Source organism: Hemicordylus capensis, chromosome 1 (assembly GCF_027244095.1).
Source record: "Hemicordylus capensis ecotype Gifberg chromosome 1, rHemCap1.1.pri, whole genome shotgun sequence".
Taxonomy (NCBI): Eukaryota; Metazoa; Chordata; class Lepidosauria; order Squamata; family Cordylidae; genus Hemicordylus; species Hemicordylus capensis.
In genome coordinates, this window is record NC_069657.1 from 113,959,677 (window position 1) to 114,197,591 (window position 237,915).

Consider the following 237,915-nt stretch of genomic DNA (forward strand, 5'->3'; position numbering starts at 1 on the left):
CTGCCTTTACAATCCTTGGATCCCCTCATCCCTTCCCCTTCTCCTCCTCCCCCCCCTTTCCCTCTACTAATTCCTGATCTCCCCAAAACCATGCAAGCCCTCAGCCTTCCTTCCCCCCCGCCTTTTTCTAGGAAGATTTAATACACACACATATGTTAGTTAGGAACACTGGCTGAATATTGGTACTGGCTAGGATGTTCTGTTTAAATACTGTTGGTAATATTGATAGAGTGTTCTGCTTTCTGCTCAACTAGAATTGATGTTGTTATTCTTTTATACTCAATAAAGCCCATTGAATCTTTGAGGATTGGTTTGATCTCCTCTCTTCCATGTGCCCAGATCCTACATGGTCGCCATATAAAAGAACTTGGTCACTTGGTGACACTATGAGCCAGGCCTAATTTTGTATGCTAGCTAATGAGCATATTTAGCATATAAACCAGGCCTGGATCACAACAACCCTGGTTTGCATTTGAATGGAGACTACATGTATGAGTACTGCAAGATATTCCCCTTAGGGGATGGGATCACTTTGGGAAGAGCATCTGCATGCTTGCATGTAGAAGGTTCTGAGTTCCCTCTCTGGCATCTCCAAAATAGGGCTGTGAGAAACTCCCACCTGCAAGCTTGGAGAAGCCGCTGCCAGTCTGTGTGGACAATAATGAACTAGATGGAGCACTAGTCTGATTTGGTGTAAGGCAGCTTCCAATGAGATTGCATGGACTGGATGGACCTGGGACCTTCTGCATGCAAGCATGAAGATGCTCTTCCACTAAGCTATGGCCAGATCCCCTAAGGGGATTATCTTATGGTGCTCACACATGTAGTCTCCCATTCAAATACAAAGTTGCTGAAATGTGGGAAGAAATGAGAACTGAAATGGGGGAAGAACTATCATACATTACAGTATCTTATGACAAAGTTATTCTGGCAGTTTCTGCAAGACATATTAGTAGACAAAAAAATTCAGTATGATTGCATACATAAATTCTGAACAAGGACTACTTCATGGCTTCAGTCAGGTGAATTCATCAGAAGAATCTTTTTCTTATCAGTTAACACACAATAGTACACTGGTTGCAAGAATATGTGTTGTCATAAGTAAATTTTTTTTTTTCTGAAAGCTGTTCAGACCTTTTGGAAAGCATGTCTCCTAGGTTTTGGCAGACTGGAAGTCCACAGAATTGGTGGGATGATATAATGTCATTTAGAGATTATGGGATTATGAGTGTTGGATAAGTCACCCATAAAACTTTGTGCCTTTTTTCCCTTTTCCTTAAAATAAAAATAAATAAACTAAATTAGACAATTTTTATGTTTCACTCACCTGGTAGGTTTCTGGAGTGATCTATGCATGTTTAATGAGAAGTAAGTTTCACTACGTTAGTGGGTCCTGCTCCTATGTAAATGTGCATACTAGGACTGCAGTGCCTTTCTTTCTTGTCTGGTTCTCTAGGGAATATTATCCTACACTTATTTTTCTCTTAACTTTTTCTAGAGCATCTGCAGACATAGGCAACCTTGGCTGTACAGCTGTTATTGAACTACATCCCCCAATCAAAATGTATTTATTGTAGTTCAACAACAGCTAGATAGCCAAAATTGTCTGCATGCCATTTTCATTTTTTCCCCAAGTGCAACCCTTTCTTGGGATCTCTTCTCTTTCATTCTCTCTGTTTCACTCCTTCACCTCTCCCCAACCCGACTGGGACGTTTCTAGGCAAAATGCCCTGTCAGATCCCAGCAGGGAGAAATGTGGGAGACAGGGGAAGTGGCTAAAGAGGCTGTAAGTGGGGCTCTAGAAGGTGCGGGAGTGAAGGCAAGGGATCAGGCAGATCCACTTTAGGAAGGTGCCTCGCGGTCTGCCCCCCTCCCCCTGCGTCTTGCGGCCTCTCTGTTTCAATCCTTCACCCCTAACCTGTCTAGGATCTTCCTGGTTAAAACACTCCGTCAGTTCCAAGGAGGGAAAATTGGGGGGTTGAAGAAGGCTGTAAGTGGGGTGCTGGAAGTTGGAGAAGAGAAGATTAGGGGTGATCCCCATGCCCTAAGGGACCTGCTGGTGGCCTAGCTCCCCCACACCTTCAGATCTTGCTTCATGCAGCCTCTCTATTTTGTTCCTTCACTCTTGACCTCACAGCTTGGACAGATCCTAGAAAAGGAGAGTGATGTGAAGAGGCTGCGAGTGGGTGCTGGAAAGAAGGCAAGGGGTTGGGCCTGGGGTGTGTCCTGAGATCTCCAAACATGCCCATTTATTCTGTATTCTTCCAGCTAGCAGGCAGGTTGTTTTATAGCTGCTTCCCTCATACACACAAGGAAATCTTGTGTAAATTAATGAAAGGTTTATTCAGAAACAACTCCATTTTCTCCTCTTTTGCCTCCTTTTTCCTTCCTGACCCCACCCTCCAAACTCTACAGGATCCCCACTGTGACAAACTTCTCAACAACACTAAATAAAATATTACTAGACAGAATACAACACAGGTCAGCATGTCTCCATAGAAGACAAAGGTGCCAAAGTGCTCAGTTCTGCCTTGGAATAGAAATACATCTCAACAGCTGATCATTGTGCCTGACACTGGCATTTTATGAACTTATATCTATGAGAAGGTGTTGTGTTTGAAGCAGGAAATACAACAAAGGGAATATGGGAACCATAGAGAATGAGGAGTGATGGGCCTGCATCTGTGAAAGCAAGGAGTAGAGTAGCATTCTAAACACCTGATTGGAAGAATACACTCTACCCACATGGGTCTGTACATCTGAATCAGTTTTCCAAGTGGGCATGAAAAAACACAGACATACTAAGTGCGCATTTAAAAGTATTATCTTTTTCATTTCATCTGAACTGGGCCATCTTAAAGTAACATCGCCCATAATGGTGTGACCGGTGATAACCAATAGTGGCCCCTCATCTGTGGAATGCCCTCCCTAGAGAGGTTTGCCTAGAGACTTCCTTATAGGGGTCATTTGGGTGCCAGGTGAAAGCCTTCCTCTTCCAGCAAGCTTTTAATTGATTAATTCTGCTGCTGGCTCTGAATCAGCTCACTGGCTGTTTTTAATGGTTAGCCTTTTGTGCTTATTTTTGTTTTTATTGTTTTAGATTTTGTCTTTTAATGTTATTTTTGTAAACCACTTCCAAGACACCAGTCAGCTGATCAGTATATACATATGATTGATAAACAAACAAAATTGGCTAAGATTGCTACACAACACTTTAAAACTGGCCATCAGGATTGCACAAAGACCTGTTCAAAGGCAGCCAATGAAAACTCCACTTTTACAGTGAGGAACATTGAGGCTAAGCAATTAGCACAGGGTCTACCATGGCAGAGCATTTTTTTTTTAAACCTAACCACTGGGAATCAGAAACTCTTGCCAATCTACTGCAAATCATCCAGCAATCTTAGTGCCCGCATGCTCTTGGCTTGCACAATTGTGAACCGAGTGCTAGTACCCCTAGACAAGCTTGGCCTCAGAGCCACTTTACGCATGATGATGGTTTCTCTCTACATGGCATAGAAAACTAGCGTAGGTTGTTCATACTATACACTCTCATAGTGTGAAGATTGTGCATGTATCTATACATGTACCATCCCCAGCACTATCCATCCCCAGCACAGAATACCTCCAGTGGCTGTTGCTGGTGTCTACCTAATTTATTTATTTTTTAGACTGTGAGCCCTTTGGGGATAGGGAGCCATTATTTATTCATATCTATGTAAACCACTTTGAGCAGGTTTTTTTTTTTAAAGTGGTATATAAATATTCTTCATATATACTGCTGAGAATACAGTTGTTAGGATGGTGTGATTGGCGCAGAGTTGCCAAAACAAGCAATGTATTCTTCACACATGATGGTGGACAAGGGTTTGCTACCATCAGTGTACGTTTAGGGGAAAGGTCATGTATGATGCACTCCTTTCAGCTGTTTTGCTAATTCAAAAACACAATATATGAAAACTATTACTATTACATTGGCTCTTCCGCTAGATTGCTAGTTGCAATATGTAATGTGTGAATGCACATTAATTTCAAATACAATATAATTAAAAAACACAACATATGAAAACTATTATTATTACACTGGCTCTTCAGCTAGATTGCTAGTTGCAATATGCAATATGTGAATGCACTCTGAGATATAAACTCTATCTGTGGTGTGTGGTAATGGAGGTTATTGGAAGGAAGGGTGAATCACTGCTTGTTTAATATTGCTAGCCTACATGCTTTGCTTTGCTCAGTTCAGAACATCTGGACCCAATCAAAAGATCATAAGCTGGAGAGGACTCTGCTGGCTCGCGGAAGTGAATTTTGCACAACTTTATAGTGTTAATGAGATTCTGTAGAAGACTCAACAGCCATTTTAAGTCATCCAACTTTTGTGCTGTTCAGGTTGTCATTTTTCTCCCAACCCCACAGTGCCAGGCGGGAATTACATCTAAGTTTTAGGTGTCAGTCCTGGGGTTTTCTCCCCAATTATTCAGGAAGGTTTCATGAAATGATGGCAGCTGTTCAGCTCAGATTCTTATTCGTTTTACTCTTTACAAGCATCGTGGGAGAGACTCAATATGTAATGCAAGATGCTGCACTGATGCATTACATTGACCGCCGAATTCTCTCAATAGAGGTATGTGTTATCTTCATAATTAAGTGGTGGTGTTCCAGTTATATCTGAAATGGATTTGATTTTCTTTGTAAAGGGTATGTGTGCTATAAATCAGTATCAGGAATATGAATTGCTTTCCTTTAAAATAAAATAAATTAATTTGGGGAAAAGCCCCCATAGAACACAGTTGTGTTACTTCTGACTAAATATGCATCAGCTCAGGAAATAAATGTTATGACTGTATTTTTTATTACATACAGGTTTGTTAAACTTATAGGGAGAAAGCCAACACCGTCTTCAGCAGCAACTCTGCAATGTTTGTGGGAGGACTGTAGGGCAGCTGTTTTTCCTGTTGATTTTATCCGCAAGCAAACATGGGAAGGCTTACAATAATTGGTACAGTCCAGGCAAAGCTAAGCATGTTTAAGTTCAATTGTGTTTGATGAGAGAGAGCACGTGCTTCATTTGTGCATAATGTTAGCTAGATTGTGCCCAATGTTTTTAAATAATGCCAATACAAAATGAGAAAACAGTATAGGATCTGGAGTATTTTTAATCTTTGTTCTGCAGTATTTGTAATCACATGCATTTGACCATCTGCATAAACTTTAGACCTCTTCAGGTATGCAAAGAAAAAGAAACACTGGGGAGAATCAGGAGAGGGTCCTGCTGGTGGCCACACCTCCCTGTGTTTATATCAGACACAAGGGGTGTGGCTAGTACTGGGGAGGAGCCACTCAGCCCCACTATGGAGTTGCCCCAGTCAGCGGTTTGTTGAATTGCTGGCACGGAGCTCCTTTTTCTGCCTCCTCATGGAAGGCTTAAAGCTTCTTTCCCTGCCTCACCCCTAGCGAGGCACAAGGAAAAAGAAAGGCTAACTAGGGAGGATCAGGAGAGGGTCTGAATGGGCCCTCTCCTGGGTAGTGGCCACGCCTCCTTGCATCAACAACAGACTCAGGGGGAATGACCAGTACTGGGGACAAGACACTCAGGCCCATTGCAGAGTTTCCCCAGTAAGCGGTTTGTTGACTCACTGGCAGGGAGCTCCTTTCTCTACCTCCTCATAAGGGGGCAGAGAAAGGAGCTACCAGTCAGTGAGTCAGTGAACCGTTGACTGACAAGACTCTGCAGGGGAGTTCAGCAGCCTCGTCCCCAGTAGTTACCATGCCCCCCTACTTCTGATGGTGTAGGGGGTGTGACTTGGGTGTGCGCACACTATCGCATATGCAATAAACACTAAAGGGAGCTGCCGGCAGGATCTTGTCCCCCACCTGCTAGCGAGCTCTCTACGCCCCTGGGACCAAAGCTCTGTGGTAGACCATCTGCTTTGCATGCAGAAGATCCCAGGTTCAATCCCCAGCATCTCCGGGCAGGGCTGGGAAAGGCTCTTGCCTGAAGATTCCTTGAGGAGCCCCTGCCAGTCAATATAGAACATACTGAGCTAGGCAGACCAGTGGTATAAGGCAGCTTCCAGTGGGTTAGTGACATTGGCAGCAGCCCATATTCAGTTTTTTGGGCATGCTTCTGCCACTGCTGCCAAAGCCATGGCTGCCGCCTCTCCCCCAGGCCCCACACCCCACTTGGCTGCCACCTTAGCAATGTACCCCATGACTACTTTCGAGGGCTTTAACTCTTGTTGGCGTCAGTGAGAGTCTTGAATGGAAGATAAATCTATTGTTCTCTTTCCCATTCTAAGCACAAAAGAGAAGGTATCAGTTGATGTACTGGGAATTCTTTTTAAAGTTGGGTCTATGGCCTTATTTCTAGAAGAATGACCATGGGCCGGTTCAAATGAGCATGGCACCAACATGAGAAAAGAAGCAGGGACGGGCCAAGAGCACATGCACCCCAATGTCACTGAAGGACATTCTGATGCATTTTCCGGACATCCTTCAATTGCATGTGGGGGCTGTTAATCCAAACAGCCCCTCAACAAGCGTTGCAAAAACCTGTTTAAACAGCACCCACATGTGATTGAAGGACATCCCGATAGTGTATCAGGGCGTCCTTCAGTGACTTCCAGGCGGACACTCTTTTGGCTCATCTCTGCCCCTCTTCTCATGTTGGGACTGTGTTGATTAGTGCAAGCTGTTGTACAGAGCAGGGATTCTCAAGGTTGGGTCCCCAGATGTTATTGGACTTCCACTCCCATAATCCCCAGCCCCAGTGGCCTTTGGTTGGGGATCATGGGAGTTGAAGTCCAATAATATCTGGGGACCCATAGTTGAGAATTCCTGGTACAGAGGACTAAAACAGTGCCTAGCTTTTTCTTGTAGGGCTCCTGAGCCTTTCGCAGCTGCCTGATAAACAGAATTTTAGCATTGCTTCTTCATCATGCCAGGAAATACCTAACCCTATAAGTTTCTGGGTGTCTGGCAGCAATTAATAGGACAGGAACCCTGCCATTAAAAAGGTGGCAGCTGTAGACCGGGCACCATCTCTGCAATGGACAAGAGCAGAGGAGAAATGATGGGGAGAAATCGGAGAATGACAATGATTAATGAGGATGAGTTGGAGAACAATCAAGGGGCAGTGAAGGAGCAGGAAAGGTGAAGTCAATATTATAAGTGATTACATAGTTATCAGCTGATAACTGGATATGGTAACTGCTATAATCAATCACTGAATGATCAGTCATCATAGATCACTGCCTATTATCATGTCAGGTGATTACATCATACAGGAACCAAACTGGCCGATGATAGCTATAGCGATGTTGCTGATGCTGAGACTCATAGTTTTTGGTGTGGAAATAGAGTCCCAGAGCCTTTTGAGGCTTGCCGCAAATACAAGGTGAGCATTCCAAACCTGCAACCTCCAAGCCTGGACACCCCCACGGCTGCCCATCACTAGAGAGCTGTCGCTTATATTAAGTGTGTGAAGTCACTCTGTGGTATATGTGAGTGGCCTTCCGCATGTTCCTAATGAACCAGTGTGGCGTAGTGGTTAGAATGCTGGACTAGGACTGGGGAGACCCAAATTCAAATCCCCATTCAGCCTTGATACTAGCTGGGTGGCTCTGGGCCAGTCACTTCTCTCTCAGCCTAACCTACTTCACAGGCTTGTTGTGAGGAGAAACTTAAGTAGGTAGTATACCACTCTGGGCTCCTTGGAGGAAGAGCGAGATATAAATGCTAATGTCAATAATAATAATAGTTTCTTCTAGTGTTCACAACTCCCCAATCTAGATATTACTCATTTTGATCCAAATATAATGTCTAGTATATTTGCATATATTATAGATCAAAGGGAAAAATCTCTGTTCTCCCATCTTCAAGAAAGGTAAAAAAAACTGTTCCCTCCACTCTCTCTCTCTCTCTCTCTCTCTCTCTCTCTCTCTCTCTCTCTCTCTCTCTCTCTCTCTCATGGCAAGCTATAATTTGGAAAGGAAGCACAATATGTGAACAGAGCAACTGCAGGACTGCAACTCTGTAACAGTCTACAGCAGGCTCTTTTCTTTGACTTCATCCCTTCCAGCTATAGAACATCTGGCCCAGCAGGGGCCTCATTGCTATCTCCTGCCAGCACAGCTTCTATTTTTTGCTTTCTCCTGAAAATAAATTATTTGGCTGTGGTGAAATTCTGCAGTCAGCTGTTGTCTGACTTGCTCAAAGTTCACAGCAGAGTAGTTAGCTGGATGTTTGTCAGGGGGGGGAAATGGGAAATTAGGTCTCCTGTATTTTAAAGCGTATACCTAAACATATAAAGTGTAACTATGACAAACCCATGTTTGCAGCATGGTTATTAAATAGGTAAATTCACTATGGAGCTCAGACTGGATAGAATATATTGTATAGTGTATACTTGGATCTATGATTAATCTAACGGTTGAGGCTTACAGGGGTGTAGCTATAATTGAGCAGATGGCTTGAAAGAATGAGTTTAAAGAACCTGGAGCCCCCATATCCTGAAGCTCCACCCCTCCCTATTTTCTTCATTATCTCCCTCACTCCTAGGGGCTTCCAGGGTTCAAGGTGAACACAGGCCCCCTCTCCGCTAGCTACACCCTGAGGCTTGGGCAAAATGACAAAGAGAGAGAGAGAGACCTTGAGGAAGCGATGGTGGGAGAAGGGGCAATCTATGTGAATTAATATACATTTGATGAGAGGCAATCATATAAGTTGATATGTCAGCAATGCAATGCGCATAAGAACTCCTCAACTCTCAACAAAAAGACTCTTTATTGCACAAAAAAGAAAAATTAAAAGTTGGTATACATAAATAAAACATTTCAGTGTAACACACCATCCTCAGTTAAGCAAACCAATGAACACAGATAAAAACCTCCTCCATTACCCAGCTGTTAAATTCCTTACATGTGATGACACTCTGTTCCATGACTGGCGGAGAGATAATGAGCAAGGGGCGGGAATCACCTGATTCTTCTCAGAGACTAATAAACCTTATGGTATCTTCCAGTGACTCCCGAGCATTAATGTCAGGTCTCAATTTCACTATAAATAATGCTTCCCTTATTTTCCTCCTTTGTAGGTTCCTTTAACTCCCCCAAATAGATAGCTGAGTAGGCACTACATTGCCTTCATGCTTTTTTCTCATATGAAATGACCAGGGTTTCTTTCTCTGTGCACAATGCCTCATATCTGCTAGATGTTCTGTATATCTATCTTTCAGTGTTCTACCTGATTCCCCAATATAGAATGAAGTGCAACCTAAACATTGGATTTTATATATTGTAGCTTTCTTTTCACAATTTCCTTCCCCCTGTTCACACATTTCACAATCTTATACAACACATCTCCTATCATACAATCTAGAGTTGACTAACAGTCGAAGTGCCATTGGTGCTGTACAGACCACATTCACTTTAATTCCTTGTCTTTCCAGGATTCTCTGGGTTTGCCATGTAAATCTATCTGTAATGAATGGTATTTTAAGTACTAGCAACCCCTTAATGAAACTAGCTATTCTCCAACTCTTTGAAACAGGCAATTCATACCCATTCTTCCTAATTAGATTTTCAGCTTACTCTCTTGATTCCTTTTGCATGCATGGTACAGATAGGAAGTCAGCTGTGGAGACATCCTCTGCCCTCTTTATCACATTTTTCATAGTTTCTATTTTCACTGTCTGGGGTGTGCTGACTGATTCTTTAATAAAATGTCCCTTTTGGCTGATTTTCTGTACCATTTGGTCTCTAAATGATTATTTCTTAATTTTATTTCAGTATCTAGAAAAGGAAGCCATGAGGTTTTCCCCTCATGAGTCTATACTCCCTCCCTTATTCACTTTTTCAGGACTGAGAGCAGGTTCCCTGCTGGGGCGGCACACGTCCCAAGAAGCCCAACACAGCACCAGCACACACATGGCATCTGTGCATGCGCGGGCACCATTTGTGTAGTCAGAAACACCATGCTGACCATGCAAATGGCACCCATGAATGCTTGGACCCCATGTGCATGCTGGCACCATGTGTGGCTTCTTGGGATGCACATCATCCCAGCAGGTAGCTGCATGGGGCAGCGGAGAGCAAGTAAGGACCCGCTCTCCTCTTTCTTAAAGCTCCCAAACTGTGTTCGGACCATGGTTCAAACTGCAGTTTGTGCACATCACTAAACTGACAGACAACTGGCAAATGGGAACACACACAGCTCTCAAATTAGGGTAGGAGGCATCTCCTACTAGGAACATAGGAATATAGGACGCTGCCATATACTGAGTCAGACCATTGGTCTATCTAGCTCAGTATTGTCTTCACAGACTGGCAGCGGCTTCTCCAAGGTTGCAGGCAGGAATCTCTCTCAGCCCTATCTTGGAGAAGCCAGGAAGGGAACTTGGAGCCTAGATGCTCTTCCCAGAGCGGCTCCATCCCCTGAGGGGAATATCTTACAGTACTCACACTTCTAGTCTCCCTTTCAAATGCAACCAGGGCAGACCCTGCTTAGCTAAGGGGACAGGTTATGCTTGCTACCACAAGACCAGCTCTCCTCTCCTCTCCATACTATAATTATGATAGTGTGAATTGCTCCATTATGTTTTACCTGTGTTCAAATGGCTGTACATATGTACGTGCTTATGTGTGAATAACTGTACTTTAATTTAAAATGAACACATTTATGTTAAAAGTGAACCTGGGTCCCTCAAATGCATGGTACAGATAGGAAGTCTACAGTTGTACCTGCATTCAAGATAACATGTGAATAACTGTTTCTGTATACAGATCTGTATCTGTGTGTGCACAGATCTCTCTGTGTGTGTGTGTGTGTGTGTGTGTGTTGAACATAATGTGTGAATAGTGCTATTATCTGCATAAGAATACAGATATCCTTTATCTCTTTTCTCATCCATTCCAGTTCAGTTTATATTATTCATTGCACCATTTGCATCGAATCACACTATTACAAATGTCCAATTTCCATATGTCCCAATTTCTTTTTTAATATTCAGGTTATTGTGGAATCTCATGACACTTCAGCACAGAGAAGTTTACTAATTATTTGCTTATCATTTAGTATATCTAAATTATATACACAGTTGGTACTCCTTGAGAAATAAATACAGGTCAACAAACCAAGGCTGCAGTCCTGTGCCACTTTCCTGGGAGTAAGCCCTACTGAACACATGGGAACTTACTTCTGAGTAAACATACATATGATTGTGCAGCAAGGCATTCCCGATTACTTTAGTTAGTTCAAGTACGTAATAGTGATCTCATAAAAAAATATGCAGTTTCCTTCCAGACTGATGTCCTAACAAGATGTCCTCAAATTTGTTAGAATGAAATGTGATCTCATCTCTCTTTTCTGTATGACTCCTTCTAACAGGGGCATAGCTATAATTGAGTGAAAGGGTTCAAAGAAAATGGACCCCCAGCTCCTGAGGACCCTCCAGATCCCTCCCTCCCTATTATCTTCATTATCTCCCTTACTCTGGGGGTCCGCCAGAGAGAGGGATGAACACGGGCCCCCTCTCCCCTAGCTACGCCCCTGCCCTCTAATATATTTTATTCATCACTATTAAATCCCTTCTCAGCCTCCTTTATTCCTAAGAGTATCTTTGCATCTGCAGTTAACACAACAGAGTCCCTAGTTTTCCATATGAGTTAGTTTGCATGCTAACTCAGCCTGTAGGTCTGTCCACAGCAGACATGTGTAATGTGTGATGTGGCTGTTCTCTGCAGAGGCCTAATTCATGCTTCTTCTCCTAAAAAAAAATTGAAGGCCTTTGCATGCATAGGCCTCTGCCCACATCATATTACATTATATGCATGGGGAAAGGGAGCAGATATGCCCATTCCTAATTCCAGTAACATGCATTTGATAATGTGCTAATGAAGGAGGAGGCATACAGCCTGCTATAATGAGCACTACTTAAGCCTACTTGCAAAGTATGTGCTACAGAGCTATTGCAATAGCTACAGAGCAATGGTGGAGCACATGCTTTGCCCACACAAGGACTCAATCCCTTGTATCTCTAGATAGGGATCATAAACCAGGTGCAGAGGAGCAACAGGAGGGAAGGCAAGCCCTAGCCCCCTGCTGTGGGCATCTCAGAGGCATGTGGTGGGCCACTGTGCGAAACAGGATGCTGGACTAGATGGGCCTTGGGCCTGATCCAGTAGGGCTGTTCTTAGGTTCTTATAAAGATCCCCGGCAGAAACTCTGGAGAGTCACAGCCAGTCAGTGTAGATTACTGAACTAGCTAGACCAGGCCTGCACAACATAAGGCCCGGAGGCCATATTCAGCCTGCAGTGACTATTTTACTGGCCCCCAGGTATCCTGCAGCAATACAGGAGCTGGAAACTGTCTTATAGCGCCATCCTGTGCATGCCTTCTCAGAAATATGGGGCATTGATGTGCCCAGTGAGGCTTACTCCCATGTAAGCATACTCCAGGGGCCTCACTGATTGAGCAGGGACAGGGCCTATCTTCTGGCCACTATTCTTGGGTCCATTGACAGGGGGAATAGATCCACAAGTAACTAATAATATTTTTAATTTTAATGTAATAATGTGCTGAAAATTGACCTCGGCCCCTGCACCCCAAGTTGTAGATGGTTCTGGCCCATCAGGGCATTTGAGTTGTGTAGACCTGAGCTAGACCAATGATCTGGCTCAGTTTAAGGTAGCTTCATATGTTAATGTATGAAGAAAACCATCCAATGTATCTGCAAATTTGCCCTAAGATCAGCAAGACAAGCTTCTTAAAATAATTTGTCCACTGTGCTCACTCATAAATAATTATTCTGAAGCAATCTGAATGTAATACATTTGGGATCATGTTGCCTTCATGCTGACTTGGAAATAAGCCAAGTAAGACAAAAGGAAAACAGGAAACACAACTGTGATTGGTAATAAGTATATGCAGTTAAATCTCAAATGTCTAGAGAAACTTCATTCATCTGAAATGGAAGAATATCTATGGATTGCCTAGTTTGACCCACCTATTATTTTGTATATAACTGTATCTGTCTTTGGCTTTACTAAAGAACAGGCTGGACAAGTGCAATCAAGATATACTGGAATATGTGCAAGAATTCCGGGAATTTTCAAAGAAGATGATGTCCCGCCTAGAAGGACTCAGCATTTTAAAGACAGAGCTTAAAAATGATGTGGACCATTTGCTAACACGAGTGGAGAGAGCTCAAAGGGATATTGACTACTTTGAATCCGTAAAAGAGTCTCCTAACACATGCGTGGAAGTGGATGAAGAACTTGTGGAGCAGCAGTTGATTGAACAAGAGGAGTCAAAAAAGAAAATCAAGCTCATGCTTAATGCAAGTAAGAGTGGTTTATACATAAAATTCTAAATGTGGTCCTCTGTTCAATGAACCAGTATGCATCTTGGCTCTCATAACGTGAAATTTTCCACTACATACTGTATAATGGAATTGATTCTTGGCAGATGTAGAAGATCAAGATGCACACACCCCTCAACATTCAAATAGCAGCTGGCTTCACTTGTAACAGGGCACCTGATGATGCCATAAACGGCTGCAGCCCCAAGAACATGCTCAAGCTCTACTTCCATCTCACAAACCAGGGTTTCTCAACATGTGGGTGCCCAGATGTTATTGGACTTCAACTCTCATAATCCCCAGCCCGTGGCCTTTGATTGGGAATTATGGGAGTTGAAATCCAATTACATCTGGGGACCCACACATTGAGAATCCCTGTCACAAACGATATATTGAGATTGGACATGTTGTACAAACCCACCAGTCTTGGCACATCCTCCCCTAATTGCAACATGGAACTGGATATCTATAAATTTGAAGCGAGGCACAGATGTTCCGTCCTGTGCTGTAAGTAGGGCAGAATATGCCAAGACTGCTGGGTTCATATGACACACCCAACATATCGTTACTGAGACTGGAAGTAAAACTCACATGCATTCCCAGGGCTGTGGCCACTGGGAGCAACCTAGGTGCTGCACTACACACACAGCCAGTCGGCAACTCGTGTCATATCATTTGACCTAAACGTATTTCAACAGGCTGAGATTCCAAGGAGATGGCGATAGAGTCAATCCTCAATCACATGTTGGATTTTCCCATGTATTTTATTATTTCTTGTCATTTACTAACAAGATCACACAGTAACTAAGCTGCAAGCAATGCTTTATTCTGAATTTAAAATTTCAGTCTATGGAAACCAATACGAGCATTAAGGATTTAGTGGAATATCTCTCTTTCTCTCCCTCCCTCCCACTGAAATGTAATCTACACCATGGATTTCTGAACCATTATCAGTTTGAAGGGATCTTCTGTTGCACTGGCTATCCGATACTAGCATAGCATGCCTAACACACAAAAGGATAATAATGTAATTTGGAGATTAATCTACAGGTGTTTCAAAGGCTATAAATAGTTAGTGCTAGGATGAATGTACTGTGAAAAGCTCTCCTTCCTTCCTTCCCTCACTGACATGCTATACAAAGTTCCATGAGCATTGTAACATGATGTACATGCAATTGCACAAGAGCACTCTTGCACAAATCTAAAAATTGTGCAGTTGCATGATAGTGTAGCTATTATTTCCAATGGACGTACTGCTGCATAACTCAATTTGTGCAATTTTTGCATTTGTGTAAGCGAGCACTTGTGCAGCTGCGTGCATGTTTCATTACAAGAAACACACGATTTTGTGCAGTATGTCGGGTATGGTATACCCAATGGTCTTTATAGGTGTTACACCACTTTTGTAGTACAGCAATATACTACAAATGTGCTTTTTTTGCCTAGGGAACTTGTTTTATCACAAGATAGAAAAGGGAAATGCAGGTTCTTGTGTATTTTCACATCCACATGTGAGGATTATGAATCATATAGGCTCTTTGCTCCTCCAATCACAGTCTTCTTCCATTCTTCTCTTTCTAGACATGCTCTATTACAGTTAATAAATCCACCAGCCATGTTAGACTTATGTTCTATATTTTCTGTGTATCTTGGCCAAGGTTGTCCTACAGAATGGCTTTCTCTGACTGATCCTTCTAAAATGTGTCAGGGTTTGTTTGTTCCCGCCCAGTAGAAGTTCTTAAAATGTGGGCAATTTATCTTCATTTAGTTCAATTTTTGCTACTATGATTGGTTATTTATACAACCTATTAGGTTCTGATTTGCCATTCATTGTTGCTGCAGTCTTGATATGGGGTCCATACAGTTCAGATATGGGCTCCATATCTTCAGATTTTCCTTTCAATAATTTGATTCCTTCCCTTTATATCATTGTTCATCTCTCTGAAATGTATGACAATGTGGGAATTATAACATATGTATAAATATGGAGCTTTTCTTTCTTTAGAAAATCTCCTCCCAACCGTGTGTAGCACCTTAGCATTAATTTCTAGCATTATTTTTTAAATTTGATTTTCTGAATTAATTTGGACTCAATGGACCCATGTACAATAAAACTTACAACAGTTTTAACTAGTTTAATTACCATGGCTGCTTTCCTGGGACAAGTGCATGACTTGTTACATGAAATGGCTCGAGATCTTCATGCTTTCTGGTAAGAATGTTTGTAAAACGGGGGGGTGGGGACAAATTGCCCTTTGTGTTAGTGCAGCAGCCTGATAATTGTGAAATGTTTACAGTGCATAACTGCCTGAAGTGGAGTTGTAGAAGGGCTGTCCTGTGGCACAAATGCAGCCTTAGAGATCACTGATCTCTAGTTTCAAGCTTTGTGGTGGCTGGAAATAGCAATAGCAATAGCACTTACATTTATATACCGCTCTATAGCTGGAAGCTCTCTAAGCGGTTTACAATGATTTAGCATATTGCCCCCCAACATTCTGGGTACTCATTTTACCGACCTCGGAAGGATGGAAGGCTGAGTCAACCTTGAGCCCCTGGTCAGGATCAAACTTGTAACCTTCTGGTTACAGGGCGGCAGTTTTACCACTGCGCCACCAGGGGCTCCTATACTGTTCATCCTGAAATACTGAAATACTGTTCATCCCGAAATACTGTTCATCCTACTTTCAAATGAAGCATAAAACTCTTATATGGATCTGAGATTTTGGGGGATAACCCACTACAGCACCGGCTTCCAGGATCATTAGTCATCTTCCAACTATATACATATAAGAATTCGCCACTGGCACCCAAGATTATAAGCTCCTAAAAGGGGATAGAAATAGATTGATTTGTTTTGCTTATGTTGGAATGGGCCCCAATAGAGGACAGTGATAATGGTACAGAGGTTGCTTAAGTCTGTTCCATAACATTTTCTCCTACAATTTCCTGCCTTAAGGGCTTGTTTACTCTGCTTGGCTAGAAATGCTGCACTTTATTAAAAGACATTCTTTCAACTTCCTCTTGTCAATCGGTTTTGCCTTTGGCAAGCTCGTTATTTACCTGCAGAAGCCATAATAAAGTGTTTTGCCAGGAAAGCATGGGTCTTTCAGAAAAACACTCGTGTCCTTGATTCCAACAGGGGCTCTAGTGCCAGTCATTTTTGAATAGCTGAAGGAGGGGATGAAGAGATTGTTCTTGCCCTCACAATGAGGATGATTCTTCAGGGATACTCCTGCATCAGGTCCAAACTGAGGGCTGGTTCACATGAACCTTTCTTATGAACTTGAGGCAAGATTTAGGCAGATACACCGTGGTGAACATTAAAGTGTTGTGCAAACGGAGTGCATATGGTGAGCTCTGGCTACTCTGTGACCTGAGAGAGGTCCTAGTTTCAATCTCTGGCACCTCTAGTGTAAGGAGTGTTTTTGTTTGTTTGTTTGTTTGTTTGTTTGTTTGTTTTGCCTGAAGAACTGCGGCCAACTTGAATAAACAATGTTGACTGACATGAGGAGGAACATTACTCAAAATATTCCCATTGAAATGATAAGTACAAATTAGGCGTTGCCTGACGGAATATAAAGTGGTTTCATATAGCCTCTTTACTTGCAAGACTAACTAACTAACTAAGTAACCAAAAGGGTCCTTTGACTCTAAGGGACTCTTCCAACAAAAACAAGTTCCATGTGGAATTCCATCACAAGGTGAGGCCAAAACATTGCTTCCCAGGAAAAGTGGGGGGAGGATCAGTGCTCAACTTGCAGGATAAGAGTCTGTCCTTATGTTTTGTGAGAGCCTCCTTAGGTTTTTGAAGGCTTGGTTAGAATTGGGAGGAGTTGCTACTGCCAGCTCTCCATTCACAAACTTCTTTGGCTTCTGAGTTGGTAACTGGAAGCCAGGAGTGTAGCTAGAGGAGAGGATACTCGGGGCTGTGCCTCTCCCCAGTGGTCTCTCAGAGCGAGGGAGGGGTGAGCCAGGCAGCTCTCAGGAGCTGGGGGACTCGGGTTCCTTGAACCCACCTGCTGAGTTATAGCTACGCCCCTGTGGGAAGCGAAATGGTCATATTTGGGGCCTCCAATTACTGCTCTCTGATGTAACATATAACGGCATGAGACAAAACAGTTCAAAAACCAGAGCATGCTTGCAGATGTTCCTCTGAAATATCCCAAAGACAATTCTGTCTGTTAGTGTATCCAGAGCAATAAAGTTGAATTTGACTCAGTGGCTCCATTTTGTTGTGAATCTCTTTGACAAAACCTAGTGACACTATGTATGATGGCTATTATGCAGCTGCCTTAGGGAACAATTCATGCCTTCCTCAATTGCTAGAGGGAGGAAATATTTAAATAGTGAAGTGGAGGATATGTACAACATATACTGGTGACTTACTGAACTTTCCCTCCGTCTGTTTTCCTTTCCTAAAGGTTGCAATTACATGCTTGCAGGCATTAAATCCCTAAAGATAGTAAAGAAGACTGGAGACACACCTGGATCATGGTTGAAAGACCCAGGCAAGAACTACCAAAAGATTTATTTCTTAGCGGGGACAAAGAACAAAACTGTTATGGAGTTTGCAAACATGCGAGTGTTTACTGAAAGTGGTGAGAAACGGTCTGCTCGGAGAGTTACCCTGCCATTTCCCTGGCAAGGAACAGGCCATGCTATTTACAATGGCTTTCTGTTTTATCACAGATATGGCTCCTTAAATGAGATAATTAAGTTTGATATTCAAAGAAGAAACGTAACTGACCAAATTCTGCTGTCTGGTGCAGGAGAGACACATGCCTATGAACTTCATCTGTCAACTAAAATAGACCTAGCCGTGGATGAACTGGGATTATGGGCAATCTACGCAGAGCCAGATACAGGCAGAAAGCTGGTCATTATAAAAATCAACCATGAAACCATGGCTGTGGAGCATACTTGGGACACATCCTGCAAAAGCCAGAATGCTGAAGCAGCTTTCATGGTGTGTGGTGCCCTGTATGTTGTATACAACTCACCAGGTGGAGGCACATCTCGTATAGAGTGCATTTACGATACCTTAGATATCATCAGTCCTTTTGGGTTTCCGGCGATTCATTTCCCCAAACGTCAGACGAGTCATTCCATGGTGCACTATTACCCCAGAGAAAAACAACTCTTTGCCTGGGATAATGGATCCCAGGTCATTTACAAGCTCCTGACAAAGCAAAAAGGTTGAGAGGGAGGGAGGGAGGGAGATCTTCTTTCTCAAGCATAAATACTACCTTAAATTTAGAGGTACCAGACTTAGATATAGAATATGGCTTGTGTATCTGTCCACATTGCAAACCTAACTTTACAGTTCATGGTATATTTTTAAAATATTTGCACCTTAGCCCAGGAATCTGAGGAGCCTGCTGCACCCCCCTCCCACCTTGCAAACAGGTGATCAGCATGAGGGAGGAAAAGGTGACTACAAACCGCACGGGGTGTGCATCCTGCTGCTGTGCCTGTGGATTCCAGTCCAGGTTCCCGATGGTGAAGGGCAGATTTAGCAGCAGGCACCTGGACTGCCAGACTTGGGGTACGCTGGGCATTTCAGTTATTTTTCAAATGCAGAAGCAATGATAAGACTGGAAGAAACAAGCTTGTTTCTATTTCCTTATATATGACTTCAGTAAGCACAGATTTACACAATCCTGTGCACACAAATTTATCGTTTTGTATGGTAGAGATGAATGATGCAGGCAAATCATGCATCAAAGTCAAACAGGGCCTACAAATGTTTGTTCAGTGTTTTCAAACACCAAACAGATGAAAGGGTGACAGTGAGAGAAGAGTGACTTCTCACTCTTCTGTTTAGGGCTCAACCGGCCTCTGAACCCAAAACTGATGCTGCTGGGTCATCTCCTCCAGGGGTGGAGCCTCCATTGAGCAAATGGGTTCGAACGACCCGGGCCGCTGGCAATCAGGGGCCATGCCTGGCACCCCAGCCACGCCCCCTACATCTGATGTCAGACACAGGAGGCGTATCTTTGTTTGCAAACAGGGCTGCATGGCCCCATTTGCAGGCAAAATCCCCGGCCAGCACTGCCTTTGAAGCACAGCCAGAGTGAGGGAGAGCTGCTCTGGCCGCACTGTGAACACGGCGCTGGCCGGGGATTGTGCTCGCAAACAGGGCCACATGGCCCCATCTGTGAGCTAAACCAGTGCTGCATTCACAGCACGGCCAGGAGCATCTCTCCCTGCCTTTTAGGCTCTAGCTGTGCCATGAACACGGTGCTGACTGGGGGATTTTGCTTGCAAACAGGGCCATGCGGCCCCGTTGGCAAGCAAGCCCCGCCCCCTGCACCTGATGTCAGATAGAGGGCGGGGCTTAGCATCTGATATCAGATGCAGGAGGAGGGGCTAGGTAGCTGTGGCAGTGGGTTGGACCATGGTCAGTGCTGGCCTCCATCCACCCCTGATTCCCTCCTTACAGCAGCCTCTTGCACCGTGGTGCAGTCGCAAATTCATAAGTTCAGGTGCTCTCCATTACAACCCCCACAGCCACGCCCACCCCTCTTAGACAGATTCAATCATCTAGGGGGTGCTGTTACAAGAAGTCAAGGATAGTTTCCTAATCCTACACAATCCTATCTCTGGATGAATAACCACATTGATTTTTGTGTGGTTATTCACCCAGAAGAGCAATCTCGATTATCAGTTACAAAGTGTGGAGAATACTCCTTGTAATAGGAAGAATGGTAATAAAACAAGTTGTAGTCTGATATTCAGTTATGTAACAGACTGTTGGGATAGCAAGAGCAGCATATTATTTCCATTTAAAAAGCTAGGGGTTTGTATCCCTGCTGAGACCCTGGAGGAAAAAACGTACTGGGATTGCATCCCTGCAGCACTACATGCCTTCATGTGAGTAAGGGAGGCCACCTGCAGAGACCTATTTATATGTGCAGATTTCCCCCTTGCAGGGCTGGTACCTAATTAAATTCTGATTCCTCTTGTTGTGCCTTTAGTTATTGCTTCTCGATGTTTGGGCTAAGATCAAATGTGTTGTGCATTCTAATTTTGACATTTTTAATGGAGTACTGAGACTAGCATGATGTTCCAGAATAGAATGCATAATGTCTATGTTATGTCATAACTAATTGTGAACTTGATCCTAATGTAGATGGTATTTTAAATAAAGATTTAGATATTGGCACATGTGACTTTTACCGATGTAAAGGCATCTGAATTTCAAAATGTGAATATCTGAATGTATGGATTTAAGGGCGTTTTAAATTTCAAAAAGAATAAGTGTTGCTTGTTGGGCAGGGACAGTTCCATAGAATAACCACGTGATTTATTTAAAAAGAGTTTTAGTTAGAAAGAGCTCTTGCTGCTTCTAAAAATAATTTCAACCAACAGCCAGACATCAGGAAATTATTTTCAAAAGAAGTTTCAGAAGACAACCAAAAGAATAAAAAAGAGAGACTGGCAAGCTTGTACATGGTTAGGCTGCTTAAATCAAAGTCAAACGAGCTAAAACAAACTTCCCCCCCTTCCCATATGCCTCTGTGCTTCTGCTGCCACCCATACTTTCCTCGGATGACTATGCCAGATATTGCCCACAGCGTGGCTAAATGCCTACTTATAACAATACTAAAGTTCTTTCCTGGTTTCCACTCTGGCATTTTTATGCACTTGTACCTCAAATATTATTTGGGTTACCACATATCGTATATCCCCCCATAACAGTTTCATAGAGTTAGAGAAGTAGGCCAGCTAGTCTAGCCTGAATAAGGAGTCAAGAGCTTCTCAGTCTGTGCTTGAAGACCTCCAGCAAGAGAAGGCACACATTCACCCAAGGCAATGGATTCCATTGTCGAACTCTTCTTGTTATTCAGAAGTTTCTTCTTAAAGTTCAACTAAGGTGTTGAACTTCTGAGATCTAGTCCTGCCCTCTGGGGCTGCAGGGAATCTGTCTTTGGCCTCTTCTATGTGACTGCCCTTCAGCTATTTGAAGCATATTGTCATGCCCACTTTTAGTCTTCTCTCTTCGTTACTGGAGATCGCTGCACAAGCATTCAGCCAAACCCAAATCATTGTGTTGGTGTTTTGTATTGATCTGTTTTCACAGTTCATTGACATGTGATGCCCCCAGGCAACATTAGAAATAAGGAACTGAGTCTCAAACTGTAGGGCTCTTGAGACTGCAAATAAACAAAGGTTTCTGGAGTATTTTGATTAGCAACTACCATCAGAATATATGATTTGACTACAACGGTAGTCAGTTAATTTGAATTACAATCGGGAAAAGAAATTCTAGTCTTAGCGAAGGCCAAATCAAATAAATATTTTGTAGCATGTGATTTATGTGAACATTGTGTGCATAGTGAACATGTACTTTTTGTCCATTTAAAGATAAAGGTAAAGTGTGCCGTCAAGTTGATTTTGACTCCTGGTGCCCACAGAGCCCTGTGGTTTGCTTTACCATGAAGATATTTCTTCAGTGAAATATCTTCAGATATTTCTGTAAACAGAATGACAAAAATAAAGATGGTTTTATTTAAAGGCCACCAGTCCTTTTGCACCTGCTCCTTAACAGTGCAAACAATTACCCTTAAACCAAATGTTTTCCAGCTTGCCTTTGATTTTCTTCTAGATTTTCCAAGCCAGTACCTTTTAACTCATAGGAACATAGGAAGCTGCCTTATACCGAATCAGATCATTGGTCCATCTAGCTCAATATTGTCTACACAGACTGATAGTGGCTTCTCCAAGGTTGCAGCCCTATCTTGGAGATGCCAGGGAGGGAACTTGGTGTTAGTTTGTAATTATTTAGCAAAGCACCAAGAGGAAGTTGCCCACTCCAGTTACAGAGTACTGCAGAGTTTAGTTGTTGCAGTTACTTTAAGAATACACATGGAGATTGTGGTATTATTATTAATCGAATAAATTAAATAATTAATAATAATAATAATAATAATAATAATAATAATCTAAACTAAATACATTTATTGGTTCAGTACATTTGAGATAAGAAAGATCTATGCTAACTATCAACTACATAATGAATAGGTAGGGAGAGAGAAAGATGTTTCCATCTGCTCTCTAAGAGGAAAGGAAGAGGACTGACTCTCTTCAGGAAGTATCTGAGGAACCAAGGCAGGGGTCATCGAGTAGAAGCAAAGCAGGGACAGGTAAGGAGACCCTCACTAGCTACCTCTACTCCCAATGCCCCTAGTGGTCATTAAGATAGTTGGTGCAAAAAGGTTGATGCACTGGAAGTCCATCTCCAACATTTGGAACTTTCTGCATGCAAGCATGCAGATGCTCTTCCCAGAGCAGCCTGATCCCTTGAGGGGAATATCTTACAGTGCTTAAACATGTCTCACCACATCCTATGACAGCAAATTGTATAATTTAATTATGCATTGTGTGGAGAAATACTTTGCTGTGTGTGTCTTAAATCTACTGTCCATCAGTTTCACTGGATGGTCAACTGGTATTATGAGAGAGGGACAAAAACTTCTATAACTTCTTTCTCCACATCATGCATATTATAAACCTGTGTCATGTCACCCCGCCCCCCCCCACCTTAAGTCATCTTTTTTCTTAGCTAAAAGGCCTAAAACCTTAGCCTTTCTCACAGGCCTTGCCTCCACATCTCACATTTAGTCACCCCTTTTGTGCCTCCATCAGCTCTTCCTTCTCTGACCCCAAGGCACCTTTTCATGCCATATCTGCACCATACAAGGACTGCTATACACTAGGGATGTGCATGGAACAGGATTTCCATCCTGAGCTTGGAACATAACGCAAATGTCTGGAATGTTCCATCGGAACATCCAGTCAAATCAGTTGTTCTAATGGAACAAGCTCGGAAGTTCTGAGTGTTCCAATTGCCCTTTTTGAAGCATGTTTCCCCCTTGCTGACTGGTTTGGAACTGGCTTCTGATTGGCTTGCAATCTCCTTGCTTCTTGGCTGGTTTGCTATCATACCGATCAACTTGATTTGTATAACAAGCCAACCAAGAAGCAAGGAGATCGCAAGCCAATCAGAAACCAGTGCCAAAACCAGACAGCAAGGGAAAAACACACCTCTAAAATGATGCTCAGAACATTCAGAATGTTCCAGCTCAAAATGGGAGTTCAATTCCAAGCTCAAAACAAGCCTTTCATTTGAATGGCGTTCTGTTTCGAGCTCAAACACCCGAAACGGCCCATTTCAAGTCGGAACGTTTTGAGATCAAAATGTTCTGTACATCCCTACTATATGGTTCGGGGGGGCAGCGTTCTCTCTAAGGTGTGCACGTGTGCTCACTTTTTTTTACAAATGTCCACTCAGTTAATTTTAGATCCTGCTCAGGTTAAATGAGGAAGGTTCCACTCTGAATGCACACACTGCCTTGATACTGCACACAGTATCTTAACTTATTCTGCACACAGATGAAAAAGGTTAGAGAGAACACAGCGGTGGGGTGTGTGTGTGTGACACGAACCTGAGGCTCTCCTGTTGTTGTTGGACTACAATGCCCATCATTTCTAACTGTGATAAACTGAGGAGCCTCAGGCTGACCAACTCTGTCGCAGAGTCTCCCATATCCAGGGGCGGATTAAGCTTTTTGCCATCCATAGTCAAAAAGGCTTTTGCTGCCCTTTCACCTTCTTAGAAAAATGCAAGCTTCCACTTTTGCCTTCTAAAAACCACCTAAAAACCTGGGTGGTGGGATGGGGGTACGGCGGCGGGTGGGGGGATGAAGAGGGTGGAGTTCCCCCTTTTACCTTTTAAAATGCAGCTGTGCAGCAGGATGGGGGTAAACGAGGGTGGCGAGCTCCTTCCAGCTCCCCTCCTCCCAAGTGACTGCACGGATATCTCTTCCTCCGCATGTGCCAAGGAAGACCCAAAATGGGCTGCACTGCAGAGAGGCCCATGCAGTCACTTGGGAGGAGGGGAGCTGGAAGGAGCTCACCGCCCTTGTGTACCCCCATCCTGCTGCACAGCGGCATTTAAAAGGTTAAAGTGGAACTCTCCCCTCGCAGCAGCAGCAGCCACGCCCCATCCCGCCACTGGCATTTTTTAAGAAGGCAAAAGGGGGAACTCTCCTTGCCCCCCTCCCTGCAGCCAGCCACAGCAGCTGTGCCACTGTGCAGCGGTGTTTTTTTAAGAAGGTGAAAGGGGGGCCTTTCCCCTCACCCCCCACCCAGGTCACTGCCACCAGCCCCAGAGGCAGGCAGCAAAATCTGAGGAACACAGAATTTGTCACTCCTCAGATTTTGCCGCCGTAGGTAAAGGCCTACTCTGTCTCTCCGTTAATCTGCTACTGCCCGTATCGAGGATAAAAGAGCAAGTTCTCACCGTGCATTGGTGATGTGAGTGCAGCAGATACTACTGGTGAGTCTGCATGCCTCAAAGTTCTTTACCACAACAATATCTTTGTTTTCTTACACCTTGCCTAGAACCCTGTCAAGAAGAAACAAGCATACGTGAAATGTATATCCAAAATAAGCCACCATGAAACCCAGTAAGGATTCTCTGCGTGCACAAGTATTGCTGGCATTTGGGTAAGGCCAGCACTATATTTGCATGTGGGTTTGCGTGTGGCTGGGCTGGGACACGCAACAGTAGCTACTGCCAGATTACTCAGCATGGCACTTACTAATAGGACTTGCCAGACATACCTGCAGTTGTCCCCAGGACAAGACACACCTCATTCCTCCAGATACTGCCAGATAGCATCGCCTTTCATGAACTCTCCCTAGGAAGACAAGGGGTACTGCAGTTTCTGCTTACTAAATCACTCTGTTCTCCAGACTTCCTCCAGTACCATGGGAGTTTTTGATGAAATGCCTTGGATTTTTTTACCTGCTTCTCCCCTGTAAACAAGGAGTGTAAAAATAAGCACCGGAGCATGCCTTCAAATCTATTACTGCTTTCAGTGCTCATGATCTATGGATAGTGATTTCTGACTGACACCTGCAAAGTTATATAATTTCCACTTCAACTTTCAATGCATTTGGGTAATTGCTAATGTACAGCTGCATTTGTAGTCAGATTCTGTTACAGCTACCTAGTTCTCCTTATTATTTAAGGCAGCAACATTTAACATATGCCTGGGTTTGCATCAAATACAAAAAAGATAATCTACTGGGAGGTTTGAAAAATAAGTAGCAAAACCCTGACCCGGATTTGTTGAATGACACTCCTCTACTAAACTCCAAACTACAACATTTCGTGATTCAGCCCCCATAAAGTTAATATCAAAATTCCCCAAATAGTAGGGATATACTGTGCAGATGAAGGCATAAGAATGTATGACTGAAGACTACTATCAGGACCTAGTGCTTTAAAGTCACATGCTATATTGAATTTTACGCCTATGCAGTTGGAACTGTGGACACTAGATGGAGCCAAACACTTGCCTTTAATAGACTTCTTGGGCACAATGACCAATTTCAGATTACTAGCAGGGAAGCAGCTTGTCTAGGGAGCAAGAAGATGCTAGTTTGAATCCCCTCCGTTGTGCTTCCCAGGCTGTGCCTAGTAAATATATATTTGTTATCACCTATATCGAGCAGCAGCAATATAGGAAGGTGCTGGAGGCGGATGCTCACTTCAGTGACAACAACAAAGGCATCATCTCATACTGCATGAGTGGAAGGCAATGGTAAACCACTCCTGTATTCTACCAAAAAAACCACATGGCTCTGTGGTTGCCAGGAGTTGACACCAACTCAGAAGGCACAATCTTTTCTTTTATGTTCAGGCACTAAATACCATTAGTGCTTTTCAATGCTATTGTCCTTAATGAAACATTGTTGCAGGAAAATCTGACCCCCTTTAAAAAGTACTTATTAATTATATTATTATTATTTTATTAACTGCAGTACTTTTAAATCTGTATCTGGGGAAATGCAATCTTTCCTCCCAACAGACATTAGTACTAGCAACAGTAATAACTGCTGCATAAACTGTGGTTCTGCAAATATCATGAGCATCTATTGATGAGAGCCAGTGTGGTGTAGTGGTTAGAGTGCTGGACTAGGACCGAGGAGACCCGAGTTCAAATCCCCATTCAGCCATGATACCTGCTGGGTGACTCTGGGCCAGTCACTTCTCTCTCAGCCTAACCTACTTCACAGGGTTGTTGTGAGGAGAAACCTAAGTACGTGGTACACCGTTCTGGGCTCCTTGGAGGAAGAGCGGGATATAAAATGTAAAAAATAAAATAGATAGATAGATAGATAGGATAGTGGCTGTAATTCAGGCCTGCACAACCATACGACCTGGGAAGCAGATCCAGCCTGTTGGGACTTTATTTTGCTGCCCCCCACCCTAGGATAGGAATATCCTGCAGCAACAGCAGGAGCTGTTGAATTGTCCCTCTAATGAGCAGTAGCAGCTCAATGCAGTTGGGTGCTTGAGGCCAAATGAGATGCACGTGGCAGCGATGGACCGAGGGTGAGCCAGTTGCTGCTGCTTGAGCAGCAGTGGAAGCAGCAATGGATAGAGTGGGCTAGAACAGAAGCAACATGAGGCAGGCATAGGCAGAGCGCAGCCCAGAAAGGCACAGGGTCACTTTGTCCTCTCCAGAAACTGCCTTACAATGCCATTCTATGCATGTTTACTCAGAAATCTGTCCATGCTGTACCAAGTGAGGCTTACTCCCCAGTAAGCATGCCTAGGACTGCAGCCTGAAAGTGATTGAGGGAGAGAAGAGGATTTGGCTGCCTCTTCATTTGTTTGGGGCTGCCATGCACTCCAGGTGCCCCCCTGATTGAGCAGGGTCAGGGCGTATTTTTTGGTCACTATCCTTGGTTAAAATTGTGGGGCCCTTGACTGGGGGGAAAGATCCACAAGTAGCTAATCCTTGCTTTCATTAATTAATTTTCATGCCCTGAAAACTGACCTCAGCCCTCACACCCCGACCAGTCATGGTTGGTTCCAGCCCACTGGGGCATTGAAGTTCTGCACCCCTGCTGTGATTGGACTAATAATTGCTGCTTCCTCATCCATAATTGTACCATTCATTTAAAACTGCATGCAGGGTTGGGGTTTATCCCTTCTGACTGGGGACTAAAATCCAGTTCTAAACAATGGCTATGGTGGAGCTTGCTGGTAGCCAAGAGGTTAATTTTGAGGCAGTGGAAATCTCCCAACCCCACTAGGTGTGAGGAGAGGGTGCAGGATCTGCTTGAGCTGGTGGCACATGAAAAATGGGCCCTCTTAAAAGTAAATAGATCGGATAAATGGTCTGAAATCTGGGACAACTTCTTTGATCTATTCTTAGAATAGGAACCCCAACTGACCTACCCACACCTACTAGAGCAATGGTGAGTATCCCTTCGCCTCTCCCCCTGCTTCTGCCTTCTTTCCCCCTCTTTCTTTTTCTTTCTCTCCTTTCTTCCTTCTTCACCCCCCAACCCGTGCTGTGGGGGAAAGGGAGGGCTGGGCTTGGGGGTGGGGTGAGGGTGGGGAACTGGGAAAAGCATTGTAAAATACAAAATGTCAAAAACATTAAATTAAAAAAAAATAAAGTAAAGTTTCAAAAAAACTTTCTTCAAAACACACACACACACACACAACCCAATCTTTAGAGGCTGTACAACCTCCTGTTGTATCTCTCAGGTATGGCTCATCAGGATCCTTTCTACAACAGGGGAAGAGGGGTCATCACACTCTCCCATCCTCACCACAGGAATGTCCTTGATATTTGTCATCGGGATGGTGCCGCAGTCTCCTGCACTGAGCAGGGAGTTGGACCAGAAAACCTCGACTGTACCTTCCAATACTAAAGGTTTATGATACTATTGTTTCATGATCCCTCTCTTCATCCATTTTTAGAAGGCTGGACAGTCATCCTCTCCAGCACTGCAGCACACATCCTCCCATCTACGTCCCATCTTGTGGGGACCAGTTACTGCACTGTGAAGGCCTGCAGGAGGAAGATGCACAGCAGCAAAGGAAAGCAAAACCAAAAACATGTGGTTGGGACATGCTTTGCAGCACTGTGCAGAAAAGCCCTTCAGTGCTGAACTTGACATTGGATTGAAACAGACACCACTTTAGCTGCTGTTGCCAACAATCTGAGCCAAGAGGCCAAGTGAGAGAGTGCCACCCTGCTAGTTCTTCTGGACCCCTCAAACAGATTTGACACCATAGTTGATCAAATCTCGCTGGGCTGCCTGTAGTGAGAGACTGGGAACTGGAAGCACCATTTTATGGTGAGTTTCTTCACAGCTGTCTGGCTGGCAAACGCAAAGGGTGGCACATGGGCGTAGCATCCATTGGGCAAGCAGGGACAAATGTCCCTGGGCCCAGAGGGTCAGGGGGCCCCCAAGGGGCCCCCAAGCAGACTACCCCCATGTCCTGCTGCACCGCCGCCCTTACCCTGCTGCTTCTTCTCTTTGCCCCCATGCAGCGACGGGCACTGTGGCTGAGGCCGGCCTCTCTGGCTGGCCAGCATGCCTCTCTCTCTTTCTCTCTCTCTCACTGGCCGAATTGCACGCCTGCACAGTTCAACTAGGAAAGTTGCACGTCCATAGTCAAACAGTGCAGGCACGCAGTTCGGCTGGCCAATGAGAGAGAGAAAGGCACTCTGGCCAGAGAGGCCTGGCCAAGCCCAGCCACGGTGGCTGCTGCCATCACGAGGGCAAAGATAAGACGCAGCGGTGGGGCAAGGGCGGTAGTGGCAGAGGGGCAAGGGCGGTGACACAGGGCAGGGGCGGCAGAAGGGGGGAGGTGTTTGTTGTCCTGCTCCTTGCGTCTTATGTCAGATGCAGGGGGTGTGGCATGGGACATGTGTGATGGGGGGCTCTACAAAAAAATTGTCCTTGGGGCCCTGGGGGTCTTGCTACGCCCCTGTGGCACGAGGGAGCCTCTGCTTTGCTCTGTGGATCTCATGGGCATTTTTCACACCAGGCTTTTAAAGCCCTTTCGCTCAAATCTCCTCCAGAATGGAGGGTGTGTGTTCAGAGATTGGGACAATTTACCCCAAGGTCCCTGTGAGCTATCGGGGAGAACTTCACACACAATACGGGTTTCTCACAGCACATTAGAGAGTAGCCCGATTTATATCCAGGGTAAAAAAAAAAAAATCCACTTTTTGCGTTAGTTTTTTGGGACAACTTCGAGTTTGCAGTAAAGACTTGCAGAAAACTCATGGTAAAGTCTGCTGTGTGAAGAACTCCATACTGTGGAGCACCACAAGATTCAGTCTTGTCCCCAGCGTTGTTTAATATCTCTATGCAGATGCTGGGAAAGATCACCTGATTTTAACTGCATTGTCATTGATATGTTGTTGAACATTCAACTCTACTTTTCTCTCTTAAGAAAAGGGACAGCAGATATTTCCTTGAACTGCTGTCATAATATACTGAATAACAGAAAAATTAAATCCTGAGAAGATGAATGTGATGCTGACGGACAATTCTAAAAGAGTTGGGGAAACTGATCTTCCTGTCATTGGTAGGATCATGTTCTCCCTAAAGGATCAAGTTCACAGTCTGAGTGTGTTTGTGGATTGTACCTCACTCTTGGACTGAGATGGCCCTGAGTGACTTTTATCAGCTTCAGCTGATAGGTCAGCTGCACTATCCCCCTCTACCACAACAACATTGGGATCTATCTGACCACAGTCAAACATGTAACCATAATTTTCAGACTGGACTACTGTAATACACTCTACATGAACTGCTCTTAAATTTGGTTTGGAACCAACAACCAAACTCAGTGACACACCTGAAGCTGCACCCCACTCATACATTACCCCCTGAACTCTCAGATCTGAAGACAAGACCCTGTTTTGTGTACCTTGAATTTATTTAGAGAAATATGATAGTGAGCGCACTGTAGTGTCACTAGCACTATTGAATAGCCTCCAAGGGGAGGCCTGCCAGTCCTCTTCTCTGACCCAGATTCTGCTGAAGTGTGGAGGCTCTTGCAGTATGATGGGGCACTAGATGTTTTATGGATCCTGTTTTAAGTTTTTTGCTCCTGGCAATGACTGGTAAGATTTTATCCTTCTTATAACACTGTTTTACTTTTTAAAAATGCTTCCATGTTCCATAACCTTGAGCATTTTAAGGAGTGGTAGCTGATAAATATAGGGGGAAATGCTCTGTTATATAAATTAAATCTATTTCTGAAACCCTATAGGTATAGTTTAGATTTGTCTTTATGATTATCTCACAAGAGACTACCACCTATAACCCTAAGCAAAATTAATTCCAGGATGTTGCTATATCATTACACCTAGTTATTTTCAAAATTAAAGGTTTTTATTCTTGCCTTAATAGTATGTATAGCAAATAATGTAGGCATTAAGATATGCTTGCTGTTTGTACTTTATTGTCAATTAGCGCTAAGACAACTGTGGAGAAAGTTAGAAACAATTAGCTTTATATATAAAATATGTACCTAGCAGCAAGATTTAGCTACTTACAGCCATAAGAAATGAGTCCCTGAAATTAAACCCGCAAGAAGCAAATAAACAAAGACAGAAGGGGGAAAACATTGAGAAGAGACTCTGTCAGATTCTATTTCTAAATTCCTTTCTGGTTTATTTCCCCCTTTAACACTATAATAATGTTACAGGAAATCACCAGAGAGTGTTTACTTTAATGTATAGTATTCCCATCAGCCATATTGGAAGGGAGATACCTTTAAATACCCCATGCAGAATGGATCTGTCCTTGCCAAGTGGGAGTGGCTGAACCCATGGATCACATATTATTATATTGTCAATTCTATAGAAACATCTGAGGCCTTTTAAAATCAAATTTAAATCACGTTTCCGGTAGATCAGGCAAATTTTACACATCCCTTCTTCTCGGATTCTAATACCAACTTCACTTTTAATGTGGCAAAATTTTACTCTAGGGCTCGCTTTATTAGGAAGCAGATGGCCAAATCTGTAACATAAATTCCAAAGAAACATGCTGGTTTTTGAATGTGTAATGAGTGAATGACTAAGGTAGCTTTATAGTAAGAAATAATAGCCTTGTATAACTCTGTATTTTGTTGATTGTTGTACTTGCAGCTTTTCTCTGGTCTTGGACTGTAATAGTAAAGAACTGAACTTCCCTTCAACACTTTTTGGGGAACTGAAGTTCCTTTTCTTTTTTAAATGTACCCAATTGTTAACTGGAGAAAAACAAGAGTTCTAGTACAGACAGAAGTGTCTTTGTGACATTAGTATGTCTCCACTGAGGCTGAACTGAAACAAATAATTCTTTGTGAATGTGAAGGGATTTCCAGCATGATCAATTAGCTAAGAGACCAGGACAGCTGAGAGAGTGCAAGGTCCAAGAACAGCTGAGCTTTTAATCTTCAATGGGCAAGTGTCATGCTTGAATACATGCTGAAGAACAGCAAGCTTATTTCACCACTGTTCCTGAGGATGGAGATGCCCTGTAATGGACCACTGAGGTCACATGAATAGCTGATAACGCATTAACAGAAGTACAAGATAGCTCTCCCCCTGTAATCTGATCTTGTTATCCAAAGATCAGATTACAATTGTTATCAATTATCCATTAGACTCAGTTATCCTCTGTAACAATAATAATCTCATCTACCTAAACTTGTTTTGATAATGCAAACATTTAATATTTGGGAGGAGCCACAAGTCACTGATGGAGCACCGGGTTTGCATGCAAAAGGTTCCAAGTTCAATCCATGACATCTCCAAAAGAACATTTCACTAACAGAGCTGGAAAGGACCTCTGCCTGAAACACTGGAAAGGCTCTACCATTTAGAGTAAACAGTGGGCTGTTACGGACAATACAGTCCCTGGCTCAACAGAGAATGCCCATTGTGATGTCCGTTGCAGAGGTCTTCACATCTTTTTGGCACATCCCTTTATTGCATGGGAGACTATTCATCTAAATAGCCCCTCTACAAGTGCCAAATGTTCATCCATTTGGATGAACAGTCCACCATGTTATAAGGGGAAGTGTTGGGAGGATGCTGGGAAGACCCAGAGAATGTCACAATGGGTGATTCACTTTTTAACTGCAGGAGAAAGAAAACAGGTGTTGAGTGCCATATTCTGGTCAAATGTTGAAAAATTGCTAAGACAGATCAGTGAGAGAGAGACAGATGCTACACTTTCTGAGATACAAGTGCAGACATGAATGTTCACTTTGGAATAATTTTCTCCTGTCTCCAACCTTTTTTTTCTTTTTTCTTTTTGCTCACCCAAATCATGTCGTCTTCTTTTTTTCCTTGTCCCTTGGAATGTGTCAAAAATGTAAAAGATAATTGTAGAGGACTTGCCCCTGCTGTTCTGATTAAAATCTGATGTGTATTTCTCAAACTAGTAGCGTTTTAAAAAATCAGTGTTACGTCAAAAAGTTTATAATGTTAGCAATATTTGCAATTCATGTCCATTGTCCACTGGGACTCTAATGGGTAGAACTCTCTCCATAAATCAAGACGGCTGCTGCAAGACTGAGGAGGAGACTTGAAGCTGCTGAAGGAAGGAGGCTAGAGAAGGACTAGTATTCTCTGCAGGTCTTTGTGGCTCTGGGGGTTGGTTATGTGAAGCAATTGTGGGGTGTGCACAATGCAATAAGAGGGAGAAATGCTTCTGAGTGTGTAGTATAAAAGGCTTGTGAGTTTCTGAAGGGTGTCTGCATGTATCTATTATGAACAGTTGTAACTTACTTTTCCATTTGACAAATGCCAAGGAAATGAACAATGTAATAGAAAAAGACTTTAAAAAACAAACCAACTCACGAAGGACAGTATAGTACCAGTACAAACATGGCTGTATGTGGCTTGTATTAAAGACTGTGTGTCTGCCTATGATAGATTAGGTAAAAGTATCACGAAGGAGGTAGATTTCCAGGCTCAACTGGCCAGGTGACCAACAGATTTCCAAGTGCTATTTCTACATTTGCAAATATTCTACTGTAATGTTGGTAAACATTAATAGATCTATTTCATTCATTCATTCATTCATTCATTCATACATACATACATACATACTCCACCCCTTCAGTACACTGTACTGCTCAGGGTGCGTTAAAAGATTTCACATGTATCATTATGAGCTGAAAGAATGTGGCTAATTCGTGGGTTTGTCGAAGCATGTGATTTAGACAAGATTTCATGAGCATTCTGATACCTCCAGTCACGCCTAGTTGCACTGTACAGCTCACAGTGAGTTGGGCCACTGACCCACTTAGCCCAGGAATACGTAGCTACCCTGGCAGTGACTCTCTAGGATCTCCTATTAATGTCCAGCAAGACAGTTTAGGAGAACTTGCAGCCCAATCCTCTGAGTCTTTTCTTGGAGGAAGTAAGTTTAATTGAACCAGAGCAGGTTCTGCAAGATGGCAGGTATGATGAAAAATATAATAGGGAGATAGTTGAGTTCTAGGTGAATAGCTTGCCACCATCCCTGCTCCCCCAAGTTAAAAATTGTTTTTAAGCAATAATTTGGAAAAGGATTAGAAGAGGATATCCTTGGCGAGTACACTCAGAATGTCAGCTCTAACACATCCCCAAGCTAACAGTAATTCATTCTCCTACCTATATACGGATGATTGAGACATATAATATCGAGCAAGGCAGAGTACAGGAAGTGTGGCACAAAAATCTTTCAATCTTTGGGGTAAAGAAGTGGAATGTGTGTGTATAAATAATTTGCCAGTAGACCTTGGTCAAAAAGCAAGATGCAAATGTAATAAATAAGTAAGTACTAGGTCACCAAAGTCAATGGAGCTGTTGTCAAACAAACCTGGTGATTCTTAGGGCCCATTAGTTTTGTGGGAAGGGCAATGCAGAAGGACTCAATGGTTGCTGTGGTGGTAGCTGCTGCTGAGAGATTGCTCAGCCATGAGGTCTCCCAAGATAAATGGCCTCTCACAACAGCGAACAAGTCCTTCTGGCTACCATGTCCATACAGATATATGTAATACAACATCTGTAGACTTCTGTCTACAGATGTTGTCTCTATCTAGACTATCTGTAGATAATCTGTAGACTTCTCTTCACTAAATGGTCCCACATACCCATTCTCATTTCTTTACCAAAAGGACTGATTCTAACACATTTGTGTTGGATATGCATGCCAGGAGTTTCCCAACATGCAGTGCTAACAAACCATAAACCATATTATGGTGCTAACAAACCATAATGCTAATTTCACCCTATTTTATTAGTGTTTTGAAGACTATGGAGAAGCAAATAACACCCACTCTTTGGGGTTCCAACCCAGCTTGTTTGGGTAATGCGCACGCACACACACACTGTTAATGTGTAAGGGAAGTTGCAAAAAGGGATTTTAGTCAGGCAAGTCTGTGCAAGCCACAAAATGGATACCTGAGTTTCAAGGCAGGGCAATTCAGTGCTGCCAGCAAACCATATACAGACACAGAATCATCTCCTGGAGTAAGGGAGTTTCTGGAATCCTGTGAAGAGATATCACAAGGAAGCTGCACAAAAAACAAGCAATGTACTTCCACTCCAGCCAATCTACTTCTGAGTGAGTGAGGCGGGGGGCGGAGAGAGATTATTGCTAAATGTTAAAGACATAAAATAAAGTAAAAGCGATTATATTAAATTGTCTCTATCAGGCAGGATTCAGACTAACTAGTCATGAGTAATTACCACTGAAATCAGAGTAAAGTTAGTCATGACTAATTTAAATCCTATTAATTTCAATAGGCCTTAGTCATGATTAATTTAGTCCGGAGCCTGCCCAATATGACTGCACTGGAAAATGATTTTTAAAAACTGATTTTAAATCAAAATCTGTAGGGTTTTCATATGTATTTCACACTCCTGCTTATCTGCTTTTAGGACAGCATATCACCTAGCAAGACATAACCAGCCCAACGGATTTGCTGATTATTTCACCTTAGTACAGGTTGCTGATATGGAGCTTGATGACAGCTTCTGTTATCTTGCACTTTGTCACCAAAATAGGTCACTCAGCTTGTGCATTATCTGCACATCTTCACCACTAGGACAAAAATAAATAAATCACATCTATGTGCTGAGCGTTCTTGAATTTGGCAGTGTTCTTTGGGGGTTTAAGCAACCAGAAGATGTAGAATTAATTACAATGTACTGATGCAACATAATTAAAAGGAGGTGAGAAGGTTTGTTTTGTTTTAATTGATTATATTTTATTCTTTTAATCTTAAAAAAACACTCAGAGCAGTCAGTGGCTGGCATGCCTGCACATGATTCTTCAAGGAAAGTGCCTTATCTGTTTGCCATGCTCTTTCCATCCTCCATCTATCAACCTTCTCCCCTGCTCCAAATGAAGTTAATCGCTAACACATATGTCATTCTCTCTAAACCAAATGAAAGCATTTAGGGAAAATAGAATCAACATGCAGCTAGGTGGCCACAGCCCCCCATAGTGTCCTGAGCAGCAGTTTTGCCCCCAAACTGTAGAGGGAAACAACTGAGGCTGAAAGACCAAGGGAAAGTGTGGTGAAAGGAGGCTCTACTGTAAACAAATGCAATATATGAGATAGTAGAATGTGCTTAATGCTTACATGGTGTGGGTATCTTAACTTACAAATTCTATGCATTTTGGTACATGAATAAATTTGTAAGCATGTTCATTATTTTTAGGCTTGTGCATTTCGATTTGGCAACAAAATGTTTTGTGTCCAAAAATAGCATTTTTGGACGTTTTGTATACAAATGAAAAAGAAAAAATTAAAAACCATTTTTTTGGTACACAAATCGAAATGACCCTATTTTGGAGCTGAAGTTTTGTTTTGTTTTGTTCTTCGGAGCTTTGGTCTCTTGACTGCAGCAACTAGGGAGGCAGTGAGTGTTTGTCAAGAAGAGATTAGCAGAAGATAAGATATGCAAAAAGCATGCACAGCATCGCTGAGGAAGCTCATTTCCTTGGAATTTGTTCTATTGTGATGCAATTATGTGCTAAGAAATTCTGATTGCCAGTTCTAAAAAAACAATGCCTTGTTTCCAATTTGTCTAGACTGATTGCTTTGAGGGTGGAGCGGAGGGGGGGGGAGTTTGTTTCAATTCATTAACAAGTTACTTGTTTGCTTCGGCCTTTCTGGCTGCTTCATTCAAGAGAGACAGAGAAAGAACTAATTTTGTATTGCATGTCTAAACTCAAGTTTCCATGATGCCATGCTTGCCTTTCTACCTGCCTGAGCCCAGCATACTGCTCCCTATTTAGTTACCATGTATGTGTATATAGTATATAATGCAATTCAAATGCCTGCTTGCCTGCCTAAGATAGTTCGTTGTTCTGCTGCCTCTTTGTGATCTTGCTTTGGAAACCAGTTCTTTATATAGCTCTGCTATTGTTGTTGATGTGTTGAAAAAAATGTCTGTGGATGAGAATTGATGCTTGGTGGAGGAGGGAGAGTAGGGCACACTTGATGCTGCTGTTAGCCGTAGTTTGCTGCAGCAGTGGAACATGGGATTAGGGGTTGCAGCAATGGAGCGTGGGCTTGGGGGAGTGAGGGGTTGTTGAAGTTTGTGTGTCTTTGTGGAAGATTTGGGGCAGAAAGGGCACCAGAGCAGTGGGTTGAGCATTAGCACTCCAAGGGGTGCCTGCCAACTACCCAGATTGCAAAGGAGTTAGCCAAAGGCCTGATTTTAAATTAAGTTCTGAAGTTTATGCATCTTTAAGGTTTTATCCCATAGGGAACAATGGAGGTTTCATCAGCCCCATAACTACACTGGGTGGCGGGCGGCGGTGTTGAGGTGACCCAGAGTGAGTGGTGGTGTACTGCACAGAGAGTGCCAACTACCCCCATGGGTTGCTAACCCATGGGATACTGGGTTTTATTTTTTCTGAGGTGTTCTGAGTGTAGATTCTCTGGTAGCATATGAGATTTTCAATGACAAACCATGAATCCTCTCTCTTGTGCTACCAGAGAATCTACATTCAGAACACCTCAGAAACAACCAAACCCTGTACTCCACAGGCTTGTGGGTACGGGGGTGGTTGGCATCCTATGTGCACTACACCACCACTCACTCCAGCCCATCCCAGTACCCCCCCAGCTGGAGTTATGGGGCTACTGAAACCTCCATTATTCCCTATGGGGAAAAACCTTAAAGACACATGAACTTCAAAAATTCACCAAAAATCAGCCCTTTGCCAAATTCCTCTGAAATTTGGGTAGTAGCTTCCACCCATTGGGCACTACCAACCCACCAACTAGTTTTGCCCAGGGCCATTTTTTAAAATACAAAATGTTTTGGATTTTGCAATTTTGAACAAAGAACAAAATAGGGGTGTTTCGGATTCAGGCCAAAAACAAAACAGAAAAACAAAAACAAAACGCACAACCCTAATTTTTTATTTTATTAAACTGAATGTATTTTTAAAATGCCCATGCACTTTGAAAAGGAAATTCACTTAATTACACAAGCCCTCTTGTGCATGCTTGCAAAATGCGTGGAAATTGTAAGTTAAGGTACCCACTTTAACTCAGTGGCTCCTAGCTACCAGCAGCTCATGAACTGTTTAAAGCCAAGTCATTAGCTCAACTCCTCTATGGAACTCAACTGGGTCCTTTCCCCAACATTGTGACTCTGGAATGCGTACAATGTAAGTTCCTGAGGGCAGCGCTCTGTGTACCAAGATGTGTCTCCAACGCCACTCTACGTCTGGAGACAGGCCAGATCAAGATGAGGCTAGGGTGTGAATGGCCACTCTTTGCTACTGGCTCAGGCTTTGCTTTGCCCAATTGGTCTTGCCCCCACTAACCCTTCACAATGACTACCAATCTAGTTGGGCTTGGTCAATCGAGGCAAAATTAGTGACCCTGGGCCTCTCCCTACCGACCTTGCTCAATATGGGCTATGATCAGGCAAAAGCAACCATCAAGCAGCGCATTACGGACATTGAGCATCAAACTGATCTCAGTAGTGTCCCAATATTCTACATCAGTGCTGCCTCTCCTGCAGCATATCTTACTCAATTGGAGATCCCAAATCACAAATGGGCGTTTACCTTGGCTCGCTGCCATGGCCTCCCTTCAGCAGTGCTAGAGGACCGGTATAGAAGGCTCCCATTTGCTGATCGACTATGCCCCTGTGGCTAAGGACAGATTGAAACTACTGAGCATGTCCTCCTATACTGCTCATTTTATAGAGACATTCGTGCTTCTCTCATTCTCCCATTGTTAAACAAGTTCCCGGGATGTATAAGTCAATTCTACAGTCCGAATAAATATTAACGTTCACGTCAATTCTACAGCTTCTGGCTACTCTCTGACATGAAGCCTTCCATCACATATAGCGTTGCCAGATACTGTGTGGCTGTGATCGGCATTTGTTGGAGGATGATAGGCTGTGAGCCCTTTTAGCCTTCATCTGACTCCTGATGATGCTGGCCTGCCTACGCCTTCTCTCTTATTGTTTTTTTTTATTGCTTTTTAATTTTTAAACTGGATTTTACCATTTTATATTCTCTGTGCATTTTTTACAATAGATATAGTATTGTTTTATTTTTTAGCAGGTTTTAATTTTTTTTGTATTAATATATGTAATTTTTATCTATTTTAGCTTGTCTCTTTTAAATTGCAATTATTTTTAATTTCAGCCTATTCATGATATTTTGCATTGTACTTGCAATCACTTTTAACATGTTACTTATAATTTGTACCTTTTATTAGCCCCATTAGTATCATGTTCTTTTAACTTGTAATTTTATGCTGGTCTACGACTGTAATAAAGGTTGATTGATTGATTGAACTCAGTGGCTCAGTAGGTCAAACAATACAGATGTGGACATTGTAGACTCCAGTTCAATTTTGAGCTTAGCTATGAAGCTCTCTGTTTGACTTTAGACAAAAATCCATATCTCAGTCTAACATGTCACAAAATACTCTGATAAATATATTAAAACAATTTATGAAGAGTATAAAGGTAAAGATAAAGTGTGCTGTCAAGTTGATGTTGACTCCTGGAGACCACAGAGCCCTGTGGTTTTTCTTTGGTAGAATACAGGAGGAGTTTACCATTGCCTCCTCCCGTGCAGTATGAGATGATACCTTTCAGCATCTTCCTATATCGCTGCTGCCTGATATAGGTATTTCCTATACCAGTGGGGATTTGAACCAGCACCCTCTGGCTTGCTATTCAAGTCATTTCCCCACTGCGCCATTAGGTGGAGTCAATTGGAACTGCAAACAGTACATATATTACACTGATCATTTCCTATACAGCTATTTTCCTTGTATGATTCATCAGTACAGTATGTAGAGTGCTGGATGCTCCCCCGCCACCTTCTTGCTTCTGTTTGGTCAAAGACTGTAATAAAGTTTATCTATCTATCTATCTATCTATCGTGCTGGATGAAGACAAGGTTCAACTCCTTAAGAATCAAGATCTCTCCACATGGTCTAGGCCCAGTCTCTCCAGAGCAGATCTTTTACAGACACTTCACACCTACCACATGCAAACAGAAAAGCCCTTCACAAAGCCACAAGTACACAGTGGGCCCATGACATTTGCTACCTGAAGCCGAAGATCAAAATGGCACCCATCCCCCTTCCTTATTCTTTTTCTGTTTCTGTTTTAAAAAGTGGAGCACCAAATGACACCCCCACTCCTGCAATTCCTCCTTTCTTCAAATCTCTCCCCACCCTTTCTTGCAGCTCAATCTTACGTGGGAGGGGGAAGGGCTCATGGTTTGTGAAGTACTTTATGTAGACTGATGTGATTTTGCAAAAAGCTTGATATGTTTGCAGGGACAACCTTACCATGGGGCGGGTGAAGTGAGCTGCTTTAGGCAGCAGACTGTGGCCTCTCGGGTGTAGCAAAGTAGCACTCTCTCCAGTGAATGGCCTGGGCGCTTTCCAGATTAGACCCTGCAACGGGGTCACATCGTATCTCGTAAGTGTGTTTCCACACTTCCTGTGTTGTGACACTGCAGTCCCTACACGGACAGCAGGTGCTGCTCACATTTCCAATGCCTTGTTTCAAATTTAATCGCTGTGATATAGAGCTAGGACGTCGTATATCCGGCATAAGAAAGCTGCTGTTTTTTTTAGTTGTTAGTTTTCGCAAGAAAACTGCTCCCCCTGCTGTTTACATTTTGAATGCAACTTGCCTGAACGGAGGCATTTTGCTGCTCTTGAGCAGCTAGTCTGGAAAGCGCCCTGTAGAGAAAAGGTGACAAAATGTTGCTTTCTATTGGGAATAGAAGAGGAAAAGCAGCATGGTGCTATTTCACCATATTTCCTCTGCAGGCATTTCTTGGGACGGAGTGCTACTTTTTTGCAGTGGAACGTCTGCTGCCTAAAGCGACCCACTTCATGGTAGGGTTGACCCTGCACATACACAAAGCCACCTTTTACAAACCCACAAGCCTTTTTCACACCTACACAAAAGCACTTTACAAACTAAAAGCCCTCAATCTCCCACACAGAGGCTGAACATTTTCCTAATGGATAATGCTGGAAATTTGGAGTTCTTGGAGAGCCACTGCCAAAGTAGCCACTCCTGAGCTAGACAGGCCCAACTCAGTGTGAGGTGGACAGTGCAATGTGCCTATTAGGCATGACTGGAGATTCCAGAATGCTCAAAAAATCGAATTTAAATTACGGGCAGAGTCAAGCCCATGAATTAGCCACGTTCTTCTAGTTTGTGATGATACATTTGGAATCTATTGATGCCTACAAGCATTACAGTAGGACATTTGCAAATGTAGATATAGCTCTTGGAAATCTAATGGTCCCTTGACCATCTGTGCCTTGAAATTTACCTCATTCTAGATTCTTTAGTCAGAGAGAGTCTGGTGGCTATAGGCCACCTCCAACCTCAGAGGCAAGATGCCTCTAAATACCAGATGCAGGGGAGCAACAGCAGGAGAGAGAACATGCCCTCACCTCTTGCCTGTGGGCTCCCCAGAGGCATCTGGTGGGCCACCCAGAGGTACACCTAGGTAATTTTGGAGCCTGGACCTAATGGCCTTTGGAGCCCCCCCCCCCCCCCGCTGTGAATTAAGCATCAGGTTTTTTAACACGTAGGTTCTTGAGGGCACAAACCATACCTCTCAGGACAGACTAAAGAGGCGGGGGGGGCAGGGTATGTGGAAGCCCTGGACTTCGGCCCCAAAGTCCAGGGGTAAGAGTGCCTCTGGCCCGGCCACTGTGTGAAACAGGATGCTGGACTAGATAGGCCTTGGGCCTGATCCAGCAGTGCCGTTTTAAGACAGAAATCTCAAGCATCTTTTCTTGGAAATAGATACTTTTGAAATTGATGGATGGGAGAAATTTCCAAAGGTCTACAGGACTCACCTTCACTTAGATAAGAACAGCCCTCTGGATCAGGCTCAACGCCTATCTTGTCTAGGATCCTGTTTCCCACTGGGGCTTTTCCCGGGACTTTTACACAGATGGCCTTTAGTTCACATCTCCTCCAGAATGGAGGGTGCGAGTCCACATATCAGCCGGATTTACCTCGAAGTCTCTGAGAGCTATTAAGGACCAGTTCACACACGATTCTGCTTTCCCCTGAATTACTGCTGCACTTTCTAGCTTGGCCCAAATTATGTCTGGGGTTAAAAAAAATCCTCTATTTGTGGCAGCTTTTTTTTGAAAAACCCAAGCTTTCTGGTATGCCCCACGGCTTCTCTGGTGATGTATGGAGGGGCCATTGCCGGTAATTCTGCTTTTTTCGAAACTCGCACTTTTGCAAGGCTAAATGAAGGGTAGTCTGCTGTGTTTGGAACGGTCTGCCCTTTGAGTGATTGGCAATTGCGAGTGCTGGGGGTGGGTGGCAGGAAGGGGTTGTGGCAGATTGGTGAAATTCTGAGGAGGGAGTCCAGAAGGGAAGGGAGAAATTCCTGAGTTAAACGCAAGCACGAATGGGAATGCAAAATGTGGGTCTTCCTAAGCTTTCAACATGTACAAGATCCTTGCGAGCGCTACTTCGGTCTTGGCTAATTTCAATTCATATATGAGTCTCTGGCTTCGTCTTATTGAAGCCTGGTTACCATAGGAACATAGGCTTTACATATGCAGATGTTGTTGGAGGATGTCTGGAAGCTTAACAATGGAGACTACAGGCTCGATGTAAACTGAGCCCTTTGTATCTGAGCTGATTCCATGAGGCTGCATTTTAATTCATCACAGAGAGAAAGCAATGATTTCTAGGGATGTGCATGGAACTGGTTTGGAAGTCCTTTATGGGCAGGGGGAAGGTGCACTTACCCCTCCCACCATTTCCCCCCTGCCAGTGTCAGGTTTTTTAGGAGCCCATCGGGGCAGCAACATACCTCCCTGCCGCCCTGTTGCCCTCCTCTCCCAAATATGACTGGAAGTTGCTGACGCACCTGTGCACGCCTGCACATCAGCAACTTCCAGTCATATCTGGAAGAGGAGGGCAACGGGGCAGCAGGGAGGTACGCTGCCACCCCGATGGGCTGCTAAGGGTGTGGGGAAAGTGGCGGGAGGGGTAAGTGCACCCGCCCCCCGCTCTTAAAGGGAACCCCGCGCTGCCTTCGAACCGCCCCACCACGATTCCAAGCACATCCCTAATGATTTCTACTTTAAACTTCCATGGACTCTTAAATGATCTGTGGTGGGGGAGGGTGGGAACATGAGGTGATGAAGGCAGTCACAAAGGCAAGTCCATTATAAAAATAAGCAAAGATCTGGGTAGGATTCGGCAAGTTCAGGTTAAGCATTCTGTTGTTTGATCCAGCTGCTTGGCAACTTGTCTCACTGGTCATCTGCCACCAACTGTCAAACTAACAACAAAAAGGTCTCTTGCCTCTTCCTGTGGGATGTGATTGGTTGGAGAAAAAACCCAGAGCTGTGGGAATGCACACAAGAAAATGATCTGCAGGGATTGCAGAGTGGAGCCGACTGACTTAATCCCCCAAATTAAACAGCTGCAAATCTGCTGCGAAGATTCACAGCTGATACCCCATGGCATGAAGCCATGTCTGGATAACTTCCAGATGCCTCTGAGAAGCCCACAGGCAAGAGGTGTGGGCATGCCCTCTCTCCTGCTGTTGCTCCCTTGCAACTGGAATTCAGAGGCATCATGCCTCTGAGGCTGGAGTTGGCCTATAGTCAGGGTCAAGAAATGTTGGCTCTGTTTACTTGTCAAGCAATGTTGGTATATTACTTGTTAAGATATTTGTTGCTCATCAGGCATCATTTTTCACTTGTCACAGACAAGTAGACTAGTGGATTTCCTAAGCCCTGCCTATAGTGACCTACTTCTTCCAAAATGTTTATTCTGTTCCTTAAGTAATATATATATTTAGTTTGTTTTTTCTGAAGTTTCTGGTTTTTCTGCCTTTAAGGGAACATGCATTGTAACATTGCTTTGCTTCGCTTTACTACCACAAAAACATAGGCAGTAATTTTAGGTTTTTATTTTTAAATTGAAAGCAGAGATTCTTATGATTTCAGCAGCTAGGATTTAAAAAAAACAACCCACATAAAATGAGAAGATCTACAATACAGTTAGAGAAACTAGCAACTTCCTGCACATTTAACTTTAAAGTTATTGGAACTACTGTGCAATAGTGAAATGTGCTCTCTAAACTGGAAATATATTACTTCTTCCATGCAATTCTCCCACTGATTTCACAGTCACAAGAAGCAAGTGGAACCCTAGGCAAACTTACTGTCAATCCCATTGAAATCAGTGGGATTTATTTTGAACTAGCTGGGCCAGGCACAGAACATCTGCTCTTCCGCCAGCCTGCTTCTTCTCCCCTCCCCCCGCCAACTCGGCGCTTTCTGGCTGGTGGGCCAGTTGGCTGGGCACCTCCTCTTGCCCATCTGCCAATTCCCGGTGGTCGGGCTGGGAATGGGCCGCCACTGCCTGCACCCACCAGCCGGCCACCCACCCACTGGCAGGAGCAGCTCGCTTCTTTTCCCCGCCCCCACCCGGCATTTTCTGGCTGGTGAGCCGGTCGGCCAGAAAGCCAGCCTGCCACCAACTCCCACCCGCCAATTCCCGGCGGCCGGCCTGGCCCGCCACTGCCAGGCTGGCCCACCACAGCCTCCTTTTCCCAGCGGCCGGCCCAGGCCGGCCCGCTGCCACTTCCTGTGCTCGGCGGCTGGGCCAGGCCGACTCACTGCCACCTGTTGCTCCTGGCAGTCGGTCTGGCCTGCTGGCGCCATTGTCTCCCCATCCCCGTCGCTATTCCCCAGGCAGCTGCTCTCATGAGAGCTGCCACACATAGGATTAGCGACGGGCACGCCTAGGAGAAATACATATACAGATAATCATGGTTCCGATTAGGCTGCAAACCTATGCAATCCTTACTTGGGAGTAAGTTCCACTGAGTTCAGCGAGAGTTATTTCCAAGCCACCATGTCTACCATAGGGCTGCATATCAGTAGGGATGTGCACGAACCTGTTCAGTGTTCTATTCTTAGAACACCAAACAGGTTCAGAACCCTGCATGCACACACTGAAATTCCAGTCAGTAAAACAACAGGGTAGCAAGGAAGTACACTGCCGCCCCACCGGACTATTTATCCACAGAGTGCCGGAGGAGGAAGCGTGTTAGTGCACACTCTCCCATCCTTAGGGCCACCTCTGCCCCACCATCAGCTCAAAAGGAGCCGGTTTCATGCACATCCCTACATATCAGCAGCTCAAAAGCACACTTTTACTTGGAAGGATGTTCAGCTGAAATCAGTACAACTAGCTGAACCTGCACAGATCATCTCTGTGCTAGGACTTTGTTGCTCTCCTTGCCCCCGCCCCCACCCCGGCTTTATTGCTCTGTGTCAGCCACCCACTCTCAGCTGCCCCAACCTGCTGCTTGCTCGCTCACTCACCCCCTCCTGGCCACTTGCTCGCTCACTGCCTCTCCACCGCTCGCTTGCTCACTTGCCTGCTCCCCACTGCTTGCTCACTCACTAACTCACCCTCTCCCAGTCACTCTCTCGCCCCCTCCCCACCACTCACTCTCTCACTCACCTCTCACCGCTCGCACTCCCACTTGCCCCCTCCCCGCAGCGCGCTCGCTCACTCACCCCCTCCCCGCCACTCTCTCTCACTCCCTGCTCGCTCATCCCCTCCTCTTCCCTATCTGCATATGGAATCCCCATTGCCCAATCACCACGGTGCTTCTGTTCTGTTACCTCCGATCGGTAAAGCACTGTGTGGGCAGAGCCTGCCACGTATGACTTTAGTGTATTTATAGATAGATAGATAGATATTGATAGATAGATTATTTCCAAGTAAATGGATAAGACCAGGAGGGGTGTAAAGGGTTGCATAACAGAAGCTTTCCACAGCTACAGTTTCCCGATCACAATACAGCCGCCGTGAGAGAAAAAACTGCACCTGCTGAAATTCTCCCTTTACTCTTACAGCTCAATGCTGTTCCCTATTTATTTCAATGAGAGCTAATCCCAAATATGCAGAGAATTACAGCGTCAAAGATACAGAAGCCCTCTTAGTCTCAGCTCAGGACAAACCCCAAATGGCAGCAAGTTCTCCCAAAGGATGTTCCTTCCTGCTGTTACTGAATGCAGTGGGCAAGGCAACTGCCCGAAGCGATAACAGGGACTCGTTCTATCGTGGACTGAAAACATATGGCCGGTAGTAACGCGTCTGCACCACTTCTCGGTGCAACAGGCTAATTACCCCTCCCCATTCTTGCCTGAAATCCTCCGGCCAACCTCAGCCACCGCCGCCGGCCGGACTCTCTTCCCTCCTGACTTTGCAATCACGTGGGAACAATAGCTGCCTGCCGGTCGCGTCTCCAGAGCCAATGGCAGCCGCGCAATCGGTGAAGGGCTCGGAGATGGCTAGCAGGGCAAGAGGAGGAGGGCTCTGAGGGCGCGGACAGGGGTGGCCCGTCTCGAGCTCCCTCGGCGGCGAAGCGACCCCACGTCCTCCTTCTGCAGACCGCGTGCTGAAGAGATCGGGAGAGGAGCTGCGTAGCAAAGCAACGCGGGACCTCACTGCGTGCAGGTCAGTGGCATTGTATTGCCTTCTTGGCTTTCAGCACAGCAGAACAGCAGGAAAGCTGGGCTCACTAGCGAGCAACCGTCTTAATGGGTAGTTGTTTTGGCCAGACTTTAAAACTCTGGTTGGCTAGAGCGAGGAGAGGTTTTGAAACACCCAGGTAAGAGTCGCTCTGAATCTGTTCAGTAAGTTGCGCGTGATAGGTCTAGGGACTCGGTGCTCTGCACATGATTGCCTACATTGCCCTGGGCAACTCACTGGTGGCGTTTGATGTTGTAATCCCCCCATTCCCGTCCTTGTGAACAAAGTTTGGTGATTTCTCTCCTCTCTCTCGTCTTTTTCTTTGGGTTTTTCTTTGGCGGCGGGGAGTTTTTATAAAAACACAGTGGCTGATAGCCAGACTAAGTTACTCGTGAGAAGTTCTATAGAATAAGTGGGAAAAGTTATGACAAATTTGCCTAGTTAATTTCCGTGAATTTCCTACTTATGTAGCCTTTGGTGCTGAACGTATCTTACAGTAAATTCCATTTAAAAGCAGAAACATTTCTGAATAAACATGGGTGGACCACAAATTGGATTGATGGCTATTTAATTTCCCCCAAAATGACTGACACTGTTGGCTTTAAAAATACGTTTTTAATGCAATCTTAAACTAATTGTTTTTGGATTAAATGTGGTCTACAGCCCAATCCTATGCATGTTTACTCTGAAGTAAGTTCCACTGTGAATAAAATTTAGTCCACTGGAGTAAAGGGCTGTGATCCTATGCATTGTGTACTTAATTTAGTTCTATTAAGGTCTGTGGGATTTATTTCTAAATGAGCATGCAAAGGATTGGACTGCAGGTCCTTAGTAAATGTGCAGCTTTAGTGGAAAGTATCTATTCTAGCTAGAACTTAATTTCATCAAGGAGAAATGCTGGTCTTTAAACAGTGTGCAGTTCTGTTCGCACTCTGTCATTCAAAATGTTTACCCTTAATACCCAGTGTGTGGCAGTGGAAGTGAGGAAAGCGATGTTCTACATGTGCTCAAAGTCAATGCATTCCTTGTTAATTCCGAAGACTTTCCCACATGTTCAGTGATCATGTAGAGTGGGGTAGAGTGTTGCATGTGCTGTCCTGACCTCTGAGCATTCAGCTAAAGCTTTGAATAGAGCAAGTTATACGCATGTGGGTATCCTTTCTGGAAGTGGGAACTCCGCAAACGGTAGGGTCCCCGATGATCATACATACAAAGCTTATATACATAAGGAGAGGAGAGCTGGTCTTGTGGTAGCAAGCATGACTTGTCCCCATAGCTAAGCAGGATCTGCCCTGGTTGCATCTGAATGGGAGACTTGATGTGTGAGCACTGCAAGATATTCCCCTCAGGGGATGAAGCTGCTCTGGGAAGAGCAGAAGGTTTCAAGTTCCCTCCCTGGCTTCTCCAAGATAGGGCTGAGAGAGATTCCTGCCTTGGAGAAGCCACTGCCAGTCTGTGAAGACAATACTGAGCTAGATAGACCAATGGTCTGACTCAGTATATGGCAGTTTCCTATGTTCCTATACCACTGTGTTTGTAAGGGCGTTTGTGTTTGTTCAGTCCTGTTGCGCATTGGAGGGCAAAAAGAACAGGAACTCTCCACATGTTCAGTGTACATTCAATTGCCTTGGATTATATTCTAATGCAAGCTTTTGGAGATGGATAGGTTTCAGCTCAAAGTTCTTTTGAGCCCTGGCTCAAACTTAAACATTGGTCAAAATCAGCAGGCCTCAGCAGGCCTTGCTTCAAAGTGAATATTTTCAGTCTAAATCACAGCCTTTACCGTTTTAAAATGTATCATACTTTCATCTAAGCGTGTCATCCACTTAAAAATGCAAAAGGCTGCAATTTGCAACATAATCCTAAATAAATGCCTGTGAATTGCCGCTTGGCTGGGCAAGGCTGCCGGGGCAAGTGGTCTTCTATATAACTTACATTTTCAATAAATTCACACCCTTAGTTAAGCCAGAATAATTAACATCTCATTGACCATTTCCGGACAGCAGGCTTTACTGCAAGTCTGGATCCGACCCCCCCCCCCCCCGGTGATGCAAAAAGTGGATTTTTTTCACCTTGGACATAAATCGGGCCAGGCTCTAATGTGCAATGAAAAACCCGAATCATGTGTGAAGTGCTCCCCAATATTTTGCACGGACTTCGGAGCAAATCCGACCAATGTTCATACCCTTCATTCCAGTGGAGAACAAGCTAAAAGCCCCGTCTGGGAATGCTCCTGGATCTATATTTATGAGCACACCACATTGAGTGGTGTGAGCTGCTTGTGCTGGACCTGCAGAATTCTGTGAGGCGCTTGAAGAGCAGAACATTGGCTGCCTGAGCACATCAGTCTCTAAGACTCCACAACTCCAATTGTAGGCTTGTTTTTCATGTGGTATTGAAGTTAGTTACTTTCAGTGGCTAGTTCCCTCCCCTGCCCATCCCACCAGCTGCAAATGGTTCTCAATATGTCAAAAATACTGTGTGGCCTGTAATGACACCTTCATAGCATGCTGTCAGTGAAGCCCCCTGAACAAGCTGGTAGTAAAAAAAACATTTATTTGGAAGTAAATGGAACTGGAACTTGCTTCCCAGTGCAAGTACTTAAGCTCTTGCTCTTCTTGTGAAGTTAACTAACAGCTCAACCCTATCCATGTTTACTTGGAAGCAGTCGTCCCTCTATAATTTTTTTCATCTCTGTGCGGAATGAGTTTTGTTCTGGGCAGCAGTATCAAGGCAGTGTGTGCACACCTGCATTCAGAATGGGGCCTTCCTGATTCAACCTGAGCGAGATCTAAAATGAACTGAGCGGACATCCAAAAACTTGTGAGCGCGCGCACATGCGCACGCCTTAGAAGGAACAATGCTTGGAAGTAAATTTGTGCCAAGACTGCAATCCCCTGGGCAAAGAGAGCTGGTCTTGTGGTAGCAAGCATGACTTGGCCCCTTAAGCTAAGCAGGGTCTGCCCTGGTTGCATAGGACTTGATGTGTGAGCACTGGAAGATATTCCCCTTAGGGGATGGAGCCGCTCTAGGAAGAGCACCTAGGCTCCAAGTTCCCTCCCTGGCATCTCCAAGACAGGGCTGAGAGAGATTCCTGCCTGCAGCCTTGGAGAAGCCGCTGCCAGTCTGTGTAGACAATACTGAGTGAGATGGACCTATGGTCTGACTCAGTATACGGCTGCTTCCTATGTTCCCTAAATACTTTTTAAAATGTCCAGTGAAACAGTGAATTCTAAATAAACATGAAGGATCAGGCTGCCTTGCTTCAGTCCTTTGTGCACATCCCTGAGAGTGAGACTTAGCTCTTCATAAATATGTGTATGCAGGTTTATGCATTCACAGAAACTATGGGAGATATTGTTTTTTGATATCTCTTTGAGATTTCACAGAGTACTTAAAGCTTTCTCTATATTATTGGTATCTACAATGTGTGTTTTTAAAAAAGACTCCCTGGATAATATTTTTGCTTAACAGATAACTCTCGAGTTCTGTGTAATGTGTTCAGAACTGAGTTGTGATTTCTCCCCCACCCCCTCCAGTTAAAAAAACAAGCAGGACTGCTCCATGGTAAATGGGCTGTTGACATAAATTACTACTTTCTTTTATGTTGCATATGCTATAGTGAGTTGGGAAAATCCCAGGTGCCAGGTTACCTGGGTACCTAAAATTTTTTAGGGAAGGGCCTCTCAGTCTTGTGTGCTGGTCCCTGCCCCACACTCCTCATTTGCTACTGGCTTCCTGTTGCTAGAACTTGATATGTGCTCAGTCCTACCGATGCAGAAATTTCACACAATTATTAGAAGGAAGAAGGGCCAAATGCAATTGATAATATATGTTGAAAATCAAGGAGTAAGGGTGCCATCTCACCTTCAGCAAGAAGCAGGCTGCTAATGATTTGCCAACACCTCCTTTGTAGCATCTGTGTTCCTTGCATAATAGCATATACACCAACTGAAAATGGGAGTATTTGAAACATCAGTCTACTGTATTCCACAGTAGCTCTTAAGTACACTGCTAATTGATATATTGTATTATAATTTAGTGGTAAGATGTCTGAAGAGATCAGGCTTGTGCATTATTCTAAAACAGTGGTTGGGAGAGAGAAATTCCACAATTGAGTTCTGTGCGTGATGATTTGTGCAACCTGAGAGTAAAGTCTGCTGGAAAAACCTCAGTTTTTAATTTCTGCAGTCTTGATGGTGCATGAAGCCAGCATCCTAGATGGTGTGTGGTGATGGTGAGGTATTGGCTGGAAAGGTGCTCTTCGCTATGGTTCTGCTTCTGAAACGGAACGTGTAAGATGTAGGATTTAAGCTAAGTCTCTGTAGACTTGTCATCTGAGACTGGTATTAAAAGGCTCCCTGTATTGCCACAGTCCTTCTGAAGATAGTAATGCTTTTCCAGTGTGAACACTGAATTGCTTTGCTCCTGAAGTGGGCTCTCGTAGTGTTCAAGTTTTGATAACATTCTGTTCTTAAGTCTTGGTGATGGGATTTGTGGATTAATGGCTCATGCAGTATACCTTTTTAATTGCTTAAGTCATGAGGTTTTCCACCTACCCTTTTAGGTGGGAAATACAATAGGTAATATTGTATTTATTTATTGTATTTACTAAAATACTATCGTTAATACAATTTGCATTGTTAGATCCCTAATCCTTTTCTTATAAATTTTGAAGGATCCCTGCTGCTACAGTACTGACATTCTTGTTTTCTCACCGACTAGCATTTGTGAGGTCACGAGTTCCACTGTGGCTCTTGAATAGTTTAAATGTGAATAGAATTAATAGAAGTTCATAATACTGTATGCATATTTGGCCACTTTTGGCAGACAATTGGTTTTGTCTGTATGCTCTTCACTAGTTGTGTTATATTAAGGGAACCACAAAATGTTGTTGCTGGCGAAATGGAATTCCTTTCCTCAAGTAGCAGGTCCATTTTGATCTGGAGGTGCTTTCTGGAATGTGTCTGTGAAAGGACACTGTTGTATAATTCCTGTCTTAACACTGACAGCAAGTGACACAACTTATCCCCCATCCTGTGCCTATGGGAATTGAAACTGATTAGTCTCAAGGCAGTTGTGTGGATAAACCTCTTTTAAGGGAGGCTAATTAAGTCCTCCTCTGGTATAAATTAATCCTTGGTAGGATTTTTAAAACTCTGCCCTCATGGACTGAAGTGTGTACTATCTAGACTTTTTTCTTAACAAAAGTGAGCAGCAGTGCCATCCTTCTGTCTGATGTGTCTGCACGCATGTCCTCGAGTGCTGTACCTCTCTTGCCCTCCTCTCAAATTCTTCCCTATGGTCCATTTTGCAAAATACTAGGGATGCTCTTTTGTTCCACCCTATCTGAAATCCAAGCAGGAAGTCTATGTGTTGGGAGCGACAGAAGCATTGTTGTAATAGAACCAGGTCTCCCCACATTCCTCACTGTGGTATGTTCCATCCCCTTCTGAAAATGCCGTGATCATATTGTCATGGATATTGGAAGAAAATCACCTATTCTTTCCATTATTCCATTTGATTCAACTCAGACCTAGAAAATGATGACCTCTTCACCTCTTAACCTGAAAATTCATGTTTGAGTTTCAGGATGTTTGCAGATCTTGTAAAGTTAATTAATCTAGTTTAGCTCATCTCACTCTGCTCTTATCTCTCAGACATAAGGATTAGTGAAGGAAATTGAATCTATATGAAAGGAGTTAATTATAAATCTGAGTTAAACTAACAATAGTACAGTAAAAGATGTCTGATAACAAGTTTTATACTGACAAGATTGAGAGGCAGATGACTTAATTTTCTTAGAAGTTTCTGCTTGCTTGTGAGCAATTTTCGAATGAAAGTGGTGAAAATTTTGTTGTAGATTCAGGTTGCCTTCACGCACCTTCCTGTCTTTTCTGGGTAGTTGTGAGTATGACTGAAGTAACTTTGAATTAAGTATTATGCTCCTTGAACTAACACTCGTTGATATCTTTCATGTAAAGCCCTTTGGAATCAATGTGAAGCTGATGTTTTGTGCTTTGTCCATCTTATATGATTTATATATTCTGTACTAGAAGCTATACAAGTAAATTTCTAAATTTTTGTAGAAGCGTTTTCTTGCAAGTTCTCTTCAAAGGTTAATTATTGTCAATGCTATACCCTGAGAGAAAACCAAACTCATGTTCTGGGTGTATTTCCTAAACGGAAACTTGGTATACCTTGCAGTTTCCTGATACAGTTCATGGCTAACCTAAATACTGAGGTGGTAAAAGTCATCTTGTGTTGTGCACTCATCTGCACAACATCTGACACAGTCGATGAGTGGTATATTCACACTCACTGAGTGCCCGAGTCTCAAAGAATGCAGGACAACTGCCTAGATTGACCTTGGAGAGGCTGCCTCCGTTTCCTCAATTTCATGTGGCATGGAGGCTGCAAGGTGGATTCCTAGAGCAGCTGCCCTTCACATGCTCCACAACTAGGCTAAGCTAGGCCCTACTAACCCCCTGGAGTGAATTGCAGGGTCTATTCCAGCTTTCACAATTCAGATTAGAATTTTGGCAGGCTACAATGGACCCATTCCTCTCTTCACCAGACTTTGCAGAATGGAATTTTCTCTTGTCTAGTTTAAGTACTTGGTGTGTTCCTCCCTATTGGGCAGTTTTTTGTTGTTGTACATGTTAGGACCTTGAGCAGTCTATGTCTAACCCCATGGAGAGAATAAGAGAAGTATATTCTGTGCCTTGGGGGGAAAAATCCTAGAACATGGCCACTGGGATGCCATGACTCATTCTCTCTAAAGGCCACTCTCCCCTCAGATTTGCACAAGGAGCACAGAAGTGAAGCAGATCTCTTTCCACTTCATTCAGTTCTCTCTAATTTATCAGCACAGTGGGGAAGCTGGCCATGCAAGTATTGCATATCAGTGTGATGCTTTGAGCGGAAGGGAGCACACGTGTAAGTGTGAGAGTGTATTGCTTTTTGGAGATGCAAGCGTACATCAACTGGCAGAATGTTCCTCATACTCAGAGTCATGTATGATACTGATAACCGAGTGACATGAGAAACAGCTTCTGTTATGCATTACGGTAAGGACAGGGATCAGTTGTTGTAATGCATCTTTCTTCATTCTGAAAAAGCTGATGACACCCAAGCAACATTGTTAGGCGAGATCTGAAACAGAGATTATATAGTTGCATACCTGAACTTCTGGGTTGTTGGCTTTGGCTTGCCTACACATGGGATTCTTATTTTAATGTTGAGGCATAGATCTTAGGTGAACATAAATAGGGAATGATTCATCCACAGTAATTATGCCTTCATACTAACACAACCCACTGAAGCATGTGCAACTTGTATTAGATGTGGAGTGTGTTATTTCATCATGAGTTTCAAGTACCTTCAAAGCTTAAAAATTATTGAACCTTAGGTTTTACTCTTTTTGAGGACTGAGGTAGATTGAGATCTGAATTGAATTTTACTTGTAGATTTTTGAGAAGGGTTTTGTTCAATTTAAACTTGTAATCACATCCTTTAAAAGATCCAAGGTAATCTATTGTTTCTCTAAATTTTCCTTTTCATGAAGTGTAACTGATGACCCTTAATTAAAAACCCTAATCATTCTCAGATTGGTGTCTGTCTTTGAGACCAGTATGTCTGAGATCTTAATGTTGAATATGCAAGCCATATGCCTGAACCTGAAGCTGAGAGAGACCATGTGTCTGTATGTAATAACCAGCCCAAATTGTAGCATCTGTTTAGGAATCTGTAATTGGTACACTCTCATTTGACTCATTGCACTAAGACTTCTTGAATATAATTTAATCTGATAAAGAGTTATACTAATGGTAGATTTACAGCAAAAGCATTTTAATGATGCCATAGAATAAATCTAGCTTTTTGAAGATATGGAACTAGCATTGGAGACCATAGATTGTGCTTTCTGCTGCACAATGCAAAATATACAAGGGGGAGGAGAGAGTGGGGTTGTCTTCCCTTGTTGGGTTGCTTAACTTCCAGCTTGAAGACTAGTTCTGAAGAACGGAAATGCTTTCTCATTATTCTGTTACATTTTACTTGATCCTAATAAAGGAATGACCCTATTTTGGCTTTATTTTATTTTATTTTATTTATTTATATCTCTCTTTTGGACCATCATGGCAACCTGCAATTTTTGTATACAATACAATAATACAAAAGACAGGAAGAGCTAAATAGTGTGTTTTTCTGTTTGAGTTGCTTTCACATCCAAAGTAGACTTGCAATCCATTTTGTGCACCAGTTTAATGTCCAGGCTTTGGCTTGATTAAATTCTGGATTTGTTCTTAATTGGTGTGATGAATTAGCTTTTGATGTAATCTGTACAAACCAAAGGCCAGCTTTGTACCACCAGTCATCTGTTTTGGGAGAAGAAAGTAGTGTCAATCGGATATAATTAGCATGTAAACACAAATTACAATGAACTGTTCTTCTACTAAAAAAAAAAGAGAGAGTAAAGAATAACATAAGAACAGCCCTGATGGATCAAGCCCAAGGCCATTCTAGTCCAGCATCCTGTTTCATACAGTGGCCCACCAGATGCCTCCGAGAACCCCAAAGGCAAGAGATGGTGTGCGCCCTCACCTGCTGTTGCTTCTCCTTCAACTGATATTGAAAGGCATCTTGCCTCTGAGGCTGGAGGTGACCTGTAACCCTCGGACTAGTAGCCTGACCTGTCCTCCATGAAAACCTAGACCTGTTCTCCATTAATACTTCTGGTAAGAAGAATGTGTAGCATTTCCGTGTGTGTGTGTGTGTGTGTGTGTGACAAATTCTATCATAATTAATATGGCAAAAATGAAAAGAGAAAATAAAATTTGCAGACCTCTGATTTACTAATGTTTTGAATAATATTTTCAGTTTTTGTGTTGGCTAACATGAAATCTTGTAATGTTTCAGATTTTAAAAGTTTCCTATTAATCTTAGTGCAGACTTTTTGTTCCACAACATAGGTGGAAATAAAGGGGCAGGAGATGGTAGTGCTACATTCCACACTATTATTCCTCCACAGAGTGCAATGTGCTTTTTTCCTGAATCATTATATTGAACCATTGAACCACCTATCTCAGTATTGTCTATACCAGGGGTTCTCAACGTTGGGTCTCCAGATGTTATTGGACTTCAGCTCCCATAATCCCCAGCCCTAGTGGCCTTTGGTTGGTGATTATGGGAGTCGAAGTCCAATAACATCTGGGGACCCAACACTGAGAATCCCTGGTCTATACTGACTGGCAGCAGCTCTTCAGGACTTCACAGGGGTCTTTCTCAGCCTGATCCAGGATTAATCCTGAAACATTCTGCATGCAGTGCATGTGCTCTACCACTAAGCTGTGGTATTTCTCCATTTAAGTCATCTCTGGAAACATGTGGCCCCAACACTCTACTGAGATAACAGCATTGTGGGGACTTGGGGCATCTGCCCCCCCCCCCAATATCTAGTTTGATCCTGACATACATGTATATTGCAGAATTTTGGAGTAGGATATATTGGTATGAGAAGAAAGATTGTTTGGCATTGGTATAAGTGGGGGGAAATGGTCATTTGTAGGCTTTTTAAAGCAGATGAATTGAAAGAATGTGCGCCAAAGTTTGATAAGCATTCAGTGTTCATCCCCTCCAATGACATTCCAAAGTACCCTGCAAGTGAACAGTAAAAAGAGATTCTTCCTTTTCAGTTAAGTTATTACATTCATGTCACACCTAATCAAGAATCTCTAGGTAGTTTAAAAACAATTAAATTACACAAACCAATTAAATATAGAAAATAAAATATAATTAAAACAGAACCATATAAAAACAGCCATCAAACACCTGGTTTAAAAGGTGTGCCTTTAAGGCCTTTTAAAAAGCTGATAGAGTATTTTGGCTGGAAGCACGTTTCAAAGTTCAGAGCACAGAAGACCGGCCCTAAGTCACCGTCATATCAGCTGGGGGCAACTGCAGGTGGACCTCTCCACAAGACTTTGACAAGTGGTGGGGATCATGCAGAAGAAGGTGCTCTCTTAAATAACCTGGACTCAAGCTGTTTATGGCTTTATAGGTAATCATCAGCGCTTTATATTTCTCCCGGAAGTATATTGGCAGGCAGTGCAATACTTTCAAAACAGGAATAACATACTCTCTCTAAGTTGTCCCAGAAACTAACCTGGTTGCTGCATTTTTATCTAACTGAAGTTTCCAGGCTATATACACAGGTGGCCCTACGTAGAATGCCTTTGTATGTGTTTGCCCCGAATATTTGCTATATTTGCCTGCCTTTGAGACTCCCAGACTTTATTTTTCATAAATTGATCTATTGTGGAAAGAAGTTCACTACTTTGGGTTTGTAAGTGTTCCTTGCAATTCCATTTGATGTGGATTCACTCTCTCAAAATCCAATGTACACTGTTAATATTTCTGATTTCTTATGTCCTAGTTAAGTAATAAGGAATAGTCCAAACTATCTCTTCGTCTTTGTCCCCACTCCTCCGTGTACGTTGGGGGTAATAGGCTAGCCTGTTTTATGGAAGTAACTGTAAGGGCACCTGACACAATGTATTTGGAGCACTTAGCAAAAAGCACTATGTAAATACTAAATATTGTTTTGTTTGTTAATGCCCTAAGCAATAGTAATAAGAAGGCTGTATTTGAATTGTGGCTTATGAAACACATGCAGCACTTCAGATATAGCTCCTGTTTGTGGTGGTGGTGGTGGTTGTTGTTACTTCCTTGAAATAATGGAACGTAATGGAAATAATGGAATGCTACACATAAACCCTGTAGTAGGCCCAAAAGCCACTGGCTCATAGCTCTCTGGCTGCCCTGACTGAAAGCAAAGGGACCCATGAGCAGTGGGTTCATGTGGCAGAAGAGAGAATACATTAATTAACAGATCCCAGAGGCCATAAAAACAGCCCTGCTGGATCAGGGCCAAGGCCTATCTAGTCCAGCATCTTGTTTCACACAGAGGCCCAGCAGATGCCTCTGAGAATCCTACAGGCAAGAGCTGAGGGCATGCCTTCTCTCCTGCTGTTGCTTCCCTGCAAATACCTGCAACTGGTATTTAGAGGTACCTGCCCTCTGTTGCTGGAGGTAGCTTATAGCCACCAGTTTAGTAGCCATTGATAAACCTGATAGGGCTGGGAGAGACTCATGGCTGAAACCTTGGAGAGCCACTGCCAGTCAGAGTAGACAATACTGAGCTAGATGGACTTGGTATAAGACAGCTTACTATGTTCCTAAGTTTGTCATTCACATACAAACATGTACACGTGTGCAAACACCTGTGTGCACACACAACATAATGTCGGAATAGGCCTTGTGCGTGTTGTGAATTATGTTGCTGCTTGGAGTTAATCAATACAGTTTCAAAACTGAAAATACCCACTTTAAAAACAGGACCTATCAGCTGACATATCAACAGAAGCACTGGTGCTTCTGAAAAATTCAGCTAGCTCAACTCCACTGCCGGCTGAGCAGTGTGGGCAAACTTTGACAACTTCCCCAGGAAACAATCTATGCAATGTGAAAATATGACCCTAAGGGTCTTTCAGTCTAGATGGTAGTATAAAAGCACAGAACACTATTAATGGAAAGTTGGATTCCAAAATGTGATTGCATCTTAAAGCTAATCAACAGTTCCTGCATTTTCCACAGCCTGAGGAGCTCATCCTCCAATCGTATGGGTTGTGTACTGAGCATGCTCCGAAGACAGGACCCAAACTTGAACTGAAGGCATGCCTAGCTTCCTGCCTGGAAGGTGGCAATCCTCAGTTCTGGTGCTGTCTTGCTCCTGTACACAGCGCTGTGAAGGATCTCCCGCAATCCTTCATTTTTTTCTATATTTGTGGCTACCTTGATCTTCTTATTCTTTCCTCTCGTCTTCTTCCTTCTGCTCTTAGTATTGTGCCAGGGTGGGAAGGAAGTCGTGTTTTATTAATTTTTTTCTTCAAATTGATCTTTTTTACTTTAACATTTGGCTTGCTTTTGCTTTTGCTTTCATTCTCCTTGGCTGCCATTGATTTTGATTTGATTTGATTTTTATACCGGCCTTCCAAAATGGCTCAGGGCGGTTTACAATTAAAACAAACCATTAAAACAGTAAAGAGCTAAAACAAAAATTAAAAAACAATATAACAATAATTAACAACTTTAAAACATTTTAAAACAACAATTAAACAATCGCAGTAATTAAAAATCCTGAAACTGGGTTAAAATATTAAAACCGATTTAAAAATTCTGGAAAGCCAGGCCAAACAGATACATTTAAGGGCTCTCCTGAGAGCTAATAGAGAATTCAAATTACAGATTTCCGCAGGGAGTGCATTCCACAGCCCAGGAGCAGCGATAGAGAAGGCCCGCCTCTGAGTCACCATCAGATGAGCTGGTGGTAACTGGAGATGAACCTCCTCAGATGACCTTAATGTGCGGTGGGGATCACGCAGAAGGCAGCGCTCTCTGAAGTAACTCGGGCCTAAGCCGTTCAGGGCTTTAAAGGTAATAACCAGCACTTTGTATTTTGCCTGGAAACTTATTGGCAGCCAGTGCAATTGTTTCAAAACAGGCGTAATATGGTCTCTCTGGGTTACCCCAGAGACCAATCTGGCTGCCTCATTCTGAACTAATTGAAGTTTCCAAACTACATACAAAGGCAGCCCCACGTGGAGCTCATTGCACTAGTCAAGCTGGGAGGTTACCAGCTGGTGCACTACTGTTTTGAGGTCATCCTCTTCAAGGAATGGGCACAGCTGTTATGCAGAATTCTTATGCTGGAGCCCCTCTTGAGGGCTTGCTGTTGGAGGGAACACACTTGGAGGCCAGAGGGAGGCCCGGACACAAAGAATCACTGCATGGGGAAGAACCAGCCCGCTCTGCATCACCTTTCCGGGAGTGCAATGCACACAATTACCTGGTTGCCCACAACAATGCTGTGGAAGCCTCCAAGAAAGCTACAAAGAAGGCGCACAAAAAATCAAAACATTTGGCTTAATAAACTGGCCAAGGCCTCTGGCTTTATGGCCAACTCTAGCCTGAACTATGTACAACAGGCAGCCAGAGCTATGGTGTTTGGGGCTGCGGTAGGCCTATTGCTATGGCTAAAACATTAGAATCTAGACTGTAGATCTAGATCTAGACTATCTGCCACCCCTTTTACAGGTGCTCACCTGTTTGGGGAGGCTCTAGACCCTATTCTAGTCGAAACCAGAGACAAAAAGAAGGCACTCCCTTCAGCACACAGAGATTTTCTCAGACCATTTAGGTTTAACAATCAGTCCTTCCATTCCTCTAGGAACTTTTCTAGACTGCCAGCTCCTACACCCAGGGATAACTGCAGCACTGCCGACAAGCCCACCTAATGCAATCAGTGGCAACAGCAGGGGGGAGGTGCCTTCAGGGGATGTTGTAATCGGCCCTTCTCCCCCACCCCCGCACTCTGCCATCCAACCCTCGCACAAGCAATGACTACCTTCCAGTAGGGGGCAGGCGTCTCTACTTCTGCCATCAGTGGGAAGACACTATGCGGGACCTCTGGGTGCTTTCCATGATCACCCACAGATATGCATTGGACTTTCTTTCTTTGCCTCCCAATTGCATAATTGTGTCCTCAAAGTCAAAGAATCCAGCCAAACAAGTCATCCTTCATTTGATCTAGATCAATGCCATTGAACCCATACCATTGACTGAGTTATGGCATGGCATTTACTCATTTATTTTATTTTTGGTGCCAAAGAAGGATGAGACTAGGAGGGCAGTGTTAGATCTGAAATGCCTCAACCACTTCATTAGCAAATGGAAATTCTGCATGGAATCCTTACACACCATCAAGGAGGCCATTGCTCCTCAGGACTTCCAAACACCCATCGACCTAGCAGAGGCTTACCTCCATATACCGATCCTTCTGGAGCATTGACGCTTCCTCAGGTTTTGCTAAGAAGCCCCCATTACCAGTACAGGGCTCTCCCCTTCAGCCTCTCCTTGGACCCGAGAGTCTTCACCAAGGTGATGGTAGCCCTGGTAGCACACCTCAGAATGGGTGGAGTCCATATACACCCGTTCTTGGATGACCTCCTGATAAGAGTGCCATCTTTCCCTCAGGCACAGCATGCAATACAGCATACACTCCAGACCCTAGAGTCCCACAGCTTTCTAATCAATGTGCATAAGAGCCATTTAGTTCTGTCTCAAACCCTACAACATTTAGGGGCAGTTTTCTACACATCTCGAGCGACTGTCTACCTCCAGAGCACCACATGAAGTTAGCCCTCCTTATCCAGCCATTTCTGGACATCACCTCAGTGGACCTGATGCTCTTAGCGCAATTTCTCAGATCCACGCTTGCATAGAGTACACCCCATGGGTCCGATGGCACGCACGTTCTCTCCAGTGTTTACTCCTCCCATTCCAGGAGACTATCATGGAGTGCGTATACAAAGAAATCCACTTCCCATCGTCTGTTCAACAATCCCTACTGTGGTGGCTGTCATTGGCCATGTTCCAGGGCCTTCCTCTGATAAGCCCAGAGCAGATCATTCTCACAATGGATGCAAGCCTGACAGGATTGGGAGCCAATTGCGAGGGTCAATGTGCTCAGGGCAGGTGGACATCTTGTGAGAAATGGCACAACATAAACTGGTTGGAACTTTGTGCAGTTTGTCTGGCTCTCCTGCAGTTTCTCCCCATCATCATCCACCATTCCAACATTCTGGTCCACACAGACAACATAGCTACAAAGTCTTACATCATCCACCAGGGTGGCACCAAGTCCTGATCCCTCATGGTAGAATCTCATCGGCTGTTCCAGTGTTCAGAGAAACACCTGACATCAATCTTGGTAGAACATCTATAAGGCATAGCCAACTCCCAGGCTCAGTTGCCAGACCATCAACTGGGCAGAGTGGTCACTTCACCCAGTAATCTTCCTTCAAATCATACACTGCTTCGGGGAGCTGGAAGTAAATCTGTTCACCTCTATCCACAACCATCTACTGCTAAGATTCTTCTCCCTTGTGTTCGATCCCTGAGCAGAGTTGACAGACGCATTGCTGACTCTGTAGCTGCCCGGCCTGCTGTATACTTTCCCTCCCTCAGGAAACTGCGGGTAGAGAAAGCAGAGGTAGTTCTTATAGCCCCATTTTGGCCTTGGAGGCCCTGGTTCTCAGATCTCCAGAACCTCTCCATCAGTCCCCCACAGCGGCTTCCTCTTTGACCGGACCTCCTAGCGCAGGGGCCCATACTTCATCCAGAACCTCAGTGGCTCTAACTCTGTACCTGGAGGTTGAGCGCAATGTCCTAGTTTGGAAGGGCTACTCGAAAGTCGTCCAGGACACTATCTTTGCATCCAGGCATCCCTCGACAAAGCACTTCTACCAAACTGTGTTTTCCAGATGGACATGTAGGAAATGGGTCAATCCCCTTAGGGTAGGGGTGCTAGCATTTCTTCAAACCAGCCTGGACATGAGGCTACACCCTAGCACATTAAGACAACAGTTGTCTGCACCTTCATCTGTCCTCCACCTGACCTTGAAGAATTCACCTGTGTGACATCCACACTAGTGACAGTTTCTGAAAGTAGCTACTAACCTAGCTCTTTACACTATCCATCATGGAACCTGAACAAGGTGTTGAATGCCCTCACCAAGGAACCATTCAAACCACTGGCAACATACCACTCAAACTTTTGTCATTCAAGGTTTTTCCTTGTGGCCATAACTTCGGCCTGTAGGGTCTCCTAACTTGGGGCCCTATCAGCCCATAAAGCACTTTGCATCTTTCAGGCAGACACAGTGGTCCTTCTTACCCAAGGTCAACTCCACTTTTCACCACTGTCAAGACATGGTCCTTCTGCCCTTCTCCAGTCCACCACAAGTGTGGCACACCCTAGACATCAGACGGGCTCTTCGCACTACTTATGATAAAACCAAATAGGACCAAAGCGATCCATCACTCTCTTTGTGTCTTTTCATCAGTCTTCTCTGGGAGCCATGGTCTCTAAAAACACCTTGGCCACCTGGATCAAGTCTTGCATTTCCCTGGCTTACCAAGCCATCAATCTTGTGGTGCCTAGAGGCATCACTGCACATTCCACTCAAAATGCTGCACCGTCTGCCACTTTCTCCACTAACACTCCGCTTCTAGAGATATTTAAGGCTGCTACTTGGCCCTCTACTACGCCTTTCATTAAGCATTATAAAATCTCTTCCTTTCATGCAGCACAGGTCGCTCTCAGGCAGACAGTGCTCCAGCAAGTAGTCTGATCTGCATCCTTTCCTCCCTATGATAGCCAGATTGGATATGTCCCGTATGATTGGAAGATGAACTCCTCGGGCTGTGGAAAAAGAAATGTTAGTCTTACAGTGAAAGGTTCTTTTTCACAGCCGAAGAGCTCATCTGGCCCACCCTAGGATGCCCCTTTTCTGCCTTCATAGGAGGGCAGGGCTCCTCTTTGGGCAAGGATGACTTCCAGGGTCTGTAGCTTTGCCTAATTTCTCTCCTGTCTCTTAAATATGTTATGCTTCCCTTTTGTCTCTTCTTACTATATTTGGCCTTTCTTATCCTTTGTCTCGAGTGCAACAGTCCCGGAACTGTGGCTAGCTTCCTTCCAGGCAGGAAGCTAGCCACACCTTCAGTTCAAGTTTGGGTCCTATCTTTGAAGTATGCTCAGTACACAACCTATACAATTGGAGGATGCGCTCCTCAGCTGCGAAAAAGAACCTTTCACAGTAAGACCAATATTTCTATCTCAGTGCTGTTAAATGTGGGGCGGGGGACTGGCTTGGTCACTGTGGATGGAGGGCCCTTCTAGTCGAATGCCAAACCAGCATGTTTGAGATCTTCATGGTGTGCTGGTAAAGATGCCCAGCTATCATTGTGCTCATTTATCATTTAGCATCCTTGGGGATAAATGAAAGTTGTGACTGAGTATGCACAACAGTTTACCATTTCATTCCTTTGGAAAGTGCTCTGATAGATCCTTTGTCTATCCCAGAATGTCTCAGACCTCGCTTCTTTGTGGTAATCCCCCCACCCCCCCCCGGAACACACACAGAATGAATGGAGAAATAAGCAAAATGCCATTGGTTTTAGAAATCTCTGTAGTGTAAGAAGTGACTTATAAAAACAAAACAATAGATCCTGATAATATAACCAAAAATAAAACTACTAAATATATGAATATAAATTATATTGGAAGTAGATCAATAATTTGTATATAGTGATCTGGATATATAAATAAGATTTAATAACCACACATTTATAACAATACGTATATATTGAACTATGAGACCACAGCAGCTATCCGGTATAAATGCTATCGGTTTTAGAAATCTCTGTAGTGTAAGAAGTGACTTCATTGCCCTTTGTATAGCTTGATAGATAGCTTACTTGCTTCCAGAAACAAATGCAGCCATTTAAAATATGGATAATCACACTAACATAACCATGAATGAAGATTTCATTGTCCTATGCATACATCAAAATAATGATTTTTTTAAAGTAGCTTTCCCTCAGAGCATTTTATTGCTAATGAGCTACTTGGGAAGCAGAGAATACTTTTTGATTTGTAATTGATTGTAACTGGACATGTTGGTTGTATATCAGACTGGAATATGCACATCAGTAAATCAAGGACTGAAATGCTGTACCTTTCGTGTTCATCTAGTTTAACTGTTGACTTTAAACCTTAATGTCTATGCTGAGTTCCTCGCTTATATAACTGTGCTCATCATAACTTATGGAATTTTGCTGTTGATCCTAATAAGTGTGTGTGTGTTGCTTTTATTGGCATGTGTAGCATACAGTGTTGTGTACAAGTATCTCTTGCATGCATAGCACACTGGGAGATCTGCTTTGTGGTAACCAAGAACTTCAGGCATGTGAGGCATGCAGCTGATAAACGGCTCTATATATAAACAAAAGTGTTTCAGTGTTTTGTGTCCTGACATCTGATATAACTGACTATTTGCATCACACTCCACTTTTCACAATCCCCACCCCTGACACTTTTCCTCAAGTTGTCTTCCTGATATTCTTGTGGATCTGATCCTGCATCACTGAGGAAAGCAAAATCTTGAACTTTAGGCATACAAAGAGCGTCTCTAAATTGCCTTGCAGTAGCTTCATGGTGGCAAACGATATAGAACTTGTTTTTGTAAAGGAATTCAGCATTCATTGGCTGTCTTGTCAGCAGATGCCCTGCAAACCCAATAAGATGCTGCTTTGACATTTCCCAGAAACAATGAAGGGGAAAATGTGAATGCTGTTTGCTCATCAGGCGCACATGCCTTACCCCATGTTAGTTGCATGTTATGCGCAAACACAAGCATCAAAACCCTGATTGCAATTTCTTCTAAGGACAAGTTTGGGAGATAGTGATTCGGAATGGAGACATGGCAGCAGGACAGTCTGCATGACCTTTCCTTCACTCATCACTGACTCTTGGCAGCTCATTCTCTGCAGGGTTCATTCAAGTCACGTGTTTGCAGGAATAAATTAAACAAGGCTTTCAGATTCATAAGTGCTAGCATGATTTTTTCTGTACTAGGGAGGAAGCTAAGACCTCACCTGTTAACTCAGCAGAGGCATATTTAAAAAGATAATTCTTTCATATTTTGCAGGTGGAGAGCAACTGCCCTTAACATAAGAACAGCCCTGCTGGATCAGGCCCAAGGCCCATCTAGTCCAGCATCCTGTGTCACACAGTGGCCCACCAGATGCAACTGGAAGCCTACAGGCAGGAGTTGAGGGCATGCCCTCTCTCCTGCTGTTACTCCCCTGCAACTGGTACTCAGAGGCATCCTGCCTTTGAGGCTGGAGGTGGCCTATAGCCCTCTGACTAGTAGCCATTGATAGACCTCTCCTCCATGAAGTTATCCAAATCCCCCTTAAAGCCTTCCAGGTTGCTGGCTGTCACCACATCTTGTGGCAGAGAATTCCACAAGTTGATTGTGTGTTGTGTGAAAAAATACTTCCATTTGCTGGTCCTAGATTTCCCGGCAATCAATTTCATGGGATGACCCCTGGTTCTAGTGTTATGTGAGAGGGAGAAGAATTTCTCTCTATCCACTTGCTCCACACCATACATGATTTTATAGACCTCTATCATGTCTCCCTGCAGTCGTCTTTTTTTCTAAACGAAATAGCCCCAGGTGTTGTAGCCCCGCCTTATAAGAAAGGTGCTCTAGGCCAGGGATTCTCAACGTTGGTCCCCAGATGTTATTGAACTTCAACTCCCATAATTCCCAACCAAAGGCCACTGGGGCTGGGGATTATGGAAGTAATAACATCTGGAGACCCAACATTGAGAATCCCTGCTCAAGGCCTGTAATTTTCTTGGTTGCCCTCTTCTGCACCTTTTCCAGTTCGGCAATGTCCTTCTTTTTTAGATGTGGTGACTAGAATTGTACACAGTACTCCAGGTGTGGTCGCACCATAGTTTTGTATAAGGGCATTATAATATTAGCCATTTTATTTTCACCCCCCTTCCTAAAGATCCCTAGCATGGAATTGGCCTTTTTCACAGCTACCACACATTGAGTCGACACTTTCAACGAGCTGTCGACCATGACCCCAAGTTCCCTCTCCTGGTCAGTCACCGACAACGCAGATCCCTTCAACGTATACTTGGAAGTTGGGGTTTTTCATCCCAATGTGCATCACTTTACACTTGCCAACACTGAACCGCATTTGCCATTTTGTCGCCCACTCCCCCTATTTGGAGAGATTCTTTTGGAGCTCTTCACAATCCATTTTGGATTTCACTACCCGAAAGAGTTTGGTATCATCTGCAAATTTGGCCACCTCGCTGATTACCCCTACTTCTAGATCATTTGTGAATAAATTAAAAAGCACCGGTCCCAGTACAGATCCCTGGGGGACCACACTTCTTAAGTTCCTCCATTCTGAAAACTCTCCATTTATCTCTACCCTCTGTTTCCTGTCTTACAACCAGTTAGCAATCCACACATGTACTTGTCCCCTTATCCCATAACTGCTAAGTTTTTTTCAGGAGTCTTTGATAAGGAACTTTGTTGAAAGATTTTGGAAGTCCAGATATACTATGTCAACTGGATCACCTTTATCCAAACACTTGTTGACATTCTCAAATAACTCCAAAAGGTTTGTGAGGCAAGATTTACCTTTGCAGAAGCCATGCTGGTTCACTCCCAGCAGGGCCTGTTCTTCTAGGTGCTTTACAATTTTATCCTTGAGGATGCTTTCCATCAATTTGCCTGGAATGGACGATAAGCTAACTGTCCTGTAATTTCCCGGATCGCTCCTGGACCTCTTTTTGAAAATCAGTGTTACATTGGCTACTTTCCAGTCCTCCGGTACAGAGCCTGATTGCACAGATAAGTTATATATTTTAGCAAAAAGGTTGGCAATTTCTCATTTGAGTTCTTTGAGGACTCTTGGATGAATGCCACCCGGCCCTGGCGATTTGTTCGTTTTCAGTTTTTCCAGACAGTTTAGTACATCATCTCTTGTCACTGCTATCTGACCCAGTTCTTTAACCTCCGTCCCTGAAAAGGGTGTTTCAGGAACAGGTATATGCTCAGTATCCTCTGCCGTGAAGACAGATGCAAAGAACTCATTTAGCTTCTCTGCAACCTCCATATCCTCCTTAATAATCCCTTTCACTCCCTCATTGTCTAATGGTCCAACCGCTTTCCTGGCAGGTTTCCTACTTCTGATGTATTTAAAGAAGTTTTTGTTATGTTTTGGATGCCTTTAGCTCCATGTTCCTCAAACTCTCTTTTTGCCTCTCTTATTGCCACCTTGCATTTCTTTTTCCAGAACTTGTGTTCCTCTCTGTTTTCCTCATTTGGGCAGGCCTTCCAATTTCTCTTCCCTTTTATAGCTTCGTTGAGGTTACCTGTTAGCCATGCTGGCATCCTCCTGGACTTAGTGGTACCTTTCCTCTTTTTGGGTATACAATCTAACTGGGCTTCTAGTATTGTGGTTTTGAATAAACTCCATGCATTCTGGAGCGAAGTGACTCTCCTGATTTTCCCTTTCCCTTTTTCTTTTCACCATACTCCTCATTTTGGAGAAATTTCCTCTTCTGAAATTCAAAGTGTCTGTGTTAGACTTCCTTGGTGATTCTCTCCCCAAATGTATGCTGAATTTGATCACACTATGGTCACTGTTCCTTAAAGGGTCGATGACACTGACATCCCACAGCAGGTCCTGGGTGCCACTCAGGATTAAGTCCAAGGTCGCCGTTTTCTGGTTGGTTCCAAGACCAGCTGTTCTAGGCGTATCTAGAAATCCAGCGTATCTTCCAGCGTATCTAGAAATTTGACCTCTTTGTCCAGGCTCGGACTGGCTCACCGAGCAGCAGGGCATTTTCCCGGTGCACCCTCGCCTGGTGCGCCCTGCTGCTCTTGCTGGGCTTTCCCCACGCCAGCTGCCTGGCTCCCCTTTCCCCCTCTCCCTGTCCAGAGAGGCCCACCTCTTCTCCTTCCGATTGGTCATGAGAAGTAGGCTCAGACTGCCCTTAGGGCAACAGGGCATATTCCCGGTGCGCCCCACCCCACCTGGTGTGCCCCAACTCCCACCGTTAATTGCCCATTCTGCTCAAAACCTGGCCCCTCCCCACATAAATCCCACCACCCTCTCAGTGCCCCCAGTCCAGCCCTGTCTTTGTCATTACTTGACTGTGGATTTACCCAGTCTATGTGTGGGTAATTGAAGTCACCCATTATTACAGCCCTGACTCTCCTTGAAGCCTCCCTGATTTTCTCCTGCAACTCTCAGTCAGATCAAAGTTTTGATCCAGAGGGCGATAGCACGTTCTCAGTAGCACATTTTCTTTCAGGCCTTGTATTGTTACCACAGGGTTTCTGTGGAGGTCTTTGGTCAACATACGTTTTCTAGCTTGTTGGATTCTATCCCTTCTTTAACATACAGTGCTACTCCACCTCCATGGCGCCCCTCCCTGTCCTTTCTATAGAGTTTATATCCAAGGATAACAGTGTCCCACTGGTTCTCACTGTTCCACCATGTTTCTGTTATGCCTACTATATCTATTTCTGTGTTAGCAACCAAGCACTCCAGCTCAGCCTTCTTGGCTCGGAGGCTTCTGGCACTGGCATAAGCACCTATACACTGACTATCTTCCCTGGTGTCTGCTATATTTCTTTGGACTCTGACCAGCTGGTACAGCCTTCTCTTTGCTCTTTATGTGGTTCTTCTCTTTCCCCTTCTGTTTTATCTGAATCCTCTGCACCCTCACACTTTAAAGGATGGCATTTGCTGAACCAGATTCTGTCCAACTTCTGCTGGCTATTCCCCCTGGCTGGCGTCACTTTAAAAGCTGCTCTGCAACCTTTTTGATTTTAAGTGCCAGCAGTCTGGTACCATCTTGGTTCAAGTGCAGCCCGTCCCTTTTGTACAGGCCTTGCTTGCCCCAGGTAGCATTCTCAGCCTTTATCAATCCAGAATAATGTCCCTCCCAGTGGCTGTTGCTAGTTTCTTAACCTCTTTGAGACAGAGAACCATTTTCTTATTCCGAATGAGAACTTTTTTGACTGGAAAAAAATTACTACTGTTACTAATAATACAGTGTTTGACAGCATATGCCTATGAAGCCCAAACTCCTTATGGAGGCTAAATTGGCTTGATGACATTATATGGGAAGAATGAGGGACTTTCTCATAACAACTGTTCTGTCTCTAGATTTTTCTAGGGAAGCCCATACAGGACAATGGCTGACATCTAGCCAACACCATTCTTTATTTCCTGTCACTAGACATGTGTCACCCACTGTCTTGTATTGGAGAAATGAAGAAAGAGCACAATTCTCATTTAAAAACAAATGTTTAGTCCTCATGGAAGCAGATGCATGTTCTACAGTGTGATGGCAAAAATTACTAAAAGATTGTCATAAGAAAAAGTAAGTAAACTTTGTGGTTTTTACAATAACTGATTCAGGTTTGGGGGCATACTCTTCTAAATAAGAGTTTATTAATATATTTTAGTTCTCTCTTCCCTTTTTACTATCACAACCACTCTTTAAAGTAGGTTAAGCTAGAAGACAGTGGCTGGCCCTTGTGTGTTCACAGTAATAATTACTACATGTGTGGGTGAGCTCCTACATGTGTGGGTGAGACAGTGTACTACATGTGTGGGTGAGACAGTGGCTGGCCCTTGTGTGTTCACAGTAATAATTACTACATGTGTGGGTGAGCTCCTGGCCATATAGAATTTAGCATGTGTAGTAATATCAGAGATAAAAACATAAGAAAACAGATTTCTTTAGTATCTTGTACACTGGTACAAGATGCACCTCTGGGTTATAATACAGCTAAAGTAAATTGTGATTAGTATCACCGTAAACACTGGAATAAGTTAGACATGACCCACTTAAAACACGTTGCTTTCAAATAAATGTGCAGCCAAATTCAAACCCAGTTCTCTCTGTTATTAGTCCACAGTTCCTTATCATGGAATGGATGCAGCCTGCCACCAGTGGTGAGAGTAGTAAATCTCAAAGTCACAGCTGAAACAAATGAAAAACCTTGCTCCATAACAAAGGGAGAAAATACGTTGTTCTAGTAAGAACTAATTTGCCTACTTTCTTTTCACTATCCCTACAACTGGACTAAATTTGACCCAAATTGGTTAGGCAGTTCACAAGTTAGCCCACTTGCGGCTCAAACATTCATGCACCCGCCATCTTGAATTGGGGTCGATGACATCACCACAAATTATGAATTTGAGGTATTCCTATTAATCCCTACAACTGTACCAAATTTGATTCATATTGAGTCAGGCATTGTGAAGTTGATGAGGTGGGAGGAGACATACATGGATGCACACTGAATGCCGTGTGGTCTCATAAGCCTGCTGGAAAGTGGGTTAAAACAAGTTGTTCTAGTAAGAACTAATCTGCCTACTTTCCTTTCACTATCCCTACAACTGGACTAAATTTGACCCAAATCGGTAGGTAGTTCACAAGTTAGCCCACTTGCACCTCAAACATTAATGCATCTACCATCTTCAATTGTGATGGATAACATCATCACAGACTATGCATTTGAGGTGTTCCTTTGTGTCCCTACAACTGTACCAAATTTGGTCAAAGTCGGTTCCTACTTGCACCTCAAACATTCACGTGTCCACCATCTTGAATTGGGGTGGATGATGACATTACAAACTATACCCTTGAGCTGTCCCTATGTGTCCCTACTCCTGTAGCAATTTGGTTCAAATTGGTTAGGCAGTTCACAAGTTAGCCCAATTGCACCTCAAATGTTCACATATCTGCCATCTTGGATTGGGTGGATGACATCATCACAAACTAGGCCATTGAGGTATCCCTATGTGAACCAACACCTGTACCCAGTTTGGTTCATATTGGCCCGGGCATTGTGAAGTTGATAGCGGGACAGACACATGAATGGACACACACACAGAATGCTGGGTGATCTCATAAGCCTACTGGAATGTAGGCTAAAAACATGGCTATCTGACTGAAGTAACTGAACACAAACCCTTTTAAACTGTCACACTAGCCAGCTGATAGAATGTTCAGGTAACCCTGGAAACCATAAGTTGATCTGTTTACCCTATTCATTTATATAGACTCAAACACAACTCGTAAAGGTGAATCCCGTTACCTGCAGGGGTTCTGTTCGGGGGGAGCAGATAATGAAACCGCAGATCCCGGGGCGTTAAAGTCAATGGAAATTGGGGGTTAGGTTCCTGTACTCAATAATATCACCAAAAATAAAGGGCTGTACTGTGCTCCAAGGGCCTTCAGGAGTCCAAGGATGCCCCTCACGAGTCGAAAAGTCACCAAAATTGAGGGGATTGCTTTTTTTAAAAAAAAAGAGTGCCATAAAATGGCTCCCACCCTCAAAATGGTGGCCGGAAATGATCTCCAAGGTCATTTCTGGCCATCCTCAACCCACGGATACATGGGCTTAACCCCTCTTTTGCCATCACCACCACCACCCTCGGGTATACTGAGATTGGGTGTTCATTACCCGACCATGGGTATGCGAAACTGTGGATGGTGAGTCTGTGAATAGCAAGGTTTCCCTGTATACTGTTGGCACTCTAACACCGAAGGGGAGAGGGTCTAACTCTCTTCCTCCTGTGTTGTGTCCACAATTCAAATCCTCCCCCTGATACATGTTGCTGTTAAGACAAGTGGAAGAGAAACCTGTGGTCACTGTGACTGTACATTTTTCCCTTCTCACTTGATAATGGCGGCTGCTGAGGGTGGATTTGGTGCACAAGCAAAAGACTAAACTTTTTCTCCCCACACACAATGATCGCAATCCATATTGTGTTTTGAATAACAATTGGCTGTTTTTTGAAAAACAGAAAGATTTTGGCAGTTCCAATCACAGAGCTCCCACATGATTTCTAGTTTGGCCCTCATTTATAGTGTAAGTGAAAATATGGCTCTTCCATTAAATAGGGTAGAACAGCCTCTTAAACTTGAGCTTCACACATGGGGTGAGGAAGGTGTAGCTGCAATTTATCCATTTCCCCAATTTCTCCAATAGTAATTTTTTCCATTTGGTTTGAGATGTCTTCTTTCAAAAGATCCTCTTATACAGTAGTTGTTTCTGGAAGCATGTGCTTTGGATGTGGGATGCATTGCAGCTTTGCATTAATCTTAAGCTCTTCTGCCTTAAACAACTGACTACTTGGATGGTGATATCAGCTTTAGAAACAATTTCTATTTATGTTCTTTGTGAAATAATATCTTGCTAGTTCCTAAACTTTAATCCTGCAATATTACTGATTGAGCTGGTGGCAAGAGCTATATTTAGGCCGCCTACTGCCTAATGCTTTCCATAATAAGATTCTTGCAATGTTTCCCCTTAAAGCTTCTATATTTCTTTCTCCATGTCAGATCTTTTGATACTCCACTGGGATTCTTTCTGGAGGAGGGAAGGGGATTAACAAAAGCCTTTGCAGTCCCCAGCAATGTGGCGTGTCTGGTCCGCTTCTTCTGCTTGAGTTGCCAAGACAATAGGGTGCTAGTTTTTCTAACTGGAAAGTGCTATCATGTTAAAAGGCTTTTCAGGGTGACAACCAGGTGGTGACTCAACTCCCAAGTCTGATGGTATTGTTTCAAAGATACAATACAGTGATGCATAATTGATGCATAGGTAGTGTGTGGATTTGCTAGGGCCATCAGAAGGTTTACAGGTTTCCCCTGTATTAATGATGCGTGCACACACACTTTTTCATGTCAGCAGTAATGTGGATGGCACTGTTATCCAGTTCTTGATTGCTGTAGGTGCATGAACAATCCAAATAACTTTGTTAACCATCTATAAAGCCACTTGGATAGCTTTGTAAATGGAAGGTGGGGAAGCGGGGGCCACGAGTGGCAAGCAGTTGTGTGCATGTGTTTATGAAAGCAAGATTTGAGTATTTATAATAGGGCCTGCCACAGATCTGAGGGGCCCTTGGCACTTGAGTGCTGTGGGATGCCCTTCATGGACAGATAGTAGAAGGGTTGCCATTGCCATCTCATGCATCCCCTGTCATTTGTAGATGGAAATAAGTGAATAGGTGAGGAATCCCTTGTGAGGACAGCAGCTCCTCCCCTCCCTTCAGAGGGTAAGAGCAGGGAGAGGATCTGCTGCCACCTTTCCCTTTCAGTTCACAGAATTGCTGGATGATGGTGGTGTTGGTGAGTGCAGCAGCTTCTCCTACCATCTAAGGGGTGGAGGAGATGTTTCTGCCACCACCAGCTTACCCCTCTATTATGATGGAGAATTGGCAAATGGGGAGATCTTGGGCAGTAATTCTCCTACTTCCTACCCTTGGAAGGCAGGAGGATGAGAAACTGCAGCTATATTCACTGATAGGGAAGGGTGGGTAGAGGAGGAGCAACCACTTCTTGCCAGGTCCAGTGGTGGTAGTTCCTCTTCCCACTTTCCTCATTGGCATATGGCCTTTCTCACAAGCAACCCTGCAGTGTCAAGGTGGACAGGAGAAGGCAGCAGTGGCTCCAGGCTCTGCCAAGAGAGTCTCACCACCACTGTTACTGTACAGGTGGATATTGGGATTGCTGGAGTCAAGCAACTGGGATTGTCATGGACACCAGCACCCCCCACCCCCAGGGCTCACCTGGCTGACCCCTTGGCCCTGATCATTAAAGTTGTCTGGCTGCCATTTAAAATCTAGAAATTAAGGGATCCTCTGGGTCCTGGCTTCCACAGTTCTGCAAAATCCTTCTCTTAGAATGTATTCTCTAGCTAGACAAATAGCAGCTTTGTAGAACTTGCTGCTAATCAAGTTCAGATTAATCAAGTTCAATGCTGTCAGATCCCATTTGTTGAAAGCAGTTGAATAATTATAAAATGGATCCCAGCATTTTATTTGTGGGTTGAGCTTAGAATTATTATAAGTAACTTACTTATGGGTTGGGCTTTTATTATAAGCATGTGGCTTTAGGGTGGTGGTTGTGAATGAAATCTGTCATCGTTTGCCTGGCATCGAGGCAGTGATTAGTAGCAATGAGAGTGTTCGGAGGCAGCAACAAGGTGGAACTTTCTTCCCTTGGGGACCAGTAAAGGTGAGTGGTGGGTTTTGTCACTGATCCCCCGCCCCCCCCCCCACACACATACAGATTAAAATGCTATGACACAGGTAGAGTCCTACAGATTAAAATGTATTTTGAATATGAAAGATGATCTCTTATGAAAAATTGAGTTACAATCATTGTATATCTGTATTCCTCCTTCTGCTTGATTTCCTTATATTTTATTCTCACATATTAAGCATACTTACTTGTGTTCCTAGAAGATTTGGGTGTGTGTCTGTTTTGGGGTGGGAGGGAATCTTTATTAAATGATATAGTTTGTTGCAGGGGCTATAAATGTAAGAGGTTGAGTGTCCCCAATCAAATTTCTGCTCTGCCATGAGTGTAAGTCAAGTTGGTTTAGCAAACCACTGTTTGCTCTGCTTCAAACCCCCACATCTGAAATGTGGGGGTCATAATTGTGTACCTCATCAAGCCTCTATAATAATTCTTGAGCTGATCTATGCAAAGTGCCTTGAACACTAATGCTCTGTCTAAATGCTGCTGCTGCCTGTTGTGATCATCTGATAGGCTGTGTTGTAGAACAAGGAAGTGCTGAGCAGTCTGAATTTTTTTAAAAAAAAAAGAATTAAAGTTCTGCATTTCAAGGATCTGACCATGTTTGTGATCATTCAAGGTCTCCATTCATTTGCATATGGACTTTTCCTTTCCTCAGTCCTGGGAAATTAAGCAGGTGCTATATTTTTATTGCACTTACGTGGGTCTGCTGCTGAAAGACCTGCCTGAGAAGCTCAAAAGATTGAACGGTCTCACTTTCTGAGGCCAACAGAACCTGAGAGCATCAAACAGCCCAAAAGAGTGTTAACGAATAGAATACAGGATCTAGTGTGTTGCTTTGAAAACTTCTTCTTTAACTAGGCAAACAGAAGGGAGTGCCTGGGAAAAACTAACTCGCCTGAAGCGGCGGCAACAGGTATGACTAGAAAAAGATGCCAAGCCAGTAATGTTACCTTTATCACTCCAAAGCAGAATGCCTAATTCTCTTGCTATTTTTAAAACAAATTTCATTTGTTTTAGATGTTATCCTTCTAATTATACACATGAATAATATCGGGACACTTCTAGATAGGTGTTCAGGATTGTCACATCTTGTTCAACATGGTCATCAATCTGCTGACCACTGGTAAAGTGGATGGATGGATTTTAGCTGACCACTGGTACTTTTCCTGCACTTAAGTTGCCGTAATTTATTAATGCAGAAAATCTGAAACAGAAGGAGTAAAAGGGGACGGTTGGTCATGCCACCTTACATTTAACGTACTGCCCACTAGGATGAATGGAACATAGTACAGCATTATGAAAGTGCCCAAAAAACACTGCTGCAGAAGTAGCGGTGTCCTCCTGCATGCAGCTTGTAGTGGAAGAACCAACTGGGTGGTACTACAAGGAGCATGTCTTGAAGTGTCCATAATAATATGTTTCCAGCTAGAGGAGGATTACTGTGATTTACTGTGCTGCTAAAATAGCTGGATATCAAAGCACAATTTATTGCTGGGTTTCTAGTGAGCTTGTAGGAGGTAAGTGTACTGCTTAGCTCCTGAATTAAGCAGAAGGTGCAACACAGAAGCTGCTTGCTATGTGGACTGTGGGATTTTCTACACTAGTTGGAGAATTATAGCTGTATTATGGGCTTTTTCTCGATCTACCATTGATTGATTCCCCACCCACCCCACACAGTGAATCACACACAAGTAACATATGAACAGCTTGTTGTGTGGACATTCTTGCCATAGGAGGGAACTTAAAGCAACTTCCACATTGGAGCCATTTTGTGTATTTTGTTCGCTTTTATTAATGTGGGCTTTTTAGTACCATCATTCATGGATCACTAAAAGTTTATGGTTCCATTTAGCTGCAGCAGGTTTGATCTTATTAAGGTATTTGGCTTTCCTTTGTGAGTGTCTTGGATAAATTGTGTGTGTGTGTGTGTGTGTGTGTGTGAGAGAGAGAGAGAGAGAGAGAGAGAGAGAGATGGGTAGTGGGTTATGATGATGACATATAAGACCAGTGGAATATATGACACTGCTGATGGGAGCACCCCATGAGCTTGTGTGCCCCATATGTGTTCAACCTCAATGTGTGAATTTTTATTTTTGGAGCATAACTGTAGCTGGTGCAGTGTGAGATCTGCACTGGTATTTTTTGCTAAACATAGTTCAAACCACAGTTCTAACAATGCATGCAAAAAATTGTCCTTTCCTTAGCACTTGTTTATCTAGCAGCATGTTCTTAGATTCTTATTCAACTCATTGGAATTGTAATCAGTAGTGCTGAGGCTGTATGAAGACCCTTCAGTCTTATACTTTTCCAAAATTGGGAATGCAGAAATTGAGTGGAGTTGAAAATGTTCCAGATTGCTTTTGCATACATTGGGAATCTTGCTGATCCATTTACTTCTGTGCTACATGGTAGAATTTTGAAATGCCACCTCCTTGTATACCTTAATTAGTGGATTTTCTAACAAGCAGCATTTAAATTCTTTCTCTAGGCAATGAGAAGTTGCTACATATCCCTTTTGGAAAATAATTGTTGACAAGCTGCAGCAGGAATACCCTTTGCAAAACCAATTTTCCTACAGGGGAAGCTTATGATTCGCATTAAATGAATAGGTGGATCTATAATCCTTGAAACTCAGTGCATTTCTGTCCAAATAGTCAGGTTTTATTCATATTATTCTCTGAGAAACATAAAATGGAGACATGCCTTTTGTCATATCACATGCTTGCTAAAATGGTTATATTTCCATGTTTTGTTGTTGACTGAAGTGTAAAAAGACTTGTGCAGACAAGCTAGACTGGTTGATGACTGGTATAATTAGTTTATACAACAAATATTCTAAATTAATAAATAGTTAGCATTGGCAAAAACCAACCAACCAGGCACTAATGTTTTAAAGGTTAGCTTTCATCAATAATTAGGTGTCAAAAGTCTGACACAGTAGATGATGATTTGTCCACTTTTCACTGAGATGGTAAACCATCTAGGTTAACTTCTGTCTCAGGTGAAAGCTCATAGAATGGAATTCTCCTCTGTGGAAAAAAATTTTTCTGTACATATAGAAAATGAGCAATGTCAGGTGGAATGTGAGGCTAAAACGCTTGGCATGTAGTTTTTTGTTGTTGTTGAGACAACTTTTTAAATGGAGGAGCTTTCAATCATGTGAGTTCCTACCATACAAAGCAGACTTATTCTGACCGCATTCATACGTACACTATAACCGTAATTAACCCTGACCGGAGTTAACATTCCTAACTCTGGGCTGGTTTACACATACAGTTCAACTGCATTTAAACTAACGGTGTTTGTAACAGCAGTACGTCTGAATGTAGAAAACCGCTCTGAAGCCTCAAAAATTAATTCCAATCATCTAACTCCCCGACTAACTCTAGTTTGTACTTGAGATCTTTCCTACGGTTCACCTCCGATAACTGCAGTTATTCCACCGAAGTGTTACGCTCAAACCTAGACCCTTCCCTAACTGCAGTTAAGCACCCCAGTCTGACAGCAATCATCTCTCGAGATTCAGCACTGCCCCCTACATCCTTCCCTCTCTTCCCTGTTCTGTCTGGCAACAGCAATATATGCCGTGAAATGTAGAGATACAACCCCCTTACTGATTCTTGCTACAAGTTGCTGTAAAGTATTTTGTTTCCCAGTAAAGTAAAATCATTCTTTCTATATCCTGTTTATTCATCTGTTGTGTACATACACCTCTAAAAGCAAGCCACGCTTCTACAGCTGCAATCCTATGTACTCTTAAGAGGAAGCCCATTGAACTCAATTATTTACTTCTGAGTCATCCCAGCAAGCCTGCAAATGGAAAAACAGCTACTGTCTCATGACGCCTGTGCCCTCCACAGCCTGTTTTGGATCTTACCTTGACGTTTCAGGCTTTCAAGGGCTTCTCTCTCTTTGAACTCCAGTTAGGCTGGAGTTGTTTTTTCTATGTCGGCAGCATGAATTGGAGTTAGGATTTTGAACTCCAGTTAGCGTTAACTGCAGTTAAAGTGTACATGTGAACCAGCTCTCCAATTCGCACTGCAGACGTCCAGCAAACCGCCATTAGTCTAACTGGAGTTGAAGGAGAGGGGAGCCCCTCCCTGCCATTTAGCCTCCCTGCTCAATCCCAGCCAGCTCCACGGCCAGACTGTGTGTCACCGTGTTAGCTGCTCAGCCGTGATTAGCTCCAATCTCCAGCGGGCAAGCCCATTGAAAGCCCTTTAAATGCCCTGCAATGCCAGTGCTGCTTTTGCCAGCCATGGCACTGCTGCCACCCCCAAATGGCTCCGCACCCCGAAAGCACAATGCAAACGCCAATTCGGGAGGGTGGGGGGTTCAGGGCCTGGGTGGGGATCCCACCTCCAGTGCTAGAGGGGAGTGGAAAACCCACATTCACTACAATGGGATATGCAGACGGGAGAGGATGAAGGATGTGGGGGGGGGGAATTCCTACCCCACCTTGACCAGGGAAGATGTCGTGAGGGGAGATCCCGGCAGAGCACTCCACCCAGACTTATCACAAAGCCTCTGCAAGTAGCTTGCTGCCCAGTAGTCATCCCAGTCTAATGGGGATATGCCTGGTCTGTGCAGGTATTGTCCCCAACCGCAGACTGTGAGCTCACTATCTGAGCTGCCCACTTAACCACCATGGGGGATCCAAGGGGTCCTTTCTCTAGTAGGGCCCCCAATTATTTTTGTTGGAAAATGGGGGAAACCCAAATTCCCTCTCCCCAAAACTCTCTGCAGCCTTGTACGTGCCCAGAGGACATTCCTACACCCCATGTGCCATAGCCTGGCCACACACACAGCTGTGGGGTGGGCCAATGGGACAGGACATTCACTCAAGTTTTTAAAATCCCAGGTTCGGTCTGTCTGTGTGCTGTATGCTGATAAGCAGGCATAGGGAATCGTGGGAGAGGGCACTTTCCTCTGCTCCCCCGACCCCGTGGACGATGGGTCAACTGCAGGAGCTGCTGGCAGCGGCACACCTGTGCATAGTTGTGGAAGGCTAGGCAGGGGCTGGTTTCTGAGGCACCTTGGCCACCATCTGTGGGAGCAGGAAAGCAGTCTCTGCAGATACTCCTGCCCACTGCTTCCCAACACACAGCAACACAGCTCTACTTGGAGCACCCATGGCCTGACATTCCTGTGAGTGGGCCTAGACCGCATGGGTTTTGCTAGCCATCTTCATCGCAGAGGAAATATTGCTCCAAGAATTGGGCAATTCTTATCCCGCTGGCCCTGCTCATCAGTAAGCCAGGGCTGGACCCCACTTCCCCATGCTTTTTGTTAAAAATAATAATAATAGAGCTGATCTCTCCTAAACCTCCCCACATTCTTCCCCTGTAAGCACCCAGAAGGCATCTAGATGCCCCCTTTCCCATGCACTGTGTTGGTGGAGGGATGGACATCAGCACCGACTCTTGAACTCATTCAAAACTCCCTATTCCCGGTCTGTCCTCCTGCTATATGCAGATCTACAGGTGTGGGGATGGATGGGAGAGGGGAACCCTGTTCTCTGGACACCACTGGAGAGCGGGATGGCCATTCCGGGGTGCTGAAAAGGGTATACGTATGCACATGGGTGTGCAGGCAGGCAGGGAGCACAGTATCGTGACAGCTTCTCTGTGGTCCCCAAGACTAGGAATGTGTTTCCTGGGATAGTACTCCCTGCAGCTGTGAGCCAGAAACCATCCTTGTTCTATTTAGAGTACCCATGGCCTGATGGAGGTGTTAGGTGGAGAAGGGGATAAATTGCCCTCTTTAATCAGTTCTGTTGTTTCCAGGCAATACTCTCCTCTCCATTCTGATGATCCATCTCATGAGCGCTCTGGTGGTGTCTCCATGGCCTGTCACTCGCATACCTGGCAACTGAGCCCAGGGTCAGGTGGCTGGATCCCTGAAGAAGGATCTCAGCTGACCCGAAACTGGTGCTGATCAGCTGTCCTTAGTGATCGGCCCTGAACATGAGCAAGCCTCTGAGGACACAAAAAGAGAAGGAGCTGGGGGCCCCCTTCCCCACACTATTTGTGTGAAAAATAGAACTTGGCTGCTCCAGCTTCCCTGCTTGGGTCTGCTTTTTGGCTTCCCCCTCCCGGTGCCGTGATAGAGTGCCCAGCTTATGCTGCCACTTGGGGTGGGTGTTTGTGCTTGTGAACATCCATGACTGTTGCCCCCAAGTGGTTATGTGGAGATGCCAGCGCTTGACAGGTTGGCCAGCCTGGGATGGGGCATGTCAGCGTCCCTGTAGGCTGGCAACTCCATAGCTGCACGGCTGACAGGCGGGGCGGGGCTGATTTTTCTGAGTGGCTGTCAGTGAGAAGTGCTGAAAGCATGGAGCAGCCACATCCTCAGGCAGGTCTGCGCCTCCCACTCTGTGATTGGGATTGGAAATGGGTGCTTAACTATGGTTATGGCCAAGTGTGCATTTGGGTGTTGCTCTATGGCAGCAAAACCACAGTTGTCAGTGGTGAAACTTAGAAAAAAACACACCTCAGGTTCCAGTTGGAGTTTGGCAGGGCAAACTGGAGTTAACTTTAGACCCGTAACCACAGTTGTGTGTGTTTGGGTGTACTACAGTTACAACCTCAGCCACTTTAACTGCAGTTAAAGTGTACGTGCAAACCAGCCCATAGAGTCAGACCATTGGTCAGCTTAGTTCACACTGACTGCAATCCAAATAACACTTTTGGGGGCTCTGTGGGGATATGATGGGGGCCTGTGCACAACTCCCCTGGTCCTCCTTCCTGTGTGCTGTTGCACCAGAGAATGAAAGTTCACAGCCTCTCTGCACTCCAGAAGTGCTCTGTAAGAGAGGAAACATGTTGCTGACCGTCAGTCATGTGTTTCCTCTCTTACATAGCACTCCTGTGGTGCAGGCAGAGTTGGGAAGTTTTGCCCACTGGCGCAAAGGAATTCACAGAAGACTGGGGGAGTTGGATGCCGTCATGTCTCATAACACACATGCTTTGTTAGTTAAGATATCGGCCACTGTCTGGTAGTGGCTCCCCAGGGTCTCAGAAGAGGTCTTTCCAAGCCCTATGTGGAGATGCCAGGGATTGAACTTGGGACCATCTATTGTACTCTACCACTAACTATTGTCCAAAGTTGTATAGCCTAGACGCAGTTTTACCACCTCAGTGAGATTATGCAATTGTCAACATCTAGAGCACTTCCGATTCCTTTATGATGATGATTCTCAAATGTGCTTGAGGTCCACAGCTAGGTTTGGTGGTCCCTTGAAGTGGGCTGTAAAGCTGCTAGCAGTTCATCTGCTCTCATTTTGGATACCAGGAGCACAGCTTAAGTGTTTCTGATCCTTACTGTCTAGCCATGCGGAACCCTGACTGGTTGCACAGCTAATACAAGAACAGCTGCTGGGATTGTCCATCTCATCCAGAATTTTATTTCCAATAGTGGCCTGGATTAACAGTATGTTAAGATGATTGGTTTCTTTTTAAAAAAGAGATGCATTTTCCAAAGTCACTTCTCTGTTTCTGGTTAAAGGTTTCAGTGCCCAATAAGTAGTATGGGGATGCTTTCTGGATGTAGCCCCAGAGAGCATGTTCTGATCCTGTATCAAGGAACTAAATGATCTGATGTTGTTGGATCTTGTTTGTCAGCCACTGCTCATGGACCTTGCCTAAATTTTGGATGTCCCCCCCCCCACCCCCAGTATTTCTATGCATAGCAAAATTAGGTATTGGTAATACGGCACTTCTCAGTACAAATAAACAGCACCATTATGTGCTCCTTAGGAACATTTTTTCAAAAACAGCCAGGTTGTTGATGCACAAAGTTCCATTCTCAAAAAACTACTGAAGAGAGCAGAGAGCCTCTAGTTGGTGTATAAACTAGAAAGAAAATTCAGCTGTAAGATAACTTAAAGTACTATTTCTCTGTACTATGATGAAGAAACCTAGTTACATTTGGACTCTCCGTGGGATGAAATCAGTAATTATGAGGTTGCACAGCCATTGTGGATGAAATTTAATTTCTGTCCCTGATTTCTTCTCTCCCCTGCCATTGTATTCCCTATTGCCAATAGTGAATAGACTTCTTCCGGTGGGTATATAAATAGATTGATGTTTCCTGACCAGTATATACTAGGTTCTGCTTCTGTAGTGGTAGCAATCATTTGGGGAGGTGTCGGGAAATAAAGAATTCCTTGCAGTTTACAGTGCCTTCAGTCGTCAGATACAGTATTTAGGGAGGGGAGTTCATGAAAGAATGGATCTCTTGCATGGGAAGTCCTGGAGTGACCAGATCTGGCTGCTTTCCTGGCAATGGCGCTTTCCAGACTAACTGCTCAGCAGCAAAATGCCTCCATTCGGGCAAGTTACATTTGAAACCTAAACAGCAAGGGAAGCAGTCTCGCAGCAACTAACAACCCCCCAAAAGAGCAACTTTTTCACGCCAGGTATACGACGTCCTAGCTCTATATTGCAGCGATTAAATTCGAAACAAGGCATTAGAAATGTGAATGGTACCCTGCTGTCCACGTAGGGACTGTGGTGTTATGACGCAGGAAGTGTGGAAGCACTCTTCCAAGGTCCATCCTGACCCATCCATTGACTCCTATCTTATCTTGCCACTGTCTGTGCTGCAGATGATATAGCAGAATATAAAATATTTGTTGTAGTAGTAAGATGCACAGTGTTGATGTACATCAGGCGCAACTGCAGACCCACACAGCCCAAATTATTTGGTGGTAGGAGACCCCTCTTTTGATCTTTCTAGAGTAAGTCATAAGACTTTAATTTCAAAGTATTAACAAGGCAGTCCTATGCACATCTACTCTTTAGTAAGTGTGTTTTAGGTTTGTAGTCGAAGTGCCTGAACATCCAGAGCATAATGTGCTTTGTAAGAAAAATGTATTGTGTGAAGTTTATTTTATTATTTGTTTGTTTGTTAGATTTCTATACCGGCCTTCCAAAATGGCTCAGGGCGGTTCACAGCATGATAAAAACAATTAAAACAAATTAACAATTAAAATCAAACTATTAAAACACAATAAAACCAATAAAACAGCTAAAAGCCCTGAAAATCAGGGCAACAATTTAAAACAGATAATCATTGAAAACCCTGGAAGGCCCAACCAAATAAGTAGGTTTTAAGGGCTCTTCTGAAGGACGGCAATGATCTCAAATTACGAATTTCTGCCGGGAGTGCATTCCACAGCCCAGGAGCAGCTACAGAGAAGGCCCACCTCTGCGTCGCCACCAGAGGATGAAATTAACCCTGTGTGAATATCTGTGTGTCAATAGGAAATGAGATATCAAAGATGGAGAGCTTAAGGTTCAGTTGAACACTAATGAGCAATCTTCCATTCATGTTTTGATATAGTAGCTTGAAGACTTCTGTGCCATACTGGTGGCTAGCTCAGCTTTAGGCAAGACTCAGCTTTCCCTGATAATATGGGAATAATAATGTTCGCATGCTTTACAGGGATGCTGTAAAGACTGAGATAAGGAAATGCTTTGAGCATTTGGGGGAAAAACCTTATCTGAATGTCTTGCACAGGCCGGTGCTTTTACAATTCCCGGTGAAACAGATGTAAATTGCTTCTTAGTGAGAAGCTGGGGAGCCCAGTGGAATAACCTTAATATTTAGCACACATGTCTGTCTATTCTGGGATGCAGTCTAGGGCTAAACAAATTATTTCAGCAAAGGGCACAGACTGACTTTCAACAATCCTATTCCCTGAAATGAACTTCAAATCTGCTTCTGAGTGGCATTCTTAAATCAAGAGGTTTTATTAGGATTGCCTGATTGCCAGCCAAAACCCCTTTGTAGGCTCTACCTCCTGAAGAGCCATGTGACTCTGGAGTTGAGCAAGTCCCAGAGTGTTGAAAAACATCAAAGAAACTTCAGTTAAATATTGGCAAGTACTGCAAGCCAAAATATGTGAAGCTATTAAAATAAGCTGTTGGAAACTACTATGCACTGCTATTATTTACAGTTACTTTGACAGGTAGGAATGCTCAGATACAATCCGCATCCAGTGTTTAAACAAGCCACTTTTTATTCTTTTGGACTCTATAAGGGAACCATGTTTGAGTTGTACCTGCTCAATTAAGCACTGATACTCTAATCTCCAATTGATTGAGTACATAGTATATAGGCCACTAGTAAATAAGTAATGTAGTGCTTTACTTTTTTTAAAAAAGTACGTATATGGGTTCTTCCTATAGTTATTCTATTTCTTCATGTATACTATTTAGATCGTATCAAAATTTCTTAGGATAAGCAGAACTACGACTAAAACTGACAATTGTAAATCTGTAGACTGGTCTTACATGACAGGACATTTTAACTTTCTCAATAAAATATTGTAAACAGTTATAAATTGGATATAGCAAGAGAGAGAGATGCAAACACTTTAATAGATTGTGTAAATCTTATAGGCAAGAACAACCAGATGATGTAGACTTTTAAAAAACCTCAACACATAAAGTATTCACAAAGTTCTATGAAAGGTTAAAGGATAACTTCAGAGATTAGTACCAGACAAGTAGCCATGTTAGTCTTTTATAGCAAAAACAGAGAAACCTGTGGCACACTGAAGACTATTATATGGTGACATGTTCTGTGTCTTCTTCGTGTTGCACCCCTGTTACTTGTTAAAAAAAATCAGGAAGATGGACAGAGTCCTAGGCTCAGATTGCACATGTTTTAGAGACCTCGTTCATTATCACTCGGGGAATCTTCTCCTTTTTAAATTAATATGCATTGCCACCACAGATTTAGCATTCCCCTGCTAATTGGGCAAGGAGACACTTTTCAAGTGACAACCTGCTTTCATAATTGTCAGGGCTAAGTATTGAAATGATCTGGGGCCCACAGCTCCTGGCTCATGTGCCAACCTCCACCCCTGAATACGTGATCTGTGGGCCCCCAGCTGTGGGTTTCAAGTGCCGTTTGCAGATGGGGGCCAGAAGTAAAGGGGAGGAACATCCAGCAGACAGCATGGATGCTCCAAAAGAACCAGGGGTTGTGGGAAGGGATGAGATGGATTTGGAGGAAATAGAGAGCGTATATCTTTCAGGAGGGAAGAAATGAAAATGAGAGGCACAATGTGAGGGCTGTGGAGCTATTTAGGGTTTAGATGCACCAGGAATAAGGTGGCAATGGGTGAAGCCACTGAGACCCTCTGCTGCTTGTAAGAAAATATAGTGATAACTCATTTCTAGATGGAAGATTTGGGGTGCTGTTAACCATCTATGCTCTGAGCTGCTGGGAATAGGGAGAGAAGTGACATCCCCATGGGAAGCATGGGGTGGGGGTGGGGAGTTGAAGCAAGATCTAGGCAGTTTACCTCCCTCTTCTTCTGACCTCCAAGGTTGCTACCACCACGTCTACATTTAACCAAGTGCATGCCCCACAGCCACTGGCTCCACCTCTGATCTCAAAACATCTGGGACAAGAAAAGCATTTGGGGCATGTGCCCAGGGCTAACAACGGCCATGCAGCAAATGGAGAGCAACTGTGCATGCTCAGCTCAGCATAGCATTCCTCCAGTGACTGGCAGCAGGGTCTCCCTTCTGTTTCTTTTTAAATTGAAAAAATGTCTTATCATTCCTTTTGCTGTATAGAGTGAACTTGAGAACTTTTGGGGAGGCAAAAAATGGTGTGTGTGTGTGTGTATATATATATATATATATATACACACACACACACACTAATATATACTAATATATATATATTAGTTCTTTTATTGGGTTGTGTCAGGCCTTTTGTTATGTGTTTGGGCTCTCTTAGGCAGGGTGATGCAGGGGGTGCATCTGGCAGCACTGGGGCAGCTATTACTGTTGTGGTGGGGGAAAGAAGAATTGGTGTTGGCAGAGCAGCTGGCTGTTACAGGGGAAGAGAAGCCAGTGATTTAGTAATTGTTTTCACTTTAGGCTGCCCTGTCAGCTCTCTGGCCTCGAAAGTTATCTTTCATCTTTGATGAAAATTTGTCCATAAATAACATATCTTGGATTCTGTCTTAATTAATGGTAAAGAATTACTCTTTACAGTAAGCCAATAGAGATAACCACATGGCTGGACCCTGAGCAGAAATTCAACTGGGTCTAATGCCAAGAATTATTTTTCTATATTGCCATATATACTCCCAAAACATACGCACCTCGTTTCCCACAGCCTCTCCAAGTTTATGGGTAGTTTGGGCTGAAGGGGGACTCTCCTAGCATTTGTGGCACACTTGGTGGATGCAAAGAGCTGTTTTTGCAACTTGAAATGTTTATTCTGGGAGCACCAGAATCTACAGCTCCATGATTGGCCAGTATAGATCCTGCTCTGGAGCTCTTTTGCATGCTGCTTTCTGATTGGCCGCCTTATTAAGAACAGGGGTTCCAAACGTTGGGTCCTCAGGTGTTTGTCCTTAGACCAAAAGCCATTGTAGCTGGGGGTGATGGCAGCTGTCGTTCAATCTGAGGACCCAAGGTTGGGAACGTATGACTAAGAGGATATTTGTTGTTCTGTAGTTGGGGTGAGATATGTATTGCTCACAATCCGAAGAGCCTGTTCTCAGAATAATCATGTACAAGTAAGAACTACTAATTCTAATGTAAGCCAGTGACACTTACAAATCAATTTACATTTAAAAATGTGTTATTTAAATTACAGTATAACTGATGGCAGAGTTATGTTGATAGGATTTAGTAAACATTAACTTCCTTTCTTGTCCTTTAGACCAAGAAAACAAGACCTAAGAAAGCTAGAAATAATGGCTTCCGATGCTAGCCATATGCTTGAAGCTGCTTTAGAGCAAATGGATGACATCATTGCAGGTATGGTGATTATTTAATTTTAAGTCCTATTGACAGTAGTCTGAGTGCTGTAAAATCCAGTTAATGGGTGGTAATAGGGATACACTATTCTGTGTGCAATCTTTTGTGTGCTTTAAAATGTGTATCTTTCTTTGGTAGTTCACAATGGCTGCATCCTGAAAGCTGTTTCAAACCGTATTTGTCTTAAAAGTTCCTTTTGATTTGCTATAGAGCAACAGCTACACTAATTTACAACAAAATTCAACTGAACACAAGAACTTTTAAGGCAGTGCATGATCACAAATTTTGGATCAGAATCACAGATATTGGTTCTAGGTCCTTTGGACCCTTCAGAATTTCAGAATCCAATTTTTTAAATCAACTAAAATCCCAATAGAAGCCTATGAGGAAAGGTGTGTTTTTTTTAATCGCTGGGGTTGGGGGCGGGAATGGTTAGACTGGGAGCTCTGAAAGTTGCCCCACAAGTAGGTAACTTGGACTCTGTGTTTTTAATTACAAGAGAATTCAACCACCCATTGTTTTTAAATTAGAAATTTAAACTAAATTGTACTCTGAGAATAGTAGGAGAAAAGTGATGTAACATCCAAGAATCTACTGCATTATTTTTAAAACTATAAGTAAAATAACCAGCTTAAAACATTTTTTAAAAATTAAGAAATAAATGCATGGACGGGTGGGCAGATAGATGGCAGAATATGTCTTTTGTTTCCTTCCCCCAGCAGTGACCAGAAGTGGGTGGGTGTGCAGACTCCCATCGCCATTTTGAGCATCGGAATTCTTCAGAAATCTCCTAACAGAATCGGAGAACTATATCCAAAATAGGCTTTCTTATTATGGATCTGAATTATCTCCATCACACTCAGATCTTACTATTATCGGGCCATTTCTGAAATTCCCAGTCAGACATTGTACAACTCTAAGATCTTGTGTTCACCCTTGGCACATTTTCTGTGGATCTAGGATTCAGCTCAAAAATTTAGGAGCCAGATAATAGGCACTTGACAAAATTACCGGACTTAGTGACAGACATTATGGGGGCTGGGTAAATTAGCTTTTCTTTATCCCCATTATAAGTAACAGAACAGAAGCAGGGCTGTCTAGGAGAAATAAAGATTTTATTATATAACTCTGCCTGTATATATCCTAGTCTAGGTACCATGGTTAAAATTCTAGGCACCATGGCTCCTAGGCATCTGGGATTTGTTAGGTTCACTACAAAAGACAGGAATAATGTAAAATTAGGAACTTGGAATACTTATGGAAACATTAATGTAACTTACAATAAAGGAATATATTGCAATAAGTGTTGAAACTTGAACGATATTATCTGATACATGAGTATTCAGTTAGGTGATGTTTGGTATTCGAGTTTTCTGATAGTGAAATAGAGTAAATGTTGCTGATGTCACAAAGACACTGAATCCTCCATAAAGCAGACAAAAGTTGTGATATTCCCTTGTGCAGTTTCTAGGCAAAAGGGTTAGGCGAAGAGCTCTCTCACAAGTAAAATTTTGTTGGTTCCCAAAACAGTCCATTGTCTTCTCTTCCCACTCAGTTTTTGAAGAATGCCTCTCTTACTTGTATTGACAAAATGGCTCAGGAGGAGAAAGTGAACTGAACTGACTAGTGGCGGTGTGGGATGTTCTTGAAGATTAAAAACCTGTTTGTAATAATTTACTGTATACAATTTTTGAGAGATTACTGACCAGGGCTGTATCTACACTGGGGCTGAAAGGGTTCAAGCCCCAGAAGAGTATGGGGAGGGAGAAAGAGTAGGTTTGTTATTACCTGTGTGGCAAGGTATTTGTTTTGTCTTATTTTTGCTTCTGGGCATGCCACCCAGTGCCTGTTTGGACCATTAGCTGACCCAGATTGCACACTTCCATTATTTTATTTATGTATTTTTTAAAATAAGAGCCTGACTACTCCGGAAGTTGATGTAGGAAATGTGCAGGTGGTATTCTCCCCTAGCTCCACACTTGCTAAAAGGATAGCAAAAGACTAGACACACAGATCAAATCTCTTGAGATGAAACTTACTGGTTTCTTTTTAAAGCTGTTTTTAGCCTACTTTCTGAAGGGAAGAAGGCTTATGAGATTACTGTGTGTGTATCTCCCTAATAACATTTGTGTTTACAGTCCACATTCTCAAACATACAGACCACATTCTCAACACATTGGATGGGGTCCTAGGGTACCCTGGTGGGGATCTTTTTGTTATAGTCCGCCATCTTGAAAACACATTATAAGTACCTCTGTTATAAAACTGTATTTAAAAAACAGAGGACAAACAAGCATGATTTCCAAGAATAACAGTCAAATACTATTGAATGGATTTCATTCAGGAGCAGGTTAATGCATAGGCAACTTAGCCACTTGCCTACAGTGGCAAATTTTGAGGAGTGGTAAATTTTGGGAGTGGTGTGCAAGTAAAGGGCTTGGGTGGGGGAAAAATTAAATCTTCCTTCTCTACCTTTTAAAAACTGCCACTGTGCATTGGGATGGCGGAAGGATGATGGTGGTGCAGCGGGGATGGATTCTAGAGCTCCTCCCATGGGTCCATCTGCCTCCCAGATGACAAGTCTTGCTGTTTTAAGCTCATTCTCTGAGCATGGGGAAAAGATTTAACCCCCCCAAGCCCTTTACTTGTAAATGGGAATCCTTGCCAGATTCCCCTTTACAAGTATTGCCGTCGAGCCCCTTGAGCCGGGGTGGCAAATCTTTGGTTGCCTACAGGCGGCAAAAAGCTTAATCTGCCCCAATTTCATTCTAAAGCCTTATTGTGGCTTTGCTGTTGAGAAAGGAAGAAAGTAGGCTCCATGAGTTCTGTTTAGGACTCCTTGTTTCTTTGTTGTCCTGAATGGTGGTAACAATTCCCCATGGAATAGGGATGTGCACAAACCGGTCCGGAAGCCATTGTAGAGGCCTCTGAACCAGTTCGAATGTGGTGCAGTTCAAAGGTTCGGTGCCGGCGGGGTTCTTTAACCCTTTTGCTGTTGAAAAAGGGAGAAAGTAGGCTCCGTGAGTTCTATTTAGGACTCCTTGTTTGTTTGTTGTCCTGGATGGTGGTAACAATTCCCCTTTTGCCCCTGCCCTCGTTTTTGGCCGGAAGTACCGTGTACACATGTGATTGGAAAGCAGTGTCTCTCCCCCTTGTTCAGAAAGATAAAGGTAAAAGCAGGAGTTCATGCTCTTTGCAGATTGCAAGTTAAAGGCAGGGCTGAGGCTGGTTTGAATTTCTAATGAAAAAATCCTCCCTGCAAAGGTCAGTCTACTTAAATTGCCTCCCACACTCCTACTGCTGCTACTACTACTATGGATATTTATATACTACTCTTCAACCAAAGTTCTCAAAGCGGTTTACACAGAAAAATAAATACATAAAAAGATAGTCCCCTGTCCCCAAAGGGCTCACAATCTAAAAAGATTCTGAGTGAATCTAGCACTCAGTTGCATGCAGCAGCCTTCTGTGCCATTGACCTGCATGAGGACAAGTTGCATTTCTAAATTGGAAAAAGCTTTTTTAGAAATTGCATTTTTAATAGAAAATGAGACCCGTATTAGAACAGGATCCCTTGTCTTTGCTCCTGTATTCCAGCAGAGACAAAGCAAGGGAGGGATTGCCAAAGAAACTGAGAAGTTTCCATTAGTCTTGATATTACAAATCTATGGTAGAACCAATAAGAGAGACCATTTCTAAACTTGCTACCTTATTTACCAGAGTTCTGTTTTTGCTTTCCTGAGAACCTTAACTGAGGGAAGGAGCAATAGGGCTAATTTGTGCACTCTGTTCAGATGTGTCTTTAACTTAATGTCTAAAAATAAATAATTTTAAAGAATAATACCTCATGTCCTCTTACAAATCTCCAAGTTGTTTTAGTTTTTCAAGGGGCCTGAGATAAGCTTGTAGATCCAAACTCCAGAATTTGCCTCATCCTTCCTAGCCCCAGGTTCTAATGCTTACCAGTTATGATCCGACCCCAAGCCCGTTATTACCCCTCTTCCTTCCAGTCCGATATCCTATTTCCCCCACCTAGTTCTAACCCCTGAACCCCAAGTACAGTGTATAAGGAAGAACATATCTTTTATGTTCTAAAAGCAGATAGAGGAAAAATTGTGTAATGTTTAGTACAGTAACCTCTCTCTCTCTCTCTCTCTCTCTCTCTCTCTCTCTCTCTCTCTCTCTCTCTCTCTCTTTAACACCGTTTCTTAGAAGACACTTCAACTGCTTCTAATTTCTCCTTCCTGGCCCTGGAAAATCCATGTCTCCCCCCCCCCCATTTCTGTTTCTGCCTTTGAGGATGACTTGTTAAAATGTCTGCATTGCTGGTGGTGGTGGTGTTTTCTCCCAACCCCAGGTCTCCAAAAGCAAAGCTTTGGGTGGGGAATGAATGAATGGGCATTATAAGCAAGTCCCTTTTTTCATCTGTTAAATGTAGGAGAGTATGTCTGAATTTCTACTAGTCATTATTCATGGGAAGGCCTTGGAGAAACCAGGCTCTGCCCTGCTTGCTTAGTCTCCATCCACATAAGGTGTTCAGGAAAAGGCATGCATACTTTGCATGCATGCACATTTGTCCCAAAACAACCAACCTCAGCAGTATCTTGAGTCCTTCCAAAAGAAAATATAGGGTAATGGGTCTGGCATTTTACTCTCTTGGTTACTCTTTACAGTGCTAGTGTAATGTTAACCAACTGAATGGAAACATAAATTTATTTTATTTATTATTATTTATTTATTTGATTTATATACCGCCCTTCCAAAATGGCTCAGGGCGGTTTACAATTAAAACAAACTTATAAAACAATGAAAAGCTAAAACAAATTAAAAACAATAACACAACAACTAACAATTTAAAAACATTTTAAAACAAAAATTAAACATTGTCCCCAGACCCCAGCTCAAGAAGACCCCAGCTCAATAAATGAAAGAAGTCCAAATTTTACCACCAGAGTGTTGCTTGTAAATAACAGTTTCGATGCTGAAAACCTGAGACGCCCATGATGCTGCCATGATATTAAATCCGCAGGAACATAAAAGACAGTGCTCATATTAGAGTATTGGAGCTCCACAGAACTTACCCTCAGAGACCACAGCTCCAAGTACAACAGTACCTCCAGTGACTGTTGCTGGTGTGTCTATCTTATGTTTCTTTTTAGACTGTGAGCTCTTTGGAGACAGGGAGCCATTTTATTTTGTTTGTTTGTTTGTTGCTTCTCTGTGTAAACCACCCTGAGCCATTTTTGGAAGGGCGGTATAGAAATAAAAATAAATAAATAAATAAACAAACTTGTTTTTGAAATTTTAAATAATTCCAGTAGTACATGATCAGCTTTGACCTCTGAGATTGTGTTGTGCTCTTCCCCCTTCTTCGTGCTATGGGAAGTTCTGGGCAGCTTTTTACAGAGTTGGTTATCTTTAACCAAGAGACACTGAATTATGTTTGTGTGTGGTATCCCACTGCCCACCCAAATATTCTGTTTGTTTACAGTGTGTAATTCAGCAGGTGGTATGAGGGTGAAGAAGCAGGCAGTACTAGCCCAACAACAACACAGATATCCCAAATGCCTTTTAGCAAACGTTTCTAGCCAAACCACGTTCTCCAAACGTTTCTCTTCTCATTCTCTTGCTACATGGTTTTTTGTTTTTGTTTTTTTTTGCTCCTCAGATCAAAGTCCAAAAGTTCTTAATTCCCACATGAACAAGCAAGGTGTTAATGCCATTCCAAATACTTGGGAATATCAAATGACTGATTTGCCCCATTCTGATCTGGCCTCACCAAGCCTAGGGAAAGAGCTGTTGTCCTTGATTTAAAAGAGCACATGCATAGGAGTATGGGAATGCCAGTGTGAATGCCAGCATCACTATACGATCCGTAGAGATGGGCACCTCAAGAGAAAAGAGGTGACCCCGTGATTTTTAACTGATTCTGTGTGACATTGTATTTCAGAGTTGTCTGTATAATAAGGCTTGCTCAAGGATGTAAATGCTAATGTAGGTAGCTGAAATTGGGTACATAAGTGGACAGTTTTTCTGCCTTTAAAAAAACCTAAATGTTTGGCATGTCTCCAGTACTAATAGAAGTAAAAGCTGCCTTGCTTTCAATTGTGCACAATTTAAATATGATTTTGCATTTGGAGCGTATGAGGGTAAGACTGTCAGGCCTGATCTTCAAGTGGAATTACATTTGATGTGATCAAATTTGACAGATAAGTCAGTGTCTCTAGGCTCTGCTGTTTTTGTACAGCTACATTAATAACTGCTGTGAGAATTGGGGATGTTGGATGGTTAGCCTTAACTAGCTCACTTAACGATGGTTTTGCAAATACAGAAGTGAAAACCATGAGCACAACTGATCTCTTAGCCAACATGTTATGCATCTGTGTGCATGCTAAAAGAACTCTCATTTAAAATATCTCTTTGTAATAAAATGTGGTGAAATCTGTACACAAAAGTAAAGATCTTGGAAATCGTCTTTGTTTCCCTGGAATGGCTAACCTCACACTGGAGCCTAACATAATGCTGTAGCCATAATTTCACTATTTGGAAAATTATGCTGTTGATATACAATGCACATTTCCCCCCCCAAAGCAGACAGACAAATTGCTGTAATGGAAGGTTAGCCAGAAAAAGCTATTAAATGCATATTTTGCATATGCTTGTTCTGAGTGTGGCTTTATTCAACACTTTCACCTTAGGCAGAGTCATGATAACGTTAGAAGGGGTAAAAAGAGCTGTTTTACTTTGATAGTTGCATGTTAATCTTTTATACTGAAAATGATAAGTCCTGACTTTTGCTCTCAGTACTGATGAAGGTTATTCCTCCTTCCATCATCATTATTTTAATTGTAAGTGAAATGAGTCATTAACTCCCTGTTGGATCTGGTAATTGGATATCATGACTATGAGGCTGCTGGGGTCTTCATTTTGTAATATTTTCTTCTGTCTTCAAAATAGATTGTAATTGCCTTACTAATCCATGCTTCATTTAGAATATCATTGTGTTGATGTGCTATTATGCTGCTTTTGTTGTCAAAATTGTTTGTAGTACATGAACTCTCTATGTAGAATACACTAACTTTATTCACGCTATGTTCAATGCATGTGCAGTCTGTGGACAATGCACACCTGTATGAATGTACAGTTTTTCACTTTATGTTCAGCACGCGTACAATAGTACACTTCCTATCTGTACCCAAGTTAACTTTTTGAATGATTGTAAAATCATTTACACATGTGTACAGTTACATATCTGAACATATGCACAACATATGTCTGAATAGGTCTATTATAAAGCTCCCCTTTCCTGAACCTTAATTGAATAGTGTAAAACATAGAGCTGCTATTGGTGTGAGTTGTCTGCTCATCAGTTCAAGCATCTTGCTGTCAGATACCACTGCAACAGAATAAATAAAGTGTTTGATCATTCATTAACCTTTCAGTCTGCTAAGCGTTTGGCATCTCTTCTGCAGTTCAGTTTTTGCAAATAATTCACTTGTAATGGTGGGCTGGAGGGGCAAAGGGGAAATTGGATACTGTATGGTTACCTGTTTTCCCCTCTAATGTATTTTACTTTCTTGTTTTGTAAATCTTTCTGGATGAATAAACATAAGTGTGAATGTAATTTAAGAGCTAAATGAGAGGAAGCAGCTCTGTAACCTAGTTGGTGAGTTAAATGGGAGATGGTGTGGTTTAAATCCTTTAATTTCTTATCACTTCTGCCTCTTTATAAATTGCATCATAAATTCCTCTGTGGGCAATGTCCTTTCTTTCTCTCTCCTTCCTAGCTAGCAAGCAAAATGGCTAATGGGAACTTCAGCAAGTGGAGTTAAAAATAACACAGCACAAAAGAATGGCATGTGTCTGGCAGAAAGAGGATGAAAGAGAGATTGGGTTCCTTTCATTGTGTGCTGTGGTGTAAGTGCCACATCTCACCCCCACTCCCCACAGAAACAAGAGATCCTGGAAGATCTGTACCCTGCAATATTTGAACATGCTATTCTGGGTTCAGTGTATGCTTAAGTCTTAGCTACAATCTGAACAAGGAACTTCTGAATTCACAGGCAAGTAAGGACATTGTGCATAGAACTAGAGCTTTCTCCAAGTATCCTCTGTAACTGTTGCTATTCCTAAATAGAAATATGAAGGCCTTGAAAAAATCCAGAAAAAAACATCATCACACACACCCTTTTTTTTTCCTAGGGGAATTTATTTTCCCCAATGTAGAGGCCAGAATCACCCCTAGATATTTCTGCACCCTTAAGTACAGAGAGCAAATGTGTGTGCCTCCCCCAACTTCACCTGTGAAAGGAGGCAGGACTGAATTCTATCCTTGAGAAACCTGACAGAATTGAATTCCAAATACTGATCTCTCATTTTGTCTTCTCAAGCTGGGAGTAAGGAGTGGGTGGGAAATCTCTTTGCAGCAGCTCCCATTTTCCCAAGAAGCATGATGACTTCTGGTGCCATGGATCCACCAGCAAACCAGGACTGCTGAAAAGACTACAAGCAGTCAGCTGCAAACCTAGTCAGTTTGGCTTTGCCCCCTACTGCTTCCTTGCCCTTGATGTGCACCAGCAGCAGCTGGAGGGCTTGCTTGTTTCTCCTAACCCTCAGTGTATATGCCAGATAGTAATCGGGTATGGTGGTGCTTTGCATAGGAACATAGGAAGCTGCCATATTTGAGTCAGACCATAGGTCCATCTTGCTCGGTATTGTCTACACAGACTGGCAGCAGCTTCTCCAAGGTTGCAGGCAGGAGTCTCTCTCAGCCCTATCTTGGAGTTGCCAGGGAAAGAACTTAGAGCATAGATGCTCTTCCCAGAGTGGCTCCATCCCCTAAGGGGAATATCTTACAGTGCTCACACTTCTAGTCTCCCTTTCGTATGCAACCAGAGTGGACCCTGCTTAGCTAAAGTGGACAAGTCATTCTTGCTGCCACAAGACCAGCTCTCAGTTGTCCCCACCTTCTTAATCCCCTGCCTCAGGAACCTTCCATCAGTAAATATATGCCATATTACATTTTTCAACAGCAGTATAGCATTCTGGATATATAAATTGTGGGATAAAAAGCAGTTTGTGTCCAACACCAGCATAGAGGAGACTGATTCAGTGGAAGAGGAGGAGTCTGTCCTAGCCTGGATCCCCACCCCTAACTACAGTCCCACAGAAGACTGGAACCAGAGCAGCTGGAGCCAACAATTCCCCAGGAGAGTCCTGGAGCAGTTGGGAGAGATACAGTGCCCCCTGCTGAAGTTCTGGCCCCTTCTCTAGAGCCCCCTGTATTTCCTCTGGGCCCCCAGGAGCAATGCTGGGCCAAGACAGAGCTCGGTCTCTGAAAGTGGAGCGCATGCCCAACTGTTTGGGGCCTCTCTCCCAATGGGTTTCCTCAGAAGGAGGGGGAAACCAGCGTGGGTGCCACCCCAGGAGGACGGATGCCCTAGGAGTCCAGGAGGAGACCATAAAGGCCTTCAGTCATTTCCAGCTCTTTTCTGGTTCAACAGCTTCCATCAGAGCTCATGCCTCTGAGCAGCCTTGCCTGACTCAACTGGACATTTGAGATCTCTCCCTACACTTAATTTGTAGAAGTTCTAAGACTTGGATTTACTGCTCATGGACAGTGGATCAGATGAATTTTTCTCTTTATTGATGGCTGTGCAGTCTGTCTTTGCCATTTGTCCAACCTGATTGACCAACTGCTTGCAGTTAAGATTCCAGTGTGTGTCCTAGGCTCAGGGGCAGATCAAGCAGGGGCATCCTGGTACCCCCTGTGAACAGGGACAGCCCAAGGACTATTGTTGCCCCAGGGAAAGCCTGTCTGCCCCCACCGGCAGAGCAGCCATCCATCAGGTGGACCAGAGCTTTTCTCACCACCAGGCCTTCCAGCTGGGAGAGCGGGCAGCCAGCCAAAGGAGAATAGGTTGGCAGGTGCAGATGCCGACCAGCTCACCAGCTTCTCTGGCCATCTGAAGCCAGTGAGCCAGCTGGCAGCCCTGCCGAGCACCTACTGCTGCACCGCCTCTTCTCCTTTGGCCCACCCATTTTTCCAACTTTTGGCTGAGTGCCGGAGAAGTGGGTGGGGGAGACAGTAGGGTGCCACACCCACCACCCGTTTCTGTGCTCTCCGCCCCCCCCCACCCCCATCCCAGTGCCTGCACTCACCACTGTGGCAGGTGTGCAGCAGCTGCCAGGGAGCACAACAGGAGAGGGGAGGAGCCTGGTGGGGAGTAATTTGCAGGCGAAATGGCACCTCCCGCCTGGTGGGCAGACCAACCCTGCCTATGAGAATTCCCGTGGCATCCCCTGTAACTTCCTGTTGGATCCTCCCTTGCCCAGGCTGGGCAATCATTTTGTCATACACACCTTTTACGTGTAGGTCTTGAAATTGTGCTGGCAAGCATGTATATGAGAGGGGAGGAAAGGATTGTGATATTTAAGGCAGTTTAAAATTTGTCCAGAAGGTTAACAGCTCTGCTTTGAGCCATCTTAAAGGGTTATCATGAGTTGGATGCATTTGCAATTTATGCCTTGCTGCAAGTTGTACAACTTTGTTGCCAGCAAGAATGAACTAGAATGGATACAGTTGAAAGTTCTTCTACTTGGATTATAATATCTGTAAGTATTCTGGCAATTTTGGCTATAAATCAAAGGAAAGAAAAAGAGGTGAGGTTAATTGAGAAACTGCTGGAAGCTGATGTGGCCAACATGTGCCTTGTATGTCTGTGCAGTGTCCTAAGCTGCCGCTGATTACTCATCACGCAAGGAGCAAAAGTTTTTTTGACAAGGGAAAGAGCTTGCTGAGCTCAAGACAATCATGCCTGGTTTGGGTTATCTGAGGCTAATATTCAGATACAGCACAATTGATCAGGGACTGAATTGTGCCTTACTAGTTTTCCTTCAGTGTAGTTTTCAGCCTGGTTTGGGGACAGAAATGGCTTTGATTGCCCTGGTGGATGACCTGTGCCAGGAGGAGTCTGACACATTGATTCTCTGGACCATTCAACGAGTTTTGATATTGTTGACCATGGAATTCTTCTAGATTGCCTTTCTGTATTGAAGGTTAGGGAGTCTACTTTGCAGTGGTTTCATTCCTTCCAAAAAGGAGGTTTTCGAAAGTAGAGGCTATTGGTCCTTACTATGGGAGTTGCCTTGTGGGAGTTCCTCAGGGTTCAGTTTTCTCTCCCATGTTGAAACTGTTGGGTTGTACTGTACTGGGCTTCGTGGTACAATATCTTGAGTATGCTGGGTACAATATTACCCAGCAATTTTGGTCCTTTCTATTAGAGCCAGGCGTGGTGATGGATGACATCCCTGAATGAGTGTCTGGATCAGTAAGAACTGAGTAAGAAAATAATCTCAAGGTCAATCTAGAGGAGGTAGAATTACTTTGTGTCTGGGGCTTGGATGGGGATGGGGATGGGGCTGTAGCTCAGTGGTAGAGCAGAACACATGCTTTTAGATGCAGAAGATCCCAGGGGGAATCCCTGACCCCTGCTAACTTTTCAAAGAGGCACCTTTTAATGTGGTGATTCTCTTTATTTAGCAGGGGGAAAGTAACTGGACGTATCCACCCCCAGCACAGTACCTCCAGTGACTGTTGCTGGTGTCTATCTTATGTTTCTTTTTAGATTGTGAGCCCTTTGGGGACAGGGTTCCATCTTATTTGTTTGTTATTTCTCTGTGTAAACTGCCCTGAGCCATTTTTGGAAGGGCGGTATAGAAATAGAATTCATCATCATCATCATCATCATCTCCAAGTTAAAGTGTGCCCTCGAGTCAGTTTTGACTCCTGGCAACCACAGAGCCCTGTGGTTTTCTTTGGTAGAATACAGGAGGGGTTTACCATTGCCATCTCCCATGCAGTATGAGATTAGGCCTTTCAGCATCTTCTTATATCGCTGCTGCCCGATATAGGTGCTTCCCATAGTCTGGGAAACATACCAGCGGGGATTAGAACCTGCAACCTCATGCTTGCTAGGCAAGTCATTTCCCGCTGTGCCAGAACCTTGAGAGAGCCACTGCAAATTAGTATAGACAATAATGACCTGGATGAACCAATGGTCTGATTCAGTATAAAGCAGCTCCCTTCATATGTACCTGCCTTGGGCCGATCTTGGTCAAAAACCCCACCTTTACTGTGAAGCCTGTAGCATAACTCCCTATTCCTCATTCTCTACTGTAATAAACCTAAATTAATGTAACTGAAACACTGCATGTTCTTCACGCTTATCCCTGCCTCCACTTTCCTCACTCTCTCTTCTGTTGTTTCCCCTTTTTCAGATTATAGATTGCAAACTCCTTGATTTAGGGAAAGTACTCTTGTACTTTGTGCATGGGGCTTTACAAAGTATCATCCATATCATAGAAACATAGGAAGCTGCCACATACTGAGTCAGACCACTGGTCCATCTATCTCAGTATTGTCTACAAAGACTGGCAGCGGCTTCTCCAAGGTTGCAGGCAGGAGTCTCTCCCAGCCTTATCTTGGAGATGCCAGGGAGGGAACTTGGAACCTTCTGCTCTTCGCAGAACAGCTCCATCCGCTGAGGGGAATAACTTACAGTGCTCATACATCAAGTCTCCCATTTATGTGCAATGAGGGCAGACCCTGCTTAGCTAAGGGGACAAGTCATGCTTGCTACCACAAGACCAGCTCTCCTCTCCATCATAAAGGGTATGTGAGAAGAATAGCAATACATCCTCCCCTGAACTCTTACTTGCACTTAGATATGGAAAAGGTAAGGAACAACAAGAGTGTCCCCCTCTGTTTTTAACTTCTCCACAGCCAGAACAAATGAGCAAATCTTTGATCCTCTCTCCAGCCTCTCTACACATGTCGGAGAACTTGGTGGGGAAGGAATAGATGAGCACAAATGGAAGCTGGCTGCGAAGCCAAGTCAATACACTATATGAATCATAGCTTTTATACCACCTCCATTTTTATTTCAATGAAACTTTTGTGGTAGATCTCTCTAACTGTTTCAATGAATGGAAACTACATGGAAGTAGCATGTGTGGGATGCACCAAAAAGGCCTCAGTGGAACCAAACTAAGCAATTAGCCAGGTATGAGCACACTTCAGAGTGAAAGAACTGGAGGGTTTGGCTACACTAAAGGGAACTGAAAGAAACTTGTTTACCTGTTATAATGGTAGCAAAAGATATATGTATTCTTTGAGTTCCTGCAAAATTGACCAAAAGTTGTTAAATAATGATTTCAGTACTGTCTTTGAAAAAACAGTGACATCTAATGGCTGATAGGGACAACTGCAGGTAGCTGAGTACCCTCTTAACCCCACCCTGGATTGAAAGTAGTTTTGGCATTTTCTTCCTAAAATTAATATAATTATTGGGTGGCTATGGTCTGTCCAATGAACGTAAATTGAATAATAATGTTAACTTGCAGAAAAATGCTGTGCTCTGATAAATGTTGCTGAAGAAGCTTTTTCTCTACATGCTATAAATAATGTTTGTAGGGGAAATTATAAAAATTGGCTTTGTGTTTGAAGTTTTCATTTGCTCTGTTTTCATGTGTGGTGTGTGTGTTTGGGTTTTTGGTCTCTCATAACTGGAGTGGTAATTGTATGGCTTCTTGCTTGGATGCTTTCTGAGGAGTGGGAACTTGTGCAAAATCCTGTCAAGTCATGATAGAAAATCCAATATGAATGATTACGCTGGACCCATTGACAGTTGCTTTGCACGAAATGGCATTTGTAGATGGTGTTATACATGCTTTTTAAATTATTATTTTTTTATAATAGTAAAAAATCATTTTAAAACTTGTAGGTGCTCATGACTTGCATATGAAAACACCTCAAAAGGTGTAGTGCAGTTGATAATGCTTCTTTATTTGATGCTATTGAATTCACATGTATGAATTCATATGTATGGCATTAATATTCTTTTATATGTATGATTTTACTTCTGAATACAGTAAATGCAAAATATAAATATTTTTAACTTTCTAGGTAGTCATATAGTTTTGTGGGGAAAGTATTCAGCAATATAAAGCTCTTTCTTACAGATGGGGTTGCTGTTCATTTTTATAATCCAATATTGGAGTTCAGTGAGAAATTGGGCTAATGCAGTCTAAAGCAGTCTAAAGTGGCTAGCCAAACAGAATCTGAGTTTTAGATTAGCCATGTAAATAATAGAAAATGTTCATCTTCTATAATATCTAGCATAAATAACTGATTCCTGTTTAAATTGGTTTTCCCAGTTTTTAACTTTCAACTTCCTTCACTTGTGTGTTAGGTACCAAAGCAGCTGCAGAATATACAAATGGTGTCTATGATATGGTGTCACCTGCTCAGTCAATGTATTTTGGCACACTCCAAATCCTGCACCTACTGGAAGACCTGAAAATGGCATTAGAAATGCTCAAAGACCCACAAGAAAGAGAAGCATTGCGGAATCAGATACCAGGGACTACTGCGGCATGCATACATGACTGGCTGGAGGAAAATCTGGTGAGCAGAACAACAAATGAATTTTTTCTCCATATGATATGGTAGGGGTATTGACTCCTGTATCCGTGTGTGTGTGTTTGCTTGAAAAATGGGGAGTGGCCAGAAAATTGGAAGGTAGGAGTTATTTTGTAAAGGGTAATGATGTTTGAGCCACCTTAAGTGGCACAGCGGAGAAATTCTTGACTAACGAGCAGAAGGTTGCTAGTTTGAATCCCTACTGGTACTATATTGGGCAGCAGCGATATAGGAAGATGCTGAAAGGCATCATCTCATTCTGCATAGGAGGAGGCAATGGTAAACCCCTCCTGTATTCTACCAAAGACAACCATAGGGCTCTGTGGGCTGTTCAAGAGTCGAAATCAACTTGACAGCACACCTTTACTTTAATAATGTGTAGGTAATATTGGCTTTCAGTAAGGGCCCATAGCACAGTAGTTTTTTCATGTTAATTTTGGATATTTTCAGTTAAAGGATGTCAAGAATCAGGATTAGGAAAGATCCCTTTCTTTCGGGGGTGCGAGCAAACTAGACCAGCGATTTTTACCCAGATCTGCCATAATGGCATAGAAAGCAAGCTTGGGATCCAAGTTTTTGTAGAAAAAGAAGAATGGAAGGGTCTGATTTCAAAAGGCTGAGGGATGTGGAACCACTTGCCCAGCACTCGCTCATTCACTGCTCCTCTTCCCAAGCTCTTGCTTCCCAGCCAGTCTCACTTCCAGTACTGGACCCCTTTTGAAGTGAGATCAGAGGACAGAGGTAAGTTACAGACGTGGTAAAAATTGCTGCTGTTAAGAATATATATTTATATACTGTTTTAAGCAACTACAACAAAACAACCCATCACCACAACTCCAAAGCATAGCAGAAGGAATGAGAAAATTGTTCGCTGTCTCAAAGGGATCAGTCTCAAAAGAGATACAAGCAACAGTCTTTGGAAAAATGCTGTGCTGGAGCAGTTTAGGGACAGTTGTTCTCCCCTGTTAAATATGAGAGAGGCACCACTTTTTAGAAGCTGCCTTTTTGCCCAGTTAGCAGGATTCTGTATTTGTTAGCTGTATTCCTCCTTGGCTTTTAAAGAATAATACCTATCCCACTTCCTATGTAATTGTAGCAGATCTGGATGTAAGCATCTGTTGTCATGTCTAACTTGGATCTGAACCTTTGGGAAACAGCAGCCACTCAGAGTAGAAAATAGAGGATTAGGTGGACTAATGGTCTGAATAATATACAGTCGAATCCTATTAGAGCTTTCACAACTGGTAGTTTTTCAAAATTTGGCTACAGGATTGAACATGAGCTGATTGAGTATGTAGGAACATGGTGTGTGTGTGTGTCTCTGTGTGTGTGTGTTTAAATGTGTATGTGAGAAATTTGGCCTTGGTCACCGGGAAAAGGTTCCTAGAATGACAGAGAGATCTTGTTGTCGTGCTAGTTAATGTGTACTTACACTTTGGAACACTTAAACTAGTTTGTTGTTAGCAAAGTGACCTGGCTTCAAATTGCATGCCCTTGAGCTATTGTATGGCAATTAGGAACTGTACCTTGGGAACACTGGAGGCTGGTGCAGATTTCAAAACATTTTACTTGGCCTCAGATTCTATGAATTGTTTGGCTACTTCTTCAAGTTGGTTTCCCCTTTTGCAACTGTTCTGTTAAAGAACAGAACATCTACATATGGAAAAGAACATCATTCTAGAGTTTTCCAGGTACATGTCTAACATGCATGGAGATGGTTGGGGGGCGCGGGGAAGATATATATATATATATATATATATATATATATATATATATATATATATATATATATGTAAAATGTATGCTACTGTTGGCACTGAACCATAAATTGAAGGGACTTTGGATCTGCTCTTCACCCCCATCCCCGCTTCTTTAGGATTAATTACAGACATAGAGATAGAAACTGATATGATTCCATTTGACATTATATTTTGTTTTCCTTTTAATAGTCTTGCAAGTAAATTAATGTTCTCACAACTAGTGCCTTCCTGTACAGGAAATTGACCAATATTGAGAAACCACAATTCTTTCTCCCAACTGATATTTGCTATACAAACAAAACACAAACCTCTCATTAGCTGTATTAATTTTCAGTGAAGTGCCCAAGCAGTGCGCCTTTAATCAACATTTAGATCAACTTACTTGCACTGTCTGTTTTTATTTTAAAATCGGAACACTGGAGCACAATTTTTAAAGTGCGATTTAATGATGTAAAGAAAAGAAAATCATGACACTGGACAAAATTCTATTTGGTAAAGGGGTGTGTAATCTATCCTTCAAGATGCAGCTGCTTCAAGAGTCTGTTTTAGGTTCATTAGGCAAGATATAAATGCTAGAATGGATAAATCTTGTGTGTTACACTGAACACTGTCCTCAAAGCAATACTTCCTGAGGACCTTATCCAGATGAATCGTTTCAATAGAGTGCTGCATCTCCTCTAAGACCAGCATAGAGGGATCCAGATAATAGTAGTTAGAGCATTTGACTAGACATTCTCAGCCATTATTGATCTTATTGAAGAACTCTCGATAAGAAACAGTTTGAAAAACCATTGCTCTGACAGTACCTTCTTAAAAAGCTAACACTGTTGTGAAATTTTTGCTGTACATGCAAATTTAGTGATGTCTCCTGACAATAGTACCTATTGGGTGCTTGGGGTTGTTGGTATTTAACAAGATCTTTTAATAATATAATAATTATATTATTAATAATGACAAAATAGATTCCACTCCATATGAAATGGGACAAAAGGTCTTTATCTGTGCTCTTTTTTGGTTTGCACTAGTCTGTGCTATGAAGCTGGTATTTTCCCCATCACTAGTTTTCAGGTTTCGAAAACCACTGATAAGAAAGCTCCAGTATTATGCACAAAGTCATGAGACACCACTAAATCTGTATATGTGTGTGCGCGCGCGCACATACACACGCACACACACGGAGAAATTGGTGTCATTGCTAACATTTTAAAAATAGTATTTTTAAAATTGGTGGTCCTGTTTTCAAACTGGTTCTTATTAGGGGTTCTTATAAGATCAGTTGCTCCATTCAAAAGCTAAAACTCCTCTGCCATATACCAGTCTTTCCCTGCAGTGCTTGCAGTGTTGGCATAGTTTGCATGAAGCTGTGTGTCTTAGTTAACTATGCTTTAAAATGCATCTGAGAATTCTCACTATATCCCAAGGTTCCTAAGCATACTAATTGATAAGGAATGGGCTTCCTGCAGATAAAAGGTAAAGTTGTGCTCTTGGTGTTGACTCCTGGTGACCACAGAGCCATGGTTTTCTTTAGAAGAATACAGGAGGGGTTTACCATTGCCATCTCCCTCGCAGTATGAGATTATACCTTTCAGCTTCTTCCTATATCGCTGCTGCCTGATATAGGTGTTCCCCATAGTCTGGGAAACATACCACCGGGGATTTGAAACAGCTATCTCTTGCTCCCTAGGCAAGTTACTTGCCTGCTGAGCCATTAGGTAGGAATGGTAAAAACTGTGGAATTAAAAGCTATGCATGATTCACTTCACAAGCATGTATCTTCTGCTCTGTAGTAAGTTTTGACTAATTCCTTGGAGTGCTCCAGTGGCTTCATTCTTTGGTTAAAATTATTAGCTATCCTGTGCACAAAATTTGTTCAGTGGAATACTAGCTGAATATACCCACCTGAATGCTTGCTGAAATTACTTTTACTATCATCCTCAGCTTCTTATATGTGTTCCAGAAATAAGTTTATGTGGAACCTGACTGCCAAATTTTCTTGGATATTATACACTGGTTTCTGTGCAATAGTTTAAAGTACCAAGGAATATGTTCCCCATATGTTGCTCATCACTCAGGTTTATAGTTGACTTCTCCCATTTCTAGAGTTTTTAAAATAGATTGAATTCAGAATTTGTTTATCAGGATGCTTTCCCATTTTTATATTGCTGTCCTATTCCTCTGAGAAGAGCAAAAACACACTTGCATCAGGGATTTTGTAAAATGACTAATACCTTTATCCTGTAGGTTACTAGCTCAAATGTGTGTCTGTGTTTACAGTGACTCACGATTACAGTTCAGTAGTTGGTAAGTGATTTGTAGAACTGGAGGTCAAAGTTGTATGCCAGTTCTTTTAAGCCCAAACAATCCCTTGACTAGTATTCTTGTTCATCTGGTACTTAAGCTGCATCATTTGGCAAATATAATTCTGATCCATTGCTGACAATATCAATGGTCAAAGATAGAGAATATAACTTTCTGCCCATATGTAGCTGTGTGCCTTCATTTTCTGTTGTTTCAGAGGTATTCTGAGTGTGGATTCTATGATAGCTGAGATTTTCAATGAAACACCATGAATCCACTCTAATTTGCTATCATAGAATCCACACTCAGAATACCTCTGAAACAACAGAACCCTGTACCCCATGGGTTAGAAACCCATGGGGGTGGTTGGCACCCTATGTGCACTACACTACCACTCGCTCCGGGCCACCCCAGCACCCCCCAAGTGCACTTATGGAGCTGCTGAAAGCTCCATGTATACCCTATGAGGAAAAACCTTAAAGACGTGTAAACTTTAACAATTCCCCAAAAATCAGCCCTCTGCCCAAATCCTTTGAAAAAACTCAGGTAGCTTCCTTGACCCTACCTGGCACTACCACCAATCCCACACTGCTCTAGGCCACCCCTTTGCCCCCCCGCGTGAAGCTATACATTTGCTGACAGCTCAATGCTTCTCTATGGGGAAAAACCTTAAAGACGCGTACACTTCAACAATTCCCCAAATATCAGCCCTCTGCCCAATCACTCTGAAATTGGGGTGGTAGCCTCCACCCATTAGGCACTACCCCCACCCCACTCTTTTTGCCCAGATCCCACGCTATGCCCCCGATCTGCCCCAAAGACACTAAAACTTAAAAAATTCCCCAAAAATCAGCCCTTTGCCCAATTCCCCTGAAATTTGGGTGGTAGCCTCCAACCATTGGGCACTACCACCCCACCCCACTATTTTGCCCATGGGACCCGTTTTTCTTACCCGAATTGATTCGGATTCAGATTTAATCCGAATCCAAACCGAATCAGGGGTGATTCGGGTAGCCCAGATTCGGGCACAGAACAGAACGGGGGTGATTCAGTTCGGGTCCCAAACCGAATCACCGAAAACCCGAATTGCACACCCCTAATAGTAGAGCACTTATGTAAATCTTCTGTCCATTTTAGGAATTGATTATTTTTCCTTCTCAAAAATGCTAAGGCAACTTCAGAACCAGGACTAGGCTGAAATTGGGGGTGAGGTGGGGGAGGTCTGCAGTTTGCAAACATTGTATCCCCTGCATTTTATCCCACTTGTTCCTGCTTAGCAAAGGTCGGAGTGGGGGTTGCTTTTTTGCTAACCCTTTTCCCTTGGGCAGCCTGGAGAAAGAGAAGCACACCCTCACCCCACATGTTTGAACAACCACCCAACCCTCCTCCAGTAGGTGGCATTCTAATATTGTCAACAGCTTTCCTTTTATGAGTCTTTCTAAGCTCCAGACTTAATCGTAGTACTGTATTTACCTGAATTTAAGATGCGCCCCCCCCCCAAAAAAAAACAGAGGAAGAGGACTCTGGATTTAAGATGCCCCCTCACACCGATTTCTAACAGCAAAGAACTGGGGGGGGGGGGACTAGCCTTCGATTGGATTCAAGTAAATATGGTAATAGTGAAAACTACCAATTCTGTGCCACTTTTTGTTTGGTAGTCAAGGAGGCCAAATCAATCCAACTCAGACCAACAGTAGTACCAATTCAGGAAGTATTTCCATCACTCTGAATGAGCTTCATTTGCCCTCAATGATGTTGTCAAATGAATGGATCTGATTAGCTCTTCATGTTGACATCACTGTTACTGGTAAAAACAATCTTTTCAAATACTGTTATAAGTGATGCTGAAATTACAGTTTGGGGCAGTGACTGGAGCAAAAATTTGTGTGGAGTGGAGGATCTTTCATATGTCTGATATTCTACAGGGTGTGGTTGCCATGGCCTAATATTTTTCCATGGTGGACATGTACTTGATGATCCTGTGTACTGGCCATTAAAATCTCTGATGCAAGGTGATTGAAAGGATTCAGGTGTGTGTGTGTGTGTGTGTGTACACACTACATCTTTTGCTACATATTGGCAAATTCTGTTTTTGTGATTTTAAATTATATTTCAGTACTAACGTATATAAATTGTCTCCACTATATGTGGCAAGTGTAATGAGGATAGGGAGCAGTGTTTCCTCTAAGGTGCACGCATGTGTGTGCGCACAAACGTTTTTTGACAAACAAAAAACAAATGTGTTTTTTTTTTTCAGGAAGGCCCCATTCTGAATGCACATGTGCACACACACTGCCTTGATACTGCCACCCCAAACAAAATCTATTCTGTTTACAGATGAAAAAAATATTAGAGGGAACACTGCTAGGGGGGTGTCTTAGGTCAGCTGGAATGCAGGATTTATAATTCAAACCTCCTGAACCAGGGGCTGTAGAATGCCTTTTTCATTTGGAAGCAGATGCAACAGGAAACGCTGTATCTGACAATGGAAATCCTTAACTAAGTTTGAAAACACACATGCTAGCACAAAGTTGTCTCTTACCCAATAGATTTCAGAATATTGGGTAGATCAGTGCACATCTCAGAATGTTAAATTTAATTCAAAGCCACACAAAGATTTGTTCCAGTTCTGAGAATGGGGTTTATGTATTTTACTTTTACTTAAAAAAATTAAATTTGTTTATTTTATATCTATGTAAACCGCTTTGGGTTTTGGGGTGGTTGTTGTTTTTGAAAAGTGGTATATAAATATCATATTCGTATTTATCCTAAAGATGGTGGGGAATCAAGATTGTGCTGGTGAGTCCACCCTTCCAGTGCTCCCATGGTCTTACTATATCTCTGTGTTGCTTGTCCAAGTTGAATAGGAGCCTCTCCATGTGCAGACCAATGCCCTTGGGACCAACCTGTGTGATTGGCAACCCTCAAAATTATGAGTTATCAAATATACAGGGCAGAGCTGTGTGTGCCTCTGCTCTCATTCTGTTCATATGCTTCTGTTCATAGTGTCCAGTGCACAGATGCCAAGCAGGCATGAGGGTGCAGTTCACTGACTCAGTCCTACACTGGCTATAGGCCCTGTATACTGAGTCAATTTCAACAATACGCTGTGGTCAACTTTCACAAAAACTGCTATTCTATTCATTTGAACAGTGTACCACCAGCAGTGGATTGGAACATCACAAGAGCCAGCGTGGTGTAGTGGTGAGAGTGCTGGACTAGGACCGGGGAGACCTGAGTTCAAATCCCCATTCAGCCATGAGACTTGCTGGGTGACTCTGAGTCAGTCACTTCTCTCTCAGCCTAACCTACTTCACAGGGTTGTTCTGAGGAGAAACCTAAGTATGTAGTACACCACTCTGGGCTCCTTGGAGTAAGAGCGGGATATAAATGTAAAAATAAAAAATAAAATAAAGTAGCACACTTGAATGAGCAAGGTTGGTTTTGTGTTTACATCAAACAGAGGCACTCTTACCCCTCGACTTGTGGATGAAGTCCAGGACCTCCACATCCCTGGGGGCCTCCAAATCCTCTTTAGTCTGTCCCAGGTGGTGTGGTTGCCACACTCCCGGCCCACGCAGTGCCAGGTGGCCAAGCTTGACTGTGACCTGCGCCGGCCACTAAGCATGACCTCTGCTTTAGACAGAGGAGGGAGTGCGAAAAGAAATGTGTGGAATCGGGATATGTTAAGTTGTGCGTTGAAATGTTTCTGCTAATGCATATTTGCATAAATATACTTGTTTAATATTCTTACATTCTTGTTAGTTCAGTTACTGAACTCAAGGACCCTCAAGGACCTTCATGTTTAAAATGCTGCATGTTCCACAGTATGTTTGTGTGTAGGGGGACGATGCAGTGCAGGCAGAGCAGGGAGGGGGCTCCAAAAGCCTTTAGGTCCAGGCTCCAAAATTACCTAGGTGCAAAATGCACCTCTGACATCAAAAAGCTGTCCACCAGCATATTGTCGGAACCAATTATTTAAAGTTACATATACTATCTACGCCTTTATTCCTTAAAATTTGAGCATTTTGGAAGGGTGCTTTTTCAAGATTGTTGGCTAACAATTTAAAATAACAGACCTCAGCAAAACAATCAGATGCTACATATGGGATTTATAACCAAATGGCAAACAAACAAAAGCATGTCCCCTTAAGCAGGCTGGCACCATTTGCTAGTGCTGAGCAAAATAATTTGCACACTAACTAATCATAAACGTCCTCTTATATTGAGCCACCATGTAACTATTGTTGATCACTGTTCTTTCAAAACCTTTGAAAGAAAGACAAGAATCCAGACCATCAAATTTATATGTTAATTTTCCAGTTTTCATAAGAAGACTTATTTAAGCATGTCTGCTATTTTGGATAGAACCTGACAACTTAAAAATGGACTGTGCTTTTCATTTTGCTTTTTTGTTTTTAAATATATCAAAAACATTTTGATATTTATACACTCTGCCATACAGCTTTTACCCTGAGTAAATGGCAGAAAACCTCAACTGTAGCTTGCAGTTTCCTAATGAGCTCTGAGAATGCCAAGAATGTGTCGATATCATAGGTTTCCTGTGAGCACCACTGATATTTTCCCTACCTACAGCCAGGGGCAAGAGCAAATGATTGCTAAGGCTGCTGGGAAGGCCTAATAGTGTTTTGAGAACTGTGGTATTCAGTGGCATGCAAATGAGGGAGATGCCAAAGTCCATGCACCTGCTAGAGGAATTTTGTTGTTCATTCAGAATGTGCAACCTGAGCCTAGTTTAATCATGCTGACTTGGTACGAAAGCAGAAGAGGGGACAAAAACAAATTTGTAGGCCTTGCCATTTAAATTCATGTACGTTTAAAAAAATAAGTTTGCAAGAATCTAAATGAGAGACTGTGTTAGCATTATTTGTATGTCTTCTACAAGTGCAATGTTATCAGTATGATTATTTTAGTTTCAAGTAGGGAGGGCATCATGCTTGGGGCAATTTTTGCAAATCTCCAGTGATGGATCAGCCAAGGTTGCTGATCCATTCCATTTCTAGTACAGCAGGAGGTTCTGGATGCTTGGATAAATTATAGGGGTTTTAAAAAAAATCTGGGGCATTTCTCAAAACTTATTGAAGCAGGTATGTTAATAATATGTTGCTGATAATCAGGGGGGCTGGGTGGATGAATCAGCACTACCAAGTATGGACACAAAGGTGATAGGGCTCTAGATATGCTAGTTCAAGCCCTTACTACTTGCCTGATCCTCATGCAGATATTTGCTAGGCAAGATGGAGGCTGCATTTCAAACTGTGTGCACATGCAGGGGTGCTCTGACAGTACACTAGTTGGTTTGTGCGTGCGTGCATGCATGCACGCACACACAGCCTGTAGAACATGCTCAGTAGTTTCTTCCTTACTTGCCACTTACCTGTTCACATTAGACAAAAGCTGCAAACTAATATGTGTGCTCCACTCCTAAATCTATGTTCATATTTGTATCTTCTTGCCTCTTTTCCATCGAGCTTGGGGATGCTATTTTATCTTAATTCCATGAGGTAAAGTGCCTTTCACATTTGTATCATATATTGACAGATTGGCTCCTGAGTGCAAGATATGAATTTGGGGATAGCACTGACCCTGTCTCCTCCTAGTAGATATATCTATGTTCAGTTTTCCAGTATCCTGTGGCCAGAAGGTAGGGATCAAAAACAAAATGTAGCCTTTCCCACATTTTTGTGTGGGGAGTAAGTCCATATAGATTAGCCAACCTGTGCTGTTCTATATCAGACCCATTGACCAGCCTAGGCTGAAACACACTGTGAGCCCGGTCTTACGATCAATGAGACCCGGTTTGTGCAGCAGAGCAGGGAGAGCAGGCTAAGCCCTCTCTCCCCGCAGATGATCAGGGAGGGAGCCCTGAGCAGCCAGATTGGCCCCCCACACGATTGCTGGCTCCGTGACAGAGCCGGCGGGGGCTGGGGGGAGCGGGGGCCAATCAGCCCCCAGAAGCTCCATCATGCCCTGCGTGAGCATGCAGGGCCTGCTGGCAAGACCCCTGGAGCCGGGTTTTCACTCCTCCTCCGAGGGTCTCCTTGTGAGGAGCCGCGCTGCAGCTACTCAAGATAAAAAACCTGGTTTGCGTAATGCTCGCTCTGCAAACCCAGTTTTAGGGGAGGCGTACTTAGGTGGGTTAACCACCTGGGAGCCACCAGGCTTGCCTGCGAGCCCGGTGGCTCCCACGATCAGGCAAAATCAGGCTAGGCTCCCCTAGCCCGATTTTGCCAGATCGTGGGAATAGCTCCAGTATGTCTGGACTGTGATTTCTGGGAGTGATCACACAGTGTATCTGATTGCCACCTCTTTCCCTTAAAGAAAATGTATTTTAGATATCCCCTAGCTCAGGGATTCTGAACCTTGGATCCTCGATGAAGTTGAACTTGATGGGATTTGAAGTTCAACATCATCTGGGAACTCAAGGTTCAGAATCCCTGCCCTTACTGAAGAAAAAGTTAAACCGGAGAAACCCTTATCCATCTTGGAGCTGGTATACGTTTGTAGAAAGTCTCACTACAGTTTTAGAAGCATGAGGCCATTAATACAGACATCTAAGAGAAAGAAGCAATTTCGTTCCAGTGGCTTTGTAAATTCAAGGGTTAACTCTTGCAATTGTGTTCCAGGAAGTTATAGTCAGTCTGTACAGAGGAGACCATTTACTTTTGTTTTCTGTCATGGAGAGAGTTGGCAAGCAGAGCTTTTAAAGAAAAAACAAAAGTAACCTTTTAAATCAACATACCAGGTGGGGAAGACTGGTCCATCTTCAGTCGAGTTCCGAGTTCTCCCATTGTAAGTAAAGAATGACAGTTAAAGAATGCAGTAACTGTGTTTTCATAACTGAAAGTACAAACTCTGTAAACTGGAATGAACAAAATGAATGAGTCGGGAGGATGGTAGCTTTATTAAAGTAGACCCAATTTCGACAACTTTGTTACTGTTCAGTTTGTTATAGAAATAAAAAAGGTTTTTCAGTTTAAATAAATAGTATTTCCCTTGAAATTACATGGGGCCAAAGCTCAAACATGACCAAAAAAAAAGGCGACGGGACACAGGTAGCAGGCAGCATGTGACTGTGGAATGCACTTCGTCAACATTCCTGACCAATAAGGCACTGACGAGTGCTAGATAAAAAGTGCCTCTGAATTTTTAATTTCCTTCTGACTAAGAAGAATGAGAGCAGAAAAATCAAGGTGCAGCTATATGAAATCTAGAACGAGTCGCTGAACCAAAAATAGGTATGCTAGATATTTTCAAACGCTCCTTTTAATGGGGAAGCTCGTGTCCACATGACTGAATGTTTAGGCAAGCAGGCGAGCTAGTGCAGCCCACTTAGGATTTCACTGTCACTTTGCCAGTCTAGCAGAGGCCTTGTTTCTAGACAGGGCAAATTGGGCCTGTGTTTAGCTGGCATGTTTCAATGTGTAGGATGGTGTGAGATGCTAGGCCAATCAACAGAACCTGTCAATAATCAGTGCTTTAAAATGCTCACTTGTATACTGGTAGTGTTTATGAAATGCAATTATCAGACCCAGGATGAAACTGAAATGGAACTAAACTTTCTACAGTGACTAACGTGTGTGTGTGTGTGTGTGTGTGTGTGTGTGTGTGTGTGTGTGTACCTCACACACCGTTCTCTTAAAATATGGATCTTTGCTGATGACAAAATAAGTTGTCAGCAACCTAACTTTGTTAGAAGTGGTACCATCATATTATGCAATCTTTAGGTATATAGTTGCTTGTCATATTAAGTTTTAAACAGCTTGGCAGTAAGTGGATAGCTTGGTGTTCTGAATGGCTCCTGACTACATTTTCTTGAGGAGGTCTCACTGAAATTAAAAGGACATATTAGTCAGCCAACACGTATGAATTCCCTGTCCAAAAGTACATACACACCACCTTCAATTCCTAGACTAGCCCAGATATTTTATTTCTGGGGTTGTATTTGGGGGGAGAGTGAGTGTGGCCATTGGGTTTATGTGCTCCCGACTTGCCCTAACTTCTGGGATAAATGAACAGCTAAATTGAAGATCCTGCATTTTTCTGACTCTGAGAGAAAACCCAACAAGTAAGAATTGTGGAATATACAATGTAGGGTGTGAACCTGAGGTCTGCTCCCAGATTTACCTCACAAATGGTCCTGGGGGGCAGCATATTGCTTGAATTAGTTATAATGAGAAACGCTTTAACTTGGATGATCAGGTGTTGTCGTCTTGTTTGTTGTTGTTTTTGTTTTTAAGTGTGCATTGCTCTCACCACAAGTGGTGGTATGGAGTGTAGGAGGTGAAATAGACTGCTTTGACAGTTTACCCTAACATGCTATCCTCCAGGCTAGAAACTAATTGAATTGTCTGTTGATCTCATTGTTTCTAGTGATCATGCATTCGTTTTCCATTGGGGCATTTATGCCATTACAAAAGAGAGAGTCCTAAAAACAGCACACCTGTGGTCTGTAGCCATATCTCTATTTTTCCTGTATTTTCCTAATCTTCTGTTATAGTGTTGCTTGAATTATAGGCCTCTAAGGCAGCAGTTCTCTTTCTTCCTATGTCATATCTTATTAGACTGAAGGAAGATGCTATTGACAGGTAATAATAATAATAATAATAATAATAATAATAATAATAATAATAATAATTAATAAATAATTTGATTTCCATACTGCCCTTCCAAAAATGGCTCAGGGCGGTTTACATAGAGAAATAATAAATAAATAAGATGGATCCCTGTCCCCAAAGGGCTCACAATCTAAAAGTTTAAGCAGTTCTACATTTTAAACGTAGAACTGCTTGCTAGATTAAGTGGACTTGTATATGGGCAAGTTAGAAGGCTGAATCTTACCTACCTTATTCTTCCTACAGTGTCCTTAGGCACACACTGTATATTTGGACCATTCTTATTGTCTGCAGGACTGTGGTGATTGCAGTTGGCCATATAATAAAGTCTAGCATTATTCTAAACTCAGGAATTCCTTTCATCTTGAAAGGCTGATGGGGAAAATACCTTAGCCCTATCCATGTGTTGCATTCAATGCACATACAATCTGTGTACAGTATACACACGAACATATCAGTCAGTGTTCCCTCTGACAAGGATTCCCAGATGTTGTTGACTACAACTCCCATAATCCCCAAGCAAAAGACATTGCAGCTGGGGATTCTGGGAGTTCTAGTCAACAACATCTGGGAATCCTTGTTAGAGGGAACCCTGATATCCGTATGCATCTACAAACCTATTCACATGTTATGTTGAATGTATGTACAACAGTATGATTTCTGCAAGTTCAGCTATCTGTACGCTGAATTTGAGAGTACATGTATTCAGATTCACTTTTAAAATGAATGTATATACAGGCTTTGCTAAACATGAAGCCTATGCATGTGTTTGAGGAGGACGACCCTGCAGCTAGTGTGTTTTGCTGTGGTCTGTGGCCAATGGTAACAATCCCGGGCAATATTTGCAGTTATCCATAATAAGCATGTCTAGTCTAAGTGGACTACACTGCATGTCAAATGCCCCAAGGGCATTCTGTATGTACTTACACAGAGAGAACACAGTTTTCTCTGTATAAAACTGAGGATTTAAATTGTTCTCATGCTTTATTGCAAGTATCTCAACAGGCATAGATTTTTGGAATGCAATCACTCTGTTCATTAGCCATGTAGTGAATTCAGTTGCATTTGTTGTTTGTTCAAGTTTAAAACCTAGCATATGACTCTGAATCGATGAGTCAAATGCCAAAGTTAGAGCCATTGCCCAGAAGAGGACATGGGTGCAATCAAAATCAAGAAAAGGAAATACCGAAGGATTGCACCCTCATGTGTTCAGCGCTGCCATACTCTGCAGCCTCAGCTGCAACCGCAGTTAAAGAAATACTGTACTCAACATGTTTACATTATGACCCATAAATACATTGCCCCTTCTTGCAAAACGACTTATGGAATACTTGGCAGAAGAGGTCACCCTAAAATATTTGTGTTTTTGTGAGAACGGAGCAGCTAGTAATTCTCAAACAGCAGGGCTTATTTTTAGGCTTGATCCCTGCCTGAAATAAACTGGGAAGCGGAGGAGCATTCCGATAAACACAGAGTAAAACAGACAGGAAATAGAGGGTCTTGGGGTAATGAGTTCCAGCCACTCTTGAAACAGAAAGCTAGGGAAGGCATTACTTGGAAATAGTTTCTCTATGACAGCCTAGCAATTTTTAGTTGGTTATTTTTCCATTAAAAGGGAACACTCTCGCTGCAGATTTCAACTGCACTATAGAAGCTTCCCTTTCCACCCCCCTCCTGCAACCATCTGGCATTATGCATCTTTTGTAGCCTTTAGAATGATATTGCTGCCTGCTGATTACTGATCTTCACTAAAAAAAGAAAAGAAAAGAAAACTAATCCAGATGCTTTGGGACGGGGTGTGTGTGTGCAGCCTGAAGTTTATACAGTTGTGTGTCTAGACCCAGCAGAAGAGTTTGGAATAAGCCTGAGGGATAATTTTAAATCAAATATGTACAGGCATTCAGCTTGTTAGAGGTGGGGAAAGGCTGGGGTGGGGTGGGGGAGCAAGAGAGAGCAAGAAAGACTGTGGTCTCCAGAACAAAGCTGTGATTGCTCTGAACCCAGGGAATATAATTGCTGAGATGGGCCCGAAGCATGGAGAGTGAGATTGATATTTACAAACACTTCACTTGGCTAAAAAGGGTAAGTGGCTTTTTAGTACAGTTCTCCTTTAAAAGTGTTTGGGCAGAGAAAATAGGACTCATGCACTTTTTTCAGCCATGTGGGGGGAATTATGGCTTGTCTCAGTTTGAATGAATGCTCTCTGAGCAAAAGAATTGGGGAAATAACCAATATTCCCTTGTCTTTATGAAGAACTGTGGGAGTTCAGAGCAAAATGACTAATTACTTTTAATTTGGCATTGAACAGAATTTTCCAACTCAGTTTTTTAATTGCATCTTTCTTAACAGCAAATGTTTAAACTGTATATATTCTACTCAACTTTGTAACTGCCTGGTTAACCCTTTCTTTACTGGTGTAATTACACAAAACATTTGCACAGATATTGCACAGTTGTGTCCTTTTAAAATTATATTAGATTATTTTACAGCCCAATCAGTGAACAAGCTAGCCTGAAGTTCTTGGGTATCAACTAGCTGAATCTCATTTTCTCCAATAGAATTACAATAATTTTAAATACATGCTCCTAATTCATCTTGCCTGTGGACCCACTATTGTAGTATCTAAACTTACACTGTATTTACAGAGAACCTGAAAGTAAAAGTACAGAAAGCAGAATTTCTTCTTGCTTTTTAGGATTTTTATTCTCTTAGAAGAGAAATGTTTCTGTATAACATATAAGGTTACAATAAAAATAGTTATTTGACATCCAGTTATCTCAAGTGCTATATTTAATCTGTACAATACTCAAAAGAACAATAATTTCTCCAGCTCTGTTAATGACTAGAACTTGATAAAACTGGGATCTGGTACTTGTGTGTTGTGTAAAGATTCAGACCTGAAGTTTTGGGGTTGTGAAAGGACAGGAAGTGGCAGTGGTTGATAAAGTAATTTGAAAGTATAGGATATGTCCATAACAATATATTTTAGCAACTATAATAATTTAGATTCCAACTTCTAAATTAAATTATTAGATCCTATAATTGAATACATCATGCCCTTAAAAAACCCAAAAAGGTAATGGCAGAAGTACATAGCGGTAAGGACAGACAACATTTGTTCTAAAGTTGAGTCATGTAGTGCATATTGCCCCCGCCCCCATCAAAACAAATGTGTTTTTAGAGGCAGATCTCAGAAAGCAAAGTAGTGACTGCAAACTTACCTCTGGCTTCCTATGGCAAAAGGGGCATTGACACCATGTAACTTTCTTCTGGGCAAATTTATTCTTTAAATGCTGGCATAATTGGGATTATTTCCAAGCACAACACACTTTGCCAAATATGTGTACTTTTGTTAGCACAGCCTCAGCAGTCTCTGCTCTTATTCTGAAAAAATGGAAGCATGATGAAATTACAGTAGCTGTGAGTAGGTTTTTTGTGTTTTTTTAAAAATGTAATGGTTTTTAAGAGCAGAACACTGATTCTAATGCTCCAGCATATGTGGCAAGGAGACTATGTATGTAGTGGAGAATGAAGTAAGAAACTGCAAAAAGAGATATCCAGGTCCTTCTGCATTCCTCCAGGGAAAACTTGATTCCTGTTGTGCTTATGAAGAACTCCTTGATAAGTAATTAAGCATTTGCAGAAAGATGTACAGTGAATTCTTTCTTATAACAGATGATCCCATTGCTGTTGCATGCTTGGGCACCAACTGTGGTGGAAAGCTGATGCTCTTTGGCTGATAATAAAAGCACTGCTTCCTCCAATGTAGGGAATTGGGAGGGGGAGAGAGAGGAACTGAGCTGTACTTCCATCAGCTCTTGGTGGCATGTGCCAAAGCAAGCTCCAATTTCACTGAGAGGTGAGGGAGAAATTAAGTGGGCACAGTGTCAGTTTAGATATAGCAGTTGGCTAGATAGCCTAGCTGGATCTGCTGTACAATATTGTGTGAGCTTGAATTGTAAGGCCAGGAGGTGAGGAGTAAATATAAAATTGCTAAAAGCCTTGGACTGAGCAAGAGACTCAGCTGACCAAACATTCGAAAATGGCAATTGGCTCAAATAGCATATAGATGCTTTCCTTGGACCAGCTCACGTGGATCTCATTTGAGCAAATATCCCTGCCAAAGCAGTCCTTTCCTGCAAGCTTTAACCAACCATAAAGAGGTTAGTTCAAAGGGCAATGTCAAAAGAGGCCCTTCCACTGACCACATGGCCTCACCACGATGAGGGACAAGTAACTGGAGCCAAAACAAACAGCAATGTCTCCTCTTTCATAAAGCAGCCACAGTTAAACTCTTTCTCTGCTCTTATAAAGGATGCCTTGGTTGAAGACAAAGAAGGACTTGCTTACATGTATTTCTTCGTTTGAGAGTAATGTGCAATGTAAATTGGGCACTTCCTTTTGTTTCTTTGAATGGCATGCACAATATTTGTGTCCGTTTATTACATCATCTTGCCATTTTGATTAACAAGCAAAGTTTTCTAGTAAGAGAGATAAGATCATAATGCAATAGATTTAAATGGTATTTGGGTAGACGTATCAAATGTTTATCTGGATCTGGCAGGGAGAAGCTTCTGCTTCAGTAGGCTAGTCTTGCAGACCATCATAGTGGTGCAGAAGGCCACCTCCCTGTTTCCGTGTGTGTGTGCGTGTGTGTGAGTGGTGGGGGGGACCCTTTCATAGCTCACTCCACATGTGAAGATCTTAAAGCTGCCGGGTTCCTCTTTGGGTAGATGTAAAACAAGCCCAATGTTAGATGTTTCAGAATTACACACAAGCTCCCATGTGCTGTGCTGTGCTGTGCTGTACATTAATGCAATCCCTAGAATGCTCTTAAATATACAGTATAGTCATTGTGGTGAAATGATGAAATTGATTATTGCAAGGCCTACAGTAGTAATGGTAGGGTAACATTCATAAGAACATAAGAACAGCCCTGCTGGATCAGGCCCGTGGCCCATCTAGTCCAGCATCCTGTTTCACACAGTGGCCCACCAGATGCCGCTGGAAGCCACAGACAGGAGTTAAGGACATGCCCTCTCTCCTGCCATTACTCCCCTACAACTGGTACTCAGAGGCACCCTGCCCTTGAGGCTGGAGTTGGCCCACAGCACTCTGACTAGTAGCCATTGATAGACCTCTCCTCCCAAGTAGACCTCTCCTCCCAAGTCATCCAAACCCCTCTTAAAGCCATCCAGGTTGTTGGCTGTCACCACATCCTGTGGCAGAGAGTTCCACAAGTGGATCACGCGTTGTGTGAAAAAGTACTTCCGTTTGTTGGTCCTAGACCTCCTGGCAATCAATTTCATGGAGTGACCCCTGGTTCTAGTGTTGTGTGAAAGGGAAAAGAATCTCTCTCTCCACTTTCTCCATGCCATGCATGATTTTATAGACCTCTATCATGTCTCCCCGCAGACGTCTTTTTTCTAAACTAAAAAGCTCCAGGTGTTGTAGTCTTGCCTCATAAGAAAGGTGCTCTAGGCACTTGATCATCTTGGTTGCCCTCTTCTGTACCTTCTCCAGTTCAACAATGTCCTTTTTAAGATGTGGTGACCAGAATTGTACGCAGTACTCCAAGTGTGGTCGCACCATAGTTTTGTATAAGGGCATTATAATGTTAGCCGTTTTATTTTCAATCCCCTTTCTAATGATCCCTAGCATGAAATTGCCTTTTTCACAGCTGCCGCACATTGAGTCGACACTTTTAACGAGCTGTCCACCACAACCCCAAGATCCTTCTCCTGGTCCATCACCGACAGCTCAGATCCCATCAGCGTATACTTGAAGCTGGGGTTTTTTGTCCCAATGTGCATCACTTTACACTTGCTAACATTGAACCGCATTTGCCATTTTGTCGCCCACTCCCCCAATTCTAATGAATTGTCCAGAAAAATCAATTTTTTCCAGTCAATATAGACCTCAGTTCCTCCCTTCGATATTATATATGCATTTCTAAAAATCCAAACAGGTGCTTTTTGTTTCCAGGCATTAGTGCAGATTGCCCAGGTCCAATGACTTCAAAATGGTGTGTGAATCTGAGCTCCTGAGCAAATAGTTGGACGACCACATTCTGTTGGCTTTGCTCTGTTTCCATCTGCCAGAACTCATTAAAAGAAAATTGGAATACATGGAACATGCCTCAACTGCTGTACTTTCCTAAACAAGCATTTGCTTTTATTGCCACATGGATTTTATTCAGCATTTCACATGGGATATAACAGCTTTGCAGAAACAAAGAAAACAATCCTTTTGATAGCTGAAGTTTATAGGCCGGAAAAAGATGCACTGATTGAGTGAATTCACCCTAAAATTCCTGAATATGTCCCATGCTGAGCACTATTACCTTGTTTACTTAAGTAGAGAATAGAATGCTTATAATTACTCTTCATGGAATGAAGTGGGACGGCTGTTCGTGTTAGGCTATGCAAGGCTACCCATAGTGCTCATGAGACCTGGCATAGATATTCCACCCACTTCTCTTTTGCTATTCATATTCCATTTGTTACCAAGTAATGTCACTGTGTAACATTGTGATAATCTGGCTTTCCCCCTCTCATTCCTTTTGCTAAAACTCATTAAAACTCTTCCAACATTCTCTATCTTAGGGACAACAATCAAGTGAGGTAGGCAGTGGAAGACCACTGGCTAGCCCTGCCTCTGCTGCCAGATAGACTCTCCCCCTCAGCCTTCCACATATGCAGCGTTTGTCTGTAGAGACAAGTGGGGAATCTCTCTCTGCATTCAGTGCTTGCCTCTGCAGAGAACTGAGCCGGGGGTGGGGGAGTGGAGTGCTGTAGCTCATTGGTAGAGCACATGCTTTGCATGTGTAAGGTCCCATCCCTGGAATCTCCAGCTACGGCTGGAAAAGACCTTTCTCTGAAACACTGTGGAGAGCCTCTGTCAGTCCAAATAAACAATACTGAGCTAGGTGCACCAGTGGTCTGACTCAGTAGAAGGCAGTATCCTATGTTCCTAAGGGGAGTGTGGCTAGTCAGCACATCAGTATTGAGTGTAGGATGAGCTAGCGTACACCTGCTGTTGTCCTCATGCACTGCATTCTAGTCTTCTCCTACCTTGACTCTGGCCAACGTCTCTCTCTGACTCCCCTGTGTCACACCTTCAACAATCCAGAACTCTGCTGCCAGAATAATTCGCTTCACTTGTCATTCAGATCTCTCCTCAGATTCCTTCAGCTGGCTTTCTATCTCTTTAAGTGCTATTGCTATTGCTATTGCTATTTCCACATCCAGCACAAATTCCTGCTCTTCCTTTTAAAGCTTTCAGTGGCCTCCTCCCACCACATACCTCTCTGCCCTGATATGTGCTTGCCCCTGACTGCTTCTCTTCCAGTTCTGGCACCCTCAACTGCCTGAAAATCTCTTGCTCATTTAAACAACTGCACTGGTTATCTCTTGTTGCCCCTTTTGTCTGAAACTTGCTCCAAACTTTCTCTTGCTTCAAAACTCCACTCGTGCCCTGTGTTTTTTGTGATGCATACGTCTCTATCCCCTCTGTCCCAGTCACTTCTCTCTCAGCCTAACCTACTTCACAGGCTTGTTGTGAGGAGAAACTTAAGTATGTAGTATACTGCTCTGGGCTCCTTGGAGGAAGAGCGGGATATTAAAAAAATGTAAATAAAATAAAATAAAAAATGAACCCCAACCCAAATCCATGAAATTGCAAGTTGCTCACTTTGGTGTCCCCTCATATTTCCATTCCTCTTCTCCCCACACACATGCACACTGTTTAACTTTTAGATTTGGCTCCTTGGAGCAGGATCCCGTATTTTGCTCATCTTACTCTGTAGAGCACTATCTATACTGATTATGTTATCTAAATAAAGCTGTGGGAAGTCAGAAGGGATGAACCAATTATGTGGGCAAGTTGGAAATGGCATGCATGTGTCTCACTTCTTTGAACTCACCTAGCAAGCTCCACACAAATTATAGTATGCTTTATAACCTTTGAGGACACCATCTCATCTTGTAGTGTTTCAGAGATCTCTTTGGTATGTTTTCACTCACTGTTGGATTTAGAAAGAAGGGGCACCTGCCAGACTGTTGTGTGCTGTCTTCAGTATGGCAGATCCTCACTTGCACATGCATTCTCTTTCTCTCTTATGTGCTTATGTGCATCCACATGGACCCCTGAATAGACACGAGACCTCTGGGACATATTTACATGACCAGTCCCTCCCCCTTTTCTCTGTAGATTTTTGGAGCAGCCATCTCCATCTTTGTTCGAAGCTTTTGGGATGGCTTTTCCCCATCCTCTGGCTCCAACTTCTGTAGCCCTGAGGTCGTTTGTGAAAGCTTTCATGTTAGGTTGGAAATGTGTGGTTAACTGCATAACTTGTGCTGACTTGAGGAAAGCATCTGTGCTTAGAATATAATATTCTTTCAACTCAGCCAGTAAACAGCTGCCAAGACTTTAAAAATGTGAAAGTGCAAAAACCAGATGTTGCAGCTTTCTGTTCTATAGCACCTGAATGACTCCAGGAGGATCCTCACAAAAGTTTCCAACATCATCCACACACATACACCCTTGAGCTTATATTACTATGTTTTATCTTGTCACTACATTTTCTATAAAGATACCAATATCTTTAAAGATACAGGCTGAGACAGAGCAGCTGTTTGCATAGTAGGTGAGTTTGTCTGGGCTGCATTTGTCTGTTCTTATTAAAGCATGTTATAGCTGATGTTTTGGCAGAGCCGTTGTTTTCTCCCTGGATTACTTTGTCTGATGTGGATGTTGGCTAATGTAGTTTCAGTCTGGGATATTTTAGAGGCATAAATCAGAGCAGGAAGCATTGTAGTACATTATCTATTTATGGCTTAATGCGGAGCTCAGCTCTTCTAATTAGTGTGGATACTGAATCTTTTTTCTAGAATTAAATGAACTGACCCAAGAGAGGCAAAACCGATTGCAACAAATATTATTATTATTATTATTATTATTATTATTATTATTATTATTATTATTATTATTATTTCTTGTTTACACAGTCAGACAGGTGTTATTGACTGGTTTGTTTTATCCAGACATCGAGTCCTTCCCAAGGACCTGGGATGGCTGAATTTTATTGTCAGTTCTTATAGATATGGTCGCAGAATATAGGCTGTTCCCAGTAAAGCTGCTTTTTGTAATTGGCTGATGGTGATTTCTGTGGCCCCTATGGTGTTGAGGTGCTCTTCAAGGTCTTTTGGAACTGCACCCAGGGCGCCAGTTACCACTGGGATTATTTTGGTCTTTTTCTGCCACAGCCTTTCAATTTCAATTTGTAGATCTTTGTATTTGGTGATTTTTTCTATTTCTTTTTCTTCTATTCTGCTATCCCCTGGTATTGCTATGTTGATTATTTTGACTTGTTTTTCTTTCTTCTCGACTACAGTTATATCTGGTGTACTGTGTGGCAGATGTTTGTCTGTTTGTAGTCGGAAGTCCCATAATATTTTTACATCTTCATTTTCTTCCACGTTTTCAATTTGATGGTCCCACCAATGTTTGGCTACAGGTAGCTTGTATTTTTTGCAGATGTTCCAGTGTATCATCCCTGCTACCTTGTCATGCCTTTGTTTGTAGTCAGTCTGTGCGATCTTTTTACAACAGCTGATTAGGTGGTCCACGGTTTCATCTGCTTCTTTACAAAGGCGGCACTTGCTGTTTGTTGTTGATTTTTCGACTTTTGCTCTTATTGCATTTGTTCTTAGTGCCTGTTCTTGTGCAGCCAGTATTAAACCCTCAGTTTCTTTGTTCAAGTTGCCATTCTGACGCCATTGCCAGGTCTTGGTGATGTCTGATTTTCCACTTATATTGTGCAAATATTGACCATGCAGGGGTTGCTTCTTCTTCTTCTTCTTCTTCTTCTTCTTCTTCTTATTCTTCTTCTTCTTATTCTTATTATTATTATTATTATTATTATTTTACATTTTATATCCCACTCTTCCTCCAAGGAGCCCAGAGCAGTGTACTACATACTTAAGTTTCTCCTCACAACAACCCTGTGAAGTAGGTTAGGCTGAGAGAGAGTAACTGGCCCAGAGTCACCCAGCTAGTTTCATGGCTGAATGGGGATTTGAACTCAGGTCTCCCCAGTCCTAGTCCAGCACTCTAGCCACTATACCACGCTGGCTCTCAATATAAAATATAAATATAACATGCAAAAGGCACCTTACTGCTCTTCTAGTTTCTTATGATTCCTTTCTGTTAGATAGATTTTGTCCCATAGATATGTCCTAATAGAATTCTCCAGAAAAGCCATGTCAGCCCAACATGTACTCAGTTCCGTGGGCAGGCTGGCGGTTGAATGGAGAACAACTTGGAAACTCTTTTAAGTGTGCATAGGCTGGCAACATTAGGTACTTCCTTGTCACTCTTTCTTGTCCTGTTTGTGTCCTGCATGAAATTAGCCCCATCCAACCTGTGTTTGACTGACTTGAGGACAACTTCAAAATGAGACTAGCGTGTACTTCAAGTGTCCTAGAGGAGCTAGTTATCTCACTTTACCCTGCCGTGCCTTGGCTGTGACATCTTGAACTCTATTCGGAAGGGGAAGTTTGCAGCACAGCCTGTTTCAGAAAATCTGGGCTTGAGTGGGTAACATCAAGATCTGAAGCTGTGGCTTATTTCTGGCAGATCAGATTAAGAAGACAATGGCTCAGTGGTACCCTCACAAAACCAATCCTGCAAACCATGGTTTAGAGATCAGGAATTTGCTGCCAGCTCTCCCAATCTCCCACCTCCCTTCCTCCTTCCCTCTTATACACCAGCTCTCACCACTTTCCTGGTGTATCTTTTCACCAATACCTTGGTCATATTGAGGCTAGATTTATTGTAACTCTATGTGGGGCTGCCCTTGAAAAGCATTCAGAGATTTCAGCTAGTCCAAAATACTGCAGGAAGACTGTTGATGGAAACCTATTATCGGGAGCAGGCAACTCCTCTACTTTACGACATTCATTGGCTCCTGATTTATTTCCAGGTACAATTGCAGGCACAATTCCAGGTCATTGTCTTTAAAGCCCTAAACACTGTGGGACTGTGGTGCCTTAAGGATCATCTTCTTACACATGAACCTGCCCAGAAACTACTGTTCTGAGTGGGTGGTGGGTTGTCTCTTCTGAGTCCTGCTTTGACAGTGACCCAGTAAAGGGCTTTTTCAGCAGTGTGCCAAGGTTATGGAGCTTCCTCCAACAGCAGGGCTGTCTGAAGGGGACGCTACGGGGCAGTTGCCCAGGGTCCTGTGCCGCAAACTATTGTTGTCTCAGGCACTGCACAAGCTAGAGGCAGCCCAGCCTGGCAGCCTCCCTCTATCTCCTTTTTGCCATCAGGCCAAAACATTCTTCTTTCAATGTGCATGCTGGACAGGGCCTTCTCTGTTGCTGCCCCCAGACTCTGGAATGCTCTCTCGGTGGCTATTCGCTCCTCTGTCTCCATCACAGCTTTTAGAAAGAGTATAAAATCTTGGGGTTTTGCCCAGGCTTTTATTTGATTGTCTCTGCTGCTGCTCTTTGTAATCTGTATTGCTTTTATGCTTTTGTTTTAAATTTTTAATCAGATTTGTTTTATATTTCTAGCTTAATATTTTAATTGTGTCTTTTTTACAATCTTGTTTTTAAATTTTACTGTAAACCGCCTTGGTATTGTTTGACTGAAAGGCGGTATATAAATTTAACAATAAATAAATAATTGCTTTCTGTCTGCTGACTTGAGCTTATTATGTACAACCTCTCTGTGTGTTCTTTTTGTTTGCTGTTTGTTTTACATATAAAGTGTTAATCAGTAACTTAATTGGGTTTAGTGGATGATGATATACCACTTTGAGTAAAATAGCAGAAAAGCAATCTGGAAATGTAACAATAGGAAAAGAACAATCATAGCTTGCTGTAGCATCTGAATCAGGCAAACTGTATGTAGTGCTGGAAGAAATTGCCTCCAAACCATCGTTGCAAACGCACTCTAAACCATAATTTTAGGCAGTTCTTGGTCAGAGCTAACCATGGTCTAAACTTCACTCTCCAGCTGTTGAACGACAACTCCTATCACTTTAATGTGGCTGGGGGTGATCGGGGTTGTAGTTCAACAAATCTGGAGGGCCAAGATTGCCTACCCCTGATCTAAAGAGAAAGTAGGAAGGGAAGGAGGGAGTGTGTGAGCTTGCCACACATTCCTGATCTCCAGACCATTGTTTAGAACAAAGGTTCTCAACCTAGAGTCCCCAGATGTGGTCAGAGTACAACTCCCATCCTCCCTAGCCATAGTGCCCAAGGCCATTGTGGCTGGGATGATGGGAGTTGTAGTCCAACAACATCTGGGGACCCCAGGTTGAGAATCTCTGGTTTTAGAGGGTTGTATTTCTCTACCTTTGAACTGAGTTACCGTGTGGTGAGCTTTCAGAACCTACCTCCGGCACAGAAAGGAAAAAGCATGTGGATTATCAGCCCTTGTGATTTTATTAGTTAATATGAAGCCTGTGTTTTGGTCCGGCTAGCTGCCTGCTGTTAAATCCCCACCTGTTGAGCTCCAGCTTAAGCCCCTGGCTCTGTTCTTTCTGCTGTACACTGAAGTGTAGACAGCACATAATTGTAGCATTCTTTGTAATTAAGGAAGTTGTACTGCTCTTGTTGTTGTTTTTAAGTTGCATTTGTTTTGGTATACCACAGTAGTTGTGCCAGCTGTTTGCATATTGTTTTCCTCTTAAAATGCAACATGACTGCTTACAGTGCATTGAATTTTTTTTAAATTAATATATATTAATTAATCATGACCATGCAACATTTCATAAGTGAGTTCACCAAAGATAAATCTGGGAGCCAGAATAGGAACATAGGAAGCTGCCATGTACTGAGTCAGAACGTTGATCTATCTAGCTTAGTATTGTATGCACAGACTAGCAGTGGCTTCTCCAAGGTTGCAAGCAGGAATCTTTCTCAGCCCTATCTTGGCGATGCCAGGGAGAACCTTCTGCTCTTCCCAGAGTGGCTCCATCCCCCTGAGGGGAATATTTTACAGTGCTCACACATCAAGTCTCCCATTCATATGCAACCAGGGCAGACCCTGCTTAGCTAAGGGGACAAGTCATGCTTGCTGCCACAAGGCCAGCTCTCCTCGCCTCTTCTACCTTTGTTGCAAGGTGGAATAAGATTGCCACCTTGCAACAAAGACATAAATCTTCCAACACAGTGGACACCCTTGCTAACTGAGAAAAAGATATCTTTTAATATGGTGATTCTCTTGTATTTAGCAGGGCAACTGTCCCTTAATAACCCCAGTACGGCATCTCTCCAGTGGTTGTTGCTAGGATCTACTTTGTACTTTGTTTTTAGACTGTGAGTCCTTTTGGAGCAGGGAACCGATGTTATTTATTATTTTTCTATGTAAACCACTTTGAGCACTTTGATTGAAAGGCACTATACAGTCTAAATATTTCTAGTAGTATTAGTAGACATACCATCATGATTGTGCAACCCACAGAGAGGAAAAGAAGGGAGCAGATGGCAGGATCAGGGCAAGAATATGTTTGACAAACCAGGCTGACTTGTTTACTGCTGTGCATTGGTAGATCCATCTGGTGTCTGGGTTGCAGAGTAGCATCTCTAGACCAGAAAATTATTCCTATCACTGCATTTTCTGTTTGAGGGCAGGGTGTAACAACTGGCAGACCACTCATTTGGGTTTTGGCTGAATTTGGGCTGTCTCTTACAGAATTCCATTTTTAAAAAATGTTGGTATAGTACTGTGGTCAGCAGTGGCCTGACCTTGCAGCTGGAATCTATTACTGCTTCTTAATGACACTTTCCTCTCTGTCTCACTCTGTGAGTGAGAGACTTTTAGCTTTTGCCATGATTACTTAAATCCTCAGAAATGGAAGAAGTTCAAAATCAAATTGCATTTTAAAACCCTGTAAAACATTTGTGGTTTACCAGCCTTCGTTGACAAAATTGTAACCTTTGTAATGCATTTATGTTAATATTCTTAACTGTGATTATCCTGTGCTCTAAAATTCTAGGAAACATCAAATATAACCACACTTCAGTTACTTGTGTTCTTAACCTATTGTTCTCTTTAGTCCCAGGTGAATCACCATACTTCCGCCAGTAATGAAACCTATCAAGAACGGCTGGCAAGATTAGAAGGCGATAAAGAATCTCTTATATTACAGGTATGTACTTTACAGCACCGTCAGTGTGCACTGAACTTTATCAATAAGCTTGATATTTGATATGGATTCAACCTAACAGCAGAAGAGAATTCTGTATGTGTGCTTTTGAAAAAATGCTTAGCTACTGAATGTGAAATAATTTGGAGTTGTCCTGTGTGATGAAATCAATGGACTTTATTCATTTTGAAATGTTATTTGGGATTTTGCTTTGAAATAAAGCCCTTCCAGAAGTTAATTGTACATTTATTCATTATCAGTGCAATCTGTGATGTCCTATGTGAATATATAGTCAGTTTCCTGTCTGAAAATCCTGCATGTTTAATTGTTTAAATATTGAACTAAGCTGATCTATATTGATAGAGAAATAAAGGAGAATCTCAGTGTTAATAAGGTCAAATGGAAAGTGGTTTCACCTAGCCTGGGGTAGAGACAGGAAGAATGAGTCTGAGCAACATTGCTTGTAATTATGAAAAGAGGTAAATGATTCAGCTAGGTATTTGCATGTCAAAACAATGCTATGACGGCCTTGTTTATATGTTATCAGTATTGGCATGGTTAGCAGTAGTGGCTTCTTCCTTGCCAATCCTAGTGACCAATCCTACTAACATTGTTGGAATTTATTAATTGCTGTTTATATAGCACCACTGTTGTACACAGGCACTTTACAAAGCAGCAGAAACAAAACTGGGTCTCTAGTGGTCTGTTCACTGTAGATGGACTCATACATTCTCCACATATATAGTCCATCTTCTGTAGCCTAAAAATAATGTTACGGTGAGGAACTTCAGGCTATAAAGTAAGATGGGATCACCTCTTTATATTTCTATCATCTTCCATTCTCCTCAAGAAGAGTAGAGGCTCTTCTAACTCATGAGAAACATCCATTACAAAAAGAAAAGAGTAATGACATCTGCAAGATAGGTTCTTGGATATAGTCAGCACTCTGATGTACTAAGCCTTGGAAGCAGCACTTGATTTTGGTTATACCTCCCAGGTCAAATGCTCTGTCTTCCAACACAGAAGTAACATCCGTATGGGATAGTGAGTCACAGACTGTATACAGAGGCATGCGAGTGTCCTATGTGAGGGGCTGGAGTATATCTTGAAAAGTTAAACCACCAGGTTGGATAAATGGCATATTTCCTTGTGGAAACAATGTCTTCATTCCTTCCACTCCCACAAATAAATAAGCAATGGCATTGTTCCAAGGGGAGATGAAGGAATGCACTCTTGATTCCATAATGCAGCCTGCACTGCATTTAATTGGCCCCTGGCAGACACAGATGCCTCATCATTTCTCATAAAGCACACACTCACCTACTGTATGAGTCCTCACCGGTTGGGCAAGGAGGGCAGGAACTGGGAGTCAACGTTAACTGGGTTATCTTGCAGATGTTCTTTTGGGATCTGATCAAAACTGCCTTGGGGTTGTTTTAATGAAAGGCGGTATACAAATTTAACAATAAAATAAATAAATACTTTTTATATTCTATTGAGACAGATAGACAGACAGACAGACAGACACAACTGAACCCACACAGAGCATCTGTGTGCTAGGACTTTGTTGCTCTCCTTGCCCCTCGCCACAGCCCCTGTTTTATTGCTCAGTGTCAACAATCCACTCTCAGACGCCTCCTCCTGTTCGCTCACCCCCGCTCCACCACCACTTGCCCCCTCCCTGTTCGTTCCTCTTCCCTATCTACATATGGAATCCCCACTGCCCAATTACCACGGTGTTTCTGTTCTGCTACCTCTGATTGGTAAAGCACTGTGTGGGCGGGGCTTGCCATGTACGACCTTAGTGTATTATATCGATAAATAGAAGAATGAAGTATGTCTCTAATTTTAATTCAGAAAAACAAAACAAAAAACACCTGTGTCTTGAGGTATAAAAGGCTTAGGGAATGCTGGCGCAAGAAAATATAATTAGCCAGGAACTGAACTCTTAAACATTTGGATTCAGTTGTGGTTCAGGTTCACTGCATTCATTGTAATTCTCAGATTGAGACATTAACTTGTCTTAATAAAGTGATTCAGCAGTCAGTTCAGACACAGTTCAGATCTAGTTGAAATTGTTTAGATACATTTCATGCAGAATAACATCAAGCTCTGTTGCTAGCAATGTACCATATAACATGAATACAAAGAATTGTTTAACTTGAGAGAAATATTTAACTTTGTTTCACATTTTTAAGGGTTTTATAAACAAAATATATAAACATTATGTGGGCAATATTTTGTAAATGGTGCCTTGAAGAAAAACTATTTCAGTGATATGTGTAACTTGAATTGTTATTCCTTCATACTAAGATATATTATTTAGATGCACCTTTTAACAAATCCAAACAACAAGAAAAAAATATAATTACCAGGATCCACCAACTGTTGTAATTTTTAAAAAGGAAAATGTGTATTCAGGATCTCCTAACAGTTAAGGCCTAGTCAATATTCAGGGATCCTGAGTGCACACTATTGCTTAAGAAGCATTTTGCTGGATCAAGCCTTCCTCATGCTGTATTTCCTGCAAGTATCCCAGCAGAACAGGCACTAGGTAGTCCATCGCAAATTGATCAGAAGTCCACCAGTGAATCACGGCCTAGTCCTGCCTAGTCCTGCTCTAGTGCAGTGTTTCGTAACCTTGCCCCCACCCCCCGATTGTGTTGTTGGACTACAACTCCCAGAATCCCCAGCCACAAAGGCCATGTCTGGGGATTCTGGGAGTTGTAGTCCAACAACATCTGTGGGCCCAGGGTTAAGAAACCCTGCCCTAGTGCATTGTTAATTGCTTCCCCATCCCATTCCCAGGAGGCCTAGATAGCACTAGAGCTCTCCTGGTACCAGGTGGGGAGGATACATAAGTGGAATTCTCAAGAAATAATGTGTCTACTCCCTTTTTATGTCACTTGAGCAATCTTCCCCTCACACACACACGCACCCCATGACAACCAATCAGACATTCTGACCATATCCCAGCTAGCACATATCCCTCTTCAAATAGCAAAAAAAATCCCCTTAAAATACACTTTTGTACATCCAAGATGGTGCACATTTATATACTTTCCAAAATGGACCTGGAATATGAATGTGGAAGTCCTGAAGGAGCCATAAAACCTGTAGGACAAAATGTCTTTCTGTTCAACCACCACAAGCGGCCCTCAACAATCCCTATGTTGATTTGTCCTGTTAGGCTTATCACATGTATTCAGTGCTAGTTAGATGTGTTTTTAAAAAAACAACAACCCAGAAATGCACACAAACTCTCCTGCACATCAACTACCAATGAGTGAAGGGAAAGTACATGGTTATTTTGTGGTGCAGGAGTAATTCTCACAAACTGGGTGGCAGTGTGTTTGCATGTACATTCAGAGTGGGGCCTTCCTGGTTCAACCTGAGCGGGATCTAAAATTAACTGAGTAGACATTAAAAAAAAATGTTTGTGCATGCACATGTGCACAGTTTAGAGGAAACACTGATTAGCACAACAAAATTCAGAATCCATTTTGTTCTGCTCCTACTTCCTTTCTGTTAAACATCGGCCAAAAGCAAAGGGCAGCAGGCTCTTACAGAAAAAGTGGGACGTGACCATTTACCATGTCCCAGATAATAATGAAACTGTCACATCTGGCCAGAACATGGACATATGCTGTCCTCAGCAGCCACCACACAGAAGTTCCCTTTTCTCCAGCATGAAGACACTTGGTCATCTGGTTAGGGATCAGTTAGGATGCTTTGTTTTCTTGGTTAAGGCTCAGATAGAACGTCAACTAAAATAACATTAGAAGACATGCAGGAAAGTGAGTTTTTCATCTGGCACTGGAAATACGTCACATTCAAAAGAAACTTCTCTGGGGAGGGCATTCATCTCATAACATGCTACCTTGAAGGGGACACCTCATTCCACTCACCATGCACCTAACTTCAGAAGATGTGTGGGAGTGGGGGGAGCTTGCAGGAGGGCCTCTGAAAGTGATTGCAAGGTTGAGGGTCTCAAGCAGTTTAGGATTTTACAGATAATGACCAGGACTTTGGATTGTGCAGAGGTGTAATATCACTTTCTTAAGTGCATTTGTCTCACCTGATATGTTCCTTACCATGGTTCATGTGGTCTGAATAATGCAGAATGAATGAGGCTGTGTTAGTAAAACTTTATTATTGCTTATACAAACATTTATTTATTTCAAACATAAACATAATGAAATCCATATGTGTTAAGTAAGTAGTATGCCACTACTCTTTGAGAGTTATTACTTGTACACAAAGAAATTGTTTGAATGCCAGATGATTCTTGGAAAGTAGAATTTACATCTTCAAATGACATCCATGTCTTCCACACAGGGGCCAGTGCAGTTGTAACAAGAGCCAGGATTAAATTCTGGCTTTGTTGTTCTTGCACCTCAGAAGCACATGCTTCCTAGCCACCCAACCTTCCCTGCCTGCCAGAATGGAAAGAATTCTGATTATCTTTAAAAACAATCGAGGGTCTCTTGTTATGTCCAAACAGAGTAATCTTGGCTTATTCTAGCCACAGTTACAAAAGCAGGATCTAGTCCAGAATTAAATCCCTGGTTTTAAATCCAGATTTATTCTTAATTCTGATTAGAATCACTGGGTTTGTACATAACGAGCAATCCTAGCTTGTTCCTAAGCAAAATCAAAAGTATTAAGAATCAAAAGTGGAATTCTTCCAACTCTTGCCTAGTAAAGGGGTGACTTGGAGGTGGCACACAAAGCAAGGATTTAGTCCTGGCTCCTGTTACATCTGAACTGGGCCAGTTTTCTTTCATATGACTGAAAAAGCAGATACTGTATTGCGTGCTGTGAAAGGAGGGAAAACGGTTAGCCATTCTGAGAGAAAATGCAAATGTGATGTAAGCAGTTAGATATGAAAGATGGCCAAGATTCATATGATGGTCAATTCTGAGCTTTGCTTCCTACTGTTCAAGCAGACCAAACCCAGCAACAAGCATCCCCTTACTCCATAATTTTCCCACAGAAAGATGTAAGGGGAAATTAAAGTGAATAGAAAAATAAAGAGAGACATGGGGGAATAAGAGAGACAGCAAGGAATTTGGTGGTTGCTTGCAAAAAAAGGGAGAAAAGTTATGAAAACTGAAAGGAGATATGCATATTTTCTGTGTTTTCCCTTTTTCTTTCTCTCCTCTTTCTTCATAAACAACCTACTTCCTTGTTAAGCCCCATAGGCCCAACTGCACATGCACAAAAACCTAATTTGCACTGCACACCCTTTTTTTACACTGCACAAATGTGTCTAGTTGTAGAATTATGGACTGTGTGAGAACCACAACTGTGCTGCATCAGCTAAAGAGCCCAGTATTTCGTAGAATGTTGGAGTTGGAAGGGACCTTGAAAGTCTTCTAATCCAACTTCCTGGAGCATTTCCAGATGAGGCTTTTAGCTTGGAATGGAGGGTATGCATTTGCACATTGGCTGGATTCGTGTCGAAGGCCATGTGAGGGATTGTGGAGCACTCCAGATACGATTTGGATTTTTTCATTGCATGTTAGAGCTCGACCCAATTTATGCCCATGGTAAAGAAATTTCATTTTTGTGTTGGGTTTTTGGGGCAAACTCGAACTTGCAGTAAAGCCTGCTGTCTGGGAAAGCTCCTACTCCGTGCAGGAAGCTGCTACAGCATCACTGGCAGATGAATTTCCAGGCTTTGTTTGAAAACCTCCCGTGAAGGGGAGTCTACCACTGCATGAGGCAGACTGTTCCACTGTTGCACAATTCTTAACAGTTAGGAAATTCCTTCTAATGCCTAGCCTTCCTTGTAATTTTGATCTGCTTCCTTGTAATGCTCACCCTTTGGGTCTAGTCCTGCTCAAATGCATGACTTTACATTTGTCTCTGTCGAGCTTCATCTTGTTGGTGTTGGCTCAATATTCAAACTTGTCCAGATGAAACTGAATCGTAAGTCTGACTTGTATGGTGTTAGCTATGCCCCCTCCACCAGCTTCATATCATCAGCATATTTGATAAACGTCCCCTCTATTCCCTTCTCCAACTCATTAAAATGTTGAACAGCATAGGGTCCGGAACACTCCACTCCATAGGTACCCTGTGGCACTCCACTTGATATCTCCTTCCAGGATATGGTGCCATTACTCTTTAGGTACAGTTTTTCAACCAGCTGTGAATCTATCTAATAGTAGCATAATCTCTAGACTGCATTTTACCAACTTGCCTACAAGGATATTGTGGGAGATTTGTCAAATGCTCTGCTGAAATAAAGATACACTGTGTCCACAGCATTACCATGATCCACTAAACTATAACTATGAAAAAAAGATGAGATCAAATATGGCATGCTGTTTTGATAAGAACTTCCTTGTGGTTACTTTTTGCAGCATGTTCTATGATGAAAGTGATGTGGAGGTGATGGTATTATCTTCACTTGAAGGTATTACTATCTTTCAAGCTGTCGTTTGGTTTCCTAGTTTCCTACATGATCTAATTCTTTACTAAGAGTCTGGGGAAAAAATTGTCTAGTAAGAGGAATTGCTTCACTCATTTTATCTACCATGTTATGTCAAAACATTACGCAAAATTATACAAACTGTGTTAAGAAATACATAAGATGCATACAGAGTTGTTTAGGTTATTTTGTCAGATTCGAAAGGGCATACAGCTACATGAATTCTGGAAACTGTGCATTGTGTTGGTAATGTTGTTTCTATATTTTCTGTTGAATATCAAAATCTTAATATTTTGGTCTTTTAAGTGGTATTATTTATTTTTGTTCACTTTGGTATCCAGATGAGTTTTTGCTGAATGGGCAGAAGAGAGAGCTATATTATTGCAATACTGTAAGAGGGATAGCACATGATTTGGTGACCAACTAAGTATGGGGGTGGGGGGAGACATGCACCTTTTGAACTGGGTGGATGGTGTCAATGGGTAAGGAAAGTTCTTGAGATTAAAACTTGGGAGAAAAAAATGAGAAGTTCAGTCTTGGACATATTACAATACCAGTTACTCCAGAAATTTCAGCCAAAGGATTCTGTAAATCTGTAGGAAGTTCTGTTCAGCCTTGTGTACTGAACAGCACTGTATAAATAATGTCACTCTCCTGTGGTCCCACTTCTAGTGGTGGTGTTAAGGCGTTTGAGATTTGCCATTCAAATAAAGCCATAGATATCGCTAGCCTATAAAAGAATTTGTTGACTGCCTGCCAGCCAGTATGGTTATTTGTGGCACGTGATTGAATGGGGGAAAAACACAACCCTTTCAGTTGACAAAAGGTTTCTCAATCACCAAACATGATTCTTACTCTCCACAGGTGACTAGGTGAGTGGTTATTTAGAATCCTCTTCTTAGATGTGACTGGACTTGCTCTGCTTTGTAGCCAACTCTTTTCTCCCTAAATCTAGATTACTTGGAAAAGACTACAATTATATCCTTTTACCATAGTACAAAAGGTGTGTCTCTGACGCATAACTCTGCTATATTTCTTTTTCAGTTTTTATTAATGGTAGACTTTTCAGAAAGGAAAGGAGGGGACATGCAAACTTAGCAAATCTTTGAAGTTCTTCAGTCAAGTTATTCCAGAACTCAGATTTAATCAGATAAAAGAAATCTGGAAGATCTGGTTCGTGGGTTTTCCTACCATACTTAATTATTTGACAGTCCAATTTTCCAGAAGGTGTAAGGCTGGTGTGTTTTCCCGCTATGTTAGCTATTGTTCCCCCCCCCCCCCGACTTCTAATAGGTAAGACTGCTGTTCATTGCTTTGTATTTCATGTTGTGCTTTGTAGTGGTAATGGGGGGTGATACCATACTTCTAGCTCCCTGAGAGTTTTTGCTAATTCCTTCTTTCACAGCAGTGTGTTGCCTGAACCTTTCTTTCATGTTTTAGCTTGCAACGCTTTGAACCGGTGAAAAGCTGTGCACTGTCAGTGTTAAAACATGTCTTTTGCGTATTACGTTTTTTAATAGTTATAAAAAGCTTTATCGATAGGTAAACTGTTCTCCTCTTCTTGTAAGAAGTCAGGCAATTGGTTGGCTTACTGAAGAGCTCTTTCTTTGTGTTTTCCCCTTTTTAATGAGAGAGGTCTTGGCAGAAACTGAAAGAACAGTGCATGCTCAGAGCCCGCTTTCTACAGGGGTTCCCCCCCCTTCAAAGGATTATTTACTGTAAATACTAGTGCATGGATCTCAGTATTCCTTTTTCTAGCCTCAAGGTGTCTCTGCCTTTACCTTTTTAAATTTTGAAATGTTTCATCTCTTCAAAATATAATATAATGACTTTTAAAGGTAAGAAACAATGTTCTTTTAAAAAGTGTCAAATATTTAAAGGCTTCTGATGACTAGGTGCATGTAAATAATAGAGTGTGCGGGAAAAGAATGGCAGAGTGGAGAAAAACTTGCCTAGGGAGTGAGAGGTTGCTGGTTTGAATTCCAGCTGGTTTGTTTCCCAGACTGTGGGAAGCACCTATATTGGGCAGCAGCGATACAGGAAGATGTTGAAAGGCATCATCTCATACTGCGCAGGAGATGGCAATGGTAAACCCCTCCTGTATTCTACCAAAGACAACCACATGTCTCTGTGGTCGCCAGGAGTTGACACTGACTCGATGGCACAACTTTACCTTTAGTGCAGTTCAGAGTATGGCCTTGGATCTGAGGAGACATGGATTCAATCCCCACCTAGCCATGAAACTCACTGGGTGACCTTATGGGGCAGTTTTTATTTCTCATACTCATCTACTTCACTGGTGATATGAGGATATATCATGATTATTGCTTGCTACCAACCAAGGGAACTTTGGAATACAGATTTGAGGATGGGTGGAAGAGGGAGGGAGGAGAGAGAAACGTCAACTTACTGATATTTCAAAAGTATAAAATATTTATTTTTGTTAATTGTTATTTGATTGTGGTGTTAATATTTTTCCCCAATTACAGGTGAGTGTTCTCACAGACCAGGTGGAGGCCCAAGGAGAAAAAATCAGAGACCTAGAAGTTTGTCTTGAGGGACACCAGCTGAAACTAAATGCTACTGAAGAAATGCTCCAACAGGTAGAAGTATTGAATTTTTATGGAAGCACTTTATTAACAAGCAAACTCTGTGTACACAACTGATTCTATAGTCCCTTGAGCAAATAGGTTGCATTTAAATATCTCTCCAGCTTATAATGTTCATAAGCTGGGCTTTGCTGGTTCATTGGTGGTGGTATATATTTAGTTGTATAAGCCTGTAACCAGTAGGAACGTAAAATGACACCATTGTATGTATTATTCATTATAGTCTGACAAAGAAAAGTCAACAGGAGGACTGGATCTGACTAAAAACCTGTTAGACTGGTTAGATGTGGAGGCTGACTGAATAACATTGGTGGCTTAGAAGCGGTTTCCACAGTGTTTGGTTTGAAATTGAAAATAAATTGCGCTTAAAATACTTGACTCTCAAATTTGGAAAGCTAGCCATTTCAATAGCTTTCTTTGCTGTTTATTCCTTTTAATTGTACACCTGTGTAAACAGGTTTCCTTATAGCCACTTGCTGGTTGGACAGTAGACCCAACCCATCCCTGCCCTTGGGGAGCAGCATACAAAGCAGAATCCATTTTGAAACCGAGACTGCTGAGTCAAACTGTAGCAATGGTTAGTACATATGACACACATTCTGAAGATGTGCTTCTTCATGCCTCTAAGCTTGGAGTTCTTTAGGTGCATCTGGAACTTAATGTACCTATGATCTGATGCAAGGATTCCTCTATCACCTTGCTGTGATGAAGCTGCAACTGTTGTTGGTCCCTGGCATTTGTTTTTGTATTTGCATGCACAGAGTTTCCCCTTCAGATGTTACAGAAAATATGTGGTCAGCATGCTGTGAAACTTCAGAGACCCACCTTTTTCTGTAACCTGTGTCCAATCTAAGATGCCTGATGCATGCCACGCACTAGAGAAAGTACTGAGCTGCATTGTTCGTTGCATGGAAAGTGTAATGAGGGCAAAAATTCCAGAATTTGGGATAAGTCCCAAGACACTCTTCTTAAGTGCATGCTTTTTTCACTGCTATGGATTAACTAGATGGCCTTAGGCAAGCCACTCTCTCTCAGACTCCCATTAGCAATGTAGGAATAATGATAAAGACCTATTTTATGCAGTTGTAAGGATTACAGTGAGATAATGCATGCAGATCACTTTGAATACTTTGAAAACACTACGCCATTATCAAGGCTATGAGGTATTCCTATATAATTGTATATATGGCTGACTGTGTCTCGTGCTATTATTTTTACATGTGGTTTGTAGTAGATTTTTAATTGGCATTTTTGTTGGGAAATTCCAGAAGTGTGCAATTTAGGACTGATTCACACAGCTCTTAGAAATGTGGCAGCAGCAATTTAATAATTGATCTGGGTCAATTATATAGATTTAAGTATGCCAATGGCAAAGTATTTGCTTGAGTCACAAGTACAAAAGATGAATTATCAGGCTTGTTTTTGTAGATACCAGAACTATGGGGTGTGCTCATGCCCACAGTACATGCGGGACTGTTTTGCCTTGAGCTTTACTGAATCTCAACAGACAGCCTAGATAAAAGAAAAGACATTTACCACACAGCCTTTAAGATGTTGATAATACATGTTGGCACTTTTGTCAGTTTACACTGCTAACAGTGTGCATTTATCAGTGTAAATAAATAGTTACATGTAAACTTTAGATCAGCTTTCTGCTGGTTTTAGTTCTGAATACCTTGTGGACTTGTTCCACAGTTCATGAAGTTTGTCTTTATGATATCAGTACCTCTTTTTTGGGGGAAGGGCTTAGTCTTCCCCTCAATCATGTATTTTCCAATATTGGTGGGGGGTTTTAATTCCCTTTTATTCTAGACCATTATCATGCTTTGTCATATATCTAAACCAATACAGATTTACCCCTTGCCATTTTTATACCCAACATTTCTCTCACTTCTTCATTCCCTATTTTATCTTTTTTTTAGTCTACTTTCCAGTAGGCTTATGAGATCACCTGACATTCTGTATGTGTGTCCATGTCTCCCCCCACCCCTATCAACTTAGTAACACCTAGACCAATATGAACCAAATCAGGTACAGTTATAGGGACACATAGGGGCACCTCAAGGGCATAGTTTGTGATGGAAACTTTGGAGGCATGAGTGAGCTAACTTGTGAACCGCTTAACCGATTTGTTCTTTTAACATAAGAACAGCCCTGCTGGATTAGGCCCAAGGCCCATCTAGTCCAGTATCCTGTTTCACACAGTGGCCCACCAGATGCCACTGGAAGGAGTTGAAGGCATGCCCTTTCTCCTGCTGTTACTCTCCTGCAACTGGTACTCAGAGGCATCCTGCCTTTGAGGCTGGAGGTGGCCCACAGCCCTCCGACTAGTAGCCATTGATAGACCTCTCCTCCATCAAGTTATCCAAACCCTTCTTAAAGCCATCCAGGTTGTTGGCTGTCACCACATCTTGTGGCAGAGAGTTCCACAAGTGGATTATGCGTTGTGTGAAAAAGTACTTCTGTTTGTTGGTCCTAGATTTCCCAGCAATCAATTTCATGGGATGACCCCTGGTTCTAGTGTTATGTGAGAGGGAGAAGAATTTCTCTCTATCCACTTTCTCCACACCATGCATGATTTTATAGACCTCTATCATGTCTCCCCGCAGTCATCTTTTTTCTAAACTAAAACGCCCCAGGTGTTGTAGTCTTGCCTCATAAGAAAGGTGCTCTAGACCCCTGATCATCTTGTTTGCCCTCTTCTGCACCTTTTCCAGTTCTACAATGTCCTTTTTTAGATGTGGCAGAATTGTACACAGTACTCCAAGTGTGGTCGCACCATAGTTTTGTATAAGGGCAATACAATATTAGCCATTTTATTTCCAATCCCCTTCCTAATGATCCCTAGCATGGAATTGGCCTTTTTCACAGCTGTCGCACATTGAGTCGACACTTTCAACGAGCTGTCCACCACGACCCCAGGATCCCTCTCCAGGTCAGTCTCCGACAGCTCAGATCCCATCAGCGTATACTTGAAGTTGGGGTTTTTTGTCCCAATGTGCATCACTTTACACTTGCCAACACTGAACCTCATTTGCCACTTTGTCACCCTCTCCCCCAGTTTGGAGAGATCCTTTTGGAGCTCCTCACAATTTCACATGTCTATGGCCCTTCTCCACCTGATCTGCTGTTGCTACTTCAGTACCATTTTTCACTACCACTACCATTTTCAGTACCATTTACCACATGACCCTAGCCAATCAGAAATTGCATAGTGAAGGCAATTACTTTGACACCACATAGCCAATCAGACTTGATTGTTTGATGATGATATTAAGGGTGAACAAAGGCCTCCATGCCAAGGATCATTAGGAAGGGGGTTGGAAATAAAAATGCTAATATTATAATGCCATTATAAAAATTGATGGTGTAGCCACATTTGGAGTACTGTGTACAGTTCTGGTCACCATATCTTAAGAAGGACATTATAGAACTGGAAAAGGTGTGGAAGAGGGCAACCAAGTGTTAAGTGCCCAGGGGTGGTTGATTGGCATTCCCAATGTTTGAGCTGTGTAGGGAATTAGCTGTTAAAGGGGTCAGCTCCACCAGTTTTAATTTGTGCAAACATCTGGAAGAATGACTGGATTTGAGACAAGGATATAGATTCAAAATTAAAAAGATGACTTTATTTGAGAGAGTGGGGGTACAGGAAGAGAATTGTGTGGTTAAAGCAATAAAATCACGTTACTAAGCAAATTAACTATGAGGCATTTCTAACTTAAATAGCAATAAAGTATGTTTCTAAATAAACCAGCTGCAATGAGGCATTTTAGCTTAAGGTCTAATTGTGTAAGTTTCCCAGGCGGGCAAGAGAGAGAGATTTTGAGAGAGAGAGAGATGGGGTTGGATTTACGAAAGGGGAACAGAGATCGTTTCGGGCCCAAGGAGTGGCCAAGACTCATATTATTCACCTGATCTGGACAAGAATATTTCTGGGCTGCGTAATCTCACTCCTCGGAATGACGGGAAGCAGGAGGGGTGCAGGGATTAGTGTAAGGAGGGATGTCCACGAGAATGGCTTCTCCGTGGGTCCAGCTTCCTATAGGTGTGAGGCAAGCTGGATAGATTGGCACAAGGACCGATCCAGGTAGTGATATCAAGCTCTTTGTAGATTGCAGGAGCACATATGGAATGCTCAGTGGGGTCTCAAGTATGGCATACAAGGGAGTGCGAAGGTGGCTGGATGGCGTCCCAAGTATAGCACACGGTGGAGTATACGAAGAAGCACGAAGATGGTTTGTTGAAGCATCTGATGGAGTCCCAAGTGAGAGGCACAAGGGATCACTTGTAGCGTGGGTTGGAGTCCCGAGTGAGAGGCACAGGGGAGCACGAAGATTGTAGAGAGCATTCGATGGAGTCCCAAGTGTAAAGCACAAGGGAGCACACTGGGTCATGTAACTGGGGATAGTTATATCCCAAAATGTGCCTTGGGATATGTGGGGGTACATTCCTACTGTCATACTTTTGCTGTCTAGAATTATCCAGGTAGACCTGCATAGAATTAATTGTTACTGATGGTTCTTCCTGGATGTGACAATGTGGGAATCACTTTTTGTGTGCAAGACAGAGTATGCAGGTGCACCTGGGTGGGCTTTCTAACAATCCTATAAATAGTTTCAATGGATACACCTCTGGGCCTAGTCACTGACTGTAATGCGAAGATCATTATTTCACCACCTTATCTGCCTTCCTTCCTGCTGGCATAATCGGCTTGTTAAGTGTGTTATCTCCTGTGAAAGGAGAGGGGAATGAGGTGTTTCACTCATAGTATAGGGTGACCTTGAAAGTTAACTCAGTATACTCCTGGAGTCTACTTAGCTGGGACTCCCATCTGGGGAGAGGGGGTGCATCTTATCCTTGTTCCAGTTTGCTTTGTTTGAAGCCAAATCCAGGGGTGACTAACCCACTACCAACTAAATGATTTGTCCCCATGTGTACCATAAACTGAGAAGTCATGTTGTGGAGCAGCTCCTGAGCATATACAAAGTGCAATCTCCAAGCCTGGAGATGCAAGCCAACAGGGAGGCTCCTGGGAGCCAGACAAAATAAGCATGGCTGGTAACACAAGATGATCAGGAGCCTTGAGCACCTTCCTAATGAGGCAAGGCTACAGCACCTGGGGCTTTATAATCTGGAACAGAGGTGACTACGTGGAGACATGATAGATGTGTATAAAATTATGCATGGAGTATAGAGAGTGGACAGGGAGAAATCTTTCTCTCTCACACAACACAAGAACCAGGAGTCATCCCATGGAACTGATGGTCAGGACATTTAGGCATGACAAAAGGAAGTATTTTTTCACACATAGCATAAATAATCTATGAAATTATTTGCCACAGGATGTGATGATGGCCACTAGCTTGGATGCCTTTAAAAGAGGCTGACCAATTCATGGAGGACCAGTCTATCAATGGCTACACATTTGGTGGCTATGGCAAGATGCCACTAAAGACCAGTTGCAGGGGAGCAGCAACAGGAGTGAGGGCATGCCGTCACCACTTGCCTGTGGGCTGCTCAGAGGCATCTGGTGGGAAACAAGATGCTGGACTAGGTAGGCCTTTGGTCTGATCCAGCAGGGCTGTTCTTATGTTTTCCCTTTAAAAATAATAATAAATTTTTATTGAAAGAAAAAAGAAAACAAAGCATAATTACATGTTCTTATGTTTTCCACAGTGCTGTCTTAATTTAGTTGTCTGCGCTTCACTTTGGCTTTACTAATATACTTCCTATTATAGGCTTTATGAATGTCCTTCCTATTATAGACCCTTCTATCCCAGTGTAGTCATGGAACAGTTGGTGTGGCTAAATTTAAAGGGTATTTGGGGGGAAATGGCAGCTTGCCAGGTGTCACCAGCTGGGTCCCTTGCCTTTTTCTTTCTTTACCTTCTGCTTCCCCAAGAGCTACTTTCCAATTTGTGTGTTTATGGTGGGAGGAAAAAATCATATTTCAGGCCTCATATGAGAGAAATAGCGCATAGGGGGAAAGTACCATTATGAAGCAGCCTTCAGACCTTGCCCATATGCCTTTCTCAATAGCAGCAGACTCTGTTTGGCCTATGGCTGCAATAAAAGAACCACCAGCCAGCGTGGTGTAGTGGTTAGAGTGCTGGACTAGGACCGGGGAGACCCGAGTTCAAATCCCCATTCAGCCATGATACTAGCTGGGTGACTCTGGGCCAGTCACTTCTCTCTCAGCCTAGCCTACTTCACAGGGTTGTTGTGAGGAGAAACTCAAGTATGTAGTACACCGCTATGGGCTCCTTGGAGGAAGAGCGGGATATAAATGTAAAAATAAAAAATAAATAAAAGAACTACTACTACTAATAGCAGCAGAGCAGGCACTTGCCTATCGTTTGTTGGAGCATAATACACATTCACTCATCCTCTTCAAACTGTTAGGCAGAGATGCATACTTACTTCGTAGAGGAATTATCCTGTGATAATGATGGCAGGGATCCTGTTGCCCTCTGAGTGTGCTGCTGAACTTGGTGATCTTTTATTTTGATAACAGAGAATGACATTATGGTCCAATCACATGTGAAACTGCCTTATACTAGCTCCTTTCAGATTGTTCTGGAATCAGCTTTATACATTTAGTGAATACACTGGGGTGCGGGGTGTGTGTGTGTGTGTGTGGCGGCAACAGGCTCAATCCCACTCCATGCATGCCTTGGTTGATGTCTACATTTCTCCATATTAGCCCTGTCATGCAGAGAGGTGTCTGTACGCCAACTAACACACATACAGCGAGGGCAGCACCTGCTGCCTTAATGCCAGCTGCATGCTAAGCATGTTCATATGTTCCAGCCTGAATGTCTGCACAGACCTACTGAGTCAAACAACTGAGCAAATTAATTTTCTGGACTAGCAGCAGCTTTCCAAGGTTTTCCCCCTACACTTCTGAGGTGTTTTAAACTGGAGATGCGAAGGAGTGAACTTGGGACCTTTTTTATTTTATTTGTCAGATTTGCAGATGATTTAAACACATTATATATTATCTGTGGCCTACATCTAGGTGGTCTACATTGTTTTTAAAATACAGCAAAAATAAAAACAAAGCAGGGTTTTTTTTAATTGACTGAAAGCTGAGGTGCATCTTAAAGGTTTTTTAAAGTGTGTTTAAAAAAAAAAAAAGAGCATGGAAAGCCCATGCTTGATGCCATGCTTGTGTACATCCAAAAGTATTGGGCACAAACATTGAATGCAGGCCTTGTCCAGATCCAGCAAGGCTGATGTTACTTTCTTATCCTAAGTCCTGTTTTTGGAACTCTCTCTGTCTGTCTGTCTGTCTGTCTGTCACATTTATATACCTTCCCATATAAAATATCTGGGTGGTTCTGTTCAGCAATAATAATTCTTCTAAGAAAATTCATCTAGTCGATATGTATAGGAACCATTACAAAAGTTCCCTGATCAAAAGTTATCCCGGCAAAGTCTTAGCCAATGAATTGTTTTAACATTAGGAATTTGAGCAGAAGGTGGAGCACCGGGAGATCTTACTACTGTTGTTTGCCAGCAAGTTAAACTGGTGGGGAGCTGAAACGTGCAGATTGCGCCATTGTTGGGAACATAGAGGAAGACTTTTCTTGTAACAGCCTCTTCTGTAAGCAGCCTGTTGACTTTCTTTTTCTTTTTTTAAAAGAATATTTCACTAATCATATATGTTTAAAGAGATTGCAATCATAGCTTGAGAAAGCAATAAGACAAATATTTCTTCTGAAATATCTTTATTCATTGATTTGCATGGTGGCAGTCCTGGATGAAATATGTCCTAAGTGCAAATTGCCATCTCTTTTTAATCTACTTTCCTTAAGGAAAGTTAGCTTATGAGATGTGCCCCTACCTCTTACCCCCATCAACTTTGCAATCCCTGGACCAATATGGACCAAATTGGAAGGTTCATATTGGTCCTTCCTATGTGTCCCTATGACACATAGGGACACTTCAGTGGCATAGTTTGTGATGATGTCATCCACCCCGATTCAAGATGGTGAATGCATAAATGTTTGAGGTGCAAGTGGGCTAACTCGTAGACCTCCTAATGGTTTGAACCAAATTTGCTACAGCTGTAGGGAAACACAGGGATGGCTCAAGGGCATAGTTTGTAATGATGTCATCCACCCCAATTCAAGATGGTGAATGCATTATTGGATCTAACTGATTTGGACCAAATTTAGTGCAATTGTAGTGAGTGAAAAAAGGGACACCTCAGTGGTGTAGTTTGTGATGATGTTATCCACCCAATTAAAGATGGCAGGTGCACAAATGTTTGAGGCGCAACTTGTGAGTTGCCTAACCAATTTGGACCAAATTTAGTCCAGTTGTAGAGATAGTGAAAGGAAAGTAGGCATATTAGACAACTTGTTGAATGTTGGATTGACAAAGACTGGCCTTCTGGAACACAGGTGGGGAGGTCCGCTTAACTGTCAACAAACTGATGGTTGTTATCACTCTGGTGAGCAACTCAAACTTGGCTGAAGAAGTTGTTCTCTTGAGTCCCTATTCTACTGAGGTGACATTCTACTGAGGTGACATTGAGAGAGGGTTCAGAGTAAAATAATTTTGACAAGCACTAACTCATTGAAGCTATTCTCACGAGCAGCAAAAAACCGGGCTAGGGAAGCCCAGCCCAGTTTTTGCTGCTCATGAGAACAGCTGGTAGCCCTGTGGCTCCCAGCGGTGGCGAACCCTGTAGATAGCCCTCCGCCTAACCCAGGTTAAATGATCGTGTGTCGGCCATGGCTGGTTGCAGCTTGGTCGGACACAAGGGGGGAGGGGGCTCCCAGAAATGTACTGTGCAACTGTGCAGTGCATTTCGGGGGGTGGGGTGCCACATGGCAGCACTTCCCTGCGCCCGGCCTCCAGAGATGCCGGGAAAGGCACGGGTGGCCCACAGTAGAGTTGCTGCTCATCTGGGTGGGCAATCTGGGCAGATTGCCCACCCAGATTGCCAGCCCGTGCGGTGCAATCTGCCCATCCAGGGACCTAGCCGTGATCATTTGCGAGGAAAGTAAGGTAAACCCTCCTTCCCCGCAGTTAGCCCTGAAGTTCTTCTCACTGATAGTGAGAAGAGCTTCATTATCTGGTGACTTTTTGAGGTTTTCTTTGTCAGTTCTGGCCCCACATAGCCTCCTGAAGACCAGTTATACTGACTTGAGATGGGATTGGCTCTCTTGCTGGCATTCCAGCTCCTATAGCCAATTATCTTTTTGGCATCTAATTTCCTCGGCAAGAAAATCATTGGCTCTGATGCCTAATGGCAATATTCTTATGATGATAAGGCTTTTGGAGTGATGGCACCTTCTCAGAAGGTGGCCTGAGTTTAGGTGACCTGATACCCAACCCTGCATCAAATGTTATTTTATTGCCTTTTTATTGTATGTTTTAACTTTTGTAAACCCCCTTGGGGTTGTCTTTTAACGAAAGGCGGTATATAAATGCAATAAATAAATAAATAAATAAATGTGTGTTTGCTTCCTTGTCTTTCAAAAGGACCGTCTATATTTTCTCTGAGATTTCCATCATGCCTATCTGTTGAAAAACAATTAAGGTGGCTTACAGAAATAAACAACAAACTGATAGTCTATAAATAACTTCTGAATAATATTTTAACAGCTAGGGTTGTGTGTTTATCTCTAGGTAGCTAGAATTTACAAAATGTAGTAGTGGCCACTAGCTTGAACTCCTTTTTAAAAGGATATGACACATTCATGGAGAATAAGTCTATCAGTGGCATGATAGCTAAATGGACTTCTGTGAACAGAAGTAGTATATTTCCAAATATCTGATCTGATCAGAGCTGCTCTTGGAAATGGAATGCTGCACTAGATGAGCCTTTGATCAATCAAGCAATGCAGTTTTTAAGATTTTAACACAATGACAAGAACACTTGTTTCAGCAGTGCCATAATAATCGCAAAGCATCAAAACTTCTCCCACAACATATTGCTTTAAGTGAAGCAGGGAACATATAGGCACAACTACAGTAGTCAGGAAGAACTATGGTGTATCATCTGTGTTGAAATGTAGTCTTTGGTTATTTCCTCTTTTTCGGTCTCATGCTGTTCAGTAATTCCTCATATACCACCTCTGCTACATTGGTGTAGGTTGAAAACATCTCTATTAATATTGAGGTTACAGCTTGTTTTTTTTTAATATGTTTAGATAGGCAGACAATATATTCAAGTGATTTATGTTGCTTTCCAGCTAATGCTCCCAAATCTGTTTCTGATTGCATTTCCAAAGCTGTGTGTTAAAATTTGCAAAGAGTGCTTGTCAGCATTTGGCTAAATGTGGAAGTTTTTAAGTTCTTCACTACACAATGTCATTTTTAAAAAAAATTCAATTAAGATTAGTGGGATAGAGGCAAGATCTGGAATTGTTCATATTGTCTAAATGAAGCAATACCTATAAGTCATCTGCATCATCTGTGGCTAATGTATGTTTAATTTGGCCCAATTTAGTTAGTTTTATTTTATTTTATTTATATTTTTATTTAAAATTCCTATATACTGCCTCCTCCAAAGACTTGGTGAACAACAACAATACCAATAACAAACAAAAATTAAAGGGCAAACGCCTGGCAAAGCAGGTAGGTCTTAAGAAGGACCTTAAAAGCATCTAGGGAGGGGGCTGAATTAATATAGGGGGGAAGAGTGTTCCAAAGAAGAGGGGCGGCCACAGAGAAGGCCCTACTATGGGCCCAGGCAAATTTTCCTTTGGATTCAAGTCTGAAGGCACATAGCAGTCTTGAAAATCCAGGTCAGGTCAGGATGGGAGATTCCCTGGAAACCCTATTTACATTGCTGTGAGGTCCATAGTGAAAAGCAAGGATATAATATGTGAAATTCTTCAGTGTTTGCTTAATTTCCAAATAAATGGAAGCTTACACCCTGTGGCATGGAAGGCTATCCACTGTCCGAGATCTCTTAGGTCTGTTGAGATTGTGCAATGGAAAGGGGAAGGCACTCTGAACATGTTCAGATACATTCACCTTTATTACCTGGCGTGTTCCAGGGTTTACCCCAAACAGAGGTTTAAAAAAAATGAGGGTTCCTAAGACGAAGCTCTCAAGAGCTGTATCTGAAAGGAATCTTTAGATATATGCAAAGGACTAAGTGTTCAAACAGTCAGTCTTCTGGCAAGTTCAGTGCTTTTCCCTTTCTTGGATTCATAATGTGTAAACAGTGGAGTGGAAGGCTGCAACGTACTGCCTGTTGCTGTGTAATCCTGAAATGGCACAAGACAGCCACATTCTCAGCTGTGTTTTGACTTAAGTGAATATCCATTTCTACCACAGCTGACACACAGAGCTCTTTTAAACTGCCATCCTCATGCCATGGTGACTCTTGCTTGAATTTTGCTTATCAGGTAGGACTCTAGCCCTTTTTCTTTCCACATCACTTCAGCTAAGGGATGGAATGTGCTGGCTTTGTCTTTCAGCAGCAGATTTCCCACAAAGTGCACAAGAAATTCTGTGTTATGCAAAGGGGAGTCTTATTTTGGAACTCTTCTGTTAAGTTAGACATCCATGCTTTTCTGCTTGTCCCTGCTTTTTAGATACCTTGGAATGTTTGATGAGGGTTTGTGATTGGTTGTCAATATCATTTTCTGGTAGTCTCTTTCTTTATAACTTATCCTAGTTTTACATAAACTATACACATCAAACCGGATGATAAACTTTCTCAAAACTCATGATGACAGAATTGAGGTATAAATCTGTGCTGCTGTTTAGTTACAAATGTGTTCAATGCTTAAGTCTCATTGAGAATATTAACTAACACTTCATTGTAAAAATCGGATAAAATGCAAGAACTTCATGTGACATAGTCTTAAAAAATACAATACAGACTTAATATATGTCAGGATTTTCTTTCTGATGTGTGCAGTATAACTATTTATATCCTTGAATCATATCACTTTTCTTTTTTTGAAAAAAAAAGGACTATTTTGTTCAATAGTAAATAAAATTTACAGTTGTCACAATAAAACAGAGAGATTGGTTCATCGCGTACTAGCATAATATATGATGGGCTATATTCTATATGTTGCCTTCTGTTGCTTTCTCTTTACTGATATTCCTCAAACTTCTGTAACCAAATTTAGCCTTGCACATGACACGTATTATCTTTTTGGTTCCAAAGTAATAATGCAGATCTGTACTTTTACTTCTTACAACTCTATATTTATTCAAGCTGCCTTCCAATTGCATCATACTGCTGGAATACTCTGTAATTTCCCCATCACAAAGTGGGTCATATTCCACTAATGAACTGTTCGGCGTAAGCATCTGCTTGAAGATGGAAATAATTACTTGCACATGTTAGCAACTGCACTATGACATTTTCTTTAAGCTGTAGTTCATATAATTTTTAGTTCAGTAGGCTTTCTGAACCTCAAGCCCCATCTGGTTACAATTAGAACAGTCTTGCTGAAACAAAATAGTACTTGATCTGGTGGTGGTGGGTTGTTGTTAGTTATTAGGTCTAGTCTATTTGCCACTTTGTGAAAGTTGTACTTTAGTGTTTTGATTTGTGATTACCCTTCACACCTGCAATCAAGTGATGATGAATATGTATGTTTGAGCCAGTACCCATAAGAACAGATGGATTAGACCCAAGGCCTGTCTAGTTTTTGGGAAGCATCTTGTTTCCCACAGTGGCCCACTGGATATCTCTGGGAAGCCAAGCAGGAGAGGAAGGCAGACCCCTGCCCTGCTGTTGCTTTTCTACAGCTAGTATTCAGTGGCATCCTGCTTCTGAACCTGGAGGAAGCCTATAGCCATCAAGACTAGTAGCCATTAACTATTGGACTTGCCCAGTATTAAACTATCTCCATATATATTTTAATTTTACACCTTATTTTCCATATAAGATTTCACAAATGTGGTAGTCAAATGTTTTGGACCTGTTTCTTTTTCCTTTTTCTTTCTTCGTTTACTTTGACATAATGTGCCTTTCTGTTGATTTCCACTACTTCGGACATTGATCCCTCCTTGCTAATACAACTGGACATTAGCATCATCCCAAAGTTTGATTTTACAGCTTGTGACAGAACTAGTAATCCTCTGCCTTGGATTCAAGTTGAACAATTTCAATTTTTCCCCTCACCCTGTTTGCATTTTAGCACTGACTTAAGAAATTTTGAATTTGAGACAGGTCTCAACAGTAAGGTCCAGAACCTATTTTAATTGCCAAGGCTAAGCCCTGGGTATGGGTAATGAGAAATATCAGGTGGGAAGAGGATGCCCTCTGAGCATGTGCTGTGTGCCTTTACCTCATCGAATAACTACAACTAGCATCTGCACATCCAGGGTCAGGAGAAAGGGTTTTCAGGGGAAACCGTTAAACAGAGAATTGTAAAAATTCATGGAAAGCAGCTCTGTACTATTACTCATGATAACTAAATTGAATTCCCATTAGAACACAGGGGAATGCTTGTTAACTTCCAAGAGGCATCCAGCTTGCCACTGTTTGAAAATGTAATGCTGGGCTAGATGGACCTTTGGGCCGGTATTTCGGTCAGCTCCCTTTGGGGCATGCCTTTTGAGGTTGGGATGATGGCAAGGCAGGGGTACTTTGTGTCTTTAATGGCAGGAATAATATGAAGATTGGGAAGGAGGAGTTTGGTTCTCTGAGGCGCTTTCCAGATTAACCCTTACCACAGTGTCACTACAGATCTGCAAAGTGTGCAAAGGGAGAGGAGAGCTGGTGTTGTGGTAGCAAGCATGACTTGTCCCCTTAGCTAAGCAGGGTCAGCCCTTGTTGCATATGAATGGGAGACTAGATGTGTGAGCACTGTAAGATATTCCCCTTAGGGGATGTAGCCGCTCTGGGAAGAGCAGAAGGTTCCAAGTTCCCTCCTTGGTATCTCAAAGATAGGGCTGAGAGAGATTCCTGCCTGCAACCTTGGAGAAGCCGCTGCCAGTCTGTGAAGACAATACTGAACTAGATAGACCAATGGTCTGACTCAGTATATGGCAGCTTCCTATGTTCCTATGTAAGTGTGCTTCCGTATTTCCTGTGTATTGACATCACAGTCCCTGCGCTGTCAGAAAGGTGCCATTCACATTTCCGATGCCTTCTTTCGGATTTAATTAAAAAATAGCTGTATGTTTCTGTTTTAGGGAGCTTCGGGCAAACTAGAAAAGACTGTTACCCCTGCTGCTGGATTTGCACAACACCCATTAATTACATTGTCAATTCGATTCTTCCAAGCCGAAGCATTTTATGGCAGTTGTAGTCTAATCTGGAAAGACCCTGAGTGGGAGTATGAGAAAAGTTTTGAGTCCAATGTTATCTTTCGGTTTCCACTTGTAAATTGTAAAGATTGAGCTATGGTGGTGAAGTTTAACTCTAGTGAGAGTAGTGGCTCTGTACTTCAGTGGAAAGTACAAGGTGACAGTTGCCTTACTGAACCAGAAGTGCGTGTTGTGAGAGGTAGTCTTTCTAGGAATGCAAGACTGGAGAATAATGGAAATCCAGGTTGATGAGTGACTGAGCTTGTTGAAAAGTATTATAATTGTGTTGCTCTTTTTAGGGTCTTGCTCCCTTTTTGGCCACCAGTACATGGGTGAATCATGGCAGGAGGAGGGCATCTGGATTATGAGCATGGGAGGGGGGTTAGGAAAGATTTGGTTAGTGGTAGTGGTATGGAAGAACAGAGTTCTAGAATACAGGGAAGTTGGCTTTGAGCTATCCCTTCCTTTTGGTTCTCTTCAACCAGTGTTCTGGCTTTTGAGTATGAAAGTGCTGCTGGTCAAATACCAGGTCAGTAAATTGGGTGGGGGCAGGGATTGCCCCTGGGATAGAATTCTGAATGAGGGAGTTGAACTGTTAAGTATAAGCTTTTTTAAAAGAATGTGAGCCCTTTGGGGACAGGGAGCCATCTTATTTATTTATTATTTTTCTGTGTAAACTGCCCTGAGCCATTTTTGGAACGGCGGTATAGAAATCGAATTAATAATAATAATAAGAGGAAGAGGAAGAGGAAGAGGAAGAAGAGGAAGAGGAGGAAGAGGAAGAGGAAGAGGAAGAGGTGGTAGTGGTAGTAGTGGTGAGACCTGGTTGGATGAAGCTGGAGGTTTTAAGTAGGGCTGCCCTGAAATGGCCCACCCCACGTTTGTCACCTACGGGGACCATTTCATTGATCCTTACAGGGTGTGGATATTTGAAATGTTGAGAGACTGCAAACCTTATCAATGGCAGCAGGGCTTCTGGTAGACAGCAGCTGATTCTCTGGGGAGGAGAAATGGCAGCTGGCAGTGAGGGCTGTCATGTCCCCCAGAAGTTCCTTATGTGCACTATGTCACAACATAGCATGGTGCAAAGAGATTTTTAGGAGGGAAATGGCAGCCACTAGAGGGGCACTGCCCCTCTATTTTATTTTATTATTTATTTATTAAACTTCTGTACCGCCCAAACCTTTGTTTCTGGTTGGTTAACATAAAAACAATTAAAACACATATAAAAGTTAAAACAATGCAACAATTTGAAAACAGCCATAAAATTAAAAACAGACCATTTTAAAAAGCTGGTAAAGCTTGAGTGAACAGATGGGTTTTCAGGTGTTTTTAAAAAATTGCCGAGAATGAGAATGAGAATACTATGAGAATGCTGGTGGTAAAAGCCTGGTACCACCAGCCCGCAAAACAAAGCTTGGCTCAGCCCTAGGTTTAACCAGTCTTGATTGGGTCTTTCAGTGTGCAGCAGCAGCAGCATAGGCTGCACACTGGGCGGAACTACTTTGGTCCATCATGATGCAGATTGTTCAGCAGTCTCCTAATTTCAATGGCATGTGCTGGTAAGGTGGTCAGGACAGAACAAGGATTCTTTTAGTGCACTGTGTTTCTCAGAGCCACCTAATGGTGCAGCAGTGAAATGACTTGACTTAGCAAGCCAGAGGCTGCCAGTTTGAATCCCCACTGGTATGTTTCCCAGACTATGGGAAACACCTACATCAGGCAGCAGCGATATAGGAAGATGCTGAAAGGCATCATCTCACATTGCATGGGAGGAGGCAATGGTATACTCCTCCTGTATTCTACCAAAGACAACCACAGGGCTCTGTAGTCACCAGAAGTCAACACCGACTCAACGGCACACTTTTACTTTACTTTACTGTGTTTCTCACCTCTCTAATATTATCCCTGCCTAAGATGGTGAGGGTGCTCCTTAAGGGAGAGGGCTGTTGCTGAGAACCCACAGATGTATTGTTCCAGAAGATTCCAGTGTTCACATCAAGGCCCCTCATCACACACAGCTCAGGATTCATGGCCAGCATAACAACCATGGCTTGTCAGAGATCATATTTGGCTTTACACATTTAGCAAGTTCTAGCTTTGATCTGGTGGTTCTGGGCCTATACTTGCAGAAGAGAAGAATATGTGGGTGTGGAGTCTTTTAATGGGGAAATGTCCCAGGTGGTTGATATGAACACTTCTAGGCTCCCTCTAAGAGCCATGCGGGGACATTTTATCATATGTGGTGGACATGTAGCAAAGTGCAACAACTCTGGAGGGGAAATTCACCGTAAGATGCAAGAAATTTTAAACATATATTTCCCTTATTCTCCAGAGGTTTACTTGTTAAATATACGTAACTAAATCCTATATTCCTACCAAGTATACCGAGCTGTGTTTGTATGTGATTACTGCAGCCAGGATCTTATATGCTGCTAAATGGAGACAACAAATAATCCCAGCTGTAGATGAGTGGTTATTAAAGTAATGGGAATACGCCTCTATGGCTAAGGTTTCTGCTTACTTACGGAATACTTCAGATGAAACGTTTATTTTTATTTGGGAGCCTTTCGTAAATTACAATTTAGCACAGGGTCAACACCCTCATCCAAGATTTTCTTTCTAGAATAGACGGCAAATTAAAGTGTTATTTCTGTGTTCTTTTGTTTGTATAATTCTTGGCAAGAGTGGTTTTGTATGTGTGTGTTTTGGAAGGTGGAGAACAGAGGGCTGCTGAACCCCCTTGATTGATATATGTAATTATGAGATGTCCAAGAAATGTTAATTGTAAAGTTACTTTTATCTATCTTCTTTTTCTATGTTTCTTTTCTATTTCTGTTATCTTGTTGAAAATAATAATAAAAATATATTTTAAAAAATAGACTCCCTCTCCTGCAGATAAGAGCTTGGTCGATTTCCTGAAATACTTGACATTTTATGGAAATAAAGCTTCAGTTAAGACTCAGGATAAATTTGTTCAAACACCAGCTTCAGCTTATTTTAAAGCTTGTTCTGTGGTGGTGATGACTGCAAAGAGAAAGTAGCAGAAATCTGATCTATACAGTTCTATCCAGCAAAGCTCATCTGCATGGTAAGCAGCTGCCACTGAGAGGTGCAGACTTGATGTGCCATTAGTTTTGCTAGGTAACTTTTGATGAAATTGCCTGTATCTGCTCTGACTTCAGTGCAGATACTGTTCTGGTCACTCCTGCATTCTGCTCTTGTTTTAAAAAACAAATTAATAGGGGTATGTACAGACAATGGTTTGCACACTCGTCCACATTTGGACTGGTCTGGTCCAATTTGGCCGAACCTCGAACTGGTTTGGCAGTTCAAGTTGGTGCTGAAGGGGTGGGGGGCAGGACACTTTATTTAACAATAAAGACAGAGGGCCTTACCAGCTGGACCGCCACTCCAAGCAACTTCCGCCTGCTGTGGCACTCCCCACAACAGCCCGCATGCGGAGCAGCTCCACCGCTCACTGTCACCATGGTGCTGCTGACTATGCAAATGCCTCCACGCATGCAAACTGGAAAAGGTGCAGAAGAGGGCAACCAAGACGATCAGGGCCTGGAGCACCTTCCTTATGAGGCAAGGCTGCAGCATCTGGGACTTTCTAGTTTGGAAAAGAGAACTATGCGGAGACATGGTTGCAGTGTATAAAATTATGCATGGAGTGGACAGAGAGAAATTATTCTTCCTCTCTCACAACACATGAAGCAGGGGTCATCCCATGTAACGGGAAGGCTGGGAAATTTAGGACCAACAAAAGCAAGTACTTTTTCACACAGTGCATAATTAATCTATGGAATTCTCTGCCATGGCATGTGGTGATGGCCACTAGCTTGGATGGCTTTAAGATGGGTTTAGATAAATTCATGGAGGATAGGACTATGAATGGCTACTAGTTTGGTGGCTGTAGGCCACCTCCAGCCTCAGAGGCAAGATGCCTCTAAATGCCAGTTGCAGGCGAGCAACAAACAGCAAGAGAGAGGGCATGCCCTCACCTCTTGCCTCTGGGCTGTTAATGAGACTGTTCCAAAGTGCTGGCTACAAATCAGGCTTTTGGGCTAATCAGCGTGACTATATGGAACAATTCATTACAGAATGAATTTGTATAAAGTTTTGGTCTGGAAATGAGGGGAAGACAGGAATATGGTACAATCAGATTTATTTAGGGATTATCGGGGTATAGAAAAACAAAGAGATTGATTAGGCAAGGTGAAGAGGCAATACAATCTTAACTAGAGTCTCATGTGGAGGTGTTTTAGCTTAATGTCTGAATTGTCAATTAAATAAGCTTGAGGTTTTGCCTGAGAAAGGACCAAGATATAGGCTTAAAGAGGAGAGAGAAGGGAGCAAGGAGATTTAAAGGGACCGCTGGTTAGTATTACCAGTCCAATCTGTTGGTGTGTTGATTACACTTGCAGGTTGGAGTGCACAGGTAGAATTCCTTGCAGGGAGAAGACAGTAGAAAAGTGGGAAGAAGAAAGGGTGAGGAGCAAAGTGCTACGACTCAAAACCTTGAGAACTAGCAGGGCAAAGATCTTTGTTGAGTCTGATTCCAAATCTGATACCAAGTCTGATCCCAAGGCCATGTGGCTAAGCAAGTGTTTTTTGTACTCAGAAACAGATCCTGAGGCAATGCAGAAGTCAAGAACCCTGACTGCAGGGGCTGAAATTCATGTGTAACCAAGAAGTTCATGTTTACATGAATTGATCAAGTGGGTGAGCTCTTTAAGGGACAAAAGCTGGAATGGCTGGTGGAGAGGTGTGTGTATGGTACTGTATGGGTGACCTCAAAAGCCTTATCGAAGATGGGCGTATCTTTTCTGAGAGAGAGAAAGAGAGGTTTCTTTTTCTCTTAAGGCTCCTGCCTCTGGGTCCACACCAGCTCATTAACACGGTGATAGGAGGCTGGGGATGTGCCATGCTTATGAGTAGTGTGAAAGCGATTAGCAAGCTAATCCCTTTGTGAAGGGGGTTAACTCTTTCTCTTGTGAAGGTCTCCTTGACTCAAGTCTGCTTGCTAGCTTGCTAGCTTCCTCCCTTTTTGCAAAAGAGAGGCCATGGTGGTCTCCCTGTGGTCATTTGCTAACCTGACCTTGGGCAGTGCTGCTCCACATTTGCTTATGTCAATCAACCAAACTGCATATTTCTCAAATATGGACATGTGCAGAGTTCAGGATCCCATGAGCTCTAGTAGCCAAGATGGAGGCTGCAAGCCTGCAACTCCAAGTCACATATTGGGGTGCTGTGCTACTGTCTGCAGCCCCAAGACAAGCTGTTTCTGTAATAGGGCTTCTCAAAGGCATCTGTTAGGCCACTGAAACAGGATGCTGGACTAGATAGGCCTTGAGCCTGATCCAGCAGGGCTGTTCTTACATTCATGTTATGAGATCCTCTGCTCAAAGTGGCAGCCCCCCATGTCCTCTTAAAAACATAAAAGCAGCAATATACCATGTGTAGTTTCAAACTCAGAAATCACTTTTTCTTTTCTTCCAGAAGATTCTCTGAACTATTATGGAGGTAGGAATCCTACATAATAGAAATATAGTAAACAAGACAAACCTTATTGCTGTTGTTTTTGCAGCACTGTGGTGACAGTTGAGAGAGAAATTCAGAAGACAGAACATATGGTAGCCATTCATATCACCACCACATGCTGGTTGTATTTATATAGCAAACTGTTGTCCTTAGTGGACAGCCACAAACTGATCCTACTATTCTGGGGGGAGCCAATCTGAGACTTTCCAGCTGTTTTTGGACTACAATTCCCATCATCCCCACATGTGAATTCAGCCTATGCGACTTCATGTGCAATAAAATCTAGGAAACACAGCTGCAAAACTCTAGCCTTTCAAAAAAATGTTTTGAAGTCTGTGCAGCCTTTTTTTCCAGTAGTAGTAATTGGCATGTAATTAATTCGTTACACTGCCATAGCAAAACAACCCTGTCCTATATTATAGCATAAACTTGAAAAAGCTTTCCTTTTGATGTTTTTACTTCATCCAATTCTAAAACGTTGATTGCATAAAAGTTGCTTTTCTTAAGAGAGATAAGCACTTACATCATTTTTTGTATTGTCTAACATATCTCCCAATATTAAAATACAATCATATGTCCTCTTTAAATAATGTTCATAATTAACTGAGTGTTGCATGCAGTGGGGAAGCCAAGAGTCTTTCCTGTAAATTGTGGAGTTTAGCAAGTGAAAACATTCTTTGTTTTGCAGGAGCTGCTCAGTCGGACATCGCTAGAAACTCAAAAATTAGACCTAATGGCAGAAGTTTCTGACCTGAAGATTAAAATGGCTGGTATGGAGAAAGAGCAGAGCGAATATGAAGAGAAGCAGAACAAAGCTGAGGTGAGAGCTTCTCAGTTCATTATCCTGAAGGCAGAACTGCCATTCTACTTCTACTTCATGTCTTCAAAGCTTAGCCCCTGTTTCTTCTTTGCAAAGTAGAGCTGGGAGGGCTGAGTTTCCAGCAACATTTGCCACTTTCCCCACCAACCAGGTCCCAGAACTATGATATTAGCCATGGAAGCTGGGTCTAGAATCCTTACTGGGGGAAAGCAGTGGGCAAGGGAGGACTCGGGTGCTCCCTGTTGATTCTCTGCTGGAAATCAAGTGCTCCTAGGAAGTAGCTTCAAAGGAGAAGTGGTGCCCATTCCCATTTTGGAGGCGCATGGTGGAGCCCAGAATGTGTAGTCCCACCCTCACCCTTTAGCATATGAGGCATATCACAGTCCTGGGGGACACCTGATCTGATGGAGTGTTTGACCACTTGCTTTTTTTACTTGTCACTGTGAGCATATGTGATCATTGTGAATCAGTGGGGGCTATGACTAAGTAACTTAGGTATGTCTTTTAGTTTTAATGCTTGGAATACAGATTAATTACATATGCGTTCTCTTTTCAAATGGATATTAAAATGTTGTTGCTTTTTCAAATACTTTGTTTTTCTACAAGTAGTTACTTGGCTTTCTTTTATATGTGATGGAAGGGCCGTGATTCAGTGAAATTGGCTTGTAACCTCCAAACTAAGGTATGAAAAGAGCTTAGACAAGTGGTTCCTAAAACCGTGTGCCAGGACCTACTAGCATGCTGTGGAAGACATAAATGAATGCAACAGTTAAGGGCTTCTATGTGCGCAGAGCATCCAGCCACAAAGGAGGTTGCCTATTGCATCTCTGTATGATTTGTTGTTGGGTCTCAACTATGGGTAGATCAGCTGCCATGACTGCATCATGAGTCACTGAATATACTTCTTCTGCCTATTACAGAGATGCAGCAACATTTCCTACTCTTAATGGTACCTTGCAGGGCTGACTCTGTTTGAGGGGACCTTCAGCAAACTGCCCTCCATGGTCTCCTAAATGGATGGGCCCCAAAATAATTTTTTCACCACCACTACCACACGAAGGCTAATAAAAAGCTGTTAAAATGCTCAGTGAGTGACCTTGAGCCTATCATAAACCTTCAGCCTAACCTACCACACAGGGTTGTTGTGAGGAGAACCTTGTTCACCAGCCTGAGTTTCTTGGAAGAAGGGTGGAGCAGAAATGTACAAGGTGGTCTCAGCCACCTGATGCTCGTGTTTCGCCTCTGCATAAGACACTGCATTGGGCTGGCCTCTTTCCATTCAAGAGGCATGCCCAGAACAATGACTCATGCAGAAACATACTGAGGCAGATCACTCTTATTATTTTAGAGCTTCTTGGCTTGAAGAGACTGTTGTGCCTCCTATTCTTTTATTAATTTTGTCACAAGTATTAGAAGTTTAGAAAACACTGTCTTAAAATCTTTCCAAATAAAACTAGAGCAAGCAGACGGTTGCAGGTTCGAATCCCTGCTGGTACTATATCAGGCAGCAGCGATAAAGGAGGATGCTGAAAGGCATCATCTCATACTGCGTGGGAGGAGGCAATGGCAAACCCTTCCTGTGTTCTACCAAAGACAACCACAGGGCTCTGTGGGCTCCAGGAGTCGAAATCGTCTTGACGGCACACTTTACCTTTAGAATACAGCCAGCCTGCACGGAGGCCAGGGGAGTGCTGGAGCTGCACTGCTGCCGTGCAAGCTGGGGGGAACACTGCATGGTTGCTCCAGGCAGCTTCAGTACCCGATAAGGGCCTTCTCATTTACTTTGAAAGATGCTTCTTGCCGCCCTTGCCTCTCTCGCCACCGAACCAGTTCACAGACCTGCAGTTTGGTTCGCATTCGGTCCAAATTCAGACTGAACTACAAAAAACTGTCCACACACACCCCTAAGCAAAATTTGGTTTAAAAGTAGAAAAATTGAGAGTTGCTATAGTCCTCTTCAGTTCTAACACAAGGCCCAAGAGCTGTAGCTGCTTGGGTTTCACTACTGGAAAGTAGAAGCAGAGGTTAGGATCTGACTTGAAGCTTAGTCAGGACAACTTGTAGAGTTAGGCAGGACTACAGTACATGTTTCTGTGCCTCCGTAACCAGGACACAGCTCCTCCTTTCCATGCATGTTGTCTACAGGGATGCTTTCAGTTTGGCTTTAGTAGTCAAGAGTCTATGTTCCTCTCAAATTAATATTATTATGTATTAATGCATAACATTTGCTTGACAGAGTTTTCCTACAAATATATGCATTTTATGTTTTTCTTTATAACAAGTGGACTAAGAGCATAGTCTTGGATGGAAGAGAAATGCTTTTGCCGTGACCTTGTGGTCTAACTTGCTCAAGCAATCTTCTTCAAATACAGTTATGTGGAGGCTGTTCCCTTGGCAAGCCATTCTTGTGTTCACCACACAGAAATGGAAGACGCTTGAATGCACTCCCTCAATATTTCTGTATGACCAAACAGCTGTGGGCCGCTTAAACGTCTCTGATGCACCTGTTACAGCTGACCCATATGATCGGCACTAGCAAAGGGTGGTTTTGTGAGCTAGTTTTGTCCCCTGTACGTTGTGACTGCCCAATTTGTGGGATCTGCACCATAGCCTGGCATGATGTGCCTACTTCTCCATAGTGTAAGAAGTTGTGTTAGTCCTAAGTTATTGCATATCCCTTCTTTCCTGATTTAACAAACACACAATGTTCTTCGATTGTGCCACGCAGTTTGTGTCCGAATATAAAAATAAGAATAGTGCTGCTGAATCAGGCCCAAAGCCTATCTAGTCGAGCATCCTGTTTCATTCAGTGGCCCACCAGATGCCTCTGGGAAGCCAACTGGCAAGAGATGAAGGCATGGCCTCTGTCCTGCTGTTGCTTCCCTGCAACTGGTATTCAGAGGCATACGGCCTTCTCTTCTGAGAGACTTAGTTCTGTATCTTGTAGGCACAGAGTTACAAGACTTGATCTCTTTGGCTTTGGGGCTAGTAATAATAAGTAAATGATAATAGCAGTTCTTCTTGGACTAGTTCTTCTTGGACTAGTACTTTGTATTGAACACAAAGTGATACAAGAAATTGATGTTACTTTTTTTGTTTTTTAGTACTGATGCCAGTGTGTATTTTCTTTTTAGTGTGGTGCTTTACTTTAGGGATCTTTCATGAGCTCAGAGTAGGTATGAATGATTTAACTTTAATCTTCAGGACTATTCCATGAGGTAAGTAAGGCTAGGAAGCAGAAATTTGCCAAACGCCATTCAGGAGGCTTTGTGGTTGGGTAGGATCCGAATCAGGGTCTCCCTCAGCCAAATCCCATACTATTAGTTGGGGCACACTGGTTGTGTATTAGATAAATTCATGGAATAAAGGTATTCCAGTGACAGTTAGTGAGGTCATTGAGGTGAATTACAGGGATACACATACAAAGGCAGCCCCATGTAGAGCACATTGCAGTTCTCAATTCTAGAGGTTACTAGAGGGTGCATCACAGTTCTGAGATCATTATCTTCAAGGAACAGACGCAACTGTTAATTCAACTGAAGTTGATAGAAAGCGCTCCTCAGCCTGAGATACCAGAGTGAGGCCTGGGTCCAGAAGCACTCCCAAGCTATGTACCTCTTCCTTCGGGGGGAGTGCAACCCCATCCAAAACAGGAAGATCTATCATGTCCCTCAAAGTATGGCCTCCTACCATGAGTACCTCTGTCTTGTTTGGATTGTTTCAATTTATTATCTTGTCCATTAATGCCTGTAGGCAGGCATTTAGTGGGGTTATGCCATTACCCGATGATGCTGTCATGGAGAAATTGATTTGGGTGCCATCAGCATATTGATAACTCCAAATCTCCTGATGATCTCACCCAGTGGTTTCATGTAGCTTTTGAAAAACATCAGAGATAGGATGGAACTCTGAGGGAAACCGTATAATAGCTCTCGTTTCAGAAAAAAACTTATCTCCTATCAACACCATCTGGAACCTACCCAAAAGATAGGAATTGAACCAATGCAATGCAGTACCATCTGTTCCCAAATAGCAATAGCAATAGCACTTACATTTATATACCGCTTTATAGCCGGAGCTCTCTAAGCGGTTTACAATGATTTAGCATATTGCCCCCAACATTCTGGGTACTCATTTTACCGACCTCGGAAGGATGGAAGGCTGAGTCAACCTTGAGCCCCTGGTCAGGATCGAACTTGTAACCTTCTGGTTACAGGGCAGCAGTTTTACCACTGCGCCACCAGGGGCTCCCTCAAATGATTCAGAAGGATACCATGGTCGATAGTATCGAAAGCCACAGAAAGGTCGAAAAGAACCGACAGAGTTGCACTCCCTCCGGCTGTTCCTTGGTAGAGCTCATCCATCAGGCCGACTAAGGCTGTCTCCACCACATAGCCCACTCTAAAGCCAGCTTGAAATGGATCTAGATAATCAGTATCTTCCAAAACTTCCTGGAGTTTAGCCACCATCCTCTCAGCTACCTTGCCCATCCAAGGGAGGTTGGAGAATGGTCTATAATTATCCATCACTGAGGGCAGGCTTCTTGAGTAAAGGTCTCACAATTGCCTCCTTCAGACATGGAGGCATTCTGCCCTCAGTGAGGCATTGATGATGTCAACTAGGCCATCTCTAACAACCTCCCTGCTAGATGTTATAAGCTATGTTGGGCTTGGATCCAAAGGACAAGTGGTAGGCCGAACACTTCCAAGGAATTTGTCTACATCCTCAGGAGCCACAAATTGAAATCGATCCATTCTAACTGAACCAGAGGAGTCACTGGACACCTCTGTGATTGACCCTGCCAAAACCATGGAGTCCAAGTTGGCTCGAATGCGAGAGATTTTATCTGCAAAAATGTTGTTAAAAGCATCACAGCGGGATGATGAAAAATCCAAATTTAAGTTCAGAGTGGAGGGAACCTGAGTCAATCCCCTCACAACTCTGAACAACTCCTCTGGACGCACACTTACAGACGCAATACGTGCAGAATGGAATTGCTTCTTCTTTGCATGTATTGCCACAGACTAAGCCTTCAAATATGCTTTATGTTGTGTTTTATCGGATTGAAGTCAAGTCTTCCTCCACTTATGCTCTAGTCTTCTCCCTTGCCGCTTCAGCTCCCGTAGCTGTTTGCTATACCATGGAGCCAATTTTGAAGCAGAACAGAGAAGGCACTTAGGGGTAATAGTGTCTACTGCCCTGTTAAGCTCCCTATTCCAGGTCTTCACCAGGGCATCAAGAGAATCACTGAAAGAACCAACTCTAAAACCCTCCAAGGCCTCTCGGAATCCTATAGGATCCAGCAGCCTTCTTAGGCAGACCATCCTAATAGGTCCTGCACCCCTGAAGAGGTGGGTTCACGAAACCAACCTTAACCAGAAACCACGGAACCAACCTTAACCAGATGATGCTCTCTTATAATAATGGAAACACTCTAGGAGTTTCCACCCACAGAACACCACCCTGATCTGAGCAAAAAACCAAATTGAGAGTATTACCAGCAGTGTGTGTTGGCCCTGCAACCAATTGGGATAGGCCCATAGTTGTCATGACCACTATGAACTCCTGAGCTGCACCAGAAAAGCCAGCACCAAAGTGAATATTGAAGTCACCCAACACCAAAAGCCTGGTGACTCCAACACCAATTCTACAAACAGCTCTATCAGCTCTGTTAGGGACTCCATTGGGCACAGGGTGCTCGGTACACCAATAGAATCCCCAATCTATCCCAAGTTCCCCAGGCCAAGATACACACACTGAAAATAGTCCAGTTGTCTCACAGGGATTCTGGTAAGGGAGATGTTATTCCGATGGATCACAGCCACTCCACACCCCACCCCACCCCCGCTTCCTCTAACCTGCTCCACCACCAGTACCCATCAGGGAGAAGCTGAGCTGGCCACTAGCCACCCCCAACCAGGTCTCCGTTATACAAGCCAAGTTAGCTGCCTCATCCATGATTTAGATCATGGATGATTTCGGTCTTATTTTGAACCAACCTGGCATTACAAAGGAGCAAAGTCAGGTTCTGTGAGTGGTTGGAACTACTCACCAAGGCATGAGAGCTGACAGAACAGCCAGAAGGGGAAACAATTATGAAATTCCTGGTCTTCCTCCCCCTGTAACAGCCTACTGACCTGCCAGGTGACAAATCTTCTATTCCCCACTACAACTGTAATAGCTGCTCCTGAACCTCCAAAGGAAATCGCTAATCCCTCATCTATACCAGAGCCCTGACACATAACTAGCCAGGCACTAACAAAGAGAAAAAGGAGTTCCTTCATAAGCACAAGAAGGACTCCCACAAAAATTGGCTATGAATGTCCCTGACCCCACCCAACGTGGGGCAAAAATACAAGAAAACAAACATAACCCATTCTCCATCCTACACCAAAGACCACCACCAAATAAGAGTGTGCACAGAACCAGTTCCGTGCACACCCGGGAGGTGGGGGGGCGGGGACTTTCATTATGCAAGACACTTTGTAAAATTGGAACCATCCGTTAAGTTATTGGGAAGACTACAATGCATTCAAGGGTACAGAAAAACATGACAAAATGGCTCCAGTCATTTCACAACTTGTATCCAAAACCTGTGTACTAGAGAACTACCTGTGATGGTTTCAGACCAACTCATCTCTACCATACTGGAATAGAATCAGTGGCACACAAAACAAAGTACCACATTACCAACTGTAGTCAGTTCTGAATGTGTGCCACTGATCCTATTCCAGTATGGTAGAGATGAGTTAGTCTGAAACCATCACAGCTAGTTCTCTGGTACACAGTTTTTGGAAACAAGTTGTGAAATGACTTGAGCCATTTTGTCACTTTTTCTGTACCCTTGAATGCATTGTAATCTTCCCAATAACTTAAAGGATGGTTCCAGTTTTACAAAGTGTTTTGCATACTCATGATGCATCATTTTTATCTCTTCATGTGTAGAGCATTAAAGAAAAACTTCTTTCATATAGAGTATAGTCCTTTTCCTTGAGTCTGAAGTTCTTGTAAAATATTTTCCACCTGTCTCATGCGCCATCATACTATGTTGGTTTCTATGTTGGAAATAATTCTTTCTATGTTGGAAAGAATTCTCTTTCTAGACCTGTGTATCAGAGGTGTTCAGTTATTTTCTTTGCTTCATTCCATGACATTATATCTTTTGTCTTCATGTTTTCTTCTTGTTTATAGTCAGTAGTGAACCTGATCAGTGAACTGCAAGAACAGATGTGTAGACTGCAATTGGAGATTAATAGTAAAATCCAGGAAAGAAAGTCCAACAGTAGGAAGCCAAGCATGGCAGCAGTTGGTCCTCAAGACAGCACTGAATCAGTAACAGAGATCCCTACACAGAAGAATTGCTCTTGGTGTGATGTATGAGAAGCAGATGTCTGCTTGAGTCTGTTCATTGTCCCATTGCAAAGACCAAACTAAACACTACTAACTGGAGCTTGCTGTGATCAGTTGGCATTAATCTGAGTGGCTTTGTTGGACAGTGTGGTGTTTAATAACAAGCCGAAAGGCAAGCTTTGCTTGTCATGGCCCAGCATGGTTTGATCCGGACAAAGTAATAGATTTAACTCCATTCTGGGCACATCCAGACTCAGCACCATTCAAATCAATGAGACAAGTCATACCAGCTTAAGTCCCATTAATTTCATTGGGGTTTTGTTATGACAGTATGGATGCTGTCCCATCTCCTGCTTTTTAATCTTAGAAGGATTCTGTGATTGCTGCCATATATAGAGCCAGCGTGGTGTAGTGGTTAGAGTGCTGGACTAGGACCGGAGAGACCCGAATTCAAATGCCCATTCAGCCATGAGACTAGCTGGGTGACTCTGGGCCAGTCACTTCTCTCTCAGCCTAACCTACTTCACAGGGTTGTTGTGAGGAGAAACCCAAGTATGTAGTACACCGCTCTGAGCTCCTTGGGGGAAGAGCAGGATATAAATGTAAATTATATATAAAAAATCCTGAAGGGCTGAACTTTAAACAGCAGGCACAAATGATCTGTTCTGGGGCTTATATGGCAAGACTTATATGTTACTATTTAGTGCACCATCAAGGTTAATAGTGGTTTACAAGCACAAAGGGAGTTCCGTTCTGAAGGGCTTGGAATCTATAATTCAGCAAGAGAGACAGCAGGGGATGAGGAATTGAGACAATGGTAAATGGGGAAGAAGCATTCACTTTGGCTAAGTTATGGTAGTAGGGCATGGGGACTAAGTGCAAAAGCTGGGTTTTGAGAAGCAATTTGAAGGAGGGAAGATCGGTGGCATCACATAGGCAGAATGGGAAGAAGCACTTCTAGGTTTAGAAGTCAGTGACATGGCAAAGAAGTTTGAGAAAGTGGTTTGGATGAGTGGAGTTGAAGAAGTTAAGCTCACAGTCCAGGATGTGTCAACATGAGAGAGAAAGGAGAATGGGAGTGGGGGCCAAGGCCATGGAGGGCCTTGAAGGTGAGGGCAAGGAACTTGTGCTAGATCCACTCTTTAGTTTGTAAGCTTGCAGGAAGGGTCTTGTTCCTTTTGTGTATGTGCAGCACTGTGTTCTTAGCACATTATCTGGAAGTGAACAGTAAGCCGGTGCTGTCAGAGCAATATGATCTGAATGATTTGGGCAGCTGAGTAAAACAAGTAGATTTTAGTTGGCTGTGGGTTACATTGTTAATCTGAGGTACTCAGTATATAGTGCAGGGGATACATATAGGGTTTGTTAGCTCAGTTTTGGCCGAGCAGTCTAAGGTGCTGGATTAAGGCTCCAGTTACTTTGTGCAGTGTGGATTTGAATCCCACTGCTGCCAAGAAGATTCTTGGAGAAGGATTGCTGGTCATGTGGTAGCGAGCATGAATTGTCCCCTTTGCTAAACAGGGCCTGCCTTGGTTTGCATTTGGATGGGAGTCTCTATGTGAGTGCTATAAGATATTCTCCTTAGGGAATGGGGCCATAGCACAGTGGGAAATCATCTGCATGCTTGCATGCAGTAGGTCCCAGTTTCACTCCCTGGCTATGTTCCTAGGTAGGGCTGGGAGAGATTCCGCCCTGTGACCTTGGAGAGCTACTGTCAGTCAGTGTAGACAACACTGAGCTAGATGGACCAATGGTCTGGTTTGGTATAAGGCATATCCCTATGTTCCTAGCAGTTTGATATGCTTTCAGTGTGCCACTGAAGGGGAGGCATAGCCATGAGAGGAGCTTTTTGGGTGGTTTTCAGGTCTCTTCATCGACTGAATTTTCATTTTAAGAAACTAGCTACATCTTATCTAGCAGCTCATTGAACAGTAAACCTGTTTTGTATTCTGGTATACTAGCTAGTGAGGTAGTCAGAGATTGGCAGACACATATAAATCGTTGGTTTTGTTTTTTAAAAAATTATCTTTATTTGTATGTATTATTAATAAGAATATTTATATGTGCTTTTCAACAAAAAGTTCCCAAAGTTGTTTATGTAGAAAAAGGAATAAGATGGTTTGATGTCTCAAAGCAGCTCCAAATCTAAAGATCAAGATAAACTAGATAACAGCAACAGCCACTGGAGATATATGCTGGTGTTAGAAACTATTGCTCTCCCCTGTTTAAAATCAGCTGCCACTTAAAAGGTGCTTCTTTGCCCAATACTTTAAATAACTTTTAAATATATTTGCCTACTTGTATTTAGTATTTTCCTGCTTTATATTAACTTATTATATTGCCCCATGTACCCTTGTGCCCATGACATTTTGACTTCAAGCCTGCATTTAAGAAAATTAGGTTTAGAATGTCTTAAAATCATAAGCATATCATTTTTGCTCATTGTGTGCATTCTAAGAGGATCAAATGAGTGGAGGAAAAACCACAATAAAGGCCCCATCATGTATTTCTTTGTTTAAACCCCATAAATTTGGATTGCTTATCCTGTGAAACAAGCACTTCAGAAAAGTCTTTCTGGAATTTATAGAACAAACCTTTACTGTGTTTGATCAAAAACCACTTCACATGTCAGGCTGAAAGCTACTTTGGTTAAGCTGATGAAGCTGAACAGAAGAGGAGTGACACTGGTATGCATAACATAATCTCACTTTAAGACTGATTACTAGCTCAGTCTGTTCAAGTTGCTGTGTTTGTATCCTGTACTTGTAGAATAACATTTTGGAATATGATTTTACACACACTTGTAATCTGCTTCTGTTTGATAGAATTTTTCCCCAATCATTGTTGCTGTTTTTTTGTTTAACACTGTAGCTTTGCCTTTGTTTATATGTTACCACAGGTTGCTTAACTTTAACAGAAGAGCCAGGGTGAAAAAGACTGACCAAAAAAAGATGTTGTATTAAAATCGCACACAAAATACGAAGATACATTGTGTGATTGGGTCATGAGAAATGAGTTTTTAAAAGACTTTTAAAAGTCTGATCAGGCAGTTTTTAAAATACAGAAATTAAGTTTCAACTTAATTTCGAACTATGTTCAGCTTTTGTTTGGAGGGGAAAGACATTAAGAGGTTTTGCCTAGTGGAATCTGTTCCTTTTTTGGATTTTTAAAACTGTTCCCACCCACCCCCAAATGAAACCTTTAACCATTGGCTATGGTAAAGCTGTACAGTGATTAGGACTGAGCTGAAATAGGGACACATTTCATGCAATTCTTCATTCTGTGAACCTCACCCCCTACACACCCACACATACTCATCAGCAGTCATTCAGGGACAGGGGAGGTGCAAAATGGGACAAAAATGTTGAGTTTAGGCAGATAGCCTTTTCTTCACTCTGATATGACTTTATGATGTCATCATATAATCATTCAGATCTAGCAACTGTAATGACTTCATCATCTCTGGCTATAACACAGAGACAGTAAGAACCTTTGGTTTAAAAAGTATAAAAGCAGCTACTCTGAGGGACAGAGAGCATGAGGGAAAAGGTTAAGATGTGGGGGGCTTTTTGGTTTTTGAACCTCTCTCCTGAAGTTCCCTTCCTCACATCAAAAATATTCAGCTCAACCTGACACTTATACAGAGCTTTTGTGAGGAAATGTCAAAAACAGACACTACAAGCTGCAACAGTGTTGAAATCAGTATTCCCAGTTTTAATCCTCATTTCTCGATCAGCAGAATATGTTGCCGCTCTGCTTTGAAGAAGTCCATGCTTACAACAACTACTTCAAACTTGATTTTAAGTCTCCGTGGTTAGGCAAAGCAAAAAAGGGAAGAGAGGTTTGAGCTGTGTGTGTAGTGGTGTGGGGGTGCACGGGTAGGATGGAATGCATAAACCCAGAGCATGTTCTCAATTTTGATCACTAATGTGATCTGAATCAATCTAGTGTTGTGCCACATTTGAGGTGCAAGGAAGAGGTCACTTTCTTTTCTATTCTAGGAATCCATTCCTACATTTTTCTTGAGATTTGTTGTTCTTTCCTTCATAACAGTCTGGGGTTACAAATAAGAGAGATATTTCATTTTAACAGACAATGAAATTATAGGAGTCTGGCCTGAGAGAAATTTATTTTACAGAAATGGTTCTATTCACCAGACAGTTTTAACCATGTATCTAGTCTTGTGAGTAAATATGTTGTCTCCCCCACCCACCCACCCTTTTTTTTTTTTTTTTAGAATTTGTTACAGGAACTGAAACACCTAAAAATTAAAGTTGAAGAGCTAGAAAATGAAAGAACTCAGTATGAATGGAAGCTCAAAGCAACTAAAGTAAGCAACACAGAGCCATATCACACATTATGTAGAGATAAACCCAGGGTTGCCATTGAGAAGAGGCATTTCAGTGTCTTTCGGTGCTTGATGTGAAGCCTCACCCTTCCGGGGGTGCTCTGCCCTCCAGATTGAGCTGCTGCTTGCTGTTGTAGGCAGCATGCATTCAGCTTTGCTTGCCTGCCTGTCTCTGATTGCTGCTGCTCCACTGCTGGCTTGGTCTCTCCCGCTTTCTCTGCAGAATCAAACTTGTCCTCTTTGTCTCCTCCCAAAATGTGTGGCAGTGAGCTGGTGTTGGAGTAGAGGTGAAGAGAGACATAAAGACAGGCAAAGCTGGATGCATGCTTGCCTGCAAGTGCGAGCAGCGATACTGTCTGGAGAACAGAGTGCCCCCAGAAGGGTGAGGCTGGCAAGGGTGAAGAAGGGCAGTGTCGGCACTGGGCTCTAGCAATGAGTGGTGGGGAGAGGAAAGAGAGCCCAGGACAGGGACGGCAGCCACAGACCACAGCAGGCCAGTGAGATTATGTCCATGGCAGGGGGAGGGGCACCTGCGCTCTCTACCAGAGGCCATCGCTTCACTTGGCCTCATGGGAGAGCTGCCCCTGCTATTGACTGCACTCGGAAGGAAGTTGCTGTGATTTCCCTGCAATGTATGCAGTCCTTTTGGCTAGTTTCCCCACCTCCAAAATGGATATAATGATCTCTTTCTGTTCTTCCTTTTGCTATGTTTCTGTGATTGCTAATAAGGAATTATGGTGAAGGGAATGTGAAAGCATTGTCAACGTGAAGGGTGTTTTTCAAAAATATGAATGTTGCTAACAGTGGGATTCATGGGCATGTAATTTCTGACTATACATTAAGGTATGCAATCCATTATCTTATCATATTAGTTCACAGAATCCAGTTTCGTTGGTTGCAAATTAAAATCAAAATGGAGAAGGCACACTACATTGAGAATGATTGTTATTAGACTTGTGATGGAACCCAGAACTGTAAATTCCATGAAGTTGCAACCCATCCTTTCTTTACTGTCAAGGCGCAAAAGGGAAATATTTTCCTCCTGTGATGCCTCATTTGCCAGAGGCAGAGGTGCAGGATTCTTCCCCATTGTACGCCACTGATACCATTCACTAGCTATTTCACTTAATTTAGGGAGGCAATTCAATCAGTTCATCTTCTGCTCTCCTAATGGAGAAAGCAGCTTTAGTAGTTTAGTGCACTGTAGCAAAATGCATTGCATTGTAGAGTTTGTGTGTTGCTTTTGTTTTCCTAATATATATCCATAGCCATTTTTATGTGTATTTAATTTTAGTTTTAGTTTTGTGTAGGATGGGGGTGAAAAGAAAGCTAATGTTAATCTTTGTTCTTTCAGGCTGAAATAGCACAGCTTCAGGAACAATTAGCTCTAAAAGATTCAGAAATTGAACGATTACAGAGCCAAATCTCAAGGACTTCTGCAAATAATGAAATTGCAGAAAGAGGTACTAATATAGTAATGCAAATTGTTCAATTGTATTGTTCAAGTGTTGATACAATTGTTTTATACAATTGTATCAAACAATTGTATCAATTGTTGTTTCTGTTACTCCAAGTCTTGCTCCTTCTGCTTTTTAGAACTGGATGTAGAATTGTTTGATTTATAAGATGGAAGGATTTGATAGGAAGTAAATCTAGCAGCAATTGTTAGAGTTTAAGACGTTTCCCAGTTAACCACTGCTTTTTGTAGAATTATCTTCATGCAGGTTTTTTCTTCTTGAAATTACCCTTGATGCAGTTCCATCCCTGTAGTCTAATCTGTTTATTGTGTCTCAGCTGTGCACAGACAAGGGAACAAAGGGCAAAACAACAGGTCTTGTCATTTAAAATGAGCCACAACTTTACTGATTGTATAAAATCTGCACCGAGGTAACAGTCCCTCAAAGCGTGTGTATTACCGGTACATGTCTTGGGCTGTGTGGTGGTGAGGAGCTGCAAACCAGCTCTAGCTCAGAGCCTTGGAGCAGCTGTCTGTTCCAAGGCTCTAGGTTCCTCATGACCCATATGTTTAAGATGTGCCATGGGAAGCCTGCCAGCATCACTCTTGGTCACCAAGTAGCCCCTAGTGGATGAGGCAGGCCTCAAGTGAATTCCTGTCCCAGCTCTCTTAAACTGAACAGCCGAAAGGACCAGTCTGGAGAATCCATCCTTCAAGGTGATTCCTTGGAGTGCTCACAGACATCACACTGCCCTGCCAGTGCAAGTTGTGATCAGATTGATTTAACAATTAAACAAATAATTACTGGGCTAGGCCAACCATATCAAGTACTCTTCATTAACAGGAAATGAAATAACAAGGCTGTTCTCACAAGCAGCCAAGACTGGGCTAGGGTTGCTAAGCCCGGGCCTAAGCCTTCTTAAGCCCTTGGCTGCCTGTGCAAACCAGCGGGAATTGCATGGCTCCTGCTGGTGCCACGGTAGCAAACCCACCTACAGAGCCCACAGGTTAGCTGAGGTTAAGGGCACAAGTGTGCACTTTACTTGGGCTAACTGCTCATGTGCGAGCGTCGGCTACTCCAAGGTGGTGCTGGCACAGGAGGCGGGGGGGGTCCCCACATTTCAGCATGCACTTGTGCGGTGCATTGTGGGATTTCCAGGGACCAGGACGACACAAAGGAGAGCTGGTCTTGTGGTAGCTAGCATGACTTGTGCCCCTGGTTGCATTTGAATGGGAGACCACATGTGAGCACTGTCAGATATTCCCCTTAGGGGATGGAGCCACTCTGGGAAGAGCAGAAGGTTTTAAGTTCCCTCCCTGGCTTCTCCAAGATAGGGCTGAGAGAGATTCCTGCCTGCAACCTTGGAGAAGCCGCTGCCAGTCTGTGAAGGCAGTACTGAGCTAGATAGACCAATGGTCTGACAGTATATGGCAGCTTCCTATGTCCTGACCTCTGCACTGCAAGCACGCAGTGCTGCTCATATGGGAGCGTGTTTAGCACTCCCAACAGGATAACTCAGTTGTCTGGCGGGTAAGGTAAGTTTTCCAAGCCTCACCTACCCAACCAGCCACCCCACCCACTCAGTCATGAGAAGGACCTCATTATGTGATCCTGCTTTTTTCTCACTTTCTTTTTCCCCCCTCTGCCCTTCTACCATGTTCTTGTACACTGTTTTGGTTTCATAGAGCTGCAGAAGATTGTTTTTGGTAAATTCAGTGCACTTGTGCTTATTGTGATAACTGAGTACACAGGACAAAAGCCAATAGCCATTTGCAATGGGCAGCATTCACTGAGGCTGCCTCTTACATCAGCTACCTTGTACTAAACCACATGTGTGTGTACTCTGTTCATCCGGTAGAAGAGTGTACAGTAATCCTTTAGCTTAAATCCTTAATTATCTTACCATTTATAATATGAATGTCTTGAATGGGTGGTAACAGTTGAACCATTTGCTGTTGCTTCAAAAAAAAAAAATTCTGTTTAGATAGCATTTGGTCAAAGAGGTCTTGACACACATTAGGAATTATAATGTGGACTGAAGCATTTGATAACAATTTTAGATTTATACAGATTGTGCATGTTTGGTATAATGTTTGCATGTTTTATTAGACTTTCTCTAACTGTAGTTAAAAATGTTAACACACTTGTTTCCTGCTGAAGCTCATTGTTCTGTTGTTGATTGCAAAAGGCAAAAGGTTCAAGTATTCGAAGTGCCTTACAACACAATCCTAGGCATGTTTACTTAGAAGTAAGTCCCTCTTGTGTTTAATAGGGCTTACTTCCAGGTAAGTGTGCATAGTATTGCATATTGTGGGATAAAAATGAATTTAGTAGTGCTATCTTATCAACAAACCTTGACATCTTTCTTTTAAACATTTGAAGGTTGATTGAGATCAGCAGTAGTAATGTTGAAGTGCATCTCTCTCTCTCTTGAATGCATATTCTGTTGAAATTGCATATACTGTAATATATTATATTACATTATAGATAATATCGAATCTGTGCTTTTTCTGCATACCTTATTTGACTTTCTCCATTTCCCATCATAGAGGAAGTATATAGGCGAAGGCTAAAAGAAAAACGTAAGCCCTAAGATTTCACTTTATTACCTTTTCACACAAATTATAGCAAAAATGCACTTTTGCAGCAATAATAATCCAATATGCCTCTATATTTGACTGCTGAATCATAACACACAGGATAAATATTTCACTGCTTACAGCAAACAGACAGCTATTGGTGTTGCTTAAATGCAGTCAAATGCATAACAAAAATTGACATTTAAAAAGGCTCTGTCAAGGTTGGTAGGTTCCAGAACAACCATTTATATTTCAAGTAAATGCAACAGGCACTTTGCTTGTGTAAATGTTCTTCCCTTTGTGGTTATTGAAAACCGGATGTACAGAAAAACATGAGCTGACATATTCAATATTTCAAGTTTTATATTGAAAGAATACATGCTGACTGTCATCCAAACTGAATTACTCCAGAGTAGTTCTCATTAGTCTGGATGTCAGCAACTAATTTTAACACATTTTTGAGACAGCGTTTTTAAAATGAAAAAATCTTGACACAGTTCTTATACTGCTGAATAAAAACTTAATTTGAAATTTAGAAATATAAAATGCCTTGTTTTCCCCCTCCTGTAAATCTGTCTGATTGCTTGTGCATTGCTTGCTGTTTTGTGTGGCTTCATCCTTCGATTTGGCTGAGTGTGTAACTGCCATATCTGCATCAAAATGCCATATCCTGTATAACAACTAAGTTTGCAATGTAATTCAAACATGTAATCCACTAATTGTAGCACTCTTCTCACTAGATTTACAGTACTTGGTTATACTAATGAGAATGGATAATTCAAACTTTTGCAGTTTAAAAAAAGTAAATACTGGCATTCCCTCTTCCCTGAACTAATAATTTTGGGAGCACTAATTCTTTCTTTCCTTGTGTGTCACATTGCCATATTTGCAAAGTATTCCCTTCAAACTTCAGTAAACTGTGTTGCAAAAAATGCCTAGGATTTGGGACAATTCTGTTAAAAATGGAATCTGTGTGTGGCTTGGATAACTACCGTAACAAATGAGGACCTATGTACAATATCAGTCAAAGCAATCTTCTTCCCCGAGCACTATTAGGTGTGTTAACACTTGAGCTATTTCTGTCCTGAAGAATCATCCAATAAGCACTACAAAATTTTAACCACTTGTCCACAACCCCAAGCTGGGCACAAGTGGCAAATCCTTATTTTTTGAAAGGCAGCTGTTATTCACAATTTTAATGGGTACAGGTGTACTGAAATGCACTAAGAAAAGTGTCCTGCTGATAACAAAAGTTACTATCTAAACTTTAGATGTTGTACACCGGGGACATCGAGATATAAAGTGGTCAGGAATAGATCTAAAGGGTTGGTTTTTTTACTCAAGTCAAAAACTACTATTGTTCCACAGATTGCTTTAGTAAAAGTGTTCAGAAATGTTTAATTATTTGGTACAATTTGGGTATTGATGAATATCAGTAGAGGTGGAAAGGAGAAATGAAGGCAGAGTTACACCAATTAATATTCTTGAAGCCTGTGCTGCTTCATTGAAGTGTCTTCCTCCCCACACCCACACCCAGAACATTTTCTTTTAATATTTTATTACAATGATGGAAAGGAGAGGAATGGAAAGTTGGAGGGGGCAATCGAAATATTTTCTTCAGTTTACTTCTGCAACCCTTATAAATCAGTTAATATTCTTAAAAAACATTTCAAGTATTTTAATCCCTGCTTTGGGTTTTATAGTTTTACAAGGCTGAAAGTAATGGCAGTTTCATTCGATGGCTGACTGAGCTAATGAATGGCCTTAGCACAGCAAAAAGAGTGCAGATTTCGTGTGCAAGAGGTCCCAGGCAGTCTACACTTGACTTAGCATTATTAAAGCCCTGGAGCACCACTGCCAGTCAGCATAGACAATAACTAAGCAAGAGGGACCAACAGTAGAGAAGGCAGCTCCATAAATTCACAATAGATTTGGGTTTTTGAAATGTGAATATTGAGAATAATTCAAATTATTTATTTAAACAGGTGCATGTCTAAATCTTTTGGATTTATATATTTATTTGTTCTTTAGCCTTTAGGAAAATAAAATATTGTGTGGCTTATTTAATGCAATGTATCATCTGTTTCCATGGCTCATTCCGTGCTTGAGTCCCAAAAGTACTTAATAAGGCTTAGGGCCCACTGCATGCATTATGGTCTCTGTCTAGAGGTTGCTGTAATTCATTCCAAGTGACATGTGCAGTAATGTGGAGAAAATCACCCAATTAAAAGGATGACCTAGTAGACAGGAGCTGCGTGGAGAGCCACCACATGGAGCAATTTGGTGAGGGAGGGTATTGTCTAAGTAGGCCCTGAACGTGGTCAGACCTTTTGTTTTGAGAAGACTGCTGAAGATACGATTCCTACTGAAATCTGACAGAATTGCTAAAGTGTAGTTTTGCCAGATATATGGGTGGCAGTTCCTCATGATTCCTGAAACTTATTTTAGATCAAGAAGTCCAACGTCTGAAAGTAGGAATGGAGTCATTATTAGCTGCCAATGAAGAAAAGGTAAGGAAACAGCTAAGAGCTGGTAACATTTTGTAGGGAAAGTCTGGACTGGTTCATTTTTAAAGCATTTTAGCCTGGATATGTTACTGTGTAATAGGGAATATTCCAGAGTTTCAAATCGGCAAATAAAACATTGATTGCCTTCAGAAAATTAATAGTGTTCCCTAAATTGAAGGCTGTCTTAGGCTTGAAAGAAATGATGCCCTTCCTTTCATACCCTCAAAAAAGGTGGTGAAAGCCGGTGACTTGGTGAGGGTGGTCCTGAGTCCAATACTCACTTGATAAAGTGTTTTATTCCCAAGTGTAAAAGGATTAAGTGCAACAGGTTAAATGCAGATTATTAACTAAAATAATTCTGAATTGGTGGATAGCCCCAAATATATTTAGCGTTATCCAGGCTAGGAGAAAAGGAGAATTAAGAGGAAGACAATAGTTTTGTCAGACAACTTTAATTGTTGAGGAAATTGTCTATCCATTACTGGAGGATAACTGGGTTATTCAACTACAACCCCTAGTGTCCTAAACTTCCCCATGACTCACATTTTCTTATCACATCTATTCCATAAAGGAAGTGCCATGGTGAGAACTTAATCATAGGATATTCTTGACCCCTCTCAACTTTCTGTTACTGGAAGTGACTGAAAGCAGGTGGTGTCCCATGAAGGGGGGTGGGGGGATTGCTGACCTCCATTAACAGGGTGCAAATATCCAGGCCTATCATCACACCTCATAATATGTCTTTTCACAGAAGTGTCTGTACCAAATAAATAGATGCATGCTTTTTTAAGAACAAAAAGTTCTTAAATGAGTTTTATGGATTATCAGAGAGAGAACTATATAAATCACACTTCTTAAAAAATCGTTTCAATGCCACTGTATCTTATTGAAGCAATAACATGACATTTTAAAAGCCAATACAGAGGAGGAAAGAGTGGGTGTCATTTTGCCTCCTAGTGACTGTAGCTAGGGAATATTACTGAAGGCTTACGTTACTGTCTTGTTTCCAAGACCACCTCTTACAGCGAAAGGGACCAAATTCAAAGAAAGTATCCCATTCTAACAAATGTTCTGCAAAGGAAAGTGAGGATGCTACGTTTGTTCATGTCTGATGCAAACTTTTTATAAAAAGTGGACTCCTGAGTGCAAATCTTTTCAAATGAGAATTAAATAGAGTGCTTCATTTCAAAAATTCATGTGAATCCTTATACAATCTTTGATTATTAATATATACCAGGGGTAGGTAATACAAAGCCCATGGGCACTATCCTGTCCTCCAAGATCTAGCTTTCCCTTTTTGTGACTGAGTCACCACATAGCAATAAGCACAGAATTACAGGGACCAGAAGAATGAGCCTTATGTTGCCTACCCTGATGTACAGATGAAACTCGGAAAATTAGAATATCGTGCAAAAGTCTATTAATTTCAGTAATGCAAATTAAAAGGTGAAACTGATATATGAGACAGACGCATTACATGCAAAGCGAGATAAGTCAAGCCTTAATTTGTTATAATTGTGATGATCATGGCGTACAGCTCATGAAAACCCCAAATCCACAATCTCAGAAAATTAGAATATTACATGGAACCAAGAAGACAAGGATTGAAGAATAGAACAATATCGGACCTCTGAAAAGTATAAGCATGCATATGTATTCAGTACTTGGTTTGGGCCCCTTTTGCAGCAATTACTGCCTCAATGCGGCGTGGCATGGATGCTATCAGCCTGTGGCACTGATGAGGTATTATGGAAGACCAGGATGCTTCATTAGCGGCCTTCAGCTCTTCTGCATTGTTTGGTCTCATGTCTCTCATCCTTCTCTTGGCAATGCCCCATAGATTCTCTATGGGGTCAGGTCAGGCGAGTTTGCTGGCCAATCAAGCACAGTACACTGTATACTTTTCAGAGGTCCGATATTGTTCTATTCTTCAATCCTTGTCTTCTTGGTTCCATGTAATATTCTAATTTTCTGAGATTGTGGATTTGGGGTTTTCATGAGCTGTACGCCATGATCATCACAATTATAACAAATTAAGGCTTGACTTATCTCGCTTTGCATGTAATGCGTCTGTCTCATATATCAGTTTCACCTTTTAATTTGCATTACTGAAATTAATGGACTTTTGCACGATATTCTAATTTTCCGAGTTTCACCTGTATATGCATTTTATGGTATTAAGACCATGATTACTCTCTCTCTCTCTCTCTCTCTCTCTCTCTCTCTCTCTCTCTCTGCTACAAGTGCCCAGTTTTTATTTATCTTCTCTTTATTTCTTTTTAGGACCGCCGAATAGAAGAGTTAACAGTTTTGCTAACCCAGTACCGAAGGGTAAAGGAGATCATGATAGCAGTCCAAGGTATTATTAGTGCATACTGCATTAGATGTAAGGTCTTCTAAAAATTCATGATGTATTTAATGCATAGTTTTATTAACTAATCAACCATAAGGTGGAGCAGAGAAAGCAACTCACTGAAGACTATTTATTTGAAGAATTGCCAGCTTCTGTTGTTAATACTGAAAAATACAATAAGAAAAAGTAAACAGAAATGCACTTAAGACAATAAAAAACCTGTTTGACAATCAAGAATATGTCCATGACGGCCACATGACCTTCATGGACATATTCCGGTACGCAAAAAAGGGACTTTTTCAGGGAGGGGAGAAAAGCAAAAGCTTCTTTCCCCTTACCCCACCACTGCAACACAAGCTTTGTTCACTGTTAGTTAAGTCACTCAAGCTCCACCCTCCTAAAGCTGTGCAGTATTGTCAGCCACTAATAGTTAAAAGTACATTCTTAATAAATGAAATTCAATAATCACCAACACCATAAGCACCAGGGCAGCATTAGTCTGGAACTCTTCAGAAGCACTGGTGCTGTACTGGTACTTCTCCCATAGCACCAGTGCTACATTAGTCTGGTTGAGAGCCAGTCTAGAGTTGAAAAATTCATTAAATATTTAAGGCAAATATGTTATTTATAGTGTGTCTTTCATAAACTTAGCAAGTGGAAGCCAATTTCTTAAAAACAATTTTTTTAAAGTTCTTTGCATTCTCTAAGTATGACCAAAGTTTGTTTGTTTGTTTGTATGTATGTGGAGAGAGAGATACCAGATTTTGCTGTAGCAGAGTGACTTGTATACAATGGTCTTCATGACTTCTATGGGCCTGAAAGGGCCCTGATCTTTGTGTACACACTGTGTTTATATGGTATAGTTGCTTTTGTGTTCCATTGCTATGTGGTGGCAAGACCAATGTGAGCTGCAGTGCAGTGATGGTTCCTGTGCTGTGGCGAAACTGCAGTAGATTCTCAGGACTAATGCAAGGATGCCAGTGCTGGTTCAAGGATGCCATGAGCTGTGACTGCAGCCTAGTCTCCTTAAGAATCGGGCTGTAAGTGTACGAGGCATATATAAAATCTCCATGTGATTGAAATCCATCACTGAGGACATTACTTTCAACCATTGTTCTTCTTCGCCTAACAGTTCCCTTCCTTCTCCTGCTCCTCCAGGCTCCTGGAGATGCTAAATGGCTGTCTGTTTTTATTACTGTATTTTTAATACATGGCTCACAGCAATATTTGTAATTATGGCTTTTAGTGTAGCTAATAGGCTGAAAGACTGCACATTAAGTTTGAGCAAATATTTGGGTACTTACTCAAGAATGTTGGAGTTTATTCTAATACACTCATATATCCTTATTATATATGTAGGGAAGTGAAGAGCAAATGTTGTAATATGCAAAACTGAGAATGCTTCACTCTGCAATTTGAATAGGGTCAGCTTATCTGTGTGGTTTACAGAGAATGGATAGAGAGAGCATTTGAGAGTGCTTTGTCAGAATGATGCACAAGAATGGGGCTATGCCTCCCCTTGTTCTTAACTTGCTGCAGCTAACTGTGACTATCCGTGTGTGTAACTTTGTGCCACAGAATCGTGGTGGTGGGAACAAAAATAAATGCAGATTGTTGCAATGTTAAGAATTTCTAGAAGCAAGTTTGATGCACACAGCTGACAATGGAGCTGGGCTGCCAGTTGCATGTGTGTTACTTGTGTCTGATTGTTGAACTGAATTTTTTTTTTAACTGGTTTCTCCAAATTTCCTACAGAAGAAGTGGCTAGAAAAATGCAACATCTGAATCACTGTCATCCTTCAGCAGCAAAAGACTTTGCATATGCATTCCAAATTCAGCCCACCATGATGGTCACCTGAAACTCTTTGGACACTAGTTACTTGTGGAATATACTTTTTAAAAATAGATTTATATTCCACCCTTTCACAACATATGTGGACAAGGCAGCCATTGGCAGTAAAATAAACCAATAAAACACATCAAAGAATTATGAATGTGGTTGCCTTGAGAGAAATATAGAATATTTGTATGTCTGAGTATTGGTAACTCATCCTTACTCTTCTGAAGCTATTCTAAAAGTAGGAAAGTTGCCCTATATTCTAGTTCTCACTACAATGTTGTGTAACCTCTTGAGCATTAAGCTCCCATTATGCCTTTCTTGGCATCTTTGTGACAAGCTTTGCCAGCACTTGTAGCACAATGTACACCTCTTTTCAAAACAATCCTATGGGTCAGTAGTTTTCCATGAGGCATTCCTAGGTGGATCAGGTTTCTCTCTGGAAAATGCATAGCAAGGCATGTCCATCTTGATTTTTCTAAGCTGGTAATACTGCAACTCTCCATAGTATTCAGCAAAGTAGATAATGTCCCACTAAGCCAAATCCATATCAGAGGCTATTTCTCCTTATTTGGCCATATAACTTTCTATCATGTTAAAGAGGGAATAATAAATGTGTCCGTTATGAGTATTTTTTCCATAAATTTTGTCTACTGAGGCATCTTTGTGTGCCTGACTAGATGATCATATGAAATCTTATATTTCCTGTCTGTATTTAGAATAACTCAGCCAGGAAGCTAAGTGAACATTACACAAACCAAAGCAATTTAAAAGGGAGGGGAGGGTTCTACTTGTTAATTTGTACTGTATTCTGCTTCTCTTTACAGGCATTCAGAATAGTTCAGAAGCATGAAAACAATTTGACATGAACAGCATCAGTAAAACTGATGCAAAGCAGAGGAACTAACTAAAAAAAAAAGTCTTCACATGCTTCCTGAATATGTGACAAACAGGGCAGGGGTTCTGTAAAACTGGAGCCACTGCAGAAAAGACCCTGTTCTGAACCCCTGCAGATGACCCTATCCTAAGAGCCAGAGCTCACAATGTACTATGTAGGAAATGCCACTGACAACAGCATCCCTGTGGCAAGTTCTCCAACTCTGCACTGTAATGTATTGGTTTTTCACAAGCCCTGTTCAGCCATTAAAGGCGGGAGGGTTTACACGTACAGGAGTCTGCACATACATGTACTTGTTTTTGTAGTCCTATTAAAAACATGTACTTGGTTTTTGTAGTCCTACAAACACATCCATTTTCAACATACGTACACTCTGTGTACAGTGTACACACAGAGAGAGATGTGTTACACTAGCGTTCCCTGATCCCTGCCCTCTCTTCATGGTCTCTAGCCCCTCTTTCTACCTCACTTATGGATAAGTTGATATTCCTAACCTGGGGAGGTTAGATGACCAAGAGTCATTGTCTCTTTGGGCTGCTTTGGAAACTTTTGTTGAAAAGTGAATATAAATATTTGTAATAGTAGTAGTTCCTGTCTCTGGCTCTCTCTGAGCACTCACCGAGAGTAAAATGGTTTGTCTTAGGGCCTCCGCCTCTTCTCCTCAAGGGCTGATCTGTCCAGCTCCAGTCCTACCATGCCCCCACTTGACCGTATCGATGCAGTCATGCCTGGCAGGCCATAGCCCACTGGGTCCTCCACTCTCAAATTATGTTCAGTGTATGCACAGTAGTATACTTCCTAACTGCATTTGAGAGGTCCTCTACCAGATTCACTTTAAAAATGAGCTCACGTACAGTCATTCACACAGAACATGCATGTGTGTATAGCTACCTGTATACACATACAACACAGTGAGACGGTCCGCATGTGCAGGCAAAACCAAGCTATGGGAGCCTAATCCAGTTTTGCCTGTGTGTGAGAACCGCCGGGAGTCGCATGACTCACAGTGGCAAACCCACAAGGGAGCCCCAGCTGTTAGCCAGGGTTAAGGGCAGAAATGCGCCATTAGCCCAGGCTAACTGATAGTCTGTCAGTGCCACACGGCTCTGCGCAACACCCACATACCAGCAGCCTCCTGGCCTGTGTTGACAAACTCCCCATAATGCACTGCTCACTCGCGTGATTCATTATGAGAGTTCTGGGGGCCTCCCAGCCCCCAAACTCACCTGCTGCTGGCAGAAGCCAGCAGATGTCTGGGCAGGTGATCTGCCCACTCAGCAATAAGGAGAGGATAGTCTGTGAGAGAGGTGAGCTTTTCGAGGCTTCCTCCCTTTGCCCCTTCAAGCCCTTTTCACGGATCATAAGAAAGGGCTCAGTATCTGAATAGACATTGTGTCAGTGACTGTACATACATTCATTTTAAACATGAATCTGAGTACAGGACCCCTCAGATGCAGGGTTCAGATAGGAGTGTACTCTTGCATGTGTGTTGAACATAATCTCCGAATAATATATGTGTGTGTTGAATACGACACATGGCCACCATTATATTGTGAACCTCCACAACCCCATCCATAGCTGCTAGGTATGTGGGGCAATGTTTGGAGTCTCTCCATGTGTTGGTGGCAATCCTCATGGTAAGCAGACTGATGTTACAGCAGAGTGGTTTGAAGAAGTTGTTGCAAGGATGCCATTACAGCATGTGCTCTGGTTAGAAGTGTGGGAAGGCAGAGCAGGGCTTTCTCAGAAGATTGGAATAGCACTGTGGAACCTTTTATGTGGACCTAGTCAATTTCTCATTAAGTATATAAAAGTGCCCCAATAACCATTATTGCTTCCAAGCCAGCTTAGACCTCAGTTGGTTGCCTACTTAACAAAATTTACGAAGTTAAATTTTTAAGTAACTTAAGAAATATAAAAAATGAGACACAAACTAATACCAAAGTTATTGGTTAATAACAACTAGTGTAGCAGTTAAGGGCAGCAGTTACAACAACAGAACAATTTCTGATTCTTGTAGCCCTCACTCCCAGTATTAGTAAAAGTTAGCATCCCATGTGCAGATGCTCTAGGGACTCAAAAAAGGTTGAGGGCAGTTCTGGTGTGGGTTACTACATTGAGAGCGATCCTAGCTATGCAGGAAAACCAGGACTTGTTGAACCAAAACCCTCTTCTCGCCTTCCCAAATGATAGAGCCAGTGGCAGGACATGCCTGCTGCACTTGTGCTGCTTCCAAACATTGTAGACAAAGAGCAATTGACCGATGTACGTTGTTATCGTTCATCATGAGGGACTAAAGGTGGACAGTTGGATTCAAAGGATACATGTCCTTAGGCATGCTTCCGCTAATTACAGTATGCCTGCATCTTCTTCCAGAAGGATCCTTTAAACAATGAGGGGGATTGCCCATTTGCAGTTTAAAAGATTGCCCGGGTGGGGTGTGGAATCTGTCTCTGAAACCAATTCCCATCCCTTCAGCTATGCATCTTTTTCATTAGCCTCAACTTACTAAACAGATTTCAGTATTTATCATTGCAGTTTTTACCAAAGATGGAGTGTTGCTAAGATAATTAATTGGAGCCCCAGAAGCAATTTTAAATCAATTTTCTGATCATTTCATCAGGGGTGTAGCAAGGTTGGAGTGGGCCCAGAGACAAGATTTTAAAATGCCCCCCCTCACTAAAGTAAAAATCACACACACACACACACACACACACACACACACACATACAAATACATACATACATCTCCATATCCTATGTGCCACAATAGAACATCATCCTAAATTTATTTTTTTTACAGGTTTTTAAAATTGTGGACGATGCAAGTCATTTAATGGTACTAGAGAAAGACATGCTGTTCTGGTAGCTCCAGGTCTTAACACTCACATCAATTTTGGAGGATGATTACAACTGAAGGAAGCCCGGGTGGGTGCGCGGCTGGGGGAATCAGTCATGTGACTTGTCCTTGGGGGGGGGCAAAGGCAGTGGGCCCCCAGACAACTGCCTCCCCTTGCCCTATTATAGTTACGCCCCTGCATTTCATAACTATTAAGCCAACACTGTAACTCCTTGTTACCTCTTCTTAAATAACAATCTAGTGTGAAGGCCATATTAAATCACTGATCTTTTCCAGACTATACAAATGAAAAGCTGGAAGTGATTTTCCTGTTTTTAACCTATCCTGCATTTCTCTAAGCAGAACATGTAAAATTGATGGCATTCGGCAATATATTTTTCCTCCCGGTTCTATTTTCCAGTGACACAATGTTACTTCAAAAGACCACATTTACCATAGAATACCACAGTGACCCAGTTTGCTATAATTAACTACAGAACATTTGGCTAATGTGCATAAATGTTTTTATAGAACAATATGCAAAATAAGTTGACTACAGATCTCTTTCTCTACATATCCAACTTGGAGAATCTGATCAAAGCACTGAAGACGTTTAGCAAACAACTATTTTGGGCAGTTTGTCTGTTTGTGTCCATGATTCCCCATATCCCGTTTGCCATTTATTTCAATGGCTCGCCAACTGTGACATTTTCCAGGAATAGAACCCTCCTAGTTGGCGAGGGACAACTGTACATTTGTTGCAGATATTTTGTGCTTCAGTGATAAACGGAATCTTTCAGTGAGACACATCTATGAGTTTCTTTTTAGAAATAAGAACACAGACCACTTAAGCTGACAGTGCTCAGCTGAAAAATGATTGTATATCTCTTTCTTTAAATCTCAATCTTCCACATCCCTAAGTCTGGCCTTGGGAATGGAAGATCCAGGCAGTAATTCAGGGTGCCTGCCTGAAGGCAGCGCAGAGCTGAATTTGTGTCTTATCATACGCTGATAAACTGATTGTGTGAGGGAGAACATACTCGTTAGCAAGGGCAAAATTTATTCTAGAGCCAGCCCTTCTACAGTGTGATTTTATTTATTTTATAGTTAGTTAGTTCATTTATATATACCCCTGCTATATATTCCATTTATATACACCCCATTTATATATACCCCTGCTAACTTGGCAAAGAGGCACCTTTTAACATAGTGATTCTCTTTATTTAGCAGGGGGAAAGTAACTGGCTCTATCCACCCCCAGCACAGTACCTCCAGTGACTGTTGCTGGTGTCTGTTCTTTTTTTTCAATTTAAAAGCCATGTTTGTTCTCATATATTACTATACTATGGAAAACACCATCTTCTGGATTTCCAAAATGAGTAAATACTACTATGATGCCTTCTGATAATGTGTTTACTACTTGATTGTTAAATCTTTGGATTATTTATTTGTGTTCCTTAGGTGTCTTCAAAAATTTTCCTGTCTTGATCTTCCTGTAATATCCACATTTAATTCAATGCATTAATAGACAGGTTATTGGCTAACTAAATAGCCCTATTCATTTTTCTGCTGTGATTAAGAGTTGTTCATGCACGGTTTCATCAGATGGCAGAGACCTGTGGTTTCCCCATTTTCTGAGTATGCTCTTCAACTCTAAATATTATCCCTAAGGGTCATGGGAGGAAAACATAGTCATTTATGTGTTCAACAAGCTGTTTCCTGTCTTTAAGTTACCAAAGCCATATTTTGAAGCTGCACCATTATCAGTAATTAGTTCCATTCTAGTGAAATGAAAGCCATAATCTTAAATCTGAAATTTACTTTTTGGAATAGTAGGAGACTTTCAAAAGTTGGTTTTGTAATCAGCACACTGCATGCAAGTCTTATAATGGAATTCACTGTGGTCTGATTTGCTACTTGTATGCATGGCTGGTTTCAACTAGCTACAGTGTGTTGCTCCACATTGTAGGCTGTGTGAAGCCCCTGGAAAAGGAGAGCTTATGATGCTTTCTAAACCTTCTTGTCGTGCTTACTGTATGGTGCATGTAGTTGTATCACAAGAGACCATGAACATGGGTGGGTGGTTGTATGAACTGGACCTAAATGTGTTTACGGAACAGTGATTGATTGACATTGATTGATTGATTGATTTAAAAACCATAAACCTGAATTTAAATGCTTATGTAATTCATTCAGTCTACATGTCATTTTTTTCTGTCATGTTTGGAGATGCAGTTTATGCCTTTACAGATGAAAATTTAAAATGAGTTTTGACAAATTATGCTGGTGAGGATCACTGCAATGTATCAGGAATCACCTTGTTGTGTTGACTACTCTCTTTTCCCATATTACAAGGAGCCACAATTATGGCTGGTTTTCTGTATGAATTGGGACTAAATATGTTTATACAGTCCCATTTTTTTTAACCATACACAATTCTAAATTTCAATTCTTATAGGTACTTCAGAAAGAGTTTTGTCTGGTAGTAGTGAAGATGATTTTGAGACAACTTTGAGAAAATGGAATCCCATGAATAAGTTCCCAATAGAACTATGTAAACCAGAGGTTAGTTGGTTTATTGTTCCTTTTCTTCATCTCTAGTGGAGACTGGATTTTTCCATGTTAAGTAAACCCACACATATGCTTTTACACAGGTACCTCAAGGAGAATTGACCCCACCTATGTTGCTTCCACCACCTCAAAAAGCACTGGAAATCAGGTAAGAACAACCACAATTGTAAACCACAATTGGTCTAAATATTGTTTTTCGGTTGTATGCAAAAATTACTTTTGTGCTAACAGTATATGTTTAGATGGGATGAGACATATGGGATGTGTTCATTTGTACCTCAATTGAAAGACTGACTTTCAATATTTTTGTTTCCTGACTATTATGATTAAAGTGGAAGCTCTCCAATTCCTTCAAATAATCTATTGTCTACAAATGGGGGAAACCTCGAACTTCGAAACAGGTAAGTATGCTGTGAACTTTATTGGTAATTTCTTTCAAATTACCCAATTATTTTCAATAAACTAAGCTAAACCAATAAGCTAAGGCTGGAACACCAGCAATAGCCTCTTTTGGAAATATATACCACGGCCTCAGTTATCTATACTGTGGCAACATTCTGGCCAGATTACTGCATATGTCATATGTGGGGCTGCCATTGAAGACAGCATGAAAACTACAGTTAGTACAAAATATGGCAGCCAGACTACTAATTGGGACCAAGGGATGAGTTGTATTTTTCCATTCTTTAAACAGCTGTGTTGGCTCTGACTCTTTTGAAACTCGATTCACAGTGCTGATGTTAACCTTTAAAGCCCTAAATGGTTTGCAACCTTGATAGCTTAAGGACTGCTTCCTCCCACATGGACCAGCCAAGTTTTTAAGATTTCCTCTGAGGCTTTCTTTGGTTCTCCCGGCCTTTAGAGGACAGACAGGCAGTGACCCATGCTAGGGCATGTTTATGAGAGAGAAAGCTACCCTTATACAGAAAGCTACCCTTATACCCTTATGATGTTTTGCCTTATACAGATTGCATTTTAGCCGCCATTGGCAAACAAATAGCTGAAGTCTTGGGAACTGTTAATGCTTTGAGGTGGTAAGAAAAAGATCCATTGCATAGGGAACCACCATGCTTTTGCCTCTCAGGCCAGATTTATATATGGTGCAGGCCCCTTACCTTTGTAAACATTTCATATGCACCCTGTCACACTTAAAAGCTCTTATTGGTGTATAGTGCTGGCATATCAGTGGTGCTCCCACCCAGGCCACTGATCACCAGCATGTTAATACCACAGATGAATGGACCTATGCAGCCTCTTAATACTCTAGATGAGTAGACCTACAGCAAGTGCCTTTAAACATTACAGGATGTGCGTGGAATGCTTACACATGTAAGGGCTTAACATGTGTCCCACATGACCTGCATCAAGTACAAATCAAGTTTTAGGACTGTGGGTTCTATGATAGTGAGCAAAGATTTCTGAAATAATTTAGTACCTCAAAAATCCTATAAAGTATGTGGAATGTTGTTAAGTGTGGTTTGTTTGTGTTTTTTGAAGGGTTGTTTTGTTTGATTCTATATTAATTGCTGCCTTATCCTTTGAAGGGTGTGTCAGAAAAAAATTTCAAGTAGTCTAGAAGATTTGCAAAGTGAATCCCTGGAAAAGGTTGGCTCAAACATCTTAGATTTTTCATAATAAATGTGTGTTGTGAGTGTCTGTCTATACAAACCCCGCATATCATGCAGTCATACAGCTGAGCAACTCTCGAGTTTGTTCTTTTCCATAGTTTGAGATCCAAGGCCTAAAAACTGAGAGGTCTAAGATAAGTCAGAACTTGAGTCTATGCTATTAGCAAACTGTACACATTAATTCACTGTGGAGGTGATATATCAAAGTAATACTATTCAGAGGATAGGTGGTTCACCACAGAACTTCTTCCAGTGTTCATCCAGCATGTTTTCCATGAGCTTTTGATTTTATGCTTGCAATGTATTTTGTGGTGGTGCTATATATGGCTAATGAATGGACTAACTTCTCTAGTTACAGAATCGAAAGGTTTATTTTCTCCTTTCCCCATACATTCAGTTTGTTCTTATGAGGTATATAACTTGATAAGGAAGTTGTTTTGTTACATCAAAGCAGCAAAGTTTGTACTTTGAGCCAAGCATTGAGAATAATTTCAAGCTAAGCATTGCTGAATGTATGTGTCCAAGACCTGTTCAGCAAAGAAAGTGAATATCTTCCAAGCGTCGAGCATGTGAATTTGAAGGATGGGTGGGGTTTGGATGGAAGCTAAAATGTGTTGCTTGTTAGAGAGCTTGAAGGAGAGATTTCTTTATCTACCCCAGCTGCAGTGGAAGTGCACAGGTAAGGGAGCAATGCTAATTAATATTACCTGGAGACATGGAGTTAAAGTTCTACGTAAAGTAGTTTATTTAGAAAATCCAACAGGGAGATAGCTTAAGGCCTACATGCCTTGATGCTAGCTACGTACAGGAAGAGGGGGAGAAGAAGGAAGTCTTTCTCTCAAGGAGGCTTTTCAGACAGCAGGCTTTACCACAAGGCTTTACTGTGAGTTCGGGGCATAACAGATACAGTACACAAAAAGAGAAATTTTTACCCTGGACATAAATCGGGCTAGGTTCCAATGCAGAGGGAAGAACTTGAATCATGTGTGAAATGTTCTCTGAAATATCACACGGACTTTGGGGTAAATCTTGCCGATATGTGAATTCTCACCCACCCTCCCAAAGTAAAGTCGCGGTAAAGCCGCAGTCTGAGAAAGCTCCAGGTGAGAATGAAACTTGAGACTATCAGTCTAACAAAGGGGAAGTAGAGTAGAGAAAGCTTAGTCGGGGTCGGGTGGGGGGTACTTTTGCTCCCTATCTCTACCCGTACTAGTGCCCCTAGTGGTCAATAGGGTTGCTGGTGCTAAGTCGCCATCAGAAGCTGTATCTCCAACAGTGCTCACATACATTTTGTCTTAGCCTTAATGACAGCCTTGGCACTCTTGGATCATAATTGATGATGCATAGGTGTTTATCAGCATTGTTTTGGAATGCATCCCTTTTTACAGGAAGCACAGTCAGTACTCTATAGCAGTAGTTTTCAAGCTGGAGCTCCTCTGGAAGCTTTTTGGAGGCTCTTCAATGAAAAGATCAGTGATCCCCTGAAAACGTGCCCACTGTAACTGGTCTTTCCTGGCAAACATAGAGAAGTGTTAGGTGTGTTATCTATTCCTGTATGTCCAATAGGCCTAGCCAAGCTCTCCACATAACTGACAGTGCACCCTACAACATTTGGTGGACGGGGAGGGTCCTCTGTAGACAGGTCCATGTGGAAAGGGTTCCTTGAAGGTAGAAAGTCTGAAAACCACCGTCTATGGATTCTCTCTGTAGACCTGGGAAGCTACTGAATCTTCAGTTACTAAATTTTCAGTAGATGTGTATTTGCAAATATCTATTGAGATAGATTTACTTCAATGGATATGTTGCCTCTCACAACTTCGGTTTGTAGAGTGTAATGACTTGGAAAAACTGAGTATACTTTTAACGTGTGGTGGAGCAGCAAGATTGCAGTACCCCTGCCCTTTGGGCAATTATGTACATGCCATTTAGGTGCTGAGTCCACCTCATTACTCCTGAAATTCAGCTGAGGGGGGTGGAGATTGAGCACAACAGAACTATGCATATTGTATTCTCTGTGTATATGCACCAGATAGATATTGCATCCAGTTTAGTGAGCCTGGTGTGCATAGAATACTTTTGCCACCATCATGTGTTGAGCATATGGATCTTGGCAAATGTTAACAGCTCCCTGTTGTGCAGCTGCTTCCTGTGTGGTGGTGGTGTAGTGAGTGGTTAAACAACTGCTTTATGGTCCAGAATTGGAAGGCACTTGTTTGGAACCAGTACAGTGCCTGTAGAGGTCATTGGCACAAATAATGTTGAACATGGCACAAACTGGACTTAGCCTGTATTTCTAAACTGTATGGGATGGAAGATATACATTAATATCAGTGTAGCATGATTCTGTATATTGAGGAGAAAATAAACCTGTTGTCTTCACAGAACATTATCAGACTAAACATGCCATTTTGTTTAAACTAACATTTCATTTGTTACTTTCTCTCCCTGGCACTTTGAAATTATCCTTCCTGCATAGCATGTAGATGGGAAACCCGTAGAACGTGATATAGAGCAAGAGGTATATTAACTGTTAACTTCATTTTAACATGTACATACTAGAAATCATTCTTTTTGTGTGTGTGGTGTTGTTGTTTCCCCCCATTTGTTTTTCCCTTGAATGTCTTTCTGTGGTTATTAATATACTTCTTTGCTGGGCAAACTAGTTAAGACCTCAGTCCTAGATTTCCCGTAATAGGCTTAAAAGAATGCCTTCCTAGATTAATGCAAGAGAGGACAGCTGAATAAAGGCATGTTAATGTGCTTGAGAGTTAAGTATGAGTTGGAACTAACAGAAAGGCCATATTGTCTATCCAGAAGACGATGGGTCACCCATACACCCTACCTCAGAAGGACACGAGCCAGGTGCACTGGAGGAAGGCCCAAAGGACCAAACAACTTTAGGTGACCCAAACGAGCATGAGCCTAGCTCTGTGTATCATTCCAAACATAATAGGTATTCTTAGAGGAAATAAATAAGAATAAACATCATAATTCAAAAAGGTACTTATCATCCAGTACAGACTGGGATGGAGAGTATAGTATCCAGTACAGACTGGGATGGGGAAGGAAAGCTGGTCTTGTGGTCATGAACATGAATTTGCTAAGCAGGCTCTGTCTGGGTTTGCATTTCAATGAGTGACTACATTGAGCACTGTAAGATTTTCCCCTTAGAAAATGGGAGGTGTGGCTCTATTGAGGAGCATCGATATTCTTGCTCACTGCTGCATGTTCACTCCCTGGCATCTCCAGGTAGGGCTGGGAGAGATTCCTGCCTGTGACCTTGGAGAACTGCTACCATTCAGTGTAGACAATGCTGAGATAGATAGACCAATGGTCTGACTCGTTATAAGGTGGCTTCCTATGTTCCTGTGGGATGTATGCTGTTTGTGGTCGGGGGGTGGGGGTTACATGTGACAAGCATCTCTCATGGTTTTCATTCAGAATGTTGCAGCCCCCAAATCTTACTTGATTCAACCCTCCGCAGTTGAACTAGATCATAAGTTAAACACAGAGCAGTCTCTCCGGTGTTTATTTTTAGAAATAACAGGCATGGGGGCGGGGGGACAGTATGTACTGCGACTATGGCATATATAGGAACATAGGCAGCTGCCATATACCGAGTCAGACCATTGTTCCATCTCGCTCAGCACTGTCTACACAGACTGGCAGCGGCTTCTCCAAGGCTGCAGGCAGGAATCTCTCTCAGCCTGGAGATGCCAGGGAGGGAACTCCTGCAAATTGAGAAGTTCCCTGGAGATGGAGAAGCTCCCTGGAGATGCCAGGGAGGGAACTTCTGCAAATTGAAAGAGGGCTGTCCCTTCCTTCTCACCCTATGCTGATTTCTATCTAAAATTGCCCGCTCTGAAGATGCCATTTGCTACAATGGCACCTTTAGAGGCAAATAATTTCTGAAGGAATGAATTTTGGAAAATTGAATAAAATCAAATTAGAGAATATATGTTCAAGAGATGCAGCCATAGCAGCCCTGGTGGGGATCCAGATTAGAACATAGCATTTGGTGGGGCAGCAGGGCTGATCCCCCCCCAAATCAGCACCCACCCCCACCAAATGCTATGGTCTCATCTGGATCCCTACCAGGGCTGCTATGGCTGCGTCTCTTGAATATATATTCTCTAATTTGATTAGCTGAACAAGGCCACACCCTGCTTGGTTGTCCTAAACAACCACAACAGCTGCAGTCTGATGAGTAAAGTTGCACCTTTCCTTGGGAAACTTAATGCATAGACTAGGGACTATATCACTAAAGCCTGGTGCTTCCAGCAGTTACTATGTTGTATTCACATTTTTAACACTTCTGAGATAAGAACAGACTTTTGGCTAATTCTGATTGAAATGAATGCGGTGTACTTTAGAAATAATGCTGAGTTTGTTTTTAAAAAAAACAGAATAAGTCTCATATGAAAAGCAGCAAGTACCAAACCTTACCGGGGAAGCTGCTTCGAGCTGCACACAATGGTGATAATGGGGTATACAATTCACCTGCTTCCCCGAGCGCATGTCGTGTGAACGGCAGTGAGGACAACAGCATGCAGAACCTGAGTATGTATTTCAGGGATAAGAATGGTGTGCAAATAAAAACACAGTGCCTTGGCTTGGCATACAACTTAGATTGTTGTTACTTAGCAGCATATTCCAGTGCTTTTCAACCAATGGTATGGGTTCCACTGGTACTTCACAGTAAGGCACAATAAGGCCATGTTGATTATTCTGCATGTGTATAAAGTATCACTGCTCCATGGGGACCATGTGACACCATTTTGCCTGGCACACACGCTCACGCACACCAGAAGTGGAGGCGTCTGAGGCAGCAGTGTGCTGGCATTAAGGTGTGTGGCAGCCTGGATTCCACCATTCAAGAGAGTTGTGGCAGGAAGCAAGGGGTAATGCGTAGTAGAGAGCAAGAGGTAGCAGCAAATAGAGAAACCTCTCCCTCGCTACAGGAACATCTGTAGAGGGAGCAGCCCACTCCTAGGCCTTTCCCAGATGGCGGGCTTAACTGCAGGATTAAGTGTGGTAAAGTAGAGTGATTTGTGGTTAGAGTGCTGGACTAGGACCAGGGAGACCCGAGTTCAAATCCCCATTCAGCCATGAGACTAGCTGGGTGACTCTGGGCCAGTCACTTCTCTCTCAGCCTAACCTACTTCACAGGGTTGTTGTGAAAGAGAAACTCAATTATGTAGTACACCGCTCTGAGCTCCTTGGAGGAAGAGCGGGATATAAATGTCAAAATAAAATAAAATAAATATAAATATATTAGCCACATATAAGCACAATAAAAATAATTTGAAGAAATCTGGGGGCCATTTGCATAAGGATGCGTTAATAGGGTTCCTCTCAATTCCTTCCAAATTTTTTATGGGCCCCATTCATACTGCTTGCTTCTGGATCTTTCTCTGATCCCTTCTAGGAAATCTTTCTTTCTTTCTTTCTTTCTTTCTTTCTTTCTTTCTTTCTTTCTTTCTTTCTTTCTTTCTTTCTTTCTTTCTTCAGCTTTGTGGAAGGCCAACTTCTTGACTGGCCAAGTCTATAAGGGGTTTTCTCTTTTCTCTCATTTGGGTTTGTTTTGTTTTGTTTTTTGGGGTGGGGGGGGCGACACATTTGCTTGGAGATCTTGCGAAATATCCATCTATGATCACCAAGCAATTTTTTTTTTAAGAAGGCAAGGCATTAAGCAAAGGCACTCTATCAGCATGGCCCTTCCATACATCTCAGAAGAAACATTGGTGTATATCGGATATATTGAATTATCCCAAAAAGCCTGTGTCAAAAGTAGAACTTTTTAGCACAGAGGTAATGTGGGCTAAGCTCCAATACGCAGGGGGAAACCCAAATCATGTATGGAGTGCTCTCCGATAACTCGCATGGACTTTGACGTAAATCTCCCTGATGTGTGAGGACACATCTGCCTATCCCATGGTGAAGCAAAGTAGAATTGCCATCTGGGAATGGATCTGCACACAGCAGCCATCCCTGGAGAAAGTGGTAGTCGCCTCACCCCCCAAAAAAAGATATTACCATGAGAAATGCAGTAAATAAAAGGAAGAATCCTACTTACCTTTCACCTGTATGGCTACTAGAAGGATGATTATGATGAATTTCTTAACTCTTCAGAGTCTGGGACATAGTAGCTCTTTGGTCATGTATATGGTGAGCCATGTTCATGCTGGAAGCATATATGTGGGTAGTTGTGTGAGTCAATTGACATGAACAGAAGTCTGTGCATATGGAGTGTCAGCTTGCCCCTGCAAACAGCCAGAACTGGACATCTTGCAGCAGCATTCTAGAACTCCATACATGCAGTGCTCTTGTGTGCAGTCGCCCCTTGCATGACTGCCTCCATCTGTTCCAGCAGTTCACTGTCAGAATGAGTTAGTGGCCACCATGCCCAGGGGGGAATCTCTCAGGATGGTGGGGCTCAGTTCTAAGCACGTGGAAAGAAGCACCATCAGTTGCAATGGAACTCTAGGCAATTTGCCTTGTGCATCTGTCTGCAAAGCTATCGCTGCATACCTTTTTGTTGCTGCACTGTCATAGTAGCTGCAGTCCTCTCCCTCTTCATGCTCCTGCATCAAGCCGCAGGATTGTCCTCATCCAGATTCATGTTATCCTGGATGGATTAAATTTTGCTGGCATCCTAGAACAGGATGTCATGCTGGAAACCCTCCGAGATTTGGGTCACAATGCACCAGAGGTGGTGTTATCTCTACTGGTTAATGACAGAGCATTGGGAGGCCTGCTTGAGGACATAGGCCTGTCAAAGTAATAAACAATACTTTCAAAATGCATAGACTCTCCTGGGAAAATCAAGGCTCTGTGACCTCTCTTAATAAATAAAATTGATTGTGCCAGGAGAGTCAGCATAGAGACAGACAGACTGGGCTCTGTGTGTGTGGCGGAGCGGGGGGTTGTTAAGAACTGCATTTTACTGGGATGCCTGCATTTAAGTGAAAACTAGAACAACCTTTGTATTATTCGTGTTTACTGTCTAGCTTCGGAGTGCTTGAGGATATGTTTATATGAAAGAGGGTTTTTTAAAAAACAAAAACCCTATATAATACATTGCAAGTCCTCTTTTTTTTGCAATTTACTGTTTCTACTGTAGAATGCATTTGCTCTATAGATATGTCCGATTTCATCAGCTTTGTTACTTTGCTTCCTGTGAATTTTTATTTTCTGCTTTTGGCTGTTGGTTTCCTTTGCTTTTCTATAACTTTGTTTGCTTGGATTCTCCATCCTCTTTGCTTCTTCATATGGCTTTCTGGTTCTTGGAATGATTGAAGATCGCATCAGGAGTGTCAGTGCACCAATATTAGGTACCGTATACCCAGTCAGTGTGCAGCTTTTATCCTAGCAGTGAATTTGGGATGTTTTTTTCTATAGTTCTCAATTGAAAATACTAATTGTAGATAATCTATCTAAATTTGATTTGTGACCCTGAGAGGAAAAGCCAGCTTTTCTACTAATAGAATAAGATAAAACTTAGACAGACAGGCAGGCACCAGATCTTGCTTACTAAACTGGACTTTGGGAATCATGGTTTCTAATTGGCATGCAGCATAATCCTAAAACCCATGTTTCCTCAGAAGCAAAGCCTATTTTGTTCAATTGGGTTTACAACAATTAAATAAGTTTAGGATTGTAGCCTTAGTATGTTCAGGAAGCTGTTTAATACTTTGCCAGCAAAATTGGTATAATGGGAGGCGGGAGATTAAAATGCTACTTTATTTTTACCATTTAATTATGCAAAAACAATAATGTGTCAAAGAATTATTTATGCTGAAATGAAAGAGACTTCGGAACTTGGGTGCTGTTGAAAAACTACGTTCTTTTTAAAAGAATGTCTCTACATTCGGAGTTGCATTAAATATTACCAATCCTCAGGATAAACCTGCCCATTGTTTAATGTGATTCTTTAGTTGAAGGTATTCTGCTTTCTGTTAAGCGTTGCCTTATGCATTTGTACTTTCTGGCTCCTTGGCTTCATAAATAATCTCAATGGTATTTTAAAATCACAGGGGACTCTGACAACATGGACGGTACAATGACTTCAGATGACCTTTCACCATTTTCTTCTGGAACGGAATCTGGTGCACAGTCTCCATTGTCTCCAGAAAGTAAAAGAAGCCCAAAAGGAATAAAGAAAATATGGGGAAAGTAAGTGCTACCACTTGAAAGACTTTGGAAATTACTGAGTTCCAGATATGTTGAAGAATTCTTGTATTTTTAATGCACAAAAAATGAATGCAGCTGCTTGAATTTTAATGACTGCTGATGTTTTTATTTTTAACCTCCTAAAAGAATACGCAGGACTCAGTCTGGTAACTTCCCTGGTGATGATCTGGGCTTGGTTGAATTTCGAAGAGGTGGCCTCCGTGCAACAGCTGGACCTAGACTGTCTCGGTCGAAGGAAACCAAGGGACAGAAGAAGTAAAGGCTGGCTGCTTTCTTTTGCTGTAGCACTGTTCAGTCTTGCAGAATGAAATCTCTTGGAGTGATCTGTTGACATTTGTGAGCTATACTGTCCACCTTGCAACTGAGTAGAGACAAACAAGAAACCTTTCCTCTTTCATATTAGAAAACTAACACTTCTGAATAGCTAATGGCCACTTCCAGATGTGGCCTGTCTGCTGCAGGGGTGGGCAAGTTTTGTCACCTCTCCCCTCTACACTGTGTAGGGTAGCCTCTTTACCTTGACTCATCATACGCTCTGTGGGCTACCAGGAACGGGGTTTGTTCCTGTTTGTCTTCAGTTGTGTATCCACACCTTGAGTTCCAACACTTGGCCATGCTAGAGAATGACAATGGGACAAGACTGAGGAGTTTTCTGAGTGTATCTGCAATGCACTACATTAGCCAGGGTGAACACTTAATACCGTATTTACCCGAATACAAGACAACTCTGAATTTAAGATGAGCCCTTAAAACATAGAGGTTAACTACAGATTAAACCTATATTTATCCAAAAGGAATAGGACTCTAAATATAAGATGACTCCCTGATTTCTAACATCAGAAAACCTGGGGGAAACCTAGTTTTGGATTCAGGTAAATACTGTAATTTAATATCACATTAAAAAACAGTTCCAAGAGGGCAAACCTACATTGGAATCCCTGGATGAATAAGAGGCTAGAGAACCATTGGATCTCTGTGCCCTTGCAGACTGTGAATGGACAGGCTGAGCAACCAAAGGGGAAGGAAGTGTCCTCTCACCAATCCCCTCAAACGTCTAGTTGTGCCCAAAACCATGATTAACCAGCGGTGGTTAACAAGCCGCTACTGTGAGGAAAGCAAAGTGCACTACAAAATCAGTCCCACTCCACCCTTTCCTTCCGACAGTTGTAGAAGCTGCAGAGCATCAGGAACTCACTCTCCTCCCCACACACCGCGCTCGCTCTCTCTCTCTCTCTCTCTCTCTCTCTCTCTCTCTCTCTCTCTCAGTTGTAATGATCATAGGATTATGGTGAAAGTGAGTTTGCTAATTTATGCAGAATGATTTAGTGTGTGTACAAAACACCATAGAAATAATAATGAATAATGTAATTTTATGTTTGATTTGTATTCCCTAGTGATCATAATGCTCCATTTTCCCAGTGGGGCACTGAACGTGTTTGTAATTGGCTTGAGGACTTTGGTCTTGGTCAGTATGTCATTTTTGCACGGCAGTGGGTAACATCTGGCCACACACTTCTAACAGCAACACCGCAGGATATGGAAAAGGTAAGAGATCTAGAATATTGGCAATACCATTTGCTCAGAGCAACTGAAAACAATCAATTTTTAAAAAATCACTGGCCATTTGATGGTAAGCTCAGGGGAATGTATATAGTATTTTAAAAGGTTGAAGATAAATGCCTTGGCTACCATTGGCCACTAGGTACCTTCCTTGCAAGTATGCATTGCATTACCTCTCATAAAGTGCCAGAAGTGGCTTTGACAGACTTTTAAGCCAAAGGTGTTCCAGAACTGAGGGTAAAATTCTTCTACTTGTGGCCCTTGCCCTTGGTGCTTAGAGAAGCTGCTTCTTAGTGTTCGCTGACTATATAAAGAAAATGAGGCTAAGATACTGGGGAGTTTCAGGGATCTATGACCCACACCAGGACCTCATTGAAAAATGTTTTGACCACAAATATTCAAGAGTTTAAACTGAGATCTTCAGCTTGGAACCAGTGGTTGCAATCCAGATGTATTTGTGAGATAAATCCTGACATACATCTGGATCTACTGGATCATTAATCATTCAGCAGTTTGCCTTGCTGAAGGCAAGTTGTAATCTGTACTTTTCCTGAGGCTTAAACATTCACGTGATCACTTTTAGAAACTTGCTAATTTCTAAGAGGCATTTTACAGGATCATCTGTCTCAAATGAAGCAGCACATGTGTAAAGAATGGAGTCTTCTTGGGGCATCTTAGGTTTGAATATATATATATATGCTTTCCACCTGCACAAAGACGAAACTGGCACCACTTTTTTAATGATCATTATTACTGTCCTTAATAGGAGCTAGGAATAAAGCAACCTCTACACAGGAAAAAATTGGTTTTGGCCGTTAAAGCTATAAACACAAAACAAGATGACAAGTCTGCACAGTTAGATCATATCTGGGTGACACGTAAGTATTTGAAGTAATAAAAATTAAATGAAAGTTCCCAATATTGGTGGGATATCTTGTGGAAGTTGGTTTGGTTTTAGTTTTGTGGGGTGAAGAGAAATTCTCAAATAGAATTTCAGCTTTGAAAACTTTGGTTTGCCCTGAACATCTCAGGATATAGAAGTTCAAATATTTGTTTCCATTTTGCCAAAAGGCTGTCCTGGAGTAGCCACATTATTTAGATTTTGTAATGCCTACAAAATATGGTGATAGCTGCCCTCTGTCTTCATGTTTTAACTGCACATGTTAACAGCAAAGTCGCTGACATGAATATAATGACAGATAAGCGCAGAAGGTCCGACTTTATTCTCCAAACAATAAGACTCTGGGAAAGATGTTCATATGTTTCATATATTAATGTGTGTGTTCTGCAGGGTGGCTTGATGATATCGGCTTACCTCAGTATAAAGACCAGTTTCATGAATCAAGAGTTGATGGCAGAATGCTGCAGTATCTCACTGTGGTAAGATGGTCTGATCCTAAGATTCTACATTTTGTACTTTGGGTACTCAGACAAGTATGAGAGATGTGGAAGGAGAGAGAAAGAAAGAGTCTATTCAACTCCTTTTCCACTGGAATTCCTCTATCTTTATCACTTATCTTTGGGAACTTTTACAATTGTCTTTAGAATTTGTATTCCTAATTTTTAAAATAACTATCTAATATCATCTTTTTTAACAAGTTAAAACTTGTTAAAGCTTTTTTAACAAGTTAAAAAAGTACTGTTTCCTTGCTGGCCATTTGGGAATATGTAGTTCACATTTAAAGAATTTTAAAGGGAAAAGGTGGTCTGCAGACCATTTCTAGACATGTAGCCCTATGATACAGATATTTGAAAAGAGCAGGAAATGGGCAGGGCCAGTGGCGTAGCAAGCTTCTCGGTAGCCAGGGGACAAAGTGCAGCCAGGGGGCCTTCCTGTTTTTCTATCGCACGTGAACCACGCCCCCTGCATCTGATGTCAGATGCAAGGGGGCATGGCAATTAGGGGCAGGCCAGTCTGCCAGGTTGGGGCTAGAAAGGCATGGATTGCATTTCCCCACTGCTGCCTCAACTGCAATGTAAAACTATAGGAAAGCATTCAGTGTTTGGGGAGGAAGGGGCATCTGGATCCAAGTCAAGAATCAAGGAGGATAAAGAGAGAGGGGTGGGGGTTGCAAGGTTTTAAGGCACTGGCAAGAAGCAAGAGGAAGAACACTCAAAAGCTTTCGGGTCAGCAGTTTTTGGGCCACCCAAACACACAACACTCCTTCATCCCACACCTCCCCGCAAAGATGTGCCTTCCCCACTTTCTCCAAACCATAGGCGTGTGGACAGCAGAATTACGCACACAAGCCTTACTCCCAATTCACCCTAGGAAACAAAATAAATCCACATAGATGAAAAATGGGGGGTGGAGCGAGAGAGAGAGAACGATTTTAAAATTTAAAAAGTGGATAGGATAGAAGTATGATATTTTGAAGCCTCAGACTAACTTACAATTTGCAACCAAAATGCTAACCCGGGAGTCTTTGGTTAGAACCAAATAAAAATCCTTTTTCTTTGCATTTCCAGACACTGGGCTGGGGGAGAAAAAGAGAAATCCAGTTTCATGCATGGCATTTTCCAGTTCAGGGTTTGGTGGTGGTGGTGGTGGTGGTGGTGGTAAAAGACAGAGAAGGCTATTTGTATACCTTGGGTTGGAAACAGGGTTCCCAAGAGAGAAGAGCCGGGCTTGTTCTTCCCAGGGAGGGGGGCAATCAAGGAAGCAGTCCAATAAATCCCCGCCTAGTTTCGCTAGTGAGTTAGCTGTAATAACTATCAGAAGGATTTGGAAGGCAAGAGTGGAGCGGTAGTGGCGGCTGTAGCAAGAGGCAGAGACTTGCAAGAGCCCCACCCTCCACCACCATTCCCACTGGGGAGCCGCTTTGGCTCAAAGCAGTGCTTCTTCTCATCACATGTGCAAAGCGTGCACGTGCCCCAGCTGCAGGGCAGCAGTGCCCAGCAGAAAAGGCAGCGATTCCAGGGTATACCCCAAGCCAGGGAGAGCCTTGTGGGGGCCCCTGACCCTCTGGGCCTGGGGACAATTGTCCCCTCTTGTCCAATGGATGCTACATCCCTGGGCAAGACATAAAACTCAAGCACCAGCCTGAATGTCAGTGAGAAGCACACAAGCATAAAGGCAGAACTCTAGATGGGGCTTCATCCAAATGGGGCTCCATTTGGGAACTCCAAGTGAGACTGCTAGGCACACTGCCTCCTAAACTACTAGAGGTTTGTCCAGCCTCCGTTGTGAGGCACAGTGGAAAGTTTATTTGGTTTGGGGGGAATATGTGTGGATACCCCCAGGGGATGTGCTCATGTCCCAACTATTGGAAGGGGCCGTACGGTCCAGGCAACTGTAACAGGAATCACATGCCCCACTGATCATAAGTGCTCCTCCATTCCCTCCCCCAAAGGGGGAATAAACACTTTTATTTCTAACAGGTTTCTATTTTTGTTTTTATTACAGTATCAAGTGGACTGTTAAGACTAAGCTACACAGTCACTTGTGTTTTTTTTCCATGGCATGTCTCTTGAATGGTTTGCTTGTGTTTTGCAGAATGACCTCCTTTTTCTCAAAGTCACAAGCCAGCTGCATCATCTCAGTATTAAGTGTGCCATTCATGTACTGCACGTGAATAATTTCAACCCTCACTGTCTACGGAGGAGGCCAGCAGATGAGGTGAACATCAGAACTGTCTCTGCAACAATTAGCTAGCAGGATCTAGGCGCCCTCCTGGAGATGTTGGAATACAGTGCCTATCATTCCTGACTATTGGCCACTGTGGCTGGGGATGACGAGATAATGTAATCATACAGCTGGAGGGCCGACGCTCAGCCTTTTTCTGGACTAAGTTTGTAATGGCTCAGTCTCACTGAAATGAATGGTTAATCTGTCTCATTGATTTCAGTGGTGCATAGTTAGACATGACTAACTTAGCCTGGATCCTGCCCAGTGTGTGATTTTTTCCAATGACAGAAAACAAGCATGGAAGCCCAGGGCTGAGGGAAGACTCTGTCTGCCTTTCTGGACAAGAAGGACAAGCTCTCTCTAGTTTGTCCTGACATGCAAGCCATGAATAAAAAGGGCATAGAATTTTAGAGCAAGGCTCTGAGCATGCTCAGAGAGCAGCTCCAGAATTATTCATGGGAAAGGGCCTTTTGGAGACACTTTTTAATTAGTAGATCCACTAGACTCCTTCCCCACCAGAAGATCTGCTCCTTATGAGGAACAGTATCCTTTTCTGTGGTAAAGCCAATGGTTGCATTGTTAAGTAGAAAAAGAAACTTAAGGAGAGGATATATCTCAGGATAAGGGAAATGGTTGACTATACAGGAGGAACTATTTTAATAGCAGAAGCTAGCAATCAGGTAGAAATACTAGTAAATGGAATAGTCAGAAATCAGTCTCCTTTTTGTGTGTTTCAATTGTATATATTTTTTCCAACACAGAATAACATTTCACCTTCTGAAGTAGTCCAGTGGTCCAATCACAGAGTGATGGAATGGCTCAGATCAGTAGATCTGGCAGAATATGCACCAAATCTTCGTGGAAGTGGAGTTCACGGTGGCCTTGTTGTAAGAAATGAAATCTTGAATTTTGCCTCTTTTAAAAGATACACAAATTCACATTTTTCCACAGTATTTTACAAACTTGTGTTATATTCTTCACTTCTGTGGACTGAAGAAAATGGAAGTGTGTTTGTTATGGTAGGGAATATTCTCATTGACCAGAGTCATTTGTGACAAATAAATTTGACAAGGTATAAATTAAATGTTATAGACTATCATATCATGTAAAAAGCTAGTACACTAGTCTTTTGGCATTTAGCACGTGGATTTATGGAGATGAAATTAGAGAAAGGAAATTACTTTCAAATCAGCTATTGATAAAGTGTCACCCAGGCCTCTGAGTTGATGGGAGTTGTACCAGGAGCCTGCCAAGGAGAACAAATCATCTTTCAGCATGGAACATTGTTGCCAACACTGCAAAAGTCAAATGGCTTGGATTAAAGATGAACAGTGGTAACAATTTATTAAAATATTGATGTTTTTGACAGCAGTTCCTATGAAAAAATGTTTTTGGATTCTTAACTTTTTTAAAAAAGTGAAATTAGCACAATCTATCCTACCCTGAGCATATACTCATCTCTAGATTTTTTCACAAGTGAGGTAGATGGCCAGATTGGCTTTGGGCATGTATGCCCTGAACCAGAAATCCATGTGTGATAAGAGGTGTGCACACAGGATTCTCCATTCATTCCATTGGAGGAGGTAGATCTTGCACTCGTGCACAGATCCTCCCCCTCTGCTGGAACAATTGGAGAAGCAGGCAGGTGAGTCCTGTTTTCTGAAACTTATGCTCTTCCTCCAGATACCTTTAAAACCCTTCTCTCTTTTGATACCTCTAGAGATGAGGATTATGCCAGTCTCAGTGAAGCCTTCATATAGACCTGCCTTTGCTCACTTTCTTCTCTCATTATTTGCTTTTCTTTCTGTGACTATTGTCCCCACCACCATTCCTTATCAGCATCTAGATTATAAGATCCATGGGACAGGGGTTTGCACTTTCTTCTTTTTTCACTTGCTACTTTGTAAAGTGCCATTCACTCTGCCGGTCCTATCCAAAGAATAATAATTCCATTATTAACATGCTGGGGTCACAGTGGGTGATTTTTATGTTAAAATGCTAACCCTGTGGATCTGCAACTGTAGCCTTTATGCATAGCTGTGCCCATAACCACACAAAGCACATTTTTTGTTGTGAGAGAGCCAAGAAGTACTACTGAGAACTGCAGATAAATGTTTTGTTAATTTTATGAGGCCGATTGTTGGAAATGGATTATAATGGCTAACATGTGGAGTTCCTGGTTCCTCTCTGTAATACTGCAAAGCATTCTATGTGTTATATAGAATTATTAAAAGCATGTGGATAATTCCAAACAGCCTTTGGAGTGCTTAATTCCTTGGAGGTCACGAATAAACCAAAGTGCATGTGGCTGTGTTTCCCCAACAGATCCTTGAACCTCGTTTTAATGGTGATACTCTGGCAATGCTTCTCAACATTCCACCTCAAAAGACGCTGCTAAGACGCCACTTAACCACTAACTTCAATGTGCTAATTGGACCAGATGCACAACAAGAAAAAAGGGAAATCATGGAATCTACGGCTTATGCGCCTCTGACTACCACTGCTAAAGTCCGGGTAGGTGACTTGGAAATTCTAGGGCCATTCAGAAACACCATTAATTTCCTCATTTGTCATTTAAATGCCAGTCTTAGGAAATGGAGGGGGTGGTGATTTTTCAGTGGTGGATTATTTAGAAACTCCTGAGTATATCTACTCAACAAACCTCTATCTATATCTGTAGTTGTCATAAAATTTAAAAAAAAAATCCTCCTGGAAAGTCTAGTTTTGTGAGCTGCCTAGAATAGTGAGAGAAAATGGCTGTTTGATCAGTTTGGGGTCTGTAATACTAATATGCATTTCTTCTTCTTTTTAAATGGCATAGCTATAAGCCTGGACCAGTGTTCTCTCTAATTTTTTCCATCTGTATGTTGAATGAATTTTGTTCTGGGTGGCAGTATCAAGGCACTGTGTGCGCACATGCATTCAGAGTGGGGCATTCTTGATTCAACCTGAGTGGGATCTAAAATTAACTGAGCTGACATCAAAAAACTTGTGAGCGCACGCCTCAGAAGGAACACTGGCCTGAACCCAATGGGGCGTATGTCCTAGTGGTTGTTGGACCAAGATCTTTCTTATAGCCCACTTGCTTAAATTTGTAAAATTATATACAGATATTATGTTGTTATGAGCCTGCTTTGGTGTTGATCAGTGTCCTTTATGGATTCACAAATATATCATGTGACTTTCTTTTTTTTCTGCACTGTTGTGGCCCTCCCCTATGCAGAATTTCAAGATGCTTTTTAAAATGTGTGAGGTTTAAAATAAGCTTTTGTGACAGCACTAAGGGAAGCAGCTGTTCAGGAAAGACATTACTCACAGTGAAAGTGCACCAGCAAACCCACAGATGAATTATTAGCAGTTCTCTGCTAACTGTTGCCTTTATTGGAATCAGCTTCAGTTAATCAAAATAGCAGTCCTAGTGTGGTGTAATTATAATTGCTGACCTGCAGCTTTAACATCAAGCCGTTAACGTTTTCTACCTCTAAAGGGAGAAAAGACCAAAAAGTTCAAGCGTTTTCATCACACCACCTTTGCAAACAGCATGTGATCAGGAGGAGGAGCAGGAGTCGTCATGACCCTGTGGTAGAAAACATGGTTTGCATGCAGAGAGTCCCAGCTTCAAGTCTCCAGCAGCTCCACCTAAAAGGCTTTCCTGTATTAGGGCTGGGAAATACCTCTACCTGAGGCCTTTGAGAACTGCTTCTGCCAGTCAGAATAGCCAGTACTGAGTTAGGTGGTCTTACTCAGTATAAATCATGGAATCATTGAACTTTAAGAGTTGGAAGGGACCCTGCAGGTCTTCTACTCCAACCCCCTTCTCAGTGCAGCATCCCTGACAAATGGCCGTCCAGCCTTTGTTTTGAAACCTCTAATGAATGGGAGCCTCTTACAGCATGGCAGACCGTTCCCCTGTTGAACGGCTCTTATAGTTAAGGAATTCCTCCTGTTGTTTAGCCTGAATCGGCTTCCTTGCAACCTCAATCCATTGGTTCCTGCCCTCAGGAGCAACAGAGAACAAGCCCACACCTCCTGTGTGACAGCCCTTCAGAAAAGGCTACCTCATATTTTATTGAAGCACTCTGTTTATCCTGAATTAGGCTTGCCTGAGCCACCTAATGGCACAGCGGGGAAATGACCTGACTAGCAAGCCAGAGGTTGCCGGTTCAAATCCTCGCTGATATATTTCCCGGACTATGGGAAACACTTCTTTCGGGCAGCAGCGATATAGGAAGATGCTGAAAGGCATCATCATCTCATACTGTGCGGGAGATGGCAATGGTAAATCCCTCCTGTATTCTACCAAAGACAACCACAGGGCTCTGTGGTCGCCAGGAGTCGACACCAACTCGATGGCACACTTTACCTGTAGGCTTGCCTACCTGTCTATCATTATTATTTGTTAATGGCTGGATGAAGTTGAGCCCTGTTTTGAAAACTTACTCTTATTTTTATTTATTTAAAGCATGCTGCTGATTGGTACATGATTTATCTTTACACATTTTGCAGCTGGGGGTGGGAAAGGTCTTGTACATTCCAAGCATATTGTGCTTAAAATTATATATGTGCTAAGGATTTTCTTCCAGGAACTGTCAAATAAACCCAATCATAAAGGTACCCTAGCCTAGAGGAAACAATGGACTATGTTTGTAGATTCTCCTGTCCTTTTCTTGCATGTCCATTGGCCGATAGGTATAACCTAAGAGTAGGGAAATGGTCCTTTGGTTGGGCCTGCTAGCACTGCTGCTTTGGCAGTTCTAGGCCTGGGAGACCCAGGTAGCCCAAGGAGGAGTAATTTGTGTTAGGACACTATCAGCACAGCCTTTCCCTCCTGTCCTTTTCTAGGCTGCCTTTATGCTTCTAAGCAAGGTGATCACTTGTGTTTTTGTGTTACAATAGCTTAAAGAGCTTTATTCTGGGGTGGTTCAGTTATTGACCTCATCCAGTTAGAAGGACTAAGTCCTCCTCTCCTCCCTCATTTTGTTTGCAGAACAAAGGCAAAATCCTCCCCTTTCCTTTTTGATGTATTTGCTCAATTTTCCTCAGGAAATTGAGGGAATCAATGGAAAGTGTAGCAAAATCCATTTACATTAAAGTTCCCTCTTATAAAATGTGTGAAAGGAAATTATGGTTTGAAAGCATAATTGTATTGTGTGACGGATTGTATGTCACTCTGTCAACTACACTAACTAGATCAATGTAATGAAGTAGTAATATTATAACTGTCCTCACTCAACAAACATCAGCTTCAATATGTTTAGTTACAGGTGTAACTAGTTTAGCATTGGGATGGGGTTGTGGGATTCTGCCCCCCCCCTTCTATGATGAGCATTTTTGATGAAGGTGAAAACCCCCTCTTTTTTTCTTCATTCTTCTTTTCAGCCAAAGAAACTTGGATTTTCACATTTTGGAAACTTAAGAAAAAAGAAATTTGATGAATCTACAGACTATATCTGTCCTATGGATGCAAGTCCCAGTACAGCCAGTAGTACTCAGAAGAGCTATGGAGCATACAAAGTGCATAACGCACTCCCTGACAAAGAACTAGACAAACTGGATCAGGTGGGCCAGGCGGACTGAAGTCACTCACCTTTCATCCTCTTCATGCATTCCAAAGCTTACAAATAACCTTTTGTTACAATTTAACCTAAAATACATAATGCATCTGCATGGATTTAATGAATGTATTGGACTGAGGCTTGAAGAACCTTATACTTAAAATATCATCTGAATTCTTTTTCATTTGCAACTATATGTCATCTTACTCATTTTCTCAAGCCCTTTTTCAGGAACACAAAAAGCTTTACACAAAGGTTGTGCTTTAAATAAGGGCACCCAAAAGCTTTGATCCAGCAAAGGTGCTCTGTGCATGCTGCTGCTGAAGCCAAGATCATTTGGATCAGGGCAGTTATTTTTTTATATTCCATAGATGCCACCGAGAGATATTTTTAACTTTTTATATCAACTTTTAATATAAGGAGTTGTAAAGATGTGTCTATTTTATTCTAAATTTTACAACTGGATTGTATATTTTTTAGTAAGACATGCTGTTTCACCTGTGCAGTGTCTGCACCATGCTGAGTGTACATGATATATTGTGAAAGGAGTTCGACTTCACAGTCTATCTAAAAAATGAACAACCTGCCTTAGCAATGGAACAATAAAAACAATATTTTGGGGGAGAAAAGTCAAATTCCTTATGTAGCGATTATTTTCTGTGATAAATTATACTTGAAGCATTACACAGTTTGGAGAACTTCTATAAATTGCCACCCTGATGATACTATATAGAAAAGCATGTGTAAAGTAATTTTTGAAAACAACCCTGAAAAATGGAGCTGCTGGAATCTGTTGGGCTCTTGTACCTTGCAAAACCACACAACAGTGGTTGGTTTCATTTCAGAATCAGAAACTAATTCAGAAAATGGTGCTAAAGTGAAAAGTCTACAACATGTTTTTTCATATGCATGATTCATGACATCATCGTCTAACGTATCTCATTTTCCCTCCATTGAAAATATAACTTATTGCTTATCCTCTCTTCCTCCGAATACACATGATCTGAAAATTATACATTTGGGCCACCATTCTGTGCAGCCTTGAAGCAGACAAGAGAGAATCATAGGCACACACAGTCAGACCTGTTTTGAAAGCATTTGTTATATAATTTGTTTCCCCCTACTTTTCAGCAAAGACGCCTGAAGCACTTACAGTTGAAATTATCCTCAAGGCACACACTCCTCTCCCCCTTCCTCCTTAGCTGCAGGCCCATTTTGCTGGAGCCAGTCACTTGGCAGCAAAGGCATGTTGCTTTCCCCTTTACAAGTGTCTTAACAACCTGCAGGACCCACCGAGTTGAGCATTCTGTTTCCAAAAATGGCAAATTAGATGCTTCTGGGCAAGCAACAAGCCAGAGTGCAAAGGCAACCAGCTTAACCAGGCAACAGCTTAACTTGTTTGACTAGTTGAGTAGCTAAAGGAAACCCCTTTTAAAGCGCTCCCAGCTCTATGCATTCTTCCATGTGCTACCCATGCAGCTTTGGAGACCATCATGTGACAGCCATAATGTACTTTAAGAAAAAGCATTAGCAGTATTAGCAGTTTAAGTAATTGGCATGTAAAGCAAATTATTTCATTTGCCTTAAAGCAAGGAGTTAATGGTCAAATGTCACTGAGCATTTGCCTAACACTGAGTAACATCCATGTACATCACCTTAGAGCAACCTTTCTTTAATTGGCAATTGCAAAATATACCAGTAGTTCCTTCCAGGCACAGGAGTTGTGTTGCACAAATGAAGTTCTCTCTTGCCTGCAAAGCATTAACTTCAATGGAAAAAAAGGTTTGCACATGCAGAGGTATGTGTGAACAAAGCAATCCATTGAACTGAGAGGACCCCCTGCAAACCTCTGTACTGCATTCCACGCTGTTGCTGTGCGTCCCTTAACCCTAAATAACAGCTTTAGGGGGAGCTCAGGGCTGCAGTGGGGCAGGTGGAGGGGAATGATGGCTTGTGCTAGCATAGTGGTACCAGCACCACTCTGAGTGTTGCCCCTTGACTTCTGGATTGAGGAGTCCATTTCATTTTATTGTTCAGTTTTTTTCCTTACTGTACAACTTTTGATGAAATTGAAGGCTGATTTCCACAACACATTATTAGGTTTGTTTGGTTGCGTTTCTGCCCCCCCACATCAGACCAGCTCGAATTTGCCGGTGGTGAAGAGGCTGTCTGAATGGTCCACCACCAGCCCAGAAAAAGAGTTAATGGTGAGTTGTGGGAGAGGAAAAGTCACAGAGCTCCCCATAGGTTAGCTAGTAATCTGGATTTCTGAAAACTAGATTTGGAAACCTGAGCAGGGAAATGTCAACCTTGTTTGGGAAACATGCAGTCCCTCATTCTAAACAGTGAACTGGATAGAAGGCAAGTGGGCATGTTTGTGGAATGAAGGATTTCTGAATAATAAAGCATTGAAATCACTGATGGTTACATATCCTCATACAGTCAAAGCATGAATGACCTTTTCAGTCATTAATGCAGCATGCTGGATATTTGAATCTGCACGTATGCATCTTTTAACTGCTGGAAAATGTTTTTGCTTTGTAATATTGCTTTTTTAAATTTAAATAAAATTTAAGATGTTGCTATTATAATTTTTAGGAAATATAGAACTGTATATTAAACTGTTCATAGTGCAAACTTAAATGATTGTAAAATCAATCTTCTCAAGTGGTAAAACCTTTTTGGACCAGCTATTGAATGATGTTCTCAAATAGGGAGATGTCATATAATCTGTACATATGGGTTATTACAATATTTCCAATATAAAAAAGATAGCAATATAATTAAATAATTCAGCTTCAGTTTTCTAAAGATAGAGGTGTCTTCATATGTGCATGCAATGTTTGAATAAGATGCAGAAGCTGTTTTGATTTTATATAGTTGCTGATTTTACAGATGGAACATTCAGAAGGAACAGTAATGCAAATAGGGGAACTCTCTCAAGGAATAAACAACCTCACGGTATGTACTAATTCATCCTTTAAAGAAGCCAATTAAGCTGTCTTACTGAATGTATTGGATTATTCATGTTCATCATTCATTCATATTCAAGATGTTTTAGACATGAATCTGTTAACAAACTCCCATAAATATACAAAGGTGAAAGTAAAAACACAACCTTGACCTAAACAAATGTACATTTTTTTATTTATTTACTTACTTATTTGATCTTATTGTTATACCACCTAATATATACATCTCTAGGTGGTGTACAAGATTTAAAATACAGAATAAAAGAGTAAAAACAGATTAAAATTCCACAAAACACAATAAAAACAAACTCATAAAACCAATTACTAAAATTAATTCCAGTTAAAAGCCTGCGAAAACAGATGTGTCGAGGGTCTTCCAGAAAACAAACAGAGGAGATGCTCTTATTTAATCAGGGAGCATATTCCTGTTGAAAGCCCCAGGGCAGCCACAGAGTCCCCAGCAAATGAGCCAGCGGCAACCGTAACCCGACCTCTCCAGAAGATCATAATAGGGAGCAGGGTTTGTGACAAAGAACATAAAAACAGCCCTGCTGGATCAGGATCAATGCCTATCTGGTCCAATGTCCTGTTTCACACAGTGGCCCACCAGGTGCCGCTGGGAAGCTCACAGGCAGGAGCTGAGAGTATGCCCTCTCACCTGCTGTTACTCCCCTGCGCCTGGTATTCAGAGGCATCCTGCCTCTGAGGCAGGAGGTGACCTATAGCCCTCAGACTAGTAGCCATTGATAGACCTCTCCTCCATGAATTTATCCAAACCCCTCTTAAAGCCATCCAGGTTGTTGACTGTCACCACATCTTGTGGCAGAGAATTCCACAGGTTGGTTATGAATTTCAAAGGCAGCACTCTCTTAAGTACCCTGGGCCCAAGCCATTAAGGTCTTTATAGGTAATAACCAGCACTTTGTATTTCACCCAGAAAGATAACAGCCAGTACAATTATTTTAAAATTGGTGTTAGGTGGTCCCTTTGGATTGTCCCAGAGATGAATCTGGCTGCCGTATTCTGTATCAATTGTAGTTTCCGGACTACATACAAAGGCAGCCCCACGTAGAGTGCATTACAGTAGTCAAGCCTGGAGGTTAACAGCATATGTACCACTGTTTAAGGTCATTTACCTCCAGAAATGGACATAGCTGACATATCGTCCAAAGCTGATAAAAAGCGCCCCGGCCACTGCCTCAACCTGAGAAACCAGGGAGAGTTTTGGATCCAGGAGCACTCCCAAGTTACATTCCTAATCTTTCAGTGTAACCCCATCCAGAACAGGCAGATCTAAACCATCTCTCGGGTCCCAACCCCCATACTCAGTACCTTTGTTTATTTGGATTCAATTTCAGTTGGTTATACCTGATCCAGCCCATTACCACCTCCAGGCAGGCATTAAGGGAAGGTATGTCATTTCCCGATGAGGTCGACATGAGAAATAAATCTGGGCTTCATCCACTTTCTATCTTAGAGAGCGCTGCCTTCTGCATGATCCCCACCGCACGTTAAGGTCATCTGAGGAGGTCTGTCTCCAGTTACCACCAGTTCGTCTGGTGGCGACTCAGAGGCAGCCCTTCTCTGTAGCTGCTCCTGTGCTATGGAATGCACTCCCGGCAGAAATCTGTAATTTGAGTTCATTATTGTCTTTCAGGAGAGTCCTTAAAACCTATCAATTTGGCCTGGCCTTCCAGGGTTTAATTGTTGTAAATTGCTATAATTTATTTTAAATGTTTGCTCTGGTTTTCCAGGGTTTTTAACTGTTTTAATGTTTATTTGGGTTTTTTTTATTGTTTTGATTTTAAGTGTTAACTGGTTTTAATTATTTTTATTTTGTTGTAAACCTCCCTGAGTCATTTTTGGAATGGTGGCATATAAATCAAAATAAAATAAATATTGGTAAGACCCTGCACCATACCTCCCGGATAATCTTTCCCAGTGGTCATGTAGATCTTAAAGAACAGTGGAGACAATATGGAGCCTTGTGGAACTCCACACGTTAGTTATCGCTTTGCAGAACAGCATTCTCCAAGCGGCACTCTACCAGAGAGCAGAGAGGTAGGAATGGGACCACTGTAGAACAGGGCCACCCAATCATACCTCCCTTAGGTGATCCAGGAGGATACCCTGATCAATAGTATCGAAAGCTGCCAAGAAATCCAAAAGGATCAGCAGTCACACTCAGACACTGCCTGTCATGCTATTTAGGTGTACTGGGAAAGGGCAAGTGGGTATGGAGGCCAGATACAATCTAACTGTCCTGTTGTTTGTAGAGTTTGCCCAGTCAGGCCTATTTAAGAGCCAAGTTTTTATGCATTCTGTAAGCAGCAAGACTTCAACATTAGACAACATTTTTTGGAGTGAAATTCTCCAAAATTTATACACAAAATAGAGCTCTACTAATTTCTAACCCTTGTGTTAGCAGATCTTGCTGTTCCTGTTTATTTGATAAGATTGATTTCATGTATTAAAGTGAATGTAGACTCCCTTTAAATCTATAGGACATCTCATTGCTTACATCTTTGTCTTATGTTATTTAATTTTTATGAATAATATTTTTATTTACAGACTATGTTAAGCCAAGATCAGATGTTGAATGATGACAGGTTTTTAACATCTGCTTTTGAGGACTGGAGATGAAGACTCCATATGACCAACATCACTCTAATACCTCATTTGTTTTGGGAGATATGACTGGTGCAGGCTGGGTGCTATGTTTAAAGATTTGCAACTGTCTTTTCCACTGAAACATGTGAAACCTTTGTGCTGTTTTTCAACCTCCACCCTACCAGGGTGAAAACCCTACACCTAGGTACTAGATATATGTTCATGCATTCAAAGAACCTATGCAACACTTACAAGTGGGAAATACTAAGAGTGTGTGTGTGTACACACACACACACACACACACACACATACATATATAAAGCACAGTGAGCCACTTATTGGTCAGTGATCCATTTTCTATATTTTGTATTTCTAAAAAGACTTGCTTCTGGTGCAGACTGTGAGAATCCCATTACTTTTCTAAGGTGCATTTTCTTCTGAACAACTAGTGTAACTAGTGCATGGACTTTATTTTCGATATCATATAGCTATAGCATGAGAGAGAGAATCACCTGATATGATGATGTTCTGTTTACCTCTTATGGTAAAACTGCAATTAGTTTGCCATGTTTTGGACACGCCTAGTGTTTAAAGAGAGAGTTCCTGCCCTGCATTCTGTGTTTCTACCTCCCCTGCATCTTGCTGTATTTTGAACTATGCCTGTGTTCAGCAATGAGATAATCAGACCTTAATCAACATAAGGCTAGAGGTAAAGTCTAGAAAATTGATCCTTGGCTGTCGTATTTCTTTCTAAGATGCTTCGTCCTCACACTAGACAAGCTAAAAATAGAAGAAACTCTTTGATCAAGGCTGTAAGTCTTCCCTGTCAACCTTGAATAACTAAAATTTGTTTGCCTTAATTGCTATCCATGAAATGAGACCACCCTCTTGCAGTTCTGCTATAGGGATTTCTATGAAAACTATGTCCAGTGTAGCTTGCTGTTTATTACATCTGTCACATAAAAGTGAAACATGAATCTTCAGAAGATGATGCCTAGAAGAGCATGGAAAAGACTTGAAGATTAGCCAGAGAACCTCACCTGGGCTTATTCTTTCTCCAGGTATACTGAACATTGCAATACAGAAGCTACATCAAGGGCTCTCCACATACTATAGGTTGAATCAGGTCTTGCTTGCTTAATAATGTCTATCACTAGAAATCCAGTGAAAACTTCAGAGCAACAATAAAGTAACAAGCGCTAACACCTTGAAACTTTATAGCCTGAGCACTGCTATTGAATATTCCACCAGTTCCTGTGATAAACTACAAGTTGTTTGACAATTTAGCCATTGATGCTAATTTGCAAAACAAGTGCAGATCGTTATAGTTTCAGTGCTCACAGGACCTAACCTTATCTCATACACAGCTGATTTCTTTCTGATAGGTACCTTAGCAATGTTAGTTGAAAAAGGTAATGATATTTAACGCATCAAGATTGTCCATTATTCTTTTTTCTAAGTGGAATTCCTAGGTCTTCCTTAAACCAGCAGAGAGCAGATTAGCTTCCAGGCAGGGTATTTATTAGGTGAGAAAACTATGTTTTCCATAATAGTTTCATTTTCCCACTGAGATTCCAGTTCTGTCTGGTTCCAATTTTAATAGCAAACAAGAAGTCTGTTTATTTGCATCTGCTCTATCATACCATTCTGGCTATCTGCATCATTATACATGCTTAGCGCCTACTAGTGACACAAATGTTCACAAAATACATTCCAAATATAACCTGTTGTTCTAATAATAATGTTCTCTTGACTGTTTTCTTCCTGTTGAAAATCTGTTTCATATTCCACCAAAGAGATCCATTTAATCTAATTGTAAGACTACTAAAATCCAGGCAGCCAACCAATATTTCAGAGTTAAGTAATGGCTTGTACGAGAGACATACTTGGTCACCTGTTACTGTGATTTTCAGACTTTTGGCACATGTTGATATTGTAATACAGTTCTGGATCTAGACCACAAACCAAAGCATTTTAGACTCTGCTGTATGTGTGAGACCGCTACTGACCCATAAGAGTGTCTAAAGGAGTTTTATAGCACTTGTCCTTTGTGATATAAATTTTGCCATCAGTGTTATTCCTTCCTTCCCTGATATAGCAATGTATTAGCAACAGGCCTTGTCTGCATCAGTCTAAAAATGTGGGAATTGGTAGGAAATCAGTTCTGAGAGCATCTTCTGTCTATGGCTAGGTGGGATTTTTTAAAATGGAAACATCAGTATTTCTTGATTTGCAAGATGAGTTTCGTGAGGGTAGGGATGTGAAAATGTAGAGAACTAGCTACATTGAAAACTGTAGGGAGAGTCTCAGTCCCTTGCAGGTAAGCACAGGTTGTGATCAGTGAAAGTCCTGTTTTGAGATAGGCCTCAAATGCAAAATAACGTGCTATGAAACAGTTTTACACAGTATCTTTTGTATGCTGTTTGGGTAGTCTTCCTCTTACTACTATTTTTAGACTACTTTTGTTGCACAGAAGCAGAAATGTGCCTTGGGCATTATTTCAAGCATTAAAGCAGGACTTAGAACCATTCTATGTCATAATTGATATCACCCACAGAAGAAGTCTGTGGGTACGGTACTGTATAACCCGCCAGCATTAGTATGTGATGTCAGGAGTGGAGCTTGTTTCTAAGCAGTGTTGCTAGTATTTTGATGTGCAAAGTACTATTGAAAAGAAATTAATGGTGCATGCACTAGTAGAAGCACTTGCAACAAAACTTTATTTTCCCAATTAACACAAAAACTGGTATTGCAGTTTAGTTACAGCGTGGCTTTTACACACAATGCATCTCATACATGTTGGCACAAAAGTTTATTCACAGGTGTACTATGTATCCTTGGCATTTAAGAGGAATGGTACTACTCCAGGTCAGTAAGCAAAAGTACTCTCTTTAGCATACCCTAGTTTTTCAAGATTAGGCTGACAGGCAAACTGAATCATAGGTGGAGGTCCACACATTAGAATTAGTGTGTCCTTGCTAGGAGGGGGAAGATGGTCTTTTATCATGGCAGTAGTTACAAAACCAGTACTATATTTCCAGTCTGAAATGGAAAAAAATGAGTTGGAGTTAGAAAGCTTTGGGATTATGCACTCAAATTAACTTGGCACTGGCTGATATACAAGACGATCTCATTATTTGTGAGTCCAGCACTCACAGTTTTGCGTATTAGCAGTTGGGTAATTCAGTCCTCTTATTGCAGCCATAGGCCAAACAGAAACAAAAGTGACAACACAACCATTCAGTATTACAGTAAATAGAGTAAATATGACGATACATATACAAATAAACTAAAACTACCATAAAATCAAACCTATAAAAGACCATGGCGGGATGTCTGTCTAATTGCCCCATAAATAAATTTGACCACCACTTTAGTGACTTCATCGTTAGTATCAGCCAAGCAGTAGTTAAGATAGAAGGAATCAGGCCTACCAGGGAATTGCTCTAGTAATGTATACAGTAATTCACTCCTAGAATCACGATAAAGGGAGCAGTATAGAAGAGTATGAGTGACTGTTTCCAGGCTACCCTCCCCACATGGACATAACCCCGAAACAGGAGATTCTTTAGAGAACCTCCTTTGAAGCAAAGCCAAAAGTAGTACATTCAGCCTAGCCCTAGCAAAGGCTGACCTAAATTTAGCAAAATGAAGAGTGGTTAGATATCTAGCAGCCTGGTTCCCAGCTGGAAGAGAAATACCAAGATATAAAGGGGAACATTTATTCCCAAGGTCAACTAGGTGTTGGTACTCAATGTCCTTTAGGCACTAAATGACAATAGACTTCGCCTTTGCAAATCCCAGGGGGAAAAACGTAAGAGGGAGAAAGCCCCATGCCCAACATTTTATTCGTGACAATGGACAACTATGGGTTAGGGAAGGTGTCTCTCCACATATATTGGACATACAAAGGTTGCTGAAGGTTCAAACAAAGTTTAAGCCAGCGCGTCAATGAGGCCTCCCAAGCTAGATAGATCAGATAGGAACCAGTCTCCAAGCATAATGCTGCATAAGACACACATTTGGGGACTCTAAAAATAGCTCTAAGGAATCTAGACTGCATTGATTCAATATCCGGATAGACCCTTTAGATATAGATAGCGACTCTGAAGAGCATTTGAGCTACAATCTTGGCTCAAAACACTCAAGTTAGATACGATTCCTCAGGGGCTTTAACTGAGAATATTCCTACCACCCGAGGAGTCAGGCAAGGTTGGGTAATTAACATCTGACCTTGGTATACATTTAAAAAAATGGGGGGGGGGCGTTAAAACATGTATATCTATGGGTCAGGGGGCAGCTGGCAATGACCGCTAAGGTCATTTTCAGCTGCCATTTTGTTTGCAGGAGCCATTTTATGACTTTAAAAAAATGGGTCTAACACAGTTATTTTGAGCAGTTTGGGAACCTAACCCCCAGATTCCCATAGCCCTCCTGATCTAGCACTCATGGATTTGCTAGCTGCCTGCCCACCCCCTGCCAAATTACAGGTTTCTCTTATACTACACGTTTCATTTCCAAGAGAATTGTGCATGATGGATGGCCATTATTTCCCATGACTATCCAGCACACAATTCTTGCATTTATCCTCTGCCTGTATGTTCCCTTACAAGTCAGCCACTACTGCATCAATTTCAAGAAATACGTAAGGCATACTCCACATTCATATAGGACCATGGCCTGGCTCCCCCATGGCACTCCTATACCTATAAAGGCTTTTCTATTCATTTAAATAGAGGGAGCCATTTTTGTACGTGCAGCTGTTGCCTCTGCTTGGAACAGCTTCACATCTATTAGCAGCCTTTATGCTATCAATGCAATCCATCACATTCAAGAACAGAAGTAGAACCCTATAGAAACCCCTGTTGAATTTTGCATACAACTGTTAACATTAGTAACTGAAGAGTGGGAACGTACACTGCCAATATGCTATAGACTAATGCCATCACCTTGTAAAGCAGTGACTTCCTTACTGCCTCAAAAGAAAATGCTTACCCTACATGAAGCGGCTCGTTCTGTCTGTGTCTTCCTCTGCAGTCTTAGTAAGGCAGAAAAACTAGTTTGCAAGTGCAAGACTCTTGAGATGCAATAGCAATTACATTAGGGGACGTTGAAACAACCAGTCCTGGTTATTTTAAGATCTTGGGTGACATTTTAAGAGATGTTACAAACGCTCCAAAAAATTACAGCAAGGTAAACTGATGAAAGGATAGAGTCAGCCAACTGTGCTCTGATTATTTGCCTATAAGAGAGAGAACACAAGACAACTGCTTTAGCCTTACCCTGAGGTGGTCTATCCAAAGTATACCAGAGTTTAAACTGATCTGGATGATTTGTAGCTACTTCTTCAAGCTCTGCTCTCAGCAATATATCTTGTTCTGTCTACCAACAGAAAGATAGTTAATTATCCATAGCGTATCTGCATACAAAACACAAGGCCTGTTAAGATTAGACACTTCCCCCCTTCTACCCAGATTTATGCATCAGGGCTTTCTAACACCACTGAGCTATTCTTATCCTACCTCCTTGTGACCAACCCCAGTTTTCAGCACATTGTTTAATATTTAAAACTAACTACTAAAATTATGAGAGTGAGGGGGCAGTGGGTGGGAGTAAAAGGAAAGAAGGCGGGGGGCCGTGGGCTCAAGGCCCAGGCATGGGGGCATCTGGTCTCAAGTGGCCAACCGCATGGGGCTGTTGCTGGGAACTCTTCGTGGCTCCTGCTGTTGCTGCAGAATAGTCCTACCGACGGGCCAGCAAAAAAGTCCCCGTGGGCCAACTCCAGATCCCAGGCCTTATAGCAATAGCACTTACATTTATATACCGCTTTATAGCCAGAGCTCTCTAAACGGTTTACAATGATTTAGCATATTGCCCCCAACATTCTGGGTACTCTGTTGTGCAGGCTTGCCCTAGCGCCTTTGGTCAGGCAGTATTATGAAATTAAATAAAGAAACCTTAGTTGTCCAACAGCCCGCCACAGTTTCTCCCATGTTTAGCAACCTGTCACTCTATTCAGATCTACCAATTAACAGTGCAATTAAGCCCTAGGGCAGTTATTTCCAAGAAAGTGGGCAGGGGAGAAGAGATAATAAGACCAGATCAATTAAAGCTTATTCAATACATTAACCTATCAAGAAGCACACAGTTTTGCATCCTCCACCAGAGGCCAATTCTACAAGTCCTTGTGCATATGTAAAATGTTTTTTCGCTTAACAGCAGTTTCCCACCATAACACAAAGACTCTTCATTCCTCTTACATATATAGTTTTTCAGAAGCAATGGGTGCTGTCTATCTATATTTAATTCTCTAAGGCATACCCGTGGCTAATCTCATGCATTGCAGCTCTCACGAGAGTCCAGAGAGCTGCTGGATAGCCACAGGACGGGTGGGAGAGAGGTGTGTTTAAAAGAAGGGGGTGGGGAGGAAGGAGCCAGCCAGCCAGAAAGCAGCACGCGGGGGCGGTTGGCCAAAAAGCAGGGGAGATAAGAAATGGGTGGGCTGGCCTGCCAGCCAGCAAGCATCAGCGGGCAGAGAAAAAGCCAGCTGGCCAGCAAGCAACAGGGAGGAGAGCCGGAAAGCAGCAGGGAAGAGAAGAAGCCGGCCAGCCAAAAGACAGTGATGGGTGGGTGGGCCGGCTGGAGGTGCAGATGCTCTGTGCCTGGCCCAGCTAGTTTAAAATAAAAAGTACAAGTTGCCCAGTTGCAGATAACTACTGCCACATTCTCTGTGTCACAACTTCTGAAGGTGAATACAGGCAGTCATTTTATTAAGTGGCAATTTTGCAGGATATACAGGTAAGTATTATTATGATTAACACATTTGTATACCGCCCAAAACGCAAGTCTCTGGGCAAAACATTTCAAAATTTAAAATGTTAACACTATTAAAAACACAATTAAAACATTATCTAATTAAAAACCTGAGTGAACAAATGTGTCTTGACTGCCTTTTTAAAAGTTGTAAGAGATGGGGAAGCTCTTATTTCAGCAGAAAGTGTGTTCCAAACCCTCAGTGCAGCAATGAAGAAGGCCCATCCCCGAGTAGCCACCAGATGAGTCGGTTGATTTGGCTGTTCAGATGGATAAAGCCAATTATTTGTTCACACATTCTTCCATACATCTGCCTCTGATATGTGCTGAAGTCCTCCTTCCCATTTGACCAGATATTGATGACCAAGTTACAGTGGGGTAGGAGAACTCATTGGTGGTACTTTGGTGGTCCAAGTTTCCAATCATTCTGCTAAAGGTCAGTGGCAGAAGATTTCAGTCACACATTCTACTGCACACTTGTGCCTGACTCATGGCAAAGAGATTGCGGGGCATCCCAGACACAGAGGTTTCTCATGCTATATACTATAAGGAGGTAAAGAGTTAATGTGTACTTAACATGGTAAATGTAGAATTGTACCCTAAATACAAATGAGTTTTATTCAGTTCTCAATGTTCAGCAGCATTATTGCATTAGAAACCAATTGAATTCCAGACAGGCCAGTGAAACTAGGGGCCTCACTTCACTTTGCCAACTAAATCAAAGTCAAGAGGGCAGGCTATAAGAGATATATTCACTGGCACCCAAGTCCAACAAGTGAAATCAGTGCACACCTATAACTGTGTGAAAAGAATCTGGAACTCTTCCAGACTTTGACACACATCCAAAAGCTGCAAGCATCTTATCTCACTGCCAGAAGAATAAATTTACTTTCCTATCAGAGGTATATAGGCAAGGAAACTAGGCTTCAGCTCTCCCCTGTAGCTTCTCCCACCCTCTGTCATGGAATTTAGGATAAGATTGTCTCAGCTCTTCCCCTCTTCGTCTACATAACATCTGTCATGTCAATTCTCTTATCATCTGACCCACACCACAGTTAATCCATCATGGGGCAGACACCTTAAAGCTTCCTTCCCCAATTCTATACAGAAGTCTAAAAACCATGTCATCTTACCATAGCACCAATTCCATTTTTCTACTATTGAACATACGTCTCCATCCATGGAGCATGTGTGGAGTCCTTTTTAGAAGAGCTAAAATCCTGACAATCCATTGTTTGGCACAGAAGAGGGAGGAAGAAGAACTAGTCTCAAACTTTGCCTCCCAGACAGCCAAAAATCAGGATTTTAGCCTTTTAAAAGGAGATTACTGTATTCAGCCTTGGCTACTGGAATTAGAGAGGAAGACAGACAGAATTATGTTCAGTGACCCAACACCACAAAAGAAAAGCAGTACAAATCACCGTAAAGATAATACAAGTAATTAAATTAAAAGGGAGTTTGAAACATTGCAGTATTTCCTAAGGGACGCTGGAAAATGTACACAAGTGGACAAAATCAGTCTGGTAGTCTATACATTGATTGGTCAGCCCACATGGTCTCTGCTTAAGGATTATGCATATTCTTCATGTAGAGTGCTGGACTAGGACCGGGGAAACCCGAGTTCAAATCCCCATTCAGCCATGAAACTAGCTGGGTGACTCTGGGCCAGTCACTTCTCTCTCAGCCTAACCTACTTCACAGGGTTGTTGTGAAAGAGAAACTTAAGTATGTAGTACACCACTCTGGGCTCCTTGGAGGAAGAGCAGGATATAAATGTAAAAATAATAATAAGAAATGTCAGGATCTTCAGAATACCAATAACTCAAACCACCTCAGACCTAATCTTATATGCGGCTGCACAGAATTTGGCCACACACAGCACTATGGGTACACAACCATCAGCTGGTTAAAAGGATACATATCCATCATCCATTCTAACAAGGATATTTAGTAAGGCAGGAGGGAGATATGAAAATCCCTGTAAAATGAACAATATGAAAGGACATGCGTCACAGTCTCAACACCTTGGCCACAAGGACAGATCCGGCTAGTGACAGGATTATATGGTACCTACCCTCCAATACATGAGCCACCTAATGGCGCAGCAACTTGCCTAGGGAGCAAGAGGTTGTCCGTTTGAATCCCCACTGATATGGTTCCCAGACTATGGGAAACACCTATATCGGGCAGCAGCGATATAGGAAGGTGCTGAAAGGCATCATCTCATACTGCACGGGTGGAGGCAACGGTAAACACCTCCTGTACTCTCTGAAGAAAACCGCATGACTCTGTGGTCACCAGGAGTCAACACCGACTCGACAGGACAATCTTTCCTTTCCCCTCCAATGCAGCTGATGGAAGTGCTTTAAAGCATGCAAGGGAGAAGGCCCTTCTCTGGGATAAAGTAGTTAAACTCATTAATGGGCAGTTTGTAAAACTACCAAGGATGTTTCTTGCAGAGATTTGCGCCAAATCGCTCTGCTTTTCAGTGTCTGCTATACGTTGTTTTATAAGCCCTTTGGCAGCATCAGGACCCAGAGGCATGAAAAATTGAGGAGAGATTCAGTGCTTGCCCAGTATATCACAGAGTCATTTACACCAACTAGATTGGAAGCCATCTTCCAAAATAAGGGGAGCTAGTCCTTTGGGGGATAGAATAATTTTAATCCAGAAGTTAAATGTATACATCCAAACCCTGGCCTCCACTCTTGTTAGCCTGGCCTCCAGTTAGAGAGGAGGAACCATTTGGCAATGCAGGCCATGTAGTACCCTGAGCTGTTTACATACAATGTCTGCCATTCAGAGCTGCTTCCCCAAGCAGAAAGGCATCTCTTATCCCAGTATGAGTCTTCCCAAGTAGCAGAGTGCACATGCAGGGGAAGTGATTCTTGCTGCTCATCCCTGACCCCACTAAGCACTCTGTGCGTTCCAAAAACATGTCCCTGAGGATCACATAACTGTATGTTAGTTGGTTCCATGACTTAACTTGTCTTGAGTAATGCAGATCTTGAGCATACCATCTCTCTCTCTCTCTCTCTCTCTCTCTCTCTCTCTCTCTCTCTCTCTCTCTCTCTCTCTCTCTCTCACACACACACACACACACACACACACACACACACACACACACACACAGAAGTTATTGGTTATTATAGTCTAAACAAATCTAAGGTGATGGTGTGAACATGGACATACTTTACCAGCACTATCTGACTGCTATTAATGGAATCATCATGTCAGCTTGGTTGTTCAAAGATGAAAGAAGTGCTAGGCTACAGAGCCCTGACTGAGCTGAACTTCTCTCCTAGTTACAGTTCTATCAATTGAAATGCCTGTGGGCTTCCCAGCAGCACCTGGTGGGCCACTGTGTGAAACAGGACACTGGACTAGATGGACCTGGGGTCTGATCCAGCAGGGCTGTTCTTATGAACTGCAATATATGGGAGAGAAAAGGCAAGTAAACCGCCCAGAGACAAGTTTTGGGTGGTATAAAAATATGTTAAATAAGTAAGTAAACCAGAAAAGTCAACTGACCTGGTTAGCAAAGAGGAGGTAACACTTTGTATTATCCTTGGGGTCCTTTGTGATGTGACGGATCAGCTGAAGCATTGGCGTGATCCCTATCAAGATCAAAGCCAAAGACAGCAATTAGGGATGGCCTTCCATTCCCAGCGATGGAATACCTTATTCTTATTTGACTTCAGTGGGATTTTTTTGTCAGATTATCCTGGCTTCCAAAGTTTGAGTAGCTGTTATAATTAGGGGGGGGGATGCAAAACAACACCACCACAACTACAAATATTTATATACTGCTTTTCAAAAGTTCTCAAAAAGCATTCTACACAGAAAAACAACAAAATAGTGCCCTGTCCCCAAAAGGCTTGCAGTCTAAAAAGAAATACAAGTTAAACACCAGCAACAGCCACTGGAGGGATGCTGTGCAAGGGTTAGATAGGGACAGTTGCTCTTCCCCTGCTAAATGTAAGAGAATCACCACTTTGAAAGGTGCCTCTTTGCTCAGTTAACAAAAGTAACCCTTGATGATGTTCCTGAATTGTTCATTTATAGCTAAATTAAGCCCTAAAGCATGTTTCCAAGAGAGGTGCATGCTATAAACAGTATGTCAGACACTCCTAAGGTTCAAGTATGGTTACAACACATTTGGGGCAGGTTATCTTCTTAAAGATCAGTATAGACCACTCAAGCTCTTGTACTCCAACCACACTGTCCTGAATTGGACATTTGCAGCCCACAACCCAGAGAATCCTGCTGTCTCTTTAACAGTGCAATAGCTGCACAGGAGAATACACATATAGATTCTTCTGCCCAGTTCTTCCATCCTCTCCTGTGGGGCAAAATAAGACTTTGAACCCACCAGCAAAAGGGAGATCAGGGGGAGACAGCACTGAGAAAGGGACAGAAGAGGCCATAGCTATAGTCCTCTCCATTGCTCCAGGCCTATTAAGGAGTCAGCAGAGTTATGTGGGTTAGCAATTGCTCTTGGGCAAACAATGCATGAAGTCTAGCCCTGAGCCCTGCCTTAAATTTTATTACAAAAACCTTTATGCGGAGAATTTGACTGTCTCATGAATTTAAGCCCACCTGTTCTCTAAAATGCACCATCAACAAAGGAATATAAACTACCTGTTCCTCCAGCTATCATTCCAAGGTGTTTTGCAAACCTTTTTCTTCCTTCAGACTTCTTATCCGGCTTGATAGAAAATTCACCTGCACAAGAAAGTAAAAATACAGTTGTCAATGCAAATTGAACAATTTCGCTCTGACCCTTGCAACACATTTTAATCACTGTAGCGTGCCCGCCCCACTAATCATCAAGGCTGCGTGTCTATTCAAATGTAAGTAAGTCTCACTGAAAGCAATAGGACTTTCTTTTAAGTAGAGAGACATAGAGCCCATTCACACAACCGGGCAGGTGAGATTTAACCTATCTTCCCCCAGACAATCCTTCTTTGGCCTTTCAGCACACAAGCCACGAGCCCACAAAACCTGAGCTGCTGGGAGCAGTGCGGAGCAACAGAGGCTGGGACTTGTTTTCCTGGCCTCCACATATCCCACAAGGCACCGCACGATGAGTGCAGTGACATCAGACAGATGCTCTAGGCACCCATTTCTGTGTCTCCTTAGCTCTGTGGAGCCAAGGAGACACACAAGCCCAGCAGCTGGGTTAAGTGAGCGCATGCTCCCTTAACCTCAGCTAAGAGCTGGGCTTAGGAGCAGGGTTAGGCTGGGCAGGATCCATGCGGATCCTGGCACTCCACATGAGAAGCCTAGCCCAGGCCACGGTGCCCTAGCCCAGGGGTGGGGAACCTTGGCATTCCAGCTGTTGTTGAACTACAACTCCCATCATCCCCAGCCACAATAATTGTGGCTGGGAATGATGGGAGTAGTAGTTCAACAACAGCTGGAGTGCCAAGGTTCCCCACCCCTGCCCTAGCCTGAGCTAGGCTGCTCATGAGAACAGCTTCATAGGATAAGACTCCACCACAGAGTGTTCATTAGCTAGGGGTGTGCACAAAACCGGCTGGCCCGGTTCGGATTGGTTCGCAAGTCATTTTTCAAAAAAAAAAAAATTCTTTTGTCTTTTTTAGTATTTACTCCTCTGAGACCGGGGGGGGGGGTCCATGGAGCTTCCACCTCCCTTCACTGGCCTTCCTCGTGCCAAAAATCACCTGGTTCAGGCATTCTTTGGCCCTTTCCAGGCCTTTCTCTCTTGTGGTGGCTATTTTGGAGGCCACCACACAAGCACAATGGGCATCTGCATGGCCTAGGTCATGACCTGGCCACTCAGGGGCCCATCACGCATGTGTGGCGGCCTCCAAGATGGCCATGGCCAGTGGGCCCAGGAGTTGCCGGCTGGGAAAATGACGACGGCGCTGGCGGTTAGGTGGAGACGGTGGGGCGGCCAGCAGGAGGGAGGGAGGGAGGAAAGCGGAAAGCCTGGTCAGCCAGGTGGGTATAAGAAGCGGGCTGGCCGGCCTACCAGCCACAAAGTGCCGGGGGGGAGAAGCGGGGGGGGGAGAAGTGGACCGGCTGGCCTATTGGCTAGAAAACAACAGTGGGGGAAGTAGTGGGGGAAGAGGAGAAGCGGACCAGCCAGCCGGCTGGCCAGAAAGCCATGGGGGAGGCAGCGTCGGGTGGGTGGGCTGCCAGAGGTGCAGATGTTCTGCACCTGGCCCAGCTAGTTTAATATTAGTCCAAAACAATTGAGTGGACAGAAGATCCTAGGATCACCCTGATCCAGCAGAGATGCTACCACAGCAGTCAGACAGCCCTAAGAGCATCTTCTTCCAGACATCCTGCAGCATGAAAATCAGAGGAGGGAATACTAGGCCAGCCCTCCTCCATCCTCTTCTGCCTATCACTCCTCTCAAAAGCACCATCAAAGTACTGGCTCCATGAATTGTTTAGATCTTTCAGAAAGTGTATCAGAAGGGAAAACAAGTACTAAATTACACCAGGGTGTGTTAATATGGTTGAGGCAAACAGGGTCTTCAGTCAACAACAGCTGAAAAATCTATCTCAGAACCAAGTCTTGTAGGGATGTGCACAAACCTCAGTTCATGCGCAGGTTTGTCACTGAACCAGTTCAGACAAGATCCAAACCAGTTTGGCGCTGCAGGGAGGGGAGCAACAAACGGGATCTTTTAAAAAGAGAGAGCAGGTCCTTACCTGCTCTCTGCCGCCACATAGCAGCTTCCTGCTGTGATGGTGCTGCCCCCAAAACCCCATGTTAGCACACATGGTTCGACCTTGTCCAAACCAGTTTGGTGCCAAACCTTGTCCAAACCAGTTTGGTGCCAAACAGAGGTTCATGCTCATCCCAAAAGTCTTGCCCCTTCTTCACGACATCTAGTTTAAACATTTTAAACATCTGAATTCTTCAACATGATAGTACCTGATCCTTTGTATACCAGAAGCCCATTAGGTCCTCTGAAGTCAATGGCATCTCCAATCTTCATGCCATCTAGATGCTGGGACATCTTTCCACCTTCTGGAAACTTGGGGTGAGTGTTTTTGTAATAAACCTGAAATAAATCCCCATAGTAGTAGCTGCCATTTTACTGTCAGGCAACTCTAGCAGGCAAAAGAATTCCACAGTTATCTATGATATATGAAATAGAGCCCAGTAAACCCTTCATTTGCCACTGTTGGTGTATTGTAACAAAACCCTACTGCAATCCTGGGAGCAAACAGCAGTATACCATGTTGCCTTGACAAGCTACATTTCTGCATGTTACGTGTCTATTAGATATTAAGGAGCAGAGCCATGTTGCGCGGGGGGGGGGGGGGACAAGTCCATTTGTAGCCTTCCCTGTGTGTAGAAGTGTTTTTCAGTCCTTACAATAATTCTGCAGAGGCAGGTAGTTAAACAGTTCCAACATAGATGGAAGGCTGAAAGTCTACATCAGAGTGATGAACAAACAATGGGATAAGAAATCTTAACTTATTTCACTCGTGGTTTCTTTAATCATCTTACTTAAAGCACTAGAATATCTAGTCCCATGAAAGAAGTCCTCATGCTGCTCCAGTAACACATGCATCTGTCTTAAGTTCTTTTAGAAAAAGAGAATAAAGTTAATTTTTTATACCATAGTGCCTAATTTTTGTCACTGTTTCCACTTATTTTGAGCACTCAAAGGAAAAGCTGTGGGGGTGAGATTAATTCGAGGCTTTTATAGTGTAGGAGTGGTTGGCAACCTTGGCTCTCCAGCTTTTGAACTACAACTCCCATCATCTCCAGCCATAATAAATGGTTGGGGATGATGGGAGTTATAGTTCAACAACAGCTGGAAAGCCAAGGTTGTCTCGTCTACCCCTGGTGTAGGGGATGAAAAATCAGCTATTTCTAGACTTCATCTGCTAGTTTAAAAGTCTTATCAACTTTTTTCTAGAAAAAGCAAACACTGAGAGCCTCTCTCATAACAGTAATTCCAAGAACTACTTGCATAATCAAGAGTTCAATATGCACTTTACATGAAACTACATACTTTATTTGGAGTAACACACAGGCTACTGGGTAGTGGGGACATATTAAAAGACCAAGGTGGTAGAGTCACTCTTGAAAGCACTTGGAAATATGCATCAAGGTAATTCTGAGTAAATACATCATATAAATAACACAATAAAGTGCAAATGGTATTTTATCTTTACTGCTCACATAGTTGAGGCACCTTCTGTTGACATAGCTAGTATAATAAAGGAAACTGATGTAGATTTCCTCTGTTCTTAGCATCTTTCAGAGTAAGGGACTTTAAAAGAATACCTAGAGTATATTTCCTAGCATGCTTGTCCAATCATAGATTCAAATTTCATCCAGTTTCTGGGTACAAATTATAATGTAAGCCTTTACCTTAGCAGTGTATCAGAATTCAGCTTTGTATTTTGTACACAAGCTCATTGTTGGATACACATTTATATAAGAGATGCAGCGACTGAAATAAGCAGATTAGGCTCTGTAGTGGCCAGCCTCCCCTCCCTCTAAAGAGGGAACCAGAAGTGAACCCTTGTCTTGACTGGCAGGTTGGTGAATTCCAGGGCTCAGCCAATCAGCACACCAGGTAGGTGAGACCTAGAGAGCTGTTGCCAGGAAGTTCTTTGTTAGAAGAAGCTAGGCTGAGAGTGCACAAGAGGACATGTGGCCATGAAGGTTGGCTGCAGGAGAATAACTCTGCAGATCCTTGAAAGACAGGAGGCTTGAATTCTCAACAGGAGTTTGGCAAGTTCGAAGGAAAAGGAAGCCAAGGCTAGTAGTTTCGGAAGTTTAGGGCAGGAGAAAGTGGTTTATTAAGTTTGTGTTAGAATTTCTGTTTCTTTGGTTTGTGCTTTTGCATATTCCTGATGCTGATTTATTATTGTTTGCCTATAACATAATTAAAATAAACACTTGCCTATGACCATCCTACCTAGGACAAAAGACCCTACAAACATTTAAGTGTGCATTAAGACAACATATTTTTGTAACCTACTACATATTTTTAAACTGTATTTAAAAGCTGAGAAAGCCTCAGGCAGAAGCAGCCTGTAGTAAATGAATAAAACTGGCGTTTTTTAAAGTTCTTTTCTTTTTTACAAGCCTCAGCGAGTTGGTTTTAACTCAGGAAAAGGGGGGGCGAAGAGGGGTTTCTCTGGTGCAAATACGTCCTCAAACGTTCAGCAGCTATCAGTTTCCTCATGTGTAGGCTTGCACATGGAAGATTTTTGTATTTGTCCAATAGCAAAATAAAAAGAGTTTTCCCTGCGATTCCACCCCAAGCCCAGGGAGGTTCAAGCTCTATCAATAAGAGGGGTGGTAGTGTCAGCAGCATTTTGAACCTACCGATAATACAGAATAGTTTTAAGAGAAGCCTAGCCAGGCAGCTCAGCAGGGATGATTCAGCATTTCTTTTCCTCATGTGCGCTTGCTCTGAGACAAAGGCTTTAATTCACTACAGGCGCTGTACTAAAGCAACTGAGACATACCTTTATAACCAAATCAACATAGCCTTTCACTTCATCACTAGAAACTGGAGTGTAGGCTCGGATCACAAGGTTACCACCAACTTTGGAAGAGAGATACACATGCTGACCTACAGAAAAAGAGTTTAGATACCTTGCTATTCCAAATGTCAATTTTATCATGAAATTAACAAGCATAGAAGACAGACAACGTATATTTCCTGGCATTCTTTTGTACAGACTCTTCAAAATGTCAACTTTCATGTACAATTTAAGAAAATGAAGGATGGAGGGTGGTGGGGAGACTCAGTTGTGGAGATCAGCTTGAAAATAGGAGACAACAATTATTCCAAAAGGGTGAAAAAGATGAACAAAGATTTCTACATTATGTTTCAAATAATGTTTTCAAGCTCTTGTCATAGTTTTAAGGATCTGACCTGTAACAGTTGGATTAACAAAGGACCTTCTATGCCCACCTCTGCTGCCTGGAAGATCAGCTGATTATATGGGATTTTGTGAAAGTTCCCAGAGATTCTCTCTCCAGGGAACAATAGCAGTACATATATTCGTAGTCAAACATCACACTTGAAACTCAATAAGCATATTAGCATTCCAATAGTGGATGCACATTTCCAAAATATTTATTTCCTACATTTCTACTAAAAAGTGCCCAGTGGCTGAAAAAATAAGTAAAAATTCAATTAATTAGAAATACAGAAGTACAAAGCACCAAACTTCTTCCTAACACTATTTATCCTCTAAAGTTATACTAACACAGTGATTTCACATGTATAGTCTAAAAGGGAGAAGCATCCAGAACTAGGTCTGGCATGAAAGGCAACAGACTAGTAAAATAGTATCTATTATTTGACCACAATCAAATACTATATGAAGCCAAGAATGCCAGAGTGTATCCCTTAGCACAGCTTCTAAACTGACTACACAGCACAACTGCCTTTAAAAACCAACTTTTGCATTCGAATACTTGCTGTTAATTGCTTTATTTCCATTTAATTTTTTGAAGATTTGTTTTTTTTAACTTAACAGAGAAGGGCTCCATCTTCCTTCATGCTGGCTTTGAAGAACAGGGCATGTGCACGCATGCACACACACACCCCTTTTGCAGAAATGCTGATGGAAATAAAATGATCAAAGTCCTTTCCAAGTCTTGTAGAAGGCACAGGAGAGGATGGGGCCAGAGGCAGTCACAAATAGATACACAGGAAGCTGCCTTATTCCGAGTCAGACCATTTGTCCATCTAAGGCAGTACTACCTACTCTGCCTGACATTGGCTCTCCTGAGGTTTCAGACAGGAGCCTTGTGCAGTCCTACCTGAGGATACCGGTGACTGAATCAGGAACCAACATGCAAAACAGATGTTCTACTATTGAGCTACAGTCCCATCCCCCAAAACAGGTCTGACTTGATTGTTATGTCAAAATACATGGACCCCGAGGACACTGACCTATAACATGTTATACCTCAATAGAGTGGGCTTCCAGGCAAATATTGGCAAATAATGCCTGCATGTGCACAGTCAGTACTCATTAAAACACAGAGGTCATGCTTTTATGCTGTTGCCTTTCACAACACAGTTAGCCTTCAATGTGCCAAAATCTGATCCAATCCCAGCAGTAGAGCATACTGTTCCCATATAACACACACTGACCTCTCTGCGTGCCCTGGATTGATCTTTGGAACTGTGAAGTATCCTTTCATTAGATTCAAATCACTATGTTCATATCTTATTCTGACTACCTGCTTATACAGCCCATAGTTTGAAACAAACCAATGAACTATTCCATGTTGCCCATCACCAGCCTATATTCACCCTACCTTCTGCTTAGACTGCATTACTTACCGTATTAGTACTAGGTTTCCCGCCCCCCCAAAGTTCTTTCATATTATAAATCAGGAAGTTGCCAAATTCAGAGTCTTCTTCCTTTCAAGTAAATATTTAACCTGTATTTTTAAGGGGTCATTTTAAATTCAACATCATCTTTTATTCAGGTAAATACAGCAAGGCTTTTTCTTCACAACCTCAACACTGTACATGATTTTGTTTAAAAAAGAGTAAAATAAATAATTTTACAGACGGATTGATCTCAAAGGAGGACACACTGACACTTACCGATAGGCAAGCCCAATATATGTTCCGATGATGGAAGTGCAAACCGAAATCTCCTGGTATCATGGCTGATTTCCTGTTATAAAGCAAGATGATAGAGAAAAGAATTATGCTGAAAAAATATTCCATTTGAGCAAGTTGCCTAATACACACTATGTTGCTGGAATATGATGACCAGCTTCAGTTTTTGCTGCCCAATACATGACAAGTAATATGGGATTAGGGGAGAAAGACATAGGACTACTTTGCACATTAGAGAGAAGAAATGGGTAATCAATTGTTCTTGGACACCGGGACAAGCCTCTCTGGAGAGGGGTAGTCATCAGACTCCTGGAGGAAGCATTTTCCTGCCCACAACAGAGACAGGAAAAGAAGCCGCAAACAGGCAGAGAACACATGAGAGCTTCTGGCTGCAAGAGTTCCTCTGGCTCGCTTTTTTACAGAATCTGAGGTAGACTGTTTTTATTTTTATCTAATGCCAGTGCTGGATTAGTCCCAATCCATGGACTCCAGCAACAAGATACATGTAAGGGGAATCCCATGCTATTGCCTCCTGAAGCTGCTGTTGACAGCTCCAAGGGTGGATTATGTTTGAAGTGGACCAGAATTTAAGAGTGTTGAAAAACACTGAGTCCATGCTAAATCTTCAGCAGGTATCTAGTCTACTGACACTATAATAAGTGAAAGCAACTCCCTCTCAGGGTCATGCAAAGTCTGGCAGATTTCACTTTCCTGAATGCAACCCATATAAGACCAAGCAACTCACCTCTCTCTGTGTCAAGCACAATGGATACTTGATGTTTGGATCTTGTAAAGTAACTGGATCTCTCTTCTTCCAGGAGCCTGTTGCTTTAAAAAGTAGCAATAGGGTAGATGCTACAACCACCAACCCAGCAATCAACACAGAGGTACCCTGGAAAATTACACCACAGAGTGCAAATGAAATAATTACATACTAGCCCACTGTTGAATGTGCTATAGCCAGAAGTCTCTCCTGAGAAGTTGTACTAGTTTAGGAACATAGTTCTATAGTACATTTCAGTATATAGACTGCTTTACAATGATCTCATGTAATTCTATTATGAAGGGCAGCCTAATAATTAGAAACTGGTCCAAATCCATACCATGAGCTTCACGCCTAAACAAGGATTTGAGCCTTAGAAATCATCATGGCCAATTGTGGTAAGAAAAGGATAAATTAAGGGGATAGAGCGTGTGTGTGAGAATAAATCCAGACGCACACAAACGGCCTATAAAGTTCTACTGGAACTACTCTAACCTCCAAACTTCCTCTCCTATATCCTTCCAGAAGAGAAGGAACGTACAGAAGATAATCTTCACCCCAAACAGAAGATAATCCCTGATGCTCTGGGATAATCAACCTGGAATGACCGCAATGCCTCGTTTTAGTTACACAATCACTTACATAGATTAAGCTCTGGAAGCACAACTTTTCAGCCAGCCATTTGATATGCCAGCATTAATAGGTGAGCATGATGGTCTCCATCCTATGAAAAGCTTCCGTTGCTAGTTCGTGCACATGAAGTGGCATTTAAAGGCACAAGAGCAGGCCTCGGAGTTTTTTCAGGTAAACTGGCCACCCTAGACGGACTTCCTCCTGCCTGAGCCACGAAACGGGCAGGCCCGGGGACAGAACTGGATAAACCTCCCCGTCCCTAACCGAGGACACTCTTTGTGTGCATCAAAGTGGTGAGGAGGTGCAGAAGCGCTAGCAGCACGACCAAAGAGCTCTCGCATGCACAGGCAGCCTTTCTGCCGCTCCAGCAAAACTCCGGCCGGCGCCCCACGGATGATTTCCTGCGAGAACCGCTAAAGAGACTCGTAACTGCCCTTCTCTCCAGTGAGGCCGCGTGCAACTGCAAGAGAACGACTCGAGGACGGATTCTCTCGCTTCTCGCTCCCCGCCGGCCCGTCCTCTCTCCTTCCATCCAAGCCCACTACAGCTTTGCTTACCAAACTGGCCTCCATTTTCCACCACGACGGCCGGCGGCAACTCTCCTGTAGCCACACGGGGAGCGGCGGAAGGCTCCGGCGGCCTCACCTGCCCCTCCCACCAGCCCTCCCCTCCACCCCGCTGGCTCCTTCTCCCTCCCCGCCCAGGGGGCCAAAAGTCCACCTCTTTGATCTGCTCAGCCCGTTTTTCTTTTGTACAGCCAGCCTGGTCAGACAAAGTGTTGGCCTCCGACTGAGGTGTCCAGGAGGAGCGCACAAATCCTTCTTCGCCAGTTCTCGCCTCTCAGCCTAACCTACCTCACAGGGTTGTTGTGTGATGGCAAAAGGGGAGCATCATCACATGCACCTTCCTGAGCTCTTTGAAGGGAAGTGGGGTTAAAAGAAAATACATACAGTCTTCAGGTGAACCGGTTGCAGCCTCTGACTGACAAATGCTGCTGGGGACCAGTTGGAAAAGACCACTGTCTCCATCTTGTGACTGTTCCCATCGGCATCTGGTTGACTGGACAAGATGGACTTTTTGACCCAGCAAAGTCTCCTCTTATATCCAACAACGTCTTTACTTGCCTGAAGCCCTCCAGACTGCGCCTTATATGCTGCACAAATCGAAGCACCCAAGTCCCTGCTCTTGATGACAGGACTCCCCGTCTCCATTAGAAGGAAGGAAGAGGCAATGAGACAGCCTCTGAGCATGTGCAGAGTGTCTTTCAATTGCTTGTGAAGAATCACACAGCTGGCTTCGGCTGGCTTTCACGTGTATAGGGTTAAATGCAAGTTGATTACAGCTGGTAGAACATTCCAGCACACCATCAGTGAAAGATATAAATATGAAACTGAAAAACAAACGTTGCCAGATCTCTTAAAAGAGATGAGTCTTCTCTTTCTCTCACCACTCATTTTACATTAAAAAAAAAATATGTAGCAAGACATTTAAAATAAAAATAGAACTTCACTTATTTCTCATAGGCAGGGATAATAATGTCAATATATAAAGTATTAGGCACTTCAGAAAATGGTAATCAGGGATATATAAGATACTGAGACATACTTTTAAACCGTGGATTTAAGTCAGAACTGTAACATTTTCAGATTGTCAAAAAGTCTGGGGGAAATAGAGGTTTGTTCCCTGTTCATATGAAGTAGAAGAGGGGAAACAGGAATGGTCACAGAACTAAAGTAATCATCTGCTTCAATTCCATTTATTGTTTAGTGAGTGAAATTTGCATCTATAACACTGGCCTGGCTCTTTACATGCTTGAAATCAGTCAACATGATCACCTTACCTCCTAAACGCAGCTTCAGATCATAAGTCAAGCACTGTCTTTGACCATTGCTCAAATAATTGCAGCCTTGTGATAATAGCCAGAGTGATGATTCTGTTCCATGGGGGAATAGTTATCCCATATAAGGCATTTTTAGCCTGCTTCTGTGCTACATACTACTAAATTTAATAAATGTGTCTCTTTCAAAATGGTTTACATCAATGGAAAACTGATTTGTGAGTGCTAAGGGGAGAATGTGTATATAAATGGGAATGAGATACAGCCTTGCCTCTGGCTTCCCAACAAAAAATGCAAAACTCATAAGGAAGAGGAGTGGAGGGAAAAGGCAGAGGAGGAAGCTAGGCTTGACAATGCCAAAATGAAGTGGTGAGCAGACATCTCTCTGGTTATGGCCAAGCTGGTCTTCCCCTGTGTTCTAGCTCGGATAGAAGTGGCGCACTACTCACTAGCCCTTAATCCTCTGTCCAGTGACGAGCTGGAGTGTGTCCTTTCTCTCATTATTTTATTTTATTTTATGAGAAGTAGGAAAGCAAGCTCTCTGCAGCTTCTCATGATCTGGCTGCAGCAAGGTTGGTTTTCTTTTTGTGTTGCTTCTGGGAGGGGAAAGGTGCAACCTCGTGGCCCGTGGATTTTACACAGAGAATGTCTTTCCCTTCCAGATTACCAGGGCAATTTGTTCACACTCTCAAAAGAGATATGGCACTGTATATATGTCTCCATAAACCTGTCTCTAGAAAATGCTTTCTAACACACATGGGAGGTGATTCACCCTTAGAGACTTACAAGTCGTGTATCTGTATTGTAAGCAGGCCTGGTGTGAGTCAACAACATGATGCAATGGGATTCTGGCCAAGTCAAGGCACGGGCAGTCACAATGCACTGTAAATTTTGTGTTCTATATAACCACAGATGTAAACTTTGTGTTTGTAAACAGCAGCTTTTAAGCTACAAAATCCTAAAATCCATTAAAAATGAGTTATAGAAACAAACATAGTACATTATGAATTAGTCCTTGTGTTTGGACAACGTACACCAAGTGCAACGTACACCAAGCAGTGACAAGCCTACTGCTTAAGAATTCCTAGTCTTACAAACATCTGCCTTGAAAAAGCACTTTTATCTGTAAATTACAAATTATCACCAACATATGTAATGGTAAGATGCTTGCTTGCTATGATGCATTTGTTGTTTTCCTTACCTGGAATTTTATGTTTCTGAACTGATCCTTCTGTTTTTTTTTTTAATGGAATATTTTATCAAGTATTTAACTTCTAGGGGCCTCAAGCATACAGCCACTTATTTTATACCTTACTGTGTTAACATTATTGTGTTCTTTTTTGTTGTTATTGCTGTTAACCTGGCCACTGTGAGTTGCCTATTGCAAGAAATGCAGAATATATGTATTTTAAAATAAAACTTTAAAAACCAAACATGGCAAATTTTGCTTTGATAAGATCTCAAATTTAACTAATTTAAGTTTCTTCATTAAAATCAACATTACACAACAGTTATTCACAGTCATTTATTTATTCTATTATTTATTTAATTTATATACTGCCCGTCCAAAGGTGGCTCAGGGTGGTTTACACTGAAATAAAAAGCACAAAACAATAAAAATAAAAAAACCAATTAAAAGGAGATTGAAATTACAATTAAAACTAGATAACATTAAAATTATCATTAAAAGCCAGACTAAAAAGATGAGTCTTTATGGCTCTCCTGAAGGCCTCCAATGGAGACAATCCTCTTATATCCATGGGAAGTGCATTCCACAGCCTTGGGGCAACAACAGTAGGCCCTATTCCAGGTTGCCACCAGATGGACCGGTGGCACCCAAAGATGGACCCTTTCTGATTATCTCAATGAGCACTGGGGATCTAAGCCATTCAGGGCTTTAAAGTTATTAAGCAGCACTTTTCCTGGAAACAGAGCGGCAGCCAGTGCAACTGTTTCAGAATGTGGTCTCTCCGGGATAGCCCAGAGACCAATCTGGATGCTGCATTTTGAACTAACTGAAGTTTCTGAACTACATAAAAAGACAGTCCTACATAGAGTTCACTGCGGTAGTCCAACCTGGAGGTTACCAGTTGGTGCACCACTGTTTTCAGGTCATTCTCCTCAAGAAACAGGCAGAGTTATCAAATCAGTTGCAGCTGGTAAAGAGTACTCGTGGCCACAGCTTCAGCCTGAGGCACCAGGGTGAAACCTGGGTCCAAGAGTACTCCCAAGCTACGAACCTGTTATTTCTGGGGGAGTATAACCTCATCCAGAACAGGAAGTTCTATCTCATCTTGCAGATTACACCCCCCAACAATGAGCACTTCCGTCTGGCTTGGATTCAGCCTCAGTTTATTATTGCTCATCCAGTCCATAACTGCCTGTAGGCAGGCATTTAAGGGACCAATGCCATTTCCTGATGTTGATAAGGAGAAATAGATCTGGGTATCATCAGCATTTTGAAAACACTCAGCACCAAATCCCCTGATGACCCCACCCAGCTGTTTCATGTAGATGTTAGAAATCATTGGTGACAAAATGGAGCCCTGAAGGACTCCATATAATAGCTCCCACTTTGAAGAGCAACTGTCACCAAGTGCCATAATCTGAAATCTACCTGAGACAGGAGCGGAACCACTGCAAAGCAGTGCCTCCTATCCCCAACTCTTCCAGGCAATCAAGAGGCATACCATGGTTGATGGTATCCTCCCTCAGTGAGGGATTAATGACATCCACCAGGCAAGCTCCAACAATGTCCCTGCAAGACGAATCAGCCATGTTGGGCAAAGAGCAGGGGATAGGCCATACCACTCCAAGCAGCTTGTCCACATCCTCAGGAATCACAAAATGAAACTTATCCAACCTAATTTCACAAGAGGGATTTCCAGACACCCCCTTAAATGGACCTGCAGTAATATTAGTCCAGATCAGCCCGAATGCAAAAGATTTTATCTTCAGAGAACTCACTGAATGTGTCACAGTGAGACATTGTTTCTGAAGCAAATTTGAAACAGAAGGGGTTTGAGTTAAACCTCTAACAATCTGGAAAGCTCTGCTGGACAAGAACTTGCAGATGCAATCCAGGCAGATTCAGGCAGAAATCACTTCTTTGCTGCTTGTATTGCCACAGCATATGCCTTTAGATGGGCTCTATGCCATTTCATATATCAGATTCAAGATGAGTCTTCCTCCATTTGCGCTCCAGTCGTCTACCTTGCCTCTTCAGCTCCCGTAGCTCTTCCATAGTCCACGGAGCTAATTTTGAAACATGTTGGAGAGGCGATCATGTCTACTGCCCTGGAAAGCTCCCTGTTCCAAGTACCCACCAGAGCTTCAACAGAATCACCAGCAGAACCAACTCTAAAACCCTCCAAGGCCATTTGGAATTCTACCCCTACAGGGATCAGACGTGACTGTGAAGCCAACCTTAACCAGGAAGTGGTCTGTCCATGACAATGGGGGAAACTACAGGAGATCCCACCCACAGAACACCCCCCTGATCAGAGGAAAAGACCAAATCTAGTGTGTGACCAGCTATATGTGTAGGTTCTAGGACTGATTAGGACAGGCCCATTGTTGACATGGCTGCTATGAACTCCTGAGCAGCATCAGACAAGCCAGTCCTGGACATTGAAATCACCAAGCATCAAAAGCCTGGGTGATTCCAATATCAAATCAGCGATGAGCTCCGTCAGCTCAATTAGGGAGTCCATTAGGCAGCGGAGTGGACAGTACACCAACAGAATCCCCAATCTATCCCCAGCCCCCAGTCTAGAGGGCATTC

The 237,915-nt window shown here is 42.4% G+C and overlaps 3 protein-coding genes and 1 long non-coding RNA gene across 22 annotated transcripts; 2 read left to right on the forward strand and 2 right to left on the reverse strand.

The window, feature by feature from the left end:
* Positions 1 to 2,667: 2,667 nt before the first annotated feature.
* OLFML1 (olfactomedin like 1) lies at positions 2,668 to 18,561 on the forward strand. The gene is made up of 4 exons (XM_053287430.1): positions 2,668 to 2,805; positions 4,242 to 4,627; positions 13,053 to 13,344; positions 17,783 to 18,561. Exons 2-4 carry the CDS (start codon positions 4,499 to 4,501, stop codon positions 18,559 to 18,561), a joined length of 1,200 nt encoding a protein of 399 aa, XP_053143405.1. The 5' UTR covers positions 2,668 to 2,805; positions 4,242 to 4,498.
* Positions 18,562 to 20,528: 1,967 nt separating this feature from the next.
* LOC128327455 (uncharacterized) lies at positions 20,529 to 25,172 on the reverse strand. The gene is made up of 3 exons (XR_008308624.1): positions 24,990 to 25,172; positions 24,667 to 24,771; positions 20,529 to 21,837 (listed from the first exon to the last, which is right to left on the reverse strand). It is a non-coding gene; the product is annotated as an uncharacterized LOC128327455 (long non-coding RNA).
* A 20,718-nt stretch (positions 25,173 to 45,890) lies between these two features.
* On the forward strand, positions 45,891 to 214,442 carry PPFIBP2 (PPFIA binding protein 2). Of its 16 annotated transcripts, XR_008308610.1 has the most exons (31): positions 46,278 to 46,379; positions 86,508 to 86,605; positions 100,858 to 101,072; positions 127,853 to 127,945; positions 136,871 to 136,984; positions 157,467 to 157,598; positions 164,790 to 164,972; positions 169,186 to 169,278; positions 170,651 to 170,759; positions 173,303 to 173,335; positions 175,781 to 175,842; positions 178,123 to 178,198; positions 186,224 to 186,330; positions 186,420 to 186,484; positions 186,669 to 186,737; positions 187,881 to 187,941; positions 190,441 to 190,482; positions 192,371 to 192,524; positions 195,266 to 195,298; positions 196,001 to 196,139; positions 196,284 to 196,412; positions 197,552 to 197,702; positions 198,484 to 198,595; positions 199,009 to 199,097; positions 201,214 to 201,336; positions 202,107 to 202,232; positions 203,671 to 203,859; positions 206,725 to 206,904; positions 209,001 to 209,107; positions 209,796 to 209,861; positions 212,444 to 212,491. XR_008308610.1 is itself a non-coding variant. In XM_053256170.1 (30 exons), exons 2-30 carry the CDS (start codon positions 86,542 to 86,544, stop codon positions 212,513 to 212,515), a joined length of 3,096 nt encoding a protein of 1,031 aa, XP_053112145.1. In that variant the 5' UTR covers positions 45,891 to 46,225; positions 86,508 to 86,541; the 3' UTR covers positions 212,516 to 214,441. The 16 variants fall into 16 exon arrangements, 15 of the variants coding, with proteins under 15 accessions (XP_053112145.1, XP_053112125.1, XP_053112116.1 ...); XM_053256170.1 differs by lacking the exons at positions 46,278 to 46,379; positions 209,001 to 209,107 and adding an exon at positions 45,891 to 46,225 and having other exon boundaries at positions 209,781 to 209,861; positions 212,444 to 214,441; XM_053256116.1 differs by lacking the exon at positions 209,001 to 209,107 and having other exon boundaries at positions 46,277 to 46,379; positions 209,781 to 209,861; positions 212,444 to 214,441.
* A 743-nt stretch (positions 214,443 to 215,185) lies between these two features.
* Positions 215,186 to 233,573, reverse strand: LOC128327436 (NADH-cytochrome b5 reductase 2). 4 transcript variants are annotated; one of them, XM_053256235.1, is made up of 9 exons: positions 233,419 to 233,570; positions 231,644 to 231,790; positions 230,881 to 230,953; positions 228,773 to 228,879; positions 226,209 to 226,338; positions 223,937 to 224,020; positions 222,827 to 222,912; positions 217,765 to 217,864; positions 215,186 to 215,524 (listed from the first exon to the last, which is right to left on the reverse strand). In XM_053256235.1, exons 1-9 carry the CDS (start codon positions 233,542 to 233,544, stop codon positions 215,352 to 215,354), a joined length of 1,026 nt encoding a protein of 341 aa, XP_053112210.1. In that variant the 5' UTR covers positions 233,545 to 233,570; the 3' UTR covers positions 215,186 to 215,351. The 4 variants fall into 4 exon arrangements, 3 of the variants coding, with proteins under 3 accessions (XP_053112210.1, XP_053112215.1, XP_053112219.1); XM_053256240.1 differs by lacking the exon at positions 233,419 to 233,570 and adding an exon at positions 233,245 to 233,396; XM_053256244.1 differs by lacking the exon at positions 233,419 to 233,570 and adding an exon at positions 232,852 to 232,986.
* Positions 233,574 to 237,915: the final 4,342 nt, after the last annotated feature.

Coding starts and splice junctions, on each gene's coding strand:
- OLFML1 (XM_053287430.1), top strand. CDS start 4,499: ATGATGGCAGCTGTTCAGCTCAGATTCTTATTCGTTTTACTCTTTACA. Junction 4,628..13,052: donor GCCGAATTCTCTCAATAGAG/GTATGTGTTATC, acceptor GCTTTACTAAAG/AACAGGCTGGACAAGTGCAA. Junction 13,345..17,782: donor CAAGCTCATGCTTAATGCAA/GTAAGAGTGGTT, acceptor CCTTTCCTAAAG/GTTGCAATTACATGCTTGCA.
- PPFIBP2 (XM_053256116.1), top strand. CDS start 46,309: ATGGGTAGTTGTTTTGGCCAGACTTTAAAACTCTGGTTGGCTAGAGCG. Junction 196,413..197,551: donor GAAACCAAGGGACAGAAGAA/GTAAAGGCTGGC, acceptor TGTATTCCCTAG/TGATCATAATGCTCCATTTT. Junction 206,905..209,780: donor AACTAGACAAACTGGATCAG/GTGGGCCAGGCG, acceptor GATTTTATATAG/TTGCTGATTTTACAGATGGA.
- LOC128327436 (XM_053256235.1), bottom strand. CDS start 233,544: ATGCTCAGAGGCTGTCTCATTGCCTCTTCCTTCCTTCTAATGGAGACG. Junction 222,913..223,936: donor AATGATAGCTGGAGGAACAG/GTAGTTTATATT, acceptor TGATCTTGATAG/GGATCACGCCAATGCTTCAG. Junction 215,525..217,764: donor TTTGGATAGACCACCTCAGG/GTAAGGCTAAAG, acceptor TTTCCATTTCAG/ACTGGAAATATAGTACTGGT.